The sequence below is a fragment of the Martes martes genome, assembly GCF_963455335.1.
Source record: "Martes martes genome assembly, chromosome: 10".
NCBI lineage: Eukaryota > Metazoa > Chordata > Mammalia > Carnivora > Mustelidae > Martes > Martes martes.
Genome location: NC_137898.1, coordinates 101,485,969 through 101,703,567, shown reverse-complemented (window position 1 = coordinate 101,703,567; position 217,599 = coordinate 101,485,969). Strand labels below are relative to the sequence as shown.

Sequence of the window (217,599 nt, the reverse complement as noted above, 5' to 3'; positions counted from 1 at the left end):
AGGCAGAGAGAGAGGAGGAAGCAGGATCCCTGCTGAGCAGAGAGCCAGATGCGGGGCTCGATCCCAGGACCCTGGGATCATGACCTGAGCTGAAGGCAGAGGCTTTAGCCCACTGAGCCACCCAGGAGCCCACCACATGCATTTTTTAAAAGATTTTATTTATTTATTTGACAGACAGAGATCATAAGTAGGCAGAGAGGCAGGCAGAGAGAGGGAGGAAGCAGGCTCCCTGCTGAGCAGACAGCCCAATGTAGGGCTCAATCCCAGGACCCTGGGACCATGACCTAAGCTGAAGGCAGAGGCTTTAACCCACTGAGCCACCCAGGCGCCCCAACCACAAGCATTTTTAAGACATTTACATTGTGTGGTCATCACCACCATCCATCCCCATAACTCTTCTCATCTTGTAAATCGGAAACTTTATACCCACTAAACAATAACTCCCTTTCCCCTCACTCTAGCCCCTGGCAACCACATATCTTCTGTCTCTATGATTTTGATTACTCTAAGTAACTCACACAAGTGGAATCATACAGTGTTTGTCTTTTTGTGACTGGCTGATTTTACTCAGTGTGCCATGCCTATAATTCATCTGTATTGTAGCATAGTGCAGAATTTCCTTCCTATTTTCCCCCTTATTTTTTAAGGCTGACTAATATTCCAGTAAATGCATATACCACATTTTGGTAACCTAGTCATCTGTTGATGGACACATGAGCTGTTTCTGTGTTTTAGCTATTGTGAAGAATGCTGCAAAGAACAAGGGTCTATAAATCATTGAGATGCTGCTTTGAGTCCTTCTGGGTATATATCCAGAAATGGAATTGCTGGATCACATGGTAGTTCTATTTTTAATTTTTTGAGGAACCATCATAATGTTGTTTTTTTGGAAAGCTTTTATTTTTTAAAAAATTATTATTTTTTAATTTTTTATTTCTTTTCAGTGTAACAGTATTCATTGTTTTTGCACCACACCCAGTGCTCCATGCAATCCGTGCCCTCCCTAATACCCACCACCTGGTTCTTCCGACCTCCCGCCCCTCCCCTCCGCCCCTCATCATAATGTTTTGTTACTATTTTCCATAGCAGCAGTACCATTTTACATTCCCACCAACAAGGGTTCCAATTTCTTTATATCCTCACCAGCACTTGTTTTCTCATTTTTGTTTTTTTGTTTGTTTTATAGTAGCCATCCTAATGGGTGTAAGGTTGCATAGTATGTCTTTGGGGATCAGCAGTATGGCTACTGGATATCCGTGTCAGGCCCCCATGACTTTGAGTGGTGCTACTTACTAGATGTGTAACCTTGGATGTTATCCCAGGCCTCAGTTTCCCCATTTGTAAAATCAGACTTATCTCAGAGGGCTGGTGAGAATTGAATGCACATAAAAACACTCAGGTGACAGAAAGCACCCAACAAATATAATTTATTATCATTTCTGCTTTAAAAGCTCCAACAATAAACCAAATTCTGATTTGCTCTGGCTCCTTTTGGACTAGTCTGGAGGCAAAGAGACAAACTAGATTTCTCAGGGAGTTTTCCTACCTAGGGGCTTGAGTATGGGGGACTTCATACATTCGTCACGGACATTCTTCCTTCCTGCTGCCCCCTCTGGACCTGCAGACCTCCCACCTGTGCCAAATGAAGTGAGCTTGAAGTAAGGGTACTCAGAACCTAGCCAGTTTATGTTTTCTGGGGGGGGGGGGCGGGGGGGGGAGAGGACTGAGAGAAATCCTGTTGACACAGTTATGTAAAGCCTGTCACTCAGTCCCCTGCCTATTACCTCTGCAGACCGTTATGCATATTAAAGAAGGGGGGGCGGCAAATACAAAAGAAAAATAAGCGAGAAAGAGTGAGAGAGTGAACAAATCAGGATGCATGAGGGAATCCACGTGGTCGCCAATCTGTAACTGATCAGAGCAGCTACACTGAAGCAAAACCCCCAGCGCCTACCGCCAAATATATTGCAATGGAGAAACCGTCCACAATGGGGTGTCTATATCCTCAGCAGAGTCTTGGGGCTGCCGCTCAAGAGACTCTCCCGCTACTCCCACCCCTTTTGCACCCAGTAAACCGCGCGATGTAACAACGGAATCTGGTTCTGTGTGTGCGCTGTGAGTGTGCGCTTTGCAAACCATCTGGGCTCCATCCTGCGCGGTTGGAACGACGATCGATCCCGGACGAGTTGGGGGAGTTGGAGCTTGCCTGTGTCTCCTCCCTTTCTCTGCTCCCCTCTAGCCCCCACCCCACCTTTTGCTGTGCACTAACGTTTCGCCCGCGGAGGGACGTAGGTTTTCAGCACCAGGAGGCCGTGGACCTTCTCTGGAGGCGTGCATTGCACCCTCCAGAGGGCCGGAGCAACCTGCTCACCACGACCCTCCCCCTCCTTCCCAAATTCGCCACCCCAGGCTGTAATATTACAAGCAGTGTGCTCTGTACCCGTGCGGGAGTCCAGGAAGGCTGCTTGACCTTCCAGCGAACTCCACCTCGGCTGGGGGGATGGAGGCTGCCCCCGGGCCTGCAGGCTGCGTATCGATCCCCCCAGCCACAGCCAACACAAGTTCTCCCGGTACAAACCCCTCCCTCCCCTCGCTGCTTTCCCAGCCTTGTAGGCTTCTAACGCCTAGCTTGAGGCGCCCTCCCCTCTTTCCCGCAATAAAGTAAACCGGGTGGATATTCATCCCCCGCCCTCACCCCCCTTCTTCCTTCCCCCTCCCCCCTCCCCCCTCAGCCTACTAACCCCGCGCACAGAGCTCGCCGCTGGCGGGCCCCTTCCACCCCGTGTATCATAATGCCCAACGCTCTTCTCCTCCCCCTCTCTTAATCAGAAACGTGCTCGCTAGCCCCCCTCCCTCTGCATGCATACATTAGGGTCTGCTTTGCATGCAGCGGCAGGCAGAGAACTGAGGAAGAAGGGGCGGGGGCGCTTTTGCCCGCCTCTTCCCTCCAGGCCCCGTTAGCCATCCAGCTTCAGCTTCGTTGTAACACCGCCTCGTTAGCGGAGCACGCTGTGGCCCCAATGCCCGGGCTGGAGAAACAGGACCCAACTCTCTGCAGAAGGGCACGAGAGCCAGAGGTTCCTCCGCCCCGAGTGCATAGTAGGGCGAGGAGGTGGCGAGAGACTTGCCACTTGGTTGTGTGCATTTTGGAGAGAGCTCCAGCATAAAAATGGGAGGGGCTCTCTCTTTTTTTTTTTTTTTGATTTTGAAAGCGCGTTCATTGAGGGCCTTTCTATTTTGCATATAGTAAGCTGGGCAACGCTTCCGTTTTGCATATGGCACAATAAGGGCCCTTTTATTCCAGAAGCGTTAAATGAGGGCTAACCCATCTTGTATCCGTGCCTCGCGGCAGAGAAGGCTCACTCGTCCCCGACCCGGCAGCCGCGCTATACTGGAAGCGGCTCTCCCGGGCGGTTCGATTCCCAGCGCATCCCGGGAACGTGTGTAATCGGCCTCTCGGCTCTCGAGGCTGCAGGCGGCCGGGCTCCCTCCGCCTCCATCCTCCCCGTAGTCCTCGCCCCCTCCCCCTCTCCCCGGAACCCGCGCTCCGCGTCGGGCTCCTGGGCTTCCTTCCCCCCTCCTTTTCCCCAGCAATGCCGCTCCCGGAGGGCGGGGCATGCACTTATCCAGGTTGCGGGGCGGGCGGGCGGGCGGGCGGCGGCGGCCCGGGCCTCGGCCTGGCGGAGCTCCTGCCCGGCGTCGCGAGCGTAGGCCCGGGCCCTCTATACAGATTGCCGGGCGGGCGGCCGCGGCCCGGCGCTCTGCATAGCTGCCGGCCGGGCGCAGGCCGCGGGGCGGCGCCTTCTCCTCAGGCAGGTTCCGGGGCCCTCGGCCCCCCCCTCCGCCTCCCCGCCCCCCTGTGTTGTCGCCTCTCCCTCTCGCTGCTTCACTTCACGGGGCGAACATGGCGCACAGCTGTCGGTGGCGCTTCCCCGCCCGACCCGGGACCACCGGGGGCGGCGGCGGCGGGGGGCGCCGGGGCCTGGGGGGCGCCCCGCGGCAACGCGTCCCGGCCCTGCTGCTTCCCCCCGGGCCCCCGGTCGGCGGCGGCGGCCCCGGGGCGCCCCCCTCCCCCCCGGCTGTGGCGGCCGCGGCGGCGGCGGCGGGAAGCAGCGGGGCTGGGGTTCCAGGGGGAGCGGCCGCCGCCTCAGCAGCCTCTTCGTCGTCCGCCTCGTCTTCGTCTTCGTCATCGTCCTCAGCCTCCTCTGGGCCGGCCCTGCTCCGGGTGGGCCCGGGCTTCGACGCGGCGCTGCAGGTCTCGGCCGCCATCGGCACCAACCTGCGCCGGTTCCGGGCTGTGTTTGGGGAGAGCGGCGGGGGAGGCGGCAGCGGAGAGGTAAGGGGGCGAGGAACCCCCAGGTCCGGGGTCTCGACCCTCTGCGGAGCCCCCTCCCCTCCCCCATCCGGGATTGAGGAGCATCCCAATTCCGGGACCCTCCTGGGGTCCCTGACCCGGGGCAAACGGCCCTCCCATCTTGGGACCCCCGTACATGGGTGCAGACCCCCAGGCGCCCCCACCCCGGGGTTTGGACCCATTTGGCTCAGGGCGTTTGCCCCCCCCCCACCGCCGCCCCTTCCTTCCCCTGACCCTTCCCCAAATCCCTTGGCACAGACCCCTCGCCGGGGTTTCCCATCCCGGGACTGAACCCCTCCTCCCTTTCACAGATTACCTCATCCGAGCAAGATTCCTCCCTCCCTCCCTCCTAGAGACCTGATCCCGCCACATCCCCGCCTCCCTCTCTGGGCAGATGTTTTACTCTTGGGGCAGTTTTCCTCTTGGGCATCTCTCGGGTGATGGCCTCATCCAGGGCCACGTTCTTCTCCTACCCCTTGGGGACCGATGTCCCTTCCAGCACCTTGCTTCCGAAAACCTGATGAACCCTCGCCCCGTCCCCGGGCCAGGTCCCTGCACTACCAGCCACTCCCCCTTCCTTCACCTCCACCCTCCATCCTCCACCCCCCACCCCACGCAGCTAGATCCTCCCTCCTCCTCCCCTACCCCGCCAGGAAAAATCTACTTTCCTCTCCACCTTGCCTCCCTTCCCCTCCTTTCCCTCTGGAGATAACGGTGATCTCCTCGTACAGCAGTCTGTTCCCCCATTTTACAGAGCTACAGTTTCTAGCCTGCTGGTAGCAGGGAATTACTCTACCTTCGCTCCACCCTTTCCCTCCTTTAGAATGAAGGATTAGTGGCATCTTTGAGAGGAAAATAGTCCACTGTCCCTTAGGCTCAGAGAGGAGCAGCTTTCCACCATTCCCCCTGGAGAGGAGGCAGGCTTTCCCTCCAGCTCTGGGGAAGGGGGCCCCTGCGAGGGGAGGTGTTTGTGGGGGGACTTGGGCAGCATCCTCCCAGGGGAAGCAGCTGCTCTCCTACCCCACCCACTGCGCCTGAGAGCACGCAGGCTCCAGCCTTAGCTCCCTCCCGCCCTTCTCCTCTTCTCCGTCATTTCACTATTGATCCACCTTTTCCTAGGCCAATCCTGGGGCTTGGAAGGGGTGGGGGAAGCAGGGTTGGGGTGAGGAGAGTAGATAAGGGACAGTTTTACTTTATTATGCTGGTGGTGGTGGTTGCTTTTGGTTGGGAGAAAAAGGGGGGATATGAAGCGAAGTTATTCCTTAGAAGGAGGAATTGGGGTTATCTCTCTGATTCTTAGAGGGGGACCCGAGGTGGATGAAGGGGTCAAGAACTTTGCTCCTTCCCCATTAGTACCGGGGCGGGAATGGCGATGCCTTGATGAGCCTTATTCAGGCCCCTTCAGCAAAAAGGAAAGTTGCCCTGGGAAGGGAAGTTGAGTTCAGGTTCAGCCAGTGGCGTTGCGCATTTGTTTTCCATTGGATGCAGAAGGGGGAGTTTGAATTGTAGGGGAGGGGGGAGAATGAGATGGGGGATGCTAGGAGGAGGAAGAGCAGCTGCTAGGGGCTGAAGCGAGGGGGGGGCGGGTAGGGGGTTGCTGCTCTGGAGTGCTCTTGATTGAAACAGAAAGGGAAAGATAACAACCAGCCGTTTCCTGCGTGCTCTGCCGTTGGTCCCGGGCAAACCCCTTGTCCCCCATTGTGCCCTACACCCCTCTAGATATACGGAAAGATCCTGGGAAGAAGGGGAGGGAGGAGGTCCCAGAGACCCTGGCCCCTCCTTTCAAGGAGCTGGCATTTTTTAGTTGTTAGTCTTCCTGCCTCCTTTTTAAAATCGTTTCTAAGGCAGCCTGATCAGGAGACTGACAACAACCCGCCTTCTGACAGAGCAAGGAGGACATGATGGGGGCGTGTTCCTTGCTATGTAGCTAGCTAACTGCAGCGTCCCTCTTCCCTGCCTCTCTCTGCTCTCTCTCCACCTCCTTTTCCCAGCCTTCAGAAGGCAGCTGCGGTCAGCAGGGTTGATTGAGACTATTTATTGGTTGCTGTAGATTATTATTTTTTTTTGAAAGGCCAATTCTGTATTTTTTAAGCTAACAACACAGATCCCATGTAGTTGGAGAACCAAAGGCCTCATACATGACAAAAAGACTGAACCGTTCAGGTTACTTGCATGGAGTTGGTGCTTAAATGTGAGTTGATTTTGCTTTTTTAAAAGATACAGCAGCAAAAAAAAAAAAAAAAAAGGCTTACTGACATTTCATTTACCTGCTTATTTTCGAAATTGAGACTTGCCTGGTTATATGTAGAATTTTAGTCCCATGTATGTTTGAGTATAATAAGAAAGTCTGTATTAGGAGAAGTTAGTCTATTTTAAGGGGATCCTGAGAAGTATTTTCTTCTTGTTTAGCATGCTTATGTATTTTGTATTGAAGGACGAAGTGTTCACATTCCAAATGCTGTTACCACATATTCAAAAGCAAAGTTTTATGCTGACAGCTTGCAATCGTAGCTTTTCAAGAGACTGGTTAGAAAGAGAGCCACCTGGATTCAGGGACCTAATGTCTGGGCACCAGAATATTTTATCTGTTGGTCTTTGACAAATCACCTTTAAAGTTTTAATCAGGTGCTAACACTTCCTTATCCACTGGCATTATTTTGCTGAGCAGTGGTTTGTAGTGTGTCAAGCCTGTTAAGGACTGTAGTTACTTCAAATAAGATTATATTAGTACGTTGTTGTTTTTTTCTTTAAAACTTTTGCCTGAACATACGTTACTCTGAGAAGAGCGGTTGACTCCTTACATTCAGCTTCAGTATTTTTTCTGACTGGGTTTGAATGAGCTGTTGTTCCTTGGTGAGCTTTTTATGTGGTAGTTGGAGACAGTCTAGTATGGGTTGATGGTATGCATTGATTAATGCGAACCCATAGTATGGCTTAGGACTAAATCACTTAGTAGTGATTAGCTCCTCTGACCTGGTAGTTTTCAGTGTAGAAACGAAGCATTTTGTTAAAGTCTCACAAATCAATGATAAGGTTCCAAAAGGGAAGTTCAGGGTTCCCTTGGGCTGACATACTTACAGAATTCTAAAGATTATTTCTCAGAATTCACTCACAGATCTGTATCAGGTCTTGTCTGGATTCATGAAGAAATGGTTTTGTGACCTTAAAGTGAGTCTAGCCTCTTAAATTCTGGTTTGCTTTAAGTGAATAAGGACTGTATTTGTCTATAACAAAATGTAAGTTAATACTTACAGAACTAGTAAGTTCAGGTGGTTGAAAAGTGATAGAACTTACAGATCACTTACCTGTTGTAAACTCCTTTAGCCATGGGAGACTTGTCCTTCACTGCCACCAGTCCCCAACCTCCCTTGGACTGAATATCTCTGTGTAACAGCTACATGTAAGAGTTCTTCATGACCAAATTCTGTCAGAATGGGATTATTTTAAAAAATATGTGGGTGTTGCTGGTCTCCTCTATTGGGGCTTTTTGTCTGACAGTCAGGAAGTGGAATTGAAGTTTGATTTTACTGAGCACAGTAGGAAATCACAGAGGTCTGCTTCTTCATCTTCCTCTTCCCCTCCATATTGTGTACTTTTCTGAGGATTGTCTCAGGTACTGTTAATGCCACCATCCTTTGCCATCTAAATAAACATGGCACAGCATCCTCTCTGTTGACTAGAATTTGAGCTGTTTTTAATATAAGCTCCACAAGTGGTTTATGTATCAGCAGCTAGTCCTTATTAATTTCATAATCCACTTACCTTCCTTATCACCTCATAAAATGTTCAAAGCAGAATTTCCAGCCTGATCATAATGTGGCACATTTTAAGTAGATAAAAATCGAAACTGAATGGCAGCATTGGTCTCTATTTGTTTTAATTGGAAATGGCAGTTTAGTTGAGGTAGACTAAGGTATACTCTTGTTTGGGCCTAGAAAAGATGTTGTTCCTGTAGGCAGAAGGCAGTTGAAGAGTATCTGTGATTTTGTTTTTGTTTTTGTTTTGTTTTGTTTTGAATGTTCACTGGGCATATGTACCAAGAGGGGGAGTTGTTCCTTCATGGACTTCACAGATAATCCTGAGCTTGACAGAGGGAAAATGAAGCAGAGAACACAAGGGGAATAGGAGAAGCCTCAGAGTGGAAGTCAAAGGACAAGGGCTCTCCTTGCACTCATCTCTCTCTGACCGGTGGTGGGACCTTGGACAATTCACTTTTAACCTTGAATATCTGATCTGTAAAATGAAAAGGTTGGGCTAAATATTAGCTCATGAATCTTTTCTGCTCCAGGATTCTGATTCTTTTCTATTATATAATTTTTTCGTTCAGGTCAGAACTTTTTATTCTGAGTTTATTTATTTATTTATTTATTTATTTATTTATTTACTGAGTTCATTTAAACAGTCAGAGTCCATGAGCCTATTGGGTCATTTTTTTTTTTTTTTAAGATTTTATTTATTTGTTTGACAGAGAGAGACACAGTGAGAGCAGGAATACAAATGGGGAGTGGGAGAGGGAGAAGCAGGCTCCCTGTGGAGAGGGAGCCCGACATGGGTCCCAATCCCAGGATTGGGATCATGACCCTAGCTGAAGGCAGACACCCAACAACTGAGCCACCTTGGCGCCCTCTATTTGGTCATTTTTAATATTAGTTTGTACATTTGCCCATTTAACTGATATAATTGTTGGGAAGAGAAATTTCAACTTAGTGGGAAAGTTTTCATTGCATGGACAAAGTATAAGGACTGAAGAGTATGGAAAAAGTTCTTTGCTGGAGTTGACTAATTTCATTTATAAGAAAAGTGAAGATAAGATTTTAAATATAAATCATTATCTTAAGTTGAGAAGCCCTGCTGTTTAACCAAGTTTGTTTCATTTTTCCATGTCGTAGATTCCTAACTGCTAAAGGGAAGTTATTTTTCAGTCTAGGTGGTGTATGCCTTTAGGTGTGTGAGCTTTTAAATGAAAAGAAAATTCTGTGCATTAATGAATTTATGAATCTGAAGTGACAGTATGTGTGTTGCAGGAAGCAGCTGTTAATAGGCTCTGAAATGTAGGACTTTGGTTTATCCTGAGCATCAGAAATGTAGTCTTTAGAAACTTTTCTTCATTCTCGCTGAGAACCATATGACATGTTCCCATCTCTTCCTTCCATTTGATTATCTTAAGGCACAGGGCTCCTATAGGAGATCATCATTCACAAAATAGTGATTTGCCTTCTGATTAGAAGATGAGAAAATACTCCCATCTTGACTCCATTTCCGTATCTGTGCTCACCTTGAAGCTGTCCTTGCGTAGAGCATCTGTGTGGGTGCCGACTCCATAGGCATTGCCTTCCTTGCCCTGCAGCGAGAGGGGGTGGCGAGGGTGCTTTGCTTGCTCTGAGGCGTAATACTCTGCAGTGCCTCTCTCTTCTGGAGACTCACTGTTTTAATTGTAGGTCTCCTAATTAAGATCTCTTTGTGCCTGCCCACATTCCACTAGTGTTGGCACAGGACTTCAGTTTCCTTCTAGCACTTAACTTGAAGGCCTTCGGTAGGGCCTTTTGTGAATATCTTGTCTTTCCATTCTTCCTCTGCCAAGGTGGAGAGCCCAGTGGCGTAAACCTTTGAGAGAGGGGGAAGCTATGTGACTGTCACTACTTTGGGAGGAATTTATTCCACGATTACTGGGATGGGAACCTCTGTTGTCTGCATATATATTATTTGCGGGGAATAAGGAAGGTTAAATTACTAATGAGTCTGACATAACCTACCTGTACTTTTTAATCAGATTTTTAACCCCGTGGGCACTGGTAGGAAAGATCTCGCGGTTAAAAAGTACTTGTTTGGGTCTTGCCTAGATTGGTTTAAAGCTTTATCATGGAGTAAATCACAGACTCACGATTTTTGTGGACTGGTAGATTGTGAAGATAATCAAATGAAATTATTGATTGCTCCTGAATTGTATCAAATTTTAAGACACAGACTGAATGAACATTAACTTTGAGATTTGAATGAACTTTTTTCTTTTTTCTTTTTTTTTTTTAAGATTTTATTTATTTATTTGACAGAGATCATAAGTAGGCAAAGAGGCAGGCAGAGAGAGAGGAGGAAGCAGGCTCCCCACTGAGCAGAGAGCCCGATGCGGGACTCGATCCCAGGACCCTGGGATCATGACCTGAGCCGAAAGCAGAGGCTTTAACCCACTGAGCCACCCAGGCGCCCTGAATGAACTTTTTTCATTAGAAAAGACTTCGGGAGGTTCTAGAAATTACTGAGTTAATTACAAATACTCTTGTAGATTCCAGCTTTTCTTGAGAAGCTTGGGAATTGGCTAGGCTTCTAGAGTAGTTTCAGAAGAAGGCAAAATAATTAGAAAATGTCATTGCACTTTAGTTTCTAGTATACAAGTGCCCAAAATGCAGCCTGTTCTTTAATGGATCTAGACATGGCATGCTAGAGGAAATGCACTCTTTATTAGGAAAAAGGAATCTTAAATCCTTCACCTGGGCCCAGATGGTTTCATTGATCACATCAGTATGAGGCAGGCAGACAAAGGGCTACTTTTTTGTTGTTGTTGTCATTTCATTGGTTGAAGAAGGCCTGAAAGAAGGAAGTACAGGATCTTTATGGCATGCATTAAATAAAGCTGGAGGCCCGCACTCTTATACCTGAGTGGGTGGTTTTATGGCCTAATTCTCTAATTGCTGGCATTTATGACAGTGTGGATGCTACTGGCCCTGTGGCCGAGGTGGATTATGTTGGGAATAGGGAGAGAAAAGGGGTCCTTTTGTTGGCCTTTTCATTTTCCCCCTCAATAAGATCTCTGAGAAGGCCCCAAGGAAATGCACAGACACTTGAGCTGAGGGAACGACATCCCATAAAATGGTTCTTTATGTTTTTAAAAAGGATGAGCTGCTTTTCTTGACCTATCCAAAGAAATCCATACCAGCACTGTTAAATATTTCAATGAGCTTTGTACCTTGTCAGGTTACACACCAGGGGAAGCCAACCCATGAGGCTGTAACCACTGCCAGACATTTGCTTTTTAAAGACTAAGGCATTTGAAAGACGAATTTTGTCGCGTGATTTGTAGTTGTTTGGGATGATATAAGTCCCCTTGTAGGATTAGTATGAAGCTTCTTAGGGGCCAAACTTGGCTTCACTTTTTAGATGTTGGACATCTCTAATGAGTTTTAGTTTTAAAGGACTAGAGATACAAATATAAGAGTTAGTTGACAGTTTTCTGCACCAGCTATGAAAATTCCCCTTCCTTTGAAATGAGTAGTTGTTTTTCTATTTGACAAATAGACTGAAGGGATTTCCCCAGAAAACTTAGCTTTAATTATCACTGCAGCAGTGCCTTGAGTCCCACCAGTGGGGCGGATCTCTTCCACTGGCGTTTGTCTCTAGAGCTGGAGTTTCTTTCATATATTTTATTTCTTTTCTTACATTCTTGTTGTTGTGTTTGGTTGGAATGCTTGGGTGTAGATGTTCTGATGTCTTTCAGCAGCCAGAGCCATGAACCTTTCTGACGTTGGAACTGTTTTAGCCAGATCCAACCCTTAGGATCTGTGCTTTGCTGAAGCATCATTGTTTCATTCTCCTTTTACAGCATCAAAGTAACTGTGGCTTTCTGTCTTGAATTAGGAGAGTAATAGTACTTGTGAGGAGTGTTGTTGGAGAGCACTTTTTTCAGCAAGCTCTCCTTTGTACTATCTCAGTTCTGAAAACTGAGAAGTTGATCACAAATATCTCTACAATAAATATCTACACCCAGAGGAACAAATATTTACACATGTCTGTATTCATCTTCTGTCCATCCATGAGTATTGACTAATTTTTAGATCAAATGAGAACATACAGCATTGTTCCTAGATTATTGCCTTTAATTATAAGCAGTAAAACCATGTGGATAACATCTCTTTAAGCTTAGCTAATGAGGAAATCCTTTTGTAATCTCTCCGGCTAGGATTTTTTATTTGTGCATATATAAATACCTTTATAAAGGATAGGGAGAATCTCATTATCTAATCTGTAATAGTGTGAGATAGTATAGCACGGTAATTAAGAGCTGTTAAGACCAGGGGCTCTGGATTTAGACTGCCTGGGTTCAAATCTTGGCTTCCCTGTTTATTAGCTGAATGACCTTGGAAAAGTTTCTTAACCCCTCCATGCTTCAGTTTCTTCATTTGTAAATTAGCAGTAATCAAGCTTTGTGAAATTATTGTGAGGCTTAATTGAAATTATGCATGCAAAGTACTTAGCAATTTGCCTAGTACATAAGAATCCCTAATTATTATTAGGACTCAAAGTTTGAAAGGCCATGAGGGCTATAATCTTCTTTTTTTCCATCAAGATAACAGGGTTTTATTACTCTGATGTGTACATGTATATGTGTACACATACATACCTCTTTGAGAGCTATAATCTTGACTTTAGAATGTTCTTGATTTGGGTCTGGGTGTCAGGTTCATTAGTAAGCTAGGTGTAACCAAACTGAAGGCCAGCCACGCATCTCGGCAACAGGGAATACCATTGGTGTCCAGTGAGAACGTAATTAGAGGTGAGGCAGAAAAGGGAGAAGAGAGAACAAGACAGTAAATAGGCAGGTAGGACACCAAGGAATTCAGTGCCTCCAGGAGCTGCATAGTTATCAGGCCAAGGCAGCTATGTTGGGGTTGCTACTCCTGGTCTCGATAACTAGTGTCCCTTACCTTTTTACATATGAGTGTAAGTACTCGGGGATCCTTTGCAATGATTCCGAGGCTCTTCATGGTCCTCGGCCCCCAGGTTCAGTTCCACTCATCTATACTTGGTAACTAGTTGACATTTGCTCTCAAGTGTCAGTGCGGGGAGAATTAAGCGTTGGTCTACAGAGATCAACACAATTAATAATTTAATTATAGAAGAAATGCTAGGTTACAGTTCCTGGGGGTTGGCACTTAGTTTGAGAAATAAAAAAGAACCACAAATAGAATAGTCAAAAACAGATTAAAGTTTAAGAATAACCAGTAGAGGGTAGTACGCTTTAAGGAGGTAACATATAGTTCTGCTCTGTCTCTCTTTAAAAAAAAGGTTTGCTGAAATACTGAATACACCCCATCGTTTACAGATGAAGAAACTGAGGCACAGGCAAGCTAGTTTTCCAGAAGTCATGGCGAGTAAGCGGCAGAGCTAGAATTCAAATCTAAACCCATATCCATAGGAAAGCTCATTCATACTCTCTGTTGCTCTCTTCACCTCTTTTCTCTTTGCACCCCCTCCAGTCAGTCTGTGAGGCTTGTCCGTGATACTATTGCAGTGTTTAATCTGTCCCTGCTGTTCTGTTTTTACCATCCTACTCGAAATTTCCATTACCTTTGCATGGAATATTACCATAATCTCCTAATCGGTCTCCCTGCCTTCCTTTTCACTATATACAGTATTGCCTTTGGTTTTCTTAAATATAGATCTGATTATGTCACTTTATTCCTAAAACCCTTTCCCTCCTCACTGAATATAAAATAAGATTTAAAATTCTCAGCCCTTCATAATCTATCTGGCCTACATTTCTACATTTTGAACATTATCTCCTGAACACACATTCTCACTTACATGCTTCGGCCATGTTGGACTGCTAGTCTGTTAGGTGTTCTCGATAGGCTGTGTGTACCTGCCTTTACGCCTTTGCTAATGCTTCCTTTGCCTTAAAGTATTTCCCATCTTGCCCTACCTATAGCTTTCATGGCTCAGCTCAGATCCCCAAATCCCACCTCTTCCAAGAAGCCTTTTACAGATGCCACTGCTAGTGGAAACTCAACTTCTCCTTTCCCGTTTTCTGACTCTACTTAATACCTACCTTTAAAGAATTTACTCTGGGTTACCTTATAGTGTAAGTACTTTTTTTTTAGTTTATTTTTTAGGGAAAGAGCACGCATGCAAGGGGTAAGGGGCAGAGGGATAGAATCCCAAACAGGCTTCATCCCCAGCGTGGAGCCTGACATGAGGCTTGATCTCACCACCCTGAGATCATGACCTGAGCCAAAACTTAAGAGTCGGATGCTTAATGGACTGAGCTACACAGGCACCCCTGGTATAAATACCTTTGATTGTGTGTGCTTTCCCCCATTAGATTGTGATTCTCTTAAGACTTGGATCGTTTCCATTTCTAAGTCACCATTTATGTTTTATATAGTTTATAGTGGTGACTTTCCATAGAAGGTGATCAGTGAATGACTTGTTGAATTGAAAATTTGATCCACATTAAACTTTTAGGACTATCTTGCAAGGAGAGCATTACAGAACCTATTATGTTGTATAAGACTTATGAGCAGGATAATTGTGAGTGATTTTTTAAAAAATAGTAAACTGGGGTACCTGGGTGGCTCAGTGGGTTAAGCATTCATCTGACTCTTGATTTCGGCTCAGGACATAATCTCAGGGTTGTGAGAATAAGTCCCCCATCAGCTCCCCACAGGGCATGGGGGCCTGCTTGGGATTTTCTCTCTCCCTCTCCCTCTGTCCTGTATCCCCCATCTCTTAAAAAAAAAAAAAGGTAAACTAATTCAGGTGTTGCAGAGGAACATCTAAGAGCCATTAGAGGACAAGGACCTTTCTGTAATAGTACCGAGTGGGGTTTTACAAGTGATGTTGAGGTGTCCTGACAGGAAATCATCATCTTTTATGTAGTTAACTCCAGCGCTGATCATCCCCTTACTTGAGTGTTGTTTCCATTTCTAGGTTCCTCAACTTAAAGGGGATGAGGACGTGTTGAAGGCGGTTCTGAGGAGACTCAAAAGATGATTATATGATTGGAAGTCAGTCCTGTGAGGAAAGGTTGGGAGAGTGAAAGGTTAAAGAGGCAATTTAATAACCCTTCCAAAGACATGAAAGGGTCCATTATTAGGAATGGTAACCAGCTGTTTCCCAGTCCCATGGGTCCAAGAGTAAGCGAAAATAGGTCTACATTGAAGCAATGGGTAGTTACATAAAGAACTCGTTACTAATCATGTTTGTCATCATGATGGTTGAAAAGGTTACCAGAGTAATGTTATCATCTTTTCTGGAGGTGAATTTTTAAAGTACTGTCCTACCTATATATGTATAAAATGACCTCTCAGGAGCTGCCCTCTCATTCTGGGAATCAAAAAGTGTATTTTCATTCAGATCCTAGAGGGTGTGGATCATGTTTTGTACTTCTTAATATTCCCCCAGAGGTCCTGGGGCCCTACTGGCTCCTTAAGTGTTTGGCTTGAATTGTCAATTTGTGGCAGTAATTAACTTTCAGTAGTAAGCTCCAGAGAAATGTCTTTATGAAACGATATTATAGTAGTTTTATAGGAGAATAAAAATGTAGTAAATGGAGCTAAGAGAGAAATCTTAACATCAAGAGAAACCAGGGAAAACAGTAGGTGTGGTCTTACTGTAGGAAACAAATAAGTGTTTGTAGCTTTCATGTCCATTTTCAGTTGTAGTTTAAAGAGATGTGCTGCAAAATATCCCTTGGTAGGGTTATCACTGCCTGTGGACATACTACAACAAGTGCTTTGTAAATCCTTTCCCATCTAATACAAGCTTGCTTCATGTGAATGAGGATTACAAAGGCCTCTGACCCTTGGCTTTTGAGGCTGTGTGGAGGGCTTGCATCACTCAGAATGAAACCTTTTTAGATATGTTGGGTTGCAGAAAGCATTTCCTGTACAGTCAGAATGAAAACCGTGAATTGGGATTATTCATACAGATTATCAAGAGTCTGGCAGAGCTGATATTAACACCAGCTCTTTCTCCTACCAACTCGTAGTTCCAAAACCTCTATTGGGTTATTGACACTTTAGTACTGGAATTATATATGAATTCCTTCTTTTAGGTGAAGTGATATAAGATTTGTTTAAGGTTATATACATATAATGAATTTGCTAAGTTTCGTATAGTAAATGCTGTCCACTCTTAACCAGACAATCTCATTAAATGACTGGAGTTCACAGGTGTAGCTGGGTTCTTGCAGGAATTCTGCAAGTGGTGGCAAAGCAAGGGCAGTTTGGATTCCCTAATTGGGAAATTGGGTGTCACTTAAGAAACTCTGGGAATTGGAAATGTAAGAGATTCATGCTTTTCCTGGAACTTTTTTTAAAAAAATATTTAATTATTTATTTATTTATTTTAGAGATAGAAAGCACAAGCCGGGATGGGGGGTGGTCAGGGAGGGGCAGAGGGAGACAGGGAGAGAGAATCCCTGGGGAGTCTGATATGGGGCTTGATCCCAGGACCCTGAGATCATGACCTGAACCGAAATCAAGAGTTGGAAACTTAACCGACTGAGCCACCCAGGCACCCCTTTTCCTGGAACTTTTAATTGCTAGTCATACAGGTTTAAATTTGGAAAGCAAGTGATTATGAAGGCAAAGAATAATTGTCATGATACCATATTCTACTTGAGAGACTCTAGAGCTGGAGTAATAAAAAAAAATACCAGGGACTTTTTTTTTTTTAATAGGTTAATGCCACAGAATGTGGTCTTCTCAGAATGTGATGGCAAACTTCAAATATGATGTGGTAGTCAGAGGAGAGTGAGTTGGTTTTTCAAGATACTAAGAACACAAAACTTCCCAACTCTTACATTGAACATTAATTCCTAAAAAATACTAGGTCAAAATGATGTTGGCCGACTTGGAAGCTTTGTTTTACCAAGGAAAATGTTCATGTTCATCATCTAACTTCACGTTGCTCCTTCAGAAAACTGACTTTACCGAACAATAACCCTATTTACCTTCAGAAAGAAGGACGTTGTGAAAACCTCGTGTTATGGAGTTGCTCTTGGTCATTCAGCAGCGCATCTGTCCTCCCCGAAGGAAGGATGCACCCTACCTTTTGTATCAAGATATGACCAACAAGCTGGAAGAAGAAAGTTGAAATTTTTTAGTAGAAGCTTGTAATTGAATGAGCATATAATTCAAAATGAAATTAACTACTTAAAGTTGGCATCTGGGGAACTCACACCTCTCATAATAAAAAGAACCATCTCTGAAAACAGTGTTGGTGTTTGTTGGCTTAATTTTTCCAGCCTGTTAGATGGATCTGGCCATGTTGTGGTACTTTGCTGTTAAACAAAAAATGAACCCTGTGAATGAGGAGTAACTTGATTTCTGCAGTATATCAGGCTTATTTCTTCTGCTTCAGACTTGAAACCGAGGAGTCTGGAAATACACCTTTCTTGATTTGTTTTGGGTTGGCTTTTTAAGATCCTGTGAAATAATTTGGGACATTGCCAAGAATCTTTATACCTTAGTGTCTGAATGTGTTTGTTTATCTGCTGTCATTTTTCTTTTCTCTTTTTCCTTTTCTTCCCTTTTTTTTTTCTTTTCTTTTACCAGTGAGCTACTTTATGACTACTTCTTTCTGAAGCGGGATAGGTGGGGTTCACCTGTCTCATTTGCTTGACTGTTTTGAGTATCTTTGCTTCTTGCTCTTGTTGACATGGAATGAGAATGGAGGGTACTGCTTCTTTCTCTAATGACAAAGTGGACATTTCTGTTTCTCAGGTGGCATTTGCTAGGTAGAATTGAATTAAATATTTGAAAACTGAATTTCATTCTTGTGTGGGTGAAAATTTTACCAGCTATTATTATTGAAGAAGAGTATATTATTGGCTTTGTACTCTTTAATCCTAGGTGACTTTTTTTGCGTTAACATTTCTCAATATCAGCAGAGATCATATATTTAAAATAGTTTATTTTATTTTATTTTTTCAAGATTTTTTTTTAAGATTTTATTTATTTATTTGACAGAGATCACAAGTAGGCAGAGAAGCAGGCAGAGAGAGAGGAGGAAGCAGGCTCCCTGCGGAGCAGAGAACCCGATGCGGCTCGATCCCAGGACGTTGGGATCATGACCTGAGCGGAAGGCAGAGGCTTTAACCCACTGAGCCACCCAGGCACTCCTCAAGGTTTTATTTGAGACAGCTTGAGGGGTGGGGAACGAGCAGTGGGAAGGCAGAGGGAGAGAGGGAGAAGCAGGTTCCCCGCTGAGCAGGGAGCCCAATACAGGGCTTGATCCCAGGACCCTGGGACCATGACCCTGAGCTGAAGACAGCTGCTTAACCATCTGAGCCATTCAGGTGCCCCCAAAACTGTTTGAATCTCTTCCTAGCTGTTATATGTTCAGATAACCACTGTTCTCTTTAATGCAGCAGTAACCAGAAAAAATTTGGCCTCGGCCATACCCCTGACAATCTGTTGACAAAGACTATGATGTTAGTTCAGTAACTGCATACATTTCTTGACCAGTTGCTTTCAGAAACCATCTTGGCTTAGGAAGTTTGTCTCTTAATGTCTGTGTATTTGACCATGCTTGAGTATATTATCCTTCTCCCTTCTTAAAGAATCAACAGCATCATTGTTGTATTCTACTTTTTGGAAATGAGTTAGAGACGTCACTCTATTTTCTTCTATTACAAATGATAAAAAGTACTTGCAAGGAGGTTCACCTTCCCCCTAAGCGGCATTCATAAATGGATCACTGTACATGTGAGAAATGGAGAGAGATTGGAAAATCTAATTCAATTTTTTATTCATTTATTTATTTTACAGAAAGGGAGAGAGAGAGCACACATGTGAGGGAGTGAAGAAGCAGAGAGGGAGGGAGAAAGAGAGAGGGAGAATCTGAAGTAGACTCCTCACTGAGTCGATCTCATGATCTGAGCCAAAATGGAGAGTCAAATGCTTAACCGACTATGCCTCCCAAGAGTCCCTCTAATTCATTTTTCAAAAAACATCTTTTAGGCACCAGAGAGATGATCAGGTGCTGGGGCACTAGCATTGAACAAGTCCCTTCTCTTATGGAACTTACTATGTAACTTCTTTTTCCTGAGCTCTGCTTAAAATACAGCATGAACATAAGTACTAACATTATAATACTTTGCAAGATACTTTGGAAATTGGTTGTTTGAAGGTTGAAGCTCTTACAACTAATATTAACAGAATTGTCCTTGGGAGCAGTTGAAGTAGGTGTTTTTCATTTACTGATTGATTCTTGAGTCAGCTATACCAAGTATAATATATGGATTGAGATATTTTAAATATTCTCAAGGTGTTTAATAGTTTTTCCCTTCCTTTTAAAAGGGAAAGTAAGTACTACCGCCTCCTCTGCCACCTTCTACGATCTAAGAAGTACCACTCACTTTCTGTACTCTGGATTCCATCCCTCGTCTTCTCAGGGCTGTTTCTGCAATTATCACCTCTCATGCATCCATGGTTTTTCTCTCACATCTGGATTGGTCTTATCAACATATAAAACTGACTATCTTTTTTTAAATTTTAAATATTTTAATTAATTAATTTTAAGTAAACTCCATGCCCAACATGGAGCTCGAACTTACGACCCCGAGATCCAGAGTCCCATGCTCTATTGACAGAGCCAGCCAGGTGCACCTAAGTATCTTAATATAATCCTTCTTAAAAAAAGAAAAAAGAGAAAGAAACCTTAACCTCGTGTCCTCCTCTGGCGACTACCTAGTTCTCGGTTCCTTCTCACAGCAAAACTTGAAAGTGCTGGGTGTCATTGCTATCTCCACTCCCTCGTGTCTCTCTCTCTCTCTCTCTCTCTCTCTCTCTCTCTCGTCTTGTCTCCACTCCCTCACCTCTTTCTCGTCCTCAGCCACCGCAGCTGGGCTTTCTCACTTTGGTTCTACTGGAATAGCTCCTATCAGAGTCCTCAAAGAGCTCAGTCTTGCCAGATTGAATAGATAGTTCTTGGTCCTCATCCTGTTAAACCTCTGGGCAGCATTGAATTGGCTGACCACTCCCTTCTTGAAATATTCTTTTCTTGGATCCTGAAACACTACGTTCCCCTGCTCTTTTCTTAAGTCATTGGTCATTAATTTTTAGTATTCTGTATGGCTTTCCTCCTCTGCTTCACTGTCCTGAATGCTGGGGTCGTCTAGGAGGCCGCCTTTGGCTACCTTCTCTGTCTACACCCTCTTCCTAGGTGTTCTCACCCAGGCCTCGTCTGCATGCCCAGGGACTACTAAGTCTTTGTCTCTAACTCTGACTACTTCTTCAAGTCCCAGGGTTGTTAACCAAATGCCTAATTGGCATTTCCATTTGGGTAATAATAATAGTGGTTAGCATTTATTGAGTGTTTATTATGGGCCAGGCAATATTAGTACCTTACATTGATTATTTTACCTAATTTTGATCCCTCTCTGAGGTAGCCACTATTCCCAGGCAAGAAAACAGGTATGCATTGAAACAGTTGGATAGCTAATGGGCGTCTTAAACTTAAACCGTAGCCCAAAAGTCTTGATTTTCTCCTTTCTCTGTGTTTGGGAATGACTCCACCATTTATGCAATTGCTCAGGCCTAAAATTTAAGAGTTACCTTTGATTTCTCTCTTTTATTCATACCCCAAATAACCCATCAGCAAATTCTTTCAGCATTACCGCCAAAATACCTTAAATCCAACTTCTCCTCATTTCTACCACCCAAACCCCTGACTTTTCCATTACAGTCTTTTGGCTGGACTGTTTTGTGGTCTCCTTGCTTGTGTTCTTATCTCGCTAAAGTTTGTTCTTCACACAGCAGCCATGTGCTCCAAGTGCAAACAAGTCGAATCTCATTATTCCTCTCTTTAAATCTGCCAGTGGCTCTCCCCTTACCCTCCTCCACCCCCACCCCCCCACCAGAATAAATCCACATTCCTTCCTGTGGCCATCGGAACCATCCAGGCTCCGGCTGCTGGGCATGTCTGCTTCTCTGGCTCCATCTCTTGGCATTCTCACTCCTGCTCCAGAACCAGGCTGGCCTGTTTGTCTGCTGTGCATCCCAGGCTTATGGCTGTCCCTGGGGCTTTGCGCTTTCTATCAAGCAAGAATGCTGCTCCACCTAGGTCTTTCCATGTCTGCCTTTTCCTCGTCATTTAGGGCTAAGCCAGGGTTCAGCAAGTTTTTTCTGTGAAGGGCCAGATGGTCTCTGTTGTAGCACTCCCTTCTGCTGTTGTCAGAGCACAGAAGTAGCCGTAGACAGTGTAGACACGGATGAGCATGGAGGGTTCCAATAAAACTTTATTTATGTACACTGAAATTTGAGTTCCATATAAGTTTCATGTATACGAAATAGTATTCTTTGTTCATTTGTTTTTCAGCCATTTAAAAACTGAACAAAAACAGGTGGCAGACCAGATTGAGCCAGTGACCTATAGTTTGCCAGTCTTTGGTGAACCATCACTTTAAAGAAGCCTTTCCTGACCACAGGAAATAACCCCCACAGCTAACTCCCATTGGTCCTATTGCCTTGATCTCTTTATTTGTTATATGTTTATTTTCTGTCTCCACTAAAGTGTAGCCTCATGGGTCAGAAGTTTTGTCAGTGTATCTTTAGAGTCTAAAACAGTGCCTAGCAGTACTCAAGTAAATACTTGCCGAGTGTACGAATGCCAATCCCATTCAAACCATGGCTGTAGACTGCTATCTGGTCTCCCTTTATTGAGTCTCTTTCCTACTTTAATTCCGTGTGTGTGTGTGCGTGCGTGCACGCGTGTGTGTAGACCTTTTCCAGTGTAAACTTTAGAGTTGTGCCTTTTTCTACATTTGAGAACCAGTGGTAGCTCCCTGCTGATTATTGTATCAGCTTTGACCGCACCATCCTAGAATTAACAAGGTTCTGATACTTCATTTGTCTCTTATCTTGACCCTGTTGTGGCTACCCTTTTCCAACCAGATCAGTTTTTACTAATCCTTGCATCTGATTTTCTTTCTCCCCATTGTGGTGCCCTTCCATTTATTCCCTTTTTTTAAAAGATTGATTTATTTGAGAGCGAGTGCTTGTGAGAGTGGGGGGAGGGGCAGAGGGAGGGAATATTCAAGCAGACCCCACCCCTACCCCCTACCAAGCACAGAGCCCGTATAAACAAACTTTTGCCTGTACTTTCAGAGAAATTTCTCAGCTTGCTCCTGCCTGTGAACTTTCTTGCAACTAAATCCTTGCTTAACCCCTTTCCTAAAAGAAGAGAATTTCCCTCCATTGTGCTTTGTATTCATTCCCTCCCAGTGCTGATGCCTCCTCCCAGTGCTTTTTCCATTTATGACCGCGTTGCTTTTGAGGATTTTCATTCTCTTTCCTGCTGCTGTGTTCCCCTTTGGCATATAAACATATTCTACTCAAGAAATAATCCTCCCAAGCTGGTCTTTCCCTACCTTGTGCCCTATCTTTTGTTTCCCACATAACTGAGTTTTTGCAAAAGACTTGGCTATACTCATTTCCATTTGTCACTTTTTTAAAAGATTTTATTTATTTATTTATTTATTTATTTATTTATTTATTTTAGAGAGAGAGTGTGTGCATGGGTGTGTGAGTGGGTGGGGGCAGGAGAGGGGAAGTGGGCAGAGGGAGAGGGAAAGAATCTCAAGGAGACCCCCCTGCTGAGCACAGCCTGATTCTAGGCTTGATCTCAGGACTCTGAGATCAGGACCCTGAGATTACGCCCTGAGCCTCAACCAAGAGTCAGAGGTTCAACTGACAGCCACCCAGGTGCCCCCCCATTTTGTCACTTTCTAATCACATCTCTACCCATTGCAGTTTGGCTCTTCCTGCTTCTAACACTGCATTAAAGTTGGCTGTGCTAAGGTTAGGGGTGACCTCCCAGTTTTGCTTTCTGGCCCTTACCCAACTTGACCATCGCTTGTTAATATATTCTTCTCTTGACTATTGTGTGCCTACCACGCATGACCTTTCTCTTGGCCATTCCATCTCCATCTCCATCCTTGGCATCACCTTTATGTTGTTGGGTGGAGGTATAGGTATCTGCCGTTGACCCTCCTTCTCTCTCATTATTCTCTCCTTGGGTGATTGCATTTATATGTACAGTTTTAGTATTCATGTGTGTGTGTGTGTGTGTGTGTGTGTGTGTTTGTGTATTTTTTTTCATGGAACCAGATGTGTTCTCTCCAGATCATTATCCTATCTTAAAATTTGGACAGACATTTCAAATTCAAATACCTGAAGTGAACTCCTTTCCCACTTCTGGAAACCTTTCTTCTTTCTTGTATTCCCAATCTTGGGAAATATCACCACAAACCTGACCAACCTAGGCCAATCAACCTGCGAGTTTTTATTGATTCTTTCCATTCCCTTAACCCTGCATATCAGAATGTTGTCCATTTGCCTCCTGTCTGTGGAATCTGCCCTTTTCCCTCAATCCCCAGTGCTACTGCTGTCATTTTACAACTGCCTTCCTGCCTGCGGTTGTAAAGGTGATCTCTACTTACCCACTGCTGTCATAGCGATCTTTCGAAAATACGAATCCAATCATGCTTCCCTGCCCGCCTGAAAACATTGCTGACGAGCCGTAGAACCTTCAAAATGAGGCCCACACATCCCTGAAGATCAGCTTCCAACTTATGAAGGCATTTAACACCTTTTCATGACCTGCCTCTGTCTTTTTTATCCCCCTTTAGCATCCTGCGCCCCTTTCCCACATTAGCTAGGGCCTCAGCCATTCTACGCTGTTTGTTGTTTCATTTCAGGCCACGTGCTCTTGTCTCTCTGTGCCTTTGTTTGACTCTTCTCTCTGTGTACTGGATCTCTCCCTGACCCTGATTTCTCATCCTTCAAAAGTTAGATTAAGTTTTTGTCTTTTCTCTAATGGCTTTCCTGACCCTTTCTCCTTGGTTGGGTTTGTGTTTCTGCTGCGCTCTCGCCGTATTCATTCCATTAGCACATGTATTCCTCCAGCATAGCAGGCAACACACTGGTGTTCATTAATTTAATCATCTATTTTTAAAGAAAGATTCTTTATTTATTTGAGAGAAAGAGGAAGAAGCAGATTCCCCAAGGAGCAGGGAGCCCAGTTAGGGGCTTGATCCCAGGACCCTGGGATCATGACCTGAGCTGAAGGCAAACACTTAACTGACTGAACCACCCAGAATCCCTCATCATCTCTTCTTAACAGGCTAGCAGGTCCTTGAAGGCAGAAGCTGCCTTTTATGTTTAGATGAGCTGTCCTCATCCCTTAACCCAGAAATGGGCTCATGTATTTGAATGAATGAATGAATGAATGAATCAGTGAGTGAATTGGTTTAGTCTGTCCTGTTAGCCTGAGTACATTCTCCCAGAGCATTCTTTTTTTTTTTTTTTAAGATTTTTATTTATTTATTCGGCAGACAGAGATCACAAGTAGGCAGAGAGGGAGGCAGAGAGGGGGGGAAGAAGGCTCACTGCTGAGCAGAGAGCCCGATGTGGGGCTCGATCCCAGGACTCTGGGATCATGACCCGAGCAGAAGGCAGAGGCTTAACCCACTGAGCCACCCAGGTGCCCCTCCCACAGCATTCTTAAAAAGAAGAATCATTTTGTCTAATTCTTTGGCATCCACCAGTATTTTCTGCTACAGTGCTATTACCACAGTAGCTACTTAATGTTTTATAAACAATTGTATTTCTTTTATTTTCATTTTACAAACATTTATTGAGTGCCAAGTTTGTGCCAGATACTGGGAATACAAAAATAAGTACAGTGTCCCTATCCTCAAAGAGTGAACACTCTAGAGAAGGAAATAAACATGTAAACACATTAAAAAAATCCCTTATGCTAATTAAGTGCTAGTAATTATGTGTACATGTCTTTAAAATGCAACATCAAGACCTTGGTGTTTTAGAGCTTGAAGCAGGAAACACAAAGGGAAATGTGCCAGCAGAAGTGATAGCTACCTGGCCTAAGCTCCCCAGGGAGCCTTGTTACTGCTTTGTAACTAGAACCGAGGTACGCAGTATGCGTCTGCCGTGTTTCTTCATCTTCTTTGGTTCTTTGTGATCTTAGTTCTCCCACGGCCTCCTCATATGATAAAGTCATATATGATGATACCAAAACTTAGAAGCTTCAAATTTCAAAGAATTTCAAACAATTAGAGTATTGGGGTGATTTTGATACTGTCTGTGATTGTTGATGTTAATCTCCAGTTGATTCACCTGTAAAGCTTTGCAGTTGAAGAAATTTGATTATTCAAACTCTTAAGACTAAACATTTTGGAGACTGAATATGCAGAGATACCGTTGCTAAGGGGCATGCCTGAGAAACCTAACGCTTAATTCAGTGCTCCAAAGTGCGGAGGAGTCTCTTGCTAGAAAAGAAAGAATGTGAGCAGACTTTTATCTTGGACCTTTTGCACCTGAGGATGGAAGTGGCTGAAATTGTTTATTTAATAGAAAAGTTTTCAAATTAGCTTTGGAACCTTCACCTTAGCCCTGGAGGTGAAGAACGCCAGGTGAGTGATGATTGGTCTGACTGGTAAACTGGGAAGAATTTAAGGGAGGAACTAAAAGTCTTTGTATTTTAGTTGGAGGTAGGGAAGAAAAGGCATTAAGGTCGATCAGTTGAAAGTTTATCAGATCACTGGTGTTACTAGGAACTGTGTCACATCTAATCAGTGCAGATGGTTTAGGTCTCGATTACCTAAACTCTGATTGCTAATGCTGGAGTGGCGCCTAGTTGCAGTACTGAGGGATGGAAATACACATTGCCGTCCTTTGGAAGGATTTTGAAATTTGTTGAATGTTTCTCTATGAACCGAATACTAATATAAGAGGAAGAATGAACTGTTCCAAGATGTAAGCCAATTTTTTATTCCAGAATACGAGTTACATAGTATTTCATCCTTCACTGGTATTACTTTTTTTTTTTTTTAAAGATTTTATCTATTCATTTGACAGGCAGAGATCACAAGTAGGCAGAGAGGCAGGCAGATAGAGAGAGAGGGGGAAGCAGGCTCCCCGCCGAGCAGAGAGCCCGATGCAGGGCTCCATCCCAGGATCCTGGGATCATGACCTGAGCCGAAAGCAGAGGCTTTAACCCACTGAGCCATCCAGGTGCCCCACTGGCATTACTTTTTGAAAGGAAGAATGAGATTGTGTACCTGCCTGTCTGCCTTCAGGTACTTCTTAGGAGCAGGAATCATGTCTTATCTTTGCATCTGGAGCAGATAGCATATAAATGGCAAACATATAAGTGGTTTTTGAATGAATGAACAAATAAAAGAAATAGTGCTTTGTTTGAAAAGTTGGCTTGGTAGTCCATAATTCCTTGAAACACGGAATTTCATGTATTTTTCTCAAATGTCTTCTTTATATTTTGTATGTAAACATTATTATCTAATACTTATTTGGGGTTCACATAGGTTCTCTTGTGCAAAAAGAAACATTCCTGTTGCCTCATCATTTACAAATGGAACCAGACACTAAAGAGTTAAATTCTTCCATTAAAATAAAAATCCTCAAATGTTAAGGATATTATAAGTAAAGTAGAATTTAGTAGAGGTATACCTGGTAAAGGTATGGCAGAAGTTCTCAAATAATTGGTTACCCTAGAGTTAGGGGTATGGGTCATAACGACAGACAGTCTACACATTTATTATTTTTACAGTTAGATTTGATTTAGGAAGTGACATAGATAGGTTCATTGCATTTTTGATCACTGGAAGCTAAATATGACATAACAGTATTTTATAGTACTCAACTTGGCAAGGATATTTTTCTATGTTTGGAGGAAAGAAAATGTTAAAATCTTGGCATCCTGGACTCCAAGGACATCACTGTTGAGAAGGCACTGGTTTGATGGCTCTTCCCTGTACTCTGTCTTGGAATGCGGTGCTCATCAGGGAAAGCCATACTGAAAGAAAAAGTATGTGTGATGAATGGCTGTTTGGGCCCAGTTCCCAGGAATCCTTGATCATGTGTAGCATGATGTCTCCTGTCCTTTCTCTCTTCAGGGCTGTCCAGGCTGATGGTGCTGTAGTGCCAAATGTGGATTTAATTGCAGCTCCCTTTGTTGGCTTTTTTTGATTAGACATGTTGCCTTAGCCTTTTGATTTTTAGGCAAGTCTAAATCCTTGGGAGGTCAGCACTGTTACCTTGTTTGTGACATCTTCCAGGAACCCCATATGTGAAAGGGGGTGATGGGAGCGAGATGAGAGGGAGGCAGGAAGGACTTCCACTGAACAAGCACCCTCTTGTAGCAGCTCTTTCCCAGCGCTTTCTAGACTAGGCTTCTCTTGGGTTTCTATCTCTCCTTCCTTCCTTCCTTCCTTCCTTTCCTTTCCTTTCTTTCTTTCCTTTCTTCCTTTCTTTTTTTCTTTCTCTCAGCTCTTACTTGGAATTGGAAGTTCAGAGTCAGAAGGCTAGAGCTCTTTACCATAACAATGCAGGCTTTTGTTTTTGGCTTAACTGTCTGGATTACTTAAACAATGGGTAGTTATTTTTAAAGCAAGTTTGAAGAAGTCAACCTGTATTTCAAGTGAAAAAGTTCTTGGGGGAAAGTAGTCTTTTTTGACTGCTCACTCTTTTCTTATTGCAACTACGAGATCATAAGGAAAGAGTTAACGCTTTCTGTCATGTTGGAAAGTACTTGTGAAATTTGAACATTGGCAGTTAGTTCAATTACCGCTTGACAGCTCAGTAGTACTCTGTTTTGGAGCGCATGGCAATTAGGATTGTATAGTTATATTTTGTGAAAGCTTGAAATGGAGAAAAGTGACTCACCAAGGTGGCTGATGGTGAGCATAGCAGTGTGGATCTCTTCCATTTCTTTTTTTTAAGATTTTATTTATTTATTTGACAGACAGAGATCACAAGTAGGCAGAGAGGCAGGCAGAGAGAGAGGAGGAAGCAGGCTCCCTGCTGAGCAGAGAGCCCAATGAGGGGCTCGATCCCAGGACCCTGAGATCATGACCTGAGCGGGAGGCAGAGGCTTAATCCACCTAGCCACCCAGGCGCTCCTTCTTCCATTTCTTTTAAGGATTAATAATCGTTCTTTACCTCACCTGTTGGATACTTCACCTGTCAGTTATTATGTGTAGAGTTGCTAGAACTCTCTCCCTGCAGCACTGGGAGCATAAAATTCATGCATGTAGCAGTGTAGTTCGTCCCTCGGTAAAGTGTTGGGAGGCTTCCAGATGTCTTTGTGAAGTGTCTAGATTAGCGTGTCGTTCCATGAGGATAATGCAGGAAAAGAATGAATTAAATCAGACTTCAAGGATCTGAAAATGGGCATCATGTTAACTTTCACAGGACCTGAAAGAATAGCAGATTTTGTACTGGAGATGAGTTATTTGATTCCTTCAAATATTTATAATTTTAAATTGTAACTATTTTGGTAGGAAGTCTTTGTAACTAACTGTATGATCTTGGGCAAGTCATTTGGCCCTTCCAGAGTCAGTTTCTAAAACCACATCAAAAATAAACTACAGGATGGGTGTTGCCTTATACTTTTCTGAGTAATTTTACATAATTACATAATTTACATAAATTATTTCATTTACTCCTTACAACTCTTCAGTAAATGAAGACATTGAGACATAATAGTAAGTGACTTGTCTAATATATAGCCTGCGAGTGCTGGAACTCAGACCTCAGTGAGTCCTGGGTGCTCCTTAGTCCTGTCATGTGCCAACATGCGAGCGGTGAACTGCGCCCCTCTAAAATTCTAAGGTTATTGTCTTTTTTTTTTTTTTTTTTTTTTAATTTTTTTTTTTCCATGATTTGAGGCAACTTACCACGGGGCTATTTTCTTTGCCTGCTTTTTTTCTCAAAGTACATTGTAAGATTACTATTTTAAATGTCCTTTTTTCCTGCCCAAAAGTATATTTAAAAAATTAACACTATGGGGGCACCTGGAGCATGCAACTCTTTATCTGGGGTTCATGAGTTCGAGTCTCATGTTGGGCATAGAGCTTACTTAAAAGAAAAAAATTAACAGTATGGAATTCCCATTATTGTGACAGGTTTTTGGATTAATTGGGTCTTGTGAGTTTGGGCTTCTCTTTAATGTTGTAGTTTGCGATTATAAACCCTGAAATCATTCGAGAAATTTATTTGGGGTTAAAGCCCCACATGATGAGGTTGTCCTAACTTGTTTTAAGATGAAGAGGTAGGTTTATTCTTATTCACAAATAATATTCATAATAAAAATTTAAATTTGATTTAATGATGAGAGAAGAGATCGTAAAAAGTACCCTAGTCTTGTATTCTTTAAATTTAGGTTTTACACATTCTTGGAATTATAGTGCTTTTCAGACAAATCTCTTTGAAGAGGATAATTTCAGGTTTTTCTTAAATAGTTAAATGCTTTAATAATGTTTAGAACCTCAGAACAAAAACCTTAGATTCTAAGAACTGTCTCTCAGTTGCATAGTTTGCAAGGTCTTAGACTCAGACATTTTGCTCCTCAAAGCATTTAAATTTAAGGGCTGAATCTGCTAATTTGTCTAAAAGGTTGCATGTATTTTTTCATATATTCCTGATTAATAAGTGGTTGAACAGATTAGCACCTGACTGTAGCTTGACACTAACTGGGGAAACAACTTTTCAGAAAATCCACACATGTCCATATGCATGTGGTTGTTGCTCTTGAGAGGAAAATTTGGGGACTTTAATTGTTGGAACATAGTTTGGGGCTTGGCTTATCAGTACAAATTGGAGGTTCAAGGAAATCTGTCTTTTAGTCCTTATTTTATTCTTGTTGTGTGTGGATTTTGTTTCAGGAATCTGAAATTCTGTCTCTCTCATCTCTTTCTGGAAAGAGCTCAGTTTCTGAATCAGTGAATTTCTGTTAAACAGTTTGTTTAAATAGACCACCTGAGAACTTGTCAAAATAAGTTAAATCCTTAAGGATTTTTTGAAAGGGCAAGTTAAAAGTTAGAGGTAAGGGGAAGTTTTTGCCTTTTGGCTTTTCCAAGTATAACAGAGAATAAGATGCTTCCCTAAGGTCTTCTTGAATGCATTATTTCATCCTGTGTGCGGTCATTCATGATCCCTTTCACAAATGCTGCTGCCCACCATTAAGTCTCTTATCACAGGGCATTTTAAAATGATGCCATAAAATGCATGTTGAGAATCTTTGGATCTCAAATGTATAGAAATCACATCTAAATGTCAATTCCTGAGTTAAGGAACTGACAATTATGGCAATTTCAGTCTCTATTAATATTTAGTAGACAAGAGATTACGATATAGTTTATGTTATTCCTTATGTGTGTGTAAACTTATCTACTTGTTGAAAAGATTTGTTTGTTTTATTGGGGCTGTATATTTCTTTCATTGTACTGATTTGCTTACTTGAATTAAAGCCGTTCTTTAATTGTTTTGGGCTGTATCTATAGTTTGAAATTTAGGACTGTCCCCTGTGTACTATGCACCAAAGATGACATTTCAGTGCATTGTTCAATTACTACACAGCTCCTATTTGTCTGTAATGAAGCTGTATGACTGGATCATTTATTTCAATGTCATTTGTTTTATATTATCCATATAAATGATAGCAATTGATATATAGAGTCTAATTTTCCAAATTCATTTGTGTCTCCTCTGGGCATTTCTTTGGGATATGTTCACACTTGTGTTTTTGTTTCTGATTTTAAAATAATTTTCCTTTGTTGTAGGATGAGCAGTTCTTAGGTTTTGGCTCAGATGAAGAAGTCCGAGTACGAAGTCCCACAAGGTCTCCTTCAGGTATGGCCAGTCAAGTGCATGGTGCCTTTTGTTTGTTAAGAGACATGGCTTCCCCTTGCTTTCTTTGCATATAAAGGATGATCTTAAATACTTGAGTGGGGGGGTTGCCTCCTTCTTTTTCTCTCGCACTAAGTAGGAGATGGCTTATGAACTAGACCTCTTTACGGGGCTCTTTGTCAGGCCACTAATGCTTTATTCTTTATAATGCTTCTCTGTGGGAGCTAGCGGGGACATGGGGGGTGTGTGGTCAATTTCCATGGAATGACTAAAAGACCTGGTAGTTGGAATCGAAGGTAACCCGCTCAGAGCATCCTCAGATTCATAGATTTCGAATGATACAGTAGTATATACAACTTCGGGAATAATCTGACTGTTGTTTTTTACAGATGAAATTTGGTCTGCTGTTGTCAAAGAACTAAAAACAAAACATTGGCACTGTACGAAACTATTTTATCTGATCCTTGAAAGGCTGTATTAAAATAAAGAAAATAAAAATGATATGGGGGTATTTCCATTTTTAAGCAATATTTGTCATTGTTCTTGCCAAGAAAATATCTAGAATGTCTTGAAATTCTAGACTTGGAGAAGTTTGCTGAGAGACAGCCCTCAGTGGAATAACATGCCATGGCTTGCAGAATTCTAGTCTGTTTAGGAGAGGGATCTTCTGAGGAAAAAGACATTCCCCATCAGTGCTGCCTTTCTGACTTCTCCTGTGGTTTGCTTTGCTTTGATTTGGATGGGCAGTCTAGTTAAATATGATGTCGTTAGTGGTTCTGTTCTTTGATAGCGACTTAGTTCCTGATGTCCGTTAGCATTTGATGTTCACTTAAGAGTCATCATGTTTGTATAGTAATCTAATTCAAACACTAAGTTGACAGTATCTTTTTTCCCACGTGGCGGGAATGTTGCCATCCTACTTGGGAGGAGTTAGCCAGTAGTACCCCAGTGTCTGTGCCACTTAGACAGTAGCTACATTCTCTTGAAGATGCGATGAATCTGAAAACTTCATATTGGAACATGATTTTAGAGATCATCTGGTCTGACCCTTCATTTCTAGATGACAGAATAAGGCAGGGAAAATACATGATGTGGTTACTCATAAGAGACTTGTGAGTTCTCTGAATATGGTATAGATTAACAGAACTGGACTCTTTTTTCCGTTCTGGTTTTTCTCCTTGTCCACCAAAAAATTCTTTTAAAAATTGGATAAAAGAGGTTTTCCTAAAGTCCTCTGAGTGGCTAGGTTCAAGTATAGCATGATGATCAGGAATCTTATGATATACTTTTGGGTAGGGGTGATTCACAACTCTTCCTTGAATGGTTATCAATCTACCTTGGATGTTGTCTTGTTGTCTCGTTTTTTTGTTTTTTAAACTATCTGGGTATGCTTCACTAATGAAGAAATGAAACTTAGTTTTCCTGCTGTCTATTACTTTAGTTGTAATTAGCATATATTGAGAGTGGATTTATGAATCCTTAATGTATTAAAGGAAGTTTCAAGTTAATTGGTGAGAAAAACACATTTAGGAAGCTAAGGAGTAAGACCTTTGTTGATTTCTGTTCTGTTAGGAAAGTTGGTTCCATTGTCTAAAATGTTCATCATACTTGCATAAATCTCTTTTGATTCCAGTTAGAGGAGGTTTTAGTCTCAGAAGAACATTGAGTCATATCAGAGGTTGGAAAGTCATGAGCTAAGAGAAGATGTGATAGAGCAGGGAGCTCTTAATCCATTTAGAAAATCCAGGTTTATAGGAAGAATTTTAGAGAACAGCCTTGTTTTCTCAAGTCTCTTGATAAGTAGCAAATTGAGCTGTTTTATAAATTGGCAAAGTCCTTTTATTTAGAATAACTGAAGTCTGGTTTAATAAACTATTGATTCACTCTTGACATCAATTAGGGTTAAATCTTTTTTGTAACCTGGGACTAACTAATACAAGAACTTGTAAGTAGAGGAATAGATTAATTACATGTCCCTTCACTGAGGAGTTCACATGCCACTGAGTTCAGTGATCTTATTCTGATGTCTCACGAATGGACATTTTTCTATTCAATAAATCTTCCTTAGTTTACTTTGACAAAACAGACTGAAACTGTAGGAGCTGAACTGCCCAGGTGCTTTCCTGACAAAAGTTGGTATGTTCCCAATTGAAGAGCTCCTTGTTCAAATTTATGAAAGCCAAAATTGCGCTGAAAAGATGGGAGTCTTACTATGAACATGTTCTCAAATATTAATCTTGGTGGCTAGGATATGGAAAAGGTGGCATAGGTTTTTTTTGTAAACCTGTTTTTTTTTTTTAATTAAAAAAAATCCTCGCTCACCTGAAATGGTAGAAAAATCAGTTTTGCATATTAATCACTTGGTTGAAAATCTGTTACCATTATCTTAGTTCTGTTCCAAAAGTTAGATGTTCTAGGTAGAATGTTACTTAACTTAGTTTCTTTGAGGCAAGTTTTCGGTGAAAAGAAACTAAGCCCAATTAAGATGTTTTATTGACTCACTAGACCCAGGTAGAGGTCAGTACAAAATGGCTTGTGCTAAAATATATTCAGCTTAGTCACGACGTGAACTACAAAGCTAAATGTATGCTCTTCATTGTTTAATTTTTATACACAGTTAAAACTAGCCCTCGAAAGCCTCGTGGGAGACCTAGAAGTGGCTCTGACCGAAATTCAGCTATCCTCTCAGATCCGTCTGTGTTTTCCCCTCTAAGTAAATCAGAGACCAAATCTGGAGATAAGATCAAGAAGAAAGATTCTAAAAGCATAGAAAAGAAGAGAGGAAGACCCCCCACCTTCCCTGGAGTAAAAATCAAAATAACACATGGAAAGGACATTTCAGAGCTACCAAAGGGAAGCAAAGAAGATAGCTTGAAAAAGATTAAACGGACACCTTCTGCTACATTTCAGCAAGCCACAAAGATTAAAAAATTACGAGCAGGTAAACTCTCTCCTCTCAAGTCTAAGTTTAAGACAGGGAAGCTTCAAATAGGAAGGAAGGGGGTACAGATTGTCCGACGGCGAGGAAGGCCTCCATCGACAGAAAGGATCAAGACCCCTTCAGGCCTCCTCATTAACTCTGAACTGGAAAAGCCCCAGAAGGTCCGGAAGGACAAGGAAGGAACACCTCCACTCACAAAAGAAGATAAGACAGTAGTCAGACAAAGCCCTCGAAGGATTAAGCCGGTTAGGATTATTCCTTCTTCTAAAAGGACAGATGCCACAATTGCTAAGCAGCTCTTGCAGAGGGCAAAAAAGGGGGCTCAGAAGAAAATTGAGAAAGAAGCAGCTCAGCTGCAGGGAAGAAAGGTGAAGACACAGGTCAAAAACATCCGCCAGTTCATTATGCCTGTCGTCAGTGCCATCTCCTCACGGATCATTAAAACCCCTCGGCGGTTTATAGAGGATGAGGATTATGACCCTCCAATTAAAATTGCCCGACTAGAGTCGACACCGAACAGTAGATTCAGTGCCACGTCCTGTGGATCTTCTGAAAAATCCAGTGCAGCTTCTCAGCACTCCTCTCAGATGTCTTCAGACTCCTCCCGATCTAGCAGCCCCAGCGTTGATACCTCCACGGATTCTCAGGCCTCTGAGGAGATCCAGGTACTTCCTGAAGAGCGGAGCGAGACCCCTGAAGTTCATACTCCACTGCCTATTGCCCAGTCCCCAGAGAACGATAGTACTGACAGGAGAAGCAGGAGGTATTCCGTGTCTGAGAGAAGTTTTGGATCTAGAACGACTAAGAAGCTGTCGACGCTGCAAAGTGCCCCCCAGCAGCAGCCCTCGTCCTCTCCTCCCCCACCTCTGCTGACGCCCCCCCCGCCGCTGCAGCCAGCCTCCAGCATCGCTGACCACACACCGTGGCTCATGCCTCCAACGATCCCCTTAGCATCACCATTTTTGCCTGCTTCCGCTGCTCCCATGCAAGGGAAGCGCAAGTCTATTTTGCGAGAACCGACGTTTAGGTGGACTTCTCTAAAGCATTCTAGGTCAGAGCCACAGTACTTTTCCTCAGCAAAGTATGCCAAAGAAGGTCTTATTCGCAAACCAATATTTGATAATTTCCGACCCCCTCCACTAACTCCTGAGGATGTCGGCTTCGCGTCCGGTTTTTCTCCATCCGGTCCTGCTGCTTCAGCCCGATTGTTCTCACCACTCCACTCTGGAACAAGGTTCGATATGCACAAAAGGAGCCCTCTTCTGAGAGCTCCGAGATTTACTCCAAGTGAGGCTCATTCTAGAATCTTTGAGTCGGTCACCTTGCCCAGTAATCGAACTTCTGCTGGAACATCTTCTTCAGGAGTCTCCAACAGAAAAAGGAAAAGAAAAGTCTTTAGCCCTATTCGATCTGAACCAAGATCTCCTTCTCACTCCATGAGGACACGAAGTGGAAGGCTTAGTACTGCCGAGCTGTCACCGCTCACCCCGCCGTCTTCTGTCTCTTCCTCGTTAAGCATATCTGTTAGTCCTCTTGCCACTAGTGCCTTAAACCCGACTTTTACTTTTCCTTCTCATTCCCTGACTCAGTCTGGGGAATCTGCAGAGAAAAGCCAGAGACCAAGGAAGCAGGCTAGTGCTCCGGCAGAGCCATTTTCATCCGGCAGCCCCACTCCTCTCTTCCCTTGGTTTACCCCAGGCTCTCAGACTGAGAGAGGGAGAAATAAAGACAAGGCCCCCGAGGAGCTGTCCAAAGATCGAGATGCTGACAAGAGCGTGGAGAAGGACAAGAGTAGAGAGAGAGACCGGGAGAGAGAAAAAGAGAATAAGCGGGAGTCAAGGAAAGAGAAAAGGAAAAAGGGATCAGAAATTCAGAGTAGTTCTGCTTTGTATCCTGTGGGTAGGGTTTCCAAAGACAAGGTTGTCGGTGAAGATGTTGCCGCTTCATCTTCTGCCAAAAAAGCAACAGGGCGGAAGAAGTCTTCATCACTTGATTCTGGGACTGATATTGCTTCTGTGACTCTTGGGGATACAACAGCTGTCAAAACCAAAATACTTATAAAGAAAGGGAGAGGAAATCTGGAAAAAAACAACTTGGACCTCGGCCCAACTGCCCCATCCCTGGAGAAGGAGAAAACCCTCTGCCTTTCCACTCCTTCATCTAGCACTGTTAAACATTCCACTTCCTCCATAGGCTCCATGTTGGCTCAGGCAGACAAGCTTCCTATGACGGACAAGAGGGTTGCCAGCCTCCTAAAAAAGGCCAAAGCCCAGCTCTGCAAGATTGAGAAGAGTAAGAGTCTTAAACAAACCGACCAGCCCAAAGCACAGGTACTCTTTTCCATCTTGCCTGTTAGAACTCAGCAGTTTATCGAGCCCCTTCTGTGAGTGACTTTTAGACGAAGTGTCTCAGTGACACCTACTTCCAGGAATCAGGAGAAGGGCAGAGGACGTGGTGGCATTTACAGCGGTCCTTCAAGGACTGGTAGGATTTTGAGAGGGGAGAACATTCTTTTTTTCTTTTCTTTTTCTTTTTCTTTCTTTCTTTCTTTTTTTTTTTTTTTTTAAGAGAGAGAACGCACCTGCATGTGATGGCAAGCAGGTGGGGGTAGACGACCCTGGAAAGAGACAGATTCTTAAGGTCCATGCCCAGCGCAGAACCCAACTCGGGGCTTGATCTCACGACCCTGAGATCATGACCTGAGCTGAAATCAAGAGTAGGACGCTTAACCGACTGAGCCACCCAGGTGCCGTAGGGAAAACGTTCTAAACCAGAGGGCACAGTGTGGGTGGAGGAAAAAGTATGAGACACATTTGAGAGGAATGGCTGATGGCTGGACTGGGCTGCACAGGAAGGTGGTGACTTAAGGCTGAAAGGTAGTCTGTACCTCGTGGGTTTGGTATGGTGGAATCTGTGACCTAATGCTGAAGATGCATTTTTGTAGTCAAACTGGTTTACTGTCGTTTACTATAGAAAATGGGGTGGAGGAGGCGCCTGGGTGGCTCAGGCATTAAGCGTCTGCCTTCGGCTTGGGTCGTGATCCCGGGATCCTGGGTTGGAGCCCCGGATCAGGCTCCCTGCTCAGCGGGAAACCTGCTTCTCCCTTTCCCGCTCCCCCTGCTTATGTTCCCTCTCTCACTGTGTCTCTCTCTCTGTGTCAAATAAATGAATAAAGTCTTAAAAAAAAGAAAAAAGAAAAAACAGGGTTGTGGAGGGGCTTCTCTTCCTCTGAGCAGCAAGTGATTAGAGCAGTAGGTAATAAGCATTGGCAGAACACAGATGAGAAGCACTTAGCCTTAAGTTGAAGGCAGAAAAGCTGTAGGATTCAGTTTGTTAAGATGATGACAAATTTTACAAAGAACAGGTTTTTTTAATTTAATTTTATTTATTTAATTTAATTTAATTAATTAATTTATTTATTTTTATTTTATTTTATTTTTTTTTAACAAGGTAGCTGGACACTGGCCTCTTCTGAGAAAACCTGCTGATCTTTAGGTTCTTTTTAAAAATTGCCGTAGTAGATAACGTATTTATGCCCGCATACCAGGTTAGGTTAGGATGACCACACATTTAGGTTTTTCGTGTTGTTCAACCTAGAGCCGTATTTATATTTAGTAATTTTGCCAGTTGAGAGTTCTGGCAGGAGTATGATGGGATTTATTTCTGATACCATTTTGGATGTTTTTTGGTTAGCCTCCTAGTGATAGGAGCAGCAGTGCTTTAAAATGCGAGACGTTTCTGTGCTGAGCTGTAGCCTTTCACGCGTACAATTTTAAGTTGTCTCCCCTACTTCTCTGTTGATCGGGGAAATAGAAGAAATAGTCTGTGATTAGATAAGCCCTGTTCACTCCAGGCCAAACTTTTGCATAATGCAGCTTGAGTTTTGAGGGGAGTTTTAAAGCAGTGGTATAATGGCAAATAAAAACTTAGTTGATTTCTTTTTTTTTTTTATTAAGAGCCCTGCCCCCCCCCCCTTTTTGGCTGCCAATTTTAGAATACAGAGCTAATCGATTTCTGTAGATTGTCATGGCCTATCCTCTGGGAATAGCTAGAACTGTATATGTTGGTTCTAGGTTGTAATAACCTACCAGCTACACCTTGGCTTCATTTATTTACATTCTCAACATGTGTGCTTGCTCTTGTTCGTTTTGACTTGCCTCTTATTCAGGGTCAAGAAAGTGATTCATCAGAGACCTCTGTGCGAGGACCCCGCATTAAACATGTCTGCAGAAGAGCTGCCGTTGCCCTTGGCCGAAAACGAGCTGTGTTTCCTGATGACATGCCCACCCTGAGTGCCTTACCATGGGAAGAACGAGAGAAGATTTTGTCTTCCATGGGGAATGATGGTAGGTCAGAGGTGTCAGCCTTGAAGTCTGAGCAGATTTGATTAGTTTGCTGGTCATTCTGGGGATACCTAGTAGGCTCTTCATAGCACTTTTTGTTAGTCTGGGTCCTCCAAAAAGCAAATGGCAAGGGTGTATTAAATATGCAAGGGTTACACTAGAGAAAGTGCCCAAGAGAGAAAATGGGAGGGAGCTGGGGAAGGCTGGGGTAACAGTCAGACTGCTGTGCAAGTGTGACCCCAAGGAAAGAGAGAGGGAGGGAGGGTTGGGCAGAATCTTCCCAGACTGTTTTCCCAGAGAGTTTGGCAAGGCTGTCAGGGAGTCCTTGAGCAAAAGCTGACGGTTGTCTCCCAGGAACGGGCCCGCCTTAATATCCCTGCCATGCTCAGTCACTACCCGGGAGCAGCCCTTTGGTAAGTGTGGCCTCGGCATACCGCTGGATTTCAGAGCACAGCCGTTGGCCCTTGGTCAGTGAGCCCCGTCCCCCGTGCTTGGAGGTCTGGGAGGCACATTCTCATGGTTGCATTTTGACGCTGGATGACTTAAATGCTAGGTGACTGCTCATATAAAATGGAGAGATTCAGAGAATCTTAGGAAGCATTCAGTTCACATTCTTGGTTTTAGGTTAGACTGTGTTTTGTTCTCAGTGTTCAGATTTCTGCTTCCATCAAGCTGCAAGTTATAGGCGTTTTAAAAAAATTTAAAGAATTATTTAAAACAGGCTCTGATTTCTTCCTAAGAATATTTTTATTATGATGTATTTCATTTTTGGAGTCCCAGTTAAAATGAGGCTTGGATGTATATAATGATATGGATTTTGAGGAATTCCGCCTCTGCTCCCAAGAAGGAATTAGACACTCCCTCAGAACTAATGACACGTTTCTTTAACAGACAAGTCATCAATTGCTGGCTCAGAAGATGCTGAACCTCTTGCTCCGCCCATCAAACCAATTAAACCCGTTACCAGAAACAAGGCGCCTCAGGAACCTCCAGTAAAGAAAGGGCGACGATCCAGGCGGTGTGGGCAGTGTCCCGGCTGCCAGGTGCCTGAGGACTGTGGTGTTTGTACTAACTGCTTAGACAAACCCAAGTTTGGTGGCCGAAATATAAAGAAGCAGTGCTGCAAGTGAGTGGGTGTCTTCCTCTGAGGTGTGGACTTCTCAGCCGTGGCGGTTGTGTGTTCATGCCTGGACTGTTGCAGGGATGCAGCAGAAGGCTGAGTGTGGTTGTGTCGTGTCTCCTTGACGTGCAAGGCTAGTTGCAGAGTTGGATTTTGTGATGTGGCCAGGTTTGGGCTGTCCTTAAATAAGAAATACTCAGGCAGCACTGTCTAGTAGAAAGTCCCGCAGTGGCGGAAGTAGTCTCTGTCTGCGTAGTCCGCGTGGTAGCCATTAGCCGGACATGGCTGTAGAACACTGGAGGTGTGGTTAGTGTGACCAAGGAACTGCTGTTTAATTGCATTGCATTTCAATTAACTTAAATTTAAATGGCCACATGTGCCTAGTGGCTACCATATGAGTGCAGCTCTGGAGGGCTTCCGTGTAAACACTGACGAATTTATATATTTATATTTTATACATTATATCAGTTATATAGAAGTCACATGTATATGAAATATTTACATATAACTGAGCTGTAATTTATATTTAATGTATATATTATAGTATCTAATTGTATTATAATTTTCCAGGTCAGTTGAAATTAATCTTTATGGCATTGAGGAAAAAAGTGGTGATATCTTAGTCTGGCTTTCTAACTCCCCAGAGTATTTTCATGCACATGGAGTTTTTGATCTGAAAGTTTTGATTACTCGATCTCTTCTCCCTTTCTTAAGTCAGTTTGTGGATTCACTTTCTGCTCTTTGGGATAATTTGTTTTAAATGGGTCAAGAAAGTTGCACAAACAAGTTTTAGTGACGGAGCATCTCATAAAGTGTCTGCTACACGGAGGACATATTAGCAATAGGTATTTGCTGAATGAATGGTAACATGAAAATGGTTTATAGAAAATGTGGTTGGGAGAAGTTAGTTCAGGGGAGACAGTTTCTAGGAGACAGTAAGTAGTTCTGGGCTCTGCTTTAGTCTGGCCTTAATTAAGTAAGAATCTTGTCTCAGTCCCACTAGTGGAAAGAAATGAGACAAATCACAGATCAGCAGAAAGGTACATGATTGCAGGATAAACCTGCGCTGTAATTTGGGGGTTGAAATGTATTCAGCTCAGTTTCAGACTTCAGAGTAAGTCTTAGTTTCTTAGTTAAATTGAGGAGTGAAATGTGTATCAAAGCCCCCTGAGATCTGTTGCATCATAGTGTCAAACAAAGGACTTGTTGGTTAATTTTCGTCCATTTTTATTCAGATTACTATATGAATATTAATCTCATAAGGGAGCAGAACCAGTTTGACTTTAAGAAACACCAGCTGATGATTTTGTGTGTGTGGTGCTAAGTTAGTACTGGGTTATAAGAAATTTGAGTCCCATTTCAAAAATAATTTGATATATATTCCTTTTAGACCCTAAAGGTAGGCAAACTGCTGATCGAAGCATTCAGAGGCTCAGATTGAATCTGAGTACTTTTTTCAGCCCTCAAAATAACCTAATGAAGGTTCACTGGTTTTTGCAGACAGATTAACACTTGTTTCAATGGCTTTCCTTCTAAATGTTGTTTACTTTTTATGGTGTCCCTTGTCATCCTAGGATGAGAAAATGTCAGAATCTACAATGGATGCCTTCCAAAGCCTACCTTCAGAAGCAAGCAAAAGGTAGCGTTGTCTGAAGATCTTCCCCAAATGCTTCCTGCTCTAATGCCAGAGTCATATACATCTGGTGTAAATAGAATGCCAGTTGCTCGTTCGTTCATTGTTTGACTGCTCTTCCCAGGGAGTTGGTGGTGGTTGAAGCTGGGTGGCAGTTCCATGAGGGTTCATCTTACTAGTCCCTTTACTTTGAAATGTTCCATAATCAAAAAAATTTTTAAATTCCTGGAACAATTCCAGTCCATTCCTTTTCCGAGAGTGACACAAATACCCCCGTCTCACCTGACCAGCTCACTCCTTCCAGTGTTGACTCAGCTGTAGGGCACTATGAACATGATTGTACTACATCCCTCTGCTTCTGTCTTAAAAAAAGCTTTTCTCACTTATTACAGATAAATCATCTTGGTTTTTTCCCCCCCTAGCTGTGAAAAAGAAAGAGAAAAAGTCTAAAACCAGCGAAAAGAAAGAGAGCAAGGAGAGCAGCGTTGGCAAGAGCGTGGTGGACTCTGGGCAGAAGCCTGCCCCATCAGCAAGAGAGGACCCCGCCCCCAAGAAAAGCAATAGCGAACCTCCGCCTCGAAAGCCCATCGAGGAGAAGAGCGAAGAAGGGAACGCCCCTGCCCCAGTTCCTGAATCCAAACAAGTTACCACGCCAGCTTCCAGGAAGTCCAGCAAGCAGGCCTCCCAGCCAGTGCCAGTCACCCCTCCACAGCCATCCAGCACAGCACCACCGAGAAAAGAAGTTCCCAAGACCACTCTTAGTGAGCCCAAGAAAAAGCAGCCTCCACCACCAGAATCAGGTGAGTGAGGAAGGCAAGAAGGAGTGGCTGAGCCAGAAATACCAGCAAAGAACACCAGTGTCTTTCTTAAACAGCATTTGGAAACCCAAAATGTACATTTGTGAGCCTTTAGTTAAGGAAAACTAGCTCTCTTTTAAGCTATTTATATAATAATAAAGAAATAGAAGCAAAAAACCAGTTAAGTTGGAGGTATTGTCTTAATTTCCTCTGTAAAGCCTAGAGTTTAAGTCAGTTTTTGTGTTTCCTAATGCCCCTTTTTTCACAGGCCAGTAAGTCCTGAGGTGGTCATTGCTGTTTAGCACGAACTCTGAGTTTAGTGGCATCTGACTGCAATTTATTTTGAATTCTTTAGGTCCAGAGCAAAGCAAGCAGAAAAAAGTGGCTCCTCGCCCAAGTATTCCTGTAAAACAAAAACCAAAAGAAAAGGTGAGGAGAGATTTGTTTCTCAGCCATTGCTCAGGGATGTGTTCCATTCTGCAGGGACATAGTATTATCCTTGACATTTACGTGACTGAGTGAGTGAACCCGCGGATCTGCTTCTCTGTAGATGGCAGTGGACTTCCTTAAAGTGAACAAACTTCCGGTTAGGCTTTAGCTCATTTTGTTTTTTGTCTTTCCCCTTCTTTGTGGCCTTCTGTGCTTAGGCTGACACCACAGGGCGCTTACTGTGATTGTTCTTTGCCCTGAGCATGCTTTAGTGATACTGGTCTACAGCAGTCACCCTTCCCTATGTCCACTATGTTTATTATGTGGAGAGAGAGGTCTTTAAGAATCTTCTGGCTCGGGGTGCCTGGGTGTCTCAGCCGGTTGATTGTCTGACTCTTGATTTCTGTTCCGGTCATGATCTCAGGGTAGTGGGATCAAACAGCGTAGAGTCTCCCTCCACATTTCCCTCTGCCCCTCTCTCTGTGAGCACGTGCGCTTTTTTCTCTCTTTCTCAAATAAACATATTTTTCAAAAAAAAAAAAGTTAAAAAAGAAAAGACTCTTCTGGCTCGTTCTGCCGTCTCTCTGTGCCCCCATAATGGTGTGGTGAGCATCCTGGCTAGTGAACCAGCAATGCCTAGGAGAGGCAGATACCAGGGTTTTAGGAAGCCTTGCTCCGAGGTCATTGTCTGGTTCTAACTGTGGTGGTAAAGCATGGTTACCCTGACGAGTTGAAATCACTGATGGTCACAGGGCTGCGAACACTGCTGTGACCATCCTAGACCGTTTTAACAAGAGTGGAATGATCAGCCCCAGGTTCGATGTGCAGCCCAAAGATCTAGAAAAATGATCTAGAAAATGGCAGAATAAACTGCTCCCATGCTGTCTCTTTGGTTTTATTGTGCCAACAACCTCAGCTGGCATCATGGACCACGAAAAAGCAAGACAAGAACCCACAAGAGGGAGAAAGTCCCGGAATTCTTCTAGGGCTGTAATGCATACATAAAATGCCTCCATGGAAAAAAAGAATCTGAAGATTAATTCTCTGTGTCTGTGGGATACTTGTGTTGGAAGCGTGGTTTCCAGAGCTCTTAATTAGATTGGTTGTTTGCATTGTTACCTGTTGCAAAAGTGTGGGCAAGTGGGATGTGGTTTTGTTCTTTATCCATCTTCTATCTCTATAGGAAAAGCCACCTCCAGTCAGTAAGCAGGAGAACACAGGCACTTTGAACATCCTCAGCACTCTCTCCAATGGCAATAGTTCGAAGCAAAAAATCCCAGCCGATGGAGTCCACAGGATCAGAGTGGACTTTAAGGTAAAAGTGTTTCGTGACCATGTAGCATGTCGAGGTGATGGGCTTCAAATCAGAAAAATGGTGTTATCCAGGATATTGATGAAAGGGGGAGTTCAGCACCCAGTCAGGGAGTGAGAGCTCCCCGTTGGCAGGTGGGTTCAGGTGTGAGAGAGCTCTGGTCAGTGTCGTGAGGTCACCATTTACGAGCGGACAAATGAACGCTGGCATCAGCCTGAGCAAAAAAGTGCATTTGGATGAGAACAGCGTCTGAGGAAATAATTCCTTCACGTGAGAATTCTCCAACCATGATGATTGCTTGAATCAGCAAAGCTCTAAGGAAAAGTCACTCCCGGGGTATCTTTGCATTCTCGTTAACATGAATTAAACCAGTAGGTGAGCATTTTAACAGTTTGTGTCTGAAACGAACAGTTTTTAAAGCAGCAGTTAACTCTTGAACCCACTGAAACGAAGTCTTCTTGCCACTCCGGTGTCACTCGGAATTGATGTTTGCTGGCCTTGCTCTCGATCCAAAGCTGTGTCACCAGAACACTTCCATAAACGATCCGTCTCTCTCTCCACAGGAGGATTGTGAAGCAGAAAATGTGTGGGAGATGGGAGGCTTAGGAATCTTGACCTCTGTCCCTATAACACCCAGAGTGGTTTGCTTTCTCTGTGCCAGCAGTGGGCACGTAGAGGTAAGAGAAGCTGCTTCTCGGTACCCCAGACAGTTGAATGGTAGATGATTTTGCTGTGATGAAAGAAATCATTTCTTCTGTCTTGTTGGTATGTAGCAGGTACTACTCTCTCTTTATTTTTTATTTTTTATTTTTTTAAAGTAGTCTTTGGGGTGCCTGTGTGGCTCAGTCCTTGGGCGTCTGCCTTAGACTCAGGTCATGATCCCCAGGTCCTGGGATCAAGCCCCATATCAGGCTCCCTGCTCAGTGGGGAACCTGCCTGTCCTTCTCCAGCTCCCCCTGCTTGTGTTCCCTCTCTCGCTGTGTCTCTCCCTGTCATCAATAAATAACATCTTTAAAAAAAAATTTTTTTTTTAAGTAATCTTTATGCCCAGTGTGGGGCTTGAACTTAGAACCCAGAGAGCAAGAGCCGCACTCTCAGCCGACTGAGCCAGCCGGGCACCCCTACTGGCCTCACTTTAATCCAGCTAATGAAATGCTTCAGAAGTTTTTTATAGATTTCATGAAGGAATCTGCTTCTTAGTAGAGGAGCAGAATTACTGAGTGTAAAAGTTTTAATGGTCTCATCTCTTAAATGCACTCTTTTTATTAGAGTTCTGATAGTTCTGCTAAATGTCCAAACGTGGCAGAAGTGATATAGTGCACTTCTGGAAAAAGAAATAGCTGTCTTACATTGACTGTCAAAATCCCCTTGTCTATAAAGAGCTCTTAGCAATTAATAAGAAAAAGGAACAACGCCCAGTAAAAATAAATAGGCTGTGGACAGGAATATGTAATTCACAAAATGAGAAATAAAAACATGGTGAGCAGGGGTCATTAAGCCTTCTGATGACCGAAAATTGGACGTTAAAGCATGATTAAAAAGATCATGTGGGAAGAGGTGCCGGCTGGCTCATTTGGTGGAGGTTGTGAGTTTGAGCCCCACATTAGCCATAGAGATTGCTTAAAAAAGTAAAATCTTTAGAGACACTGGTTTGGCACAGTTGATTAAGCATCTGACTCTTGGTTTCAACTCAGGTCATGATCTCAGGGTTGTGAGATCGAGCTCCCATCAGCTCCGAGTCTGCTGGAGATTCTCTCTTTCCCTCTCCTGTCCCCCCCTCTCCTCAGTAAATAAATTAATAGAAGCTCAAAAATAAACTAATAAAATCTTTTTTAAAAAATCATGTGGGGGGAAAAGGATCATGTGGAAATAGGGACTTCCTGTTGGTGGAATCTAAGTTAGTTGCTGTCTTTCTTTCTGAGGAAACTGTTCAGAAATACATATTTATCCTTAAAATGAACATACAGTCTAACCCAGCAGTGGCACTCAAGGCATTTATCCTAAGGATATAATTAGAGAAATCAACAAATAGGTATATGCATGCGTAGGTATGTGTGATTATATGTGTGTGTACAATACATACATATATATATGTGATAAACCCTTCTGTCTCTATATACGGTAAACACAAGGGTTTATTTCAGTACTGTTCATGATGATAATAAATAGGAGACAACCTAAAGTTTGTCAATAAGGAGCGGGAGTCTTTAATCATAGGATATGCATATAAGAGCAAAGATAATAATAATAATAATAATATAGATGGATACTGACGTGTCCATGACACACCACTGAGATAAAAGAGCAGGTTACAAAGTAGTATATGTAAAGCGTGATCCCATTTTGGGTTTTGGACATTGTTTTAAAAATGTATATGCAGAAAGAATTGTGGAAGGATTTACACCAAAATCTTGAAAATGTGGTTGGATTAGGAGTGCCTTGTTTTCTCTTTATTTTTCTTTATCCTTTTGAGTCTTTTGCAGTGAGTATTTGCCACCTCTGCAATAAAGAAGTAAAAGCACGATTTTAAATTGGAAGCAGTAGCTTGTCACTCACACGGTCCTCACTTCCAGAATACCTCCTTAGCTTGTTACTTTATCACATGTGTTTTAAGGTCATGAAGAAATTCCAAGACCAGATTATCGTGCACGTATTGAGCAATCAGGCAGACTCACTAGCTAAGAGATTCAGTCCTGCCCACTTGCTATGTTAAATTGTGTGGTAGTAAAATATAATATATAGTATGTTATATATATTATATTTTATGTATATATACATATATATACTGTATATAGTATAAAATAATACCATTATAAATTATGGTATTCAATCATTAAGCAAATATTTTAGTGCCTGTTATGAACAATAACATTGTTCCAAATGGTGGGGCTGCTTTAGATAATACTGACTATTCGGTTCACAAATGTTAGGGGTCTACTGTATCTCTTGCCCATAATCTTAATGCTTTCCCTCCACACATATGCTGCCCACAGGTATAACTTGTAGCTCCAGTCCTTCAACTTCTGTGATAAAACGAGTTTTTTTCTTTCAGAGTATAATTGCTTTAATTTAAATTGTGTAGTTGTGCACAGCAACCCAACAGGATTCCTAAAAACTGAGATAGAGAATGACTAGCTCACCGCCTGCAGCATACTCCTGCTAAAGTGTAACCAGTGTTTGATGAATTCTGATATTTGAGGTTTGTTTGTTGGTTTTAAGATTTATTTATTTATTTGAGAGAGAGAGGGCACACAGTGGGGACAGGCAGAGGGAGAGGGAGACTCTCAAGCAGACTCGCGGAGTGTAGAGCCTGATGCCGGCTCGGTCCCAGGACCATGAGATCACAGCCTGAGCCCAAACTGAGTTAGGTGCTTAACCAACTGCGCCACCTACAGATCCCCAGACATTAGAATTTTTAAAAACTTTCTATGCTGACGTTATTTCAGATTTGCAGAAAAGTTACAAGAGTAGTACAAAGAATTCCCATATACCCTTCACCCACATTTCCCAAATGTTCATATGTTTATTTGCTTTATCCTTTTCTTTGTGTGTCTGTATTTTACAAAGTGAGAAATAAAATATGTACATACATTTTATATATATAACACTTTTTTTTCTAAAAATTGGGATGTTGTAGACCTGTCCTTTTATATCTAAATATTTTACTATGTATTTTGTAAAAGGCATTCTCTCATATCATCATGGTATAGCTGTCAAAGTGTGGAAATTAACAGTTACTGTTATCTAATCTATAAACCTTATTTAGTTTTGACCAGTTGTCCCAATAATTCTGCTATGGCAAAAGAAAAGTCTGGGTCATCCTCATTTAAATTTTTAAAAAGTCCTTAACATGAAAATAACATTTCTACAATTAGAGATGGAAAGGACAAACGAGAGCTTGCAACTGTCTTTAGTATCTTGTAGGAAGCCTTTAACCCTCCCTCTTTCCCCCTTCCGATAGCTCTTGCTTGTACCTCACCTTCGGCACTTAGTGCATTCTGGTAAATCTGGGATTACATTTATTTTGTTACTTTTTAAATTCTACCATTATTACTTTAGGCCCCTGCGTCTCCTGCAGTGCCTAATCTTGTGCTTTTTTTTCATAGTCATTGCTAAATGATTATGTGTTAAATTTAAAAAAAACACACACACATACACACACACACACCCCGCCCCGCCCCCATTGGACTCCTAAAGCCTGAAGTCTGTAAATAGCGTTTGGTTGATGTCTCTACATGTTATTTGACAACTTCTATGTTCCGGTCTTACCCTAGTTTGTGTATTGCCAAGTCTGTTGTGAGCCCTTCCACAAGTTTTGTTTAGAGGAGAACGAGCGCCCCCTGGAGGACCAGCTGGAGAACTGGTGTTGTCGCCGCTGCAAGTTCTGTCATGTTTGTGGAAGGCAGCATCAGGCTACCAAGGTATAAAACTAAGTAACAGAACTGTTTAGAGCATTACTCGCTATCTCAGTTTCTGCCTTCTGGTTTAAGGTTTTGTATCTATATTTTTTCTCTGCTGACTTAGTCTGTTCTGACTATTTAATTGGGTATAATTCATTGCCTATTTTTATGTTTTAATTTGGGGAATAGAAGAGAAAATGTGGCATTAGATAAAATCCCCCCAAAAAACTCCAGTCTGCCTGATAAGAATATTCATCTGGGTGCCTTTGGCAGGACACAAGTCCCACTGCTTTCTTTGAGAGTAATATAATTTAGGAGACAATGTAAATTGTTCTAGTGACGTGCGATACTTACTTGAAGGTGAATATGAAATGGGCACTAAATGCTCATCTCTGTGTGTGTGTGTGTGTGTGTGTGTGTGTGTGTGTGTGATACCCACTTTCTTGCCTTCATATTTTCTTCCCTTTTTTTTATTGGTGTATAGCTGACATACGATATGATATTAGTTTTAAGTGTGCGACTCAGTGCTCACCACGAGACGCACGGTCCCCATCTGGTGTCACACGTTATGACAGTCTCACGGACTGTATTCCCTCAGCTGTATTTCTCATCTCTGCGACGTAGTTACTTCATAACTGGAAGCGTGTACCTCTTCATCCCTTACCTTTGTGTTCCCTACAGCAGCTGCTGGAGTGTAATAAGTGCCGAAACAGCTATCACCCCGAGTGCCTGGGACCAAACTACCCCACCAAGCCCACCAAGAAAAAGAAAGTTTGGGTGAGTACCCATATGACGCTGTTGCAGAGAGAACTCACATGGGGCTCTTGGGCTTGTAACGGGGATCCCCTTGCTGGAGTATGTCCCTGTGACTGTTTTTCGGTCTCATTATTAGGAAGAGCCAACCCAGGAAAGAGGTCAACTTGAGAAACGGATTGCGCATGAGGTCTCTTTAAATGAGATGAGCTCTTAAAAATGGGAATTCCCGTTGAATTTTTTTCCTTTTCCAGATCTGCACCAAGTGTGTTCGCTGCAAGAGCTGTGGATCCACAACTCCAGGCAAAGGGTGGGATGCACAGTGGTCTCACGATTTCTCACTGTGCCACGACTGTGCCAAACTCTTTGCTAAAGGTACTTTAAAAAAGCCAGTTTTGTCAACTTGTAGAAGTTGTATTTGGTGTTTTGAAGGAGAACTGGACACTGCAGTGCAATGAAGTAAAAAGTTTTATCTGTCTTGTCAAGAACACCATCTAGACCCATTTACTAAGTTCCTGATCTTGCTCTTTACAGTGGAGTATTACAGCAACTAGAAATGCTTTGTTAACTTATATGGGAAGAATTAAGGGGACTTTTTGTAATAACTAACCACAGAAGAAATGCTCTAAGCCAGTATTTCCCATTGTGAGGTATATAGACATTTGATTGTTCTAGAAATGATTTTAGGTGGTACTGAGTCAAACATTTTAGTAGTTACGTTAGAAAAATTTATATCTAATAACTCATTTTACTGACTTATGATAATAATGATACAGAGTTTACTATTGAATTTATTTTAAAGTAATCTATTAAGTAAAGAATAACAGGGGGAGCGCCTGGGTGACTCTATTTGTTGGATAAGCATCTGCCTATGGCTGAGGTCATGATCTCAGGGTACTGGGATAGAGTCCCGTGTTAGGCTCCCCATCCAGTGGAAAGCCTGCTTCTGCCTCCCGCTGCTGCTCCCCTGCTTGTGCTCATTCTCTCTGTCAAATAAATGAATAAATAAATACAGCTTTAAAAAAAAAAATGTAGTGGGGGGGTGCATGGATAAAGCAAATTGATGAAAGCTGTCATTTGTGTTGAATTTTAGAAACTGCTGCTCTGAGCTCTAACTTAAACCACTAAGAATAAGGAGAGAGTGTAAATTAACTGCTTTTTTAATCCCACCTCTTCACCTCTTTTTGAAAATACAAACCTTTCTTTGGAATGTGCAAGAGAGAACATTCTCTCATTCTTTTTCTCCTGTGTTCTTTGTAAACTCTACCTCGTGACCTTTTTTTTTTTTTTTTTAAATTAATTTATTTGACAGACAGAGATCCCAAGTAAGGAGAGAGGCAGGCAGAGAGAGAGGAAGGGAAGCAGGCTCCCTGCTGAGCAGAGAGCCCCATGTGGGGCTCGATCCCAGGACCCTGAGATCACGACCTGAGCTGAAGGCAGAGGCTTTAACCCACTGAGCCACCCAGGCGCCCCTACCTCGTGACTTTTAGGAATGAGTCTCAATAAAATCAGTGGCATATTCTAAGAGCTCAGGAAAACCTGGACACTTGACAGATGTGTGAGCGTTGCATAGTAGGTCCCCGCTGGCACCTGTGAGCAGCTACAGAGGAGAGCTGGCACACGGAGCTAGGGCCTGGGAGGCACTGGTGTGTAAGCCAGAGCGCTGCTGAAAAGTGTGCTTTGCTTTCAGGGAACTTCTGCCCTCTCTGTGATAAGTGTTATGATGACGATGACTACGAGAGTAAGATGATGCAGTGTGGAAAGTGTGATCGCTGGGTCCATTCCAAATGTGAGAATCTTTCAGGTACAGAAGGTTGGAGTCTTTTTATTACAGTTTCTTCTTGCTTGGTACATTTATAGCCCCCAAAGTAATTTGTAAACGTAAAGTTATGGCCATGTTGTTGCTTGAAGTCTTCTGAAATTTCCACCTCTATAAGCACCTTCTTGTCAAGTTGTGCTCATTTATCGTGAACGTATCCCTTTAAAGTATGTATTTGCTGTTTTTTGTGGGTACCTTAACCTGTTGGTTCTCCAGTAACCAAATCCTGGGCTAGCGTTAATAGTGTCACATCAGAGATCAATACGTGCTGGGTTCCTAGGGGATGTTAGAGTCCTGCTGCCGTCCCCAGGGTACAGCTTTGTATTAAGTTCAGGGGAGTAGTGTCCTCTTCTCCCTCTCTGCCACTCTTCAGAGCACCTCAGCATTGTGGGTTTTTGTTTTTTTAGATGAGATGTATGAGATTCTGTCTAACCTGCCGGAAAGCGTGGCCTACACCTGTGTGAACTGCACCGAGCGGCACCCTGCAGAGTGGCGGCTGGCCCTGGAGAAGGAGCTGCAGATCTCTCTGAAGCAGGTTCTGACAGCTCTGCTCAACTCTCGGACCACCAGCCACTTGCTTCGCTACCGACAGGTCAGCCCTGGGAGTTCATTCTTGGGTGGGTTCACCCAGCGAGGGAGTTCGTTTGCTCCACTCTTCATTTAGTTTTATAGATTTACTTGCTTTGGCTTTCAACCATTAAGAAAATCTTTAGCGGGGGGGGGGGGGGGGGGTTGGGGCGCCTGGGTGGCTCAGTGGGTTAAGCCTCTGCCTTCGGCTCAGGTCATGATCTCAGGGTCCTGGGACTGAGTCCCACATCAGGCTCTGCTTGGCAGGGAGCCTGCTTCCTCCTCTCTCTCTGCCTGCCTCTCTGCCTACTAGTGATCTCTGTCAAATAAATTTAAAAATCTGGAGCGCCTGGGTGGCTCAATGGGTTAAGCCTCTGCCTTTGGCTCAGGTCATGATCCCAGGGGTCTTGGGACCGAGCCCCACATCGGGCTCCCCTCAGCAGGGAACCTGCTTCCTCCTCTCTTTTTGCCTGCCTCACTGCCTACTTGTGACCCGTGTCTGTCAAATAAATAAATAAAATCTTTAAAAAAAAAAAAAAAAGAAAGAAAACCTTTAGTACCAAGAGTAGGACCTTCTCTGGGAATTTTCTTTGCTGTTACTAATAAGAAATGTGTATTTTATACTCTGAGGGCTCTCGGGGGACAGCAATGAAAGGCCTCAGTGAAGAATAACCTGATCAGAGTTGCTTTTTAGAAAAAAAAAAAAAAAAAACATTCTGACTGGAGAGGTAGGAAGGATTGGTGAGGACGGAGGCTAGAGGCAGGAACGGTGGTTAGGGGCAGTTGGAGTAATCTGGATGATAGGGAGAGTGGTGGCCTACTCTGACAGTCATGGACTGTCACTCTGGGAAATCCCGAGGACTCCTCGGGGCAGAATTTGTAAACCACTAGTTTTTGTCCAGTGAAGTTGTGAACTGTTCATTTATGGAGTAGTCATTGGAAACACAAGGTAAAATGTTGGAAAAAATGCACGGATAACTTGAACTCAGAGCTATGCTGCTGCTTTATCGCCTCATAGAGCTCCATTGTTTGAATAGGAAAGTTTGCCATCTCTGTCTCCCTCAGAAGGAACTGGACAGACAGTTTCTAGATCTTGATACTCCATTTGGAAGTTACAGACTTCTAAGTTTACATGGTCAGATGATTACAGAACCGGCTCATTCTAACGCCCTTTTTCTATTATTTAAGAAATCTGTGCTTATTTTCATGTTCTTCAGGTTTTATAATATGTATCATTCAGTACCATCTTTATTAATTTGAATAGAATTCTCACCAATGCCTCATTTTCAGTGTTAGATAAAAAAAATCTGTCTTTCCTGGCAACAGGCTGCCAAGCCTCCAGACTTAAATCCTGAGACGGAGGAGAGTATACCTTCCCGCAGCTCTCCAGAAGGACCGGACCCACCAGTGCTTACTGAGGTCAGCAAACAGGAAGATCAGCAGCCCTTAGATCTGGAAGGAGTCAAGAGGAAAATGGACCAAGGGAACTACACATCTGTGGTATGTCTCTACCTCAGACTGCCAACATTTCAAATGCCAGTTTAGCTCCTTTGGGTCTTTGGGGGACGAGGCTGGGAGTAAGCACCAAGAGGTGGTTTGTATTATATTTAGAAATGTCGGGGCACCTGGGTGGCTCAGTGGGTTAAAGCCTCTGCCTCTCGCTCAGGTCATGATCCCGGGGTTCTGGGATCGAGCCCCGCATCGGGCTCTCTGCTCAGCGGGGAGCCTGCTTCCTCCTCTCTCTCTGCCTGCCTCTCTGCCTACTTGCGATCTCTGTCTGTCAGATGAATAAATAAAATCTTAAAAAAAAAAAAAAAAAAAAAAAAGAAATGTCGTGTGGATTTAAATACCTAAAAACATATGAGTTCTTTTAGCTCTGTGTTTCAGAAGATGGGAAGGTAGTGTCTCAAATGTTTTTTTAATTTGGCTGTCATCTGAGTTCTCTGAATATTATTTTGTATTAAAACTGTTTATGGAGGGGTGCCTGGGTGGCTCATTTGATTAAGCGTCTGCCTTCAGCTTGGGTCATGATCCCAGGGTCCTAGGATCGAGCCCCACATTGGGCTCCCTGCTGAGCAGGGAGCCTGCTTCTCCCTCTCCCTCTGTGCCCCTGCTCTGGCTCTCTATCTCAAATAAATAAATAAATAAAAATCTTAAAAAAAAAAATAACTGTTCATGGAAAGATGCTAATGTGAAGTTACTTGGTTTGCCCCAAAATCACGTCTAAATATTGTATCTTTCTATATAAGATATTCATCTATAAATAGATATGTTTTAAAGTTACGGTTTTAAGAATGTATGGGAATGATTGGTCTGTTATCTCATGGTCCATATTTGCTGTTCAGTTGTTTATTTTAACCCAAATAAAAAGTTATGGCCCTCTTTGGGTAACTTACTGTGATAGAGCCAGTTTATTTGCATGCTTGCCTTTTTAGCCCGGCTTCTCTTGACTGCCCCAAGTTAATTGTGAACTGACTTATAGAGATCTCTGCTAAAGAGACATTACACCGCATTAAAATACGGTGTCCATTTTCTGTTGGCTCTCTGGGCTGGGTGATTTAGGAGGGAAGAGGAAGTGGTTTTGAGAACACACTGTTTTATGAATAATTAATACTTTGTTTTCGTATACAGTTGGAGTTCAGTGATGATATCGTGAAGATCATTCAAGCAGCCATTAATTCAGATGGAGGGCAGCCAGAGATTAAAAAAGCCAACAGCATGGTCAAGTCCTTCTTTATTCGGGTGAATGATATTAATAGTTCACGTTTTTAATGCTTATCTATGGGTAATTACTCCACGAACAGAACAGATTTGTTCTGTTTTCCGTTTTGTTTTGCTGTATGTGTAAAACATCTTTTGGTTTAACTCATTCCTCTGATTCTTTGGGAGGAAGTTGGTGAGGTCACCAGAGTGGATTGATCTTTCCCTTGGTGGCCTGAAATCATCCTTGTATTGACTTAGAAGCTGTTGTGAAGTTGTTGGTTTTCTGTGGTTTCCAAATGAATGTTCACATGCTTACATTTTGTTTGTTTGTTTGCTTTTTTGTTAGCAAATGGAACGTGTTTTTCCATGGTTCAGTGTCAAAAAGTCTAGGTTTTGGGAGCCAAATAAAGTATCAAGCAAGTAAGTAAATTCAGTATTACTTTTTTTTCCCCACCTCATCAGCTAGAAATCAGAGTTCTAGATTAAGGTTTCTTTAGACTAGGTTTTAAGATTAAAAATGAGTCTGTTGAAATACCTTTTCAGTGCTGATTTAGAGCCAATACTTAATGGTTATTATAGTCTATCACCCCTCTTTTTTCTTTATTATGTTTTCTGCAGCTTGGCTTAACTTGCAGCATATGTACAATACACGTGCTTCTACGTGTAGCTCGGTATTCGGGCTTGTAACAGTTGGGCTCTGTACTACTCAGTTCAAATTGTGCTTCCTGTTGCTCTTGATTCTCCATATTTAACCTTAAATTTTTATTCCAGTAAATCCTTTTGATTCTTTGGGAAAGTTATCACTTGCCTCTGGAAGTTTAACCAGGTGTCATATATCAAGAATATGGTTTTTTTAAAATAATAAAGTCCTGTATATTTAAACAGTTTTCAGATTCTGTGGCTGGTCCTTATATTCTGTGAATGGCTTATGCATGGGGCTGTGACGTGATGATATCAAGAATTTGATTATCTTGTATAGTTCCAGGTATATCGTAGGAGTTCAATAAATGCTTGTTGAATCAATTATTTTCAGCAGTGGGATGTTACCAAACGCAGTGCTTCCACCTTCACTTGACCATAATTATGCTCAGTGGCAGGAGCGAGAGGAAAACAGCCACACTGAGCAGCCTCCTCTAATGAAGAAAATCATTCCAGCTCCCAAACCTAAAGGGCCTGGGGAACCAGACTCTCCAACTCCTCTCCATCCTCCTACACCACCAATTCTGAGTAAGGCACCAAATGAGTCATTATCCATTTCTCTCTAGATGCAGCTGATTAACTCTCTGAACGTAAATTTAATATACTCGCATGTTGGAAAGAAATGTTCAGGTCCATCCTTAAATGTAATAAAATCATTATTTTTGCCTAGCTTGGCCTGGTAACAAGAAATCAATATAAATACTCTTAACAGATGGTGAGGTAGCATAACTTTGAACAGTTTTTAAAGGTGTTTATTTTATAAGCCACAGACTATTTAAGCCAAATTGGTTTTTTTCTTCCTGGAAATCAGACCTAGTATTGCCGCTTTTAACTGGATATCTTTTGGGTTCCAAGGTACTGATAGGAGTCGAGAAGATAGTCCAGAACTGAACCCACCCCCAGGCATAGAAGATAATAGGCAATGTGCATTGTGTTTGACGTATGGTGATGACAGTGCTAACGTAAGTACTTTGGCGAACGGGGTCCTATGTAGCAGATGCTCATGTGAACTGTTCGATCCTTTGTGTCTTAATTCGATGACTAGGTGCCATTTATTTATTGAATGTTTGTCACCTAGCTTATAGCACTTGCAGTTTTTTTTCTATAACTGATATAGTTGATTTAAAAGATGATTTGCACTGGGGCACCTGGGTGGCTCAGTTGGTTAAGCATCTAACTCTTGATACCAGCTCTGGTCTTAATCTCTGGGTGGTGAGTTGTTTTTTTGTTTGTTTGTTTTTTTAAAGATTTTATTTATTTATTTGAGAGACAATGAGTGAGAGAAAGCATGAGAGAGAAGATCAGAGGGAGAAGCAGACTCCCCAGGGAGCTGGGATCCCAATGCGGGACTCGATCCTGGAAGTCCGGGATCATGACCTGAGCAGTCGCTCAACCAACTGAGCCACCCAGGTGCCCTCTGGGTGATGAGATTAAGCCCACATTGGGCTCCACACTGGGCGTGAAGACCACTTAAAATTAAAAAAAAAAAAAAAAGATGAGTTGCCTTAAATTAACCTGGTGATGTCTAGTAGTTTCTACAGGAGATTTCTCAAAAAGATTTTGTGAAAGTCAGTAAAGTATATAAGTTTGCGTATGAAAGGCTTGTGTTTAATGTAGGCAGGCAGAATGGTGAAGATCCCCAGTTCTGGTGGCTGCCTGGATTCACTTCTGTGCTCTGTGAGGATTAAATCTATGAGGATTAAAGGAAATAATGCTTATAAAGCTTTATTTAGTACTGGGCACATAGTAAGCGTGTAATAAAAAACGGTTTTTATTTTAATTTTATTTATTTATTTATTTGACAGGGACAGAGAGAGAGAGAGAGAGAGAGATCACAGGTAGGCAGAGAGGCAGGCAGAGAGAGAGAGGGAAGCAGGCTCCCTGCGGAGCAGAGAGAGCCCGAAGCGGGCCTTGATCCCAGGACCCCGAGATCATGGCCCGAGCCAAAGGCAGAGGCTTAACCCACTGAGCCACCCAGGCGCCCAAAAAAGGTTTTTTAATGCAAGTTGAGAGGACTGGCTTTGAAATACAGTTTTGAAGAAATCAGTGCACACTTTCATAAACTTGCCACATACTGCTTGTGTTTTGATTCACTGTGTTTATAAAATATTTCCCATCTATGGATTCTAGAAAGGTGAGAGGTGGAAACAGAAAAACATTGAGAAATGAGTTTTGATTTTTGTGTGCATCCCCAAGTTAAATAATTATTATTGATGTTATCTTGACTGAGGTAAAGCTTATACCAAGGAAAACCTTCTTTGACATTATATTCTTTAAAGAAAAAAGAAATCTCTTGATTTCATAGGATGCTGGCCGTTTGCTTTACATTGGCCAAAATGAGTGGACACATGTAAATTGCGCTTTGTGGTCAGCAGAAGTGTTTGAAGACGATGATGGATCACTAAAGAATGTGCACATGGCTGTGATCAGGGGCAAGCAGCTGGTAAGACCTGGTGTAAATGTTACGGAAAAGATTCCCCTCAGTTTCCAGATGTTCTCTCTGTGGCTTCATGCTACTTCATTGAGGTTTTACACTGCCTTCAGAATGGTTAGCCAGTGACAAATGCTGGTGTATACTGTAGGCAGTTTGCTACTCTGACCGCTGGGGGTTGGTGCATAAGAAATAGAAGACAGAGTATTACCTAGTTTGGGAGACAATTTAAATGTGCAAGAAGGTTACTTTATTAAGTGATTTAGACAAAATGATCTTGGAGGTCTCAGTTGAATCAGCACTCTATGGTTCCATAGGAAAAACCCACATAAATACACTCACAGGAAAAGGATGAAGGAAATGATCAGTAGATGCTGAGAGTCATCAGAAAAGTCCATGAAGGAGTAAAATTTTAAAAGCTATACTTTGAAAGAGGGGAGAAGATAAAGAATTACCAGAAAGAAAGAGAGAGAGAAACAAACAAAAAGCCCATGTAGATTGTATGGAGAGCACAAACAAAAAGTCTTCTGTGGAGAGGGGAGCCCAGACTGTGACCGTGACAGAATAAGGTGGGGACACACAGCCTCACTGAAGGCGATCTTTGAATCGTGAAATAAATTTGTAATCTGTTAAGTCTAGTAACTAGAGAACCCTTGCGTTTCTGCCTGGTATAATCTTTCTAGAGCTGAGTTCTTTTGGATATAGTAGCTTTCTAGGAAGATGATGATTTTAGAATCAGTCCTCAAAGTTTTATCTTCTATAAATCATTCGTGCATCCTAGAAACAAAACTTTTTGTTTAAGTTCTAAATCAAAGTGTAATCTTCACATTTAATAGTTACAGGGCCCCAGGGACGATGGGAGAGAGAGGATTTGTAGATGAGGCTTTAGGGTTCGTATTAGTTCTCTGTAATTCAGCTGATTACCAACAAAAAAAATGACTTGTAGGAAACCCAGAATGGGGTAATTCTACAGAGGAGAAGGAAAGTGGCTTAAAACATCTGAGTCTGACTTAGGCCTCTGTTCTCTCTGGATGGTTAGAGATGTGAGTTCTGCCAAAAGCCAGGAGCCACCGTGGGCTGCTGCCTTACATCCTGCACCAGCAACTATCACTTCATGTGTTCTCGCGCCAAGAACTGTGTCTTCCTGGATGATAAGAAAGTGTATTGCCAGCGACATCGGGATCTGATCAAAGGCGAGGTGAGAGCTTCGTTGCTTTTCGAATTCTGTAGGAGTTCAGGGAAAAATAGGCTGGAAACAGCAAGATGGTAAGCTTTGTTTCACCTTCCTACTTTGTGTTCCTGGAATCGCCTTCTGAGAAATATGACAGTCCTCCTGTGAGATAGCACGGTGATTTTGAGAGGCTTTGCACTTGCCCTAAGAGACAGTCAGTATCACATGGAATGTGTCAAGGAATAGGCTGTCGTTAACAGCTGGGTTTTGTTTTAGGTGGTTCCTGAGAATGGATTTGAAGTTTTTAGAAGAGTGTTTGTGGACTTTGAAGGAATCAGCTTGAGAAGAAAGTTTCTCAATGGCTTGGAGCCGGAGAACATCCACATGATGATTGGTATGACACGGGCCTCTGGGGCCTCTGGCGGGTGAAGGCTCGCTCTGTCGCTGGGGCACTTCCTAGTCTTTGGGTATAAAGTGAGCCTTCTCATTACCTCCTCTCACCCATTCTTCTTTCCTTGATCAGGCTCCATGACAATTGACTGCTTAGGAATCCTGAATGATCTCTCTGACTGTGAAGATAAGCTTTTTCCTATTGGATATCAGTAAGTAGCAGCATGGAGCCAAGACACCAGCCCCCACAGCTGGGGCACCCTGAACAATGAGCAGCTCGTTGAATGGAGAGCTGCTTTTAATCGCCACCTAAAATTCACTACTTTTTTTGCTACTTTTTGTAGATTGGGACTAAAGTATCCTTTTGTGTCCACTAAATCTAGTTATAAAAGGGATGTATTATTGGCATACTTTCAGAATCATTTCCAAATAAAACCTAAATTTAAAAAAAAAAAAACCACAAGGTCAGTCTCTTTTAAGATTCCACTTGAGTTCCATGTATCTGGATTTAAAGGTCCCGATTGTTGTAGTGGATCAAACACCTCAGGCCTCGGTCCTCAAGCTAAAAATATAAGCCCCCACAATAATGATCATATTGTCCAGTGAACATTTATCCTCTCTCCTACGTGAAGCAAATGGCTTAAACTTCTAGCGGGCTGACAGTGTAAATTTAAAACTCCCTTTCTGTCTCTCCCATTTTGGAGTCTCATTTTGCTATCTATACACCAGTTTATTTTGCATTCCAATTCTGGCAACACAGTCTGTATGTTGAGCTGGCAGCTCTTTGTATAAACCAGGCTCCGTCAGCATCCAGCAGATCAGAAGCAATTACACTTCCCTTGTCTTGTGGGGCTTTTCTCCCAAAGGGGACACTTCAGGTTTGCTTTTTCCCCTCTGTGTACACCTTGGGGGCTATGGTAGTCCCTTCCTGAAGGCCAATAACTATATCTTGCAGCAGATGTTGGTATTTTCCTTTCTCTGCATTTTTAGGATATTTTACTATTTTTGTCTCCTGCTTACGCTACAATAAAAAAAGATTTTGTGCTGTTTTCTGAGAGGCTAGGAAAAACCAGCAACTTCAGAAACCCTGGAACACCCGAGCCAAGGGGACCTATAATAAGAATCGGTGACGTAAAGCTAATTCTGTAAATCAAGGAGACCAGGGGAGCCAGGATGAGAAGAGGCTTCGGCAGATATTTGTCTCTGCTTCCGTCCTGTCACTCACGGGGATTTGTGTGGGTCTGTTTGCCAGGTGTTCCAGGGTTTACTGGAGCACCACGGACGCTCGCAAGCGCTGTGTGTATACGTGCAAGATCGTGGAGTGCCGCCCCCCGGTGGTGGAGCCGGATATCAACAGCACCGTGGAGCACGATGAAAACAGGACCATCGCTCACAGTCCCACGTCTTTTGCAGGTGAGTCTTTAATCAAGGTGGGACTCGAATTAGATTTGGGAGAATACTGTGACGGAAGGTGGGGAAAGTCGTCTCTCTGGGAGGTCTCATTTGTTTCTATTTTGATCTTTACCTAACAGCTTGCTTTGTATTGGTTCATTTGATACTTTAATTGGACCTTTTTTTTTTTAAAGTAAGAGTTTTTCTTTCCTACCACAGAAATTTCATCTAAAGAAAGTCAAAACACGGCTGAAATTATAAGTCCTTCCTCACCAGACCGACCTCACCCGCAAACCTCTGGCTCCTGTTTTTATCACGTCATCTCAAAGGTCCCTAGGATTCGAACACCTAGTTATTCTCCAACACAGAGATCCCCTGGCTGTCGGCCGTTGCCTTCTGCAGGTAAAGGACTTACCTCCTTGACTAACTTGCCCCAAAAAGGTCAGCTCAGAGATGAGCTTGTCATTCTTCCAGGCCTTAGTGGTTTTGCTCATTGAAAATCATGATTTGCAGCTTTCAGTTATAAGCCACTGCCAAGTCATTGAAAACAATGGCCACCACACATTCGTTCTCTCAGTAATAGACTTATTACTTTTTCTCTCTTGTTCAGGAAGTCCTACCCCAACCACTCATGAAATAGTCACAGTGGGTGACCCTTTACTCTCCTCTGGACTCCGAAGCATTGGCTCCAGGCGTCACAGCACTTCTTCCTTGTCACCCCAGCGGTCTAAACTCCGGATAATGTCTCCAATGAGAACTGGGGGTACTTACTCCAGGAATAGTGTTTCTTCGGTCTCCACCATTGGGACTGCCACAGATCTTGAGTCAAGTGCCAAAGCAGTTGATCATGTCTTAGGACCACTGAATTCAAATACTAATTTAGGGCAAAACACTCCCACCTCTTCAAATTTGCAAAGGACAGTAGTTACAGTGGGCACTAAAACCAGCCACTTGGATGGGTCTTCCTCTTCTGAAGTGAAGCATTCCAGCGGTTCAGACCTGGGATCCAAGAGCTCCTCTTTGAAAGGAGAGAAGACCAAAGTGCCAAGTTCCAAGAGCTCAGAGGGGTCTGCACATACTGGGGCTTATCCCGGCATTCCCAAACTGGCCCCACAGGTTCATAATACAGCACCTGGAGAACTAAACGCTAGCCAGATCGGCACTTTTGCTGAGCTCTCTTCAGGGCCGTATTCTTCTAAAGAGGCCGTCTCCTTCCCCCCACTCCATCTGAGAGGGCAGAGGAACGATCGGGACCAACACATAGATTCTAACCAATCGGTAAACCCCCCTCCCGACGAAGATGCGGGAGTCAAAACCTTGAAGCTCTCTGGAGTGAGCAGCAGATCGTCCATCATCAACGAACACATGGGATCTAGTTCCAGAGACCGGAGACAGAAAGGGAAAAAGTCTTGTAAAGAAACTTTCAAAGAAAAACATTCCAGTAAATCTTTTTTGGAACCGGGTCAGGTGACAACTGGTGAAGAGGGAACCCTAAAGCCAGAGTTCGTGGATGAGGTTTTGACTCCTGAGTTCATGGGACAACGGCCATGTAATAATGTTTCTTCTGATAAGATTGGAGACAAAGGCCTCTCCATTCCGGGAGTCCCCAAAGCTCCATCCATGCAAGTAGAGGGATCTGCCAAGGAATTACAGACACCTCGGAAGCGCACAGTCAAAGTGACACTGACACCTCTCAAAATGGAAAGTGAGGGCCAGTCCAAGAATACACTGAAGGAAGGGAGCCCCGTGTCCCCTTTGCAAGTAGAGTCCGCCTCTCCCACAGAACCAGTTGCAGCCTCTGAAAGTCCAGGAGATGGTCCAGTGGCCCAGCCAAGCCCCAATAACACCTCATCCCAGGATCCTCAGAGTAACAGCTACCAGAATCTGCCGGTACAGGACAGAAACCTGATGCTTCCAGACGGTCCCAAACCTCAGGAGGACGGCGCTTTCAAGAGGAGATACCCCCGTCGCAGTGCCCGGGCGCGCTCCAACATGTTCTTCGGGCTCACCCCACTGTATGGAGTGAGATCCTACGGTGAAGAAGACATTCCATTCTACAGCAGCTCCACTGGGAAGAAGCGGGGCAAGAGATCAGCCGAAGGACAGGTGGATGGGGCTGATGACCTGAGCACCTCCGACGAAGATGACCTATACTATTATAATTTCACCAGAACAGTGATTTCCTCAGGTGGAGATGAGCGGCTGGCATCCCATAATTTATTTCGGGAGGAGGAGCAGTGTGACCTTCCCAAAATTTCCCAGTTGGATGGCGTCGATGACGGCACAGAGAGCGATACTAGCATCACGGCCACCACGAGGAAAAGCAGCCAGATTCCGAAAAGAAATGGGAAAGAAAACGGAACAGAGAACTTAAAGATCGAGCGACCTGAAGATCCCAGTGAGAAAGAACACGTCATTAAGAGTTCCGTTGGCCATAAAAATGAGCCAAAGATGGATAACTGCCACTCCGTAAGCAGAGTTAAAACCCAGGGACAGGATTCCTTGGAGGCTCAGCTCAGCTCACTGGAGTCAAGCCGCCGGGTCCACACAAGCACCCCGTCAGACAAGAATCTCCTGGACACCTACAATACTGAGCTCCTGAAGTCGGACTCGGATAACAACAACAGTGACGACTGTGGGAACATCCTGCCCTCGGACATTATGGACTTTGTACTGAAGAACACCCCCTCCATGCAGGCTTTGGGCGAGAGCCCGGAGTCCTCTTCGTCAGAACTCCTGAATCTGGGTGAAGGTTTGGGTCTTGACAGTAATCGAGAAAAGGACATGGGTCTTTTTGAGGTCTTTTCCCAGCAGTTGCCGACAGCAGAGCCTGTGGACAGCAGTGTCTCTTCTTCCATCTCGGCAGAGGAGCAGTTTGAGCTGCCTCTGGAGCTGCCGTCCGACCTGTCTGTCCTGACCACCCGGAGTCCCACTGTCCCCAGCCAGAATCCCAGTAGACTGGCTGTGATCTCCGACTCAGGAGAGAAGAGAGTAACCATCTCAGAGAAGTCTGTGGCTTCCTCCGAAGGCGACTCGGCGCTGCTGAGTCCAGGAGTGGATCCCACGCCCGAAGGCCACATGACTCCCGATCATTTTATCCAAGGACACATGGACGCAGACCACATTTCCAGCCCTCCCTGTTCAGTGGAGCAAGGTCATGGCAACAATCAGGATTTAACTAGAAACAGTAGCACCCCCGGCCTTCAGGTACCTGTTTCCCCTACTGTTCCTATCCAGAACCAGAAATATGTGCCCAATTCTACCGAGAGTCCTGGCCCATCTCAGATTTCTAATGCAGCTGTCCAGACCACTCCACCCCACCTGAAACCAGCCACTGAGAAACTCATTGTGGTTAACCAGAACATGCAGCCACTTTATGTTCTCCAAACTCTTCCAAATGGAGTGACCCAAAAAATCCAGTTGACCTCTTCTGTTAGCTCTACACCCAATGTGATGGAGACAAATACTTCAGTCTTGGGGCCCATGGGAAGTGGTCTCACCCTAGCCACGGGACTAAATCCAAGCTTGCCAACTTCTCCATCTCTGTTCCCTCCTGCTAGCAAAGGATTGCTCCCCATGCCTCATCACCAGCACTTACATTCCTTCCCTGCAGCTGCTCAAAGTAGTTTCCCACCTAACATCAGCAGTCCTCCTTCAGGCCTACTTATTGGGGTTCAGCCTCCTCCAGATCCCCAACTTTTGGTTTCAGAAGCCAGCCAGAGGACAGACCTCAGTACCACAGTAGCCACTCCATCCTCTGGACTCAAGAAAAGACCCATATCTCGTCTACACACCCGAAAGAATAAAAAACTCGCTCCCTCTAGCACCCCTTCAACCATTGCCCCTTCCGATGTGGTCTCTAACATGACCCTGATTAACTTCACACCCTCTCAGCTGCCAAACCACCCCAACCTGTTAGAGCTGGGGTCACTTAATACTTCATCTCACCGAACTGTCCCCAACATCATAAAAAGGTCTAAATCTGGCATCATGTATTTTGAACAGGCACCCCTGTTACCACAGAGTGTGGGCGGCACAGCGGCCGCGGCGGCGGGCGCGTCTACAATAAGCCAGGATACTGGCCACCTCACCGCGGGGCCTGTGTCTGGCCTGGCAGCCGGTTCCTCCGTCTTGAATGTTGTATCCATGCAAACCACAGCAACCCCTACAAGTAGCGCGTCCGTTCCAGGACATGTCGCGTTAGCCAACCCCAGGTTGCTCGGTACCCCGGATATCGGCTCAATAAGCAACCTTTTGATCAAAGCTAGCCAGCAGAGCCTGGGGATGCAGGAGCAGCCTGTGGCCTTGCCGCCGAGTTCAGGAATGTTTCCACAACTGGGCACCTCACAGGCTCCGGCTGCTACAATGACAGCGGCGTCTGGCATCTGCGTGCTCCCCTCTGCTCAGACTGCGGGCATGACAGCTGCTTCGCCTTCTGGGGAAGCGGAAGAACACTATCAGCTTCAGCACGTGAACCAGCTCCTTGCCAGCAAGACTGGGATTCTCCCTTCCCAGCGTGAACTTGATTCCGCACCAGGGACCCAGGGATCCAACTTCACCCAGACAGTAGATGCCCCCAACAGCATGGGGCTGGAGCAGAACAAGGCTTTATCCTCAGCTCTGCAAGCCAGCTCCGCCTCTCCCAGGGGCTCTCCGTCCCCTGGACAGCCGTCAGCCAGCCCCTCAGTGCCGGCTCCCACCAAAACCAAACCAAAAATCAAACGGTTTCCGCTGCCTTTGGACAAAGGGAATGGCAAGAAGCACAAAGTTACCCATTTGCGGACCAGTTCTTCTGAAGCACACATTCCAGACCAAGAAGCCAACACGACGTCCCTGACCTCAGTCGCAGGGTGAGAGATTGAAATACTAGCTACCTTGGGTAGGTGGGATTGTTTTTGCTCTGAACAAGAGGCTGCTGGCCTGGCAGTTTCCTGGGAAGGACACTCTTCCATCCATGTTGCATTAATCGGGGGTGTTCCGGGTTTTGACTTTGATTTTTTTTTTTTCCTCCTCACAGTGGTGATTTATAGAGCAAAATTTAGTTCCCTCCGTGGGCAGCTTGTCTCTTGGAAAGAACCACATCTCTAATTACTCTTTGCTCTGATTTTTTTTTTTTAAGATTTTATTTATTTATTTGTCAGAGAGAGAGAGAGCAAGCACAGGCAGACAGAGCGGCAGGCAGAGGCAGAGGGAGAAGCAGGCTCCCTGCTGAGCAAAGAGCCCAATGTGGGACTCGATCCCAGGACGCTGGAATCATGACCTGAGCCGTAGGCAGCCGCTTAACCAACTGAGCCACCCAGGCGTTCCTGATTTTTTTTTTTTTTAAATGGAGGGTGGGGAGGGGCAGAGGGAGAGAGAATCCCAAGCAGGCTCCATGCCCAGAGTGGAGCCTAGCGTGGGGCTCCATCTTACGTCCCTGAGATCATGACCTGAGCAGAAATCAAGAGTAAGAAGCTCAGGGCCCCTCTGCTCTGATGTAAAACAGTGGTCTTGGCTTTGTTGCTTTTGGGGTTTTGATGTTGTTTTGGGGTTTTTTTTTGGCTGAGTCTTAGGATACTGAGGGACAATGATTATTCCTGTCTGGAGCACAAAGCCAACTGTCATAGATCCTGACGAAGTTCTTTTTAATTAGTGTCGGGGTGTAACATGCCTGGAATACACAAATGAAGTTTTACATACGTATGCACCCATGTAGCCCCATCGAGATCAGGAGATGAAACATCCCTAGTGTTCCAGAAGGCTCCTTGTGCCCTCTCTTCATCAGAATGCCCTCAGGGTAACCACCGGCTAACCTGTTCAGCACAGATTAGTTTTCCCAACTTGTAAATTTTATCAGATCCTGATAGAGTCTAGAGTCTTTTTTTTTTTTCTGACCTCCACCTTTAGTGCATAGTCACTGGTAGTTTTTCTTGAAAAGATGCAATGATTTTCTTCCAGGTCTCAGGGAGCAGAGGCTGAGCCGCAGGACACCGCTAACGTGGAACAGTCATCACAGAAGGAGTGTGGGCAGCCCACAGGGTAAATACAAAGATCGTTTCTCTAAGGTTAAGCCCTCAGTTCTGTCCACCTCATTTAAAAAATAATTCTTCCTCATTTGCATTGTTCTTATTGCCAGAGTTTTTTTTTTAATGGAAATAATACATACTTGTAACTTTTTTAATGCATAATTACTTAAATAATAAACGGTTCTATGTTCGTCCTGCCTACCCTCCTCCCCTTCTATTCCCTAGTAACAACCGCTGCTAATAATTTGTTTTCATCCATTCACACATTTTTATATATATACAGATACACACGGTGTATATATGAATATATATTTGTATTCCTTTTTTATATAAAATGAGTAATGCTATATATACTGTTCTGTACTTTTTTTTTTCTAATTTAAATAGCCCCTTATTGATATGCATTTGGGTTGTTTCCAAGATTTAATTTTCAAAAATGAAAATTGATGGTGGTTTACTGGCTCCTTAAGCTTGCTTTTGCTTTTGGTTAAATCAGTTAATTTACTTAAGTAACTCCAGAACTGCTTCTAACGAGTGTCCTTTTAATTTTTTCTAACACCGAGGGTATGAGAAAAATTTCAAGGACATAATCTACAAACTCCAAAAGCCCAAACTTAAGGCCAATATTTAGGAAAGAATCTCATAGAAGAGAATTTTATGTTACATATCATACAGTAGGGTGGTGTTTATCCAACAGGTTATATGCCAGACATCCTGTGATCCGTTTCTGGTGGTAGTTCTGTGTAACCAATGGCGCTATGGCCGACTGTGGACGGTTTTTATGTTTGAATTGAATAGTAGCTGATGTTACATCTTACATTGGGTTTTCTTCTCATTTAGGCAAGTTCTTCCTGAGATTCAGGCAACACAAAATCCAGCAAATGAGCAAGAAAGTACAGGTATGTGGGTGGGTAACAGGTTAGCATTAGAATTTTAAAGTCAAAAGTACTATAAAAATGGCCTACATTATCTATGAATTTTCTAAATTAAAAAATTTAAGCTCCAGAGACGTTAAGTGATTGGCCAGAGGTGTAGACTAACCCTCAGGGCATCTATTCCCTGGTCTTGCACCCTTCCACTGTATAGTCTGTGACATCTGTCGATTGTTCTGCTCTGCTTGCTTTAACATCAGTGTGGTCTTCATAGCTAGTGGTTACCTGACCTCATCCCTTAGTTGTCGCTGAAGAAAACCACGTATCTGGTCACAACCCCAGGTACAGCTCCATAGCACTTTCTATCTGACTACTGAATTTGATCAGTAAAGAACTGGCCACTTCAAGATTAGAGAGATCTGGATATAGGTTTCGCCCGTTTCCATCAAGGTAACTTCCCAGAAGAGAAGCAGGTGGAGAAAATGCTCAGGAGTAACATTTGGGATATAATCACCTTCCGCTGATTGGCTGATTCCTCAGGAGGACTGAAGCGCCTCTTTCTGTCAGAACATACGGTTATATGAACTTGGGCTAATTAATTTACCAACTCTCTGCCTCAGGTTTCACACCTTCATGTACACTTTGAAGTGTATACGAGAGTAACACCTCACTGGTCCTGTGAGGTTTATCTGAATTAATTTACAGGAAGTTCCTAGAAAAGTGCCTCATGTACAGTGCTTCATTCGTATTAATCATTATTTTTTTACCTTTGACCTTATTGAGGGCAATTGCTTATTGAAAAACTATCAAATTGTCATACTAGAAACTTCCAGAGACAGCATGACTTCAGTTAAAAAAAAAAAAATCTAGTTTTAGTCACTTTCTAGCTGTGACCCAGTGCAAGTTGTTCCACGGCTCTGAGCCTCGGTTTTGTTTTGTTTTTTGTTTCTTTTTCTTAAAAATCTTATTTATTTGACAGAGAGAGATCACAAGTAGGCAGAGAGAGAGGTGGGGAAGCAGGTTCCCTGCTGAGCAGAGAGCCCAATGTGAGGCTCAATCCCAGGACCCTGAGATCATGACCTGAGCCGAAGGCAGAGGCTCAACCCACTAAGCCATCCAGGCACCCTGAGCCTCAGTTTTGTTATCTGTAAATGGGAATAATCATACCAACTGTGGAATGTTGGTAGGCTTGGAGAGAATGTATCAGTGCTCAGTAAATGTTTGCTAATGCAATCAGTTTGGGCCCTATCTGTCTTCTCCCTCGCAGAACCTAAAACTGTGGAAGAAGAAGAAAGTAACTTCAGCTCTCCACTGATGCTTTGGCTCCAGCAAGAACAGAAGAGGAAGGAAAGCATTGCTGAGAAAAAGCCCAAGAAAGGACTTGTTTTTGAAATTTCAAGTGACGATGGCTTTCAGATCTGTGCAGAAAGTATCGAAGGTGAGTGGATTAAATGAGGTTGGCAGGCACCCCGCTGGCTCAGTTGGTAGAGCTTCTGACTCTAGATCTCAAGGTCATGAGCTCGAGCCCCACATTTGGTGTAGAGATTACTTTAAGTCTTAAAAAAAAATGGGGTTGTCTTGCCGGTGTAGGCTCTCTGTCTCAGCCAAAGCCACGCTTATTTACATTAGTACCATTGATGTGGGCAGTTGTGCGCTAGGTGTTACAGAAGATACTCGATGGCATTATACATCCAGTTAGACGTATAATCTAACTTGTCCTCAAGAAGTTGGAGTTCCTGGAGAAATGGTCCATAACTTAGCGGAGCACGTGGGGTGTCTTCTCTCTCACCTCTGTGCCTTCATCTGTTTCTTCCCTCTGCCCAGAATGTTCTTTTACCCTCCCTTACCTGGTGAACTCTACCTTGTCCCTCAGGGTTCAGCTTGGAAAGTCTTCCCTGATCTTATGAGGCAGATAGGCTCTCCCATTCCCTCCTTTCTGTTTGTTTTAGAATCTTAAATGCTTTTCTTGGAGCTTAAAATTTGTTTTTATAAATGTCTGTTTACTTTTATGTCTTACTCAATAGAGAACTTCCTAGTAAGGTTGGCATTTTATTTTCTTGTTCCTCTTTGTATCCCAAGCATTCAGGTGTTCATTGGCTGAAGGACTAGTGAATGTTTTCTAGGCAGTAAGTACTAGAGGAATTTGAAGGAAAGATTCCTGGGGGTCAGTTAGGGTTATCAAACCCAGAAAGAATGGTAGAATAGATGATTCTGTTAAAGGAGTTGATAGAATTTGTGCTAGGAAAAGAGGAGTGAGAAAGACTTTCTAAAAACAGACGTCACCAAAGTTAGAATTGCATGTGGTGGGTTTAGAGTGTCCTCAGGTGGGAGAGGACATCGATCGAAATCCTAGTCAGGTAGTAGTGAGAGGGAAAATTGGGAAGGTGGATTGGGCACTGGCTTTGAAAGGGCCTTCAGTGCTGAACCATGAGGCCTTTGAAAATCTGGGGAAGTGGAATAAAAGCAGAATTTCAAGAACCTTAACGTGGTAGCTCCTTTTAAGGTGGACTGAATTGGAGACATGAGGTGGCAAGAGGTCACTAATGAGAGCATAGCTTCAGTAGAGAGGTTGGTAATAAAGCCCATTCCCAGCAGGAAAAGGGAGGAACGAATACTCTTCAGGACTGAGTGGATATGGAGAGTGGAGAGAGGAGTCCACAGTGACTGCAGATTCAGGCCTGGTTCACTAAAAAAAAAAAAAAAAAATATATATATATATATATATATATATACACACACACACACACACACACACACACACACACACACACACACACACAAGGGAAGAAAAGACTATATTGAGTGTATGAGTTGCAAATACCACACACTGAGTGTGAAGTGGTCGTCACGAGCCCACCAGACAGTAGGAGATCCTAGAGTCTAAAGTTGGAGCTGGAAGTGGAGGTTTTCTAGTCATACCCCCTTAGTTTTATGGAACAGAGGTTAGGTCTCCCCACAGTCCAGGTTAAATCATTTAGGTTAAATTGTCTTGTTTAGGGGCATGGGGAATAGAAGTGATACCCAACATTCAGGTTTGGGACCCAGACTTCTATCAAGGGATGTGAATGCTTTGGGGATCCAGGGCTCATTTTCAGAAGGTGGGACCCTCCTGTCTAACTGTTGGATAAGGCACCTTCTCAGCTGCTTTCTTATGCATGGAACTCACTGAAACTAAGAAAACAACTCAAAGCCATTTTAGCAGGGTGTTTTCACCCTGCAGCGATTCTGAGCTCAGTGCTTTTGCTTGCCACTGGTGTTAGAGATATTTGATGGACTATTTTATTTCCTCACAGATGCCTGGAAGTCCCTGACAGATAAAGTCCAGGAAGCTCGGTCAAATGCCCGCCTAAAGCAGCTCTCATTTGCAGGTAACGACCAGAGAGGTCATTTTACCCCTGTCTCAGAGTAGTCTGGTAGCTTGTTGGTCTAAAGCTATAGAGTTGATTCTATAAAAGCATCAACCTTTTTTAGAAATAGTTTTTCACAACTTTATTGAGTTATAATTCTAACACAGTTAACCCATTTCAAACATGCAGTTCAATGGTTTTTAGTCTATTGACAGAGTTGTACAACCATCACTGCTGTATAATCCGGAACATTTTCATCATCCCTGCAAGAAACCCCAGACTAATTAGCAGTCGTGCCTCAGCCCCAGTGCCTGGCCACCGTTAAACTACTTTGTGTCTCTAGGGATTTATACGGAATCACACAACGTAGGGCTTTTTGTGCCTGGATTCTTTAGCGTAATGCTTTCAGGCTTCCTATCTGCTGTAATATTGCATTGGGACTTTTTTTTTTTCTAAACAGATTAATTTTTTTTATTGAGGTAAAATGTACACAACATAAAACCATCCTAACCATTTTTTTTAAGATTTTATTTATTTATTTGACAGAGATCACAAGTAGGCAGAGGCAGACAGATAGAGAGGGAAGAAGGCTCCCCGCTGAGCAGAGGGCCCGATGCGGGGCTCAATCCCAGGACCCTGGGATCATGACCCGAGCTGAAGGCAGAGGCTTTAACCCACTGAGCCACCCAGGTGCCCCATCCTAACCATTTTTAACTGTACGGTTCAGTGGTGGTAAATGCATTCACATTGTTGAGCAACCAACCATCAATCCATCCCATAACTCTTTTTTTCTCTTATAAAACTAAAACTCGCTATTCCCCATTTTCTCCAGCTCCTGGCAACCACCTTTATTCTTTCTGTCTTGATGATTTTGATTACTTTCAGTACCTCATGTAAGTGGAATTATGTAAGTGGACTGGCTCATCTCACTTAGCATAATTTCCTCCAGGTTCATTCGTGTTGTAGCATTATGCAAAATTTCCTTCCTTTTTAAGGCTAAATGATGTCCCATTGTATTATATAGACCACGGTTTGCTTATTGATTGATCCAGCATTGGGTAGTAGGGTTGCTTCCACATTTTAGCTCTTGTGAATAATTCTCCCGTGTGAATGTGAGTGTGGATATCTCAAGACCCTGCTTTCCATTTCGGGGGTGGGGGCAGATACCCAGAAGTAGAATTGCTGGATCATGCAATAATTCCTTTTTTTTTTTTTTTTCTGGTAAATAGTAATTCCATTTTTAGATTTTTGAGGAACTGCCATACCATTTCCCACGGTGGTTGCTCCATGTCACATCCCTACCAGCAGTGCCCAAGGGTTCCGATTTCTCCACATCCCCTGCCTTTTTGATAGAAGGTCTCCAAATGGGTGTGAGATGGTATCTCATTATAGTTTTAATTTACATGTCCCTAATGATTTATGATGTTGAGCGTCTTTCCATGTGCTTACTCATCATTCATAGATCATTTTTGGAAAAATACCTGTTCAGGGCCTTTGCCTGTTTCTTAATCAGGCTTTGTTGTTGTTGTTATGGGTGAGTTTCAGAAGTTCTCTATATATATTCTGGATATTAATCAGAGAAATGAAAAGGGCTGCCTTTTAACTTTGGATAGGTTTTTTTGGTTTGTTTTTTTTTTTTTTAAGATCGGTGAGGGAGATATTTAGGGGACAAGAAAGTATAATCTGGGGGCGCCTGGGTGGCTCAGTGGGTTAAAGCCTCTGCCTTCGGCTCAGGTCATGATCCCAGGGTCCTGGGATCCAGCCTCACATCTGGCTCTCTGCTCAGCAGGGAGCCCGCTTCCTCCTCTCTCTCTGCCTGCCTCTCTGCCTACTTGTGATCTCTGTATGTCAAATAAATAAATAAAATCTTTAAAAAAAAAAAAAAAAGAAAGAAAGTATAATCTGTTTTTTTTTTTTTGTTTTGGGACTTTTTTTGTTTGTTTTTAAGATTTTTATTTATTTAACAGAGAGAGAGTGCAAGCAGGAAGAGAAGCAGACTCCCTACCGAGCAGAGATCCCGATACGGGGCTGGATCCCAGGACCCTAGGATCATGACCTGAGCAAAAGGCAGATGCTTAACCGACTGAGCCACCCAGGCGCCCTGAGAAAGGATAGTCGTACATGGCCTTTCCCAGTCCTCACTTTGAACTGATTACTGATAATTTTTGTAAAGTCCAGCCGCTAGAGTAAGCCAGTGTCCTGAACTCCGTGTTCTCAGCCTCACCCAGAGGAGCCAGCCCTTTGTTTTTGCCAATAGGACAGAAATTTCTTTGATTTATCCATGTCCTTTACTACCACATGGAATAGTGGTAAGAAACCATGAGCTCTGGAGTTAGAAAAAACAGTACGAGCTACATTTCTGCCCTTTGTGATCAATATTACATTGACTGCAAGCTAATTGACTTCTCTGTGTCTCAGTATCCTTATCTAAAAAGAAATATATAGGAGCACCTGGGTGGCTCAGTCATCAAGCGTCTGCCTTAAGCTCAGGTCATGATCCCAAGGTCCAGGGATCGAGCCTTGCATTGGGCTCCCTGCTCAGTGGGAAGCCTGCTTCACCCTCTCCCACTCCTCCTGCTTGCTTTCCCTCTCTCGCTGTGTCTGTTTGTTAAATAAATAAGTAAAAAAATTTTTAAATAAAAATAAAAAGAAATATATAAATGTGACCTCCAGAATTTGTGGTGAGGATTAATTAAATAATAAACCTGTTGTGTTACCCTATGGTCAAATCAAAAAAATTTTTAAAAAATGAACCTGATGGGTGCCTAGGTGGCTTAGTCAGTTAAACGTCTGCCTTCAGCTCAGGTCATGATCCGAGGGTCCTGGGATCGACCCCTGCATCTGGCTCCCTGCTCAGCAGAGAGTCTGCTTCTCCTTCCCTTCCCCCTTGCTCTTGTGCTCTCTCTCAAATAAATAAAGTCTTGCCATACCCACTGAGCCAGCCAGGCACCCCAAACATTGCTATTTCTAGTGTCAAAGTGGGCTGGCAGTTGTTGGGATGCCCCATCCCTTTAATGAAAGAAGCTAGTCGTTTCAGAAAAGCCTTTCATCATCTCTGCCAGCAACTTACGTAAATGTATTTTTAGAAAATAAAAAAGAATCGGAAATGCTCATTAATGGCATGAGACTGAGTAAAACACAGCATCTATCGAGTGAATTATTCCACGCATTCACTGTAACAGCACAAAAGAGAGCTCTTTGCTGGGGGTTATTACTAACCATTCTTTTCAATTTTAGTGAGGTACCTATGTGAGTATGAAGTTACAGAGCCCAGATACCCCATTAACCTATAAATGAAAATGGGATCATGATTGGCGCTCCAGAGCCCAAGGTTCAAACCTTGTCATACCAGCTATGCGACCTTGGGTGTGGTATTTAAATTCTCTGAGCCTCAGTTGACTGACCTGAAAATGAAGCTGGTAATTCTTGACTCACGTGGGCATTGTGACCGTGAAATTAAATAATACGTATAGCTTGTCTGTGTAGATACAGAACATAGAAAATAGTTGGGTGATGTGGCTGTTTTTCAGTCTACCATGAACATTTTCCATATTGATAGCCCTGTGTCCACGTCACCTTATTGGTTCACTGCCGCTGATTCTTGGCCAGACTTTAATGTGGTTCCCCGTGAGCAGCCTCTGGCAGAGTTCTTCTCTGACCCAGGCGTTTCTTTGTACCAGGCAGTTTCCTGTTGGCTGCACGCTCGCTACCCTGGTGCCTTCTGTCCCACAGGTGTTAATGGTTTGAGGATGCTGGGGATTCTTCACGATGCGGTCGTGTTCCTGATTGAGCAGCTCTCTGGTGCCAAGCACTGTAGGAATTACAAATTCCGTTTCCACAAACCAGAGGAGGCCAACGAACCCCCCCTGAACCCTCATGGCTCAGCCAGGGCTGAAGTTCACCTGAGGCAAGTTCCGTTCTCTTTCCTAAGCAGCTTTGGGTCCCGATTTTATTATCTGATGACGCCATCATTTTCCCCACGTCACCTTTGAGATTCCCAGAGTCAAAGCTGTCCTTCACTGCTTCTGTTCAAAGCCTTTCTATTAAAGCGTGCTTCAATCTTTTGGCTCCAGGAAGTCAGCATTTGACATGTTTAACTTCTTGGCTTCCAAACACCGGCAGCCTCCTGAATATAACCCCAACGATGAGGAAGAGGAGGAGGTACAGCTGAAGTCAGCTCGGTAAGTCTTGAGTGGAGGGGGTCATTTGCTTCCCTCTGCTCTGGCTGTTGAGGACCCCCTGCGGTTTCACTTGGATCAGAGTTTCTCGGGTCACATTTAAGAACACTGAACTGTAGTTTGTATTAAAGTAGTAATAGCTGGCTGGCAGAGGGGAGGAGAAATTCAGATAACTATAACATGCAGATTTTATTTTAACTAAACTAAACTCTGTCAGCTTTGGACGTATCCCTACCACCACAGTTACCGTGGTCAGAAAGGACTGTGTATATTATAGCCCTCATTTTACAAGACACTTGTTATTATACTTGGCATCGAACAAAGGGAATACTATGGTCATATTCTCTAGAAACCTTTGATCTACAACTCAAAATTGATTATTTCCTGAAGAGAATTCATGAGTAATACGCCTTGTCTCTTTAGGAGGGCAACTAGTATGGATCTGCCAATGCCCATGCGTTTCCGGCACTTAAAAAAGACTTCCAAGGAGGCAGTTGGTGTCTACAGGTATGGCTAAAATTTCAGAAAGAATTACGGAAATCTAATCATTTTCTAAAATTAAAGTGGACCAAATCATGGAGTGACCTCCTTCATTCAGCAAATGAGGTTTTTCTAGCTGCTGTTAATGGAACCTGATGTCCTGGGATCCTGCCCCTCCTTACTTTGAACAAGAAATTTAACATAGTAAACAAGGAATTTAACATAGTAAACGTTAAAATGTTGCTACTTCTGGTGGGCTCCCTAATGGAGAAATCTTTCATTCTTGGCCATTTGTTAGAATAAGTAATATACTCAAATCAAGTGGGTCCAGATTCGATTTTTTTTTTTTTTTTTTTTTCTTTGCTTTCCAAGAGTCTGTCCTTCCTGGGGAACTGATAGAGCAGGAGATTTTATTCATTTATTCAGTACTCACACAGTTTAACCTGATTTGCAAAATTGCTGGCTGATCTCTTTTCCATCTTTATGTTCTAGGTCTCCCATCCACGGCCGGGGTCTTTTCTGTAAGAGAAACATCGATGCAGGTGAGATGGTGATTGAGTATGCTGGCAATGTCATCCGCTCCATCCAGACTGACAAGCGAGAGAAGTATTATGACAGCAAGGTGAGTCTCGCTTTCACTTTCCTGGTTCTGACAGTATTTGTACAGAGGGGCCATGAACTAAAAGTATGATCCCACATCCCAAAAGAAATAGTATATTTTATGAATTCAAGCATACTTTTTTCCCTTTCCCTTTTATTTTTTTTAAGATTTTATTTATTTATTTGACAGACAGATCACAAGTAGGCAGAGAAGCAGGCAGAGAGAGAGGAGGAAGCAGGCTCCCTGCTGATCAGAGAGCCCGATGCGGGGCTCGATCCCAGGACCCTGGGATCATGACCTGAGCCGAAAGCAGAGGCTTTAACCCACTGAGCCACCCAGGCGCCCCATCCCTTTCCCTTTAAAAAAAAAATTTTTTTTAATAATGTTTCGACATCTTTAAAATTTGTGGTGGGCCCACGAGAAGCTCAGAATCCACCCTAAGGATTAGTATATAAGGATACTGCTCTTTGAAAGATTTGTCTGAGTGCATCCCAGGATCAGAAGCACCTAATGACACGATGTCTTAGGTTTCTCTTTCCTGTGGAGACATTAAGAAACCTCTAGTCACTATAATGTAGGAGTTTGCTAGGGAAGCATCTTGGAAGCTGAGAGGTCTGGACGTTTTACTGGAAGAAACTGTTTTCGTCAGCAGCTGTAGGCCCCCTCAGAGAAAGGCTGGGAGCTGTCGTCCGGCCTGAGCTATGCCGAGTGACGAGGTCTCCCTCTCCCCCCACCCTGCGCAGGGCATCGGCTGCTACATGTTCCGCATCGACGACTCCGAGGTGGTGGACGCCACGATGCACGGAAACGCCGCGCGCTTCATCAACCACTCCTGCGAGCCCAACTGCTACTCGCGGGTCATCAACATCGACGGGCAGAAGCACATCGTCATCTTCGCCATGCGCAAGATCTACCGGGGGGAGGAGCTCACCTACGACTACAAGTTCCCCATCGAGGACGCCAGCAACAAGCTGCCCTGCAACTGCGGTGCCAAGAAGTGCCGGAAGTTCCTCAACTAGAGCCGCTTCCCTCCCCCGGGTCGGAGCGCTGGGACAGGGCCGCCCAGAACCGCGCCGAGGGCCTGTGCCCGCGGCTAGGAGATCCAGGATGGAGCGGGCGCCGTTGAGGGGCCTCCGTGACGGCTGCACTCCCTTACGTCCCGTATTCGCATTACACATGTGATCCTAGTCCTGGAGAGAGAGATGGGGTCTCGAAGACAAGATCCGCGACCGGCTTTGTACCGGCGCCCCTCTGATTGTGTGCTGTTACAGAGTGGTAAATGGGGTCGCTAGCAGACTTGGCTGGAAGGAGCCTAGAGAGGGTTAGTCATGCTGGGAGACGGGGCCTGAGTGTCTCGTCGGTGAGAAGTTGCCATCCGCGCCTTGGCCCTTCCCCAAGCACTATAGGCGAGGGGTCAGCCGGGGCGGTCAGTTCAGAGTTGGTTGGACACCTGATAGTTTGCCAGCCGGGCCCAGGCTGTAGCCGTCTGTTGAACAAACAGAGAAGGTCTGGTGGTTCTCCCTACTATCCTCCCACTTGAGAGTTCACTTCTGGTTGGGAGACAGGATTCTTAGCACCTTTGGTGTCAAAAGGCTGTCTTGGGGTTGTGCCAATGAATCACCAAACATGGAGCCCGTGGGCTTTAAGTGGGAGTGTTGCCCCCATGAGCCTTATCTCAGCCAGTTACCTTTCTTGACAATAGGAGCGGTGTCCCTCTCATTCCTCCCCCGCCCCCCTCCACTTTCTTCGTTCCCCCGTTTCATCCCACTGCTTTCCCGTTCTTTCTGGGTGGTAGAGGGGAGTGACTGCCTGCTCAAGGACACTCCCTGTCGGGCATCGTCTATGCCTGCGGAACAACCCCTGAGCCTGTAAGCACGCCCAGGGGGGAAGTGGACAGGAGCCATTGGCCATAACCAGACAGAATACGGAGTTTTCATTAAAGCCCCACGGAGAGTTTTAAAGAAATATATGTAGCATGATTTTTTTAGAGGAGGAGAAAGATTATTTAAATAGGATCTGAATCATGCAACAACCAGAGTATCACAACCAGGATGACCCCTGGGTTCCAATCCCAGGACATGGTAACTTTATTTTCCCCTTGTTAAGACATAGGAAGACTTCATTTTTAAATGGTCGGTGTCCAGTTGAAGGCAGAACACTAATCAGATTTCAAGGCCCAAAACTTGGGGACTAGACCACCTGGTATCGAGGGACCTCTGCCACCTGCGCAAAATCCATAGGTTAAGTAAATTAAATGACACTACTGCCCTGATTACTCCTTAGGATGTGGTCAAAACAGCATCAAATGTTTCTTCTCTTCCTTTCCCCAAGACGGTGTCCTGAACCTGTTAAATTAAGTCATTGGATTTTACTCTGTTCTGTTTACAGTTTACTATTTAAGGTTTTATAAATGTAAATATATTTTGTATATTTTTCTATGAGAAGCACTTCATAGGGAGAAGCACTTACGACGAGGCTATTTTTTAAACCGCGGTATTATCCTAATTTAAAAGAAGATCGGTTTTTAATAATTTTTTATTTTCATAGGATGAAGTTAGAGAAAAATATTCAGCTGTACACACAAAGTCTGGTTTTTCCTGCCCAACTTCCCCCTGGAAGGTGTATTTTTGTTGTTTAATGTGTAGCTTGTTTGTGCCCTGTTGACATAAACGTGTCCTGGGTTTGCTCTTTGACAATAAATGGACAAGGAAGGTCACCCTACTCCGCTGGGCCACTCCCCTCCTTCCCGTGTTGAAGCTCCTCAGAAGGCTGTGGTCGTATCCTGGCACAGCAGTGTCCCCTCTCCGTCCCTGCCCTCTTTCCCTCCCTTCTGGGACTAGCTCGGAGCGGCGAGAGCTGTATACTCCATTTCCCTCATCTTGCCCTACTTCCGAGATAGCAACCAAGTTGAATGGCACCCTGACATTTTCCTCACCATCTGCCTCATCGGTCACCTCGTCCCCTTGCCCTCTGCCCACCAAGTCCTCATATCTGCAAAGAACCCACGGATCCCCCCCCCCCCGTGCCCTCTCGTGGGGCAGCCCGTTGAAACTGAAGCACAGTCTGACCACTCACGATAACGCAGATTCTTCTCTGCCTCTGTCGGCCACTGGGTTTCAGAGCAGTGCAGTCCAGTAGAGGGCAGGGCGCCCTTTTCTCCCACAAGAAGCCCATTCCTATGGAAGTCTAGCAAAGCAATACGACTCAGCCCTGCGCTCTCTGCCCCAGGACTCATGGCTCTGCTGTGCCTTCCACCCTGGGCTTCCTGTTCTTCCGTGACCTTAAGAACTGTGTCTGGTGGCTTTGCTGGAACATTGTCACTGTTTTCGCTGTCATGCAGGGAGCCCAGCACTGTGGCCAGGATGGCAGAGACTTCCTTGTCATCATGGAGAAGTGCCAGCAGGGGACTGGGGAAAAACACTCTACCCAGACCTCGACTCCCTTCCTCCTTTGCCCGTGAACAAGATACAGTGGCCCCAGGGGTTCCACTAGTGTCTGGTTTCCTTTATTATTGCACTGTGTGAGGTTTTTTTGTAAATCCTTTTATTCCTTTTTTTTTTTTTTTAAAGAAAAAAACCTTAAGCTGCATTTGTTACTGAAATGATTAATGCACTGATGGGTCATGAATTCACCTTGAGAAAGACCCAAAGGCCAGTCGGGGTGGGGGAAACTCAGCTAAATAGACCTAGTTACTGCCCTGCTAGGCCATGCTGTACTGTGAGCCCCCTCCTCATTCTCTTTCTACCAATCCCGAACCCTGAGGCCAGGGGAGGGACCCACATCTCTCCTTCTCTTGCCAGCTGCAGATGGTTTGCCTTGCCTTTTCACTCCCTGTCAACCATAGAAATGAGTAATTCCTCTTTTAGCTCAGCCTTGAGTCCATTGCCAAAATTCAGCATACCTGCCAGCAACTTGGGGAATAAGCTAAGGTTTCCCTACCAGAGGGAAAGAAGGCAAAAAAAAACAAAAAAAACAAACCGGCATATCTGTCTCCAAAACACCTGAGTTTGTTTTGAAAGTGACCAAGGGAATCTCCGCACATAAGTGCAGACCGAGGAACTGTGGTGGGTCATTCCCAGGAATCCCCCAAGGGGCATCCCGAATCCCTAAGGAGTCCCAGCTGCAAGCCTGGTCAGTTCTCCGTGAGCGAGCCAGCTCCTGGAGAGCTTTGCTGCTAGAACCTGTTGTGGCCGCATTTCCTGGTGGCCAGTGACAACTGTGTAGCCAGAACAGCTGCATGGCGCTGACCCTACGGCCGGAACTTGGTCCCTTGGCTCCCTCTGTTACCGTCCACCACCTCCAGCACAGCCCTTCCGGTTTTTAGACCAATCACCAGAATTAAGGGGGAAGCCCTGGCAGCTATACTCTAGAAGTTTTCAACCAGACTCCTTTGCCGGGATACAGTCTGCCACCCCGCTTGCCTCTGTCAGCACCCCCGGCCAATGCAGTGAGCACCATGCAGCTCCCTTGATTTAAAATATACAACAACAACATTAAGGAAAAAAAAAAACAAAAAACAAAAAAAAGCCAAAAAAAACAAAAAAAAACAAAAAAAATATTTTAATGAATGTATCTTTCTAAAGGACTGACATTCAATCAAATATCTGAAAATACTAAAGGTCAAAACCTTATCAGATGTTAACTCTTAAGTTTGATTTGGGATTTTTTTTTTAAACTAGAAATCAAGTTTGGGTGTTTCTTTTTTTGTTGTTTTTTCTTCTTTTTAAAGGAAAAGCGGGTCATTGCAAAGGGCTGGGTGTAATTTTATGTTTCATTTCCTTCATTTTAAAGCAATACAAGGTTATTGAGCAGATGGTTTTGTGCCGAATCATGAATACCAGTCAAGTCTCACACTCTGAAAACTTGCAACTTTTTTGTTTTGGTTTTCAAATAAATATAAATATGATATATATAGGAACTAATATAGTAATGCACCATGTAACAAAGCCTAGTTCAGTCCATGGCTTTTAATTCTCTTAACACTATAGATAAGGATTGTGTTACAGTTGCTAGTCGTGGCAGGAAAACATCAGTCTGGCGCTCCTCGGATCCTCCGAAATTGGGGGGGGACCCAAACCGCAAGGGACGGTAACGCGGTCCATTCCCAGGGTCAGAGAGGAACGCGGAAGTGGTGTCACCCGGATTTTTTCTGCCCATGAATGTTGCCAGTCAGTACCTGTACTCCTTGTTTCTCTATTTTTGGTTATGAATGTTGGGGTTACCACCTGCATTTAGGGGAAAATTGTGTTCTGTGCTTTCCTGGTATCTTGTTCTGAGGTACTCTAGTTCTGTCTTTCAACCAAGAAAATAGACTTGTGGTGTTTCTTTTATTGAACTTTTAACAGTCTCTTTAGTAAATACAGGTAGTTGAATAATTGTTTCAAAAGCTCAACAGATGACAAGCTTCTTTTCTAGAAATAAGACATTTCTTGACAACTTTATCATGTATAACAGATCTTTTGGTTTTTTTCCTTGTGTTCTTCCAAGCTTCTGGTTAGAGAAAAAGAGAAAAAAAAAAAAAGGAAAAAATGTGTCTAAAGTCCATCAGTGTTAACTCCCTGTGACAGGGATGAAGGAAAATACTTTAATAGTTCAAAAAATAATAATGCTGAAAGCTCTCTACGAAAGACTGAATGTAAAAGTAAAAAGTGTACATAGTTGTAAAAAAAAAAGGAGTTTTTAAACATGTTTATTTTCTATGCACTTTTTTTTATTTAAGTGATAGTTTAATTAATAAACATGTCAAGTTTATTGCTGCACACCATCAAGCTTTCTTTTGGCTTTGGGTGGGGTGGAGAAAGGGGTAGGGCGGGGGGAGCAGCCGCCAGTGGCCTGTGGCCTGATTGCCCAGCACTAGCCACCGCCCTCTCTTTGAAGGTGAAATCATTAAACCACTCTGCCTCTCCTCCCCGGCCCACCCCACACTGACTCTGCCTCACCTCCCCGGTCCACCCCACAATGACTCTCCCAACTGGGTCTTCTTCCCCTGCTCATCACTGGTTTGTGTTCAAGACCTAATTAATCCTGGAAATGAGGAAGGGGTCAGGAGGACAAACAGCTTCACCTCCCACATATTCCCCCTTTTATTATCCTGTGGGCCATCAAGAGGCCTCCGACTGATTTCATCCAGGAATATGTTAAAGAGAGAACCTGAACACCACCCTCTCTGCTTCACTCCACCTTGAGGCAGAAATTGGATTCATTTACTCTGTCCCATCTAACACTGGGGTGGGGGTGGGAAGGCAGTTGAGGACTATTTGTGAATATTCTGCCAAGCCAGGGTTGCTAACCCTGAGCCAAATGAGGTTGGGTTTGCACTACAGCCAAGGAATGGAAGACACTCCTCACAGAGGATGGACCTCAAACAGAACCTCTGCCCTCCAGATAACTGGCCACCAGGCTCAGCCCCAACCCCTTCTTCCTCCCTCCTCTAGCCTGATTCACCTTCTGGGATTTGGGAGTTGAGCACCATGGGGACTCCAAATGACCAGGCAGTGTTGCAGGCTATCTTCAACCCTGACACCCCATTTGGAGACCTTACTGGGTTGGATGTGGGAGAGGAGGTGGAGGAGGAAGTAGATGAAGGTGAGTTTGACCTTGGACTACAGCACTCCACACTGGCTGGCCTCGGGGGTGGCAGAGGATGGTGGTCCCACAAGGCCCCCTTGTTCCATGACCCTGGATGGTGATTGAGGCTAGAGTGCGAGAGGTCTGCTGACCCGTAGTGCACTGGTGGAGGCTTGGCAAGAGTTACTCTGCCAAAAGGAGCAAGTCGAGGTTTGTCCTTCAGCCCTTATATCTCTGAACTTAACCTCACCATTTAACTCCCCCCTTAATCCAAGCTCAGCTGTGCTGTGGGAGAGGGTGGAGGGATGCTTAACTCACACCTTTGTCTTAACAGGGCATTTCACTCCACACAGAATGGAAGGGCAGGGGTGGCTCAGTTGAATGGTTCCGACCTAAGTATGAAGAGCCTAAGCAAGCCCAGCCCGGACCTAATCCCTCCACAGAGTGAATCCACTCCCCGACACTTCCTTCAGTCTCTAATGGGGCCTTATATCCCCACCAGGAGTTTTGGGGGGTTTTTGTTTTTGTTTTAAGTAGGCTCTATGCCCAACATGGGGCTTGAACTCATGACCCTGAGATCAAGAGTTACATGCTCTACCGACTGAGCCAGCCAGGCGCCCTCCCCCCACCCCCATCAGGAGTTTTTAATGACCCTTGTTTCTAAAGGAGGGAAGCCTAGGTCTTAAGGAAACTTCAGTCTGAAAAGCTGAGGGATATGTCGGACATGATTTTCCTGACCCGAGTATGGCTTGGTGGTCTTCCGGTTGGAGGCAGTATAGTAGAACAAAATGGGGCCAGGCTAAGGAGCCAGGGAGACCTGGGTTCAAATCCAAGCTGTGCATTTAGGAGCTGTGTGACCTTGAGTAAGTCATTTAACCATGGGCTGAGTTTGGGCTTCATTCTCTTGGCAAGGAGCCGAGCAAAGTCTCTTTCCCAGGTTCCTTTGGAACTTAGTGCTAGCTCTCAGCCTTGGTGACCTCAGCTCCCCCTGCCCACGACACTGAGTCCGACTCCTGCTGGGACTGACATCCCAGCCCTTCTTGGCTCCAGCTCGGTCCTCAGCTTTCTAAAGCCCAAAGGGTTTTGGCTTCTTGCTCTCCACCGCCTACCTGTCCCTCCTGCCTCCCTCCCCCACCCAGATGGAGTTTTCCCACCAGCACAGTTGGAGCAGTCCAAGGCCCTGGAGCTGCAGGGGGTGATGGCTGCGGAGGGTGGCGACCTCAGCACAGCCCTGGAGAGGTTTGGCCAAGCCATCAGCCTGCTGCCAGAGAGGGCCTCTGCCTACAACAACCGGGCCCAGGCCCGCCGCCTCCAAGGAGATGTGGCAGGTGAGGGGAGATGGCCCAGGGCTTCTGCAGGGGGGCCCTGCAGTCCACAGACCAGAGCAGAAGTCCTTGTGGGGCTGGGGAATCCCTAAACTGTTCCGGAACCTATATTCTTACTTATAAGAGACGCCTTATGGGCCCTGCTAATCTCTTGGGGCAATTGTGAAAGTCAGAAGAGCTTGAATTCCATTCGTTTATTTAACAAACATTTAATGAGAGTTTACTATTGTTAGCAGTGGACAAGGCACTGAGAAGGATACAAGACGGACTGCTTAGACCAAGTACTATGTGCAAGGCATCCAGCACTTTCCACATAAGCTATAGTAACTCAGTTGATTCTCACTACCACCCCAAAAGGTGTGTGCTTTTGTAACCTCCATTTTACAGACGAAGAAACTGGAGCAGGGCTGGGATTTGAACCCCAGGGGGCAGGGCTCCAGTCTGTTCTCTGACTGCCCTGTGATACCACTTCTCAGGAAGCTCACAATCCAGGGCCGTGGGACAGACACATAACTCTGATTATGTGTCTAATAAGTTGAGAGGGTTCAGCATGGTATCTGCCCCAGAGGGGTGAGTTTTATTTTATTTTTAACTTTTTAAAGATTTTATTTGTTTATTTATTTGACAGAGAGAGACACAGCGAGGGAGGGAACACAAGCAGGGGGAGTGGGAGAGTGAGAAGCAGTCCTCCCACCGAGCAGGGAGCCTGTTGTCAGACTCAATCCCAGGACTCTGGGATCATGGCCTGAGCCGAAGTCAGATGCTTAACGACTGAGCCATCCAGGCGCCCCATATTTTTCATTTTTTTTTAAGATTTTATTTTTTTAAGATTTTATTTTATTTATTTGACAGACAGAGATCATAAGTAGGCAGAGAGGCAGGCGAGGGGCAGGGGGAAGCAGACTCCCCGCTGAGCAGAGAGCCCGATGTGGGGCTCGATCCCAGGACCCTGAGATCATGACCTGAGCCGAAGGCAGAGGCTTTAACCCACAGAGACATCCAGGCGCCCCATATTTTTCATTTTTTAAAAAGATTTTATTTTATTTGAGTGAGAGAGAGCACAGGGAGGGGCAGAGGGAGACGGAGAAGCAGACTTCCTGCAGAGCAGGGAGCCTGATGGGGGGCTAGACCCCCGGATCAGGACCTGAGCCAAAGGCAGAGACTTAACTGAGACACCCAGGCACCCCAAGGGGTGAGTTTGAAAGGATGAGTAGGAGGTAGCTGGATGGAGGGGACAGAGTGGGAGAAGGCATAGCCTGTAGAGAGACCAAGAGTCATGGAGTCAGACCATTGAAAAGGTACAGGAAACTTCAGATCTCCAGGCTGGCTGGAACAGGGAGGGGTGAAGGGTAGAGTAGAGCCTGCAGAAGTGAATAGGGACCTGATGGTGAAGAACCTGGAATGTTAGGCAGAGGTTGCCCTGTGCCTTGAAAACATGGGGAATCATTAAAGGATTCTAACTGGGGGGCAACTGGATCAAACTTGCTACTCTTGGGTTACCCTGGAGTGGGGACAATGAGATAAGACCATGCTGGCGACAATGCTGTGAAGGAATGCCAGCCTAGGGGCTGTGGACTCCACTCTGGGAATAGCGGGGAATCAAAGACCCCCCTTTCCAAGCTTTGTTCCCTGGCTGTGAGGGCAGGGCGAGGCTAGGCTCTAAGAGCAGCCAAGGACAGTCTGCAGACAAAACCCAAGAGAGGAACAGAGGTGATTGATACTGCCTGCAAAGAGTTTTCGATTCCTCCAGACCAGCTCCTCAGAGGGAACCCCAGAAACACTGCCATCAGAGAGCTTCTTAACCATCTGGGTGGCCTGGGGAGCACAGCCCCTGCTGGGTTCTGGGCTTAAAATACACAGAGACAGGACAGAGATGGGCGTCTCTGTAGGATGATGCTGGAGTTCCTCCAGAGCCCCGACAGCAATTCCAACAGGAGAGCATGAGTGAACTGAGGCAGAGCCCAGAACCGCTGCTGGGCTCTAAGCTACACACACACCAGCTGGCTGCCTGAGGTCGAGTTCAGAGTTCTAATGCCAAAACCAAGTGTTTTATGAGAATGATAAACATAAAATTGTCCATGTCCAGGGCCAACTCTGGCTCCTTTAATGAAATACCGAATACTAAATTTGGATACAATATAATGAAGATCGTGGAGATGATGAATGAGGAAAGGCAGTCAGAAGGAGAACAAGCTGGGCACCTGGGTGGCTCAGTGGGTTAAGGCTTCTGCCTTCGGCTCAGGTCATGATCCCTGCGTCCTGGGATCGAGCCCCGCATCGGACTCTCTGCTTAGCGGGGAGTCAGCTTCCCCTTCTCTCTCTGCCTCCCTCTCTGCCTACTTGTGATCTCTGTCAAATAAATAAATAAAATCTTAAAAAAAAAAAAAAAGGAGAACAGGTTTAAGGCATACAATGAATGAGAGGAGAGAAACGCCTTCAAAAGGAAAAGAAATGAATTTTATTGTATTTGTAAGAAATGATTATCAGCACATTATCGTTTTTTTAGACTCTGAGATTCAGAGTCAGTCACCTGGCACAGGGTAGATGCTCAACAGCATACGAGTGGAGTACACTGCCTGCTACTGCGGGACCATGGGCCAGATTCATGAACCCAGTGACCACTCAGAACCGTCCCAGCACCAGTCGTGTTTTGGTGTATTGCGTGGTGAAAGGTAGTAGGGACTTCAGTCCCAGCTCTGCCACTATAGACAGACTGTGCAGCCCAGGGCAAGTCTTGCCACCTTCTGCAGTCCGCATCGCTGCGATGGGAGCAAGGATACTGAGGAGCAAGAGCCGGAGGGCTGGAGGTGGCCGAGCCCCGGGGCCGCCGTTCTGACTCTCCCGCCCGTCTGTCCCGCAGGCGCCCTGGAGGACCTGGAGCGCGCCGTGACGCTGAGCGGCGGCCGCGGCCGCGCCGCACGCCAGGGCTTCGTGCAGCGCGGGCTCCTGGCGCGGCTGCAGGGTCGGGACGACGACGCCCGCAGGGACTTCGAGCGGGCGGCGCGGCTGGGCAGCTCGTTCGCGCGGCGCCAGCTGGTGCTGCTCAACCCCTACGCCGCGCTGTGCAACCGCATGCTGGCCGACGTGATGAGGCAGCTGCGCGGGCCCTGCAACGGCCGCTGAGCCGCACCAATAAACCTACTTGCTTTCCCCGACTCTCGCTCGTGTCTGCGTCCATCCGCCCGCCCCCCAGCAGCAGGGCACTCCGCGGTCAGCCGCGGTCCGAACAGTGGGCGAGGGCGGGGGCGGGGCGGTGCCTGTGGGGGCGGGGCTGGCCAGCCGGGCTCGGGCGTTGATTGGCTCCGCCTGGCACCGCCCGGTCCCGCCGCGGACCGCAGCGCCCCGCAGACCTGAGCAGTCGCTCGTGCTGAGCGCGGGGCGGGCTTCAGGTGAGGCGCGCTGGGGGCGGGGCTGCCGCACGCTTCCCCCCAACACCCCCCCGCCCGGACCCCCGCTGCTCCGGCCTGCTGGCGCCTAATCCCGGGAGGGTGGAGAGCGGGCGTGGGGCTGCAGGATGGCAGGGGGAAGGGGCGAGGGAGGGACGAGCCGGGAAGACGGTCCCTTTGGGGGAGGGGCGTCGCGCCGCGAGTCTGCGTGTGTGCGTGCGAGTGTCGGGCCCGGTGCGGGCTGCGCGGCGGCGCGCGGTCTCTGCGCCTGCGGGCCGGAGCCTGTTTGCCCCCCGGAGACGGCGCCCGGCTCTGCGCCCGTCGGTGTGTGCTGGCTGGGCTCCGGCCTTAGCCTGGGCGTCCTTGGCTTCGCCACTACGGGTCAGTCTCTATCTGTGTGTTGGTGCACTTTTTTTTTTTTCTTTTTTTTTCTGGAGAGTAAATTCCTAGAGGAATCCCCGAGCCTGTCTGCTGTCACCAGGCTCACATCGAGGCCCACCCCCTTGTCTCGGCAGCCTGGGGCCTAGGCCTGAGGGACCATGGCACTATCCCCGGGCCCAGCTGCCCTCCCGCACACGCTACTGCTCCTGCCAGCCCTTCTGAGCTCAGGTACACCCCCGTTCACCCCTTGGTGAAGCCCTTCTGGGGGCAAGCCACTCTCTCTCCCCTCACCTTGGGTTTGGGTACCTACTTCAGACCCCAGAGCACCAGAGCTGGGTTCCCCTCACCCACCCACCCACGGCCCAGCCAGTTCCTCGTGAGCAAACCTAGGTGCTCCGGCTCTTGGTCAGCTGCCCCTCCGTAACAGGATGTCATGCTGGTCACAGACCAGTTCCACTCGTCCCCCAGCTCTCCCCAGAACCCCCTGCTGTGTTCCAGGTTGGGGGGAATTGGCACCAGAAATTGATGGTCAGACCCGGGCGGAGCTGGCACTTCGGGAGAACGAGCAGCACGCCTTCACCTGCCGGGTGGCAGGGGCGCCTGGAACCCCTCGATTGGCCTGGTACCTGGATGGACAGCTGCAGGAGGCCAGCACGTCGAGACTGCTGAGCGCGGGCGGGGAGGCCTTCTCCGGAGGCACCAGCACCTTCACGGTTACTGCGCAGAGGGCCCAGCATGAGCTTAATTGCTCCTTGCAGGACGCCAGCAGTGGCCGGTCAGCCAATGCCTCCGTCATCCTCAATGTGCAATGTGAGTGCCCCTGAGGTGGGCAGGGACAGAGGTTCCCTGCCCGAAGACCCCCAGCAGCCACCAGGCAGGTGGTCTGATACACCCCTTAACAAACACTTAAGCACTTTGCAAATATTAACTCACATTATCCTCAGGATATTCCTGTGAGGTAGTTATTATGGTTAACCCCATTTTACAAGTGAGAAAACTGAGCCACAGATTGGTTAAGTATTATGTCTGCAGTCCTACAGCTAGTAAGCAGTGCCAGGATTCAAATCCAGATATTTCGGTTTTAGTGATTTTACTGTTAATCACTGTGAAATGCTGCCTGTCAGGGAGACCCAGCCATCCTGTTTCCAATGCCCCGTTGAGAAGAGGCCCAAGCTCCTGGCTCCCTTCTGGGTTTGGGAAGAAAGGGCAAGGAGTCTGAGGGCTGTGGTGAGAGTGAGTATATTGACTTCTGCTTTGCACCAGTTAAACCAGAGATTGCCCAGGTCGGGGCCAAGTACCAGGAAGCTCAGGGTCCAGGCCTCCTGGTTGTCCTTTTTGCTCTGGTGCGTGCCAACCCACCTGCCAATGTGACCTGGATCGACCAGGATGGGCCGGTGACTGTCAACACTTCCGACTTCCTGGTGCTGGATGCCCAGAACTACCCTTGGCTCACCAACCACACTGTGCAGCTGCAGCTCCGAAGCCTGGCCCACAACCTCTCTGTGGTGGCCACCAATGACGTGGGTGTCACCAGCGCCTCGCTTCCGGCCCCCGGTGAGCATTGCCAGCAACTGGCCCAACACAGCCTCGGGTGGGGGCAGGATCACAGTACAGAAATGAGAAGACTGTTGCCCTTTGGGTGAGTCTTGTGAATGAGCTGTGCTGACCACCTTGGGCAAGGACAGAATGGTACCTGTGGCATCTCCGAGGTGGGGGCCCCTGCCCACTTGGAACCTAACCTGAGAACACCTTGCAGGGCTTCTGGCCACCCGAGTGGAAGTGCCACTGCTAGGCATCGTTGTGGCTGGAGGGCTTGCACTGGGCACCCTGGTGGGGTTCAGCACCTTGGTGGCCTGCCTGGTCTGCAGGAAAGAGAAGAAGACCAAAGGTAGGGCCAAAGCAGTGGGGTGGGGGGCGAGGGTGGCTGAGGAGCAGGGAGAAGGACAGGGAGAAGCAGCAAGGGCAGCACGTGGGGCTTGCCAGGACAGGTCATCTCTGACGAGTGGCAGAACGGGTCTTCCTGGGCATGTCCACGGGGAAAACCCGATGCAACTCAGAGCAGGCCTGGGCACTGGGGACCCAGTCTTTCCCAGAGCTAGAGCCGGGCATCGGAGAGATCCCTTGCCTGAGGGTCCTGGGTCTGAAAGGGCAGAGGGGCAGAGCCCAGAGTGGGTGGGCTCCCTAAGAAAGTGTGTGGTTTTTTTCTCCCTAGGCCCCTCCCGGCGCCCATCCCTGATCTCTAGGTAACTTCCTGGGGCTGGCTGGATGGGCCGACCTGAGATGCAGCATGGGGACAGCCGGAAACTGCGGGTCTCCCTAGTTCTGGAAGGGGCCCCAAAGCAGGAATCTGGGCCTGCTGGAGCCAGGGCACATCCTAGGCTCTGTCTGCCCTGTAGTGACTCCAACAACCTGAAACTCAACAACGTGCGGCTGCCACGGGAGAACATGTCCCTCCCGTCCAACCTTCAGCTCAATGACCTCACTCCGGATTCCAGAGGTACACCCTCTGTCTGCCCCAACTTTACCTTCAGAGGTGCTTCTGAGGCAAAGAGAGATCCTGGTACTTGAGAGGTTAGGCCCTATCAGGCACACTCCTCATCCTGGGCACCTGCCCTGTGTCACCCAGCAGGGAAGCCAGTCGACCGGCAGATGGCTCCGAATAACAGCCGGCCGGAGCTGCTGGACCCAGAGCCTGGAGGCCTCCTCACCAGCCGAGGTACTGGGACATGGGCGCGCCCTCACCCCCCAGCTCTGGTGCTTCTGCCAGAGGCCTCTGAGTCTCCATGGGCAGCTTCCAGGCGGTGAGGCTCACTGCATCTCACGGGCATCTTTGCCCCTGCAGGTTTCATCCGGCTCCCCATGCTGGGCTATATCTATCGAGTGTCCAGTGTGAGCAGTGATGAGATCTGGCTCTGAGCGGGGCGAGATGGGAGGTACCTTCTTGGCTCCTGGGCACCTCCCCCCCCACGGCCACCTCTGCCTGGCCCTGTTGCCACTGGGAAGAGGTCTTGCCCCTGCTGCTTTGGCTTGCCCTCCTGGTTGAGGCACCCTCTGTGTCATCCACATGACGTTTGTCACTGGGATCTGACCCTCAGGGGCACAGGTGTCCTGGCAGAGCCACCATCTGGACCTCAGCCCCTTGTTCTACCTCAGGTAGGGGGGCCTTCGGGCGCGTGCACCCCGGCAGCTGGAGCTCTTTGTGCGGGTGTGTGTGCGGTTGTCTGGCCTCTGAGTGTGGTCTGGCCCTGCCGGCCTGGGCCTGCCCTGGGCCACACACCAGTAGTCGTAGCACTTTGTACAGCAGGCACGGGGCATTCCCGGTGGGGGGCAGGGAGGGCCCTGCATGTCTTTAGTTTCCTCCCCATGCTGTGCAGCTTTGTTCCCTCAGGGAAAATTTAGGACCCTGATAGCTATATCGAACCAAACTGCCCTTTGCACGGGAACCAACCCCTGGCCCAGGGGCAGGGGCCAAGCACAAATCTTGCTGCATACCTCTGTGCCATTCTCTTGTCTCCATCTCCTCTTGGGCATTGTACGTTATACTTTGGACCTTCTGCATTTCTCCACTGGGGCACTGGACTTCTCCACTGACCTAAGCCTGGCAGTGCCAGGGCCCAGTGTTAGCACAAGTCAGGAGGAAAAGAGGGAGGCAGGAAGTCCAGTGGCACCCCCAGCAGCACGTAGCTATGCATCTTTTTCTTACGGTGTTGGCACTTTAAGCACATCTCCTGGGTAGGGGGTTAAGGAGGACCCCAGGGCCTTCTCTGTGGCTTCCCCGCGTCTGGCCTCCCTCTGATTCACTGTGAGTGCCCTGAGCCCGCAACCTGTCCTCACAAACCCCCACCATGGGACCCCATTGACCAGCCCCGCTCTTCCTGTCCCACCGTTGGGTCTTCAGGGTCTGGTGATAGTGGCACATTATTTGACAGAACTAGAAGCTTTTAGGGCAACATGGAAAAAGAGGTGTAAGAACTCTTTGGAAAGCAACATGGAAATAGCAAATTATTATAGTGCAGAGTATATTTTTCCCTTGTTGATAACTTGTTTTATAGTTTTTCTCATGTTACTGCCTAGCACAGTGCTGAGCACACAATAAATTTAATAAACTTGGCTGAGTGAATGTTACATGTCTGTTTCATTTCTTCCTAGGTGGTTCTGAAACGAAATCTTTATATCCTACAGAAAATAGGGGAAACACCTGTGTACCCACTACTCAATTCTGTTGAATCTTCTCATTTTACTTTGTTTGCTCCAGAACTTTTATTTTTAAAAATGAATCATGCTGTTTCTTTACACTGTTCTCAGTGGCAGGGCTGGCGTTTTCAGTTTCGAGAGTGCCAGAGCAGGCTTAGAGGTACAGAAAGCTCAGACTAGGCTGCGATTTAAAAAAAAAAAAAAATTCTGGAGAATCGTAAGGGGAAAAAAAGACTAGAAACGAGAGGAGATTTTTGAGGACAAATTTATATCCTTTTCTGAGCAACAGGTCGGCTTGTCTTGCATAGCTCTGGGTTTTCTTCCCCCCTCTCTGGCTTCTCTCTTGTTCAGTAGGGTATCTGCTCCACGGAAGTGGCCGAGGCTGCTGCCCCAGTCTCTACTGGTTTTGCATGTAAGCTGCTTTGTGGCCCCAGAATGTTTAGAAGCCAGGGTGCCTCTCTGGTGACGGTCATCCACTGTTTCCTTTGAGAGGTCCTGAAGCCTCTTCCTTGGTGGTTCTTTGGCAAGGCTACAACCCCTGTGCTCCTCTCAGCTGCCCCCACCTTTCAGCAAAAAGGTGGGTTCTTTGGGCAAATCCATCCTCGCAAGTGTTTGTTTGCAAAGGGGTGGACTTTGAAACTAGTGTTCCAGTTCTCCCTTACATCAGAATCCTTGTCCCTTTGTCGAGTCCCGGACACCTTGGAGAGTTGGATGAAAGGTAAAGACTCCTTTCTGAGAAATGCAGATGAAGAAGGCCTGCTCACTCTGCAGGTCAAAGCCCATCAAATTACAACTTGGGCGAACCTTGAGAACATGCTGAATGAAAGCAGCCAAATCCAAAAGACCGTTTGTGACTCCATTTATGTGAAATGCCCATAATGGGCAAATCTGCAGAGACAGAATAGGTTCATGTTGCCTGGGACTAGGGGGAGAAAAGAATGGGGAATGGCTGCTAATGAATATGGGGTTCTTTTGGGGGTGATGAAAATGTTCTGGAATTAGTGGTGATCAATGCACAATGTTGATAACTTGTTTATTAACAGATCAGAAACCACCCAACTGTACACTCTATAAGGGTGAACTTTATGAAGTATAAATTATGTCTCAATAAATCTGTACTTTGTTTTAAACTTTTATCTTTTAATTTTTTTTAGGATTTTTTTTTTTTAATCCATTTGAGAGAGGGAGAGGGAGAAGCAGCCTCCCTGCCGAGCGGGGAGCCCAATGGGGGGCTTGATCCCAGGACCCTGAGATCATGACCTGAGCCAAAGGCAGATGCCCAACCATCTGAGTCACCCAGGTGCCCCTGTACTTTTTTTAAAGTGTACTCTACCCCCCAACATGGGGTTCGAACTCATGACCTCAAGGTAAGGAATTGCATGTTCTACCAACTGAGCCAGCTAGGCACCCCAATAAAGCTGTAGTTTTGAAAACCATCAAATGGTTGATGCACCTGGGTGGCTCAGTTGGTTAAATATCTGCCTTTGGTTCAGGTCCTGACCCAGGGTCCTGGGATCAAGTCCCACATTGGACTCCCTGGTCAGTGGGGAGTCTTTTTCTCTCTCTGCCTCAACACGGCACCCTCCCTGCTAGTGCTCTCTTGCTCACTCTCAAATAAAATATATTTTTTAAAGATTTTCTTTATTTATTTGACAGAGAGATCACAAGTAGGCAGAGAGGCAGGCAGAGAGAGAAAGGGGGAAGCAGGCTCCCCGCTGAGCAGAGAGCTCGATGCAGGGATTGATCCCAGGACCCTGAGATCATGACCTGAGCCGAAGGCAGAGGCTTAACCCACTGAGCCACCCAGGCGCCCCTGGTCTATGAGTATTATTAATTTTTCCCCCTTAGCTTACCTGCTTTGTTTATCTAATTTACTTTGTTCTGCCAGTTTTAGTCTCTATTTTTCTGGCTTCCTTCAAAGTCCAGAGATCCCCGATTGTACATCCATGTTTAAAGTGAGAGTTGCAAACAGGTGTACAAACACAAGAATGAGATAACCAGAAAACTGATTGGAAGCTGATGGGGAGGTTGGGACCTGGACATGTGCTTAAAGACTCCTTGTCAGTATCTAAAGGTCTTTTCTCTTTGGCTGATCAGTTTGCCGAGAGGACTTTTCCAATAATCTGCTTTGGAGGTATAAATAAGCATGGGAAAGGGTGACGGTCTCATTGCTCACTCTGTTTTACCCATTTCTTTTAAATATGGCCCCTTATGGCTGTCCTCATAGCGTCTTGGTGTTCTCATGTCCAGAGCCTCCCTGGTTCAAAGGTGACTATCTTCTGTTGGGATAGAAGAGATAGTGTGACATGGCTCACTTCTTACCAGTTTCTCAGTCTCTCTCCTCTGTAGGTTAATTCCAGACCCCCCACCCCCTTAAATGAGTTACCACTTACCCATCTTCCAAAATTGTTGCTGCCTAGTCTCCCGTCATTTCCTTTCCTATTATCTATCCTTGCTGGTCTGTATCTTTTTCAAAATTATTATTCTTGGGGCACCTGGGTGGCTCAGTGGGTTAAAGCCTCTGCCTTCAGCTCAGGTCATGATCCCAGGGTCCTGGGATTGAGCCCCACAGGGAGCTCAATCCCTGCTGAGCAGGGAGCCTGCTTCCCTTACTCTCTCTCTGCCTACTTGTGATCTCTGTCAAATAAATAAATAAATAAAATCTTTTAAAAAAATTCTCCTTACACCGTCATTGTATAGGGTTAAAGGAAGGAGTGAAGATGTAAATACGACGTTCAATATTTGTTTATTTCGAAGTGTTGAGAGCCTGCGATCAGCAGAGAAGGAGGGGGACACTTCCGGCTGGGGAAATAGCCAGCATAGAAGTTTAGTTAGAAGGGGGACTTCCTGAATCCCCGGTAGAGCCTGGCAAACAGATCGGTTTTGCAGTTTGCCTTGAGGGATTATGGAAAAATGAGGATCTACAGGTAGGGTGAAAGTAGCCAAATGCAGTCTTCAGAGGCCTAGTTGAAAATTTATACTTAGTAATATAATTACTACCTATGACATTTTGGGGCACTTAATCTTTTCACATAATTTTACCCATGGGACGAGCCTCACAGTTAATTAGTGTTTATTGTAACTGTTTCATAGCTAGGTTAACCGAGGTATGGAAGTTACTGGCTTTTTTCTAGGGCCACAGAGCAATGAGCCAACGGGGAGGAAGGACAGGCATTGAGGCGGAGAGAGGCGCGCAGGCGAGCCGTGTCTGGGTCGGTCGCTGGACGGTGGTGCTGGAACAGGGAGGTAAGCTAAGGCCGCGGCCTAACAGTGCCTTTGGCAGGAAGTACCCTTGATCTGTGTTACTTGCAGATTCTGCCTTTGTGAATCTACTTTCTCACTAAATGTGTTTACTATCCCAAATCAGTACTGGCAGTGTTTTCAGTTATTTGCAGACATGCTCAGAGCAGTGAAAAATTTGTCACCCGACACCTACCTTCCCCGCTGAGGCTAAAAAGGGGGGACATTCTGGCTCCTGGTTTCAGCTCTCCTACTGTAAAGCCGTTCTATGTATTGCTACGTTTTCTGATCGCTGGTGATTCAGTGCACTAGAATGACCCCTAAGCGCTGACGTGGTGGCCAGCGCTCCTACGTGTAGTAAGGCCATGTTGTGTGTCAGGTAAGCTTCGGTACGGCATGATTCGGAGGGCTGGTGGTTCTGGGTTCAGCGAATCCGTGGTTGCTTGATGAACATGGTGTGACCAGGGGCTCATAGAAACCTAACCTTGCATTTCCCCGAGGAGCGACGGTTCCGTGTTTGCTGGTTGGGTGTTTGCTGTGACTGGGAAGAACAGAACCACTGTGCATAACGGGGCTCCTGGCGGCCTCAGTCCGTAGAGGCTGTGACCCCTCATCTCGGGGTTGTGAGTTCAAGCCTCACGTTGGGCGTGGAGCCTGGTTAAAACAAAACAAAACACAACTACTGTGGGTAACGAGAATCAATGGTATTTATTAGTGCTGACTCTCAGCTCTAGCCGAAGAAAGCAGTCTGAGTGTTCGCTGAGAAAGGAATGGAGAATTTGAACTCCTGTCGTGCTTTGCCTGACTTCTCCCCCATGAGTTCAATGTCCCAGTGGGATGTCAGGCCCAGAGGCCTGAGCACGGATGTTCCGGCTCCTCAGACTGAAGCGTGATAGGACCCTCACGCCTGGTAGAAGAGTCTGTGGGAAACAGTCCTCTCCCATCTCTGAGTTTACTGTGCATAGATTAGGCTGACAGGGTAGCACTGTGATGTAATTCTTCCTTCCCATCACTTCTTGCCCCCACATCCGTACTTGGTTCCTTTACCCCTTCGGCTGCTCCAGCCAAACACCTGGGGGTCATCCCTAATTCCCTTCCTCCGTCCCCTACATCCAGTCTACCGGCAAGGTCTGTGGATCTACCTGTTGCCTCTCAGCCCCATGCCCTCCCTTCCGTTCTGTTTTCTACTGCTGGGTTTTCCAGATCCCCTTGCCAGCTGTTGATTTCTGCTAGGGGGAGGCGGCAGCAGGATATGAGAAGGTGGGAGACAGGCAGCAGCCGCCATTACTCACAGTTGCCATGGTAGTGGGGTGAAGGTGTGTGGACTTTAGTGCCTCAGTGTGGCACCCCTTCAGCCACTCAAGACCACTGCAGCACCCCTTCTGCCCCGGCACCTGCAGCAGATACCTCCCCTTGCGCCTCTCCTTCCTGCAGTCCACCTTCCTGTCTCCCTTTTGCTCTGTCAGCCCTTCCAACGCTTTGTGACCAATTTCCCACACTTAACACCCCATGGTAGAATAACTAGCATGGGGGTACCTGGGTGGCTCAGTGGGTTAAAGCCTCTGCCTTCAGCTCAGGTCATGATCTCAGGGTCCTGGGATCGAGCCCCGAATCAGGTTCTCTGCTCAGCGGGGAGCCTGCTTCCCCCTCTCTCTCTGCCTGCCTCTCTGCCTGCTTGTGCTCTCTCTCCCTGTCAAATAAATAAAATCTTAAAAAAGAAAAAAAAGAATAACTAGCATAGGGGTGCCTGTGTGGCACAGTTGGTTAAGTGTCCGACTCTTGATTTCAGCTCAGGTCATGATCTCAGGGTCGGGAGATTGGGCTCCATGCTAGGTGTGGAGTGTGCATCAGATTCTCTCTCTCTCTCTCTGCCCCTCCCCACCCTCTAAAAGAGAAAAGAAAGGGAAGGGAAGGGAGAGAAGAAGGAAAGGAGGGAGGGAGGGAGTGAAGGAAGGAAGGAAGGAAGGAAGGAAGGAAGGAAGGAAGGAAGGAAGTGAACTAGCATGCTTTCTGACTTCCTGACTCGAGCTTGGCTGATGTAGCCTCCAAATTATTTCCTGAATCGCCCCGTCTCTACTTCCACCACTACTTCCTCCCTCATCCGAGGCACAATCACCTCTCACCCGGATGGTGCACCAGCTCAGCTGTGTGGAGACCATAACCACACAGGTCTGGAGCTAGACAGGCAGGGAAACCTGTAAGGCGGCAGCAGTAACTGGTGAGAGACCCCAGGAAAATCAGTTCTGGGGGAAGATGATTCACTTAATGCCATTACTGGTCCCGATCCTTATCTCGGCCTGCATAAGAATCAGTCTGTCTTGTCTCTTTCGTATTATAGAACAACACAACAACCTGAAAGATAGAGCATTTTATTTGTGAAATCTTTGCCAATAACATTAAGAATGGAAGAAAATAATTCTGTCGCTCTCTCCAAAAGAACATCTTTGAAGCTTTCCTCCCAACCTGAGCACCCCAGAATCTCAGACATTCCAGTCCTTATATTCTTCTAACTCAAGTCCCCACAGCGGTGTGGATGCATATTCCCATGGGAAGAAAGATGGAAACAGGCAGAAGCCATTTAAAGAAGCCGCACAGTATGTTCTGGCAGAGGGGGCAGCGGACTTCGGTGTCCAGTCAGGCTGTGGTGCAGGCATGGTCGCCGCGAGGCTGATGACCGTCTCTCCTCGGCCAGGGCAGCGGCGCCAGCTCAGCCTTGGAGCAGAGAGACCCAGTGTGTCTCAGCTGAAGGTCAATGTCTCTGCATCTCCAGCTTGGGAAGCGGAGTTGGATGGAGGGGTGAACGCTTTCTTGCCTTCAGCGAGAGCTTTAAAATGCTGTGAGGAGAGAGGAGAGGGTACCTGGAGTATTTGGTATGCTAGCGGCTATATTTGAGCAAGAACTAACCTCTCGACAACCCGTTCAGCTCCAGTATTTTCCCAGTTCTACTTTCAGAACAATTCCTTGCTGTTGTCTTTGAAAAACAGCTAGAAATTTGCCCCACCTCCTTCAAAGATGAACCCCTTTTTTCCTTCTGCCCTGTGTCCATTCATTAAGCCCTGTGGTTCTCCCACAGGAGGGAGTGTCCCTGCTGGACCCTCACAGGCCTGGCCACGCCGAAGGCCCACAGCTCTTCTGCTCCCTGCCTGTGCAGGTCCCACCCTTCCCGCTTGCTGTTCTTTGAATGACGGGGAATCATCCTTCCTTGTCCAAGGACAAATCCCAGCCGGCTGGGAAGAGTGGACATTGGAGCGCTCCTCACTACAGCAGAAGAACCTCTAACGCTAGTCCTACCTGTGAGTTCTTGAATTCCGAGTAGAGGGAGAAGAGCAGGTGCAGGGACTGAATCCGACTCTTGTAGACAGGAATGTCTAGGATGGCTGAAATCAAGAGCTTGCATGAGCAGAACCAAACGCAGCTGGGCATTTATGTTTAGGAAAGCCATGCCCCTCCCAGATGGGACGTGTTGCTGTGACTCTGGGGGCATAAGCCCAAATACACCTTCAGGGCTGCCAAACAGCAAACTGGCTTGGAGTGTGGGGCATCACTCAAGATACTATCTTCCCAGAGCAAATGAGCTTTTTCAAAAGCCCACGATGTATTCATCCAGAGACGGGGACAGGAAGAGACGGAAGAGCTTACCACAGATCATGTCAATGTACTCCGCCAGGCTGCAGTCAATCTCTGCTGTGGGCAGGCTCACCTAGAAGTAACGCGGGGCGGACCAGAGTCCGAAGGCTGAAGTGTCAGTGGGGCCAGCACCTCTGTCTTTGTCTCTCTCTCTTTTTTTTTCCCTAAGATTTTATTTATTTGTGAGAGAGAGAGAGAGAGACAGAGAGAGCGAGCATGCACACAAGCAGGGGGAGCGGCAGGCAGAGGGAGAAGCAGACTTCCTGCTGAGCAGAGAGCCCGATGAGGGGCTCCATCCTAGGATCCTGGGATCATGACCTGAGCACAAGGCAGACACTTAACCGATGAGCCACCCAAGGGTCCCTTTCTCTTTCTCTCTGAAGGAAGAGAACTCCTAGCATAAGGTGTGTCATGGGCTGAATTGGGTTTCCCCCAAATTCATATATTGAAGTCTGAGTGCCTAGTACCTCAGAATATGACTGTATTAGAGACACATAGTCTTAAAAGAGATAATTTTTTAAAAAGATTTTATTTATTTACCTATTTGTTAGAGAGAGAGAGCGCACACAAGCAGGGGGAGCAGCAGGCAGAGGGAGAAGCAGGCTCCCTGGTGAACAGGGACTCGGATGAGGGACGCGATCCCAGGACCCCAGGATCATGACCTGAGCCGAAGGCAAACACTTAACCCACTGAGCCACCCAGGCATCCCATCAGTTTCCTTTGCTTGATATTGAAGAGCTCTTTGCTTGGACAGTAATCGTTTCATATGTGTGTATATATATATATTTAAATAATTTTTTTCAGTCTATCACTCTTTTGTTTGCTTAATAGTAACTACTGTACTTAGAACTCTATTTTTGAATCTAAATTGTCACATTTTTCCCCACTATGACTTTTAACTTTCTTTCTAAAAAAAATTTTTTTTCTTTATTTACTTGAGAGAGCAAGCAAGAGAGAGAGAGAGAGAGTGTGCACACGAGAAGGGGGAGGGGCAGAGGAAGAGGGAGAAGCAGGCTTCCCGCTAAGCAGGGAGCCTGATGCAGGACTTGAGCCCAGGACCCTGGGATCATGACCTGAGCTGAAGGTAGATGCTTAACTGACTGAGCCACCCAGCCACTCTGAAATATGACACAAAAGAGGATGATTAGATTTAGACAGCACACAAAATAGGCAGGTTGGTCTAGGCTGTTAGAAATCAGGACAGTGATTACGTTGGGAGGTGGAAGCATGAATGGGCCTCCAAGATGGTAGTGATGTTCTGTGTTTTGATCTGATGTGTTCGTTACACAAAGGTTTTCGGCTGCTGAAAATTAACGTGTGTGTGTCTCTGAGTGTGAATTATATTACAATTAAAAAGCAAATGATAATAAAAATACAGGAAAAGGGGCACCTGGCTAGCTTAGTCAGTAGAGTATGCAACTCTTGATCTCAGGGTTGTAAGTTTGAGCCCCACGTTGGGTATAGAGATTACTTAAAAATAAAATCTAGGGGCACCTGGGTGGCTCAGTGGGTTAAAGCCTCTGCCTTCGGCTCAGGTCATGATCCCAGGGTCCTGGGATCGAGCCCCGAATCGGGCTCTCTGCTCAGCGGGGAGCGTGCTTCCTCCTCTCTCTCTGCTTGCCTCTCTGCCTACTTGTGATCTCCGTCTGTCAAATAAATAAATTTAAAAATAAAATAAAATAAAATCTAAAAAAAGAAAAACTTAAAGGGCACCTGGGTGGCTCAGTTGGTTAAGTGTTGGACTCTTGATTTTAGCTCAGGTCGTGATCTCAGGGTCATGGGATCGAGACCCGCATCAGGCTTCGCACTCAGTGGGGAATCTGCTTTTCTCCCTCTCCCTCTGCCGCTTCTCACACTTTTGTGCTGGTGCTCACACACCCTCTCTCAAATAAATATAAATAAATAAATAAATAAATAAATAAGTACTTAAAGTTGGTCAATTAAAAAAAAACTTAAAAATAATACAGGGCCTTCAAGTAAATGACACACTTTTTTAGCTCCTGCTCCTTCCACTTACCTTGCCCAAAAGCTCTTCAAACTCTGGGGACCATTCCTGCATCAGCGTGTCAATATCAGGCATGGGCCTACAGGGACAGAGGTAAGTATGAGCAAGAAACATGGACCAATGACATCAGCAACCTCTGGGTCAGGAGATTGTAGGATGACGGGAGGTGGTCAGTCTGAGAACACAGACTGGGCCGACGTATCCAGGGTCTGGGGGTCTGGAAGAATGGCTAAGGAATACCAGATAAATCACAATCTTTATGTCTGCAATTTCAGCCAGTAGCTGTCAAGATCGACAGGACCTCAGGTTAACCCAGTATGAGCTCTGCCTGTGGGCCTTCCTCTCAGAAGCAATGGATCTGCGGGTAGTGAAGGTTTCTGGGGGTTATTGTGGGGAGGGTAGTACTTCTTACCTGGTATAGTGCACAGTCGCAGGGGGCTTAGAACGGTGTAACTCTGAGATGCTCTCGATCCACGTGTCAATGGCTTTGGGATTCTTCTCTGCATCTTCTAGGCTCTTTACTTTCATATGTTGCTATAAAAATAAGGGGAAACCCTGGCTGATGGGATTAAAGTAACTCTCTTATTTTTTTTTTAAGATCTTATTTATTTATTTGTCAGAGAGAGAGAGAGCACAACCAGGGAAGCGGCAGGCCCAGGCAGAGGAAGAAGCAGGCTCCCCGCCGAGCAAGGAGCCTGATGTGGGACTCGATCCCAGGAAGCTGGGATCATGACCTGAGCCGTAGGCAGCCACTAAACCAACTAGCTACCCAGGCATCCCAGTAGCTCTCTTATTTTAACGGGATGGCTCATCATTGCTACTATTTCGTATATAGCAGTAGCTGATGAATGGGAAAGCGTGATGGCAGCCAATGGAGATGAGAGGAATCTCTGCTAAATTTTCTAGAGCCATGCAAAGGGGGCAGCTCAACAGGATAGGACTGACCATACCGAGATGGTATTTCACACCACTAGGATGGCTGGAATAAACAAGACAGGCAGTGACAAGTGTTGGCAAGGATGTGGGGAAACTGCCACTCTCGTTCATTGCTGGTGGGATTGTAAAATGGTTCAGCTGCTTTGGAAAACAGTGTGGCCGTTCCTAAAAGTGTTAAGCAGTTAGCATGCAGCCCAGCAATCCTTCTCCTATATACATACCCAAGAGAAATAACAATATATGCCCAAGCTTGCACATACACACAAGCTCACAGCAGCATGTTAGTAAAAGTGGGAACAATTGGAGAACAGATAGCCACATTGTGGTATGTCCACACAATGGAATATGAGTGAGCCATAAAAAAAGGAGTGAAGTATGATTTTACTTATATGGGGAATCTTAAAAAAATTGAATAAACAAGGGGCACCTCGGTGGCTCAGTGGGTTAAGCCTCTGTCTTTGGCTCAGGTCATGATCTCAGGGTCCTGGGATCGAGCCCCGCATCAGGCTCTCTGCTCAGCAGGGGACCTGCTCCCCCCCCCCGCCGCCCCCGCTCTCTGCCTGCCTCTCTGCCTACTTGTGATCTCTGTCTGCCAAATAAATAAATAAAATCTTAAAAAAAAATTGAATAAACAAAAAGCAGAATCAGACCTACAAATACAGGGAACGAACTGGTGTTTGCCAGAGGGTAGGGGGTGGAAGGGATGGGCAAAACAGGTGAAGGGGAGTGAGAGATACAGGCTTCCAGTTATGGAGTGAGTCACAGGAGTAGAAGGTACGGCCTAAGGGCTACAGTCGGTAGTGCTGTAATAGCGCTGTGTGGTGGCAGATGGTAGCTACGCTTGCGGTGAGCACAGCACAGAGTACAAACTTGTCCAGTCACTGTGTTGTACACCTGGAACCACCGTAACATTGTATGTCAGCTGTACTCAAATAGAAAAAAGAAGGAACTGAAGTACTTAGCAGGGTCTAGGAGGAGTGGGGAATGAGGAGTGACTACTAATGAGATTTCTTTCTGGAATAATGAAAGTGCTCTTAAATTAGAGGTGATAATTTGTACAGCTCTGTGAATACACTAAAAATCACTGAATTGTACAATCTAAAAGGGCAAACTTCATTGTAAGTAAATTATATCTCAGTGAACTGTTTTTTAAAAAAAATAGGGTTGGCCTGAAACCACAGCCATCCCTTTTGATGGACAATAAGTCAAGTGCACAGATACCAGCCTGTCCTGGGCCATTATCTTACTGTGACATTGTGCTGTTTGGAATTCTCAGTTAACCAGAGCGAGAGCACTGTGGGGTCCGACTGCTTTGTAGAAGGCTCGTCCAACACCAATAGGCCAAGGTTGTCAGGCTTTCCATCAGGACGTGGGACCTGGTTAAGAGAAAGGAAGAGAGAGAAAAAAATGGGAGGGGGCACATAAAAAGGTCATACCTGTTGTTTCCACTAAGTCGAAGAGGAAGACCTCTTCCCACTCATCGTTATTACTGGTATTAAAAGGCAAGCTTGTCTATCATGCGGTACTAAAGCACTATCTACAAAGAAAACACATGATCTACAGTGCCCTAAATGTAAAGCTATTAATTAGGTAAATGAATGACAAGTTTTTAATATATAATGATTCAATCAAGTATTACCTAAATAGCAATGAGTAGAATTAGGAGAACCAGATTGAGAACTCCAATGAAATGAAGAACATATATAAAGGGAACCAATGCTAGCCAAGGGAATTAGTTGGATTGTTAACAGTAATAGGTCAGAAGAAACACCTAAGAGGTCATTTTTAGGATGTGCCAACTGTACCTTTAAGAATGCGTCAATATCCCCAACAGCAGGGATAAAATCAGGAATGAAAGGTTTCAGTTTGTGGTCCAGGTCAATCAGCTGAGGTGTGTACCTAGGAGACATCGCCAAGGGAAGGTAGAGAAAGTCAGAGAAATGGACTTTACCGCTCAGGCTGAAACAATCTAGAAAGAACGGGCTTGTTTCAGACTAGAGGTAGGAAAGGGGTGGGGGTCACGGGAGGAAGGCCTCGTGCTCACCTGCTGATATACTGGAAGAGTTCCTTAATCTCTGCCGAGACTGGCAAATGCTCATAATCTGCGGGATCATAGGCCCTGGAGAAAGGAAAGTACGCTGCAAGGTGGCCAGAGGAGGGCAGATGGAGCAGATGTGGCTGAGCCCAGGTGCAGGATCAGTCAGTGTGCCCCACCCCCGCAACTTTGACCACAGACCCTGTGACTCTGAACCTGGTTTGGGCCCCACCGACATCTGCCTTTCCTGCACGGTTGGCAAGGCAACTTTAAAGGTTTTTTTGTTTTGTTTTTTTTTAATTGACACAGAGAGAGAGCGTGCGCAAGAGAAGGAATACAAGCAGGGGGAGTGGGAGAGGGAGAAGCAGGCTTCCATGGAGCAGGGAGCCCGATGCGGGGCTCCATCCCAGGACCCTGAGATCATGACCTGAGCTGAAGACAGAGGCTCAACCCACTGAGCCACCCAGGTGCCCTTAGGCACCCCAAGATTTTAATTTCTGACATGAAAATAGTTTGCCTCAAGAGAAATAAGAATTTTTACAAAGATGTTTTTAACAGTGGTATTTATAAAAGTAAAAAATGAGAAACAAAATACCCAATACTTAAAAGATGGTTAGGTATATTAAGTTGAATATTATATAGTTATTATTATTTTTAATTTTTAAGTAAGCTCTACACCCAACATGAGGTTTGAACTCACAACCCAGAGGTTAAGAGTCACACACTGTACTGATGAGCCAGCCAGGAGCCCCAGATATTGTATGGTTATTAAAGAGTACTTGTATTGATACAGGAAATGTATACAGTAAAAAAAAAATAGTAGAACACATTAATTATAACTATTATTATTTTTTAATATTTTATTTATTTGACAGAGGGAGAGAGGGAATACAAGCAGAGGGAGTGGGAGGAGAAGCAGGCCTCCCACTGAGCAGAGAGCTCGATGCAGACTCCATCCCAGGACCCTGGGATCATGACCTTAGCCGAAAGCAGACGCTTGACTGGGCCACCCAGGCGCCCCAATTATAATTAAGTGAAGTGTAATGAACATTGGCTAAGTACATAAGTGACTTGAAAGTTATTAAAAAAGTCCTTTTGGGGAGAGTAGCTTAAAAAATTAAATATATTATTGATATGAAGTTTCCACTTCCCCAGATTATAATTTATGAAAGCAGGATATGATCATGAAGTAAATTGGGAGGCATGAAAAGTCAGTCTGGAATTAAACCTTTGTCTCATTAACTAGTGTCTACCTGCAGGTGGATAATCCACAGGGAACTTATCTTTATTAAACTATGTCATAAGTGATACATACAGATGATAAAAGTAAAAGGAACAAATGTTTACAGTGAGAAGTCATGGCTCACTTCCACCCTTGTCCCCTTGCCACCAAGTTCCTCCTCCAAAGTAATCACTATTATTAGTCTCTGATGTTTCCTAGAGATAGTCTCTGTAATATCTGTCTATAAATACACATGGGAGCACAGCATAAACATTCTTTATATCTTTCTTGTTTTTATTTTATTTACTTATTCTTTTATTATTATTATTATTTATTTATTTGACAGAGAGATCACAAGCAGGCAGAGAGGCAGGCAGAGACAGAGGAGGGAGGAGGCTCCTCACTGAGCAGAGAGCCCGATGCAGGGCTCGATCCCAGGACCTGGAGATCACGACTTGAGCTGAAGACGCTCAACCATCTGAGCCATTCAGGTGCCCCTCTTTATACCCTTTTAAAATTTAACACTCTCTCTTGGATATTGTTCTTTACAGTGTAGAGAGTGCTGCCTTATATTTTTTAATGGCCATTTTTAAAGGAATCCTACTGATTGGCTACACCAACGTCACTTTGTTTAACCAGTAATGGTATTTGAAATGAATGGGTTTTAGAATCCACTCTGATTAAAACTTCTAGGGGTGGGTCATGACTCATCTAGCACAAGGGCTGGAATAGGGTAAGGAGATTTTTAAAAAGATTTTATTTATTTATTTATTTGACAGAGTGAGAGCAAGAGAGGGAACACAAGCAGGGGGAGTGGGCAAGGGAAAAGCAGGCCTCCTGCTGAGCGGGGAGCCCGATGAGGGGCTCAATCTCAGGACCCTGGGATCATGAACCAAGCTGAAGGCAGATGCCCAATGACTGAGCGCCCTATGGAGATATCTTTAAAAGATTTATTTATTTATTTATTTATTTGATAGAAAGAGAGAGAGTGTGAGAGAGCATGAGCAGGGAGAAGATGGAGAAGCAGGGAGCCTGACTCAGGTCAGTCCCAGGGTCCTGGGATCATGACCTAGGCCAAAGGCAGATGTTTAACTGACTAAGCCACCCAGGCATCCCAGAGATTTTTTTTAAAAAAAGATTTTATTTTATTTATTTGAGAGAGAGAGAGAGAACATGAGTGGGGGTGGGGAGGCTCTCAGTCCCAGGACCCCAGGATTATGACCTAAGATGAAGGTAGACACTTAACTGACTGAGCCACCAAAGCACCTGGATAAGATTTTTTTTACCAGAGCATCGCCAGGGACATCTGCCTCCATATGGGGCACCGGAAGCACTTACTCTCCACTCTCTCAAAAAGTGCTGAGCCTAAAGCAGAAATGTTCCTGTGCATGTGTGTTTTCCTTGCTAAACAGAATTGCTTCGGTATGTATATAAATTTTATTTTCCCTTTCCCAAAATAAGAGCTCCCTGAAGGCAGGGACCATCTTTTAGATTTATTCAGCAAATCCTCAGAACGCCCCGAGCCCACAAATATTTCAGATAATACAAGTGACATCACAGAACTCAGTGAGGCAGTGTAGCCAGGAAAGAAGGAAAATTCATTCTGTTGGTTTCTGAGACATCTGAAAATCCTAAGTAAGGGAGATCAAAAGAGATGCTAGAATTTCACTCCCAACTCATCTCCTCCCAGGCCAGTGTTTTCCTCCCTGGCTTGGGGGTCCTCAGCCAGGGGGCTTTCCTCACCCTTCCAGAGGGGCCCCGTGCTCTTCGTCATCGTCATCTTCATCAGAATCCGTCTCAGACGAGTCATCATCATCATCATCATTTTCACTGAAGGCCCGCTGAGGTGTCAGCTGCGAGGTCTTCTTCTCCTGAGATGGGGCAGGGCAGGCATGGAAGACGCCACATAAAGAGCTTAGTGTACGTATGCCCATCCCTCCTGCTACTCCCACAGCTACCCTCCTACCTGGCACCACTTTCTGGTGAAAGAGAAACGTGCTCCCCAGAAAGGCTGCAAGCACTTTCATCTACTGCTTAGCTACGAACTGGGTCCTCACTTTCTTTTTCTTTATTTGTTTTTTAAGATTTTATTTATTTACTTGTCAGAGAAAGAGCACAAGCAGGGAGAGAGGCAGAGGGAGAGGGAGAAGCACATTCCTCCACTGAGCAGGGAGCCTGATGTGGGACTTGATCCCAGGACCCTGGGATCATAACCTCAGGCGAAGGCTCCGGTAGCTTAACCAATTGAGCCCTGCCTCCCCCCGCCCCCCGCCCCCGGCATCCTGGTCCTCACTTTCTATAACCATATTCTATTTTTCTCCTTGAGGCTTCAGTATAAATTTTATCCAATAATTGTCCATTTTGTCTATTACTTAGGAGACCCCAAGAACTGTGCATAAACTGTCCAGTGAGCTTCAACTCTAAAAGTTAGGGGATTTTGCAGAAGAAGAAGGCACCTGGGATGAGTTATTTGGAAGGAGATGGGGGAACATGAAGTTGGAAGACAACTTCACACACACAAGGATCACAAGAAATCTAGCATTTAATTTGCAAGACGGCCCAGGGTTAGCTGCTTATAACTCTCAGAAAAAGGTGCATAATGAACCCTGTGCCTGAATTCCGACCAGCAGTTCCAGGACCTGGGAGTCTTCTATTCCATTCAGTGATACTTCTCTTCGGTGGGGAGCCGCCCTGCCCGTATTTCCCTTCCCTGCCCCATCAGTTAAATGCAGTGACTACATGTTCTATCTCAAGATGAGAGACTCTTCCATTCTTGGCATTACATCCTACCTTCCTGACCTTTCTGGGTCTCTAAGTACCATCCTACCCTCTCAAGTGTATGAGGAGTCTGGTTTGGGGACTTGGCAGGGGCTTTTGGGATGGGGTCCATGTCTTTGCCTCTGTGGCCTGGAGCTTGTGGCATGCCCTCACTTAGGACCTGAAGAATAGCCAACTGGCGCCCTTTGTAAGTAGGTTTGTTTTTTTAATATAAGTAGGTTTTGAAGGGCCCCTGGGTGGCTCAGTTGATAGGGCATGGACTTTTGGTCTCGGGGTTGTGAGTTCAATCCCCTCTTTGGGTGTAGGGCTTACCTAAAAATAAATAAGTAAATAAAAGATTAAAAAAATAAAAGTAGGTTTTGAAACCTTGATTTCCATATACCATATGACTTATACTGAGGTTAGCAGATGTTTGGTTCCAGTTTTAAAAATTATTTAATGTTTCAAAAATGTGACATATTACAGGACATCAGAAATGCTTTTGGTCACATGTTCTTCTAAGCATAACACAGATTTATTATACATGGATAAAAATATATTTTAACTAATCTGTAATATGTGTGTGACAAAAAGTTACACAATTTATTTAGTGAATATGACCTACTGGTATACATTGATAAGAATCTCTTAATGTGTTCCTTTTTTTTTTCCCTAAAGGGGAATAGTGGGGAGGAGCACGGGGAGAGGGAGAGAAAGAATCTTAAGCAGACTCCATGCCCAGTGCTGGGTCCAGAGCAGGGTGGGTGGCGGCGGCCGGGGTTCCGATCTCACACCCTGAGGTTATGACCTGAGCCAAAATCAAGAGTCTGATGCTTAACCAACTGAGCCACCTAGGCGCCCCAAATTGTTCTTTCTCAATTCAAAATCTGCCAAAGCTATCCTTGTTTGGCAAAGGGAGCTTTTTAAGAATACTGATGGTCAATTTAAAGGTCATTCAAAAATATATCCTTTCTGCTGATTCTGGCTGCAGACTGAATCAGAAAGATAAATGAGTCTTGAATATTGGCCACAGCATGATGCAGACTAGATAAATTTAGGGTGAATATGCAAAATTAGGTCAATTTAGGAAAACTCATTTTTTTTTTGTCTGCTTCTTCAAAACTGCTTTGCAAAATATCTGCTCTGAAGGCTTTATATGCCATAGACTAATGCCTAAAAAATTACTTTGTGGGTAAGGTGTTAAAGCAGCACACTAGTCAAAAAGTGGGAATATTTTATTTACTAAAAAAAAAAAAAGATTTTATTTATTTATTTGAGAGACAGAGAGAACAAGAAAGAGAGCACGAGCAGGGAGGAGAGGGAGAAGCAGGCTCCCCAATGAGCAGGGAGCCCTATGTGGGGCTCAAAAGTAGGACCCGGGATCATGACCAGAGCTAAAGGCCGATGGTTAACCGACTGAGCCACCCAGGTGCCCCTACTTACTTCCTTAAAAAGATTTATTTATTTACTTCAGAGAGAGTGCACGTGCATATGCATGAGTGGGGGGGTGGGCAGAGAGGGAGAGAAGCAGACTCTGCTGATCAAGCAGCTAGAGGCCGGGCTCCATCTCACAAACCTGAGATCATGACCTGAACCGAAGGCAGAGGCTTAACCCACTGAGCCACCCAGGCACCCCCGTGTCTACTATTTTTAAAAATACTTTATTTAGGGCGCCTGGGTGGCTCAATGGGTTAAGCCACTGCCTTCGGCTCAGGTCATGATTCCAGGGGTCCTGGGATCGAGTCCCGCATCGGGCTCTCTGCTCAGCAGGGAGCCTGCTTCTCTCTCTCTCTCTGCCTGCCTCTCTGCCTACTTGCGATCTCTCTCTGTCAAATAAATAAATAAAATCTTTTAAAAAAGTACTTTATTTATTATATTTTTTAGTAATCTCTACACACCCAACATGGGCTCAAACTCAGGACACTGAGATCAGGAGTCACATGCTTTTCCCACTGAGCCAGGTAGGCACTCCAAAATGGGACTACTTTAAAATGTGACCTTTTAGGCTTTTTATGCTATCAGTCTACATTACTACAGCTTTTTGCACTACTTCAAATATCCTTCTTCACTTGTTTGCAAAGCTCCTGTTGTTGAAGGACAATTAAAATGTAACCATTGGGGGCGCCGGGGTGTCTCAGTTAAGCCTCCGACTCTTGACTTAGGCTCAGGTCATGATCTCAGGTTTATGATCTCAAGGTCATGAGATACAGCCCTGTGTAGGGCTCCCTGCCAAGCAGGGAGTCTGCTTCTCCTCCCTTTCCCTCTGACCCCCCTCTCTCAAATAAATAAATCTTTTTTTTTTTTTAAAGATGCTATTTATTTATTTGACAGAGAGAGAGAGCACAAGCAGGGGGAGCGGCAGGCAGAGGGAGAAGAAGGAGCCCGATGGGGAGCTTGATCCCAGGACCCTGGGATGACGACCTGGGCCAAAGGCAGATGCTTAATGACTGAACCACCCAGGTTCCCCCTCAAATAAATAAATCTTGAAAAAAAAAAGTAAGTAAGGGGCGCCTGGGTGGCTCAGTGGGTTAAGGCCTCTGCCTTCAGCTCATGGTCCCAGGGTCCTGGGATCGAGCCCCGCATCGGGCTCTCTGCTCAGCAGGGAGCCTGCTTCCTCCTCTCTCTCTGCCTGCTTCTCTGCCTACTTGAGATCTCTGTCTGTCAAATAAATAAATAAAATCTTAAAAAAAAAAAAAAAGTAATCCCCAGATTACGTGCTAAGACCGAACACAGTGGCAGTTAAGCAGAGCACGTGCACAGCTTCAAGGGCCTGCCTAGAGCTGGAGATATCTTTCCATCTTTCGTTCAGTAATCCTCCAGGTTCACAGAACAACAATGAAGCGACAACTTCAAAATTGAAGTCTCTTTCACAAAATATTGGCAGTATCCCAAACGCTGACAATGAACAGATGCTAGACCAATAATTCCAAACTTGCTTTACCATAAGACTTACTTGGAGTGCTTGCTAAAAATACAAATTCTCAGGCTTTTACCTTCAAGATTCTGATTCAGTAGTTCCAAGTGGGAACTACTGGAGAATGTATTGTTAAAGATAAGTATCCTACTTGATTCTTATGCCCAGTAAAGTTTGTAAAACACTGGCCTGTATTATATGAAATTCCTCACCAAAAAGTCAGCTGTAAGAGTAGGCTTTACTCCTGAAGGAATCACAATCTTAAGACTCTTTGCTCCTGCTTTTCCTACATGAGCTCAAAGGCACCCAACCCAGCCCCTGGAGGTGAGGATCCAAGAAATATTTACTACTGAATGACTGTCACCTCAAACTAACTACCAACAGCTCAAAGCAAGAAAGTGCGAGAAGCTGTGGCTTGTACTATACCTTGTTGTTTTCGTCTTCATACTCATCACTGCTGTTGTCAGCCATAGTCTTGTTAGGAAGATCAGTGGAATGAAGAAGTCCTTAGAAGACAAGTTTTCCCATTAGATTATTAAGATGATTTTTATTTTTTTATTTTTTATTTTTTTTAAAAGATTTCATTTATTGGGCACCTGGGTGGCTCAGTGGGTTAAGCCGCTGCCTTCGGCTCAGGTCATGATCCCAGGGTCCTGGGATCGAGTCCCGCATCGGGCTCTCTGCTCAGCAGGGAGCCTGCTTCCCTCTCTCTCTCTCTGCCTGCCTCTCTGTCTACTGTGATCTCTCTCTGTCAAATAAATAAATAAATAAAATATTTAAAAAAAAAAAAAGATTTCATTTATTTATTTGACAGATAGAGATCACAAGTAGGCAGAGAGGCAGGCAGAGACAGGAAGGGAAGCAGGCTCCCCGCGGAGCAGAGAGCCCGATGCGGGGCTCGATCCCAGGACCCTGAGATCATGACCTGAGCCGAAGGCAGAGGCTTTAACCCACTGAGCCACCCAGGCATCCCTATTAAGATGATTTTTAAAGACAAATATTTTTAGTTTATAATATTTTATGTTCTGTTTTATGGAACAGTGTCTATAAGAATATCTAGTTAAAGGACAGGAGACTGAATTCTAGCCCTGGCTCTGTCAACTCAATTCAAGATACATTTACTAAGTATTACTGTGCATAAGGCATTAGGTTAGACATTATACTAGTCGATTATCTGCCATTACATAAATCATATAAAATCTTCCCTTAGTTTACACATTGGTAAGATGAGGTTAGTAATTAATAAAGTGACAAGAGGGCTGGATTGATGGTCAGAAGACTGGGATTAAAGAATAACTCTAGGGGTGCCTGGGTGGCTCAGTTGGTGAGCCAATTGCCTTCAGCTCGGGTCGTGATCTCAGGGTCCTGGAATCGAGCCTCACATCATGCTCCCTGCTCAGCGGGGAGCCTGCTTCTCTCTTCCACTCTGCCTGCTTGCACTCTCTCTGTCTGTCAAATAAATAAATAAAATCTTTAAAAAAAAGAGCAATTCTCTGACATGTACAAAATGACTTAGCTGAGTCTCGGTGTTCCCACATCTGAAGGGAGGCAGTAATATTTATCACTCAGAACTGCTATGAGGATCAAACGACTCAAGTGAAAAAACTCAAGTGAAAAGTGAAAAGAACTGACCCAGCAAATGGCAAATAATAGTCACAGGTATAAATCTGAATCAGCATCCATATGATAAGAGGAATAAAAATATTCTGAACAATTAAAAGTATAATCAGATGTAAGATAGTAACTTGCAGGAAAACCATGTTCAATGATCGCTTTTTTAAAAAGATTTATTTATTTATTTTAGGTGGGGGCAGAGTGAGAGGGAGAGAGAATCCCAAGCAGACTCCATGCTGAGCGTGGAGCCCGACCTGGGGCTTGATCTCATGACCCCGAGATCATGACCTGAGCCGAAACCAAGAGTCAGACACTCAACCAATTGTGCCACCCAGGCGCCCCATGTTCAATAAATTCTAAATCAAATTAATGCAAATTAAACACCACTTTTCAGCCTACTACATTACCCAAACTGAAAACAAATGATAATGTCCATGGCCTGCAAGATTATATGCATGCTCAAATCAAACACCTTGTCTGTGTGTGTGTGTGTATCTCCCCCAAAAGACTGAAAGCAGGAACTCAAATAGATTGTATCCCCATGTTCATAGCAGCAGAGTCACAATAGTCAGAAGGTGGAAAAACCCAAGTATCCATCAACAGACAAACGGATAAACAAAATGTGGTTATACATACAATGGAATAGTATTCAGCCACAAAAAGGAAGGAAACAAACACAGGCTACAGCATGGATGAACCATGAAAACATTATGCTAAGTGAGATAAGCCAGGCAAAATAAGCCAGGCAAAAGGACAAATGTTGTATGATTCCACTTTTGTGGAGCACAGAATGGATGAAGTCATAGACACCAAGGAGAACAGAGGCTACCAGGGCCTGCCAGGGACAGGGGAATGGGGAGTTATTGTTGAACGAGTACTTTCTGTTCAGGATGATGACAAAGCTCTGGAAATAGACAGTAGAGATAGTTACACAACAATATGAATGCATCTAATGCCACTACATTGTACACTGAGAAATAATTAAAATGGCAAATTTTATGCTGGGTATACTTACTGCAATAAACAAGCAACCCCAGATGTCATCCTTGATTCCTAACTCAAGAGCCAAACCCAACCCATCAGCCATTTACAACCCAAATACATTTCTTGTATTTGCTTCCACTCTCTATTCTTACCTTCCTCACCATATCCAAGTCACTGTCACCTCAGCTCAGCCATTGCAACAGTCCTTCCAACTGCCTCCTGACTTTCATCATTGCACCTTTCAATCCAAGACACACATACCAGCAACATGACCTCAAAAGCTCCTCTTGTTAGGCCTCCTGCCTACCTCTTGTCTACCTCTGCCTACTTCTTGCCTGCCTGCCTTTAATACCACTCCTTCCTACCATATGCTGGTCTCTTTAAAGTCCTCAAACGAACCCAAGTTCTTTCTGGCCTGAAGTCCTTTTCACATTTCACTGCTGTTCCCCTTTCCTGGCCTACTTCTCCTCAAAGTCTGTCTGGATCCTTCCTATCTTTCGGTCTCAAGTGTCACCTCCTCAGATCTTCCCTGACCATCCCATTAAAAGTAGATCCCCCTCCTCACCATTATTCTCCATCACATCAAACCCTTTGCCTCCATCAGTACACTTACCACATTTGTAATTATGTCTGTTTACTCATTTGTCATCGATCTCCCATGGTTACAAGCATCAGGATGGCAAGGTCAATGTCTCTTTTAATACTGTATACCTAGTGCCACACATAAAGCTGACACATGGTAGGCATTCAAGAAATGTCTGCTGAATAAATGACTGTGTCAAGTCCTGTTAAAAGATTCTACTGAGATTTCCATTGGGATTGCAAGTTAAGGGTAGGTTACTGAAGCATCTTCAAAACTGAGCAAGACAGTTTTGATACGTTCAAACCAACCAATCAACCAGCCAACCAACCATGAATCCCTGGCAGATTGTGAGCAGAGCATATCATGAAGCAAAGGGTAATAGGGAACACTGGTCAGGTTGGGGGAAAATCCCGAATCTGGGGGGCTGTGTTTTCTCCCCCCTTAACTAGTTAGAAAACAAATAATAGCAAGTGTTTTGCCAAACTGGACTCTGAAAGCCAACATTTGCTATTATAAAATGGGAACTTCTTGGAGACCATCATGGATCTATTCTTTGTTCTATTCTTTGTTCTGAGAACCATTTCTCTTCTTTCCTCTTTATTCCTCTCTTACCTTTGTGTCTTGGGGTTGGAGTATGAATACTTGCAACCTCTTCAGAGTCGTTAATCTCTAGACGCTCATCATACGTCTGGTTTTCAACAATCTTGGTCTAAATGAAAGGAGACATGACTACATAGCTCGTATCACAGGATATGAGCTGATTCCTGACCAGCCTTGGTTCCTCCTCCTTACCCAAGTCACTGGTTTTACATGTAACCTTCACCCCCATTCAAACCATTCTACTGCCACTCTTATTTAGCAACTGCCGGCCGGCTGGCTGAGGAAGGAGGGAATCGTGGAGGGAAACGACAGCTAACTTAGGCAGCAGCTCCCCAAAGCTGTAGATACACGCGCAAGGGCGGTACAGTATTCGTCTTAGACGGCAGCTCTCTCCTTAGGTTAGGTCAGTTTTCCCAAGGATGTTGGGGTTTCTCGGGATTGGCGGTGGGGTGAGAGGGGGCTGCAGAGGTTCTAGAAAGAGTTCTGTCTCCAGAGTCACCTTGTTTACCAGAAGAGAGGGTAAACTCCAGTCTCTCGGTCCCATCCACTAACCCCAAGAGCATCACCCCCATCTCCACCCCCTGTGTTGGGGGTCGGATCCCACTTAAGTTTCTTGGGGAGTGAAGGAAGCAGAATGGTTGCTGGTGGCGTGAAGGATGAAGAGAAGGAACGGTTGTCAAGGAGATGGGAAGAGATGGGGAGAGTTGGAGGGAAGGGGAGTCCCTTAAGATTCCTCTTGGGAGGGAGAAAGGCAGTTGCTGTTTCTGCTAGGAAGAGTACGAATTACCTGTAGCCCCTCTGAATCCGTCTCCTCTATATGGGAAGAACCCCAGCCTAGGGCCGGGGTCTCACTCCAGTATTAAGCCACTTGAGGGGCTTCGACGTGGAGCTACCGGCCTTGTTGTCAGTCGCTAGGCAAAAAAAAAAAAGAGAGAGAGAGAGAGAGAGAAAAAAAGAAAAAATCGCGATACTTGCTTTCAGTCTCGTGAGACTTCTCCACTCGCGCTCTGCGTCTCTTCCCGCGGCAAAGGGATCCGAGGAGGACCTGGCGGCGTTTGGATAAAGCCTCTCTGGGCAGTCTAGTCCCCTGATTTTCTATGGTTTCAGGAAATGCGTTTGTGGCGGCATCTAGCGACCACGTCTTGGCAAAGCCGGCTGATGAAGCCCTCCCATCGGGAAATGCGGTGCACGTTTCTCCCCCAGGACAAGGCCGTTTTTCCTCAATCAGTCTCTTAAGAATTTAGGCCGATTCTCGAGGGAGCATCCCCACAGCCCTTCGTATGTCCCTTTACAGCATTTGTATTACATTATAGTCCGTCCCTTTCACGCTGTCTCATTGTCTGGGACATGTCATACATGTTATACCAAGAAATTATTTCGTTGTTTGAGATTTAAATTTAATTTAGTTTCCTATATTTTTATTTGCTGAGGAAGACAGAGCTTCTTTAGACAGGGTCTGTGTCTAATTTTCAAGTTCTTTGTAGCAGTAGTGCCTTGCATAAGTTAGGCACTTCATGCTTGTTGGATGGGAGAATGAGGGAATGAGTGGATGAAGGTGAAAGGAACAAATATCTCAAAACTAGAGGCATAGTTAATTTGGGGAGTCAGAGAGAGAGAGAGAGAAACAAAGAAAACAAAGAAGCAAAGTATTGAAATTTGGCCCTGAAAACCTGCCAGAGGAAAATGGGATGTCGCTTTAAAAAGGGAAACGAAGGGCGCCTGGGTGGCTCAGAGGGTTAAGCCTCTTCCTTTAGCTCAGGTCATGATCTCAGGGTCCTGGGATCCAGCCCCGCGCATCTGGCTCTCTGCTCCGTGGGGAGCCTGCTTCCTCCTCTCTGCCTGCCTCTCTGCCTACTTGTGCTCTCTGTCTGTCAAATAAATAAATAAAATCTTTAAAAAAAATAAAAATAAAAAGGGAAACGAGAGACACCTCTTCTGAGATATTTCGCGTTAAAAATGGAACTGCAAAACTTTCAAATTTTTGTGTCACCTGTTATTGCTAATAATAATGCATACGTCTTGTTGAGCACTTACTATGCAGGAACACTTAGATGATATAATCTTATTTATTAATATATTATCAAACTTCACAACCTTATGGGATAGATGTTCCTGACAATTGACAGATTAGATAAAAGTTACCTGCCTGGAGTCACTCAGTTAGTAAGTGGGCAAAATGGAAGTCCAACATAGGTCTAATTCCCAAGTCTTGGCTTCTAACCATTATGACATATCGCCTCTAAGGCTCTCGTCAGGAAGCACTTACAGGGGTGCTATTCTTATGCAGTGTAATTTAGCTAATATCTTATTTCAAAAGAATCAGCATCGGTTGGTCTTGGCTGAGCTTCAGTGGTCCATATCGAAGGCCCCTGGAAGCTGCCACAATAAAACGGTAATTCCAGGCAAGATTTTTACTTTTTTTAAATTAAGAATTTGTCTTTTTTACAATATTTTTTACAATATTTTTATTTTTAAAAATTTATTTATTAGAGGGAGCATGACAGATCAGCATGAGAGCAGGGAGGAGGGGTAGAGGAAGAAGCAGACTCCCCACTGATCAGGGAGCAGAATGTGGGACTCCCATCTCAGGACCCCAGGATCATGACCAGAGCTGAAGGCAGACACTTAACAGACTGAGCCACCCAGGCGCCCTACAAGATGTTTTTATAACAAAAATATAAAACACAGTTTGACATATATCCTCCCAGACATGCCAAGTTTAAAAATATGTGAGCTTCTATAATGCAGTGCTTAAGAGCACAGGTTCTGAAGTTGAATAGCCTTTGTTTGAATCCTGGCTTTGCTACTCTGTAACCCTGATATCTGTGATAGAAATTTTCCTCTTTGGGCTGCCTGAGTGGCTCAGTGGGTTAAGCTGCTGCCTTCAGCTCAGGTCATGATCCTAGGTCCTGGAATCGAGTCCCACATCGGGCTCCTTGCTTGACGGGGAGCCTGCTTCTCTCTCTGCTTCTGCCTGCTTGTGTGTGCACTCTCTCTCTCTCTCTGATAAATAAATAAATAAAATCTCAAAAAAAAAAAAGAGGAAGTTTCCTCTTTCTGTTTTTGTTTTCGTTTTGTTTTAAGTAGACTCTGTGTCTACTGTGGAGCCCAACTGGGGCTTGTACTCACCACCCTGGGTCAAGCCCTGAGCTGAGATCAAGAGTTGGATGCTTACCCAGCTGAAGCACCCAGATGCCCCTAGGTTTCCTCTTTATGTCTTGGTTTCCCCACCTGTAAAATAGAGATATTGGTGGTACCTATTTCCGAGAATTCTAGTGAGGATTTTTTTTTTTTTTGGACGCTCACTGAAAGACAACTTTTTGTTACTTTTATGTACAGAAAATTCAAAAGCATCCACTTAGCCTAGTTTGGTGGCTAGTTCTTTAGCCTTTGCCTTTTCTAAGTTGGTAATGCAAGCCACCAACTTTGCACCCTGGACGGTGCCTCCCCAGTGTCGACAGATCTCGTCATATCTGTCAATGTCATTTGTCCTGACGGCTTCCACCAGCTTAGCCAGAGTCCTTTGTCTTCTGAGTTAACCTGTGTGAAGGCAATAGTGGTGCAGGTCCTTCCTGTGCACCAGAGGTCCCAGCCTGGCCTTCCTTTTGATAATGCTAGCAGGGAACCCCCATCCTATGACACAGGGCAGGCAGGAAGATAGCCAGCTCAATGGGATCCACGCCATAAGCAATCACTAACAGCTGAGACTTCCTGTTTTCCACCAAGGTGGTGACCGTGTTAACCCCAGCTCAAAGGACAATCAGCCTCTTAGTGGGGACATTCCCTTTGCTGACAGCTTTCTTCTCAGCCCCGGCCAACAATCTCTGCTTTTTCCTTGCTTTGTCTTTGGTCTGTATTTGTGGGCCAGCTTAAGCAGTTCAGTGGCCGTTTGGTGGCCTAACACCTGGGTGAACTTGTTAATCACAGGAGGTTCTTGTAGACATTTACAGAGCAGCCCTTTGCTGCTGCAGCCGGAGGTAGTGGAGCCATTTGACAAAGAAGGTGAGGTCCCTTTTGGATGGGATGTCCTGTCCAATGCCAAAATTATTGGGCCTTTTCTCAAACAGGGGATTGACCACCTTCTTGGCCTCCTGGTTCTTCACAAAAGCAGGGGCTGGGGCCACCTTGTTCCCCTTAACCTCCCTTTCTTTTGTCATCTTGAATGGCTGGAGGGAGTTTTGTAGGGGAACTAATGAGATAATCCATGAATGAGATAATCCATTACTTTAGAGTAATGCCTGGCTCATTTTAAGTGTCCAGTAAGCATTAAGGAATATACAAGAGATAAAAAGAGACAGTGTCATCAGGAGAAAAGCTGGCTTTGAATCCTGGCCCTACCATTTATAGGCTGTTTTGAGTTTGGAGAGGTGTTTAACTTCTTTGATCCTCAGTGTCCTTATCTGGATTGTTGTAAAGGGTTAGAGATAACGTATAAAGTACCTGACACAAAATAAACACTCAATAAAAGAATGATGTTTATCCATTTCAGCAGTGGATGAGTGCTGTAGAGTCGAGCCAATGGTATGGGATGAAATGATATAGGATGTCTGAAAGAACTGCTTAATCAGGTCTATTCAAAGTCTGACTTTTGGCTTTGGAGAATTGCCAACAGAATCAGAAAACTGGATCTGAGTTTTATTTCCATTATAAACTGGCTTAGAACTTTGTGTAAATTTCTTTTCTTTAAAGATTTTATTAATGGAGAGCCGGGGTGGCTCAGTGGGTTAAAGCCTCTGCCTTCGGCTCAGGTCATGATCCCAGGGTCCCAGGATTGAGCCCCCATTTGGGCTCTCTGCTGGGCAGGGAGCCTGCTTCCCCCCACCAATTGCCTCTCTGCCTACTTGTGATCTCTGTCAAAAAAATAAATATTTAAAAAAATAAAGATTTTATTTATTTATTTGAGAGAGAGCAAGAGAGAGAGAGAGCATGAGCTGGACAGAGGGAAAGGGAGAAGAAGACTCCCCAGTGATCAGGGAGCCCAATGCAGGGCTCAAATCCAGGACCCTGGGATCATGACCTGAGCTGAAGGCGGACACTTAACTGACTGAGCCACTCAGGCACCCCTGTGTAAATTTCTTAAACTTGTCATCATCTTCTTCATCTATAAAATATCCTTTTTTTTTTTTTTTAAAGGGATAGAATTTAGGAGCACCTTCCTGGCTCTGTCTAGGAGCACCTACCTGGCTCTGTTGGTAGAGCACATGACTCTTGATCTCCGGGTTGTGAGTTCAAACCCTACGTTTATTTAAAAATAAAATATTTATTTTTAATTTAATTTTATTTTAAAGATTTTATTTATTTGACAGAGAGAGACACAGCAAGAGAGGGAACACAAGCAGGGGGAGTGGGAGAGAGAGAAGCAGGCTTCCCACATAGCAGGGAGCCCAATGTGGGGCTCAATTCCGGGACTCTGGGATCATGACCTGAGTCGAAGGCAGACACTTAACAACTGAGCCACCCAGGCACCCTAAAAATAAAATCTTTAAAAAAAAGATTATAAACCATAAAAATTCACTCTTTTAAAGTGTATAATCTGTGGCTTTTAGTATAGTCACAAAGTTATGCAATCCTCACCTCTAATTCTAGAACATTTTCTTCACTTCAAAAAACAAATCTTACTCCCCATTCCTTCCCTCTCCTAGTGCCTTGAAGCTCTATTTCCTGTCTCTATGGATTTGCCTACTGTGGACATTTCACATAAATGAAATGAACAGTTTCAGAGCAAGTCCTCCCATATAAGATATGGTCTTTCATGACTGCCTTCCTTCACTTAACCTAATATTTTCAAGGACAATCCATGTTGTATCATGTATCAGTATCTTTTTATGACTGATACTCCACTGTACAGATACACCACATTTTGTCTTCCATTCATCTATTGATGGACATTTGCATTGTTTTCACTTTTTTGGCTATTATGAATAATGTTTCTAGGAACATCATTGTAAAAATTTTGTATGAACATATGTTTTTTTAAAGTTTATTTATAAGTCATCTCTACATGCAACATGGGCTCAAACTCACCACCTGAGTCACATACTCTTCTGAGTCAGCCAGGCGCCCCTGTATAAACATATGTTTTTAATTCTCTTGAATATATGCCAAGGAATGAAACTGATAGGTCATATGGAAACTCTATGTTTAATTTTTGAAAAAATGCCCAACTGTTTTTCCAAACACCTGCACTATTTTACATTCCCACCAGCATTGTGAGAGGGTTTTAATTTCTCCAAATTCTCACCAACACTTATTATTATAGCCATCCTATTGGGTGTGAAGTGGTATCTCATTGTGGTTTTGATTTGCATTTCCCAAAGAACTAAGGATGTTGAGCATCTTTTCATGTGCTTTTTGGTTATTTGTATACTTTCTTTGGAGACACGTTTATTTTGCCCATTTATTCATTTATTTATTTAATATGTATGTATGTACATATGCAATGTATACAACCAGCATGGGGCTTGTACTTAGGACCATATTCTACACATATTCTACACATATTCTACAGACTCAACCAGCCACCCAGACATTCCTATTTTGCCCATTTTCAAATTAGATTTTTTTTTTTTTTGAGATTTTACTTATTTATTTGAGAAAGAGAATGAGTAGGGAAAGGGCGGAGGGAGACAAGCAGACACCCTGCTCAGTGGGAAGCCCCACTGTGGGCTTTCATTATGGCCTTAGCGAGTCAGAGGCTTAACCGCTTAATCCACTGAGCCACCAAGTCACCCTAAAATTACCTTATCTTTTTTTTTTTTTTTTTAAAGATTTTATTTATTTATTTGACACAGAGAGAGAGATCACAAGTAGGCAGAGAGGCAGGCAGAGAGAGGTGGGGGAAGCAGGCTCCCTGCTGAGCAGAGAGCCCGATGCGGGGCTCGATCCCAGGACCCTGGAATCATGACCCGGGCCGAAGGCAGAGGCTTAACCCTCTGAGCCACCCAGGCGCCCCTAAAATTACCTTATCTTTTTATTGTTGAGTTCTAAGAGTTCTTTATATATTCTGGATACTAGTCCCCTAGGCACATCAGTTTGTTTGTAGATTAAGTGATATAGTGGCTATGAGAGCTTTATAAACTGTAAGAGGTGTCACTAATTAAACGAAGGTGATTACAGACAGTGAAAGGACAGCAACATGAGGTCCCACCGCTAGAGAGCAAGCCCCCATACCTCCTCGGCAAAACCTGCCCAGCAGCCGGGTACCGGCACATTCCCCACCCCACGGAGCCCCGCCTTTCGCCCTTTGACCCGCGCCATTTCCGGTTGGAGACGTGGCTCGAGGCCGCCATCTTGGCAAAAGGCAAAGCGGTAGCGGCTCTTGACAGGGGGGCAGCAGGTCTGGAGCGGCCGGTGCTCCCCCTCCCCTGACCCCAGCCCTAGTGGAGCGGGAAGCGCGGGTGAACCCCCCACCGTCCTCACCATGGTAAGACCCGAGCCAGGCCGAATTCCGAGGATCTGGCTTCGGTCGGCCCCCTTCCTGCCGGACGGCCTGGTGCTGGAGACGAGGAGTCCCGCCCCGAGGGCCTGGAGCCGGGCGCTTCCCTCAGGGATCGGCAAGCAGTGTGGCCTTCCCCGCCCTGTGTCCGACCTCCCGGGAGGTCCGAGGGACCTGCCTGCAGTCCTTCTCCCGTTGCTCCCACACCCCTTCCCCACCCCCCCTACCCAACTGGGCACCCTCCTCTGCTGGGCCCGGGGTGTTTGCTGTTCGAGAACCTCTTGATGGTGTGGTTTGGACCCTCGCGCTGCAGACCTCGCACCTCGGCGCTAGTGTCCAGCGGGTTTTATGGGCGCCGGGCTCGGCCGATTGGGCTTCTCTTGTGTGTGTGTGTGGGGGGGGGCTCCCTGTCTTACGGAATCAGCTCTCCTCTTATCCCCGGTGTTTGGTAGGCCCAGGATACTCGAAATCCAAATCCATTGGTGTTCAGGGCTTCTTTTGTTTGCTCGGAAGGGGGAAATAGAGGAAAGTTCAAAAGGAGGCGCCGAACAGGAAGGAATAACTTCTAACACGAATCTGTAGGACCCAGGTGTCCCTGAAACCTTCCACTACTACAGAATTTAGATGTGTCCGTTTGTCAGTGTTAGTATCTGCGGTGTATGGAGCGTTGGGAAAAGGTGAGCGAGTCCTAGAGAACACGGGCTTCCTGTTTTCAAGGAACTTAGGGTTCGGGTGAAGTCAGATGTGTTGTTGGCATATCCTTATCAGAAGTCTCAGAGAGGAGGAGGAGGAGTAAGAAGGGATTATACCGGGGAACCTGTTACTTGCCTAGAGATGCGTGATCTTTGTTGTTCTCATCTGTGGTTAGAGGAGGGAAAAATTCATGTGTGTGGGGATGGGACCGACAAAACACAGTGCTGACTCCACGAAATCTTGCTTTATCACAATTTGCGGGTGTCTATGAAGTAGGAGAAATTCTTTGGTTTCAGATGAGCCAGTCATTTATTTTTTCGTGTACTTTATGCCTTTCAATCTTTTGAAGGATTTTCTTATTTTCTAGTTAATAGATTAATAGTTGATTTAAAGCATCTTCCTACATACTTGAGATGACGTGTAATTTGGTGCCGGTCATACTAAGTTCTGCTGACACCCCCCCCCTTTTTTTTTTTTAAAGATTTTATTTATTTATTTGACACAGAGAGAGAGAGATCACAAGTAGGCAGAGAGGCAGGCAGAGAGAGAGGAGGAAGCAGGCTCCCTGCTGAGCAGAGAGCCGGAGATGCGGAGCTCGATCCCAAGACCCTGAGATCATGACCTGAACCGAAGGCAGAGGCTTAACCCTCTGAGCCACCCAGGCGCCCCTGACAACCTTTTTAGATGGGATGGTGGTGAGGTGGGATTCATGCTTGGTTTTTCAACCACTGAAAGGTTTTTGTTTTCAGCTTCAGGCAAATAAATTGCATCCAGACTGTTTGCCTCATAAAACTTTAGTGTTGGACATAAACTTTCCAAAAACTCCTTTGTTAATTTCCACTAGGAGTCTCAGTATTTGGATGGTGATTTTTTAATTCCTTTTCTGTTTACATCCTGGTTGTATTTGTAGTACATTTTGGAGGATATTATAATTTTAATAGCAAAATTAAACCCTTGTATTATATAAAGCGGATATAATCTTTAGAAAAATCTTGTTTGTTGAAAAGTTATTAAACTTAGTATTTTTAATTCATTGATAACTGAGAGATGGTAAAGCCCTAGGTGTTAAGTGATAAACATAAAATATTTTTTGCATGTCATTTGGATATCTGTGCATATACATACAGTTGTGTCATGTATAAATATGCATTTTTAAAAAATTATATGGGACTTGACCCAGATACCCAGATTGGTGTATTCTGGAGAAAAACTTAGTACATTCTGCTCTGTTGAGTCTTAAAAGTTACTAAGTATTATTTCTGTGTAATGTTTTTGGGTCTTATTCCTTTACAGAGAGATCCCTGGACAGTGGAATTGTCCAAATAGGGTGACATTTTGTAAGATTTCTTGGATCTAAAAGTTGTATGAAAACTTCTGAAAGTTGGAGTGCCTGGCTAGATCAGTCGGTAGAGCATACGACTCAGTCTTGGGTGGTGAATTCAAGCCCCACATTGGGGTGTGGAACCTTCCAAGAAAAAGAAGAAGAATAATAAAACTTCTGAAAGTTGATTTTTCCTCAACATTGTATTATAGATTTTAATTTTTTTTTAAAGATTTGTAAAATTTATTTGACAGAGAGATAGCAAGAGCAGGAACACAAGCTGGGGGAGTGGGAGAGAGAAAAGCAGGCTTCCTGCTGAGCAGGGAGCCGGATGTGGGGCTTAATCCCAGGATCCTAGGATCATGATCTGAACTGAAGGCAGACGCTTAGACTGAGCCACCCAGGCACCCCAAATTTTTCAAACATCCAAAAAAGTTGAAACAACTTCACAGTGAACACCCCTATGAGGAGTAGCTAGATTCTGTAACATTTCACTATGGTGGTTTCATCACTCATTGAATCATCTAGCCAGCCAAGCCTCTCTCTCTTTTTTTTTTTTTTATGCATTTCAGAGTAAATTGCACATATCAGTACATAAATATTGTGTGTGGGTTTTTGTTTTGTAGCTGTATCATGTCCTTATTTCAAATTTGTAAAGTTGATACACAGTGGTAGCATTAGTTTCAAGTGGGGGAGCCTAGGTGGTGCGGTTGGTTGTGTCCAGCACTTGTTTTCTTCTTGGGTCATGATTTTGGTGTCCTGAGATTGAGCCCTGAGTCAGGCTCTGTGCTCATTTTGGAGTCAGCTTGGGACTCTCTCTCCCTCTCCCTCCTATTCCCTACTGCTTGTGCTCTCTCTCAAATACATAAATCTTTTTTTTTTTCTTTAAAGATTTTATTTATTTATTTGACAGACAGAGATCACAAGTAGGCAGAGAGGCAGGCAGAGAGAGAGAGGAGGAAGCAGGCTCCCCACAGAGCAGAGGCCCAATGTAGGGCTCGATCCCAGGACCCTGGGATCACAACCTGAGTTGAAGGCAGAGGCTTTAACCCACTGAGCCACCCAGGTGCCCCTCAAATACATAAATCTTTAAGAAAAAATTTAGTTTCAGATGTAATAAATGTTGATTTTTGAAAAATAAATTACCTTGGGCTTTAGCCTAAGATCTTACCTTAGCTGAAATTACGAGTTGGATGCTTAACTGACTGAGCCACCCAGGCGCCCCAATAAATTTAAATTTGAATAAATGACATGAAGTCTCATGGTAGCAACAGTCTGTAAGATCTTTGCTTACCTACAGAATGCTGTTCTTATTCACTCAGTAGAGCAGTGAATGAACTAGAGTGGACACATTCAATATAAATAATAGTATTCAGTTCCAAAAGTCATTAGTTATTAGAAAGCTAGATTTGGGTTTGTGTGGATGATCTGTACATACTGAGGGAGAAACTGAAATCCTACACAGTAATATCAGTCCCCAATTAGGGGGTTATTTTTGCTTTTATTTTCTTTTGTATATAATACAGCAGCTGCACAGCTTTTGTTTTCTTTATGTATCTTTTTGATTGTTGTTTGAGAGAACAGGAAAGAATGAAAATGATTTTCTTGAGTTTCCGTTGATTTGCCATCGACTTGCCATCGACTTATTCTCCAAATAGAAAGTTTACTGCAGAACCGGGAACAGTGTCCTTTTATTTTTATTTTCTACAAGAAACTTGTGATGAGCTTAAAACTCTCACTGAGTAACTTTCCAAGTTTTAGGTTTTGTATGTGATCTAGATTTTATTGTAATTTTCCCTCTGCTTCTCTCATGCAAACAGGAAAGACAAAATGGTCCTCTATGACACTTGTAGAAACTACCCTTAATATGATCATGAATCATATAGATATGAATATACATGTATATGACAATATTTATATATATATCCTCATTACAGTGAGTTACAAAGGAGAAAGTGACTGCCTAAATCTGAAAGTGAGAAATATGAAAGTATTTAGAGCTTCGAGGAACTCTTTGGCTTTTTTTCTTTAGAGAATTATGCATGTTTATGCTGAATTACTACCTGTTATTTTCGGATCTCTGTCACTAGTGAGGATGAAGGAATGGTACAGCAGCTTGTCTCACACACCTACTGTGCACACACGTGATTTGTTTAGATGAGGTACTTGCCTTTTAGCAGCTTAGTGTTGATGTAAAATACTGTTCCGAAGTAGTTGCCGCTGGAGCAGTGGGTGTAAAGTGGAGGTATTGTACATTTTTAGTTGCTGTAAAGTTTTCAGATGCTTAACTGGTAAAATCATAAAGATAGGAAATCACTTTAGATTTCATATGAACTAATCTCTATTTTGGGGAATCAGTTAAGTTACTTATGCAATACACAGTGATAGAGGCAGAATAGAAACCTAATTCTTTAGGTTTCTTTTCTTTTTTTTTTTTTTAAGATTTTATATTTACTTATTTGACAGACAGATCACAATTAGGCAGAGAGGTAGGCAGAGAGAGCGGGGGGATGGTGGGGGGGGAAGCACGCTCCCAGCCAAGCAGAGAGCCTGACACAGCGCTTGATCCAGGACCCTGGGATGATGACCTGAGTGGAAGGCAGAGGCTTTAATCCACTGAGCCACCCAGTCACCCCTTAGGATTCTTTACTCAAAGAACTTTCTGATTTGTGTAGTTAAATCTGGGTAGAAGAGAGTTGTTATTTAATGCAAACATAAATTATGATATATTCAAATTGTTTAAGTATTATTAAAAGAAAATTTGTCTGACAAAGCTCAACTTAATGGGGATTTTTTTTTTTTTTAAAGACTTTACTTATTTGACAGAGAGATCACAAGTAGGCAGAGAGGCAGGCAGAGAGAAGAGGGGAAGCAGGCTTCCCGCCAAGCAGTGAGCCGACACGGGACTCGACCCCAGGACCCTGAGACCATGACCCGGGCTGAAGGCAGAGGCCCAACCCACCGAGCCACCCAGGCGCCCCCCCCCCTTTTATTTTTATTAAACAATCCTGGGGAGATCATCTAACTTTTGGGCCTTCAGTATCTACATCTACAAAAACAAGGGCTCTTGAAGGGTCCTGTTAGGTCTAAATGTTCTTTTCCAAAAATGAAAAAAAAATTTAAAACAATTTTATAGAGAATCATACTTACTCACTCTTCCCCAGGGAAAATCAGATCAAATTACAGTTGGAAAAATTAACTTACCTTTTAGTGTATACTGGATTTTAATAATTGTTAAACATTGGTAAACCCTGATGTGAATGGAAGCTTTATTATTTCAAGGCACTTAAGGAAATGAATATTAACTTAGAATAGGTTAAATTTATCTTGTTTAGAGGTGACCTTATGTTCCAGAGGTGACATGAATAACATAGTGAATAGAAACCTGTGTCAGCTTTGTGGTCTCTCTGATTGTGGTATCTTGGGTATTTCGAGACTTAGAGCCATACTTAAAGTGGGCACTTTGATCCTACTTTGGGAGCCTTATTTTGCTTGTACCTGTTTAATGGAATGACTCAAAGTCTCAGAGTTTTCCAGCTTAGGTCCTGCTAAAACCCCAGTGTTTCTTCATCTTTATACATTCAGATCCCTCAGTTAATCAAAGCATAATTCTTTTTTTATGGGAGGGGCAGAGGGAAAGGGAGAAGTGGATTCCCTACTGGGCAGGAAGCCCAACATGGGACTAGATCCCAGGATCCCTGAGATCATTACCTGAGCCAAAGACTGACACTTTACCACCTGAGCCACCCGCGCGCCCCAATCTTGTGACCAAGAGTCACAAGCTCTACTGACTGAGCCAGCCAGGTGCCCCTGCCTTCCTTTTTGTTTTTAATTGAGCTATAATTTACATGCCATAAAATTTTGCCTTTTAAATTCTATGATTCAATAGATGTTTTAGTATATTCACAAAGTTGTACGACCATCACCACTATCTAAGCTTAGAACATTTTCATAACCTCAAAGAGAAACTCCATACTCATTAGCAGTCACTCATTTCCCTTTCCCAGCCTCTGGCAACCACTAATATACTTTCTTCTCTGGATTTGCTATTCTGGATATTTCATATAAATGGAACCATGTAAGATGTGGTCTAGTCTCTTTCATTTAGCACAATATTTTCAAAGTTCATCCATGTTCATTTATTTTTATGATTGAGTAATATGTCATTGTATGGATAAACCACATTTTGCTTATTCATTCATCATTTGATAGACTTGGGTTTTCACTTTTTAGCTTATTTTCATTATTATGAATAATGCTGCTATGAACAAGTCTTTATGCAGTACAGCTATTTTCTCAGGGATAATTTTGGAGCAAAAGTCTTACCTTCTTTGGGCATATGTGGCATGTAAGCCTTCATTGACCAGCACAGAGACTTACCTCCTTGTCATGTGTAAGCATGACAGTGATGGGATTTTTATTTAAAATAATTTTTATTTAAAAGAATTTTTTTGCCAGAAATATGTAGATGGTTGAAACATGAACCTCCTATAAAAATTAATGTGAAATTGAATTTCTTGAGTACATTTGGCTTTAGCCTTCTGAACAAATAACTTGACCTGGTAATAATTTTAGTTCAGTTTTGTCTCCTTAGTGATTAAAATATTACCATTATTTGTGTACCAAAAATTACCCCTCCCCTTATCTGAACAAATATTTATTTCATATTGCTTATTTAAAGTTAAAGACAGGGGCGCCTGGTTGATTCAGTTGAGCGTCTGCCTTTGGCTCAGATCATGATCCCAGGGTCCTGGGATCAAGCCCCACATTGTGGGGGGTGGGGGGGTCCCTGGTCATTGGGAAGCCTGCTTCTCCCTTTCCCACTCCCCCTGCTTGCTTTCCCTCTCTTGTGCCTGTCAAACAAACAAATAAAGTCTTTAAAAAAAAAATACAAAGTTTGGGGCACCTGGGTGGCTCAGTGGATTAAAGGCTCTGCCTTTGGTTCAGGTCATGATCCCAGGGTCCTGGGATCAAGCCCTGTGTCAGGCTCTCTGCTCGGCTGGGAGCCTGCTTCCCCTCTCTCTCTGCCTGCCTCTCTGCCTACTTGTGACCTCTGTCTGTCAAATAAATAAATAAAATCCTAAAAAAAAAATATATATATATATGTATATATATATATACACATATATATATATGTGTGTATATATATATATACATATATATGTGTGTGTGTGTGTGTGTGTAAAGTTAAAGACAGGGAATTGCCACAATGTATACTTTAAATATCTTAAGACTTTATATGTCATTTATATCTTAATAAAACCAAATTAAAAAATAAAAATATATACCCAAATAAAAATAAAGTTAAAGACATAGAATGGAGGATTTCTTTTGAGAAATATGTGCTTTTTTTTGTTTTTGTTTTTTAGTTTTTTTTTTTAAAGATTTTATTTATTTATTTGACAGACAGAGATCACAAGTAGGCAGAGAGGCAGGAAAGGAAGCAGGCTCCCCACTGAGCAGAGAGCCTGATGCGGGGCTCCATCCCAGGACCCCGAGATCATGACCTGAGCCGAAGGCAGAGGCTTTAACCCACTGAGCCACCCAGGCACTCCGAGAAATATGTGTTATAACCATTTTGCATTTTTATTCTTTCTCTGGTATCCTTTACTATCCTCAATATATCCTCTTTCCTCATACAAAGGTGATGGCAAGAACCTCCCAACTAGTTAGTGATGGGAAAACTACTTTTCTTGAGTACAAAACTATTTATTTTAAATAAATATAAATATCTGGGGGAAAGTGACTGGTTTTGGACTTTTAAACTAGCTTATTTGCCATTCTTAAAGTAATCAACTGGTAATTTTTATACTCTGTACCTCTCTAAAGGCCTAAAACATTTTCTGCTCTTTTAATTAATTTTAATTTTAATTTTAATTTATTTATTTGACAGAGAGAGCACAAGTAGGCAGAGCAGCAGGCAGAGGGAGAGGGAGAAGCAGGCTGTATGCTGAGCTGGGAGCCAGGATCCCAGGACCCTGGGATCATGACCTGAACCGAAGGCAGCCGCTGAACTGGCTGAGCCACCCAGGCACCCCTGCTCTTTTTAAAAGTAACCGATTTATAAAACAAGATTCTTCCTAAGAGTATTTACGATCTAGGACTTTTAAAAAAATGTATTTATTTGACAGAGAGAGAGCACAAGCAGGGGGAGTGGCAGGCAGAGGGAGAGGGAGAAGCAGACTCCCTGCTGAGCCGGGAGCCCAAATTGGGATTCCATCCCAGGACCTTGGGACCATGACCCAAACCGAAGGCAGACGCTTAACTGAGCCACCCAGTCCCCCTGATTTAGAACAATTTTAAAAAGTTTTCCCCTGCTTTTAATTCTTGTTCTCCCTGCTTTTGGTTTTATTTGCATTTATTTTGTGCAGGATTTACTCCCAGGCCATAAGTCTTTGTTTCTTCAGTTTCTTCCAGGGTATCTTTTTCTTCTGTGCAGCCTCCTCTTCTGGTTTAGGAACAGTCTCCTGTTTTTCAGTAAGGATCATCTCAGTGGGGCAGAGTGAGCTCATGTCTGGGTAAATCCGACCATGGGCTCTGTAAGTTCTTGCTGCATCTTGGGGGCTTTGTTCCATTGGATGTGCTCAGTGACCAGAGAATCTGTGTCTAAACCCTTAAGTTCAGTATTACTCTGCAATTTTTAGCATTTGCAGTAAAAATTCAGCATTTTTTGGGCCACTGACCTTGTGTCCAGCCCCACCGTTTGGCTTGGGCACATCTACCAACTCCACCAATATAGTGACGGGATGGCACACATTGCTTCTGTAAAGTGACATCCTTCAGGTACTTGGTGGCTTTCAGATATACATACCCTTGATGGCTTGGAAGTTTTCACATGTGTTCTTAAAGTGAACACAAAAATGTGAACTTCTTGATTTCCATGATTTTGTAGGGTTGTCTGGGTGTAGTGAGTAGTGAACCATTTTCAGAGATCACCTCAGGCTGCTTATGGGAACAGCTAAAAACTTTTTAATTCTATGCAGCATAAAAGTAACTTTAAGCTGGGATAATTAAATTTCTGTGTAGAGTTGATAGTAGCAAAAATAAAAATCCATTTGATAGAGGGAAATTATTTGTGTAAGATACAGATCACTTTTCCAGTATAAATTTTTTTTTTTTAAAGGTTTATTTGACGGATCACAAGTAGGCAGAGAGGCAGGCAGAGAGAGAGGCGGGGCGGTGGTAGAGGGGAGCAGACTCCCTGCTGAGCAGAGAGCCAGATGCGGGGCTCAATCCCAGGACCCTGAGATCATGACCCAAGCCGAAGGTAGAGCTTAACCCACTGAGCCACCCAGGCGCTCCAGTATAAATTGTTTTTACATAGCTGCTTGGAAAGAAACATGATGGTAGTTATCTCCCAAATACCTAGTTACCTATTCTTGATAGATAAGGACATTGTGTTCTCCTATTACTATTATAGAACTATTTTGATGTACTTAGACTGTAAGACTATTTGCATTGACTAACTTGTTTTTTTCTTCAGTTGTTCACCTGTAGAGGACAGGTTTCTGTATAGCTGAGAAGCCTGACCAGTGGGATGTTGATATTTTAGAGGTTGTATTGTAGCATTGAGGCTTCCAAAATGTTACTTATATTTGTGAATTCTTGGGATCCTGTACTGCAGAGACGACTAACACTGTACTTAATTTCCTTACTCCCTTGCTAATGACATTTGAGGTCTCTTGTTCTTCCTTTGGTGCTTCTTCTTCTTCTTCTTTTTTTTTTAAGATTTTATTTCCTTATTTGAGAGGAGGGAGCAGGCGCCCACAAGCAGGGGGAGCGGCAGAGGGAGGGGCAGGCTTCCTGTTGAGCAGGGATCCTGATGCAGGGCTCAGTCGCAGAACCCTGGGATCATGATCTGAGCCAATGACAGACACTTAACGGACTGAGCTGCCCCATGCTCCTCTGGTGCTTGGTTTTGTTTACTGAATGCCAGAAAAAAAGTCAGTTTGTCTTTATCATTGATGGGTGTCAAAACCTGTGTGAAACATTGAGTCACTTGGTTTTTCATTTTATAGATTGTTCACATATGTAGAAGTAAGATAGTGGGATGGGGTTTATTAATCAAAGAACAAAAGATAAATTTGGACGCGCTAGGTTAGTTCCATGTTCTAGAAAAAAAAAAAAGGAAAGATCAGGGGCTTATATATGAACCTTTAATCTGTCGGGTCAGACCTCTTTTTTTGCTGTGGAGATTTCTGTTCCAAGAAAAAGTTTGAACTGTTCTTTATGGGTCTGCCAAAGCAGAAAGCAACCCATTTCTGAGTCATAGGAAATCTGTTAACAAATGTATTTGTAGACTTGGCAAAAGTTTTTTTTTTTTAAACTAAGTTTTTTTTAAGGTAAGTTATTGAAAAATAGTACTGATAGTTCCATTTTTCTTCACTGTAGTTTTATTTTATGAATTATGTACTAGAATTAAAAGAGCAATGAAGGAGAGTTTGAAAATCAGCATTCTAGTAGTCATATCACTAAGTAGCTACGTGTGCCATTCTTTGGAAGATCTGAGGGTGCTAAAAGAGAACAGATGTGAAGAAATAATTAGTACTTACTTAGACGTATGTTCCTGGCAGGTGCTGTTGGCAGCTGCGGTCTGCACGAAAGCAGGAAAGGCTATTGTTTCTCGACAGTTTGTGGAGATGACCCGAACTCGGATTGAGGGCTTGTTAGCAGCTTTTCCAAAGCTCATGAACACTGGAAAACAACATACGTTTGTTGAAACAGAGAGTGTAAGATACGTCTACCAGCCTATGGAGAAGCTGTACATGGTGCTGATCACTACCAAAAACAGTAACATCTTAGAAGATCTGGAGACCCTAAGGCTTTTCTCAAGAGTGGTAAGAGTCTTTTTGTAATTGTGGGTCATAGTTTTCTGCTTTAAATTTTCACTGTGAAACTCTTTTTTTTCCCCAAGCAGCTGATGCTTACCAGTTTGCATACTGTATGCCTCCCACCCCAACAGTTTATTGTTACAGCTGTTTATTCTTTCAGCAGACACTGTGTGTCCTCCTAGGCTAGGGTACCCCAAAAGAGAATGTGCGAACTGATCTTTCATTTCTTAAGCTGTTGCTTCAGTCTGTTTTTGTGGTTCTGACACTTGTTTGTCCGTATTTTTAGATAATATTCATTAGGTAAGCCTTATTGATACAGATACAACACACACACACACACATACACTCTCTCTCTCTCTCACTTTATGCCAAAGTCTTGCTAACTTGCTATTGGGGTTTTTTGAAATTTGTATATTTTATTTTATTTGAAATTTCTGTATTTTAAAGGATAAGACTTAGGAAACGTAAAGGCTACTAAATCTTAAATGTTTCTTTTCCATCGCTGCCCACGATTAGATCCCGGAGTACTGCCGAGCCTTAGAGGAGAATGAGATATCAGAGCACTGTTTTGATTTAATTTTTGCTTTTGATGAAATTGTTGCCCTGGGATACCGGGAGAATGTTAATCTGGCACAGATCAGAACCTTCACGGAAATGGATTCTCACGAGGAAAAGGTGTTCAGAGCGGTTAGAGAGGTAAATACATAGGGTCTTCTTTGGGACTTCTTGTTTGTGTGTCTTTCTTTTAGGCTTTACTGTTTTCCTGTTCTCATTTGCTGGTCTAGACTGTACTCAAAGCCACGTCCACGGATGTCTCTTTTTGTAGACCCAAGAACGGGAAGCCAAGGCTGAGATGCGGCGTAAAGCGAAGGAATTACAACAGGCCCGAAGAGATGCAGAGAGACAGGGCAAAAAAGCGCCAGGATTTGGAGGATTTGGAAGCTCTGCAGTATCTGGAGGCAGCACAGCTGCCATGATCACAGAGACCATCATTGAAACCGATAAACCAAAAGTGGCACCTGCACCAGCCAGGTATAATTCAGTGTATCACTGGCAACCCTAGACAGGCAGATGAAGGCTGTATGTGTCTATTTTGGAGGGATACCTGATTTCTGGGCAAGTTGAAAATAATGAGTGACTTGATGTAAGATGTAATATTAAATTTGGCTGCATAATAAAGGGAGAAATCTGAATGTGGTGGGGGATTTTTTTTGTGTAAAAGAGGTTTCTTTTATGGATTATACCATGAGAGTTGGCTTATATATTTTGGGAGAAGAGGGGATATTTAACTATTTATAGAAAATGGATTTTTTAATCCTAGTGTGAATAGATTTCTGGGAGAATCTGTCAACTACCTGGAAGTATATGCAAGAGTTTTTTAATGCACGGGTATATTTATCAGGATGGAAAGTACAAAGTTTTCATCCAATCATGCATGCTTTTATAAATGTACCTTTGGTCTTTAGGTCTTTGAAGCTTATGTATTATTTCATTTTATTTTATTTTATTTATTAGAGAAGGAGAGAGAGAAAAAGAGGGAGAATGAGCAGAGGGGAGAGGGAAATGCAAGCTTCCCACTGAGCAGGGAGCCCAGTGCGGGACTCAGTTCAGGCCCCTGGGATCATGACCTGAGCTGAAAGCAGATGCTTCACTGACTGAGCCACCCAGGCACCTGAAGCTTACATATTAATAGTGACTCAGCTGCCAGTTTGGGCAGAGAATAGTCTAATGTTCCACTAAACCCTAAGATGCTTGAGTTTTTCCTTTGATATCTTCACTTTCGTCTTAAAGAACAGTTTCAGGGAAACCTTGAATGCTATGGGGTTATTAATTAATGTTTGTTAGTTGTGATGTTTTTCTTATTTTGTTATTTCTTTTTATTTCACCTAGGCCTTCAGGCCCCAGCAAGGCTTTGAAACTTGGAGCCAAAGGGAAGGAAGTAGATAATTTTGTGGACAAATTGAAATCTGAAGGTGAAACTATCATGTCCTCCAATATGGGCAAGCGTACGTCTGAAGCCACCAAAGTGCATGCTCCACCCATTAATATGGAAAGGTAAGCAGGACCTTTTTCAATAAGAACAGATCACGTAATGTGTAAAAATGTTTATTTCAGTGCATTACAAATTTTTTGTGTATCTTTTAATTTTTCCTGATTTAAAAGACTTAGAGTATATCCTAGATTTAACATGGCATCTTTTTTTTTTTACTCCCATTATCATGATTGGGGGCTCTCAGCTATTTATTTTCTATGGAATTTAGAACTTACCTTTCATTAAGTCTCTGCTGGCTAAGTTTTTGTTTTTGTTTTTCTGGCATGTGTATGGAGGAATGCAAAGGGAAAGGGAAATTGTTTTTTAAGATTTTATGAGTGAGGAACGCCTGGGTGGCTTGGTTGGTTGGGCGGCTGCCTTCGGCTCAGGTCATGATCCCAGGGTCCTGGGATCGAGTCCCGCATTGGGCTCCTTGCTCAGCGGGGAGCCTGCTTCTCCCTGTGCCTCTGCCTGCCTCTCTGTCTGCCTGTGCTCACTCTCTCTGACAGATAAATAAATAAAATCTTTAAAAAAAAAAAAAAAAAGATTTTATGAGTGAGAGAGTTCTTGGGCCCAAGCCTGGGGAAGGGCAGAGGAAGAAGGAGAGACTCTCAGACAGGCTTGGCGCTTAGTGCAGAGCCCCACGGGGGGCCACGGGGGTCTCGATCTCAGGACCCTGATATCATGACCTGAGCCGACATCAAGAGTCAGACACTTAGCCGACTGAGCACCCCAGGCCCCCAAGTGTGCTGGGTAAATTTAATAGTAACTTGTCGTGGGGCGCCTGGCTGGCTTAGTTGGTGGAGCACGCAACTCTTGATCTCGGGGTTGTAAGTTTGAGCCCCGTGTTAGGTATAGAGATTACTTAGATAAATAAAACTTTATTTAAATAAAAACTTGAGATAAAAAAATAATAAAATAAAACTTAAAAAAGGAAAAGTAATTTGTCTTTATGCCAGGTGTATGCCTGTTCTCTTAAAGTGTACTTGAATTAGAGCTCTAGAGCTGTGGTGTCCTCTGTGTTGTATTTTGGCAAGTCTTCTTTTAATTAAACTTTAAGGGGACCCAGTCTTTAATACAAAATTTATTAATATCTCTAACAGCAAATTAACATTATCTTTTGCCTTTTCAGTACTTAAACCCAGTAGAGAATTTTTTTTTTTTTTTTTTAATATTTATTTATTGAGGGGCGCCTGGGTGGCTCAGTGGGTTGAAGCCTCTGCCTTTGGTTCAGGTCATGATCCCAGAGTCCTGGGATCGAGCCCTACCTCGGCCTCTCTGCTCAGCGGGGAGCCTGTTTCTCTCTCTCTCTCTCTCTCTCTGCCTGCCTCTCTGCCTATTTGTGATCTCTGTCCGTCAAATAAATAAATAAAATCTTTAAAAAAAAAAAGATTTTTTTATTGGACAGAGAGATCACAAGTAGGGAGAGAGGCAGGCAGAGAGAGGGGGGGAAGCAGGCTCCTCGCTGAGCAGAGAGCCCGATATGGCGCTCAATCTCAGGACCCTGAGATCATGACCTGAGCCGAAGGCAGAGGCTTAGCCCACTGAGCCACCCAGGTGCCCTGAGAATTTCTTTTTTAAGATTTTATTTGTCAGAGATAGAGAGCAAGTGGACAAGCAGGGGGATTGGCAGGTAGAGGGAGAAGCAGGATCCCTGCTGAACAAGGAGCCTGATGCAGGACTCGATCCCAGGACCTTGGGATCATGACCTGAGCAGAAGGCGGATGCTTAACTGACAGCTACCCAGGCATCCTGAGTTTAGAATATTTTGATTTGTCTCTTATGTCAGGACTGGTTCATAACATATTTAGTTACCAAGTTCACGTATTCATGACTCAGATTTCTTCACTTGAAGCCCAGACTTCTCTGTTGCTGATAGTTTTGGGGTCAAGTGAAAGATGAGTCTGAGGGGCGCCTGGGTGGCTCAGTCTCTTAAGGGGCTGCCTTCAGCTTAGCTTGTGATCCCAGGTCCTAGGGTCGGGCTCCCTGCTCAGCGGGGAGCCTGCTTCTCCTCCTCCCTCTGCCTGCTGCTCTATTTGTGCTGTTTCTCTCTCTCTCAAATAAATAAATAAAATCTTTAAAAAAAAAAAAAAAGGAAGATGAGTCTTGAGAGGGTACTTTTATCAGGTGTGTGCAAGGTTATCTTATATGTCCTGTTCTGTATGAGATGAACAGGGTTGCATGGATACAAATCTAAAGTCACTACAGCCCCTGTGCTGCTCCTGGTGGCTTTGAGTGAAACAGAGGCTTGACACTGTTTAAAAAAGATGTTGGAAGGGCACCTGGGTGGCTCAGTGGGTTAAAGCCTCTGCCTTCAGCTCAGGTCATGATCTCAGGGTCCTGGGATCGAGCCCTGTGTTGGGCTCTCTGCTCAGCGGGGAGCCTGCTTCCTCCTCTCTTCTCTCTCTCTCTCTGCCTATTTGTGATCTCTGTCTGTCAAATAAATAAAATCTTAAAAAAAAATAAAAAATATTGGAAACCATCATGTATCAGAGAGGGCTTGAGACTCTTTTTAAATGATGAAATGTTTCTTGAGCATGGAGCGAACTCTTGTGAAAGTAAATGGGATCCTGTGTGTGCGTGAGCAGGGGAGGGGGCAGAGACAGAGGGGCAGAATCGTAAGCAGACTTGCTGTTCAATGTGGAACCCAGTATGGGGCTCGATCTCACAACCTTGAGATCATGACCTGAGCTAAAAACCAAGAGTTGGAGGCACAACTGATTGAACCACCCAGGTGCCCTAACCCTGCGTTGTTTTAAGATACACTCCTTTGGGGCAATCCTGTTGGGACGACTCTCACTCTTGAGGGCTTTTTCTGTATCTCCACGTAATAAACTTCTGTGGCTTTACTCACTAAAAAAACCAAACCAAAGCAAAAAGATACACTCCTTTGTGGTCTTATGTATCATGCCTTTGTTTCTGGGAAGACTTTTATATGTTGGAACAAAGTAGGATGCCAGAGTATTCTTTTTGGTGTCTGCAGTTCACCCAGTTAAAAATAGCTTTAGTAAAAAAAAATATGGGTAGATTGTACTTAGTAATTGCCCAGAGCAGTAACGCTTTTCATTTTACTGATTTTTTATTAGGTTATACATTCATATAGTTCAAGATTTAAAAGGCTCAAAAAGTATTACAGGGGGGTGCCTGGTTGGCTCAGTGGGTTAAAGCCGCTGCCTTCGGCTCAGGTCATGCCCTAGCGTCCAGGGATTGAGCCCCGCATTGGGCTCTCTGCTCAGCCGGGAGCCTGCTTCCTCCCTTCTCTTTCTGCCTGCCTCTCTGCCTACTTGTGATCTGTCTGTCAAATAAATAAATTAAAAAAAAAAAAAAGTATTACAGGGACCCCTGGGTGGCTTAATCCGTTAAGTGTCCAACTCTTGATTTTGGCTCAGGTTGTGATCTCAGGCTCGTGAGACTGAGTGCTGTGTCAGGCTTATGCTCAGCATGGAGTCTGCTGGTCCCTCTGCCTCTGCTCCTCCCCCTCCCTATTTAAATAAATTAATTAAATTAATCTAAGGGGAGAAAGAGTATTACAACAAAAAGTCTTTCTCCCACCCTTCCCGGCACGTTTCTCTTTTTGGAGGCAACTGGTATTAACTAGTTTTTTGGTATATTCTTTGGAGAAGTATAGTCTATATGTAGGTGAATAAAAACATGTTATCTTCTTCTTTTTTTTTTTTATACCTAAGTGATAGCATACTAGACACATTTTCCAATTACTTTATTTTTGGAGATGAGAATATCCTTATTTGAAGCTATAAAGACATGACATCTGGGATGCCTGGGTGGTTCAGTGGGTTGAAGCCTCTGCCTTAGGCTCAGGTCATGATCCCAGGGTCCTGGGATCGAGCCCCGCATCGGGCTCTCTGCTCCGTGGAGAGCCTGCCTTCTCCTCTCTCTCTGCCTGCCTCTCTGCCTACTTGTGATCTCTGTCTGTCAAATAAATAAATAAAATCTTAAAAAAAAAATTCACACTTAATAAATAAATAGAAGATATGACATCTAATAATACTTGATCCTAGGTTGGATCCTGTACTACTTTGTTTTTTTTTTCTTTTACAGCTTTTATCCATTTATTTATCTCATAGAAACACTGAACATGCTTGAGTGGGGGGAGGAGCAGAGGGAGAGAGAGAGAGAGAGAAAATCCCAAGCAGACTGCACTGAGCGTGGAACCCAACACAGGGCTCAATTCCAGGACCCTGAGATCATGACCTGAGGCGAAATCAAGAGTCGGACGCTCAACCGGCAGAGCTGTCCAGGCGCCCTGGGATCTTGTACTACTTTAAAGGACATTACTAGGTCAACTGACAGAATTGGCATATGGATGGTAGAGTAGAGGAAGTATTGATGTCAGTTTGCGAAGTTAGTAACAGTGCTGTGGTTATGTAAGAGAATATCCCTATTCTCACACGATGTACTCTGAAGTGTTCAGGGGTAAAGGGCCAAGAGGTGTATAATCTGCCTGTGAGTGGATCAGGAAGGAAATAGTAGTTGCAGAGAGTGTGCAAATGATAAAACAAATAGTGGGATAAAATGTTAATAGCATTTTAAAAAGGTATAAATGTATTCCTAGTTTAACTTTAATTTTTTAGTTTTTGAAATTATTTTCAAATGAAAAGCATTTTTAGATTTTAACCTCTTTTCACAACTGCTTAGGATTCATTTTTGTGGATATACCTTTATGTATTTAAGCAGCTCCCTATTAATGGACATGTGTTTCCAAACTTCTATTGTAAACAGTTCTTCAGTGAATAACTACTATTCGCACAGGTGGGAACTTTTCCAGGTGGGAACTTTTCCGTGGGATAAAAGGTTTAATGCTTTAAATTCTGGGCATACAGCAACAGCACCTTAAAATAAGTTGTTGATGGCTAATCACTGTTAAACCCTGGAGAAAGGGAATTCTGGTTTCTGCCTTTATGAACAAATTTATTACTTTTTCTCTACAGTGTGCACATGAAGATTGAAGAAAAGATCACACTGACTTGTGGACGGGATGGAGGATTGCAGAATATGGAATTACATGGCATGATCATGCTTAGGATCTCAGATGATAAATTTGGCCGAATTCGTCTTCATGTGGAAAATGAAGATAAGAAAGGGGTGCAGCTACAGGTGTGTAGAGGCTTTGGATAAGAGAGTATTAAGACTTCAGTTTGTCTGGGATGCCTGGGTGGCTCGGGCTAAGTGTCTGCCTTCAGCCCGGGTCATGATCTCAGAGCCCTGGGATCCAGCCCTGTGTCAGATTCCCTGCTCAGCAGGGAGTCTGCTTCCCCTTCGCCTTCTGCCCTTCCCCCCACCTGTGCTCTTGCTTGCTATCTCTCTGTCTCTCAAATAAGTAAATAAAATCTTTTTTTTTTTTAAGATTTTATTTATTTATTTGACAGAGAGATCACAAGTAGAGAAGCAGGCAGAGAGGGGAAGCAGGCTCCCCACTGAGCAGAGAGCCCAATGCAGGGCTCGATCCCAGGACCCTGAGATCATGACCTGAGGCAAAGGGGGAGGCTTAACCACTGAGCTACCTGGGTGCCCCTAAATAAAATTTAAAAACAAAAACAAAAAACAACGACTTCAGTTTATTTGCTTAGCATAGTCTTTTTCAAATGGAGTTTCTCATGTGAACCACAGAACACAGAAAATTAATTTAGGTAGCTAGTGTCATTCTAGATGCTTAGGAAAGAAGTTAATTTATTACATACGGCGGATACCTTGAGGCAGTATATCTGTTACCAGGTGGGTTGAGAGCAACTGACAGTTGTATTATAATACACCTTCTTTTTTTTTAAAAGAAAGATTTTATTTTATTTAGATTTTATTTATTTATTTATTTGACAGACAGAGATCACAAGTAGGCAGAGAGGCAGACAGAGAGAGAGGGGGAAGCAGGCTCCCCGCTGAGCAGAGAGCCCGATGTGGGGCTCGATTCCAGGACCCTGGGATCATGACCCGAGCCGAAGCAGAGGCTTTAACCCACTGAGCCACCCAGGTGCCCCCCTATAATACACTTTTAATAGTAGAATTAAATGAAAGGTCATTTTGAAATTGAATTAATGACTTCATACTCTTTAAGAAAGATACAGATAGATGCTTTTTTGTTACTGTTATGCAAAGAGTAAAATAGTTCAGGATATTGCTTGAAATACAGTTTTTTAAAAATGGCAAAGTTTCTTAGATTTATTTATTTACTGAGAGCGCGTGTGAGAGCAGGGGGAGGGGCAGAGGAAGAGGGAGAGAAGCAAATTCCCTGTTGAGTGCCAAGCATGCTTTGGGTCTCAGTCCCAGGACCCTGAGATCATGACCTGAGCTGATGTCAGAATCTTAACCAAATGAGCCACCTAGGCGCCCCTGAAGGGCAATATCTAGTGGTGTTTTTGAAAAGTTAATAAAAATCCTTACAAAACAAATATGTATGTTCTTCTACCTGGATATGTATGAAGCTTCTTTGTATTATTGCAATTATTTTGTCACATTTTATTTATTTATTTATTCATTCATTCATTCATTCATTCATTTATTTATTTTTTAAAGATTTTTATTTATTTATTTGACAGAGAGAGACACAGTGAGAGAGGGAATACAGGCAGGATTGGGAGAGGGAGAGGCACGCTTCCCACTGAGCAGGGAGCCGGATATGGGGCTCAATCCCAGGACCCTGGGATCATGAGCTGAGCTGAAGGCAGACGCTTAACGAATGAGCCACCCAGGCGCCCCTATCACATTTTATTTAAATGGTTATCTTGTATTTCTTGTCACAAAAACAAATCATTTTCAGGGAAGAATATCTTTTTGTCTGTTTTTCCCCCATAATCAGCACAAAGTTGCCTTTTGGAAGTACTGCTTTATAGTTCTGATAATAGCTTTGCTGGCTCTTAAAGTATATGTAGGCTACTGTCCAGGAGTTATTTCTTTTCCCTTTTCTGTGTGTCTGTCTGTCTCTCTCTTTTTTTTTTAAAGGTTTTATTTATCAGAGAGAAAGAGAGGGTACAAGTGGGGTGAGGGCCAGAAGGAGAAGCAGACTCCCCACTGAGCGGGGATCCATCACTAGGCTTGATCCTGGGACTCCAGGGTCATGACCTGAGCAGATGTTTAAGTGACTGAGCCACCTGGGAGCCCCTCCCTTTTCTCTCTTAATCTGACTTCTTTTTAAAAGATTAGTCCATCTTAGTTGGCCTGCATTGAACAACTTATTGCTGTGTACAGAATTGCAACTAACTTTCCACAGAGCTTTTCCTTCTCCTGCCTTCTGACTGTAAGGCCAGGACTGCTATATGACCCAGGCATCTGGTCAGTTGTCTTCTACTTGGCTTGCTTGGCCGTACCAGGGTGTTGCTTCCTATGAAGTATTTTTAGAAAGGACTTGGTTACAGATCTTCAGCCTTTTAAATTACAAAATTATTAACTTGTTCAGTTACAAACAAAATGCCTTAGAGTTGAAGTTACTTTTTTAAATTACTATTTTTTAAAAGATTATTTTATTTTATTTACTTTTTAAAGATTTTATGTATTTGATATAGCACAAGTTAGTGGGTAGAAGGAGAGGGAGAAACAGGCTCCCGACTGAGCAGGGAGCCCAATGTGCGGCTTTGTCCCAGGCCCCTGGGTTCATGACCTGAGCTGAAGGCAGATGCTTAACCAACTGAGCCATCCAGATGCCCCTAAAACATTTATTTTATTTATTTATTTTATATAGAGAGAGTGCACTTGTGAGAGTTCAGGGTGGGGGTGGGGACAAGGGACAGGGAGAGAGAGAGTCTCAAGCAGACTCCTGTCAAACACAGAGCCCGATGCAGGGCCTGATCCCGTGACCCCAAGATCATAACAGAGCTGAAATCAAGAGTCAGCCACTCAATGAACTGAGCCACTCTGGTGCCCCCAGTTCCTATTTTCAAAATGTCTTAAATCTTTTTAAAAGTCTTTAAAGAAGGGACATCTCTCTTTAAATCAAAAGAAATTGACATTCTTTTAGGTACTCTATTTTATTGTTTTTTAAGGATTTTTTTTTTTTTGAGATTTATTTATTTATTTGACAGAGAGAGAGATCACAAGTAGGCAGAGAGGTAGGCGGGGGGCGGGGGGAATCAGGCTCCCTGCTGAGCAGAGAGCCCAATGTGGGGCTCGATCCCAGGACCCTGGGATCATGACCTGAGCTGAAGACAGAGGCTTTAACCCACTGAGCCTCCCAGGCGCCCCAGGATTTTATTTATTTATTTATTTTTAAAATATTTTATTTATTTATTTGACAGAGAGATCACAAGTAGGCAGAGAGGCAGGCAGAGAGAGAGAGGAGGAAGCAGGCTCCCTGCAGAGCAGAGAGCCCGATGCGGGGCTCGATCCCAGGACCCCAAGATCACGACCCGAGCCGAAGGCAGAGGCTTTAACCCACTGAGCCACCCAGGCGCCCCCAGGATTTTATTTATTTATTTATTTTTTTTTTTTTTTTTAAATTTATTTTTATTAGAGAGACAGAGATCACAAGCAGGCAGAGAGGCAGGCAGAGAGAGGGGAAGGGAAGCAGGCTCCCTGCTGAGCAGAGAGCCCAATGCGGGGCTCGATCCCAGGACCCTGAGACCATGACCTGAGCCGAAGGCAGAGGCCTAGCCCACTGAGCCACCCAGGCACCCCCAGGATTTTATTTTTAAGTCATCTCTACACCCAGTATAGACCTTGAATTCAGAACCCCGAGATCAGCAGCTGCGTGCTCCACCGCCAGCAGAGCCAGCCAGGTGCCCCGTGGTCCTCTATTTTAGATGTTTAGATTATGGACCATGTAGGACCAGAGGGAGTTTGTTTCCTATCTTGTCGTGTCTGAACTCAGAAGTTTTTCTTTTACTTTTCATTTCAGACCCATCCAAATGTAGATAAAAAACTTTTCACTGCAGAATCTCTGATTGGCTTGAAGAATCCAGAGAAGTCATTTCCAGTTAACAGTGACGTAGGAGTGCTAAAATGGAGGCTACAAACCACAGAAGAATCCTTTATTCCACTGACAAGTAAGTGCTTCTGGTCGGTCCCACTAGGCTGGTCTGCACTGAGAACAGAAATAGCCCGGCCTTGTGCATGCTTATCTTCATTGCTGTAGCAAAATTCTTGTTGACAAAATGGCTTTCTTTCAAAATGGGCTCAGTGCTGCATTTTGTGTATTTTAATCACAAGTTTTCATTTTTTAATAGCTTTAATTTTGAAAGTTTTTTATAATAGTTTATATGAAGGCCTGCAGCTAGCTGTCAGCTTTCATTTGCCATCTTAACTTTTCTCCACTTTTTTTTTTTTTTTTTTAAGATTATATGTATCTATTTGACAGAGACAGACACAGGGAAAGAGGGAACACAAGCGGGGGCAGTGGGAGAGGGAGAAGCAGGCTTCCTGCTGAGCAGGGAACCCGATGTGGGGCTCGATCCCAGGACCCTGGATCATGCCCTGAGCTGAAGGCAGCAGCCTAATGATTGAGCCACCCAGGCGCCCCACTCTCCACTCTTTTTCTTTCTTTTTTTTTTTTTTTTAATTTTTATTTATTTATTTATTTATTTGTCAGAGAGAGAGAGAGAGGGAGAGAGAGTGAGGGAGCACAGGCAGAGGCAGAGAGAGAAGCAGGCTCCCTGTCAAGCAAGGAGCCCGATGCGGGACTCAGTCCCAGGACGTTGGGATCATGACCTGAGCCGAAGGCAGCTGCTTAACCAACTGCGCCACCCAGGCGTCCCTCCACTCTTTTTCTAATATTCGAGTATTCCTGCTTTGCTTTTCTTCTCAGTTAATTGCTGGCCCTCAGAGAGTGGAAATGGCTGTGATGTCAACATAGAATATGAGTTACAAGAAGATAATTTAGAACTGAATGATGTGATTATCACCATCCCGCTCCCGTAAGTGGTATCCCCCACATAATCATTTTTTTCTGTACTGGGTTCATAGAAATAGTATTTTGGAACTTGTTTGGAGGCAGCACTTAGTTGGCCTTCTGTTCTAAGATACCTGCTTCTTAAAATGTCCAGTTGTAGAAGAAACCGGTTACAAAAGTCCACAGTACCATATGCTCGTATGACATTGGGACAACGTTTTTCTCTTGGAACAGAAATCAGGAGGTGGAAGGGAAGGCAGTTGACTGCAACAGGGCACAAGAGAACTTTCGAGGACAGGGAAGTGTTCTGTGATTTGACTGTGATGGTGTTTACGAGGTTACATACATTTGTCAAAGTGTGTTGAACTGTACACGCTAAAAGGAATGGAGTCTACTGGTTTTTAAAACCAACTCAAACCCATTGTAGTAGAGCTGTGTTTCTGGATGCTGGGCCTGTGTTTGTTCTTGTAGTAATGAAGACTTCCAGAAGGAGGAGCCACTTCTCAATCCAAAAAAAAAAAAAAAGGTCTTGGTTTTGTTTTGCAACTGAGAAATTGAATCTGTCAGACTGAATTTTTTCTCTTTCACTTGGCTCACTAAACTTTCAGCTAAAGATGAGAATATGTTTTCAAGGGAACTATTGATTCTTGCTGGAGCACATATTTACATTAGTTTTCATAAATTTTCTAACAGTTTTATTGGTGTAACTGACGTACAGTAAACTACACATATTTACGTCGTACAGTTTGATGAGTTTTGACACATATATACCTGTGAAATTGTCACCACAGTTAAGATAATGAAAATGTCCAACATTCCTAGAAGATTAGTTCTAATAAGTTTTTATTTTTTATTATTATTATTTTTTTTAGTTCCAGTTAAGTTTTTAATGTGTGCTTAAATGGCCTACTTTCTAGGATCATCTGAAAATACTCTTTCCCTAAAGTTTATCTCACTAGCACTTCCAGTGAGTGGGCCCTGTTATTATGTCACCACTGAATCTAGCTCCTTTCTTCCACCTCTCAGCACCTGCCCCTCCCACGATTAAGTACAAGGTGTAATTATGAACACCCAATAAATGTATTCTTAGTGTATCTTTACTGTTATATTGCTTAATATTATTGCAGAGAAAATGATAATTAATTTGTCTTTTTGTTTCACTTTTGATAATTCAGCCATTTACACGGCCAGGTCTGTTTTTTTCATCATAATTTTCCATTTTAAAAAATATGCTCTGTTATCAACCTGTCCTTGATTGGAGTAACTGTCTTATTCTTCACAGCTTGGTTATTCTTTCAGAACAATAGATGGCTGCCTTGAACCGTTGTAGGGCTTGGGCATAGGTGTGGGTTTTGTTTTGTCAAGATTTATTTTACTAGGCTATTTTTAGGATGCCACAATTTTTAGGCCTCTCCATCTACCCTATAATTGTGGTTATGGTGGTTTCCTGTGTCTTAGTCTACTTTTGCAATAGTCTCCAGAAGAGACCCTTCCTTACACAACATTTTACCCTATTGTCTAGAACTATTGTCTAGAACTGATCAAATTGGAGAGTTCGGAATCGGAAGAACAGCAGAGAGAAGAAACATATATACAATTGGGACCATAGAATTGAAAGGGAAGAGCTGATCATGTTGTTAAATTCTTCTCTTTGTCTTCCTTATTTACTTTGCCCCAAATACAAGCACTGAATGGCACTGGTGAATGAAAAGATGGTAAATTTGTAATGTGTAGGAGTGGGTGACACTGCCTGTCAGCCACATGTGAGGGTGCAGAGTACATCCTAACTAGCCCTGGTTCTCTGGCAGATTAAGGACAGCTGTGTGTCTCTTTTTCCCATCATGTTCACATACTGGGCAGGGCTGATTGTGTTTTCACTTATCATGTAAAAGTCCACTTACTGGATTGTAAATCAGACTCACTGGCGTCAGCTACAGGTTTTGAAACATTCTAAAATCTTTTGAAGACATCTTCTCACAGGCCCAAATTCATCTCCATTTTAATTAACCATATAATGATGTATAAGGTTTTGCCCTGCTGCTATCAACCTGTCTCCCCCCATGGTCACCAATAAAGAGAGCTGCAGTATGGTAAAATTCCTTCTTGACAAGGCAACAAACCCTTGGTGCAGAATTTTTTGAAAATATATCCCACTTCACATATTTGTCAGTTTTAGTCCCCTGCTAGGTCCAGATCTAATCCACAAGCTAGAGCCACCCACGGATATCTGCCAGTTACCTGTGGTTTCATGTGTCTGTATCTATAAAGGCAGTGAGTGAGATCCTTGGCCAAGGTGCTAGGACTTCGTTTGATCCTTGAAGTTACTAGGGAACCTCATTTTTTTCTAGAACCATAAAAGTGGACAGAATTTGAGGAGCATAATCAAATTCAGGGCTGATTTTCCTTGGCAGAGTTCTTCCAGCTTTGGACAGCTAAGGTGACACAAGTGTTTCTCATGACAGATCTGGGGTGGGTGCCCCAGTGATTGGGGAGATTGATGGCGAGTATCGACACGACAGCCGACGAAATACCTTGGAGTGGTGCCTGCCAGTGATTGATGCCAAAAATAAGAGTGGCAGCCTCGAGTTCAGCATTGCTGGGCAGCCCAACGACTTCTTCCCTGTTCAAGTCTCCTTCATCTCTAAAAGAAACTACTGTAACATACAGGTATTCCCTTTTAATCAAGAGCACATGGTAGGACAGATGCCAGATAAACAGAATGGCATCAAAAGTCAGAACAGCTGGGCGCTTGCCTGGCTCAGTCCATAGAGCATGTGACTCTTGACCCTTAGGTCATGTGTTCAAGTCCTGTGTTGGGCTGAGAGCTTACTTTAAAAAGAAAAAAAATCAGAAAAGCTGGTATTCCCTGTGGATTCCATTATTGAATTTCATTGTGTGATCTTAGTCAAATTCCTCTCCTGCTTTAACTCAGTTTTTTTCTCTAGATTGGACATGGTAAAGAAATTGAATATGAATACATATAAAAGTATTTATGGATTGTGCAAGATTTGTATATCTTAGTTGCCTATTTTTAAAAAATAATCTCACGCATTTTAAAAGCTATTTACCAAAACAGCCAACCCATGGTTTTATAATGCCTCTTATTTTTGAATTTTATTTATTTATTTATGATTTTATTTATTTATTTAACAGAGAGTGCACAAGCAAGGGGAGTGGCAGGCACAAGGAGAAGCAGGCTCCCCGTGGAGTAAGGAGCCCAATATGGGGCTTGATCCTGGCACCTTGGGATCATGACCTGAGTCATCCAGGCACCCCTGTTTTTAAATTTTTAAATTTTTTAAATTTTTGTTTGCATTTTGTTTTGTAATGTCTTATATATGTTGCTTGGTTTGAACCCAAGGATGAAAAGTTTTGTTTCATTTTGTTATTTGTTTATTTATTTTAAAGATTTGTTTGTTTATTTGAGAGAGAGAGGGAGAGAAAGAGCACGAGCGGGGGTGAGGGCCAGAGGGAGAGGGAGAAGCAGACTCCCCACTGAGCAGGGAGCCTGATCTGGGCCTTGATCCCAGGACCCTGAGATCACTACTTGAGCTAAAGGCAGATACTCAACAAACTGAGCCACCAGGCGTCCCCAAGAAAGTGTTTTATTTGGAGGGTAAAACTACTTCCCCACAAAAATGATTCTAATACAAATGAATACAATATTTGGACTATTTGGGGCACCTGGGTGGCTCAGTCGGTTAAGCATCCAGCTCTTGGTTTCAGCTCCAGTCATGATTTCGGTCCTGGGATCAAGTCTCCATGATCAGCACGAAGTCTGCTTCTCGCTGTCCCTATGCTCCCCTCCTCGCTCGTGCGCGTGCTCTCTCTGAAATAAATAAAGAAAATCTTTTTTAAAAACCCACAATAGAGGCACCTGGGCGGCTCAGTGGGTTAAAGTCTCTGCCTTCGGCTCAGGTCATGATCCCAGAATCCTGGGATCGAGCCCCGCATCGGGCTCCCAGCTCAGCGGGGAGCCTGCTTCCCCCTCTCTCTCTGCCTGCCTCTCTGCTTACTTGTGATCTCTGTCTGTCAAATAAATAAGTAAAGATCTTTTAAAAAAAAAAAAACAAACAATATTTGGATTATTTATGTTGCAGTTTCCCTTTGTTAATACAGAAAGTCATGAGCCAATTCTGTTGCAGACCTTGTCCTTTAGATAAGCAAAGTGATGGATATTTGTGAACTGTTTCTTTAGATCATTATTTTTAACTCATTGCTCTTTTTTTTTGAAGTTGCATTACAAGGACCCAATTTATATTTTCATTTTCTCCTCTGACTTGTTGATTTGCTGGTTGTGGCACTATCTTGTCTTCCCAGATGGTCTCTATCTCTCCTATAAGTGCTTAGGAGATTACAGTTTCCTTCCTGTGTTGGATAATTCCAAAAAGCACTTCTCTCTCCACTCTCAGTTACTGGCATAAGCCCTTGATTATTGGGAATACAGGCTTGAAACCAAGACATGAGATAGAAATGGGTACATTTTCCTGTTTGGGACAATTCAAAGAATAGGGCTCTCTGAAAACCTCATTAGAAAATATAATCAGTTGTTCAAGCTTGTATTGATGCCATTACAGGCACTAGTGTTACAGGTAATTCATTAAACTAGACATTTAAATGAAGTTGAAGAGTCAGAATATTGCATTTTGGGTCAAAATATTAATCGATCAGCCTAATTAAATGTCTGTGAACTTTCCTTCGGGGCAGGACCTGAGTAGTGGCCACTCATTCTAGATCTTTTACTTGATAGCACTGTACATCTCATGCAAACAGTTGTCTTTTCTGCCTAGAAAGTAAGTTAATCCTGTTGGTGGGAAGAGTGATGCTGTAAGCCACAATTGTGAATTGAACTTTTTAGTGTTTTTGCGTTATTTTTAATATTGCTGTAAGGGAGTTTGTTCTGTCCTGAGAATATAGTCAGCACCATGGAGACTCGCTCTCCTGCTGCTTTACCTCACTCTTTTGTTTGTTTCCCTAGGTTACCAAAGTGACCCAGGTAGATGGAAACAGCCCCGTAAGGTTTTCCACAGAGACCACTTTCCTAGTGGATAAGTATGAAATCCTGTAATACCAAGAAGAGGGAACCAGAAAAGAAAATTTTCAAATTAATAAAGAAGAAGCCAACTGTGGCTGAAGAGTTTTTTCCAAATCTACAAGCCATTGGAGACCCTTTTTTTCTGGTACAATGCACGATTCTCTGAGCGCAAGGACCCTCAACTCACCCTCAGTGTTCAAGTGTCACAGAGACGTTCTTTGGCAAAGAAAGACACAAACATAAAGGGAAAGGCTGCTGATTTCTTTGGCATATTTTACTGGCCAGCAGGAAAGCAAGCTCTCCCGAGAAAGCCCCCCAGTTCAACAGCTTCTCTTCCTTTGCCTCATTGTTGCTCCTTCGTTTTAATCCCTAAATATGGTTACATTTCATACTTCATTTTTAAAAAGTTTTCTCTGCAAATTTTTTTTTCCCCCTCTTTTTCTCTGCACATTTTAATCTTTCATACTCCTTTCCTTTACCTTCGGTTTTTCTCTTTCTGTACCTCAGTCAAGTGCTAGGATCATCGTATATAGGCATTGTATTTGTTGGGCATTGCTGGGAACTGGTTGAACTAATCCATCCTCGATCTTTGGACTCTATAGGTGAACTGCTTAAGGGGTATGAGGTGTAGACGTTAACAGGTAAGGGTGTGCTTTGTCCTTTTCCTCTGTCTACTCGTCCCTCCATTCCTTTGCATGTTGTTTTCCTTCCAGTTGTGTCCCTCTAGTTTAGAACAGTACTGTGAATCCCACTTGTGCCAGTAGTAAGGACCGCTGGGAAGCAGCTTTTGGGTGGAACATCCCCCGCTTGCAAGATGCCTGAGAGGTGAATGGTTATGTCCAGTGAGGGCTTTCACATCTGCAGGTAGTCCTGTCTGCTGCTGGTGCCACCCAAGCTTCCGGTTCTCTGCACTCTGGGTACTTCAGCTAAAACATAAAAACTCATGGTCTTTGTAATCCATTCACATGTCCTTGAATTCACCACCTCCTTTTTCCTGCCTCTTCTCTGTGTTCTTAGTCCTTTCCTGTCTTTTCCTGTCTCTGAAGTCCTTCATTTTTGTCCCTTGAGCCCTCTTTGATGAGTGTCCTCATGTCCCCTCTCATCCGTTACTTGTGCAATGGAGAAGGCTACATCAGGCAGCCCAGCGTTGACTTTCTAACTCAGTATTGCACTTGGTAGGGTTGCTGGGGCTACTGCGAGGCTGCGGCCCCAGGGACGGGGAGAGGCAGATGACGAGATGACCTGCTGCACTTCCAGCTGGCTGGAGAGGACCACTCCCACTGGGGATGACATCGGGCCTCCCCTGCAAAGAGTGTACTGTCCTCGAAGCAAAGCAGTCACACACAGATGGCCATGGGTGGAATTGTTTGCCAAAGAAATTTCTGGCCTTTCCCTTTCCCTTAACTGCATCAGGGAAGAATCCTTATCTCTGGCTTGGTTTCCACATGAGGTTTTTTTTGAGGAAGGGGACTGGGACAAGAAATATGTCATGTAGTTAAGTAGGCAAGAGATCTTATTAATCCAGTTTTGTTTGAAAGTTGCTTGTCCATATGATTTTTTTAAAGTTGTTTAGTTTCACAACTTTTTTTTTTTCCTGAAATTACTTTTGGGGTAATATTTAAAATGAGAGATGTTTTGTAACCCTGTAAAATACATAGGGAATATAACATTCCAGTGTACACAAAGAAGGAAAATTCTTTAATCAAATAAAGAGTATTATAAAATGAATGTTTATTAGATTCTTGACTCTTTCATCCTCTGGTGTCTCCTTGCTAATTCGAGATAATGTAATGGGATCTAAGTTTAAAAATTAATGATATGTTTTTTTTAAGAGAAAAGAATCTCTATCCGAGAGTACTTGCTGCCTCCCCTACATTACAGGTATGATGCCTCCAGGTGTATTCTCTGTGTGAGCGCACACAGACACACACACGTGTGTGCTCCGGTCCATGGAGCTTCCAAAGTTGATGCTACCTAGGGACTTTCGGTTTTAATTTTGTCAGGGATAGTCGTAGAGTCAGAAACAGGAGGCTTCATCTGTAAAGAATAACAAAGATCGGGGATCTCTCAGAGCATTCTCTTCCCCATTAGAGCAACGGTGATAAGAAGTAAGTGATCCCGCGGCGGGGGGATAGATGCTTGGGGAGTTTTGCTAATTCCCTCAGGAAAGATTTCATCCTAACTTTGTTTTCATTTAACTTAAAAAAACTATTGACTGTCCACAGATTTTTTGGAAGACAAATTACTCTCTGTAGTGAATAATGAGTGGGAATGAAGTTTTTATCTTCATGGTGAAAGCCCAGTGAATTTTTTTTTTTTTTCCTTAAGAGAAATAACAAAGTCCCCGGTCCCTGTCGCTGCAGTGTGGCGTGGCTCTCTGACAATGTAACCTTAGCCCAGGGAAGCTTACCAGGGCGGAGCGACGGCCCTGACTGGCAGCTAAGTCCCACCACCGGGTCCTGTGGACTTCTTGTTGGCCTCCTGTGAGGGAGACTAACAAAATAATTAGATCTGACTGAGCATTCTGTTTAATGTAGGAGGTTTGTGCTTCCTGCCTTGAATTAATTAATTCTACACAGAGGAGGTAGGGAACACACCTCGTGGTCAGGAATTCCTTTTTAAAAAGATCTGTAATTCATCTACCCACAGTAGTTTCTAACCCCTGGATCTATCAGCCCGTGCATCTGGGAAGCTTTGCCCTCCAATTAATGGGAAGTTGTTCACACTGAGGAGGCTGGAGAGATTTCCAGGGTTGATACAGAGTAGCTTTTTAAAGAAGTTCACATGGGGTCGGGCTCATTGGAGGAAGACAGAAAAATAGAAAAAGCCCCTATCCTCAGGAAGATGAAAGTCTAACTAGGAGCAATGGCTGAATCTGCTTACAAAACCTTTTCGCCTCAGGTAGACCAGTGTTAACCACAGCTGGTCTCAGTGAGGGTGAGGAATAGGGAGGCGTCTGCCTTGTAGGCCTCAGAGGAATCTCTCAAAGTAAAAACTCCGAATTAACTCCCCTTTACTCTGCACATCTCACTGCAACCATTCTCTCCCTCCATTCCCTCCCCCCACGCCTCCTTTGGCAAATCTGTTTGCGGCTACAGAGCTTTGAAAGTCCTAGAAGCTCCACAGCAATTGGGTGTTGTATGTTGCTCTTACCCAAGGTTAGAAAGCCTCCCCCCAAGTGTCGGTCTCCCGTCTTACCCTCGGGAGTTAGGGGTTTACGTGGCGCTAGACCTTAGGAAGACTGTACCTTTCCAAACTAAGCTGCTGCCCACTCAGACACAAGAGGTCAGGCAACCAAGCAGTTTTCAGGAGCTCGGGTCACTTCTCACTCCCCCACCCCCCACAGACAGATTTTTTTGCCTTGCTGCTGCTCATAGGGCAGGGGCTAAATGGTTATTTAGGGCTTAGTCCGATTCTCAAAAGCTCCCATAATCGAACTCGGTGTGATCAGGTTGCTAACCAAACGGGCTAGTTGAAAAAGAGGCATTACAATGTCAAGGCAATGAGGGAAGTGGAAATGGGGCTTGTTTCCCATTCTTTTGCCCAAATCAGTGCTTGTTCTATTCAGCTCATAGGAAGGTCCTGAGCCTACACGGATGTAGATGAGACAGTCTTCCCCCATGACCCAAACTGCCCACTCAGCTCCCATGTCTCTCCGCTTTGGGTCTAAGCATGGATTGTGCAATTTTTAGGACAAGCTGAGGAGAGACCTCCTGCGGAAGAAAGGTTTGAACTTTTCCCCAAGTCTGATGCAGGGAGGAGTCACTTGGCGTCTTGCTGTCACCGCATCAACACCAATGGTGCCTGAGCTCAGGATCCAGAGAGGCCAGAAAGGAGAACTTGAGAAGATGTGACTCTACGGGGTTCGCCTGCTGTAATGAGCAACAGCTGCCTCCTCCTGGGGCTGGAGGGAGCACGGGGCGAGAGGAGGGACAGAGGTGGGAAGAGGGCCTAGGCAAAGGCAGGAGGGATGTGGAAATAGACTCCTGACATTCATAGCCAAGTGCAGAGGGCCTTTGCAAACCCACTCTTCCTTCCACACCCAGCCTTTGCCCTCTCCCCGCTGCTTCCACTTCGGAAAGTCTGAAGCATGCTTGGAAAGCTGTTTTCTGCTTTCTTCTCTCTTCCTCCCCCTTTCCTGAGCTCCCAGCTGCTCGACCTCTTGCGTAATTGTGAGAGAGCACTGAGTTTTTTGATGGGCTCCAGATGTGCAGCGGGTGGGGGTGGAGGGTGGGGCGGTAGGTCCCCAGTCCCCTGAGTGCTCTAACTGTGGGAACATAGGGCCTCAACCCAGCAGGAGGACACATTGCACAGAGCGTTGGGGTTAGCTGGTCCCTGAGTGGGAGGATAGAGAAGGTGGGTGCTGTTTCACCCCCTTCCTCATCATCAGCTGCCTTGTGGCAGGCTCCATCCTTCCCTGAAATTCCTCCCGACCGAGATGGTAAAGAAGATCGGGGAGTTGTGAAACAGTTACGTGAAAAGACTCTGAGGTACCCCATTCAGAGCCCCTTCCCTCAGATGCTGGGTCTTGGCATCTAGGATACAATAGTTTGGGTTTTGTTTCTTTTTCTTTTACCAGAATAGTCTGAAAATTACTGTTGTGATTTGTCTCATGAAAGGTGGCCAGAGTCAAAACACTTTCATGAGCTTCAAAAAGTATGAAGGCAGGAAGAATAAGAGGCTTCCTCCCCATCCCCCAAATTCTGAGGCTTCCTGGTACCCACGATGCCTGCTGGAGCCTTGCTTGTTTGACCTCTGTTAGCCACAGCTGGGAAGTGCAAAGTGTCTTTCCCCTCCCCCCTCCTGTCCACTGCCTGGCTCCAGTCAGTCCCAGCCTCCAGCAGTGGGGGGCCCCCCTGCTAATGCTCGCCCTGTCAATGAGTGACCAAAGACCTCTGCAGTTCAGCCTCCTGCTGTTCCAGGGTTAGGGAAAGAGCGCACAAACTGAAGCCACTGAATCCGAACAAGATATGTTCATCCCAAGGAGGGCAAATTATTTTCTGCTATCTGCCCCGGCTAAAAGCCTTGGGGGTTTTCTCCTCCCTCACTCAGCGAGGAGGAGTCTCAGGCATCCCTTGAGGGCAGGTTGAAGAGGACTAGCCTAGCTGAGGCCAGCTCCCTAGGGTCTCCCCAGTCAGTCTCCTGGGGCAAGAGCTGGCTTTGCGAGGTAAGGATCCACTGTCCGGGCTGGATTTCGGGGTGGGGGTTGAGATGAAGAATGACCTCAACCAGGCTCAGTTTCTAGACTCCTCTTAGGTTTTTGGTCCCTCCTTCTCTTTCTTCTTTCTTTCTTTCTTCTCTCTCTCTCTCTCTTTCTTTCTTTTTAAAGATTTTATTTATTTATTTGACAGAGACACAGCAAGAGAGGGAACACAAGCAGGGGGAGTGCGAGTGGGAGAAGCAGGCTTTCCGATCCCAGGACCCTGAGATCATGAACTGAGCCAAAGGCAGACAATTAATGACTGAGCTACCCAGGCGCCCCGAGTCCCTCCTTTTCTTCCATATTAACCCCCTACTCCTACAGAGACCCAAATTGCTCTAGGATGGTGTGCCCAGTTGTCTGCCTGTAGCTTGCCTCACCCCGGCTGTAAGTCAGCAGGTGGTGGTAGGATGGACCTACATGGAGGGGGGCAAGATGCTGATTCAGTTCGGGTTTCTGTGCTTTACACTTTAACATGTCTTCCACCTCTCAGAAAAGTCTGTGAAGTCGGATGTGGAGGGTTATCAACCCCATTTACAGCTCTTCATGGCAGGGCTTGGAGGTGAGCATGAGGGGGTGAACCTGGGTACCTTCAGCAGATATTTTCTGGAGATACTGAGACCATGCTGGAGGGCTCTACGACCATGAGGTTCACTGGGAGCTACGGAGGACTCAGGCACCTAAGGTTTTAAAAAAGGGGGCGTGCGGGGGGAGAGGGTGAGAAATTGTCAAAAACGCCGTTTCAGAAGAGCCTTAAGGCCTAGGGGTGGAGGGTGGTCTAGGGGAGTCGGAAGGGGAGCGCAGGAGGGAGGAGGGTGTGTTGATGGTAGTGGAGAGCCCAGCTGCAGAGAGGAACAAAGCGGGCGCTGTGCAGGCGGGGGGTGGGGGGGCCTTGGGGGGAGGTGCTGCTATGGGAAAGGGTGGGTGGGGGGACCTTGGGCTCCAGTTCCACAAGGGCGTCTTTGGCTGGCCTGGCAGGACGGGACGGGGGACGGGGGCGGGGACTGGGGGGCGGGACCTTCTCGCTCTCCTCCCACTCAGCGGGCTCCCAGGGAAAAGCAACAGGGTCCTCCAGAGCCGGAGGCCGCGGCGGCCGAGCAAGGCGAGGGAACCGGTGTCCCCCTCTCCCCGCGCGAGGTAAGGACGCTCTCTCCCACTAGGCCCGTGGGTTTCGCTGGCTGCGCTGCCGAGACTGGATAAGGGGAAGTCCCAGGGCCTGGCGGGAGCCCTCAGATCAGCTCTGGGCTGGGGGGCCCAGAAGAAACCGTGTGGGAGGAGGGGGCGCCCCAGGTGAGTGCAGTGGGGTGGGGGGCGGCAGAAAGGGGCTTTGTGGGGAGCCGGCTCCTCGGCTTTTCTGCCAGCTGCTTGCTTTTGCCCTCCGGAGCCTCTGTCCGCGCAGCCGCCAGAGGGGGCCCTCGCGCTCCTCCCCGGGAGGGACGCAGGTCCTTGCCCCATCCAGACTCTCCTGCAGGCACCCAGATGGCCGGCAGGGCGGACGCTCGCGGAGTCTAGTCCGCCCGCGCCGCACTCCTCCCACTCTCCGGCCGACTGCAGGCAGAGAGCCCTGCACCGGGCGAGGGGGTCCTCCTGGGCCAACTCCGCTCCTGCCCCGGCCAGGCCGCCTCTATGGACGAGGAATGTGTGTGGAGTCCAGCCCGGAGGCGGTGGGAATCCGGGAGACACTCCTGGGTGTGTTTAGGAGACAGGATGCACGTCCCGCGTCTCCCCAGCTCTCCTCCGAGGCCCCGCATCTTTAGGGGTCCGGGAGGCCGGACGGGGCACGCTTAGGAGAGGGAACCCCAGGCTCTTGCCACGCCCGTAGGGTCCGGATTCGTATCCCTAACGGAGTTCCCCGAGGCGCGGGCTGAGCCAGCCATCCGGGTTCCTCCAGGATGGGGAAGTGCGGACGCGCCGGCGGCCGGGGACTGGGGGCCGGGGGTGGCGGGGCCGGGGAGGGGACGCCCCGCGCGGGGTTGCCGAGGCGCCCGCCGACGCTTCCGCCGGGGCTGGGATGAGCGGGGGCCTGGACGGGCGGGTGACCGCGCGGCCCGGCGGGGGACCCAGGGAGCCGGGGCGGGGCTGCATTCTGGTCCCGTTAGCTCAACCGTCCCGGAGGCTCCCGGGCTGACTCATCCGACCGCTCGCACACAAATACAAACTCCCCACCACGTCAGGCATCCCACGCAGCGGACACGCACCGCGCCCCACCCCGTGTCACCCACGCGCGCGCCCGCCGGCCGCGCGCGCAGCCCGGGTCTCGGCCGCCGTCGCGCGTGGGGCAGCCTCCCGCACGCCGGGACTCCGCCCGCAGTCCGCACGCGCTGCGCTCCGGGCACCCCGAGCCGGCGCTCACACGCGGGGCCCGCTGCGCTCACGCAGTTCCCGTCCGCACACCCCGCCGCTCACACTCGCACCTCCCGTGCGCCCTCGGGCCCCCCTTCCCGCAGCTGCCCCGCGGGGAGCGGGCGGTGTCGGAGCGGCCGCCCCTTTCCCCGGCCGCGTAAACAAGCGGCTCCTTCTCCCCGCCCGGCCAAAGAAAGGCCGCTTGTCCGGCGTGCGCGGCGGGCGGGGCGACCCAACACTGCGGCCTTGTCCCACCTGGCGGCCCTGGGCAGCACAGGCTCCGGGCCAGCGAGGAGCCGCGCCCCGGCGGCAGTCCCACCCCGCCCGCGACCTCGGAGAGGGGCGCTCGCCGGCACCCCCTTCTCTCCCCCAGGAGAACCGGAGCCCCACTCTACACTCCCGCCTCTCCCTGGCTCTGCCCCCTGGAGCCTCTGCCGCCCACCTGCGGTCCCGCCCCAACTTCAGGGCCTCAGCTGCCCTCAGCCCCCCCTGCTCCTCCCTTCCCCTGGCTCCCCGTCCCTCCGTTTCCCCCTCGGCTGCCCCTGGCCGTCGTCCCCTTTACTCGACGACCTCCGTGTTCTCAGTCTCTCCATCCCCTTCTTTGTCCCCCAGGCCCTCCGCCTCGCTGTGCCTCCGTCTCCACCCAGCTCTGAGTCCCGCGGAGAGTTTCCCCACCTTTTCTTCCCCTCCTGACAATCTCCCCAGCTCTCATTTTCTCTCTATCCCTCAGTCTCCGTCTTCCATCCCGCCCCTCCATCCCTGCGTCTCCCCTTACCCACCTGGTCCCGCCGCTGAGCCCTCTTATCCCCCCTTCTCAAGTTCTCTCCGCCCGGCCTTTCCACGCCCTTCCCCGGCCCCCGCCCTCCGGGCTCCCAGCCTCAGTTTCCTTCCCGTCCTGACTCCTTCCCCTGCCGGCCGCCCTTCCTTGAGGGCGGATGTGCGTCGGGAAAGCGAAGGCGGCGGCGGGCTGAGAGGGTCCCAGCTCGGCCCCGCAGGCCTCCGGCCACCGCCATGCGACGCCTGGGGCGAGGGTCCGGCTGGCCCCACCGGCCACAGGTGAGGGCTGGAGCGGCCCCGCGGGACTCCGGGGAGCGCAGGAGCAGGGCACCGCTCGGGGACTCGCCTGGGACCTCTGGCCAGGGGCCCGATTTGGAGCCTGGACTTCCTCCAGAGCCTGTTGGTTACAGAACTTTTCGGCCCTTCCTCGGGCCTACCTTCACCCTAGTTCGGGTGCCAAGACTCCAAGCGGTGACTCTGGACCCCCACTAGGGCGGAGAGGTCCTGGGACGGGCTGATCCCGTGTGGCCTGGGTGCCCGCGCGTCCCCGCCGGGGAGGAGATCGGAGGGCCCAGGCCTTAGCGGGGTCACCCGCGGGAGCCCCGGCCTCGCCCGCCACGCCCCCCCCCCCTTTTTGCACGGCGGCTCCCGGCTCCCAGGCCTCCGCCGCCCTGTCCCCAGGAGGTGCGGGAGGGCTCGGGAGAGCGGGGGCTGACCGCGGCGCCTCCCTCGCGTCCCTCCTTCCCGGGAGCCGGCGTTGCGCCGCAGGGGCCTTTTTTTGGCAGCGGGGCCGGGCGGGGCGCTCCGAGTGGGTAATTACTGCCGGGGGTGGTGGGTAGCCCTGTCCACGGAAGCGGGTTGGCCGCTGAGGGCGCCCGGGCGCAGCGCCGCTTCGCTCTCCCGGCCCGGGGTGGGCTCCGAGGAGAGCGCGCCCCCAGGTGGCCGCGGGACAGCCCCTTTGTCAAAGCGCCGCCCGGGTGCGACTGGGACGCGTCGGTCTGGTGTAGCTTTCCGCTTCACCTGGGTTAGGTTTCTGAGCTGGGGCCACGGCCTCGAACCTGCTGATTTCTGCATCTTTCCCGATCTTCTCCGTCTCTCCCCACACCCCCCTCCTGGTCTCCCCCTCTCCTTCACATTATTATTTCCTCCTCTCCTCGCATCAGTCTTGCTCCCCATCAACCTTATTCCTTTACAATCTTTATCTCCGCTTGAAATTCTTTGGTGTAAATAAATGAACAGGGTAATGGTGACGAATTTGATAGAAAAGGGTGAAGGGACTTGTTCTAGATCCTGAAACCCATACTCGTAACTGGCGTGTTTACGGTGCTTTGTGCTTCACACAGTGTCTTTTAATATAAGAGCTGACTCTCCAATCTTAAAATAAAGAAAAGAAAAGAAACAGTTTTATTGGGGCACCTGGGTGGCTCGGTTGGTTAGGTGTCTGCCTTCTGCTGGGGTTGTGATCCTCCCCTTCTGGGATCAAGCCCTGCCTTGGGCTCCCTGCTTGGTGGGGAGTCTGCTTCTCCCTTCCCCTCCCCCACACCCCACTTTTGCTTTCACTTGCTCTCTGTCTCTCAAGTAAACAAAATCTTTAAAAAAATAGGGCACCTGCGTGGCTCAGTGGGTTAAGCCTCTGCCTTTCGCTCAGGTCATGATCTCAGGGTCCTGGGACTCAGTCCTGCATGGGGCTCTCTGCTCAGCAGGGAGCCTGTTTCCCTCTCTCTCTGCCTACTTGTGATCTCTGTCTGTCAAATAAACAAATAAAATATTTTAAAAAATAAAAAAAACAGTTTTATTGAGGTATAACATATATCATAAAATTCACTTAAAGTGCGCATTCAGTGATTTTTTTAGAGTATATTTACAGTTTCATTTGAGAACAATTCCCTCACCCCAAAAAGAAATCTTGTGCCCATTTATAGTCACTTTCCATCCTACCCTTAGCCACAGGCAAGCACTAATCCAGACAATCTTTTGTGAAAAAGTCACTATTCCACTTTTATAAAGAATGACTTGACACTCAGAGAATTTAAGTAACTTGTCCAAGATCCCAAGATCCCGCAGCTAATAAATAATAAAGTCAGGGTGAGAATTCAAGGCTCTTGCATCCCAGCCTAAATCTCTTTCCACTAAATGGCGATGCTGTTTCCTTCCGCATTATTTTTTTGTTTTCTTTCCTTACTCCCTCTTTTATGTAAACTCCCCATTCCCAACCCACTCTCTCACCTCCCTTTCCTCGGAGCATGCTGAGGGCTTTCCCTGAGTGTAAGGAAACCGGCAGCAGGCAGGCTCTAACCCTGGAAATTCTTCCCCACAGCCAGATCTCCTGGGGAGGTGCCAGGCCGGCTTGGAACTTGGTGTAGGTTAACTGCCTCTGCCTTCCCGCTTCCCAGGCGGAGCTGGGGTGGGCCCCAGGCCGAATTCCGGTTTTTCTTCCGCCAGCTTGGGCGGACACGGTGACGGACATGATGCCGTCCAGGTCCGGAAGGGTGGAAGCTGGGAAGGTAAAATTAGTAACTCTCTAAGGCTGAGGCCCTTGGGCTCCATGGCCGGGCTCAGGCACTCCTTGGAATGCTGGCTCCTGCCCCCACTTCCCAAGTCACTAGGCCATGGTCGAGGGTTGGAAGAGAAAGTGGAGGCAAACCCCGCCTTCCTGGGTCTCCCTCCCACCTGGAGCCACTCGCTCTCAGTCGTCCGTCCCCAGCCCCATGTCAGCATCGAATGGGAAGCTTGTCACCTTAACGAGATGATCAAGGGACAGGCACGCAGGCCCACATGCGTACCCAAAGGTACCAAAACCGTGAGCGAGGGAGAAAGGGATGCGTGGAAAGAGCTTCCGCTCTGGCTCTCGAGTCTACTTTACCCTTGGTTCTAAAGACCTAAGCTTCCTACCACACCAGATCAGATGAAGAACGCTAGAAAACTGTACTCCTGTTATTAGTCACCACTGAGGGGTTTCTCGCTGATTGTCTGGGGGTGAGACTGCTTTCTGGGGAAGAGAAGGTGTAGGAGTTGAGGCAGACGGAAGGCAGCAATGTCTGAGTTCTTCCTGTGGTGGCTCCTTTAAGCAGACGCCCTGTGGAGACCCCTGGGGAAAAGGGACAAAGGGAGAGGCGGGAGAGAGACGGTATGGGGGAGGGAGCGCCTCAGCCCTGTCACCCACCTGGGGGGGTGTCTCTGGCCACCAGTGTCCCCGGGGGAGTTCTTGGACCCCGGCTTCCCTTACTGAGGTAGATTTTCCCCACCTCACCTCTGGCTCCAGATGTCGGAGCGTCCTCTCCCGCGGAAGCCTAGCTCCTGGGTGTCTGAGGCAAGAAAGCATAGACATACAGCGGGGCCTCTAGGGGTCTTTGGCTGATGGTGGCAAGGGTGAGGACTGGTGTGCTGGGTGTCTACCTCTGAGCTGCCTCCACTTTTTCCTCTGCATGAGCCTGCTGGGAATGAGGGTGACTGGTACCGCCCCCGCCCCAGGAGCATGGCCGCAGACCCTATTCCCTTCTCTCCCCACCCTGGCCTCCCCACCAACACCTGCCTTGTGCTGTGTCCCCAGGAGCCGTGGAGCCCCAGGACCATGGACGCTCTTAACAGGAACCAGGGAGGCCCTGGATGCAAGACCCAAGCAATGGTAAAGGTGAGCAGGTCAAGGCCAGGGGGCAAGAGGGCTGTTGGAGAGGGTGGGTTTGGCTCCTCTCCCCACCCGTGGCCCCAGCCCAGGGATGAGAGCAGCAGCTCCTCTCTGCCCTTCCCCAGGTCCCAAGCCTATTAACAGCCGAGTCTTTATCTGAATCAGGTTAATTGGTTCACCCAGAATATACCCTTTGGAAGTCAGGAGGCGGTTTACAGACTGACCCTGGGCTGTGTCCCTCTCCTGGATCCCAGGCTCTGTCCTCCACTGTGATTCAGTTTCACGGAGGGAAGCAGTGGCCAAGGGGACGGCCACGGACAAGTCTACAGGGACAAGCCTGCATTGGCCCTCCTCCGCAGCTGCTCCTTCTCCTCTCCAGCACCCACCTGCTCCTCTCACTTTCTCCTTTTTTGTGTTTTTTTTTTTAAATATTTTTATTTATTTATTGGACAGATAGAGATCACAAGTAGGCAGAGAGAGAGAGAGAGAGGAGGAAGCAGGCTCCCTGCTGAGCAGAGAGCCCGATGGATGGATGCGGGGCTCGATCCCAGGACCCTGAGATCATGACCTGGGCTGAAGGCAGAGGCTTTAACCCACTGAGCCACCCAGGCGCCCCTCCTTTTTTGTGTCTTAATAGACAAAGGGGGCAGTTAAGCCAAGGCTTGAAAGAAATCCAGTGGGACGAGTTAGTGGCCTAGATTCAGATCTCATTTCAATTTAGGGTAATAAGGCTCCGTGCAAGATTTTGGGCTGAGCCTTTCAACACCCTCAGAGCCCTTTGGAGAGGGCAGGTGCCGGAGGGAGTTCTGGCGTGACAGGGGCTCGGGGTTCTGGCCTGAGGGCTCTCATGATGCTCATCCCTCACCCCCACCAGCTGCAGAAGGGGCCCTTGGACTTGATTGAGACAGGCAAGGGGCTGAAAGTGCAGACGGACAAACCACATCTGGTGAGCCTGGGCAGTGGGCGGCTCAGCACGGCCATCACCCTTCTGCCTCTGGAGGAAGGTAAGTCTGGGGGGGGGCGGCCCCTCCACCCTGCCGCCCCTCCGTCCTTAAAGACATTCCTGCCCTGCATCCCAGGCACGCGCGGGGGCCCTTCTGCCCTTTGTCAGCCATGTTCGCCTCCCCCAGATGCGAGGCCGCGCCACCAGCTCACCCCCCCTTGTCCTGGCCTCCCTGGACTGCCTGGCCCCCTTTGGTAGATCATCTGGCTCCATGACTGGGATTAAAGATCAGTTTAGAAACAAGGAGGAGAGCACTGAAACAGGAGAGCCCATTGCTCTTAGCAACCAGTGTGGCCAAGAAGGAAGGGGCCCCATTCCAGGCCGAAGCCTGGTATGGGAGCAGCCACCTGTGGAGCACGGAGGGCTGGGAGGTGGGGGGACCGACCTCCGGAGATAAGGCCCTGGCATGGCCCCCCTTCCCCGCTGGCTTCTGCCTGGCTTCCTCGGCCTCCTCGCTTCTCCCCTGGCTGCACTTGTTGCCTGGGTGATTCTACATTCCCCACATTCTCCAAATACCAGTCCCAGGGGCTCTGCCAGGGGGAGAGCTGTGTAAGCCTTAGCACGGAGGGGAGCGAGGGAGGGCAAGGTGGGGGGGAGGGAGAAGAGATGGGGAGCAGGATGGAGGAGGAAGAGGACTTGGGGACCAGGAGGTGGAGGGCCTAAAGGAAGGTCTGCAGGAAAGAAGTTCCCCTTCTCGGTTGGTCGGTAGAGCCCGGCTGCTCTGTGTCCTCTGGGTCCCCCCATCTGTGAGCCAGTTTTCTCTGCCTGCCCAGAGCTTCTCCCACTGACCTTCTCCACCAAAGGGGCCCCAAAAGGGTGGCCGGTGGTAGGCAGCAATCCTTTGTGCGGGAGGAGGTTGGCTTCTGTCTCCTTGGCCGCCCTCCTGGCCCAGCCTGGGACTCAGTTTACCTTCTGTCTTCAGGGAAGACGGTGATTGGCTCCGCGGCCAGGGACATCTCCCTGCAGGGTCCCGGGCTGGCCCCAGAGCACTGCTACATCGAGAACGTGCGGGGCACCCTCACCCTCTACCCTTGTGGCAACGTCTGCAGTATCGATGGGCTCCCTGTCCGGCAGCCCACCCGGCTCACTCAGGGTAAGGTGTGCTGCCCCCCAGCGGGAGGCGGAGGCGACGGTCTCTGTTGAAAAGCCTGGGCTAGGGGCGTTGGGAGAGGGGGAGCCTGCAGTGGCGGTTGCCATGGTAACACAGAGCCAGTGGGAGGCTCAGGGGCCTCTCCATGTGCCGCAAGAACACCCCCAACTCCTCTAGGATCCTGATTTGTCTTCAGCCTGCTTTTCTTCTTGGGTCACCTCTTGGCAGGGAGGGGAGGCGTCCTGGTGACCTCATTCAAAGGGCACGCGGAGTGGTGCAGCGGTCAGGTCATTAGTGAGATGGTTAAGGGAGGGCAGTTGGAGCGACAGGACAACCATGGGGTTGTTTCATGATGCCAAGAGGGGGTCACTCTGAAAAGAGGCAGGGAGGTGGGGAAGGAGGCCGCTACCTCCTGATGGAGGTGGAGCAAAGGTGAGATCTGAGGACATGGCCGCTCCGTTAAAAGAGCGTCCACAGTAGCTCTGGGGTCATGCCTACGGTTAGCACCCTGTCGCCCAAAGCCACAGGCCACTCTGTTGTGTCAGGTGGCTCTGAAAACCGGGCCCCTTGTTCTTGTTACGGGGCAGTTCAGGGGTCGGCCCCGGTGGTGCTTTGACAGACCAGGTGTGTCTGCCCTGGGCATCCATTTATACAACGAATCGTCACAGTAGGGGAGTGAGAAAAGCAGGCCTGGAGGGGGGGCAGAGGTGGGGTTGACGTGAGGATGGGAGCTGTGGGCCAAGCCTGACCCTGAGCCGGAGGACTAATGTCCTGCCGTTGTCTTACTGGCTGAAACCTCCTTGGCAGTGGAAATCCCCCTCATTCCTTTGTTTCCCTCTGTCCTTCTGTTCATAGCCCTTGAGCTCTCTTTAGATGCCACTCCCTTCACAGCTCACCCAGGAGACTCAGCCTTGCCCTACTCCTTTCTTCCTGCCCTTGGGTGTGTGTGAGGGGGCCACGTGGCTTCAGGGACCCAGGCCCACCAGCAGCAGTGGCGGGCCCTTGCCTCTTCTAGGGCCTCAAGTTCTCCACCTCCAGCTGAGGGGAGGGACCCCCACAAATTGGGGCTTTGGCTGTGATGCCTTCTGGTTCCTGACAGTCCCTTTCAACCTCCAAGAGAACATCTTCCCCAAGATTGGGTGTGTGGAAGTGAGCTGGTCCGGCAGCAGGGAGGGGGGCGCAGAGCTCAAAGGAGGCTGGAGAGAGAGCCCCGCAATCACTCCCCCCAGCCCCAGATCCCTCGCGTTCATGGGCACGCACATGTGTGTTGTGAGCAGGGTGCAGGAACGGATGCTCTGAAGGGCCCTCTTGGGCAGTCTGCCCAGAGCATCCTCTAGCTCCCTGAGAAGAGGGAGCGCCTGGGTCAAGATGGAATTCTTAGGCATTTCCTGTGGCCCCGGTGACCCCTAACTCTTCCCCAGCCAAGGGCCCACCCTGCCAAGTATGTACCCTCCCACTCTCTTCTGACCCTAAACCCCCTTCCCTTTTGCTCCCTCCCACTCCCACAGCCTCCTTGTCTGGGCTTGCCTGTCTCAGGAGCTTGGCAGCCCCGGGAGGGGTAGGCAGAGGCACAAAGGAACGGGTGTTCTTCTCCCTAGCATTCCCCCTCCCCTGGGCTCCCGGGAGCTGAGGCTTTCCTTGTCTCATCTCTGGAGCAAGGCACCAAGCCCAGCCCTGCCTGGCCCCACTCCGGACATTCTTGGGAGTGCGTTTCCCTGGAAACTGGGTGGCTGGGGGGGGGCGGTGGTGTGCGTGTGCTATCTCTGTGTGTCTGTGTAACTGGAGTGTGTTTATATATCTCCGGATGTGTTTGTGACTCGGGGCTTGTGTATTGCTGTTTGTGCCTTTCCTTGTGTTTATGGATCAGCGTGTTCACGTGGTGGCCGGGGGTGAACTCGGGACTGACGGTACCAGAGTGTCCATGTACGTAGTTCCAGGTGGATCTGAGAACTCGCTGGCCCCGTGCCTGTCTGTGGGCATATGTACAACAGGATCGGGTTCTCTGTCTCGTTCCCCGACCCAGGCGCCATAGGAGGACCCTCCTCTTTGGAAACAGAGGGCTACCCTACAAAGAACAAGGAGCCCGTTCTGGCTGGGCCAGGCCATCCATAGGTGCGTCATTCTGGGCATTGTGCCAGCCAGAGGCAACTTGGATAGGCACATGTCAGGAGGAGTAGAGATGGCGGTGACAGGCTCTTCCAGCAGGACCTTGCCTGGGCCCGGGGGTGGGGGGCAGGCAGAAAGCAGAAGCTGGCCTTTGGCTCTCACTAAAGCCATGGACACTGCAGCATGACGGGAGGGAATCGAGGACAAGCCCGATTCCAGCTCCGTACCCTGGTTTTCTGGCACACCTCGTGCTGCCCTCTTCTCTACGGAGCAGAGGCTGGAGATGGGAATGTGAGCAAGGAAATAAGAAGGAATCTCAACCGGGCTGAGGTTGCCCCACCCTGGGACCACAGCGCCAGACCACATGAAAGCTCCGGGAGGGGACGGATCAGGGGAGGACCCAGAGAGCCACCCGGCTTGGGGCCCAGGCTGTCTAGACAGTAGGTCCCCGTCCACTCCCAGCATTCGCTGCCAGCCTAGTCTCCACGTCTCCTTCACTCCCTAAGCCCTTCATTGGTGGGTAGGGGCTTGTGTGAAGGCCAGAAGCGGGGGGAGCTCCCTGGAATGTGGCCGGGGAGCTGGGCTTCCTGGGTAATCCAGCCGCCTCCCTCTGGGATCCAGGACACTGAGCCTCTTCCTCTCCCACCCAATTCTCAGTTATTCCTTCTGTGAAATGGGAGTGAAGCTTCCAACCGTGCTCTGCTAGAAGATAAAGATCAAAAGAAGGAGAGAAAAAGCAAAGGCTCCTAGCTGCTCCCTTCTTTGTGCCTGCCTCCTGCCCTATTTCTCACTGGCGGGTATCCTCCGTGTCTGTCTGGGTCTGTCCAGCTGGCTGTCACAGTTTCCAGACCGATGAATCATTCTTCCTGAGCAGATTTTTTTTTTTTTAAAGCCTCCCCTTATTTTGCATTTAACCCTACATGGTTCTCCCATTTTCCTTCAGAAGGAGAGTGAGATACATGTGCGCGTGTGCGCGTGAGCATGTGTAGAGTATGGCAATGTGGGTAGGTGTTTAGCAAGGGTGGAGAAATGATTTTTTTCTCTAAGGAGGTTGGCTTTTGATTCCAGAGTCTCTCCAGGGACTGAGTGAAAGGATGTCTGTGCCTGAATGAGTGTGTAACCAAGAGGGGTATTATGGGGGTGAGAATAAGCACGTGTCAGAGACGGTGTGTTTGTGTGTGTCAGTGTGCACAGCCAAGGTGTGGTGTCTGTGTGTTGGTGTGTGTGAGGCGTGGGAGCTCTGAGCATATAGAGTATGTCTGAGATAGTGTGTCCCTTAAGGTTCTCGTGTGCAGAGGGCAGGTCTCTGGAAGACAATGAATTGTCTGGGGCCCCGGGCTGGCGGTAGGTGCTCACCTGGCCCAGAAGCCCAGCCGGCCCCTGGGGGCTCCAGAAGCAGGTGGCACTGTGTTTTCCAGGTGGGAGGGTGCCTCACTGGGGTGGGAGAGCTCTTCTAGGAGACTAGCACAACTGGTGGTAGGGGTTGGGAGGAGGTGAGGTTCGCTTCTGGAGCCCCAGGGAAGTAGGCTTGCTGGGAAGGGGCAGTGCCTTGGTCCAGCCTGGGGGTGAGCTGAGCTGCTGGGAGTGTGGGGAGCAGGGGCAGAAGAGGAGGTGTTTAGATTGGAGACGGAAGCGAGGCTCAGTGCTGCTCAGCCTAGGCCTGAACTCCCAGCCCAGGAGTGACCTTGTCACAGTGGCCCAGGGAGGGCAGGAGCTGAACCTAGTGACCTAGCTGGAGCCCTGGGAGCCATGGAATGTCAGAGCTTAACCTTTGCTGTCGATGAGGACAACCTCCTCATTGGTAGATAAGGGATCTGAGGCCAGAGGGTGTGATTGGCCCCAGGTGACCAGCCAGCCGGGTTCGGGACTGGCCCCTTCCCAGGCCTCTTGGGAGGCCAGCCACAGAGGGCTCTCAGTGAGACCCTGCTTCCCCTCACTCCTGCCTGCTGCCTCCCGACGACGCTTCACCCTCCGGCCTCCACTTACCTCTTACCTTTCCTTCCGTCACCTCCCCCGCAACTTACCTCCCGGTCTCACTTCTGCTCCCGCACCCCCGACTCGGAGTCCCCGGGCGGCCGGCCGCCCGCACCCTCCCGCCCCGCCCTCTCCATCCCGCTCCCCTCTCCTCTCCTCCATCACTTCCTCTTCCCCTCCTCCTCTCCTTTGTCCCTCCCTCCCTGGCTCCCTTCCCCCGCCGGTGGCCGGCCCGCCCCTCCCGGGCCCTGGCGGCTGCTGGCTGCCTGGCGGCTGGCTGCTCCGAGCCCGGGGCCCGCGGCGCGGGAGGTCGGCCCGCCCCCTCGCAGGCCCCGGGCGGGCGGGGAGCCCCGAGGGCCCGAGCTAGCGGGGGCCGGCGCTGCGGAGGTCCGGGCTCGCCGGTGAGTGCTCCGCGGCCGGCCGCCGCTCCCGGGCAGCGGGCGCCGAAGGGCTGGGGCGGGGGGCTGGGAGGGGCGTCTGCGGGCTGCGGTGGGGGGGCTCGACCGCGGGTGGGGGGGTCCGGCTCGCCTTGGGGAGCTGGGGGGCAGTGAGACTGGATGGCATGTGTGCCCTGAACATGTGAGTGGGAGGTCTGGGCTCGGGGCCACCCCTCGGCCGGCCAGACCTCGTCTTCCCTCCGCGCTCGGAAGTCCCCTCCATGGACCCGCCTCCGGAAGGGGTAGAGGGGTCCAGATGGGGATGGGGAAGCCCGTGCTGGGGCCGAGAGGGGTCTCTGATGGAAGGGCGGGGGCCCTTCCTCGCATCTCCCCGCACCCCAGCCTCCCTTTGGCCGGTCCATTCCGTTTGTGTGGCACTGAGCGGTGCCTGTCAGTCCGCGAGTGCGGGAGCCGGTATGCCTCTCTGGGTGTTTCTAGCAGCGGGTATGTGTGCGAGCTTGTAGGAGAGTGTGTTTGTGTGTGGTGTTTCCCCTCCGTGTCTCACAGACATAGGATCCGCCCTCTCCTTTGCCCTGGTTTCCACCACCCCCCCCCAACCAGATGTGCAGCTTCTCACCCACCCACCTGCACACACACAGCTGGGCCCTTTGGGGATGGGGGCTCGGACCACAGCTTTGACCGGGAGGAGAGGTTCTTGGGGTTCCCTGAGTGGCTGACCCTTGGAGGTGCCGGGCAGGAGTGGACCCAAGGAGATTTCCTCCCAGAAACAGGCTAGGCAGGCCCTTGGGGCAGGACAGACCGGAGTTGGGGCCATGCCTGGGGCCCCTGAGTTCAAATAGAAAGTTAATTTGGGCAGGAGGGAGCCACTCTGAGGCCTGTTGCCCTCCTGCCCGCTCTATTAATACAGATCGAGCTCTGCTGCCTGGCATCACCTATTTATAGCCTAGAGGCAGCCAGGCCACACCCCCTCAGTGCAGGAGCTGAGGGGCAGAAGAGGGGGCAGGGAGCTCTCAGCTGTAGAAGCCAGGGCTGAGGGTCCCTGGGTGCCCACCGCCTCCTTGGGTGGGCCTGGCAGGATGGGCTGGAATCCACTCAGACTCCCCACCTTCATCCAGACTGGGCTATGTGATCAGGCTCCCATATCCTCCCCCACCCTACCCCACCCTACCCCTCCCACCCCTCCTCACCCCCATCAATCTAGAATTGAGTGGGTCTGTCTAGACCCTGCGAACTCGTTATTAATTAGCTTGTTAAAGGGCTGAAAGGAGGGGGAGGGGCCAGCAGGGCGCTTTCTGAAACAGCTGTGGTTGTAATTAGGTGTAAGTGTGGTTGGCTATTATTTATTCAGGTTATGATTACTCTGGAATCAGCTCCTCTGATTGGCAGCTTGGTGGGGAAGGCTCCCCTCTCGCCTAACCACCCATCAGTCTTTAGAATTGTTGGTGCCAGCCCGCTTGGGAGAGCCTCTGGGCGTGCCGGAGCGGTGGGTGGCTTTGCCCACTCTGGTTATGTGCTAGGGACTGCTCAGCTGGCTAGCCCCTTCCCCGCCAGCGAGGGCAGGCTCTTGAGCTTCTCAGTGGGGGGTCCTGCCACGGTATCCACGTGGCCTGGATGCCCCTTGCCCTTGTGGCTTGCCTGAGCTGAACTGTCTCAGCGTCCAGGAATGTAGACTTCCCTGCCAGTCTTAGCTCAGACTGGCATGAAGCTTCGGGGGTGCCAAGTGGCACCAGATTGGGTCAATAGGCTGGGGGCATGGGTGTGGACAGATTGGGAGGGTGGTTGTAGAGGGCCCTGGGTTCTGGTGTCTCCCAACACAGCATCTTTTGCAGGAATCCTGTAGCGTGGCCAGGAGGAGGAGTGCCGTGAGCCAGGCTCCAGGTGCCCGTGGGCACACCTGCTGCTGTGCACACTCTTGGTGCCCCTGGCTACATTTTTGGCGCCCACACACCCTCCCCTCTCCATGGAGTCACACTTACTGGGCAGGACTGGGCTTGTGTCTGCTGCCTGGGAATGTGCTTGGCTGAGGCAGGGCCCATTGGCCCTCGGCTTGGCTGGATTCCAGAGAAGACCAAGGAGCGGGAAGATGTCAGGCCAGAGCGTGCATTGTCCGAGAGAAAGAGGGTGATGGCTCTCCGTAGGCCACGCAATGATAAGGAGGGTGATAAGGAGTGGGAGCCAGGAAGCAAATTCTGGTTCCTCCAGGGGGCATCTAACTGATTCATGGGTTTTCCCTGTCCCCTTTCTCAGAGCTTTTTTTGATCCTGGAAATTGCTGCCTCTCAAACTGACTTTTCTACCCAAGGGGCAGATGGATGGATCATTGGTACAGCTTAGGGGGGCCGTGGGCGTCTGTGTACTCTGAAGAAACTCCGTTCCCAGGACGCCCTCTCATACGTTGCCTTACTAACTCTGCAAGGTCCATGGTACTGTCCTCGTTTCTCTACCGAGGGAACTGGACTCGGAGGGGATGTGACTTCACCCGAAGATCTCACCACTAGCAACGAGAGTTAGGACGTGGGACTCACACACCCGTGCTCTTTCCACGCTGCCACTGTGGCACGCACAGTGCGGGGGGCGGGGCTCTTCGGATCCCGCTAGTGCTTCAGGGTGTCGGCTGCCTCAGCCCTGCCTGCCCTTCTCAGCATTTGCTTTCTCTGTAGGCTGTATGTTGTGCCTGGGCCAGTCCACCTTCCTCCGGTTTAACCACCCAGCCGAAGCCAAGTGGATGAAGAGCATGATTCCGGCAGGGGGCCGGGCCCCAGGGCCCCCCTACAGTCCTGGCGCAGGTAGACGCCCAGTTGGGGCCGGGGGTTGGGTTGGCGGTCCTCCTGGACTGTCCTCCTCCCTGCCCCTTCCAGCCTTGCTTGTGGTGTCAGGGCAGGACAATACCCACGATCTGGGCTTGCTGCCATCTGCCATTGGGCCACTGGAGGAGGATGCCAGGCAGTCTGGCTACTGGGAGAGATCCAAGAAGTGCTGCTTGGCTAGGATTGGGGAATCATGTGCCCAAAGGGACAGAGGGCTCTGCCAGCCCCACTGCCCCGGAAGATGCCACCTCAGTGTCTGGGACCCTAACCACTAGGTGCCTCTTGTGTCACCACCGGGAACCTCACCCTTGACGGTGGCCTTAGGGGGAGGAAGGAAGCCTTAGGTAGATCCCCTGCAGGTGCTGGTGGGTCCCACCTGCTGGTCATTAGGTCTGTGGGCCCTGCCCCTCTCCCAGACCAAGCCAGCCGATTGCCCAGCAGAACGGCTGCAGTCGGTGTATGAATTGTCGAAGCCCAGAGGAGACTTGGTGCTTGTTGCAGGGGACCAGCGCCCCTGGACCCAGCTGCCTAGGGGGTGGGGCTGGGTGGAGACCAGGAGGCCGCCAGTGAGCCCAGCACACAAAACTCTGCGCGGGCATTCTGAGGGCTGTGGGATGGCAGGTGTCAGTGTGGTAATGGGACAGGTGTCCCCCTGTGTCACCTGTGGCTTTCAGGTGAGCCCTTTGGGAGCCTGGGTTCCCAGTCCACACCCTGGCTGCCTTTACCCGGCTCTCACCCTCGCCTCGTCATGCCACTCCCACTTTCGGGGCAGCTGTTGCAGGGACTTCTGGTTGGTTGGTTGGCGAGGCCTGGGGCGGGGCAAAGGCAGGCTCCTGTTGGCGTGGCTTAATGGGCTGATAATTGGAGGCACTGATCTGCGGTCCAGCCTGGCTTCCCCTCCGACTGCACAGAGGGGTGTGGGGCACGCCTCCTGCCCAGCGCTGGAGGTTCTGTTTGTGTTTTCCCCCGGGTTTCCGCTGCTGTGCTGGGAGGCCCTCGTGTCCTATTAGACTGGATCCCCCCACCCCAGACTTCTGGCCAGCTCCACAGCGTGCCCCTGGCCCCTTTACAGAATGTCGGTCTGCCCTTCCTGAAGGAGAGGGTTGGGAGGCTGGGGAAACCAAGGCAGGGAGGACCCTCATCTTGGGGTGAGCCCACCACCACCAGGCCTAGGAGTGCCCGGCATTGTTAGCAGCCCTGCCGTGAGTCAGGCAACCTCAGGGCCAGCAGAACAGCCCCCATCCCCTTCCTCTATAGAAAGGGGAACTGAGGGCAGGTGATCTAAGGCTGCCCAGCAGGTCAGGGGCAGAGAAGCACCCGGATCACCTGGCTCCCCTGGCCCCTGCTAGGAGAAGGTCGGAGAGCGCCCTCATTCTTGTGCACCTGTAGCTCCCCAGAGTTGAAGACCAGGGTCTGAGGCATCTTTGCGTTTCTCACCAGCAGAGTCTGAAAGCCTGGTGAATGGGAACCACGCCCCACAGCCTGCAACCCGGGGACCCTCCGCCTGTGCCAGCCACAGTTCCCTGGTGAGCTCTATTGAGAAGGACCTGCAGGAGATCATGGATTCACTGGTGCTAGAGGAGCCTGGAGCTGCTGGCAAGAAGCCTGCCGCGACTTCCCCACTGTCGCCCATGGCTAACGGTGGGCGCTACTTGCTGTCCCCCCCAACCAGCCCTGGTGCCATGTCTGTGGGCTCCAGCTATGAGAACACCTCTCCAGCCTTCTCTCCACTCTCCTCACCGGCCAGCAGTGGAAGCTGCGCCAGCCACTCACCCAGCGGGCAGGAGCCAGCACCTTCCATGCCCCCACTGGTTCCCGCCCGTTCCTCCAGCTACCATCTGGCGCTGCAGCCCCCACAGTCGCGGCCGAGCGGTGCCCGCGCCTCTGAGAGCCCCCGGTTGGGCAGGAAGGGGGGTCATGAGAGGCCTCCGAGTCCTGGCCTCCGAGGTCTGCTGACAGACAGCCCTGCAGCCACTGTCTTGGCGGAGGCCCGCAGAGCCACCGAGAGCCCCCGGCTGGGAGGACAGCTGCCCGTGGTGGCCATCAGCCTGAGTGAGTACCCGGCTTCCGGTGCCCGAAGCCAACCCACCAGCATTCCTGGCAGCCCCAAGTTCCAGCCTCCAGTCCCTGCTCCCCGAAACAAGATTGGCACACTCCAGGACCGCCCTCCCAGCCCTTTCCGTGAGCTGCCGGGCACCGAGCGGGTGCTGACGACCAGCCCCTCGCGCCAGCTGGTGGGCCGAACCTTTTCCGACGGGTCAGCCACCCGCACCCTGCAGCCTCCCGAGAGTCCCCGCCTGGGCCGGCGCGGCCTGGACAGTATGCGAGAGCTCCCTCCGCTGAGCCCCTCTCTGTCCCGACGGGCCCTCTCCCCCGTGCCCACCAGGACGGCTCCAGATCCCAAGCTCCCCAGAGAAGTAGCAGACAGCCCCCGGCCCCGGCGCTGGGCCGCCCACGGGGCCTCGCCGGAGGACTTCTCACTGACCCTGGGGGCTCGGGGCCGGAGGACACGGAGCCCCTCACCCACGCTTGGGGAGTCCCTGGCACCCCGCAAGGGCAGCTTCAGCGGCAGGCTGAGCCCAGCCTACAGTCTGGGCTCTCTGACAGGGGCTTCGCCCCGCCAGAGCCCCCGCGCCCAGAGGAAGCTGTCCAGTGGGGATTTGCGGGTGCCTGTCACTCGGGAGCGGAAAAATAGCATCACGGAGATCAGTGACAATGAGGACGACCTCCTGGAGTACCACCGGCGCCAGCGCCAAGAAAGGCTCTGGGAGCAGGAGATGGAGAGGCTGGTGAGCGGATGCCGCGGAGGCACCACTGTCCACAGCGGAGTCTCTGCCAGGGCGCGGGCAGGCCAGCTGGCTGGCGGGGGCGGTGGGGGGAGCTTGGAAGGGCCTGGGCTTCTCCAGCTTTTCTACTTCCAGGGGGCACCTTAGTGACCTGTAGCTCCAGGGTCTGGTGCCCTGAAGAACTTCGCTTGCAGTCTCAAAGGCTTTATTTTAAGTTCTTGTTAATTTTGGTTTTCTTTGATAACACAACGTTTGTTTTAATGTATAAATTGAATTTCGTGTTATTGACCTGTGACAAAGCTATAGGAAAACGCACCATATTTCTGGTGAGGCCTTGCACCTCTCGGTCTGAGAAGCCCGTCTTAATGATGACGAGGGGGAGGCCCAGAGAGGGGAATAGGTGTGTCCAAGGTCACACAGCAAGTTCTGGCGGGAGCGGGAATTGGAATCTCCTGTCTTTCCAAGGCTTGTTTTTTTGTTTTATTTTTTTATTTTTGGTTTTTTTTTTAGAAAAGCCCCTTTTTCTTTAGAAAATTTCCTTCTTTCTTTCTTTCTTCTTTTTGTTTTTTTTTTTCAAATGGGTGGGAGCTGCTCACTGTGGCCCAGGCAGGATCATCTGGGAAGGTGGGTGGCAGGGAAGGGCAGCCCCAGGCCTGTGCAACTGTGATTGTGTGCATTGGCGTTCGCGCGTGTGGCTGCATTTGGGGGCCGGGTGTGGCTCTGGGCAGCTGTCCTGGAGCCGGCATCTGAGCTGGGTGGGGGCCGGGATTCCCCGGATAGCGGATAGGGCAGGAAGCTCACGGGGGGCTCTACACGCGGACAGGAGAATGGATTGTGAGCAGCGCGGGGTTGCTGGGGGGCCCAGCGACTGTGAGATTGGTTTGAGGAGGAGAACCAGAAATGAGGTTTGTCTGGAGGGCTTTTCAGAAGAGGCTGGACCGCTTTGGGTGAGGTGAGGGCGCGGGCCAGTGTGTTTGTGTCCGGTCTAGGAAGAGGTGAAACCAATGAGGCCGAATCCCCAGTGTTTTCTGGCGCTCTATCGTGTCTTCACTGTTGTTGCCTTGGCCTGGAGGAGCGTGCTTGGACCACCCTGGGGGCTCAGCCTGGAGTGGGAGCAGTGAGTCTGGGAAGGCAGAGTGAGGGCCCCAGCCTCCCCACACCCAGGCACCAGTGCACACCTCATCGCTAGCCCTGACCTGCCCCACCTGCCACTTTAAATCTTGGAGGCTGCCAGCCGGGCCCTTCCCACCTTCAGCCAGCTGCTTATCTGGGTCCTGGGGCAGGGGCGGGGCACTGGCCCAGCCTCCCCGGTGCTGAGGCTCTGTTCCTGGTTTTTGACATGGACCTGAGGAGGCAGCAGGAGGGAAGCTGGGTACGTGTCTGGGGTCCCGGCCACACTGTGCAGTGAGAGACCCCTGAGGTTGAGGTCCCCTACAGAACCATGGGCACCTGGAGGGGGTGGAGCTTCATGACTCTGGTGCTGTGGATGAGAGAGGGAGCCACAGATCGTGAGCATGATTGCACCGTCCTTCCTTGACCCCGTGGGCCCCTGAGAGGTATCTGGCTGGGGCTGTTTGTGGGGTGGGGGTGGATGGTGGCAGGCACTCGGAGCACTTATGGCTGGGCCTGGGCGTTCAAGGGCAGGCAGCAACTCACCTGGCTGGTAAGACGTGGGGGGTGCCTGTGAGTGCCTTATAGCTGGGGTGGGCAGGAGGAGGACTGTGTCCCAGGTCTGTCCGGCCTGCTGTACAAAGGCTGAGCGCAGCGTTGCAGGAACCTGAGCTCCCCAGCTGCCTGTGGGCCTGTTTTCCCACCCCGTCTAGGTCCGTGCCCACCTGTCTGCACGCTAGACTGTGTTTATCTGCGTGAGTGTGTGCCGGCGTGCATCCGTGCATGCCAGGGCTGGTGTCTGTGTGGGCCTGCCTGAGTGTATGCACAGAGCACGCACGTGTTGTGTCCTTGTGGGTCAGGACTGGTATGTGGGGGGTATGTGTACCTTTGTGTGTGTAGACGGCTCTAGATCCGAGTCGACCCGAGTACCTGTGTGTTTGTCAGCATCTCCTTGTGGTCCTTAGCCTGCTCCCTGGCTTGGGTCACTGGGTGTCCACAAGGAAGCCCCCTCGGGGACAGAACGAAAAGGGAAAGGAAACAGGAAGATGGGAGGGGCCAGCCACGTGGGCAGGTGGCACAGTGGCCTGGTTCCTCCCGCCTGCTCCTGGGACACCCTCCTTACCTTTGCTTCCTCCAGCCTTGGGTTCGGGGCTCTCTTGACTTCCTTCTGAGCCCCTAGAACCTAGAGTCCTAGTTCTCTCTCCTGATGACTCGCTGAGCCTGGCTGCAGCTCCATGAGGACCCAGCCTCCCTCCTTCCCTCCCTCTCATGCCCTGCTCTGTGCACCCTCCTCAGGAACGCCAGCGCCTGGAGACCATCCTGAACCTGTGTGCCGAGTACAGCCGGGCGGACGGGGGGCCTGAGACTGGGGAGCTGCCCAGCATTGGGGAAGCCACCGCAGCGTTGGCGCTGGCAGGCCGGAGGCCCTCCCGGGGCCTTTCAGGGGCCACTGGGAGGAACGCCGAGGAGCCTGGAGGGGCCACCCAGCGCCTGTGGGAGTGTGTGGAGCGCTCAGACGAGGAGAACCTCAAGGAGGAGTGTAGCAGCACGGAGAGCACCCAGCAGGAGGTGGGGCGGAGGGGCAGCTGGTGAGAGGGGCTGGGTCTGACCCACTGGGGGGCAGTGGGGGGCAGAGGAGGCCGCAATGGTGGAGGCCAAGGCTCAGTGTGGGGGAGGTAACCAAAGGGGCAGGTTTGGGAAGAGACTGGGTCGGAGAGGTGTAGAGGTGAGGCCGTCCTGGTGCATTTCCCAGGCTACAGAGATGCTTTCTGACCCGCCTTTCCTTGGGGCGTCCTCCAGGCCTGGCCCTCAGTGGTGAACCTCCGCTGCCTTTAACTGAGCGGGTGCTGCTTCCTTTGCGGGGAGGGGAGTTGGCCTCCTTTCTCGGTCTAGCTACCCCTTCCAAGTGCCCTGAGGAATGGGGCTCCATTCTCGGAGTCTGATGGGGGAAGGCTCCAGGCTTCCACAGATGACGGCTTCCCTCCCCCCCAGCATGAAGACGCCCCTGGCACGAAGCTCCAGGGGGAGGTGCTGGCCCTGGAAGAGGAGCGGGCCCAGGTGCTGGGGCGCGTGGAGCAGCTCAAGGTCCGCGTGAAGGAGCTGGAGCAGCAGCTGCAGGAGTCGGCCCGAGAGGTGAGCCAGGAGGGCCCGGGCCGCGCTCCTCCCCGAGCAGCATGAAGGCCTCTGGAGCGGCCCGAGTCCACCCGCCCTGACGGGCCTTGCCGGGGACCTCGGTGTCGCCCCCAGGCCGAAATGGAGCGAGCGTTGCTGCAGGGGGAGAGGGAGGCGGAGCGGGCGCTGCTGCAGAAGGAGCAGAAGGCAATGGACCAGCTGCAGGAGAAGTTGGTGACGTTGGAGACCGGCATCCAGAAGGAGAGGGACAAGGTAACGCACAGCTGGCCTGGCCCGGGGCTGGCTCCCGGCGGCCTGGGAGCGGGGCAGTGCCTCCTCTAGGCCTCCTACCCCTTCCCTCATCAGCCATCCTGCAGACCTGGTGGTCCCTGTGTCGCCCGGGGCAGGGGGCCTTGTCTTCTGTGGAAGGTACCAGCTTGAAGGGCACTGTCAGGGGCTGGGCTGGGGTCTGGGCTCTCCTCTGTCTGGGTCTCTGTGCTACCTCTGGGTGCCTGCCATTCGCGGTCCTTCGTGGCCCTTCTAGGCAGTGCCAAAGCCGCTTCTGGGGCAGTGAGCACAGCCTGAGGGATTGGTGCTGGGAAGTGGTTCGGGATGGGGTCCCTCCATCAAGAGAACGTATCCCTCCGGGCATGCCTCGGGTGCTCAGGATGTGATCTCTGGGAGATGGCCCTCACGTCTGTCTCTGCTTCCCCGGAACCTTCAGGATCTGCAGCCTCCCGTCCCAGGTGGTCCCCCCTCCCGCCCCTGCCCCATCAGAGTCCGTGCCAGCCTGCAGGGGGCGCTCCGTCCCACAGCGGCCCTGCCGCCAGGCCCCAGATGCTCAACCACGTGCCAAAAGCTAGAGTGTGGAGAAGGGCCACCTCATTCTGGACTGGACAGTATTTTTTCCAAGAATTAATTTTCCTTTTGAATTTTTTGAGAGCATCTTCCTCCTGTCCCAGTTTTGAGAGTCTTAAAAATTCTTTGACACCGCCCCCTCCCCCATTTTCTTTTTTTCTTTTTTTTTGTTTTTTGGAGCTTTGATTCTGGCCCCCAAAACCACACTCCCAAATTCTGTGCCAAAATTAACTCCATGCTTACCAAGCAGGCCTGCACTAACGCCCCCTCTAATCACTGTCCTGGGTTCTCCGCATGCCCCTAACTGCCAGTGCCACCCAGGCAGGGCTGAGCCACGCCTGCTTTTGTACTAACTCCAGGGGCACCGCTGTGCCCTTCACCTCCCCCCATCTAATTCTGCCTCCTTCCTTTCTTGGTGTGGGACTCCAGGGTTTTGATCAGAAAGGAATGGACAGGGGCACAGCTCAACCTTATTGGTGGTGCATTGGCAGGATGGGTAAAGCTTGGGGGAAATGCCTGGCTGAGAGCTCCTCAGCCTGAAGAGCGCCCCCCTTTGGAAGAGCCCCTGGGCACTGCCTCCACACACTGTGGGCGGTTTCCTACACAGCAGGGAGAAGCTGGCTGTCCGCCAGCCGTCCCCCTCCCTTCCCTCTCTTCCTTCCGGAGCAGCCAAGGGTCTGGAGGTGCGGCTGGGGTGACGTGGCCTGTGGAGGGCTTGGACAGGTTCCCTATGCCACACCGTGGCTGCCCTTCCTAGCTTCCCCCACTGGGGTTTCCCAAATTGAAATACCCCAGCGAGAGGGTAGGAACGGGTAGGCCTCTCCCCTTCTCCCACCCCTGAGCCATCTGGAACATAGGGTGTTGTAAAGGCTGAGTCCAAGGAGGGGGAATTGCTTGGACCCCAGGAACTGGGCTGGTTGGGTCCTCCTTTCCCTAGATGGGGGGGTGGGTGGGTGGGTTGGGAGGGCGGGGCAGGATCCTACATAGGGACTTACTTCAAGTAAGCTCAGCATTTCCGAGGGAAGCTGCCTAACTTTATGTCTCACTGATCTGGCATCGCCTGGACTTTGCCAGAAGAAGACTTTGCCTTCTTCCTGGGCCCAGTTATTTGAGGTGGTGGTGGGGGGCAGGGGGAGGAGGTAGTGGCCGTGGGGAAGGTTCACTCGGCTTTCCTCCCCAGCCCATGGCCCCACTCTGGTTTTGGAATCAGTAATCATAGCTTCTCCTCTGCCTGTCCTTCGGAGGGGTGACTCACCAGATCCACCCCTCGTCCCCCTTCCCGCCCTCAGAGGTGTCATCTCGCCCCAGACAGAGCTGTGTACCTCCTCTCTGTACCCACTCCTGGGGCTCCCGTTGCCACGGTAACGGCCGAACTAATTGCAACCCTCATCCCGCTGGAGTTCAGCCTGCAGTGCCCCAGCCCCCCACCTCCACCTTGGGCAGGAGGGAGGGAGGCCCAGGGAGTCGGGCTGGGGTCCCCGCTGCCCTGCACTGCCCCAAGCTTTAACATCTCCCGCTATGAGTCACGACTTAACCCTCACCGGCTCTACCCTTTGCCCCAGGGTGAAATTTTGGTCTCCAGGCGGCGGCAGGGGGAGAAACAGCAGCCAGAGACTGGGTGTTTGTGACGGGTTTGGAGAGAAAACAGAGGGCTTTTCTTCGGACCCCCCCCAAACAGTTTCTAGTCCAGGGGACTCCAAGAGACCAAAATTTCTGCCTGAGACCCGCTCCTCTGGCTGTCTCACGCGGCCTGTGCACCTGCGAGTGTCCTGTCTTCCGCGGCAGCTCCTAGCCTCTCCCGCTCTTCACCTCTTCCACGCACCTTGCCCCCCCTCTTCCTCTCTCCTCTAGCTTATCCTCCTCTGCTCCTCCTTGGCTTCTTCCCCCTCTCCCGCCCCCTCCCCGCTCTCTCTCTCCCGCCCTGGCTGCACCCCCCCACCCTACGGCCGCACAGCCCTCGGGCCGGAGTTGAGGAGTGTGTGTTCTGTTTCTCCCCTGTGCCCGCCCTCCCCCCCCCCTCCCGCCGACCAGGAGAGGGCGGAGCTGGCCGCGGGACGGAGGCACCTGGAGGCCCGCCAGGCGCTCTACGCCGAGCTCCAGACGCAGGTCGATAACTGCCCCGAGTCAGTGCGGGAACAGTTACAGGAGCAGCTGAGAAGGGTCAGTTTCACCAGCCCCCCTTCCCTGGCCCCCGAGGGCCACCCACCCAGAAGAGAGGAGAGCGGTGGGACGGGACCACCTGGGCCCTGCAGTACCTGCCGGACACCAGGGTCGGTGCTGTGGCTTGGAGGGGACAGGGCAGGATGGGGGGAGCGCTTCTCTCCTTTCGGCTACTCCAGGCGCTGAGGCCCCCCCCCGCAAGGGGCAGGGCCAAGCAGAGGAAAGGGGGTTGGGTGGGGGGGGGCAGGTCCCTTCCCCGATTTCCCTGGGGCCAGCCCTCAGAGCTCCCACCTCTGTGGCCTGGCCTTCCAGGCCCGGAGCCGTATCCTGAGCACCACCTGACCCCCTCTGTCACTGTCGTTCAAGGAGGCCGAGGCCCTGGAGACGGAGACAAAGCTGTTTGAGGACTTGGAGTTCCAGCAGCTGGAGCGGGAGAGCCGAGTGGAGGAGGAGCGGGAGCTGGCGGGCCAGGGGCTGCTCAGGAGCCAGGCCGAGCTTCTCCGAAGCATCACCAAGAGGAAGGTGTGTCCCGCTCCAACCCCTGGGGGGGGAGACCACCTTAGGGCCAGGTGGGCGGTTGGAGGCCAATGAACTGGATCCCAGCTGATGATCCCCCGTAAAAGCTAACTTTACCTTTCTGAGCCTCGGTTTCCCTCTCCGCAAAACAACAGGCTGTGGAGAGAATGCAGCAGGACAGCGTGTGGGGACAGCACGGGCTCTGAGGGTAGCGGACAGGGTGGGCAGCAGCAGCTGTCAGTGACCGTGGGCTCCCAGTGGAGAGTGGACAGGGCTCCCGCTCGGAGCCAGCCCTGGCTGGGCAGAGAAATGAGAGGTTCAGACGGGGTAGGAGGAGGCTAGGGGGAGGCTTGCTGCTGCCCTTATAGGTCTCTCTGTCTGGTGGGCGTGCTGGGAAACATACAGGGGCTTGGGATCTAGACGCTGACCCAGCCAGGGGTCCTAGGAAGCGTATCCCCTAGGTTCCGCCTGTGGCTCAGCCTTAGCTCTGCTGAGCCAGAAAGCAAGGGGATTGTGGATGGTGTCCTTATGGGTTCTGGAGCTCCAGAGGCGGTGATCTTCTGCTCCTGCTCTCAGCCAGACCAGGACAGGGCGATGGGGCGGGGGGGGGGGTGTGTGTGTGTGTGTATGTGTGCGTGTGTGTAATACATTTGGGAGGAGGAAGCTGTTAAATCAGGGAGGAGAATAGGGAGGATGGTTAGCAGCTCACATGCCTGTGGCTGAGACAGCTGAAGTGAGTGGGTGGGAGGTGAGGGCAGGGAGATCAGGGGAGGGGTGTCAAAAAGTGGTGGCTGGCGTCTTGAGGGCTAGCCTGAGCCTGGTGGTATGTGGGGAGCTCCTGGACCTCCCCCTGCGTCCGGATCCCTTGCCGCTCTCCCTGAGTTTCTCTGCCTTCCAAATGCATCTGCTTCGGGATGTGAGACAGATGGAAGGAAGGAAGGAAGCGGGCATTTCCCGAGCACGAGGGTGTGTGCCAGGAGGCTTTCTTGGGTTAGTTTATGCCAACCTCACGATGGTCTCACAGGCCAGGGCTCTTATCCTTGTTTCATAGACAAGGAAACAAGGGCTCCAAGAAGCCCCATGTCCGCCCCACACCTCAGCTTATTAAGCTTCAGAGTCAGCATCGGACCCCAGACCTGCCTGGCCTGGAAATCTCTCTTCCTTATGCTGTACTGCCCTGGGGCCAGGGGCTGGCCCTCCCCCAGCCTCTTCCTCTTCCCTTCGGAGAGGATGCAGCAGGGAGCCCTAGGTCAGTTCATCCCATCCCTTTGAGGTCCTGGTGGGTGTAAGCTCCAGGGACTTTGGGAGGGGTCAGTGGGACTGGGCTCCTGTTCTCTCCTCCCCATGCCCATGTTGGCTTCTGGGAACCAAGCTCAGCCACTGAGACTCTCGGGGTCACAATCTTCCCTTTGCCTTCTCTTGACCTGCTCAGCCTCCCCTCCTCCCTCAGCTCCCAGTGTCCCACCCATGCCAAACTCCGTCTGTCCTGGCGTCCAGTGCTCCCCTGTCATCTCCGCTGTGAGACAGAGTGGTTCAGAGGACTGGTTTTGGAGTCCCAACAGATTCGGTCTCATCCCAGCTCTAGCACTCATTAGCTCCTAAATATATCAGTGTTCTTTTTTTTTTTTTAAGAGATTTTATTTATTCATTTGAGAGAGTGTGGGCACATGTGTGCATAAGTGGGGGGAGGGGTAGAGGAAGAGGGAGAAGCAGATTCCCTGCTGAGTAGGGAACCTCACACGGGGCTCTATCCCAGGACCCTAAGATCATGACCTGACCCGAAGTCAGATGCTTAACTATCTGAGCCACTCAGGTGCCCCAGTGTCAGTGTTCTTAATTGTAAGATGGGCGTAAAGGAACCTGCCTCAAAAGAGGGTTAAATGAGGTAACAAAATGCAGAGTTCTTGGGTACTAACAGTTTCTCGGTAAACAACAGATCTTGCTGTGGGATTACCCCCTGGGCTGACCCCAGCTCTGGGGCAGCTACCTTCTTCCCTCTCTCCTCCTTCAGGTCTTAACTCTTAATGGTGTTGGTTTAAGGCCACTTCTTTCAGGAAGCCCTCCTGGGATTAACCCAGCCCGTTTTCCCCCCCATCCTTCTCTCTCACGTTATTCTTTTTTTTTTTTTTTAAAGATTTTATTTATTTATTTGACAGACAGAGATCACAAGTAGGCAGAGAGGCAGGCAGAGAGAGAGGAGAAAGCAGGCTCTCCACGGAGCAGAGAGCCCGATGCGGGGCTCGATCCCAGGACCCTGGGATCATGACCTGAGCCGAAGGCAGAGGCTTCAACCCACTGAGCCACCCAGGCGCCCCTCTCACGTTATTCTCTTTTCGTTTCCTTTTAGCTTCTGGTTGTTGAGTCAGGCACTGGGCTAAGCCCTAGTGGGGATATGGAGACAGTGACCCTGCCCTTGGATCAGACAGCGGGGGCGGGGTGGTGATGGAGACAAGTGTTGACAAGTACCAGTAGTATGAGCAGAGGGCGCTACAGAGTCATCTGAGCACAGGGAGGAGCCGAGAAATTGAGTGGTGATTGAGGAAGGTGTTGGGAGAGAAGGTAGCGCTCAGCTGGCCTTGGAAGCTAAGTGAGCTGAGTGGTGGAAAGTCGGGGCTGCTCTGCCGCACTGAGGGGGGCGGTGTTAGGAAGGCCTGAGAGCATGCAGCTGCACAGCTTACTGTACCCCACGGCCAGGCTGGGGGGACTTGGGGGCTGAAGAGTGTAGGCTCCGTTCCGGGAGCCCTCGAATGCCGGCTTCGGAGTCCCTGCTCTGGCCTGTGAGTAATGAGGAGTCACTCAAAAGATTTTGGGGAGAAGAGTGACCTAACCTTACTTGTGGATTAAAAAAAAAAAATTCAAGTAATATGTATATATTTTTAGAAGCGTTCGAAAATTTAGAGAAGCAAACAAAAACAAAGCTCCAAAGCCATTTTAAGAAGGTGTTTGTGGCAGTGGGGGGCGGGGCGGGGCGGGGGGTGCACCAGACAGTCAAGAGAGTGGGAGCAGGAGGCTAGTGAAGAGGTCCCAGCCGGGAAGGCAGCTGACTTGGGGGGTGGCCGTGGACGTGGGGGCAGGTGGAGAACTCTTCAGTATGCCCTGGGTTCTGGACCTGTTGACAGCGGGGCTGGGGCGCCTGAGGACTCGGCCTCTAGTGGGCGAGCCCGATGGCACAGGTGGCACTGGCTGAGGCAGGGCTGAGGGGAGGAGCTGACTGTAGTTGCCAGTTTTCCCCGGGGTGAGTTGAAGCCAAGGGGAAGAGCTGGTTGGTGCCCTCCACCCAAGCCATGGGTCTCCCTGTGGGCTCAACCCTGTTGTCGCCCAGGCCCAAGCGACCACTCCCCTGTCCTCCAGGAGCGTCTGGCAATCCTGGACAACCAGGCGGGCCAGATCCGGGCCCAGGCCGTGCAGGAGTCCGAGCGCCTGGCGCGGGACAAGAATGCCTCCCTGCAGCTGCTGCAGAAGGTACCCCGGTCAGGGTGGCAGGGTGGGGGGTCGGGGTCAGGGCTGGGGTAGATGGTGGGGGACGGGTGTGGAGGGGCTGCGGGGGGGCACTCTACCGGCCACGTGGGACCCGCTTCCTTGGCCTCCCCCCCCGCCGTACCCTCCCACCCCGTGCTGACTCAGCCCATTGGGGCTTGCAGGAGAAGGAAAGACTGACTGTGTTGGAGGGGAGATACCACTCGCTCACAGGAGGCAGGCCCTTCCCGAAGACCACGTCCACCCTCAAAGAGGTAACGAGCTGCCCTCAGCCCTAGCTTCCGGCCCAGCGGGTCTCTCGGGAGGCTCTGGAGCCACAGGGGGGCACCTTCGCCCCAAGGCTGAGTATGGGGACATTTTCCCAGACTGGAGAGGTTTGAGTGGGAGTGGCCCTGACGTCTGGGATTTGACCCTCTGTGGCTAGCAGCTGCTGCTTTTCAGATACCTTCCTGATACTACTATTTGGGGGATTAAATACACCTGGAGGAGTCAGGCGGCCTGACTGGGGAGGCCGGGCAGCCCGCAGGTTTGGTAAGGGCCGGGGCTGGGCAGACTCCCCTTGAGGGGGAGCACAGGACTCTAGGGGGCCTGAGCTGGGCGCTCCTTGGGCTTCAGTCTAGAGCTGGGCTCTTGGCCGAGAAGTGGGCACTGACGTCCCTTAAGCCGTTCTTTCCCGAGGCCTTGCACGCTTGGGGTGTAAGACCCAATGAGGACGTGCCCCAGTTCCCAAGCTCTTTTCCCCGCCTCCCTGCATGAGCCACCGAGGCCCGGGGCGGGGTGGCTGGGCTGTGTGAGGGAAGAGGCCCCTCACCACGTACCCTCTCTGTAGGCTGAACTGCTCATCTCCGAGGCCTCAGAGATGGGGCCGGGGTCTGCGACTCTGGTCCCTTTCCCAGGGTCTTCAGAGCCTGCGGCCTCCTCTGTCCCCCTAACCCCACCTGCTTCCACTCAGCTCTGCCCCAGAGCACAAGAGGTAATCATAGCTGACTGCCTGCTCTGCCGTGCCCACTGCCTGCCTGCCTGCTTGCCGAGCTCCTGCCTACAGCTTCTCCCGAGGGCCCAGCTGCAGGGCGTGTGGCCGTTACCCTCCGGCCAGAGCTTGGGAGAGTCTGAGCGAGTCATCCCACTCTTCTGGAGGGGGCCTGTGAAGCCCATGCAAAACCAGAGCACTGATTTGCATATTAATTTGCATGCCTTCTGCATGCCATTCATCAGTTCTCACAACCCACCGGACCCCCCAGCTCATTTTCCTTTTCCCTGACCCTTGGAGGACAGTTGCCCTCAGGAGCGAGGCCAGGCTGGGGCTCCCTCTGGGCAGGGCAGGCTTAGGCTCCCGTGCACTCCGCATGCGTTCTGGATGCCACGCCTGCAGCGCCCAGAGGAGCCCCGGCGGCTCAGGATCTGCTCGGGGGCTGTGCCAGGCCCTGACCTCCTGCCCCACAAGCTCACGTGCTAGTATCTCTCCAAGTACTAACCCATGGGCACTGAGCCCACGTTTCTTCTTGGGCTTTGAGCTGTTCCCTGTAAGGTCTCTCTCTCAGAGCCCATCTAGCTCACCCCCTAGTGGTGTCTCCATCCCATCCCTTCCAGCTCCTGCTCCAGCAGATGGGGTGCGAGGAGATGCTCGGGAGTGGTGGCCGTGTCCGTGCCGTGTGTGTGTGTGTGTGTGTGTGTGTCCCACGGGGGATGCCCAGGGTGTCGGAGACAGGAGGGTTGTCTGGGGGCTGGGTCCTGATCCTCAGTGGACTCTTGGAAGTCCTCTTGGCTTCTCCTGTCCCCAGCCCAGAGCAAACCGAGGGGTGGGCCTTCAGGGTCTGGTCAAAAGGTAGAGGTCAAGAAGAGCCTTTAGACCATTCTCCCTGCCCTTTTCTGGTCCCCTGCCCAGCCACAGCGGTCTCCAGGCATAGTGGGCCACTGAGCTCCCTGCCCCTGCCCTGGATCTTGCATTGACTGGAGTGATGGCCCTAAGGCATGGCGTTTGGGTGTTGGGTACCTGGTTGTACCCTGTTAACCTCTTCTCTGCCCATCCCTCCCCTGCCCACCGGGCCCCCTAGGAGTATGTGAGCCTGGCAGAGGTTCTCCAGCTGTGCTTCCGCTTGGACCCCCATGCTTCTGCCGCCTCCCCCGGCGCGCTCGCCCAGCCCCTGCCTGACAGTGAGGTACCAGCCACGGAAGGAGCCCACGAGGTGCCTCCTCGTGGGTGCCCAGATGGTGCCTCCGGCCTGGGTGGGGCTTGGGGGACAACAGGGTCTCTTCAACAGTGAGGGAGAAGGGCCGCTGGCATAAGGGGGTTGGGAGTGGTTCCCTCCCTTCCCGGGGGCCTCGGGAGCATCAGCTCCTGGCGGCTCAAAGCGGGGCAGGCCAACCGAGAGGACTCGCCTTCCGGGGCTCGGAGTGCCTCTGCCGCTCTGTGCTTCCCGTGATCACCTTCCCTCGCCCATGGGCAGGGCTGGCGCTTGGGTCGCAGTTCCATTAACCTCTCGTATTCCCTCCCGCATCCTGGCCTTCCCCCAAGTACGTGACGCTTGAGCAGCTAAAGGCGATGTGGGGCTCCTCGCCCATGCCCACAGCCCCTGCGCCAGGCCTGCCTTTCTGGGCCTCTGCCTCCCGGGACCTGGTTCCCACCACCTGCCTTCCTCCCGCGCTGCCCTCTTCCTCCTCCGCTTCTCTCACGCCTTCACCCAAGGTTGGTGGTCTGTGTGTTCCTGCCATGCCCAGCGCACTGCTGGTGTGGCTGTGTGTGTGTGTGTGAGTGTGTGAGTGTGTGTCCCGCCCCTGCCTCCCAGCTTTGAGCTCCAGGCCAGCCCCCGGGGAGTGCTCCGTGCCGGTGGGCGCTGGCCGGCTGGCATCGTGGTTGGCATAGCGCGAGTCTCTGGTCTGGGAGTTGTGTCCTGACTGTTCCTCTTTGCCCTCGGCGTGTTCGCAGCAACTGTTCTCTCACTGTTTCTCTCCTCCTCCTCTTCACGCTGTCCTTCCTCCCTTCCTCCCTTCTCTTCTCCCTCACCTTCCTGGTCCCCCTCCCATGGTGGCCTTTACTCTTCCTCCAACCGTCCCCTCCCTTCCCCTCCTCGCCTGTTCTCCACGCCCCTCCCCACGCCCCACTCCAGATGGAGGAGCTGCTGCCCCCTGCTGTAGACTTAGAGCAATGGTACCAGGAGCTGATGGCCGGGCTGGGGACCGGCCCCGCTGCAGCCTCCCCGCGCTCCTCTCCCCCGCCTCTGCCCGCCAAAGCTTCCCGGCAGCTGCAGGTAACCCCCTGTGTCCGAGCCCTGCTTCTCTCTGCTCTGGGTACCTCCTGCCGCTCCAGCGGCCACACAGCGCCACCTCAGATGGGGTGGGGAGGTGGTTGGTGGTCAGTCAAGTCAGGGCAGCAAGGGGCCTCTGGGCCCTGACATCGCCTCACGGGCAGCCGTCCCGGCCCTTTGGGCAGCTGGAGGGCCAGCCTCTGAGTCCACGGACGAGATGCAGGATTGCTAGTCCAGCGGAAGGGCCTTCCGGAGCAGCGGTCAGGTTGCGGTGGCTCTGGTGCCTTGTGCTAGGGCAGACCATGGCTCTGCTCTGTCCCTGGCCGCCCTCAGGCCCAGAGTCTCTCACTTGGTCTGGGGGACCTGACGCCCTCTTGGGCCTCTTGCAGGTGGAACTAGTGTGGCCGGCATTTTGCTCTCCGGGTCTCCCCATGGGTGACAGGCAGGGGCAGTACTGGTGGGACAGAGACTGAAGTGACAGCCCTGAGGACGTGCCCCGGCCTCCTCAGCGTCTCTGTGCAGGGCACGGGCCTGCCTGTGGCCAGCTGCTGACCGTGGGTGGGGAAAGGGGTCAGGGCGCGCTCCACTGACCTGTGGTTGTGCCCAGGACCCCAGCGCTCAAGATTCCCTCCTGGGGTGCAGGCACTGGACCTCTGTCTTTGTGGCCTCATCTCGAGTTTCATGTTCCTTTTAGGAGGAGTTAGATTCTTCTAGCATGTGAGACAGCTGTACTTCATGTCCAGCTGGTTAGAAGTTTGTTTTTTTAAAGATTTTATTTATTTGAGAGAGAGAGCATGAGCAGAAGGGAGAGGCAAGCAGAGGGAGAAGCAGGCTCCCCACTGAGCAGGCAGCCCAATGCGGACTCGATCCCAGGACCCTGGGATCATGACCTGAGCCGAAGGCAGACGCTCAACCGACTGAGCCCCCCAGGAGCCCCGAGATTTGTACGTGTTTTGATTCATGTGACCATCAGCAGTTCACTCTCTGCTTTTACAGAGCCAACACTGGGGCTCGGAGAAGTCAGTCATCCCCCCAAGGCCCCACGACTAGGAAGTGGCAGAGCTGGTGCTGGGAGTCGGGGTTCTTGCCTCCAGACCCCGTATTCAGCCGGCGTGAAGGCTGGGAGGGAGCTGGACAGTTCCTTCGGCTAGTGCCGCTCCCTCCTTTTGCAGATAAGGAAGCCAGGGCCACGAGCTGGGAGGTACACAGCCCAAGGTCACAGAGCCTATTAACAGCCCGGGCCGGGACCTGAAGGAAGCCTGACCTGCTGTTGGTCTCCAGCCCAGCTCTGCCCAACAGATGTGAATGCCTCCTCCCAAGGATCTTCTCTAAGACCTGGGGTGGGGCCGGGGATTGGCCCAAAGAGGAGCTGCCTGGAAAAGGCTTGGTGGCCGCCTGTAACACCTGTCCCACCTGTCGCACCTGTCCGTTGGGCTGGCCCGAGAAGCTCAGTGCCGTTGTCTGCTGAAGGGAGTCCTGGTGCCAGGGCAGGACCTGGATCACAGCTGGCCTAGGTCACGTGGGGTTGGCAGCCGGTGGGGGAGCCAGAGCTGACCAGGCAGGATCTCTTCCCTCCAGGTTTACCGCTCCAAGATGGATAGTGAGGCCACCAGCCCCTTGCCCCGGACCCGCAGTGGCCCCCTCCCCTCTTCCTCTGGCTCTTCTTCCTCTTCCTCCCAGCTCAGCGTGGCTACCCTGGGCCGGAGCCCCTCTCCAAAGGTCTGAGGGCATTGGGTGGGCTCCTTGTGTGGCATGGTGGGGGTAGGGAAGGGGAGGGTGTGCTACGGGGGAGAGGTCAAGGCCCCCCAGGAAAGCTGTGGGAGGCGGGGTCTTCCGAGAGCCGGGTCCCAGTGCTCCGTTCCCCCACCCCCAGAGTGCTCTACTCACCCAGAACGGGACAGGCAGCCTTCCTCGCAACCTGGCGGCCACGCTGCAGGACATCGAGACCAAGCGCCAGCTTGCCCTGCAGCAGAAGGGTGAGTGGCTGCTTTCCCAGGGGCCCTGGATATCTGTCCCGCGCCCCCCACACCACACTTGGCCGCAGCGTTTCTTTGCTTTAATGGAGTTGTAGGCAAGCGCGGGAAACGTTTAGATTTAATATCCGAAGCGCTTCCTGGACATTTATCAAGAGACTGAGGGCTGGGGGCCGTGCAGTCCTTCCCAGAGAGCTCAGCAAAGAAGGGAGATGCTTGTTGGCCTGAGCTGGGATGGACGTCGCCCTGTCTAGAGATGGGGGTGGGGTATCCGATGGCCTCCCGAGCTGGTTCTCTGAGATGCCAGCTCTGGGGACCCAGGAGGCCTGGTTGCCTGTGTGCATCTTGGTTGTTCTGAAAGCCCATGTCTGTGCCTCTCCCTCGTCTCATCCCCTCTGTGTCTCTCTACCCTACCCTTTGCCCGGGGCCCCCACACCAGGCGAGTCGCTTCCTGCCGAGCCCCCCCCAGCCGACAGCCCAGCAGGTAGAGCGGTGGTCACTGGGGGCATTGCTTTGGTCAGGCGGCCCCACCTGGGCATCTGCATGACGTGTCCCGCACAGGTCCTTGCTGCCCTGCCCCGGCCCCCTGTGGCCTCCCTGGCTGAGCTGGGATGGGGTGTCCGGCTGGGCACACCCCTTGAACCGGACTGGCCCCCGCCTCAGCTGTGCTGTGCCTCGTGTCCCCCTCTTCTCTGCTGGTGTCGCTCTTGCTTATGCGTCACTGCGGGTGCTGCATGGACACCCTGCTCACAGACCTCGCCCCCCCCTTCCCCGGCAGGAGGGTGGTGCATGCGTCCTGCCCTGCTCTCCAGGTGATGATGGTGAGCTGGAGGCACCGCCCGGGCAGGGTCTGTGCCCCTCGGGGCCCAGGATGCAGAAGGAGCGCTGAAGCCACACGACGTGGCCGTGTTCAGTCGTGCAGGCAACCGCGGGGCTGGCGGGGCTTTAGGGAAGCTGGTGGGGGCCAAGGGCTGGGCTCACCTCGTCCCTCTGTGATGCTGCCCGTGTCCCCCAGAGGCCCTGCTGTGACACCCCCCCCGCCCCTGCAGGACAGCAGGTGATTGAGGAGCAGCGGCGGCGCCTGGCCGAGCTGAAGCAGAAGGCGGCAGCCGAGGCCCAGTGCCAGTGGGATGCCCTGCACGGGGCGGCCCCCTTCCCACCGGGCCCCTCCGGCTTCCCTCCGCTCATGCACCACTCCATCCTGCACCACCTGCCGGCCGGCCGGGAGCGCGGGGAGGACGGTGAGCACGCCTACGACACGCTCAGCCTGGAGAGCTCGGACAGCATGGAGACCAGCATCTCCACGGGCGGCAACTCGGCCTGCTCGCCCGACAACATGTCCAGGTAGCTGCCCCGGGGGGGCCGGCCCCGCCTCTGCCAGCCGCCTCCGGCCTCCTGACATCCCCGCTCCCCCTCTCCCCCAAGCGCCAGCGGCCTGGACGTGGCCAAGATCGAGGAGATGGAGAAGATGCTGAAGGAGGCGCACGCCGAGAAGAGCCGGCTCATGGAATCCAGGGTGAGGCGGACCCCCGCCGGTGACACCAGCCCTTCTGCCCCCGGCGCCTCAAGACCTTCCCTTGAGGGAGAAAGGGTTTAAAAGTTTACGTTCCTCAAGTGGAGGAGGCCTGGCCACGTGGCAGGTGTCCCAGCTCTCAGGACAATGGGCGGCAGGCATGTCCCGGACAGTGGCTCCCGGACAGCGGCTTCCGGCCCGTGTGTGTGGCTCAGGGGTGTTTTGGCCGCCACGGGAACTGATTCTGGTCTCCCCCAGGGGCAGGAAATGTGGGAATGAGGGTCTGAAGGGTCGGATGAGAAGAGCAGGCAGATGTCCAGGCCAGAGCGGGGGTGTTGGCGGAGGGTCCGCGGGGAGTACGGGGTGTGGGGGAGGCGCAGAGCGAGGCCATGGCTCCTGCCCGCAGGCCTGCGGGTGGGACCAGAGCGGTGTCCCAGGCACAGCCAGGCTGAGGGGCCTGGGCCTGCAGAAGGGGGTTGTGGGGGTCTCTGCAGAGGCTGTTCTGTCTTCACCCGCTGGGTGCTCTGCGTCTCTGGAGGGGTGAGTGGGGCTGGAGGTGGGAGGCCGCCGCTAGGCCAGCCAGAAAAGAAGGCCTCTCAGTGGTACTCCCATCGAAGGAGGGCACATTTGCAAGCAGCTCTTGGCAGACAGAGAGAAAGGAGAGTCTAGTCAATTTGGGGCTGGGGAGAAATGGCAGCCAAGAGCGGACGGTGCTAAGGTCGTCACTGTTGATGAGGACACAACACGCCACGGACGGGCTCTGTGTTTGAGGATTTATTCTAATGACTTTAAACCCTTTTTTTTTTTTTTTTAAGATGTTATTTATTTATTTGACAGACAGAGATCACAAGTAGGCAGACAGGCAGGCAGAGAGAGAGGAAGGGAAGCAGGCTCCCTGCTGAGCAGAGAGCCCGATGCGGGGCTCGATCCCAGGATCCTGGGATCATGACCTGAGCCAAAGGCAGAGGCCCTAACCCACTGAGCCATCCAGGTGCCCCGACTTAAACCCTTTTAAGAATGGCTTCTGTAAGTTCATGTCTTTTTTCCCCAGAAAGTTCGAAGTTCAACTAGGAATGTTTGTATTTTGGTTTCACAGGGCCTTAGTGGTTTGGGAGGGACTATCGAATATACTCAGTGTTAGGGAAAGTCAGGTGGCGTGTGTGCTAGGAGCTCAGGTAAAGCGTGACGAACCCTGTTTATCCGGCGCTTCCGCGCTGCTGGCATCTGTGATGGGCGTTTAACTATGTGACCTCGTTTAAGTGTCACTATAATCCCTGAAGGGAGGTGCGCTCAGCCCCATTTTACAGATGAGACGGCAGAGGACGAGGGGGTTTAAGTGATTTTGTCAGGCTCGCAGAGCTCATCCTGGGAGCAGATCCGAATCTGAAGCCAGGAGGTTTCTTTCTTTCTTTTTGGTAAAGATTTTGTTTATTATTTGACACAGAGAAAGATCACAAGTAGGCAGACAGGCAGGCAGAGAGAGAGGGGAAGCAGGCTCCCCGCCGAGCAGAGAACCCGACACGGGGCTCGATCCCAGGACCCTGAAATCATGACCTGAGCCGAAGGCAGAGGCTTAACCCACTGAGCCACCCAGGCGCCTCCCAAAGCCAGGAGGTTTCACATCAAAGCATTTAACCTGACTGGCGAGGTGCCTGCAGAGGGTGGGTTTTGGGGGTGATGCTCTCTGGTGTCGGGCTGCCCCCTGAGGTGGGTGCTGCCTGCGGCTCTGCCCCAGCCTGAGGAGGGGCGGCGGGGGAAGGGGCGGGAGAGGGCAGCCGTGGGCGCTGACCCCTGGCTTTGGGGGCAGGAGCGGGAGATGGAGCTCCGGAGGCAGGCCCTCGAGGAGGAGCGGAGGCGGCGAGAGCAGGTGGAGCGGAGGCTGCAGAGCGAGAGCGCCCGGAGGCAGCAGCTGGTGGAGAAGGAGGTCAAGATGCGGGAGAAACAGTTTTCCCAGGTGAATGGGCGCTGGGGTGCGCTGGGTGGTTGGCTTGAGGGGGGGGGGCTGTGGAGGGCTGGGGATACCCCAGGCTAGTCCTGCGGGGTTATGCAGCCTGTTCTCCAGAAAAGATTGCTGTTGGCTCCGTACGAGCAGAATTCTGTGTGAGACTCGTTCAGCCCGCAGGAACAGAGACCTGCGTGTGTGCGTGTGTGTGTGCGCGCGTGCGTCTGTATTTCGTGGCGGTCCTGGCCCTCGCTCACTGCCCCAGACTCGGCAGCTCCAGGCGCCCCCACTCCCAGCAGATGGTGTCACTCTGACTTTCGGTTTGCCTCTCCGGGAGAGAACTGTGTTCGTTCTGGAATGGGAATCCTGAGCATTTTCTTTACACAGAAGGTTTGAGTAGAACGGTTGAAGGCGGAAGGAGAAGTTAGGTTGTATAGGGAGATCTGCGATGTCTCTGGTCTCAGGTCCTGGCCCCGCGACTGTGAGAGCCTGTGGGACTCAGACAGGCTAGTCCCTCCTGCTGGGTCTTACAAGCTCCGCTCCAGGGGGGGGTCCTGTGGGATCTTCCCCAGCAGCGACCAGCGACCACAGCTCCCTGACGTCCTGTGAGGCAGCAACGTGAATTCTAAGGGGATAGGCCACCTGGATTGGGTTTGGGAATTAAATAACCAGGGCGTGCCTGGGTGGCTCCATCAGTTTTAAGCGTCTGACTCTCGGTGTCAGCTCAGGTCATGAGATCGAGCCCCACGTCAGACTCTGCGCTAGGTGTGGAGCTGGCTCGGGACTCTCCCTCTGCCCCTGCCCCCTCACTCACTCTCTCTCTCAAGAAAATACAGATGAAATAATCAGAAACTCTTGAGTTTTCCCTCCATGCTTGGGATCTCTGTCAGGCGTCCAGTTCCCCTTTCCAGCCTCAGTCAGTGGCCGCTTCACGTCTGTCTCCCCTCGCCCCCTGCCCTGGGGCTCAGACATTGCTCCAGGGATAGTGGTGTCTGCTGTGGGAGTGGGTGCAGCCAGCCCATCTTCGGGGGCACCTCCTGGAAGCTGTGCATTTTGTTTTTTCTCTACATAATTTATGGTGTTTCCTTTTCTGGTCTTTCTAATGTAGAGGAAGAACAGGAAAAAAATTCCAGTGGACTGAGAGTTCTAGCTGGTATCAGAATTTTTGAGATGGAACAGACCTTAGTGATTATCTAGTTCAAAGCCCTTGTGTTACTTTTAAGGAAAAAGGAGGCCCAAAGAGGCTGCGTGATCCAAACAAGGTCCCATGAGAAGTCTGAGGCCAGATGGCTTGTTGGGCTTTCCTTCCCAGAGCGTGCCCACCTCAGGCCTCTTGCTTTATTCCGCTCAGCCCAGTAGGGAGACGAGGGGCAGGGACAAGAAAGGGACGGCTGTGTCTTGCTCCTAGGTGGGGAAACTGAGGCATGGAGCCACTCAGTAGTGCCCAGGCCGGGGTTCGATGCAGGCCTGCTAGGTCTCTGCTTTTGTCATGAGCACTGTGAAACCCGAGTGGTAGCCCTGGGGGTGGGAGGGGTGATGGCAGCAGTGGGGGTTTGGGACTGAAGCCAAGGGACCTGGACAGGGCAATGACACGGGGAAGAGAGAAGACTGCTGACGCTGTCCTCTGCTTCTAGGCACGACCCTTGACCCGCTACCTGCCAATCCGGAAGGAGGACTTTGACCTGAAGACCCACATCGAGTCCTCGGGCCACGGCGTGGACACCTGTCTGCATGTGGTGCTCAGCAGCAAGGTGTGTGGCCTGTGGGGCCCCTGGGCGCTGGGGAGGGGACCCGTAGCCTGGGCATCTCCTGGGCCCTTGGCATAGTGGCCCCGGTTCCTGCACTAACACTGGAGGTCTCTGTCCAGGGGCCTGCTTTTTGGCCTAAAGCAGTGGGGGCCGCAGCCCCCCCAGAATCCAGGCACAGGTGACGGCTTTTACAGTGCCGTTCTGGCAAGAGAGGGTCCAGGGGCTCCGCTCTGGGTCCTTCCTCACCCCTGCTCCTTGGCAGGTCTGCCGCGGCTACTTGGTCAAGATGGGCGGCAAGATTAAATCGTGGAAGAAGCGCTGGTTTGTCTTCGACCGGCTCAAGCGCACCCTTTCCTATTACGTGGGTGAGTTCCTGTCACACGTCTCGGAGCCTGGACCCTTGGGCTGTCCCCCAGGGCAGCTGGTGTTCACCAGGCTTCCCAGTGCGGGGCGGGGGGGCTTGAGCGGGGCCTGCGCTCCCCTCGCTGACGGCGCACAGGCTGCACTTGGTCCGCCTTCAGTCTTGGTCGTTCGCGTATTTGACGATATCACCGAGCGTGGAGTAAGTTCTGGGCCCTGCCGGAGGCCTTGGTGACGAGCCGGGTGGCTACGGCTGTCCCTGGCGCTGTCAGGGAGGCAGGTAGTGGCCCGACTGGGAAGGCCGGGCAGGATGGGCCTGCTGTCGGGGCGCGCAGGCTCCGTGGGCGTGTGGAGTTCTGTGGATTCTGCCCCGGGCACGTTCCCTCAGAGACTCTGATGAGCAGCTGGGCGGTGCCAGGAGCGCTGGGGACAGCCCTGGGGACAGGCCCCCTGGCGCGTCCTGCTCCCTCTGCTCCCTCCACGCTGCCTCCAGCGTCGCTGCCCATCCTTGGGTTCCCGTCTGGACGGTTCCCACCTTGAGTGCAGGACGCCGTGTGGCACACCGGCCCGGAGAGGCCAGGCTGCGCTGCGGGACAACCAGTCCTCAGATCCCAGGGGCTCAAAACCGCAGTTTCCTTTCCTGCCTGATATGTGTCCTTGTACCTTGTGGGCCAGTGGGCCCCTGCTCCCCTCTGTGTCAGTGTTCCCTTTGTTCGACGGCGTGCGTTTTTAGAACGTTGCTGGCCACGGTGGCAGAGGGTAAAGAGAAGCTTAATTGTGTCTTGCATGGGCCTTAAATGCTCTGGCTGGGGTCTGTCCTCAGGTCACTAGCGGGGCAGCTCAGCCAGTCACCCAGCTCTGCCCAACCGTAAAGCGGGGAAGAGCAATCCTGTTCAGAGCCTGGAAGGAGAGGGCTGAAGTGTCTGGTGGCAGAGACACCCAGGCCCAGAGTGCCTGCCTCTGGTCTAACCTGGTCCCTGACCAAGTGCCACTCTCTCCAGGAAGCCTTCCCTGATTGCCTGGGCCCTGGATGTGGGAGGCAGGAGAGGCCAGAGGCACATGTGTCCCCATGTTTCCACCTGAGCTGGGAAGGGACTTTGTGGGCAATTGAGAGGGACAGACCGGGGGTAGGGGGAGGCTCCATTTTAGGCATATTGAGGTTGAAGTACCCCTGGGCCATCTCAGTTTAGGAGAAAGGTCAGGGTTAAAGTTGATTGTGCTGGAGTAATGGTTGTAGCAGATCATACCTGCTGAGCGCTGCGCGAACCGGGTACTGTGCTAAGCACTCTGCATGCATCATCTCATTGACTTTTCATCATTGTCTTGTGCAGGAAGCACTATTTTACACCCATTTACAGATACGGAACATAGGTTCAGAAAGGTTAAGTCAATTGCCCAAGGTCTCACAGCTGCTAAGGCGCCAGAGCTAAAACTGAACTGGGGCAACTGGACTTCAGAGTAGAGAAGAGGGAAAGGGCTGTACCCTGGGGAAGGGGGAGGAGGAGGGACTGGCACAGGGGTCGGGCAGGAAGTGGGAAGCCACAGGCCAGGTGCTGGGCTGGTGCTGGGCAGTCATGACCTTCCTGAATGTTTTTGAAATGAAGGAAGATCCCGTTCTGATGAGGGGTGGAAACGGGGAGGGAAGCCAGCCGAGGAGCAGACATTTGCAGGCAGGGAGTGTCCCCAGCGATGAGGGACACTGCAGAAAGGCCAAGAGTACCATGGACCCAGAGGCCCTTCCATTCAGGGACTGGAGCTGCGTCCAGGGCGGGAGCCAGACTGCACAAGATGAGGAGAGGTGGGTGGTCAGGAACGGGGGGGGGCTGCAGAGCTGAGACTTTCCGTGAAGGAAGAGGTGGGAAGGAGCCGCTGGTGGAGGGATGGCCAGGCCTGGGGGCGGGGGTGGGGCTGCGTCCTTGTCTTAAGCAGAAGTGTCTGATGGAGATGGCCTGGGGCCTCATCAGGGCCCAGAGTGTGACTTGGCTGCTCCTGCCTTGAGTTGTGTTTCTTCCTGCCCTGGCCCCTCCCACTGACTTGGTGGAACCCGTCTCTGCCACGGGGTCCAGATCAGATATAACCTCTGCGAAGGCTTCCCTGGCCCTGCCTTACCGGGAATGGGGTCCTGCCCTCTGCTCCGTAGAACCCTTGCCTCATGCAGGCTCTGCCCGCCCTGTGATCAGAGGCCACGGCAGGTGCCCGACGCTGTACCAACCACCTCCTGCTCATGACCGCCTCTGACGTGTAGGTGTGCTCTTGCTGTTCCTAGCCATGCTCAAGGTCACATAGCTAATACGAGGCGGTCCATTTGTGCTTCCCACCCCACTAGAGTTCCTAAGAGAAGGATCTCTGATTTCTGGTGGTGCCAGTGCCTAGGACTCATTTATTCAACACTGAGACCCTGCTGTGTGTGCTAGGCACGTAGTTGTTGCTGTTGGAGGAGGCAGACTTGGGATGGGTAGAGGAGGGCTCAGACTCAGCAAGTTAAGTTCCGTGGAGGAATGTCCGTGCTGTGGGACCACGAGAGCACGTGAACGGGCACCGCGGTGGTCACATTGGCAGCGGGTCTTGAAGACCACGAGGGAATGGGCCGGAGACCATTCCAGTGTACACAGAGCCCCCGGTGCAGGGCCCAGGAGAAGCTCCGCCTGGCAGGAGAGAACTTGCAATTGGTGCAGGGGAAGGATGTGAGATGGTCCAGGGGGTGGTGTGGGCAGCGGCCTGTGAACAGCCTTTGCCAAGCCAAGATGGCAGCAGGGTCCCAGTGAGGGAGCAGGTTTCAAATTGCTTGAGGAAGCTCACCACCCCTTGTCTTCAGGGAGGGGCAGTCGAAGGGGCAGAGGGTGAGGCCCCAGCTCCTGGCTTGGGGACTCAGGCCTGAAACGACACGGGTGGGGGGGGCGGTGAACGTGCACCCCAAGGGGCAGGCTGTCAGCTGTCATCATCTGAGCCTAGTGACGGCGAGACCTTTTGGGGAGAGCAGGGTTTAACACGAGATGAGATGGCCCAGGCCCTGGGCCTCCCCTTGGCAGGGCACAGTCCCTTCCCGCGGCGCAGTCACCTCTGCCGTTGGCCTCGCTCCTTCCTGTCCACCACCCCAGCCCCCCACCCCCGGCTTCCAGATGCGACATCCTTCCTTCTGGTTTTTACTCTTGGGCTTAAATAGGTAAGTGCACTCCTACAAGCTCAAAAATCAAAGCACATGAAAGGGTTTAGGTTGAGAATCGTGCCCCTGCTCCACAACAGCTCACCCTTTCATTACTCTCGTGTGCCCTTGGAGCGTCTTTAGAGCGTAAACGCAGAGCTCTGACTCCTTTCCTTACACAAAAGGTGGCATCTGATACGTTCCTTGTTTTACTGCTGATAGAGCAGATCTTTCTAGAGGAAATGTATCTGACACATCTGAAAGGTGGGTTTCTGAATCTGCGTCTTTTTCCCCCTCATCCACCCCTGGGAGATATTTCTGTATCATTTAACAGAGGTCTAGTGTCCCATCACGTGCTAAACTCTGATTTATTAACCAATCTCTACTTGATGGGCCCTTGGTTTGTTTCCAAACTGCGAACACGGTTGTGGTGAACAGTCACGCAAGTTTGTTGGTTGTGAGGTTAATTGTCCGTAAGCGGGATCGTTGGCTCAGGGGGCAAACACTTTCCTCGTTCCGGTAGACCCGGTCCGTCCTCCTGGAGGGCTGACGCTGTGCACGCCTCCTGTCGGCGGTCAGACCAGCTGTTTCTCCCGACGTGCCCAAAGCGTGCTGTCGCTTTTCCACCTAGTTTTGCCCTTCTGGTGGGTGTGAAGCTGTAATTTGCGTTCTCTAGTTCCGAGCAAGGCTGGGCGCCGACCGACTCCTCAGGCTCCATGCCGGGCTCCGTCTTGGAGTCCTGGGAACTGGCCCGTTTCCAGCGCGGGCGCCTCGCCTGAGGGACGGCAGGCCGCCTCAGCCCGGCCCTGTTTTCTTTGTAGACAAGCACGAGACGAAGCTGAAGGGGGTCATCTACTTCCAGGCCATCGAGGAAGTGTACTATGACCACCTGCGCAGTGCAGCCAAGGTGAGGGCGGGCCGCGGGGATGGGGGGCGGCGGGGCCCGGCTGCTTCTGGGAACAGCCACCTCCAGCCCGTCTTCTTGAATCCTGGACCCCTTCCTTGATCTCTGTGTAAACTCTCTTCCCCTCTCTCCCTCTCCCCTTCCCAGAAGAGGTTTTTCAGCTTTACTGTGGTGACGGAGGTACCCCTCCCCCGACCTCTAACCAGAACTACTGCACATTAATGCCTCCTGTCCCTTACTGGTCCCTGACCCTTCACTGTCCCCTCCAGCCCCCCTACCCCGGGCCTGAGGGAGGAGCGGCAGGGATGCAGGGAGCCCCCGGGGGCCCGAGGGGCTTGCTGGCCCCTCCTGAGAGGACAGCAGGCTGGGCCCCTGTGGGGAGGTGGGCCGGCCAAAGGATGGCTCAGAGGGGCAGAGGGGGTTCTCAGGGATGGGGTGGGGCTGAGGGGATCGGTAAAGGGGACATATTTGAGGCCTGGGCCCTCTGCCGTCACGCAGATCAGCCTCCCCCAAGCCTCTGGTGCCGCCTCAGCTCTGACCTCTGCTCGTCTGGGGTCCTGGGCCCAGCATCCCATTCACGGCTCTCTCCACCTGCCCCTCTGACGCCGAGAGGAGGCTCTGGTCCTCACTGGCAGGGCCCTCTGTGTCCGATCGGTTGCTACTCACTTTTGTGCCCGGGGCTGCCCAGAAACAGGGCCCCTACATGGCAGGGTATGGCCCTGCCCGGGTCCAAGGACGGCCCGGGTATGAGGAGGGGTACATCTCGGCCTCAGGCCCCCTTGACGGGTGGGGACTCAGTCTCGAGCTCCAGGGCACCCTGGAGCCGGGGGTGGGGGGCAAAGGGCAGACGGAAGGTCAGAGGTGAGCCCTGTCTTAGACCTTCCTCTCTCCCTGGGCAGAGCCCAAACCCGGCCCTCACCTTCTGTGTGAAGACCCACGACCGGCTGTACTACATGGTGGCGCCGTCGGCGGAGGCCATGCGCATCTGGATGGACGTCATCGTCACCGGAGCCGAGGGCTACACGCAGTTCATGAACTGACCGTACCGGTCCCGGCGTGGGCCTGCTGCACTACCCCGGGAGACAGAGTCGCACTCTGGGCCCCAGGCCGCGCGGCAGTGCTCCCAGAGGCCCTGGGAGGGCTCTTGTACAAGACTTCGTACCTTTCTGTAAGGAGCTGGTCCTGTGAATGTCTGTGCTCAGGGCCCCTGAAGAACCAGCCAGCAGATAAGTGAGGAGGCTCCTGGGGACTCAGAACTGGCAAGAACCCTACGTGGTCCGGGCCCAGCTCTGACCTGGCACCTGCGCTCCCCTAGCCTAAGTTCTCCTTTGCAAAGGACAAATTATGGTACCAGAATCTGCCAAAGATCCCTCCTTGCCTCCGCGCCCCCCCTCCCCCTTTGCAGGGGCCTTGGGGGCTGAGGACAGCCACATCCGGAGTGGGGTAACAGCTCAGGCGGTGTACTTCTCAAACCCCGCTCTACCCTGCTCTCCTGCATTTTTGTTACTACTTTGTTCAAGGGCCAAAGCCCTCAAGTGTCATCCTTGAGGTCCCAACCCCATCCCCTTTTTGCAGACCCCAAACCCTGATCTCCATAGTGACTGCTTCGTCACCATGGTTACATACATACTCATGGCCCCGGCTCTGTGGCTCTGCCCATGCTTCAACCGTGGGCCCATCTGAGGGTACGTACTGCCATCTCTCCAGCCCAGGACCTTGTGCATCTCATGCTGGGGTCGGGGGAGGGACCAACCCCTGCCCTGCCGCCCCCTGCCTGTGGCTCTGAGCCCCGGTGCGCAGCCTGCCGGCCCCCCAGTCCAGCCCTCTCCCTTCCACTCGTGCCTTGCTTAGAGCCAGAAGGGACGAAGCTTGGACATCCAGAGACTGGAGGAGGGAAGCAGATGGGAGAGGCGGCTAGATGGGTACAGGCTGAGTTCCTAACAGGGCTGGAGGGCTGCTCAGACACCCCCAAGGGGAACCTGAGCAAGAGAAGAGGCGGCAGAGTGAGAGGACCCTGAGGTCTGGCTGCCCTCCCTTCAGCCTCGGAAGGGTGACAGAAATGGAGAGCAGAGGACCAGGCCACTAGCTATCTGGCCTCGGCCCTTCACGCCTTAACACTAAGCCCACCTCCCTGCCCACCACTGGGCCATGGCTGCTGGGCCCCGGGCTGGGTGATGATCAGTATTTGTAAGCATCTCAACAGAATAATAAACCATTTGGACTATGTGTTTGGGAGCCAGGCTGTGTGGGGGATGGGGCTGGGATACAAGAGGAGGAGGACCACGTGTTCCCACGAAACAGGATTTCCTCCTTATTGATGTTCCAGGAGGCACAAGGGCCCAGCCCATGACTTCTAGGTCCCGACTCTGACCCCACTCCAAGGACTGGCTGGGGGTGGGGGATGAAGAAGCAAGAGAAGGTAGGGACTTACACAGAAGTTTAATGAGGCAGACGGGGCAGGGAGGCCCATCACTGCGGCAGGAGGCTGAGCGGGAGGCTGAGCAGAAGGGCAGCTGTGAGGCAGCGGGGCTCCAGGAAAGCTGTCTGGGTCCCCGAGGTCAGCCGGTCACCATAGAGGTCCAGGAGCATCAGGACCACCCCATTGGTCCAGCCAAAGCCCTCCTGGAGAGAGACAGGGCCAGTGGGCAAGATCTCTGCAGGAAGGCCCCACAGCCTTTTAGGGGCTGTGAGCTCTCCACCCAGAGGCTCTAGAACTGCCTAGCCCCAGGGCTGCAGAGGAGCTCCAGTCAGCCTCCCGTGGACCCACATCCATGGGAGGAAACACAGGCCCAGGCAGGGAAGGTCATGATGGGGTGTGGGGACAACACAGCCCTGTCGTTCCCAGTAGGCTGTGGGCCCACTCACCTGAACTTCATACTCCCCTCCTCCACCTGGCTGCCCACCGTTGCTGATGTCATACTGGGAACAAAAGCACAGGCTCTCAGGGGGGCACTACCCCAGGCTCCCTACTTCAGCCCTCCAGGGGAGCAAGAGATGAGAGCCCCTTTGGGAGAGGCTGCTCTGGCCTGCAGCTCCGACCCCTGCAGTGCCCAAGAATGGCCACCGGGCGTCACCACTGTCCCTGGGCTTGGCAAAGCCTGGCACTCATCCCTGCCTGCCGCCCCCCACCGCCACCTCTCCCACTCACCATGGAGCACCACTCAGGAGCAGCTCACCTTCTCAAACATGGCTGACTTTTGGGAGTAGACCTCAAAGTTGGTTCGGATCCAATTCTGAGCCAGCTGGAAAGCCACTTCCTGGGCCCGAGGTGAAGGAGACTTGGCCAGACCTAGATGCCCCCCGCCCAGGCAGGACCCTGAATGTCCTGAGTCCCTGTCCCAGGGGGAGCAGAGGCCTGAGCCTTACTCTCCTCAAGGAGGGAAAGAGGTCTGGGCCTTAAGACCCCCATCATGAGCCACGTGAAAAGCCAACGTGCGCCTTCCCCAGGGCCTGGGTTTGGAGGGAGAAAGGAGGGCTGGTTCCCCTGACAGGTGGGGGTGGACACACATGTCTGCTGAGTGGGGAGCCAAGAAACCAGCAGGGCCAGAGAAAGACCCCACCTGCTTTGTTCACACTTCCCCCACACCAGGAGGCTGACCCTCCAGGCTGACCAGATGCAAGGGGGGAAGGTCCTGGGATACGCCCCATCCCTGCCTCCCTACTCCCTACCTCTGATGACCAGGTCCTGCAGGGGCGCCCAGGCATTGGGGAAGTCCCACTGCTGGCCTGTCTTCTGGAGAGAGGTTGGGATCCCGTACTGGTAGGTCAAGATATGGCTGTCCTAGGAGGTTTCAGACATTTTTAGGACTGTGGGTGGGGGCTCAATGAGGAACCAAGAGGCTGGGCCCTGGGCCAGCCAGATGTCCCCTTCCCTGGGCTTTCTCTTCTTGCTCATGGCTGCCCCCTGGTGGCTTCAGCGGGACACGCAGGCTCAGACTCGGGAGTGGAGGAGGGGGTTGGCTGCCACTTGCCAGAGGTCCTTGGCTCAGAAGCAGGGAGGGAGCAGGTGGTGCTGCCCCCAGTAACCCGCCCGCCCTGCTGCCCCCTCACCTCCAGATACTTCAGAGCCTTGTCCACGGCGTCCGGGTCAGAGAAACAGCCAGACCAGAGAGGAGTGAGGTTGGATGGGTAAAACTCTAGGTTCTTCTTTCCATTCTCAAGGTCATAGTCAAACCAGGCCCCTTTCTCTTCATCCCACAGGATGGCTCTCATGGCAGCCAAGCGCTGTTGCTGCAGATTTCTGTACTTTGTGGCTTGGATGTCATTCCCTGGGGTGAAACTCTCTTTAGGCTGAGCTACCAGGAGGCCCTGACCTTGGGTCCCATGCCTTCAAGAAAGAGGCCAAATTTGGCCTCCCCCTGTTGTCCTCCCCGAGGGCTAGAAGTCCTGACACCAAGGGGACGTGCAGACCTGGAGCCCACATTTCCGGCCTCTAGGAGCTAAGAGTTCCTGAGCTATGGCCCTGTAGGACTTTCTAGACCCACACCTGCCTGCTCCTGGGTCCATCGTAGGAGGGCACTGGCCATGTGCATTTCCCTAGCTCTGAGAGGTCCGAGGGCAGTTTTTTGGGGAAAGAGAATGGAGGGAGTTTGAAAGCGTGGACTCAGGTGTCATCTCACAGACCTTCGTAGTCCCTCCCAGTAAGAAAGGGAGGGCGTGTGGAGAAGGGGCCCCATTTGTACTCTTGCCCTAGAGGTGAGGTCCGGAGCCAGCCAGGAGGCTGGAGGCCTTTCAGTCAGGGTCCTACTTCCAGCTCCACAGCCAAGGCTGAGGTAGGACCCCAGCTGGGTGAGCTCCACCCACCCCCCCAGGGGCTGCTCACCCAGCCTGGTGTAGAAGTTGCTCATCAGCGCCTCTGCCTGGCACAGGAAGGCATTGAGGTCAACAGGCACGAATTTGCTGGTCCGGATGCTGCTGAGCGATGTAGAGTTTGGGCCTCCGATGAGCCACCGTGAAGAGAAGTCCCAGCCAGACTCAGCCCCAGCCTTGAGCTCAGCCCATAGAGTCACCCGGTCCTCTGCGAGGACAATGAGACAGGAAATGAGGGACCAAGACCTGACACCCAACACCAGACCCCCTGCCCCACCCCCGTTCCTGTGCTTGTCGCTGCTTACCTTCTGGCAACGTGTCCGCCAGCTCAAAATCCTTGCTGTAGGCCTCTGGCCTGGAAGAGGAAAGTGGGCATCCTGGCACCAGGAGGCTCCAAGGCCAAGCTGGAGGCTGAGCCATGCTGCTTCAACTGCCCCTGGATTGCCCTTGGTGGGCCCTGGATTGCCCAGGGCTTTCAGTATCAGCATCCGAGAGGTGGGGCTGTCATGGCTCTCAGACCAGAGTGAGGAGCAAGAGACCGAGAGGCTGGCAGCGGCTCCTTACCTGGGGCCCCCGTAAGGGACAGCATAGTGGTTCAGGACGTAGCTCTGGCCCCCTGAACTCACGGAGATGGTCCTGTTCTCCATCCAGAAGTCCAGTTCCAAGGCTAGGGTCCCTATGTTGTCCCTGGGGTGGAGCCAGGCACTGCTTCAGCCCAGGCACACCCCTCAGTCCCACCCTGGGAGGGCCCAGGTAGGGGGGCCTGCGGGGCAGCAGGGGGACTGGGGACCTACCTGAGGAAGGCGGTGTCGTTGGTGTGGGTCACATAGCGGTCCATCATGAGAGTCAGGAGGGGAGGCTGGCTCCGCTGCAGGTAGTACACACGGGCCCCGTTGGGGATGTGTCCATAGCTGCCAAGAAGGAAGCCTGCTGAGGTGCATCTGCCCAGCGGCCAAGGCCAAGGCCAAGGCCAGTCCAGCACTAAGCCCCAGGACTGTACTTCCCCGCGCCAGCCTGGAGGGGCCCGCCCCGCTTACAGCTGCACCAGGTCCAGGAAGTTCTGCAGCATGCCCTTCACCGTCTGGGGCATCTCAGACAGGAGCAGCCCCTCCATCACCCAGTAGGAGTCCCTGGGGAAAGGGACAGCTTGAGCACCAACCCCCCACACCACCCCCCTCTCCCGCCCTGCACACCGGGCCAGTCAGGGTGCCCCCCTCTGCTCAGGACAGCCCGCCGGCCCCGGGCTCCCCGACTCCTGCCCTGCAGCCCTGCCCGCTCACCAGTAGTAGAATTCGACGAAGCGTCCCCCGGGCACGATGAAGGGGTGGGCCGAATAGATGAGAGAGAACTGCTCGGGGTGGCTGAGGACCTCTGGCTTCACCTGCAGTCGGGAGGGAGGGCACAGGGAGCCCACAGGCCCCACGGTGTGGATGCCTTGGCAGCAGGTATATGAGTTCAGGCTCTGCTGCTGGTCAGTTGTGTGGCCTTGGTCAAGGCCAGAGCCGCTGGGAGCCAGGTCTGCCTGGCCCCCACATGCCGGCCTCTGGAGTCCCTGCTAACTCAGCCCGGCCTTGGCAGGGGCTCAGCAAGCAGCGGCCAGTATTAGGACCAGGTAGGGGGACTGTTTCCTCCACTCCCCTTCCCCCATCCCTGCTGCCACCCACGCCAGCCCCAGAGGCCCAGGGCTCCCATCCTGGATGGACAGGTGCTGTGCAGCCTTAAGCAAAGCACTGTCCTCTCTGAGCCTCAAAGGAGAGAAAGTGTCTAACAGATTGTACTGACCACAGCCCACTACCAGCAGTGGCAATTGTCCCTGAGCAGAATCCTGACCTGACTAGCTCTGGGAAGAGAGAGCCTAGGTGGGTGCCTGGAGGTGGCAGGTGAGGTTAGTTTTGCATAAGCGGCAGCTGGGGTGGTGGTGGGGGGGCGGTGGTGGGGTGGGTAGGATGGTGAGGGCTTCAAGGGGGTTGGTAAGAAGGTAGAAGTAGATGTTCCCTTCTCTCCCTCCAGAAATTCTTTCTAGAGAGCTGCATTCATGGACCCAGTGGGGGGGGGGGGGCTGTCAGGAAACGCATCCCAGTCTGTGATCTAAGGGCAATGGGGCCCCAAGCTCGTGTCCCCGTCTCCCAGCCCTATCCCCCTGGCTGAGATCCAGGACGTGGATACCTTCTTTCCCAGTTTCTTCCAGAGCTGGTGGAGCTGCCCTGCCCAGGCTCTCAGCTTGGGGTCCGAGATCTTCTGCAGCAATCGGGGGCTGGAAGAACACCGCCCCCGCAGGGTTCAGGGAGGCAGGCCCGTCTGAAGGTCTGCCTCCTGTTTCCTGTCCAGGTAGTACCTGTCCTTCCAGTCCTCGGGAGTCCAGGACAGCAGCTCCTGCCCCGCAGCCTGGAAGTGCTCTTGGATGAATGCCTGCAGCTGCTGTGGGGGGATGTGGTGCTCGTGGGCGGCCGCCAGCTCACGGAAGTCCTGTAGAACCTGGTCTGGGGTCCAGGCGGCAAGGAGGGGTCAGGTGGACCCCAGGAGCCCCGCCCTGATAGAAGCTCTTCTCTGCCTTGTCTTGCCCTCTGTCATCTTTGGTGCAAAAGCTTCAGGCGGTGGCGTCCCCTGGTGCCTTACCTGGAGCCGAGGACAGTGGCATGTCCACAAACTGCTTGTCATCATGGTAGAGTTTGGCCATCTGCACTTGGTGCAAGAGCTCCCCATGGCAGTAAATCTGGCTGTGGACAGGATTGGGAGGCGGGCAGGTCAGGTCACCACCATTCGGGGGGAAGAAAGGCTCAAATCTGGGCACATTCCCTGGCCTAGGGCTACGTGTGTGTGTGCCTGGGGAATGTGTATGCGCCCATGTGTGGCAGGGGCATGTGGATGGTGGGGACACACCTCGCTGAGAGAATGAGGAGTGCCCTCTGCAGTAGAGGACCTAAACAAGGGCCCAAGGCCACCCTGGTTGGTAATTTGGCACAGTGGACACCCAGTGAACAAAAGGAAAGGACCACTTGAATCAGAGACACGCCAGAAGGGGTGCGACCGACTCTGCACAGTGGCCCTGGGGGAAACTGACCATAGGGCTTAAGGCAAAAGCCTGTAGGTTACACCCAGTGGCAGCTGCTGAGACCTCCGGAAATACACAGATGCCGCGCGTGATGCACATCATTCAGGAGGCAGTGACTAGCCTGCTACTGGGTATTTATAGGAACCACCTCCGTGCCTGGAGCACAGCAAATATTCCTGCAACCAGAGTCCCTACCGGGTCCTGGGTGCCGTCTCTGATGAAGAAGGCGGTGCCCCCAAAATGTTCCTTCATACACAGAAAGGGTTTACCCAGGAACAGCTACACGGGGACCGCACGGGCAGGGGGCCTCTTCCCACAGGGTGGCGGGAAGCACCCCCGGAGCCACAGGAGAGCCCTGCGGCGGCTCTCCATGACTGACAGAGCTGCTTGGCCACCGACGGCAGTGCCAAGGCGCAGAGACGGTACCTCGACGGGAATCTTTGAACAATGGAAGAACAGACCAGCTCAGTGGGCTAAACTGTGTGCTCTTTCCCTTGCAGTGATGGACACTGAATGTGAAAAGCTCCCACACTGGTTTTAAGTAGGCTCTGTGCTGGGCATGGGGCTTGAACCCACGACCCTGAGATCATGACCAGAGCTGAAATCAAGAGTTGGATACTTAACTGAAGGAGACACCCAGGTGCCCAAGTTGGGGTGTTTATGGACTCAGGGGCAGGGAAAAACTGGACTAGGAAAGGGGGTGCTTGCATGGGGCACGCACCTCAGGAAGTCACTCCGGAAATTCAAGGGGTCCATAAGGTAGCTTTGCCTTCCTGACTGTAGACAAATATGCCTAAAATACTATATTGGAACAGAAGACACTGTGCCAACTGGGTCAGCCCGTGGTTCCCACAATGGGCCCAGAGACGTGTCAAATGGACACAACGTGCTCTGTCACCCTCTGAGCGCTGGCTCAATACAGACCCACAACAGGCACCTGACACATCTGTGGTCTGAAACAGGCAGAGAGAAAAGCATGAGGGGCGTGCTTACACAGCGTCACAAGTGTGTGCTCACACTCAATACGGGGTGGGTATTTATATATAAAAAAGAGGGTCCCCGCTGGCTAGATTCATCTGCTTTTCTGGGGGACATGAGGAGAGGCTGAGGGCAGGACAACACAATTTTTTCCCACATCGTCGTACTAGGACCCGACCTGCCACTGTGGTGTCAGAAGCATGAATGATCCTTTAGTAAGAGACTGTAGCTCTCTTTTCAAATCCTGACGCCACAATCCCCAAGGGCCTGATGGGGCAGGGTGTGCCCACGGCCCACGTGGCTAAGTGGGGGCTCCCAGTGAATGGGGCTATGCTGCCCAGTGGCAGGAATACTCCCCTCATTCCGGGCCGTGCAACCCTATCCTCTACGGCCCTCGCAGAACTGGACATGCTGTCGGCGACCTGGACGGTAACAGTGGCCGAACCTGACATCCCTTCCACGGGGAGGGGCGGGGAGTGAAGAGCAGTGCCACGCGGAGAGAGAAACGGCCGCTGAGGGCAGAGAGAGGAACACCGAGTATTCGAGGAAAATGGGCGATCCGGCGCACCAAGAGTGCCCAGACAGAGCGAGAGGTTACCGCCGTCCCCGGCACAGCCGTACGTGTTGCCTGAACCGGGGGGGGGGGCCCTGCGCCTGCCACGCCCAGCCTGCCTCTGGAACCTGCCAGCGCTGAGTGGAAGCCTGCAGACAGAGCTGGAGCGGCTCTGGGAGACGCTGTGGTCTCAGGACAGGACGCTGAGCGGGGCTACCTGCTGATGCCTGAGGCCAGCCCTAGTGATGGGCCAGTGTCTTTCGACTTCAAGTTTTTAGATGTCATTTGGGAAGGAATTTCCTGGAACTCCTCCCCACTGGGTCTTTGGACTGGGTGGTCTACAACTCTTGGCAGATTAATTGCCCTGGAACTATAAACCTTGAAAATCAAATACTTAGAAAGGCCCCTGATTTTGGGGTGCCTGGAGGGCTTGGCCAGTTGAGCACCTGACCTTTTTTTTTTTTTTTTTTGAGAGAGAGAGAGCATGAGTGCGAGCGCGGGGAGCGGGGGCAGAGGGAGAGAGAGAGAATCTCAAGCAGACTCCATGCTGAGCACGGGCCCTGAGGCGGGGCTCAATGTCATGACCGCCCAACCGAGCCACCCAGGCGCCCCAAGCGTCTCACTCTTGATCTCAGCTCAGGTCTTGATCTCAGGGTCGTGAGGTCAAGCCCCAAGTTGGGCTCCATGCTGGATGTGGAGCCTGGTTTAAAAACAACGTCCCCTGATTTTCGTGGACAGAACAGAGCAGCAGGTGCAGTGCTGAGAACAGAAGGCTAGTCAACAGCACAGAAACAATGGGTTTCTCGTGGGACGAAAGCAGTAGGCATCATACAGTCCCTCCAGATCCCCGTGGGGAATAACCCCACCATGAGACGAGGAAGGCCGTGGGAGCCTCACGGCGTGCTCACAGTAAACGGGATCCAGGCGTGACTACCGCTTATCGCAGCCTAGTAGGGGGCACCTGCCATTTCTGGACACCAAACCTGTCTCCCAGAGGCACTCGGGCTTTTAGTACCTAATGGCAACAACATACATGGTAGATTAAACAGCACTGGACCGTGAGCCATACAAGGGCTGCGGGGTGGCTGGGTGGCACAGGCAGGTAAGCATCCGACTCGGTTTCAGCTCAAGTCACGATCTCAGGGTCGTGAGATCGAGCCCTCTGTTGGGCTCGGCACTGAGCATGGAGCCTGCTTAAAGGTCCCTCTCCCTCTGCTCTCATTCTCCCTCAAACAAAGCGGGGGGCAATGCGGGAGGTGGGTTCCCCATGGTGAAACAAACGGAATTTGATTTTAATGAGGAGAGACATTCAGAGAAAAAAAAATACTAGCTAGAATCAGCAGACTAGAAGGAGTTTTCTTCCAAGAAGAGGCAAATGCTGGGAGTCAGGCCGGAGGGATGATGAGGCTTTAGTGAAATGGGTCAGGCCAAGGCAACAGGTAAGGCTGAGGAATGCCAGGGTCCAGCACTGGGAGGGGCCTGCACCATCAGCCAACAGAGCCTCCTGACTGTTCTAATGTGGACTGAAGCCGAAGTAGCCACGGGGCGATGGCCTTCCATACTAGCGACTGAGGCTCAAGAGCCATGGCTGTGGGAATCTTCTAGACCTGCCCACCGAGTTCTGTGGACACGTGTACTTGAGCCTGATGTACTACGACTGCCCTTGCTCTGGGAAAAGGTGAGAAGAAGATACGCCCTGTTGTACAATCGGCAGGGACCGGAACTATTCTGAAGACCACCTGTGTCCTCCCCCAGGGAGCAGGTGTGCCCTGCTACGTACAGAACAGCACCCAGGGAGACCAGTCTCAGTGCCAGCCTGGGAGCTGAGACAGGGGGTGCTGGCTTTGCCTCCAACCGACACAGAACCCGGAAATAACAAATAATAATCGGTTGTAATAAGTAATAAAGTCATAGCTACCTGTAAGGATGCCCATCCGTAACAATATTTGGTCTAAGGGCAAAGTTCGAGTCCCCGGAGAAGGTGCAGAGGAGGCTCTGGAACTCTCCCAGCCCGGTCTGCAATGGACCCCATTGTGCTATGACCGCACCGCCATACGGTCGAACACTGCTGTTACGGGTATGATTCCACCAGCTTGTGTAAATAAGGCATGTGGTGAACGGAAACTGATGCCTGCATAGTTTCGGAGACAGAGCGAAAGCCTCCTCAGAATGTCAGACCAACGGGAAACGACTGGCCCGAGGAAGGACTGGGTTTAGCTAACTTCTGCACTAGGCAGCTCTGCACAAGCCTCTCATTAAGACACAAACCGGAGGGGGGGCACCTCGGTGGCTCAGTCTGTTGAGTGTCTGACTCTTGATTTTGACTCAGGTCATGATGCCGGGGTCCTGGGATCGAGTCCCGTGTGGACTCCTTGCTCAGTGGGGAGCCTGCTTCTCCCTCTGGCTGCTGCTTCCCTTGCTTGTGCGCGTGCGCTCTGTCTCACAGATAAATATTTTTTTTTAAAAGATTTTATTTACTTGACAGAGATCACAAGTAGGCAGAGAGGCAGGCAGAGAGAGAGGTGGGGAAGCAGGCTCCCCGCTGAGCAGAGAGCCCGATGCGGGGCTTGATCCCTGAGATCATGACCTGAGCTGAAGGCAGAGGCTTAACTCTCTGAGCCACCCAGGCACCCCGATAAATAAAATCTTTTAAAAAATTATTCTCTAACAAGGGACGCCTGGGTGGCTCAGTTGGTTAAGCGGCTGCCTTTGGCTCAGGTCATGATCCCAGCGTCCTGGGATTGAGTCCCACATCGGGCTCCTTGCTCAGCAGGGAGCCTGCTTCTCCCTCTGCCTCTGCCTGCCTCTCTGTCTGCCTGTGCTCACTCTCTCTGACAAATAAATAAATAAAATCTTTAAAAAAAAAATTATTCTCTAACCAACAATGCCGGTGTATCACCATCTCACACTACGGCAGACATAAGCTGGAACAGGAGAGTCAGAATTACTAGAGTCTCATACAGTCACGATTAGTCTAGCCCAGCTTCATCTGGCCAGAACATCTCCGGACGAGGCCACTCAGGCTCGCTGGCTTCCATCTGCCCTTGTCAGCCTCCAGAGCCGGAGAGGCCTTGGCAGTACATACGGTCACCCCTTTGGGCACGCGAAACGGAGAGGCAGCCTCCCTTCCAGCTCTGAGCCTCCTTCAAAGCGTCAGTGTAACAGTGGGTTTCTCCCACTACATGACTGTCAGGCCGTGCATTCAGTTCTTTACCTTCAGCTACTGTTTCTCCTTCTCCCCATTTATATCCAAGCTTTTCCAGCTTGGGCCAGACTGCAGCAGTGACGCTAGTCTAGCGAGTGCCTCCCCACAGTCCCCTCCCGCTCACCGGGACTGGGGCCACGTGAGTTCACTTCGAGCGGGCCATCCTACCCCCGAGCCTGCGTGAGGCCTGAATACAGCCCTTTCCAGTGACCTCCTGCATTTGGCCAGATGGGGTGAGGGCATAATGCGCCACATCAGGCTCCCAGGGATCAGACCTAGCAGGTTAAGGGTAGAGCTCCGCCTTCTTACCTAGGAACCCTCCCTGCTTTGGCCACGTGTGGCTGCTGCCTCCGGCCCAGCATCTCTGCATCGGGTAGAGAAAAGAAGGCTGAAGCGATTTGAGGGCAAAAGAAAACAGTGCGGTCTACCGTCGTCTTCCTCCCACGTGGGAAGAGCCGCGTGGTCATACCAGCCTCCTCTCCACCCCCTCCCCCGCCTCGATCCCCACCCCCACCCCCGCCCCCATAGAAGCAGAGCCATCTATCCCTGGAGCCCCTCACGCCTGAGTGTGAGCACACACTTGGGAAGCTGTGTCAGCCAGCCCTTTACGTCCACATCTGCCCTTTCAGGCAGCCACTGTTGTTATGGCCCGGATCTAGCTCCCTATGGAACCACGGCTCAGAGGGGTAGTGTGCTCCCTGGTGTGACAAGATACAGCCCAGGGGTCCAGACTGGTGCAACATCTCCTGGTCTGGTCCTCTGACAGTATACTGAGCATTCATGATGACACCTAGGTCAGACTACCTGCTCCTGCCGGGGTCTCACCGGCCAATTCCTCACGTGTCCTCTCCCCCAGGGAGCCTGCCCTGTAGCCCGTCTGTTTTGTCGACACAACAGCTCTTACTGGCATTTTGTGCCTCAGCTGGTGCATCTAGATCCGGCCCACCTCTGCATGGCTGTGACCTCCCAACATCCCATTGGCTCATGACCCCATGTGAACCTCATGACTTCACATGAACACACTGGGATACCCACTTGCTGGCCCTAATCACTTTCCGATTGAGGACAGGGGTTCCTCTGATGGGTATCAAACATGTTCTACCTGGGGTGCCTGCATGGCTCGGTTGGGGGGCTGCCTTCGGCTCGGGTCATGATCCCAGAGTCCTGGGATCAAGCCCCACATCAGGCCCCCTGTTCAGCGGAGAGCCTGCTTCTCCCTTTACCTGCCGCTCTACTTGTGCTCTCTCTCCCTGTCAAATAAATAAAATCTTTAAAAACAAACAAAAACCAAAAGTCTTCTACTTTAATGAATTTCTCAGATTCCCAGTGACTTCCATAGGACTGTACACCACATGGGCGATGTTTCTATAAACCACCTTTCCCATCGCCCTTCTGCCTGACCGTATGGCCAGGATGGTGGCCACTAAGAGTAGATTAAACCCCAACACAGTGGCAAACACTATGCAGTTCAGCCTACTGAGCTGATTTGTTTTTTGGTTTTTTAGATTTTATTTATTTATTTGAGAGAGAGAGAGCGAGAGATCATGAGCAGGGGAAGGAGCAGGGGAAGGAGCAGAGGGACGAGCAGGCTCCATGCTCAGTCTGACGTGGGGCTCGATCCCACAACCCTGAGATCATGACCTGGGCTGAAATCAAGAGTCAGATGCTTAACTGACTGAGCCACCCAGGCGCCCTGGTATTCTCATTCCTGGCCATAGCGGTGGCCCTCCAGTGCTACCTGTTCACCTTGGAACGGCCATCCATGAACCAAGCACCTTTTCTAGGGAACAGAGCCTCCTGCTCTCACATCCAGGTTGTGGAATTAACTCTACATTCTCCCGGCAACATGCTACTGGATAAACCCTTTCCACCGCATTATGGAACTCTTCCAGGCCCTGCCCTCCCTCTTAGCAGCTCATTTCTCCAACATCACCCAAGATACTATGAGTGCTTCAGGTTTTAAGATTATCTTAGGTCTTGTGGCACCTGGGTGGCTCAGTCGGTTAAGCCTGTGACTTTGGCTCTGGTCCTGATCTCAGGGTCCTGGGACTGAGCCCCGAGTCTGACTCCCTGCTCAGCATGGAGCCTGCTTCTCCTTCTTCCTGTGTACCTCCCACCCCACGGGCTCGTGCTTTCTAATAAATAAAAACTTAAAAAAAAAGATATTTTTACGTCCTTCAGAGAGGGGCAGTCTCAATGTCTGATAACAAGCTAGTAATTGCCTCTCAAATGGACATTTTTCTAGTCCAAAGTCTGGCAGGAGTGCTGGGAGGGGCCCCAAGGCTTCTGCTGTAAGCAGCCCTCTACATCCACGGAAGGGTGTGATCTGTGTGACCTCAGGCCATTTTACTGGTGCCCATTTGGAACATCCAATTAATACAAGAAGTGAGAGCATCATGGGCAGATTCACAGGCCTTTTGTTGTATATCACTAGAGATTGGAAACACTCCTCGCTTGGATATAACGTCCACCCCTGTAACGCATTCGGGCAAAGTAAAAGCAATCACTTCACAAGAAAAGTGTTCAAACACCAAAGAAGCTTTCATCTCAGCCCCTTTGACCCTGGTGTTCCTAACCATGGCTTTGCGGACAGGTTTGGGTTTTACAACACTAGGTAAGGGTAAGTGTTCCCTGGCCAGACATGACAGCCACGTCTGAGACACATTCGGGAGAAGGAGAAACCCCTTGATATCAAGTCTGTCTAAATATTCCAATCTCCATCCAAACATGCACCTAAAACCCACCAGCTCTTGCACTCTCTGTCCTCCCAACCTGACTGTCGCCCGTTTCAGGGCTTTAACCACGCATCTGCTACCACGGTGCACGGAACCCCACAGCAGAGTCAAGAATCTTCTCCATCCTCTGACCATTTTGCCACTCATATGCGTAACGTCTTGAGCCCCCGGCAGGGACACAGCTAAGGGACTCTAAGCTTTTCACCAATCTTTATCTTGATTAAATTGTGGGACCTCTGCTTCAAGACGTGGGAGGTCAGATTTCTCATTACCATCTTTACCTTGCAAAGTTTTTTCCTAATTCCTCCAAAGTAGGGTGAATAAAACAGATTTTGGTCCCTTGCATTTGGGGGGGCCTACAGGAGCTCCCAGTAGTCCATTCAATTTCTAAGAAGTGCTGCATTAACACATTTTGAGGGGCACCTGGGTGGCTCAGTGGGTTAAATCCTCTACCTTCAGCTCAGATCATGATCCCAGGGTCCTGGGATTGTGCCCTGCATCGGGCTTTCTGCTCAGCGGGGAGCCTACTTCCCCCTCGCTCTCTGCCTGCCTCTCTGCCTACTTGTGATCTCTGTCAAATAAATAAAATCTTAAAAAAAAACAAACAAACACATTTTGACCCTAGCCACATATGCTTTATTCACCCCATTTCTCAATAACTGTTTAAAGATTCTACCCTGCTGGGACAGGTCCATTGGCTCCCTCCATCTATCTTATTCTCTTGGAAATCAGTCTTGCCTGCTTCATTATTTGTTTCTAGAATCATTTTATTGTCTTTTGGAAGCGGCTCTAAGGTTAATGGACATACCTCAGGCCAGCCAGAAATGGGATCCTGCCCCCGCCCCCATTCCTTAGGCAGGGGCCCCGAGAAGAGAGGCTGAGGCTTGGACTGGCCAAAATGTAGGCATGGCCCATCTCTCACTTTCATGTCTGCTATTATAGGATAATAATAACCCAGGGATTGCATTTTTAGATTTTTTTCTTATTATTCTGCATTTTCTTAGGCATCCAGGGAGTCAACACTCTGGGAGTTGGACCCATCATCTCCAAATTCCATTGATAACTTTCAACTCCAGGAACAGATCACAACACAGCTGCCACTCCAAAACACGGGTGACCCTCAGCCAAGCAGGAACCAAAGGGCGTACATCCCCGTCCTTCCATCTTGCTTTCCCTGAGCCACATGTCCCAACCAGGCAAGGTCCTCCCAGCAAATCACAATTTTCTGACATCCACTGCAGTACTACAGTCCAAAGTTGGTACTAACCAACGAGCTCAGGCCATGGCCCAGTCCCCCACAAGATGGCCCTCGGTCCAGCTAGCAGGGGCCGGTTTGGGGGGCCCCAAGCTACACCCACTTTTGACCAACTGGCTACAGACTGGGAGGTTCCCCCAAACCCACCAGGTTCAGTAATGCACCGACTCACAGAAGGACCGAGGGCCACCCAGTATCACTCAGACTTAGAGACCTGGAGACTGAGTAACCAAGATCGGACACATAGATAACTCCCTGCCTCGGTCACAGCCCCAGGTGACAACTCTGAACGTGAGGCCCGGGTGACCTTGTGCATGATGTCACACGGTTGCTGGGAAACTTAGGGGCTATTCAAACAAATTCACTGGAAGAGGACAGCTGGAGCTTTTGTTTCTTCTCTCTTGGACTGGGCCCTATGTGCATTTTATCTGTCTTGATTTTAATCTGTAACCCTCCACTGGAATAACTATTTGGTGAGTAGCAAATCACCAGCACCTCAGGTGGTCTTACCCCTGACACAGCAGCCTTTCCTTACTGTTGGCAACTGACCTCATGCTTGACAAAACTCTTGCTCACACAGCCTCTCTGAAATCCTTATTACAATTTCTCAGAATAAAATCTATGAATCATCCCGAGTATTCCCTTTCCTTTTATACTCCTTCATCAGCGAGTCCTATCAGCTCCCTTTGCAAAATATGCCCCATCCTGAACGACTTGTTACCTGTCTGGTCCTACCACTGACACCCGAGCCCTGCCTCCTCTCTCCCGTGGCCTGTTTCCACCTCTGTCCCAGCCACAGAGGCCTTCTTCCTTGAATCATGACCTCAGAGCCTTTGCACGGCCATTTCCCTGACTCCTTGCCTGGACAGTCTTCCAGATCCACACAGAGATGACGGTTCCTTCCACAGTTCTGCTCAAATGTCTTCTCCTCAGACACCGTCCCTCTCCATCCCCTCGGACACCCCCTCTGCTCACCCTGAGTGGCCTCCCCACTGCATCTGACTCCTGGCTGTGCTTCCGTCAGTACTATCCTTGCTAATTACATAAGGTCCCCAAAGACAGGGACCTTGTTTCTCTTGTTTGTTGCTGCAGGCCAAGAGACACAGTGAGAGCTGAAGAAACCCATTTAGATGAGAAATGGATGACATCCTGTGAGCCTGGGAAGCAGGACAGGCTTACTCATCTGTCTTATTTGGGGATGGGAACGATGGCTCTGGAAAGAGGTCTGACTTGGCTCTTGGTGACCGAGGTCAGAGGTTAAACTAAGGAGGGCTTTCGGGCCCTGACACTGCTTCTCACCTCCTGGCTGGAGGAACTGGAACACCGGGGAACTGGCAGAAAGTTTCCCAGAACCACCTGAGGAAAGCCCTGCACGGTCTGAGGAGCAGCTTGGAGCCAGGGATGGAGGGGGTGGGGAGGACGCCTGCATCAGGAGGCAGCCCCCCCCTTTCTCCAGCACTGGAGGTCTGGCGGTGTCTGGCACAGAGCCTGCCTGCCCCCCCACCCCCGAAAGCTAATTTCTTCCCTCCACTTCCCTCCCCAGGGATGACCCCCCCCCCAGCACCTGAGATCTGATCCCAACCTATGGACCCTGGCCTTCCTGCCCCAGCCCCAGCCGCCTTCCCCACTCCTACCTGTCACAGGGTGGGGGCAGGGTGCCCTGGGACCCCAGCCCCAATAGAAGCAGCAGACACAGCTCCCGGGTCCTCCCCTGCATGGTGGCTGTGGCCGTGGCACAGGAGTCAGCTCTGGTACCTCTTATGCGCTGAGGTGCAGCCTGACTCACCCACTCACCAGGGACAGCCAAAGTCCACATGTGGGGCGTGGTGGCCCGAAGGGCTGGATGCCAGGTCTGTGCACTGCAGCTCCCTGCTTCTGCGCTCAGCTCACAGAGGCCAACCCCTGCCCCCTACCTTGTCCTTGTTCTCCTCTTTTAGTCTCCACAGGGGCCACCAGCACAGGCCCTTCCCTCAGAGTCACGAGGTGGGGTGGCAGCGGGGGCAGCGGTCACAGGAGTGTCAGGGGCACAATTAGGTCACACATCTATGACCCAGAGGGCCCCAGGATCACCACTGCAGAGTGTTAACTTCTCCTTTAACATTTCAAACAGAATGGTGTAACTGCCCCTCAGAACAATGTATTACTTAAAATATAATCCATGGGACATCTTACTAGTTACCAAGCACGTCAAGAAAAACACATACTGGCAACAGGCCTCTGGGGGAGCAGCCGGGAAGGCCCGAGCGGCTGGGAACACCCGGCCCCCCAGCCCGCTCAGGGCTGAATGCCGCCTGCTGCATTTTTCCTGCATTTTTCCATTATCTGCCCCAACTGCCCCCCATCCCCACCCCACGAGAGTGCCTGTGGCTAATTAGGTAAGTCCTTTGAATGTGCTTGCTCAACTATAAACTTCATACTGCTTGACAAGACGTATTTTGCCTTCCTTCTTGTCTATCTACAAAGCCTATGACCAGTGTTTAGCCTTCTTTGGCTCATCTGTCGGTTACTGTTTCTATCTAATAAAAGCGGGATTGAGAAGTTGTTCGGGGCCACAGTCTTCTCTACTGTTGTCCCCTGCTCCCTTTCTCTTGCAGTTGACTTGTCTGTGCCTCACTCTTCTCCTGTGCGCCAGTCAGGAAGCGACAGAATGGCTCAAGAGTCTGGCCTAGGTGTGGCATGAGGCCGGGCCACGCGAGGAGGTCGCCGCATGCTCGTGGACTGATGACTCAGGCCTGAAATGACACGGGGTGGGGGTGGGGAGCGTGCACCGTAAAGGGTGTGCTGTGAACTGGTCACCCCCTGAGATTAGTGACTGTGGGACCTTTCCTGCAGGACTCAGGCTTGTTGTCCACACCTGAGTGGGGTCTGCCACAGGACAAGAAGGCCCTGTCCCTCCCCAGCAGGTCACCTCTGCCCTGTTAGTTTGCCCCCCTCCTGCCAGCCACCCCTGCCTCCAGATGCTACACGCTTCCTTCCTTTTGTGCTGTATTTTTAAAATCTAAATTCAATTACTTAACATATAGTGTGTTATTCGTTTAAGAGGTAGAGTTCAGTGAGTCACCAGTTGTGTATAACACCCAGCGCTCACTCCATCACGTGCACCCCTGCATGCCC

General features: G+C 48.9%; 7 protein-coding genes and 2 pseudogenes across 44 annotated transcripts; 5 read left to right on the top strand and 4 right to left on the bottom strand.

The window, feature by feature from the left end:
• Nucleotides 1-3,894: 3,894 nt before the first annotated feature.
• On the top strand, nucleotides 3,895-77,902 carry KMT2A (lysine methyltransferase 2A; the record flags this gene model as incomplete). 4 transcript variants are annotated; one of them, XM_080815317.1, is made up of 37 exons in its annotated part: nucleotides 3,905-4,336; nucleotides 6,447-6,545; nucleotides 30,732-30,801; nucleotides 33,416-36,069; nucleotides 37,908-38,085; nucleotides 38,974-39,208; nucleotides 40,777-40,841; nucleotides 41,258-41,635; nucleotides 41,988-42,061; nucleotides 43,245-43,376; nucleotides 43,937-44,050; nucleotides 47,648-47,794; nucleotides 48,455-48,550; nucleotides 48,781-48,901; nucleotides 50,217-50,330; nucleotides 50,753-50,937; nucleotides 52,239-52,412; nucleotides 53,544-53,654; nucleotides 53,962-54,035; nucleotides 54,649-54,842; nucleotides 55,170-55,276; nucleotides 56,620-56,757; nucleotides 57,785-57,943; nucleotides 58,193-58,310; nucleotides 58,440-58,518; nucleotides 59,559-59,719; nucleotides 59,918-60,100; nucleotides 60,309-64,548; nucleotides 65,636-65,716; nucleotides 66,544-66,602; nucleotides 67,843-68,013; nucleotides 69,869-69,943; nucleotides 73,655-73,829; nucleotides 73,996-74,103; nucleotides 74,524-74,607; nucleotides 75,073-75,202; nucleotides 75,925-77,902. In XM_080815317.1, the coding sequence occupies 37 exons, from the start codon at nucleotides 3,905-3,907 to the stop codon at nucleotides 76,198-76,200; spliced, it is 11,991 nt and encodes a 3,996-aa protein (XP_080671443.1). In that variant the 3' UTR covers nucleotides 76,201-77,902. The 4 variants fall into 4 exon arrangements, with proteins under 4 accessions (XP_080671445.1, XP_080671444.1, XP_080671443.1 ...); XM_080815316.1 differs by having other exon boundaries at nucleotides 50,217-50,339; XM_080815319.1 differs by lacking the exon at nucleotides 6,447-6,545 and having other exon boundaries at nucleotides 3,895-4,336.
• A 3,625-nt stretch (nucleotides 77,903-81,527) lies between these two features.
• TTC36 (tetratricopeptide repeat domain 36) lies at nucleotides 81,528-86,228 on the top strand. Its single transcript, XM_080815253.1, has 3 exons — nucleotides 81,528-81,766; nucleotides 82,888-83,076; nucleotides 85,934-86,228. Exons 1-3 carry the CDS (start codon nucleotides 81,652-81,654, stop codon nucleotides 86,194-86,196), a joined length of 567 nt encoding a protein of 188 aa, XP_080671379.1. The 5' UTR covers nucleotides 81,528-81,651; the 3' UTR covers nucleotides 86,197-86,228.
• A 191-nt stretch (nucleotides 86,229-86,419) lies between these two features.
• Nucleotides 86,420-94,254, top strand: TMEM25 (transmembrane protein 25). 4 transcript variants are annotated; one of them, XM_080815567.1, is made up of 9 exons: nucleotides 86,420-86,462; nucleotides 86,975-87,068; nucleotides 87,339-87,650; nucleotides 88,104-88,394; nucleotides 88,597-88,728; nucleotides 89,053-89,083; nucleotides 89,237-89,337; nucleotides 89,467-89,556; nucleotides 89,683-90,960. In XM_080815567.1, exons 2-9 carry the CDS (start codon nucleotides 86,999-87,001, stop codon nucleotides 89,754-89,756), a joined length of 1,101 nt encoding a protein of 366 aa, XP_080671693.1. In that variant the 5' UTR covers nucleotides 86,420-86,462; nucleotides 86,975-86,998; the 3' UTR covers nucleotides 89,757-90,960. The 4 variants fall into 4 exon arrangements, with proteins under 4 accessions (XP_080671693.1, XP_080671694.1, XP_080671696.1 ...); XM_080815568.1 differs by having other exon boundaries at nucleotides 86,431-86,462; nucleotides 89,470-89,556; XM_080815570.1 differs by lacking the exons at nucleotides 86,420-86,462; nucleotides 89,683-90,960 and adding an exon at nucleotides 94,169-94,254 and having other exon boundaries at nucleotides 86,875-87,068.
• A 2,372-nt stretch (nucleotides 94,255-96,626) lies between these two features.
• On the bottom strand, nucleotides 96,627-114,482 carry IFT46 (intraflagellar transport 46). Its single transcript, XM_080815948.1, has 12 exons — nucleotides 114,339-114,482; nucleotides 113,564-113,660; nucleotides 110,197-110,276; nucleotides 105,843-105,970; nucleotides 102,887-102,961; nucleotides 102,648-102,741; nucleotides 102,090-102,218; nucleotides 100,319-100,440; nucleotides 99,919-99,985; nucleotides 97,914-97,974; nucleotides 97,566-97,651; nucleotides 96,627-97,108 (listed from the first exon to the last, which is right to left on the bottom strand). Exons 3-12 carry the CDS (start codon nucleotides 110,239-110,241, stop codon nucleotides 97,013-97,015), a joined length of 903 nt encoding a protein of 300 aa, XP_080672074.1. The 5' UTR covers nucleotides 110,242-110,276; nucleotides 113,564-113,660; nucleotides 114,339-114,482; the 3' UTR covers nucleotides 96,627-97,012.
• A 2,427-nt stretch (nucleotides 114,483-116,909) lies between these two features.
• On the bottom strand, nucleotides 116,910-117,708 carry LOC308350954 (large ribosomal subunit protein eL8-like; annotated as a pseudogene). Its single transcript has one exon. The product of its transcript is annotated as a large ribosomal subunit protein eL8-like (transcript).
• Nucleotides 117,709-120,809: 3,101 nt separating this feature from the next.
• On the top strand, nucleotides 120,810-150,458 carry ARCN1 (archain 1). Its single transcript, XM_080815315.1, has 10 exons — nucleotides 120,810-120,974; nucleotides 131,574-131,837; nucleotides 132,348-132,527; nucleotides 132,658-132,863; nucleotides 133,722-133,886; nucleotides 138,813-138,978; nucleotides 142,706-142,853; nucleotides 143,612-143,720; nucleotides 146,158-146,362; nucleotides 148,674-150,458. The coding sequence occupies exons 1-10, from the start codon at nucleotides 120,972-120,974 to the stop codon at nucleotides 148,761-148,763; spliced, it is 1,536 nt and encodes a 511-aa protein (XP_080671441.1). The 5' UTR covers nucleotides 120,810-120,971; the 3' UTR covers nucleotides 148,764-150,458.
• Nucleotides 129,375-129,923, bottom strand: LOC308350226 (large ribosomal subunit protein uL22-like; annotated as a pseudogene). Its single transcript has one exon. The product of its transcript is annotated as a large ribosomal subunit protein uL22-like (transcript).
• Nucleotides 150,459-160,606: 10,148 nt separating the features above from the next.
• PHLDB1 (pleckstrin homology like domain family B member 1) lies at nucleotides 160,607-200,125 on the top strand (the record flags this gene model as incomplete). Of its 30 annotated transcripts, XM_080815209.1 has the most annotated exons (23): nucleotides 160,622-160,675; nucleotides 161,550-161,679; nucleotides 162,601-162,771; nucleotides 169,906-170,031; nucleotides 171,493-172,841; nucleotides 175,245-175,517; nucleotides 175,941-176,081; nucleotides 176,196-176,333; nucleotides 178,950-179,078; nucleotides 179,445-179,600; nucleotides 182,946-183,056; nucleotides 183,236-183,325; nucleotides 183,901-184,044; nucleotides 186,179-186,319; nucleotides 187,895-188,035; nucleotides 188,190-188,292; nucleotides 189,339-189,633; nucleotides 189,715-189,805; nucleotides 191,610-191,756; nucleotides 193,379-193,495; nucleotides 193,755-193,857; nucleotides 197,816-197,901; nucleotides 198,798-200,125. In XM_080815209.1, 23 exons carry the CDS (start codon nucleotides 160,622-160,624, stop codon nucleotides 198,936-198,938), a joined length of 4,377 nt encoding a protein of 1,458 aa, XP_080671335.1. In that variant the 3' UTR covers nucleotides 198,939-200,125. The 30 variants fall into 30 exon arrangements, with proteins under 30 accessions (XP_080671359.1, XP_080671335.1, XP_080671346.1 ...); XM_080815220.1 differs by lacking the exons at nucleotides 178,950-179,078; nucleotides 183,901-184,044 and adding an exon at nucleotides 185,587-185,757; XM_080815231.1 differs by lacking the exon at nucleotides 183,901-184,044.
• Nucleotides 200,126-200,319: 194 nt separating this feature from the next.
• On the bottom strand, nucleotides 200,320-216,202 carry TREH (trehalase; the record flags this gene model as incomplete). The annotated part of the gene is made up of 15 exons (XM_080817731.1): nucleotides 200,320-200,520; nucleotides 200,764-200,817; nucleotides 201,075-201,187; nucleotides 201,568-201,679; nucleotides 201,949-202,166; nucleotides 202,721-202,915; nucleotides 203,013-203,062; nucleotides 203,272-203,394; nucleotides 203,502-203,618; nucleotides 203,745-203,837; nucleotides 203,988-204,088; nucleotides 204,874-204,961; nucleotides 205,043-205,187; nucleotides 205,324-205,424; nucleotides 216,120-216,202. 15 exons carry the CDS (start codon nucleotides 216,200-216,202, stop codon nucleotides 200,368-200,370), a joined length of 1,746 nt encoding a protein of 581 aa, XP_080673857.1. The 3' UTR covers nucleotides 200,320-200,367.
• Nucleotides 216,203-217,599: the final 1,397 nt, after the last annotated feature.

What these genes read in the sequence shown, in the direction of transcription:
- IFT46 (XM_080815948.1), bottom strand. Translation starts at nt 110,241, where the DNA reads ATGGCTGACAACAGCAGTGATGAGTATGAAGACGAAAACAACAAG. An exon ending in ATGAAGACGAAAACAACAAG is followed by an intron (nt 105,971 to 110,196) that starts GTATAGTACAAG and finishes GCCCCATCTCAG; the next exon opens with GAGAAGAAGACCTCGCAGCT. An exon ending in CGGAATTCAAGAACTCACAG is followed by an intron (nt 97,109 to 97,565) that starts GTAGGACTAGCG and finishes CTCTCCTCACAG; the next exon opens with CATTTTAAAGCTCTCGCTGA.
- TMEM25 (XM_080815567.1), top strand. Translation starts at nt 86,999, where the DNA reads ATGGCACTATCCCCGGGCCCAGCTGCCCTCCCGCACACGCTACTGCTC. An exon ending in GCCAGCCCTTCTGAGCTCAG is followed by an intron (nt 87,069 to 87,338) that starts GTACACCCCCGT and finishes GCTGTGTTCCAG; the next exon opens with GTTGGGGGGAATTGGCACCA. An exon ending in CGCCTCGCTTCCGGCCCCCG is followed by an intron (nt 88,395 to 88,596) that starts GTGAGCATTGCC and finishes AACACCTTGCAG; the next exon opens with GGCTTCTGGCCACCCGAGTG.
- TTC36 (XM_080815253.1), top strand. Translation starts at nt 81,652, where the DNA reads ATGGGGACTCCAAATGACCAGGCAGTGTTGCAGGCTATCTTCAACCCT. An exon ending in GGAGGAGGAAGTAGATGAAG is followed by an intron (nt 81,767 to 82,887) that starts GTGAGTTTGACC and finishes TCCCCCACCCAG; the next exon opens with ATGGAGTTTTCCCACCAGCA. An exon ending in CCTCCAAGGAGATGTGGCAG is followed by an intron (nt 83,077 to 85,933) that starts GTGAGGGGAGAT and finishes TCTGTCCCGCAG; the next exon opens with GCGCCCTGGAGGACCTGGAG.
- ARCN1 (XM_080815315.1), top strand. An exon ending in ATCCTTTATTCCACTGACAA is followed by an intron (nt 142,854 to 143,611) that starts GTAAGTGCTTCT and finishes TTTTCTTCTCAG; the next exon opens with TTAATTGCTGGCCCTCAGAG. An exon ending in ATTATCACCATCCCGCTCCC is followed by an intron (nt 143,721 to 146,157) that starts GTAAGTGGTATC and finishes TTCTCATGACAG; the next exon opens with ATCTGGGGTGGGTGCCCCAG.